This window comes from Tiliqua scincoides, chromosome 7 (assembly GCF_035046505.1).
Source record: "Tiliqua scincoides isolate rTilSci1 chromosome 7, rTilSci1.hap2, whole genome shotgun sequence".
NCBI classification, from domain to species: domain Eukaryota; kingdom Metazoa; phylum Chordata; class Lepidosauria; order Squamata; family Scincidae; genus Tiliqua; species Tiliqua scincoides.
Genome location: NC_089827.1, coordinates 48,482,597 through 48,770,954, shown reverse-complemented (window position 1 = coordinate 48,770,954; position 288,358 = coordinate 48,482,597). Strand labels below are relative to the sequence as shown.

The window sequence follows — 288,358 nt, the reverse complement described above, 5'->3', positions numbered from 1 at the left end:
GTGAGAATTTCCACCAGGTACACCTTCTCTCCGCACAATCAGTATGCTTAACAAGATGCACAGGGGGAAATGATTCCCTGTAATGCTAACCACCAAGGTACAGAATTCCATTCTCATCCTAGTCATTCATCATTTGTGCTTCTACTCTTGAAAAATCTCTGTGAAATATTCCTTTTTATTTCTTGGCTTCCCCAATAGGCTTAAGTCCTATTTGCTTAACCTAAATGCCAAGAATTGGGTTCACCTCTTGTAGACAAGAGTTCCTTGAGTGGAATTAGCAGCATGCCATCCAGCAGTCTGGGCTATGCTGCAACAACATCTGCTTGACTGCTCCTGGGATGATGAAATACTGTACTTCTAATGCATGTACAATTAGAGGATTTTTTTTTTTTTAAAAATAACAGAGCTGAGAACAATGTAGCTTTTGGGCAATGCCCTTCTTGCTTCATTCTTCGAGCGCAGACATTTTTTTAAGCAACTACTGCCAGACTTGGAGGGGAAACCAGTTCATTGAGAGAAACCCCCCCCCCCAAGAACTAACTGTTCACAACAGTTTCTGTGACTCATTTACACAAAACAATACCCCTGATGCCCTTTCGCTGCTAGGTGAAAATCTCATTATTTTCCCAGCCCTTTTAAAACATCAGCTGAATTATTTCAATCCGGCCCCTGTTGATGCTGTTTTATCTTGTTTTAGTTAGCGACTTTAATTTTTTCACTGTTTTAATAAGTGTTAGTAATGCCACTAAGAGTATGGGAGGTGTACACATTTTTAAATAAATAAATGTTGCCAGACTACAGCTGTGCAGTATTTAATATTCTAGATTGAAAGAGGAGAAGGGACGGGTTACTATCACCCACTGCAGAAGAGGATGGGGAAATGGTCCGGGGGAAGCAATGTTTATCCCTGCCAGGCAGAGGAACCCCCATTTCCCAGCATGGCTATGTATCAAGACATCGAAGACTAGTGGTGATCAGTGCTCTGGCCATGTCAACAATTTGACCAGAGGCAATAACAGCAGTGGAAAGTGCCTGGGCAATTTCTTTGCTTAGGAGGCAATTGTGTGCCATGAAAGAAGTTCAAGCTCTTCCATTTCTTCACCGCAGTTAAGCAAGCCCTTTCCCAAATACATTTTAGGAACAATCCTATTTTATCCTTAGCACCCTTCCCCCTAACCCCAATTCCTGCCTCAGCAATGCAAACACACAGAAGGAACATGCACAGCTAGAAAGGGCACTAGAGGAAGGGAAAGTGACCAGGTTGACCTTCAAGTTGCACTTCAAGTAGTGGGTGACAAAGGATTAATAATGCTGATTTTCCAGAAAATTTGAATCAATGTTTGCAACGGCAATGAACAGACCTGTAGGTGAAGTATAGGGAACACAAGATATCCTCTGCCCCCCCCCCCCAACTTCAAGCTGTAGCTTGAAGGTGATTCCTGGATCTCACTTGTGGCTGCTCCAGTTTTTGGAAGGCCTTGGGACAAAAGAAAGTACATGTGCACAAGCTATACTCCTCCCATGGTGTTCAGGAGTCAGGCAACGGAAGGACCCGAGTCCTTCATGCCGAAGGATTTCCAGTTAAATTTCTTAGTTGAGCACAGTTGGTACCCTATTAGGAAAACTAAACTAAGAAACAAATGGGTGACAGTCCTCTTTCAAGGCTGCCATGACCTTTCTAGGGGGTGGCACTACAGATAGCTCATTGAGGCCGCAATCCTAACCAACTCACCAGCACTGACATAAGGGTAATGCAACTCCAGGGTAAGGGAACAAGCATTGCCTTACCTTGAGGAGGCCTCCATGACTGCCCCCCCCCAACTGCAGAGGCAGAGGAGTGGCAACAGGATACAGGGATCTTGCCATCTCTGTTGCTCCCTAAGGCATCTGGTAGGGCACTGTGAGATGCAGGAAGCTGGACTAGATGGGCCCTTGGCCTGATTCAGCAGGGCTCCTCTTATGTTCTACAGCTATTGCTAGCTTCCCTCTGCCTCTTGGTCTCTCCATTTGGCCCTGGACCCCAGGTGGCTTATGAGGCACCTGGAAGTAGCAGTAGCCATGCGCATCCCTTCCTTCCAGGTTTTACAATTCTAGTCCCCGATGCTGCATGGGAGAGAGGAGGAGGACATCCAGGACTCGTAAATGGTGCTGAGGAAAGACGTGCATGGACTTCTGCTACCTCTGCTCTCCACTACCTCCAGGTAGGTAAGTCATGGGAGGGGGGTATCCTAGGAGGCGGTAGGGAGCACAGAGTAGCAGCTGATGATTTTCTTCCCTGGAAGTGGTACTGGGGGCAAAGATGATGATCCACTGCTGCAGGTGCTCCCCTGCAATTAGGTGGTTAACATTCCTGTGGCTTCCTGGGCTATGGTAGGGTACAGGGACAACAAGAAACCCTCTCTGTCTCAGGCTTAACTAAGGGTGGTTGTTGGCCCTTGCATGAGTATAGGCCCTCAGCATGGGCCCCATAAGTACAAACTGTATAATTTATTGCAGTGTTCTTCAAACTTGGGGTCGACACCCCAGTGCGGTCACAAAGACTCAGTTCTGGGTCACGGCAACTTATGGGAATGAAAAAGTTTGAAGACCACCGGACAAGAGCACCACCAGGTAAAAGGGGGAACACCCCTTCAGATACCAGATTGTGTCCTAGTTCTGCTCAGGTTCTTGGCAATTGTGCTGAAATAGCTTTCACTACTGCCAGACTTCATGGCAACTTTTTCTGTTCTCTCTAATTCAAATTTTTGGTTACAGTGAACGGTGCTGGGAGGGCATTAGAGGGGCAAAGAGTGGGCGGCGATGGGACAGGGAGGGGCAGATAGGATCCCGGGGGGGGGACACAGGACAAAATCGACAGTGGGTCCCCAGTCTCATAATTCATTTATTGGGGTCATGGCACGAAAAAGGTCGAAGACCACTGATTTATTGCATTTTTAAAAAATCATATGAACATCCACTCTGATGTGGTTGAATCATGGGTCAGTTATGAGCATCCAAACTAAAAGAAGATATCCGATGCCAGGTTTCAACCTCCAAGAGGAAAGGAAGAATGCAATTAGAAAACTCATATATTGCAACATGAACAGTGATTGTGGCATTTTACTGTCCTTGTGAATTCTGATACCGAGTTGTTCATCCAGGGGGTGCAAGGAGAGTAGAATTCCATTACAGCGTTTACACGTTGGGCTGCTTCTCTCAGTCCTGGGAAATATACATTGAATTCATTCATTAAACCGTTGGTTGAGTGTTTGATGGGTTTTCTTTGCAACTATGAACAGAGGTGGGTTCTTTCCACCAACACGTCGCGCGTGGTATATCTATCACAGAGGGGAAAAGACGTTTGCAAATTTTGAAACACAAAATGTATATACCACATTTTTGAAAGAAACAGGGAAGGGTGAAACTAGAATGACACAGAAACAATCCACTGATGTCTTAAGGATGAACAGCTGCTCTAATTAAACAGAGGCGATCTGGACACATGTGCCTCATGTGTGGCTATTTATAATTACAAGTAATGGAAAAAACCTTTTGGGGCTGAAATGGATCTGGCAATCTGCTGAACAATTCTGTACGTTTTTTAATTTTTTGTTTTAAAATGCATGCCATCGACTTTCTCTGCTTATATGTCCCTTATCAAATATTTTTAATTGGGCTGGCCGGAATTTTAACATCAACAGTGTATTTGGAGTGGAACCATTCAGTCTTAATGCTGAATTTTAGAATTTTTGTATTGTTCAAAGTATGGACCTTAATTCTTTTTCTATTTACACTGGTTTACTTTAAGAAACTTATACAGGCATGCCCCAGTATCTGCAGGGGTTCTATTCTGTAACTCCCTACAGTTAACTGAAACTGCAGCTTCCCTGAGCCTCCCACTGCCCTATAAGGCATTAAAAAGTCACTTCTGGCTTCACAGAGAAACTGGAAGTAGTCTTTTTTTTTTTTACTGCTTGGTTCAGAGGACCATCCAAAGGCAGATCTCCCCTTGCCTCCGGAGGGGATGTGGGGAGATTATCGGGGGCACAGACTTGATCCATGGATAAGTGAATCCATGGATTCAGGATCCATGGATACAGGGCCCCTGTACTTTTTTTTCTTCTCCTTTGTTGCCAGTGTTTAACCAGATACCACAAATGCTCCTAGGCAAGGAGATGAGGGGACAGGATGTTATCTCCAGTTACATAACATGGTCCCTTGGCCACAGGAGATAGTTGCATTTTGTGCAGTGAGCACAGAACATAAATGTGGGTTCAGTTCAGTAGTTCAGTAAGACCTTTATTGGCATAAAATATAGAGAAAGAACAAAACAAAAATATACAAAGACAACACAACATAAACATCAGTCTTCTCCTCACACACTGCCCAGAGTCCCAGGGCTCTGCCTGGCTATTACACCAGATAAAAAGGAAGCGACTTTATCCAGGGTCTCAGAATCGGGTGTGGAAAGGAGAGACTGAAGCATGACTGAATCCTCCCAGCCCTGCATCCTAGCTAACAATGGGCCTAGATATTTCTTGTGTCACGCATCATGTAGCGGGCAGTGGAAAAAGGTATGCATTAGAGTCTCAATGCAATCCCTACCACACTTGCATTTCCTCTCTGAGTAGGGAATACCACTGAACCTGCCCATTAACAAGGCTGACGGAAGAGCGTTACATCTTGCAAGTGTGAAAGCTCTCCAAGCCTGCAGGAAAATGTGGGTTCCTTCCTTGCCTTTGCATGGTACACCAGTTTGCAATGGTAAAGCTCAGGTCATTGGCATACTTACCAGGAAATAAATACCACAAAACAGGCAGCCTAACCCTAACCAACGCTGGCCAGCAGGGCTGCATGGTCCACACTGTATCCAGCACTGGGATTGGGCAGACAGGAGGTCTCCTCAGAGTAAGGAAACATTGGTTTAAGAACATATGAACATAAGAACAGCCCCACTAGATCAGGCCATAGGCCCATCTAGTCCAGCTTCCTGTATCTCACAGCGGCCCCACCAAATGCCCCAGGGAGCAGACCTGATAACAAGAGATCTGCATCCCGGTTCCCTCCCTTGCATCTGACATAGCCCATTTCTAAAATCAGGAGGTTGCACATACACATCATGGCTTGTAACCCATAATGGATTTTTCCTCCAGAAATTTGTCCAATCCCCTTTTAAAGGCATCCAGGCCAGATGCCGTCACCACATCCTGTGGCAAGGAGTTCCACAGACCAACCACACACTGAGTAAAGATTTCCTGAGTAAGGTTTCCTTACCTTGTGCAGAGTCCCAGCCTGCACAATGGGGCTGCTTAGATCTGCACTAGCAAAACAACTGGTTGTAAGTCCAAGAAGCCTTGTGTAGGGCTTCCAGACCCGGGAGAGGGAATAGGGTACAGTGTGGGCCAGCACCATTGATCTCACCCCCCCCTCCTGGGCCTGAACTGCCCCTTCCCTCACCCCACTACACCCCTTCCCTGCCCCATTCTACCATCCCCCCCACCCCTACACTGGCTAGTAGGAGCTTACCTGCTCTATCAGGTGCTGCTCCTGGGTTTAGTGCCAACAAAATGGTGTAGGACTTCCCACCAATGCAGCTTACTCTCAGGGTGCCACAGATGTGCTTTACGGCATGTTTGCAACATGCAACTGCTGCACTGGTGTACACCAAGATTGTGCTGCAAGTCAGTTTTTTTTTTTTCCCTTGACAGAAACATCTTTAAGACAAAAGATGGAAATGAAGGAAGAGCCTGAATGCTCTGAAAAGTAAGAGCAACTCAGGCAAAGAATCCATACCTTCATGCTGAGGAGCAGTAGAGTACTAAAAACATAGCCTATCTCAGTATCACCAACAGAAGACTTTGCACTTTGTAGGATTCTAGCAATACTGTACTTTCTGCTAGAGATGCACAGAGCCTGTCCCTTTATATCCACAGAATTTTCTACTCTTTCACACCAATGCATTTCCACAACGGAAAACCACAACAGCTCCATGAAGTGTCTCTAATACCTAATGAATTTCTGAACAGCTTCTGCACATGTGTGCTTCCTCCATTCCCCTTTTTTGACCATTGTCAATTTCATGAGTGTAGTGAAGATTCTTTGAAGACTTGCTGGAGGAGGGGAAGCATCAGTTTCCCCTCTGCCCTTTTCACACTGTTTTTGGAGCTTAAGTAAGGTGTGCAAAGGCTTCAAAGAGCAAAAGGGAACTGCCAAGCTTCCCCAGCTCTCCACCAACTCTGCAACATTCAAAGGAAGCTTCTTCAATGTGCGGGTGAAAAGGACCTGGGATTGGAAAAAAAAAAATCACTTGCTGCTTTCACCTCAACCATGACTTTCACCTTCTCTAGACTCAAGGATTTTAATTTAACCTTTGCAGCAGGGGCTAGATAGCATGCAATGTTGTGCCTGTAGTAGAGACATATCCACCACAAAACGGCAGATTGTAAGCTTGAGTGGAGAGATACTCCTACAGAGCATAGACTGACAGCTTCACCAGTTCTGTGGCAAACCTTCCCTGGACTTACTGTAGAAGTGGAGAGAATGTTTGCTGGTTTTACTGCTGCCCTTGCCAGTTTCTGTACACAAGTCTCTGCAAGATGTTACATTATCTAACCATATCTAATTTATTTCTTTGAATTTTTTTGCAAGATTCATAAAAGCCTGTGGTGCCCAACTGCTGAGACATGTTTTTCTCTGCCAGATATTTAACTGGAAAGATTGAGACATGGGGAAGGTCCATGACACTTGCCCACACCAGCTGAACGACAGCATCCATGGTGGAAAACAAACTGGACAAATTACATAACATCTTTACCTTCCTCCACACCTCAAGCAGCCCCTGGAAGTGATGAATGGCCTACATATAAAAGAAGACTTTGTATCCGGGGCTTTTCTTTTTTTAAAGCTAAGTCTGCATTACAGGAGTCAAAGATTTCCATTCTAAGCAAAAGATATACAGTGTGACATGACAGATTAGAGCTAGCTGTTTAAGAGCATTTTATATAATGTTTTTATCTACAGTGAAAATGATATATGCATCTAAAAAAGAACCTGCCCTTTCCTTGATTTTGAAAGGGTTTTTTTCCCCTTCAAGAACATTTTGCATTTACAATGCCATGACTGATAAAACCATGAAAAGTATTAAAGAGCAGTGCTTCCTCCCACCTCTGCTTTAACTGTATAAACCCTGCCAAGAAACCCCTTCATGGCTGAGATTGTACAACATTCTGCTGAACAATGAATTGTTACAACACCTGGATACAATTTTACAGTACCTGTATGCTGCAAATGTTGACAAGTATTTACTGCAAGGGCTGCAACACTGGCGTAACTGGCGTACAACTCAATTAAAAACTTGTGTTTAAAAAGTGCCCTAATTAATTGAGTGGTAAATTTCAAAAAACCAGTTAACGTATTTAGTCCAAATACTTACAAAAGTCGAAGTCAGCAGGTGCCATCTTAGAAGAGAGAAGCATTTTGTTCTCCTTGCTCAGAAGAAGATATCCCTTCAAAGTTGATGCAACATGTTCGTGAATTATCACTAAACAAAAAAAGTATGCCATTTCCTTCAAAACCACTGCTGTATCAATATGCAAATACATGTAGATTTATTCAATTCATATGATTAATCAACAAATATGTCTCTCTCTCCATAATTACTTATCAAAGAGCTCTATGTTTTTCCTGTTTTGTTCATTCTCCAAAACTTTGCAGTCAGTATGTATGGGGGAGCTAAGAAAGATACTTCTTTCCCCAACAACATAAAGCAAGCACAATTTGTGATCCACCCAGTTGAATACTGCCTGCTAGTGATCTCTAGTTGCCCACCTAGAGCTCCTGGCTATGTTGCTAGCCTAGGACTGCAAACACATGGCAATCTTCAAGACCCTAGTAGGCTGCAATCCATGCAGCTGCTTTTGGTTGGGTCTGCACTAGCTCAGGAAGTCCATAGCTAAGCAGGTTTAAGGGGTTCCAAGGCTGAAACCACAACATTCTCCACGGGACCACACCAGCTCTCAACATTTTTTATTCTCTTTGGCAATACTTGGGGTCAGCTGGGTGGAGGGGAATAGATGGGAAGATGTCAAAATGCTTTGTGCAGTTCTCCATTGCAAAATAGTTTCAAAAGTGAGCTTAGCACAGACAAAATGCTCTTGAACAAACAAATGAAAAGCCAAAGTAGGTACAAGTAATTTCTTTTATTAAAAGATTCACATCCTATACTTTCCACTCCCATCAGGCAGATGATCAAGACAGCTTACAACAAGGAATAAATACAGTGAAACAAACTAAAATCAGAATACAAAAGCAGTTGCAGCAGTAGAAAAAACAGCAAGGGAAACAGAACAAAAACAGAACTATCCAGCAGTTCATCATAAGGCAATTTCCAGTGGGGGAAAGGGTTAAATCCTAGACTGGGCCCCCCACAGTGCTTTGGTTATAAAAGCATGATGTGGGAGGATCCTAGGCACAAGATTTATCCATGCAACATCCCATTTGCTCTTAGATTAGGCGATGCTTACAGCAAAAAGATCTCTGGAGGCTCTCAAAAGCTGGAAGACTGCTGACTTCTTTGTCATTCATTAAAGGTATTACACTGCAGTTAACATTTAAAACTTTTAACAAGTTCAAAAAGTTTTGTTTTTTTTAATTTGCTGGAGAATCTACACTCCCACCTGCAAGAATGCACACCAAGTCATTTGTTTTTCCTTTTAGTACTAAAAGCTATGTTGAACACACAGTCGAAAAACTGGGGGTAAACTTTGAAATAAATGAAACATTTTTCAGATCAGCATGACTCCTTTCAATGGTGCCTGATGGAAAAAGCTTCACCTGTTGAATTGCTGCTTATCCCACACCTAGTTAAAGGCACAAAATCCAGGTAAAACTACTGCTAAACCCACACTACCTCACCATCAAGGAAAACCTGCCTGGAGATTTAGGGTTTAATTCATTGCTGGCTGTGAGCTCCTATTTATTAGCAAAAGGTGCTGTGGAATTTCACAACAGACTTGGTCCCGCTTTCTCTTAAGGCTGCAATCTTACAAACATGCACAAGAGATCAAGTCCCATTGAACTCAGTGACATTTACTTTTTACTAAACATGCATGTATTCATATTTGCAGGAAGTTGTAGATACTTCCCAAGACTGTCAAATATGTTCTTTGAAAACAATTCAACTGACACACCATAATTGGTATGGAACGTTCTCTCCAATCCCCATTATCACTGAGCAGATTTGTAGGAAAACAGGATGTTTTGAATTCTTGAAAAAGTCACTACTCTTTAAGAAAGAATTATGATTCCGTTTTCAAATATGGATGCTTATGAACCATTGTATTCCAACACAGTTCACAGTTCCCACTCTTCTAAAATCTTCCAGACTGCAAGGCAACACACATTCTGCAAGGCTGATAAACAGAGGTGGGAGAAACTGTGTAGCACTGCATTCTCATTTTTAAAAAACCCTAAAATCTGCAAAAAAAAAAAAAATGTTTTATTTGGTTTGTATTTATTAAACAGATGTGTCACTAGGGTTTCTGTCACCCAGTGCAAGAGCTCATTGTGTCACCTGCCTGATGGACCTTCTCCCATACCAGACCATACATAATGAATTACAATATCATATGCGCAACCTAAATGCAATGGCATCAGTAGGGTTGGTGTAATCCCATAAACTTTATTTATTTACAAATATAATAGTAGAGGTCACCAAACAAATCACTAATCAACAGAACTCCAGTGGCCAACTTGATGGCACTCAAACAACTGAATAAAAGTTCTAGTATTCGCTCAGATACATGGAAGTGAGAGCTAACTCCTACTAACACCTTATTGGTTCCCTGCCGTGTCATAACACCACTGCATTGGCTTTTGGAACAATCAGTCTCATTGGTCAGTCTGGAGCTAAGAAAATCCACTTTTTGTTACATAAGGTAGTTGCATTTTCCTTTTCTGGTTATTTAGCCATAACTTTTGATAGAATACAGATATTTCAACGTAGTTTATTTCATTGAATTCTGCATTAAATTACACATCAAATTATATAACACAGTGCTTCCCAAACTCCTGCAAGGGAGTTGGAAGCACTGAAAGTGTGTGGGGGGAGGGGCTATGGCAGGATTGTGCTGCTGCCAGGGAGGGAGATAATTTTTTATAAACTTACCTAAGGGAGTGCTGGCTTCCAGAAGTGGTTTTTGACATGTTTTTAACTGTTTTAGAGGCTTGGGAAGCCCTGCAGAGGCATCTGTGGGGCTTCCCGCACCCCCCAGAAGCTGGCACTCCTTCAGGTAAGTTTTATAACCCCCCCCCCCCAAAGCAACAGTGTGATCCTGGGGATCACATTGCTGCCTCCCCCCACTTAAAGGGACAAGGACAAGTGCTTCCCTGACTGGAGGGTTGCAACCCACCAGTTTGGGGACCACTGAAATATAACATGATGGTATTGTTCAATTTCACAATTTTGGCCAGTAGTGGTACCACACACACACCCCAAGAGCATCACCCAGTGTGGTCCGAACCTCCTGCACCTCCCTAGTGACACTACTGTTATTTAATGGGGGTGCATGTGACCACATCTGCTGACACTATACCACCTATATCACCTACCTAGTACACTCTTAAAGTGATTATAAATTATAATGTAAATTTTGATTTGAAACATCACACCGCTTTCTGCACTTCTAACTTTTGGAAAACACCAAAATCAATGAAAAAATAAAACCATTTTCTGCCCCCTCTACTTATAAAGTAAGTTTGCCAAATTTCAGATTACCCCATAATCAGAAAGTATGTACTGGATTGGAATGGGTGAGAACACAGTCCAGTTCCATGTGGATGCCATCAAGTGACAGCTGGAAGAAAATCTATGCCATTGCAGGGGAAGGAAAAACCAGCTAAGTAAATGCACAATACCATTTCATTTGGTTGCATAGCTTGGACCGCTGGGCCTTAAGTACAGTACAATGCAGGAGTTACCTGTGGTTAACTAGAATTACAAGGCAACAACCTTGCCTGCTAGCAGAACTATGCCGAAACATTGAGCTAGTCAAGCTACAGGACTGATTATGGCTCAATTCCTGCACCATAACAAGCAGTTGTGAAACCAAGTGCAGTTTTGCTTATGCACACTGGTGCTTTTAGGATTGGCAGAGACAGAAACGAGCAATGTTCTACTGCAGCAGACATGTAATTTAACTGTACACGTGCAATTCTGAATATGAAAGGAATGGTATGGTTGGGGGGGTCTATTTTTGTTTAGCTGGAAGAAAGTCACTCAATTTCTGCTTTGTCTAGTTATTCTGCTTCTAAATTCCTTTCAGAGTGATAGCTAGACCATTACTGGCATTTGCCAACCAACAACATAGCATTGCCCAATTGAAGGCTTATTCAATGCTCACTCTAATTCCAGCCATGAGCAAAGCTTGAGCTGTGTATTTGTTAATATAAAATAATGAATATGATTTGCATTCTTCAAGTGCAGATATATTCCTAGGTGTCACTGGAAATCTCTCCCCTCCGCCAAGCTGAGGGTGATTAAAGCATTACGTAATGAATTGTTAAACCACCCAGGAACCTCTGAATGTTCTCACTCTGATTGGTGTGCTTTCTGGGCTACAGCAATAAATGTGCAGCTGAAGACCAGGGAATCCTAAAAAACCACAGTAAATATGCTGGTTCCTCCCTTTCCTCAGCTCTCTCATGGCAACATAGAGCTTTTTCACCTTGGGCATGGTTTTCAGGATTAATACAGGTGTGCATCACTTAATGATGGGGATACATTTGCCTATCCCTGTTTTTATGTGATTAGGTCATTAAGTGAATATTCAGTCCAATCTATTGCCTTTGCTGTGTAAGCAGACACTCCTTGCTTGCTGCTTCACGTCTGTGATGCGGTAGTGGCAGCAAAGGAAAGGCCAGCTTTGCTTTGTGCAAGGCCTTTTATAGGTCCTGAGCTATTGCAAGGCCTTAATTAATTCATGTAAGTTCATCTTTAATATATTCATTTATGTAAACTTATGTAAATTTATTCAAATTTTAAATGTAAATTAATTCTTTTTTTCCCTGACAGCATCAGAGAGATGATATGGCCCTCCTGCCAAAAACTTTGGACACCCCCGGCCTAAACAAAACAACAGAGCTGGACAATGTCATCGAGAGAACTATTTATCTGCTATCTTTAACCCACTCCAAAATAGCATGGTCTTAGCTTGCTGCCTAATAGGGTGAGTGTTATGAGTTGGGACAGTGATAAGGAAGCCTACACCATGTTTCTACACGTTTCAGTTTAACATATGAACAAGTCATCATGAAAGCTCTTTCACTGTCTCTTTAGGCTGAGCTCATTAACCATCTCTAATGAGCTCTGCCTAATGGCAGAGTTGAACCTGAGAAAACTAGATCCACAGCATAATGTGGATTAAACACTGCACTACATCAAACCAGCTTGTTCAAAGCTGGCAAACAATGGTTTGTACAAATCATAGCATGCCCATAACCAGAAAAAAGACTAGCTCATCCACTTCGAGTGGGTGAAGTGTACTCATAGCCTCTATGGGTACTAGTATACTAGTACTCATAGCCTAGTATGGGTACTAGGAAGCCCATACAAAGGAGCGAGTAAGGTAGCTACTGCTCCTGCCACTGGTGCCTTCACTGTCCCTGCTGTTGTAGCTGCCCTGCATCACAAGTGCAGCTTGCCACTGGGGTCCAGCCAGGAGTGCTGCTGCGGCCCAACCAGGAGTGCTGCTGCTGGCTACGGGGTTTGCACAGGGCAGAGAAGGCACTGTAATCCCAGGAGGCAGTAACAAACAACACACCTACACCACAGTGATTACCAAACACATAATGAGGGACTTCTGCGCTCTGCCAACAGCCAGTGTCCAAAACACAGGAAAGCCACAACCCAATTTCTACTCCTGCCTTCCCAAAGTTGGAGTCCTGTCAAAGCAGGCTAGAAAGAGACTGACATATGAACAAAGAATGTGTGTAGGGTGTAGGCGAGGAGAGTGGCTCAGCACTTTTCTGCTGGCTACTCACAAGGGCTGCATCAGTCAGCTGTCTGGTATTGGGCCACAGTGGTATCTGGAAGTAAGAGAATCTTGCTGGAGGAACAGATAGAAAGGAGGGTCCAGTGGGGAAGCTGGAGCACCCTGAGATGTCCCAGCTTTGTTAATGACTGGTACAAGCACAGAAGAGGGACAGCAAATGGGGAGGGTGGGGCAAAAGAGAGGTAAAGGAGGTGGCAGAGGGTTGCACGGCTCCTTGGAGAAATGTCAGGAGGTGGACCTTGTATAGAGGGAGGTGTGACACTCACCCCAGGTGTCACACCCTAGCTATGCCATTGCCTAGGCACACACCTTTCCTGTAGTCCTCTATTCAGACTACAGAGAGCTGTTCCTTGCTGTAGCCTTCCGCAGCAGCTCAAACCACTTAAACCAGTGGTTCTCACACATTTAGCACCAGGACCGACTTTTTAGAATAAGAATCTGTCAGGACCCAACAGAAGTGATGTCATGACTGGAAGTGACATCATCAAGCAAGAACATTTTTAACAATCCCAGGCTGTAATCCTATCCACACTTACCCAGGAGTGCCATTTACTATCATTGTTAAAAGAAAATACATAGTAGCTTGTTAAAAGTAAAGGTCTGTAACAGTTCCCCAAATGCAGTGACATACCAAGGGAGCATCAAATCTAACGTATTAAAAATAAAATACTGAAATGAATGGGGACCCACCTGAAATTGACTCGTGACCTGCCTAGTGGGTCCCACAGTTTGAGAAACACTGACTTAAACCTTTCTCATTTCTCTCCCACTAACTCCCCCTTTTCTTCTCCAATGAATCCCTAAACTTTGCCTTCCCTCTCCTGGAAGCCCATGCAATCTCCCTTATATCCCTTCTCTCCCTACAGTCTCCTCCTCTTTGCTCTGCCCCTTCTCCTTCTAAGGAATTCCACTCACCTCCTCCTAGCTCCAGGGCTCCATTGTTGGTTTGTCTCTTAGCTGTAAAATTCCCTCTATCTACATTAAGTTTGTGTGGCCTAATACAGTTTGAATCCCTTTTTGGGTTTTTGAGAACTTCAGTAAACTTTTGTGCACCTTCACCCTTGTCTTCAATTAACATAGCACCGTTGCATGATATAGTCGCGTCACTGGCCATTGCACTGGGTCCCTGCACATGACTCTTCATCCCCTACATGCGTGAGTTACATGTGTTTTAAACAGAACTGTCAGTAACAACCAAAATATCTACAGATTCTCATCAATACTTGCTTGCATTTTAAGGACACTTGTTTGAAATGCAGCCCAAAGCCTTCAGCATGATGATTTTATCAACAATCGTACACATGTGTAAAAGCTTCCTTGCTTTCCTTAAAGTACAAATCACAAATAGTTGTGTGGCAAATTCCTTTCAGTACAGAATCTTCACAGTCGCCAAGGAGCACATCACAAAACAGAACAAGAAAGGCTATAATTTCCCCCTTTCTTTTATTATGGTTTGACCTTCAATTTTTTGTTGCCCTTGGATCACTTATGCAACTAGATATAGTTTTTTCACTGTTTATACATTTCAGAAAGAGTTGTTTTCTGGCGCCAAGGAAGGAAGTGCTATACATTTATTTTTGCCCCAATTGTCTTCAGAATAGCAATTTTAAAATATATGTTTGGTTTTAAAACCACACACACAGAGATAAAATTCCAACCCAATATCCTTACTGCAAGAGCTTTTCCACTTTAAGTTTGTCCTCAAAGGAAAATGCCAGGATGGGCAAGTCTCTTCTTCACCAGTTGGCCAATCTTAAATTAGCTCAGTCTTACTACACAGTTCTTTCCCTCCAGATGGATACTAACATAATTTATAACGCATATAATGCACATGAATCAATTTACCCTATGTTAGGAACAGAAGGCAGCTGCTACCAACCTATATTCTAACATGCACATTAGAAGTGTTTTCAAATATCATCCTGACTTCCACTGGTTTCCAGCTTAATTATGAATCAATATAGATCAATAAAGGAACTGTTTTCATACTCCACAGTCTCTCCTAGGCACCTTCTTTACATCCCCCTTTGCCTTTCACCACCACAGAAATTACTTACCATGTGCTTCCCAAACTCTATCCCTGCCCACCACAAATTCATTTCCAATCATGTTGTCCCACAAACTCACATTGACTCACCCTAGTCCTTGCAATCCAACGACTTGTAATATTTTCCCGCCACTTTGCTTGTCTCAAAAATTCCTTTCTTTTCTGCCCTCCAGATTCTCATACTTGTTCCAAACCCCCCAAACCTGCTCCGCCAAACCTCCACAGGAGTATCCTGATTTATTGTCTTACAGCCCAACTCCTTCCTTGCGCTAGAACAGGCAGGCCAGCAGACCTGTGCTGGATCCACCACAAGTTTGGAGCCAAAAGTTGTGCAGCTTGAGGCAAGGGGAATCGCTTTCCCTTACCCTGTGCCACGTTGCAGCAGCCCCAAAGGATCTATTTGGATCTGAGCCACCTCAGGAGGTGCAGCCCCACTGCACCCATCTCCTCCTCGCATTCTGAGCCTGCTGAAAGTCTGGCAGGCTCAGAACGCGGGATTGTCAATGATGTCATTACGCCACTGCCAATTACTTCTGGGTCAGCACAGCTGGAGGTCATGCAAGGGTCATCCCCCCCCCCTGCTGAAAGTTGGACCACCCTGTTCTAGAGTGAGCAATTATCCATAACACTGGAAAGACAGGTCTTTACAGGCGTAAGTCCTGTGATGTACATTATATGGGAGGAAACACAAGTAGCGCTGGTCAGATTTTGGCTGAATCTGGCACGGGCAAGTGCAGCTATAATCCTAGAGTGCCCCAATCATTTTATTTCTGCGTCCTTCTTGTTCCAGCCAGCCACTTCCTCAGACAAGCTGTGTAGAGCATGCTAGGAGTGCTCTTCTGCTCTAGGCATGCTCCACCCAGCCTGTCTGAAGAATCATCCCTCCGGATGGGCTAGGTGGAGTCCAAAGAAACAGGCTAGGTGGACAATGCTGGGAGCAGAAGAGGACTCCACTCCCAGAGGAAGACATAAAGGTATTTAGGTACAGAACTCTGTGCAGCCTGTTTGTTTGCAGATGTGACTGGGTAGGCAAGGAGGAGGTGCTGGAGACAAAGCAATCCTGTTTTGATTGCTGTCCTGGAAACAGTCCCCATGGTTTCTTTCTCCAGCAGCATCACTGGAATTGTTTGTGGCAGTAACACTGACCATTGTTGCCCCAATCTTCCGCTTGCCTGCTTTCGGCAAGCAAGAAGGAAATCAGAATGAAGGGCGAGTGGCTGGACACAAGGCAGGCCACGGGAGGTGGAAAGCTGTTGTACACCACCTTCTTTAGCCCACTGCTCAGAATGGCTGCTCTACCCTGCCAGAGAGGTGGGCCAGCATCTCTTTCCCTTTGTCTATATAAACTCCCAGATTCAGCCCCAAGCATCTGAGTAAAAGAGATGGGAAAGACAATATGTCAAGCCACTACCAACAATATCAAGACAACACTATGCTCAATAGATTGGCCAACCAGAAGAGAGCTTTATATGAAGTCCAAACACATGCAACTGGGCAATTTTCACAATGGAGAGAGGTGAAAAGCGGTGTGCCCCAAGGATCTGTCCTGGGACCGGTGCTTTTCAACCTCTTCATAAATGACCTGGAGACAGGGTTGAGCAGTGAAGTGGCTAAGTTTGCAGACGACACCAAACTTTTCTGAGTGGTAAAGACCAGAAGTGATTGTGAGGAGCTCCAGAAGGATCTCTCCAGACTGGCAGAATGGGCAGCAAAATGGCAGATGCGCTTCAATGTCAGTAAGTGTAAAGTCATGCACATTGGGGCAAAAAATCAAAACTTTAGATATAGGCTGATGGGTTCTGAGCTGTCTGTGACAGATCAGGAGAGAGATCTTGGGGTGGTGGTGGACAGGTCGATAAAAGTGTCGACCCAATGTGCGGCGGCAGTGAAGAAGGCCAATTCTATGCTTGGGATCATTAGGAAGGGTATTGAGAACAAAATGGCTAGTATTATAATGCCGTTGTACAAATCTATGGTAAGGCCACACCTGGAGTATTGTGTCCAGTTCTGGTCGCCACATCTCAAAAAAGACATAGTGGAAATGGAAAAGGTGCAAAAGAGAGCGACTAAGATGATTACGGGGCTGGGGCACCTTCCTTATGAGGAAAGGCTACGGCGTTTGGGCCTCTTCAGCCTAGAAAAGAGACGCCTGAGGGGGGACATGATTGAGACATACAAAATTATGCAGGGGATGGACAGAGTGGATAGGGAGATGCTGTTTACACTCTCACATAATACCAGAACCAGGGGACATCCACTAAAATTGAGTGTTGGGCGAGTTAGGACAGACAAAAGAAAATATTTCTTTACTCAGCGTGTGGTCGGTCTGTGGAACTCCTTGCCACAGGATGTGGGGCTGGCGTCTAGCCTAGACGCCTTTAAAAGGGGATTGGACAAGTTTCTGGAGGAAAAATCCATTATGGGGTACAAGCCATGATGTGTATGCGCAACCTCCTGATTTTAGAAATGGGTTAAGTCAGAATGCCAGATGTAGGGGAGGGCACCAGGATGAGGTCTCTTGTTATCTGGTGTGCTCCCTGGGGCATTTGGTGGGCTGTTGTGAGATACAGGAAGCTGGACTAGATGGGCCTATGGCCTGATCCAGTGGGACTGTTCTTATGTTCTTATGTTCAACTGCACTTGCTCAGATTCACCTTTTATTATCCTCACCTTTGCTCAGGGAAGGAACCAGGAACACTGAAGTGCTGTATAAATTAAATATTATCTTTTATACCTCCCTTCCTCCAAAGAGCTCAGGGCAGTGTACACAGCTGATCCCCTCCTTTTGTCTTCACAACAACCCTGTGAGGTAGGTGAGGCTGAGAGAAAGTGACAGGCCCAAAGTCGCCCAGGAACTTTGGTGGCTGAGGGGGGATTCGAACCTGAATCTTCCAGGTCTAAGTCTACCTCCCAAACCACTACGCTACCCTGGCTCTCAAATAATGTCAAATATTATCTGACAGCCACTATGATTTACCCGAACTATGGGGATACGAAGTGAGGACAACTGTATCCAGCTGAAACAGAATCAGAACTCCTCCCCCCCATACTGATTCTACATTAATTTAAAATAACATTACTAAGAACAAGAGGAGCCACTCTCTCACAAGCCTCCCAGAAATAAGATACAAGTCATGTCACCGCTGTCACACAAGTGTGGTTTTTGGAGTTATAACACTTTCCATCCCTTAAAAGACACAGCAGACCCTGGTTTTCACATACCTTGTTTGCTACATTTATATCTCACCCTTCTTCCATTATGGAATTGTTGCAATAACCCCCAATAAAGTGTATTTTTTTTAATGAATCAGCAAGTTCGTTAATTGCCCTCCTCTAGGCTAATATGCTAGGATCAACAAGTTGTTTTAAGCCAGAAAAAAATTGTTCCAACACCAAAATCAATGGTCAGTAGAAATTCCAAAGCTACTGAGACAAAAAGCAGTCCTTGCCTTGTTTATTACGGATCTAAACACTCTGATCCAAAGTAACACGGAGGCAGCGATGACTTCCAGGGAGTTAAAACAGAGCTGAATTTGTTTTATAAATTATTTCATCCTGTGGATGTGTCACCCAATGCAAGTAAAGCCTCAATGACAAATCTTTCTGAATGTCAGATTTTTAAATATTTGGAATAACTATTGGAGGCCAGATATGGAATGGCCTCAACGCCCAAGACATAAAGCTCTTTTATAAATAAGAACTATGTACTATATCCGACTTTGCTTTATTTTAGCCCTCTTAGTGCTTGATTCCACTAACACAAATCCGGATTCTACAAGGGCTGCTTTTACACGACAAAATGCAAACTGGACTCGCTGCCTAAGGCTGTCCAAGAACAGCAGAGCACTATAGGAAACCAGAGGGCCTGTGGATAGTGCATTGGCTTCCTGCTGTCTGCAACTGTTACCCTACACATGCCCGATCTTGTCTGATCTCGGAAGCTAAGCAGGATCAGGCCTGGCTAGTACCTGGATGGGAGACCGCCTGGGAATACTGGGTGCTGTAGGCTTATACCATAGTCTTTCGAGACTGAAGGTTGCCAACCATGTCTGCACTACCAGAGTGGCTGGCTGGAAGAGGAAGATAATGGCACATAGACAACTTTGTGCAAATCAACATTAATTTGATACCTCTTTCATCTCTTCAAAATCATCGTAAAAGTCGTCGCTGCTTATCAAATACTAAGTGCTTTGAATTTGCAAGCAGGCACTGTGGCTACCACAAGAGCGGAGCACTTTCTTCTTAACAAAAAATGACTATTCAACAATTTCGTGGATGACACACCTAGGCAGGAGTGTCACCACAGGTCACCCTGGGGGGCTCATCAGCAGGCTGGGGGCAGTGGTAGCACCTACTGTACCATTCAGGGTAAGTGTGGGAGCCCAGTGAAGGGCTTTGCGCCAAGCCCCTCAGTTAGCAGTCTGGTGCAAGCACTATACCCAAATCTCAAAATATCCACCAGATCATACTGGTTGAAAGGTAACTGCAAAGCCTCTTTAATTTGGCCTAGCTTTACATGACAGAGATTGGATTTAATCAATGCAATAACCTTTTTTTCCTCCCGAGAACTTCAATGGTTTAAAGCTCCTGTTGCTTTAACGGTATATGCCCAGCAGATGCGTTTGCCTGGCAGGAGGATACAGCAATGAGAAAGTTGTATCTATGCATTTTGTTGCCACTCAGCTGTTAAAAAGCACAGGAGGCCTGCCAGAAAAAGAGCACAATCCTAACAGACAGTTAATCACACATATGATGAATATGGTTCCAGAACTACTGCGTACCCCATAACCATTAGTTTCAGTAACAATGCTGGGCTACAATGCAGGAACAACACTCATAATCATATTCAGCTTCTACTAAAATGCTCCAACAGACCCTATTTACCAAGAACAGTCCCGCATTTCCATTACCTCTCCTTGGTAAATCCCTGTCCCTGTTTTGCCTTTTGGGAATCCTTGTTATTTTGTCAGTGTGAGCTGCCAGCATTGCCTTTTCCAGCATTCAACTCTCTCCCCAGAGCCTCCAACAGTTAAGGAAACATGTGTGAACGCATCTCGTCTCAGATGCACATGCACAATCATCCGGGGACCATGTAGTGAACAGACTGCTATTTCTCAAGCCGCTGAGGCTCATTTGGAGCTGCTGCCGATAACGAATTGTACAGCAATTTATGCTTTTCTCACATACCTTTAACCTCAACCACTTACACCTTCTTGATTCCTATCAGTACAGGATCAGTTATTTTAGAGCAAATGAATATGGCAGGCAGAAGATGGAGGAATGTGCAACAGGGCAGGGGGGATGAGAGGCCCTTGGCAGATGGTACAAGAATAGGGGTGTCACCGACTTGTCCCCGTTTTCACCAGTGGAATATTGGAGAGAGAGAGGCTTTCCCCAACCAACTGCGCAGTGCGAAACTCAGAAAAAGGCAGGTCAGAGGAATATGCCACCATTACAGTTGCTCTCAGAATAGCAGGGATTAGTTCCTCACTCCTTCACCTCCTGTTGCTATGGCTCAAGCCTCTCCGCAACCATATTAAGAACTGACTGATCTTTAACGACAAACACACAGTCTAATCTGTCTGTCCTTTGTCCTCTTCCTTTATTCCCTTCGCAATCTCTAACTTAACATTGTAAGCCCTTCGGGGGGGGGGGGGAAGCGAGGGTAGCATTATACTCTTAGGAAAAAACTGCCATCATCCACCCAGAACCAATAAAACACAGGTCACTATAAATCAAAATTTTTAAAAGAAATAAAAAAAATCTAAATGAAACTAATCTGTCTGGTTGGACAAGGGGAGTTGCAATAACTTCTGATTTAGCTAGCTTTTTCTCATCTTCTTCCTTTCCTCCTTTACAGCCTAAAGATTTTGCCTCAACTACCTGCTTCTATTTTCCCCTTTATCCCTCGTTCAAAATATATAATACAACCAGTGCTATTCCCAGCGAAGCATCAGCGGCTGTGACAGGGAGACATTCTCGCCTTGCTAAATGATAGGCTATTAAATAAGCAAACATCTCAGCGCTATTAGTAATCTTATTATTACCCACACTGTAAAGACCACAATGTTTATGACAGCACTGCTGTCTTGAGGAAACCTGCGCGCCACGCACCCAAGCAGGTAGGCAGGCTTATTTTATAACCCTGGAGTACAAACTGCATGGAACAGAAAGCAGCTGGAAGAAAATGGCTACAGAGAAATGGGTCTCCAGAGTCTCATCTGCTGATTTATTTTGTTTATAGATGGAATAAGATCTTTTCTTTTCTTTTTTTTTTTAATCTCCACTCAAAATATAAAATGCTGCCATGAGCCTTGCTTCAGGATGTTGTGGTTGAGGAACACAAGCAGGAGCTAGAGATAGAGGGAACGGAAGGGTGTTTTGTTGCAAATGTGTTGAAAGGTAAAGAAATTGGGGGGGGGGGAATATCTTTATAAAAAAGAAATGGTTCATCCATAATCTTTAAAAGGAACACTTCGTTTCTTTGAAAGCCATTTCTACCCAACGTTGCATATATGCAACAGGGACCAAATGTAGTACACCTGTGGACCAGGCAAAAATGGCTAAATAGTAGTAATTGTGTAACCGCTTCAGGTCAATGTGACTAGTTAATGAAATTACTTTAACAAACTAGTATTTCTGATCTGAAATACCTGTGTGATCTCCTCCCCTCTACCTAGCTCTGCTAGGGTGAATCCAAACATGTTGGATCTGGGGTTTTGAATTTGCCAAAAATGTTGACCAGGGCTCATAATTCAATGCAGAGCGAGTATATCCCGATGCACATAAATTTAAGTGGCAAGCCCTCTGTAGAAACACACTCGCTGTGTTTCACTAAGGAAGCAACCTTTCATTAAGATTCTCCTTCTTTCTGTTTGCAGCCAAACTCAGTTGTCCACCTTGTTGACTGGCTGCCTGTGATGTCACCAGGTCACATCTCCCTGCACTTCAGAGCAGTTTTTTTAATGTAAAAAGTGTGCTGCCTTAAAAAAGAAAAAGTTAAGAGTGAATGTTCAATGTAACCGCTGTGCTTAAATTGTTTGCAAAAGATGGACAGTCCCCTTGAAGCACAGAGAGTGGGGCAAGACAAGGACTGCTGCTGCTTTAAGTTCACTGATTAGTATGGCATGTCTGTCATTGACATTTCAAATGTGGGAAGAGGAACTCGGGGTCACTCCAGAGGAAAAATATGCTTTGCAGCTCCTGTTTTTTTTTTTTTTTTTAATAAGGGTATGCACCCTTAGGCATGCTTAAGGTTCCTGAAATCAAAGGAGCTTCAGCATGCCCAATGGTGTGCCACACAGTGGCCAATTACACAGGCCTACAAAACTGAGGGTCAGAAAAGTTTTTCCTAAACTTTATGGTGGTTTGATATGAATTTGGGGTGCTGATTCCAAAAATGGCATCCATTTTGCCCCATCACAACTAGTTTTGGAGATATAGTATAGCCTCATTAGTGAGTGGTTCAAGCAGCTTCCTCATGAGGAAGCCATGGTGTAGGCTTCCTCATGAGGAAGCTGCTTGAACCATTCATTAATCTCATTGCAGCTGGGTGCAATTGCTGTTGTGATGGTGTTCCCTGTATGTGCGCTGTGTCTGGATGGACCCGAGTCATTTCTGGACTGTCTCACAGGATACGGTTCCTACCCATGCACCCTATTGCCATAATTTAAGAAGCAAGAGTCAATACATGGCCTGAAAGATGAGGCTGAAAATGATGACAGGCAATCACCCCAAACATGACTATGAGATAAAAAGCATCCTAAGAGCCCGTTTCAGAATCCTGAAGCAATGGAGCTTGAAATGTGTCCTAGGCACATATAGAGAAACCTACCCCTTTATTTCCACACTTTCAAATACTCTAGTTTGTTTAGACAAGCCACTAAAAACTCACTTTAAACAAGGATGTCAGAAAGCTGTGACAGCTTCTTCATAATGCCAAGCTTATGGTACATTAAACTTTAAAAGGATGGCAAGTTCCTGCATTTGTTTTTATCAACACATTCACAGACAGCAAGAGGAAACCCACAAAAGAAATACGTACACCCTCAGCCAGGAATGGGAAACCCGACTCAATATGCAGCTGAAGATAAAAACTATTATTTATAATAATAATATTTCACATGAGAAACTACAGCACCTGCCACCCAAAGATATTAAAAGTTTTGCCAACTTCACAGTCCCTCATTAAAGCCTCACATTTTCTTTAGATGCAACCATCATCCCTATTTTCCAGCTGAAGACAGGCCACCAGATCAGTCCCAACCAGATCAGCTGCCTTTTAGGCAAATCAGATCAGTTGCCCTTTTTGGGCAAATGTAGTTCTGCATGGCTTGAGTTTACAAAACCTGGAAGCACTTCCTCCTTTATAAGCACAAACAGGCTTCTTTCTTGGCTGCCCCTTATTTGTTCCAAAAAGGCAAACCAGGGTCAAACAATTAGTCCCACTCCATAATGGCCAGGGAGCCAGCACACGGGTCTCAAAAATGAGAATATGACCTGCATATAGCAAAGGGGCAGTTCAAGGTTCAACCTCAAAAGAATCTACATGCCAAGCACATGGTACTAAAGCAGGGAATATCCTTGCCACAGCTGCTCACACATACCGGATTGAGATGTGGTCTTGGGTGAGTCACACACCTTTTCCCCAAGGCACCAGCAGTCTGAAAGCATCACACAAAGAGGCACAGCAAGACTGGTTCAATCATACAAGAATCCCAAGCATTTGCATGCCATTTAAGGAATGTAAGGGATGCTACCCCCTCTGGTTGGCAACCTTCAGTCTCAAAAGACTACAGTATAAGCCTACAGCACCTAGTATTCCCAAGCGGTCTCCCATCCAAGTACTAACCAGGCCTGACCCTGCTTAGCTTCTGAGATCAGACAAGATCCAGAAAACCTACACTATAGGTCAACTCATTGGTTCAAACAAGTGACTGTTACAAACAAACAATTCAGTCACCTTCATACTAGGCATGCATACCAAATATACACATGCCTTCACTTAAAAAGTGAATTTTGGGGAGTTTGGGCAGCAGCTGTATGACCACTTACTCAGAAGTAAGGTCCACTAATCACAGTGGTACTTCTCAGTTAACATGCATAAGATTGCTATCAAATGGTACTACTGCTATCAAATACTATCAAATGGTATAGTGAGGTATTAAAAGTGAGACTGCTTTCCTGATATTTAAGTTTGAATACATCCAAGGAGCGGATATTCAACACTGCCAAACACCCCAAAATCTCTTTGTGGGCACAGTATTAAAATGATGCGCCTATCCAAGGTGTGTAAATTTCATTGTGCACAAAGAACCGCTGCATTGCTAATGAAACATTGTGCAAGTGCAGCTACAGGAACATCCAAGGGAACGCTAGACCATGGTGGCTCTTGACTTGCGTGCCACTTCATCGGCAATGACTGCACTCAGCTGAAACACTGCAAAGAATCCTGAAACACATCTCTAAATTGGGTACTGCAGCCACTTGGGGTGAAAAAAAGTCTTGGACAGTGCTAATGCATAATCTGTACTAGTCCCAGAACCATCCCTGTTCCCTGCCAGTTTTGTTGGACACACAGCACTACACATCAGATGCCTTAATAACGAATTGCCCCCAACGCTGTTATTTACCTTGGAGAGGTAAACTCACAGTTTCCCGTATGACACCTGTATAATTTCACCTTGAGGCAAACTAGGGACGGGCCCCCTCCTCCTAGTTCCAATCCAATTCAGGGGGGCTTTGCTTCTGTATTTTACCACTGAAAGAGCAGGTATTACAGTTACACATCTCCCGATATAACATCTAGTTTGGCCCAGAATTTGCACCTATGACTGTGTCAACATGTCCTAGGGATCAACAATTCCATGACAGATTCTACGTGTTGTCCCTCTTTTGAAGAACCGTATCCAGTGAGACAGTCCAGTAATGACTCGGGTCCATCCAGACACAGTGCACATACAGACAACACCATCACAACAGCAATTGCACCCAGCTGCAATGAGATTGTGTAAGTCTGACTTTGATCTAACACGTCTTTTCTGCATTCCTTATGCAAGCTTAAACAGCCACCGGGTAGATGGGACTCGTCAGCCTGGAAAGGCAGCTCATCTGAGAGAAGGAAAACTCTGATCCCAAAGCTCCACTGCCTTGTGGCTACATCCAGTTATGGAAGAGGCTTCAGGAGTCAACCTTGAGGCAAAATCCGGAGCCGGAGTCCCTGAGGCAGTTCATGGCTGAACACAGTCACGTTCTGGCAACTCCTGCGACACCGCTGGAACCAACCGTATTGGCCTCTGCCTTTCCATTGGACCATTCCAGCAACGTGGAGAGGGGGGATTTGCTGCATGGGTAACAGTTTGTCCTCCATATCTACTCTACCCAGGCTTTGCGCACTGGAGAGGACACTCTGTTCCAGAGCCACCATTCAGAGCGTGACACCATAGTCTTCCGAGACTGAAGGATGCCAACAGACAGACATATGCAAGATTGGACCTTTTACACTGACAGTCACTTCAAGGCTGCAGACCCAATAATAGCTCTGTATGTATGCTAGACCACATTCTCATTCCAGCATCACAAAATGTTCAGCATAAAAATAACACAGTCCTATGGAGCTTACATCATTCAATAAAAGGATTCATTGTCAACCCTTAAGCTGATATGAAATAAATGCTTTCCTGCTAACTATACTAGGTGGGTTTGACAGGCTGGTAGCCTATCTCTTCATCATGTGTTGATTGGCTCCTTCTAGATCTGATCCACATGGGGCTATTATCCCAACAAGATGCCCTGACTAGGGCATACACTGTTTCCATGCACACTGGAGAGTGTCTGTGGTTGAGCGTCTGTGAAGTTGTTGGAGCTCTTGTTTTCCTCTCCCCCTTTGTGCTGAACTGGTTTTGCATTTGTCAGATTTGAACTTTACACCAACATGGGGGGAGATGGATGGACAGGACATGCTGATACCACTTGAGTATAGTATTGCACCACTAATAACACAAACAGTTTCTCTCAACTGAGTTAACACAAACCACCTACTGCTGTGGAAATCTTCTTAAGCAATTTGTTTGACTCCACAGATGCACAAAGATGGTTCAAAACAGTATCTCTGGAACTGTGACCCCTTCAGAGGAATGGCTGCTATTAAACTCCAGTTGCTTGTTGAAAATGTAGCAAGTCAGTCAATCACGCCAAGGAATTATCACAGCCTGACACTTAGGGTCCAATCCTACCCAATTTTCCAGTGTTGGTGCAGCTGTGCCAATGGAGCATGTGCTGCATCTTGTGGTGGGGAAGCAGCCACAGAGGTCTCCCTCAAGGGAAGGGAATATTTGTTCCCTAACTACAAGGCTGCATTGCAGCAGCACCAGTGCTGGAAAGTTGGATAGGATTGGGCCCTTACTCTCTAACTCCCGCCGAGAAGGATGTGCAGTCTTCGCCAAAGAAGAAGCTAGAACATTCAGTATACACAACATACAAACAACTCTAGCATTTGTAAGTTTCAGCCTGCAGTCCTGTACATAGCAATACACATTTTGCATACATACATATATAAATACCAAGGCATACACAGAGTGCTCTTCCACTGAAGCCAAGGGAACGTTTACACAGAACTGTCAGCAGGATTGCAACATTAATGGGATAAATGATTATACTCAACTCCCAATGCCTGAAAAGAATCCTCATGTCAGAACTCAAGTACCAGACATTTCTCACATTCTCATTAGTCTACTTACCACAGCAGCAGCGTCAAGAGGATCACAAGCAAGGTTATCGTGACTGCCATACCGCTCATCTCCACAAAAGAAGATGTCAAGAAGTCCACAAGTTCCATTTTCTTTGGCTGCAGCAGCCGTCTGGCCGAGGAGACAAAAAGAGGAAGTCTCTTCCGTTAGGACAGGCTTCCACTGCTACACTGATGACACTCTGCAGTAAAAGAGGAACCAAGAAAGTCAGGCAATGTCAAACTCACTCCAAACCAAAACGCCAACTTTTCCTGGTCTTCCTGCCTTAAGAAAGCAGAACTAAGGGTTTCCGGCATCAATAGGTTGAGGCAATGCTTCCCCCCTTTAACGACTGCAACTTCAATAAATATTTACATAGTTGCTGCCTGAGATATCAGAGCTGGCCTACACGTTTTGCAGTAGGGGATGAATAAAAGATAAGAGTGAGCTATCCTCTCTTACGCGATATAGATTTAAAAGCCCAGAGGGCTGCGGGCCAGTAATCGATGACAATTCTTTATCTCTGTTTAATAGAAAATATCCTAGGCAGTACGAAGACTTTGGGATTACACTGTTGATTAATAGGAATGTTGCTAGACAGACAGCTCTTGAAAATGTGCTATTCAAAGATTAAGCATCAAGCAGACACCAGGAAGACAAGCTTACCCTTTGCCTAGATTGTTAATGTGCCTTAGAAACGAAGTAAAAGGAGCAACACACACCTGAAGGTCTAACATCCTGCTTCCCAAGCTGGCCAACCAAATGCCTACAGGAATTACATAAGCCAGGCTGGAAAACAAAAGGCCTTTTCTGCTGTTGATCTTCAGTAGGCATACTGCTCCTGAACATGGAGGTTCCATGGCAATTAACTGCGATGGCTGAAGGAACCTCCATGTTGGAAAGCAGATTGGCCAAGGAATGTCACCAGTACCAATGCAATTCTTAGCAACCAATTTGGACAGGGGTTCTCAAACTGGTGGGTCCTGACCCATCAGCCTGGGAAGCCCTGTCTGTGACCCCTTAAGGGGAGGGGAAGGTAGCAACGTGATCCCCAGGATTGTGCTGCTGCCAGGGACGTTTTTTCTACTTACCTTAAGCCAGCGCTGTCCTTCTGCGGGTGGGGCTCCCCAAGGCTCCAAACGTGAAAAAATCATCATCGGAACCCACTTCTGGTTTCGCAATCAAAGACTGGAAGACGATTTTTACACATTTGGAGGCTTGGGGAGCCCTGCAGAGGGCTCCGCAGGGCTCCCCACATCCCCAGGAGGACCGTGCTGGCTTTAAGTAAGGAGGAAAAAACCCTTGTCCCTGGCAGCAGCGCAGTTCAAGGAATCGTGTTGCTGCCTTCGCCCCTCCCCTGCAACAACCTACCTCAGTTTTCAAACTCCTTGAGAGTTTGAACCGCTGAATTAGGAGACCAGTAAACAGACGCAAATCAGACCATTGATCCATCTAGGCACTGGCCAAGGGCCCACGCGCATCAGAGGACCCACCTGAGCAGGCCAACCTCTGAACCCTCGGTACCAGTGGCAATGCTCAATGCACCATCGGGGGTACCATAGGGATCTACTGCATGTCTTTGCTAAAGGGCCCCCACCAACTTGGCACCAACCCCTGTACCATATACTCTGACAGAGGTCAGTTCTACAGGTCTCAGGCAACCATCCTTCCCAATCCTGCTACCCAATTTCCTTCCAGCTGGAAACACTACTGATTGAATCTAGGACTGGGGTGTGCAAAGCACTTGCTCTATCACTGAGACGTGGGCCTGAGGCAATTGTATAAACATGAGGAGCTTGTGAATTTTCACAGTTTGTCCAGTAGGCCCACTCAGTGAAGCACAGGGTTCACGGGAACTTCACCATCCGTCCTATTGGCCTTAGCAAATAGCAAGGCCTGAGAGCTGTAAATTCATTGTTCTTGTTTCCTATGAGCTGGGTCTAACATAAGTTATCTTACAGCATAGCTTAGATAAGGCAAGGTCGCAGGGAGGGCAAGAGAACAACCTGACTGAAAAAGCCTTTATAAGCTTTTTCAATTTTGAAGCCAAACGTCTGGCCAACCTCCAAGCTATGCCTATCATCTTCTCTGGGAGTGGGTATATAACCCCAAAGATGTCAATGCCCTTTGGATTTTACTGATGGGACAGACATGACCCAGAACCTGCCCCACTGGAGTTGGTCTGCTGCTGTCCAGGATCTCCAGCAAACTGAAGAGACATGATTTGGAAGCTCTCTTTTGCTAATAAATTGCCTGTGTGCATAGCTATTCTTTGGTTTAACACACTCACATTGCTCTTACTTGCCACTTTTTTGTATATCAATACATCTTATTCTTTTTAATATACAGTACATTGCAGGTGGGCTCTGTTTGGCTACCCTTCAGACCTGTGTGACACGGAGTTTGACCGGAACAGTCTGTGATGTGAAGACAGGGTTATCCAACCATTCTGCTTTTTCTCTGGTGCAGGTACTGGAGATCATTATTTATAAACTGCTAATGAAATGATGGGATGTCAGTGACTTCATTCAGAGTGATGGGAAAATCACTCCCAACCAAGGTTGAGGGGAAGTCCCCACAGTCAGTATCAAAGGGAATGTGGACTCTGCCGGGTGGCAACCTAAAGTCACCCAGAAAACAAGACAGGCAAGTATAAACCAATTGTAAATGTATTGGAACAATTTAAAGAACAATAAATTGGCTATATATTGAACAATAAACCGGCATGCAGAGTAGCATATATTACCAAGGGTCATTCTCCTGAGTTAGGTCACAGCCTGCAGTCACAGATGGAATGCTCTCAGATGGAGTCAACCACTCCGCTCTAACTGAACAGCTCTGCTGGTGCCCTACCATTTTATGGAATCTTAGGGCCCAATCCTAATCACCTTTCCTTGCAACATTGGGCAGAAATGGCTTAACACAGTTGTTCTTAAACTTTTAGCACCAGGACCCACTTTTTGGAGTGAGAATCTGTCAGGACCCACCGGAAGTCATGACCAGAAGTGACATCATCAAGCAGGAAATTTTTAAACAATCTGAGACTTCAATCCTACCCACACTTACCCAAGAGTGAGTCCCATTTCAATGTTATAAGCATATACATAGTAGTTTGTTAAAGGTACAGATCTGTAACATTTCCCCTAATGCAGTCACATACGATGGTAGCATCGAGTCTAATGCATTAAAAATTAAATATTGAAATGCATGGGGAGCCACCTGAAATTGGCTCGCAACCCATCTGGTGGGACCTGATCCACAGTTTGAGAAACACTGACTTAACAATACTCTTTCTCAACAAGAGGACACAGAAACTGCAGATCTGTTTTGTTATCCCATGGCCTGAATTCGCTACATATACATCTGCAGCACAATTCAAGGCTTTGGTACCTAAACTCTTTATGCTCCTTTGAGAGCTCCTTTATGACCTTTACATGTAACTAACAGTGGCCTTTATGTAGCACTATTGATTAACAATGAATGCCAAAAGCACACAGGAAAGTGTTTTCTCAGTTGCAGTTTTTCCTTTCAAAAATACACCTGAGTGGTAATTTTGGTGCTCATGCGCCCTTTATGTAAGGCAGGAGTCTCCAAAGTATGGCCCGGGAGTCACATCAGGTCTGTCACAAGATTTTTTCTGGCCCGCACCAACTTGATTTTTTTTTTGTCAGAGCATTTGCTAATGTTTGACATTTTTACTCATTATATATACAATTTTTTCAGTTTAAGCACAGTGTTGTTTCTTTGTAATTGCTACATTTCTCTTTTGTTCTGAATCATATCATGTTGATTACAAAAAATATAAAAGTAAATCTTATTCATTCATTTAAATTTCATTCATTCATTTATAAAACAGATCTATTTTGGCTCACAAAAATGTGTAAAATATACAATGTGGGACTCATACTGAAAAGTCTGGAGAAGCCCTCATGTAAGGCAATCAGTGAAAACCTTTTCTTAATTTTAATTTAATACTAGCATTTATTCACAATTTATTATTTTAGTCCCTGCTTTCATAAACTGTTTTAATTTCTTGGTTTACACTGTCAATTCTTTTAAGCTCCTGATATTTTTATATAGATAGCTAGATCGAGATATTCACATCATCAAGTGATGTACTCAGTCAGTGTGTGAAGAGGCTCTCAGGATACCCCATCTCCAATTTTCTATTCTTCCAACCTTATTTAGCAGATATTTATACAGCCCTTCTTCCATGGAACATACATGGTTCCTTCCCTCTTCTTGTCCTCACAAGGACCTTATGAGATAAGTTAGGATAGTGACTGGTCCAAGGTCACACAGGAAGCTTCATGGCTGAGCGGGGATTTAAACCTGGATCTTCTAGGTATTAAGTGCAACACCACAACAACTAAATCATCCTGGCTCTAGTGGCACATCTATTTCAGCAGCCACTTGCTCCAGAATTGAGCTGGCTACATTAATATCTGCATGGGTTCTAAGCAGAGACATCAAGCTACTGCAGCCCGAACAATCTTGGGAGAACAAAGTTCTTTGTTCCATTTCCCATTTGTCACAGCAGATTCTAAAGTCATAAACTAAAACTTTGCTCAGGCTCTTCTGGTGGTGGTAGCTTCTTAAAAAGATGTTCACAAAGTGTTGCAGAGTAACTATTTTTCTTGAGAATTAGCTTTCTGTATTATCTGCAGAAACTCTGAGAAATGGGACATTCTACCCGCTGTTTTCCCATAACCATAAAGGGATAGAAGAATACTGTATATCGTTCATCCCAAGATAATAGCTTTGATTTAAAACTCAAAGCTTCTCCAGGATCACTGTATTGCGTGCTCTATCCTTATCAGACAGATTAATACAGGAACTGTATTTTTTTTTTTAAATCACTAACATGAAGAAGTTTAATTTTAAGACAACCTGGCTCTGATATAACCAAATCATATTTCACTCCCCATGCTACTATATTACACATACAACAATATTAATTCCTTTCTAGAAGTCTCTACAGCAGTGGTTCTCTAATTTTTAGCACTGGGACCCACTGTTTAGGATGAGAATCTGTCAGGACCCACCTGAAGTGATGACCAAAAGTGACATCAGGCAGGAAGAGTTTTAACAATCCTGGGCTGCAATCCTACCCACACTTACCCAGGAGTAAGTCCCACTGACTTTCATTGTTAAAACATATACATAGTAGCCTGTTAAAAGTACAGGTCTGTAACATTTCCCCAAATGCAGTAACATCCCATGGTAGCATCAAGTCTAATGTATTAAAAATAAAATATTGAAATGAATGGGGACCCACCTGAAATTAGCTTGCAACCCGTTTGAGAAACACTACTTTACAGAATGGGGTTGACCGGTTCACAAGGTTTTCACAGGATTTCACTGTATTAATGTAAAAACTGTATTAATTATGTTAATGTTTCCAGATAACAGTTTGATTCAACAGATGCTCTACCACTTTACTGCCATCCAGAATGGAAGCCCACTGAGTTTCAAGTCAGGAAAATCACAGCAGAATCCCCAATATGAGGACAAAAGGGCACAAAACTCTAGCCCTATTCACAGACTACGTTCATCGTGAGTGAAGAAGGGTACATGATCTGAACTCTGCATTCTTGAGGAGCTCAGTGCCCATATTGCTTTGAAAATGAAGGAAAACTGCACAGTGAGTCAGCAGTTCTGCCTTGAGCACCACTTCATCAGCTACCACTGACCTCACAATCAACATTCCTAACTCATTCCTTGCCAGCCACAATCCAGTCACAGCTAAGAATGTTTACATTCCACTGATTTCAGTAGGCTTGTTAAGCATGTGCTTTTACATCTGCTCCACTGAATCCCACAGTATCAAAGAATGCTCATCCTTGTGGCCCATCAGACTTTCTGCCCAATCCTATATATGTCTACTCTGAAGTCAGTCCCATTATACTCAATGGGGCATACTCCCAGGTAGGTATGGTCAGGATTGCAGCCTTATTTCTCCAGACAATACAAGTGAGTCTTTTTTAGTTGTATTTATTTACCACTTGTAACCAAACTGTTCTCAGGGCCCTTTACATCACAATGAGGCTTTTTCCCTCTTCCAAAGGGGCTCACTATTTCAAAAAGAGATATAAGGAAACAACAGAGGAAGGGAGGGGGAAGCAAAGATAAGAACATAAGAACAGCCCCACTGGATCAGGCCATAGGCCCATCTAGTCCAGCTTCCTGTATCTCACAGTGGCGCCACCAAATGCCCCAGGGAGCACACCAGACAACCAGAGACCTGCATCCTGGTGCCCTCCCTTGCACTGGCATTCTGACATAGCCCATTTCTAAAATCAGGAGGTTGCACACATACATCATGGCTTGTAACCCGTAATGGATTTTTCCTCCAGAAACTTGTCCAATCTCCTTTTAAAGGCATCCAGGCCAGGTGCCGTCACCACATCCTGTGGCAAGGAGTTCCAGAGACGAACCACACGCCGAGTAAAGATAAATGGGGAAAATAAATAAAGATAAATGGGGAAGAATACACAAAACACACACACACAGAGATGTCAGCAACACAGTGTGCTCCACGAACCAGCTGGGGAATCCATTAAGCCTTCAGAGTGCCAGAACAATCCCCTGTGAACTACACAACTTTCATAGCTCTGCAGCCACAGGGAGCCACATTAGGCAAGCCACTATGCTACTACATTTTAATTATATATATTTATTCCACACACATATTATCCATATTGGGGGGGGAAGGGGAGGTGGCCCTCATCTTCATGTCACCTCCCCAAAGGGACAACTGCCTTTGCAGTTGCCCCCTCAGAATAAACCGCACTGGGATTGGCCAGCTACTGGGCAGCCCACCACTCTTATCTCTTGGTCTGGGGGAAAATAGCGCCCAACAGAAATGGCATCTACAGCCAGCGGTTTCAAATGTTCCTTCAGGGAAGGCAGAACTTTCCTTCCCTATGCAAGGCCTTCTATTCCACTTTATGCACCAGGACGTGCAAATGACCCACAGAGCTACTGCCACCATATTCAAACAAATACATGTGTTTATTTCCAGTGAGTAAGACAGCATTACAGCTCAAGTCTTACTGAACACAGTGGGCTTACTCCAAGTAAAATAAATAACACTGTCTTCAAACACCTCTACTAATGAGCTTAGTAAGCTTAAGGCATTGAAAGGATCATCATTCCTACTGTCCAGATTCATTTTTATAGACCTAAAAGAAAATTCCCAGACAGAGTCACAATCCAGCATTGCAATATATTACAAACCAACTGGATAAGTTGGCATGTCCCCAGCCCATCCTATCAGCCTTTTCATATGTATCTGGGTTTTCTTTAGAGCAGGGGTCTCCAAACCCCGGCCCAGGGGCCAGATGCAGCCCACGGAGAGCCTCCAGTCCGCGGCCAGTCTCTGATTCCCTGAGAGCCTCTGGCCCAGTTGACCAAACACAACCAGAGTTATGCTTGTGGAGTGGGGGAATGGGGGTCCATTTAAGTGTATGTGCTTTATTTTTTGGGCTGTGTTGGTGCTTGGAGAAATCCTGGACATTTGAGCCCATTCATTCATTCATTCATTCATTCATTTCAGCCATTCATCTAAGTTCCATCTCTAATGTATTTATTTAAATTTTATATTTCTTTTTTTTTTCCGGCCCTTGACACAGTGCCAGATATTTGATGCGGCCCTTTGGCCGAAAAGTTTGGAGACCCCTGCTTTAGAGCAAACACATTAACCAGTTTGATGCACTTTACTCCCCTGAGGACTGATCGAATCAGCACCAATCTCTAGGTGACTACTGGAAGCAAATTTTCAGATGTGAACAGGCCTCCTTGGCTTAAATGGCAACATTTGGGGGGGGGGGAGTCTGCAGAAATAGCTTCAGTCAGAGTTGGCACATGATTGTTTTAATTATTGCATGTGGTTGTGTGTTGCCTTGAGGCTGCTTGGTAATAAAAGGCAGAATATAAATACCATAAACGAACAAACAAAAACTAACAGAAACATAGCACGTAACTAGACCAGGCAAGCCAGTTGCCTGGACATCATAACAGTGAAGAGTCCATAACAGTTGTTATGGACATCATAACAGTGAAGAGAGGCTGTACCCCTGGGGAAAATCAACATCCTGACTCCCAAAGCAATCATTTCTGGAAGGGGAGACTACTTCTAGGAGGCCCCAGTCAAGTGCAAAGAAGCACTACAGAATAATAGGGTCATTTGGGAGGGGTACCAAATAGAATACCCCTCCTACTCCCCCCTTTAGCTGCTGTCAGTGACGGAAGGAGAAGCAACCACCCAGAGAGCAACATCCAACCCAACGAAGAGGGGTCCCACCTCTTGTTCCTCCCCATGCACACACATATTCAGTGGATGCATAAACTAGAATCATATCTGCTAGCCACATACCCTGATGCCAGTACACATGCTGGCCGTAACCCCAGTATCCACTCATTTAACATTAGTGTGAGGCAACTCACTGTACACACAGGTGGACGCAACTGAGCCACAGGTCTGGGGAGATCAAGGTTCCAGATCATATGCAGCAGCCGCGCATCACAGAACCCTTCCCACTCAATGCACTGAAGCCAGAGTGGTCCAAGGGGCCACGCCCCATATACACTGAATGTGTGGAAGAACAAGTATGTGACCGAATATGCACAGCAGCCTACTTTCCTTGGAGGAAAGGTGGAAGGTGTCTTGATTAAAGTGATGAGCTGCCAATGGCTGGTTTTGCACACTTCTTTTCAAGGTGGTAAAATCCTTCTGAAGCGACTCCAGCGCCTCATTTTCCCCTGAGGAGCTGTTTGTGTGTGAAAAACAGCATACTGGGGAAATGCTCAACAATGGCCTTATCTGCAGCAAGTTACCTTTTTCACCCAGGAGCCACTCCCAACTAACAGCTTTCCATTGGAGGATATCACTTTTACAGCCAGCCTTAAATGCTGGGCCCCAAGAATTTGAACAAGGTGTTGAATCTACCTCCAGAACTCCAGTTAGGCCTGTAAGAAAATAGGTGCATTGCGAGAGTGCACTGCTTGCTCTCGTGTGGTTAAAATGATGCTGTTGAACGTGGCCTGCAATTCACTTTCTTTGCACGGACATCAGGAGGCACAGTCCTGAATGAACCAGCTCCCGTAACACATTACAAATCAAGCCTAACATGCCAGCTTCTTAAGATCACTGGAAACTTTGAAAGACAAGAGCTCAATCACAACTCAGCACCAATACACATTTAAGTAGAGCAGCACTAGGGGAAGAAAAGGTAACGTTGCCATAAATTCAGCTCTGAGTTTCCAAAGTCTATATTTATAAGATATGAATGACTAACACACTTCTGCAATTCCAGTGAACAGATACCTCTCCACGAGAGGACTACACTGGAAAAAAATGGTCTGTTGGACTGCTGTAAAGGAAGAAGAAAAAATTTACAGGGAAAACAAGAGAACCCTTTCATGTTGTTTGTGTGTAGCTGGAAATAACAAGTCTGGCATGTAAATGATGATGTGGCAGTAAAAGTCAAATCTGCTTGTTTTATAAGGCTGTATTTCCATATAATCAACAGAAAGCCAGGAGGTTCTGCTTTGTCCTCTTCCAAATTTGACCAGCATGGGTTCCTCGGGTGCAGTTCAAACCACTCACGGAACAATAAAGAGCCCTAAAGATCCAGATTAGATTGCAAAAGCCAGTTTGCAAATATACAACTCCAACTATCTGTCAAAGCTGATTTCATGTTGTTAATACACACCCAGACAGTTCCTAAAGCATGTTTGCGGGGAGCATCAATCAACTTTTTACAATAAGGACCTGCCTTTAAAAAAAATATGAAGCTTTTATTTGATTTTTATACTCCACAAAAATTAGAAAAATAGTAAGAACAATTGTAGACCAGTGATAACTGATGGAAAGAGGAAAAAATTAACATGTCAATAAGGCCCAGCTGAGCTAATAAATGGCATCTCACACTGCCTCCAGGGTGGCAACTTTAAAGCATATGGTAGGACCTCATAGCTGCTAATTGTCTGCCTGCCCATCTTGTAGGGCGTCTCTTCTAGACACTGGAATTCTGTGACTAGAATTCCCAGTGTCTCCCCGCCCTTCCCCCCAAAAGGAGTCACAGAAGTATAGTCTGGATTGGAGCCTTCGCTGCAGCATGGGTGCTTCCTCCCACTGCTTCCCTGACTAATCCAGTACATGCACCCCAAGCCATTCTCAGCCCTGGAGGGGAAAATTTACAGACAGGATCTGGCCTTGTCCCTGTTTCATCATTTGATCTGGACCATGCAGCTAAGATAAACCTTGTGTGTGTACATTGAGAACTTCCTGTAGACAACAGGTATATGAGCAAGTGTAAGTAAACATGCCGTGTTTCCATGTGCCTTACAGCTGGGCTGTGTTATGTTTTCTTTCGACAATGAAAAATGTTCCTTGCACGCACAAGGCTGCAGAGAGGTTTGATACATCTGTTCTCCAGTCACCTGGTGTTATATAAGTTTTCACCAGAGCACTAACTTCAGAAACAAGGCCTGTGTTTATTTTACAGCAATGTGGTAAATGTCACTTCTCCAAGCTGCCTCCAAAAAAATTGCCCACACCCATTTCTTCTTGAAATACTGTATATGACATTGCTATCACTGACTGAGTAGATTTGCCCATCTCCATATACAGGGTGCAATAATGAGGGCAAGATGAATCAACAGGTTCCCTGTTACAACTTTGCTTTAGCTCCAAGTCTAAACACATCAAGACTCCAGATACCACAACCTCACATACACAGCAATCGCCACATTACACAGAATAAAAAGGAAGAATTCTGGAAAGCACCAATAAAGTGTGAGATGACGGTCATAGTTTAGGATACTCCCCCACACTTAAACAGAAAATCCCTACAGTCAGTTAATTAGTACCCTCAAAGAAAAGTTTGGTGTCTCTGTCCCCGACATACCAGTTTACTACATATGGAAATCATTTTCTCCAGCAGGTACATCCAGAGGTGTAACATCTATCCCTGCAGACAGACATGGTATAGTCCAGAATTATATTACCCCCCACCCCCATCTGAGTGCATTACCTTGAAGAGGCAATCACAGGATTCCACACTAAACATTTATTCTGCCACTGCACACTACTTCATCTTCTATGTAAAAAGCCATCTTCATGTATCAGATAATGTTTGTATTGCATTGCAGGTGTCTGTACCACTGCAGTTCTCCTTTTGCTGGTATTCCTTACTCCTTACCGCAAATAAATTGTCAAGCATTAAAAATCTGCCTTTTTTTGCACATCGATCAAACTGGCATATGTTTTGTCTGAAAAGGCACAAGCAATAAAAGAGCCAGAACACAGATTTTGTGGGCAAACATTACCCACATATAGTATTATTGGTTTATCATCACTGCTGCCTTGGCACGGCTACATTAGTATATGCGAGGTAATTCAGATCCATTTTATTTACTTCCCACACAAACCTTTATTTTATGTCTGCCTGCTGTTTAATACTAAAAATAATTAAGACATCAGGTCTGTCAAGTCGATAAACACACTTTTGAATGCAATAAGCACATTGCCGTTTCAGACTGCAGAGATTGCTTTATGCCTAGCAAGCAAAACTGATCCTGCATCATTCACTCTTGTCATTTCTTGCCATCACTGACGATTTATCTTACTCCACACAGTGGACTGATGCTTATGAGGTACGTACTTGTATTTTCACAACCACAACTGTGAATTTGGGAATCACAATTGTAGGAATCCAATCATTCTACGTTAGGGCTCATATTCTACGTGCAGGACTATTTTAGGCACTTTAGGGTACTTTCAGGTAAAAAGGGGGGAACCAAAGCAGGGACCTCATTAAAAACTTTGGGAATAACAAAAACGGCACTCAAAATAATTTTTAAAAAGAACCTTATCACTAAGCTAGTTAAGGTCAAACCAAAAATTCTTTTTTTATTCTTTTCAATGTGTATTAACTCTTTAACCTCTTTAACACCCCAGATAATTCAAAAAAAGAATTGAGAATAAAACAGCTAATATTATAACACCACTGTACAAATTAATGGTAAGGCCACATCTGGAGTACCGCATACAGCTCTGATCACCATATTCAATTAGGACATAGTGGAACTGGAGAAGATGCAGAAGACAGCGAACTAAATGATTACTAGGTTAGGCCACCTCCCTTATGAAGAAAAGCTACAGCATGTGTGGCTCTTCAGCATTTGCACCCTGTGATGGCTGGGTCTGCTATTTTGAAGAGCATTTGGGGCTCTTCAGTCTAGAAAAAAGGTGCATGGGGGGACATGAGACGTACAAAATTATGCATGAGGGATGTTCTTTTCCCTCTCACACAACACTAGAACTACTAAAATTGAGTGTTGGAGAGTTAGAACAGACAAAAGAAAACATTTCTTTACCCAGCATGTAATTAGCCTGTGGAACTCCTTGCCACAGGATGTGGTGATGGTGTCTGGCCTAGATGCCTTGAAAAGGGGATTGATTGGACAGATTTCTGGAGGAAAAGTCCATCCAAGTTACAAGCCATGATGGGTATGTGTAACCTCCTGGTTTTAGAAGTAGGCTACCTCAGAATGCCAGATGCAAGGGAGAGCACCAGGATGCAGGAGTCTTTTGTGCTCCGTGAGGCATCTGGCACCCTGCTGTGAGACACAGGAAGCTGGACTAGATGGGCCTTGGGCTTGATCCAGCAGGACTCTTCTTATATTTTGGGTTCTGGGCTTTCCCCATTCTGCTGTCCTCGAGCCTCTGCTGTCCTCGACCCTATAGTAGGGATCTATTCTCAGGGCCCTCTTATGCTGAGTACTCTAGTAGCTGGCAAGCAGCTATGCTGGATTTAAATGAATCCCACCCACCCATCAACCCACAAGAAGGCACTTTAAGCCATTTCTGCCCGACATTGCATATACGCAACAGGGACCAAATGTGTACACCTGTGGGAGGGGAAAATTGGGTCAGACAGAAATACAATTATAAACACAAACAGAAAGCATACACTAAGCCGACACTCTAACGCTCACCCTAGGACACTAAGCCTTTTGGTCTTGGTACTGAACAGGTCCTCTTTTCTGCCCCCCTACATCCAAAATGGACCAAGAAGAATGTCTGACCCCTCCCTTCTGAACAGCATGGTGACCCTTTCCAACCACTAACCCAAACTTCTGACTCATCTCTAGGCCAGTGTTTCTCAAACTGTGGGTTGGGACCCACTAGGTGAGTTGCAAGCCAATTTCAGGTGGGTCCCCATTCATTTAAATATTTTCTTTTTAATATATTAGACTTGATGCTACCATGGGATGTGACTGCATTTGGGGAAATGTTACCTGTACTTTGAACAGGCTACTATGTATATGCTTTAAACAATGATAAGGCGCAATCCTAACCCCTTATGTCAGTGCTTTCCAGCACTAAGGGCAAAGCAGCTCTGAAGTAAGGGAATAAACATTCTCTTACTTTGAAGAGGCCTCTGCGAGTGACACCCAACGGCAGGATGCAGCACATGTTCCATTGGTACCCTTATGCCAGTGCTGGAAAGCACTGACATAAGGGGTTAGGATTGCACCCACAGTAAAATAACACAAACTCTAAAACCATTTAAGATGGCCAACTTTGTGTTGACATGGATCCCCTATCTGTGTTGTGTTGTTTTCTTTACTTCTTAACAAAGTTTCCATTTTTATCTAGCTCTTGGGAATTGGGCCCATTGCTTCTTTGCATGCAGAACATCCCAGGTTCAAGCCCTGGTATTTCCAATTAAGGCTGGGAAGTTTTCTATTGAAACTCTGGAGAGCCACTGCCAATCAGTGTAGTCTATACCCAGAGCCAGCATCACCATAAACCCATCTCAGGCAAATACCGACTAAGGGTTCACGTTCCCTTTCCTTATCCTATGTAAATCACTTTGAAAACTTTTTGCTGAAAAAGGTATATAAATGTTAACAACATCCAATGATTCTACAGAAGCTCTTAAGAGCATTCAACTTAAGAACATTCAGGATACAAAGCAATCTGCCAGGTATCCATAAGTGGCATTAGTGCCCATTCTCAGCATTCCCCATCTTATTCCAGCCAGCAGTACTATCTACTTTTCAACCGCACAATATCGAGGTAGAGTAGGCAGCCTTCAGTCTCGAAAGACTCTGGTATCGCGCTCTGAAAGGTGGTTCTGGAACAGCGTCTAGTGTGGCTGAAAAGGCCAATTCGGGAGTGACAATTCCTTCCACACTGGGAGCAAGTGCAGTCTGTCCCTGGTCTGTCTCCCTGGCTATGGGTCTTCCTTCTTTGCCTCTTTGCCTCAGACTGTTGGCCAAGTGTCTCTTCAAACTGGGAAAGGCCATGCTGCACAGCCTGCCTCCAAGCGGGCCGCTCAGAGGCCAGGGTTTCCCACCTGTTGAGGTCCACTGTAGGTATAACTGTAAATGCATTTTTATGTCATATTTCACAACATACCACCGATAATAGTGATGTTGGACTTAACTTACAAAGAGACCCCTGGAACTCACCTGTATGAAAGTGGGGCAGCTTCTGTACTCTGGAGTACTCTACTCTGTTAGTGGCCAAGGAAGCCTTAGGAAAAGCAATGAAGTGATCGTTTTATTTATTGATTTTGTCTAGCTAAAAATGCTAAACACCTCCCCGAGGTTGTTATTATTATTTTTAACAGTATATATATAGCTGTACAGAGAGAAATCAAATAACTAAATGGCTCCCTGTCCCCAAAGGGCTCACAATCTAAAAAGATGCAACAGCAGATGGCCACTAGAAAAGACAACTGCTGGGGTGAGGTGGGCCAGTTACTTTCCCCCTGCTAAAAAGAGGAGCACCCACTTGAAAAAGTGCCTCTTACCCAATTAGCAGGGGACCTACCCATTCAAGCCAAGTTTCCTTCCCTCCCCTACTCAAACTGACAGCCTGACTTTCTTTCAGAATGCCCCCCCAACCCCAAGTCCTCAGGATCTTCTTTTTTTTTTATAAACTTCAAAATAAGTTTAAATTTAGCAAGAATGAGATGAACTTACCCTGTTTAAGAAGAACAGCAGAACCACTGCCAGGAGGAACTGCAGTGCCCACACACACAAGGAGCTTCCAGTCACCTTCTGAAAATCATCCCCACCAAGGCCTTATTATTGCTGGGCAGCACCCTGTGAGTGGGCAAGTCTTTACATGAGCAGCTGGACGACTACCAGTTCTCGGTCCTTCCTACTATTTCTCTTGCTGCTCTGCCCCTTCTTGTCAGTTGGCTCGTGAGGAACCTTCTCCAAATGCAATCAGAGCAAAGAGAAGCCCTTCCTACTTCGCAGAAGAACATCCTGCAGGCCTGGCCCAAAGTAAACCTGTTCCTGAAACAATGGCCAATTATATTTTGCACACTCACTCTGCACGTGCACGCACACAGCTCCACCATTGTCAACTCTGCTTCCTCAGTTATCAGCCACCCCTTCTTCAAAACAGATTGGGAGGGTGGATCCTGGGAGAAGAAAATCCCCCCCCCCCATTCTATTCTGAAGAAGGTGCTGGCAGTGGTGGCAGACACTCCAATGGGGAAGGGTGCTGTCTGCTGCTGCAGGGCCATCCAAATGAGCTCCCTCAATGAAAGCAGGCCATTGACATCAGCAGGGGCACCTGTCCGCTCAGCAGTCATGTGCTTGCATAATGCCAGCTGCAGCTGCCTCTGTCTTATGAAGATAAGAGTGGAAACTACACCTCAGCCACCCCGCAGTGGCAAGCAGCAACGTGTAGTCACTGCAGGGATGATGACTATGGGGGGGGGTGGACACCAAGGCCTGGAGGAGCAGCTGTTTTTTCTCCTGCTGCAATGGAAGAGTTAAAATCAGTTGTCTTTCGCCGATTGACAGATCTGGCAAATCCAGTTCCTGCTCAGGTCAAGACAGCCAAGAGATTTTAGGTTTGGATTCAGTTCCAGTTTGCTGAAAAATACTCTTTGAACTGGATTTTGGGTTGAACTGAACCCAAAACTCCCTGCTTGCTTGCAAACGTCTTTTTTCGTCTTCTTCCTAGCAGGATTCTTGTGTTTTTAGAAGCTGCCTCTGATATCCAGCTTGCATGGAGATGAGATTACTACCAAATCAACAGCCGCTAAATGTCTGCAGGTCAGGCAGCTAGTAAAGGCATTGAGCCCTTACACAAAAAAAAAAAAAAAGAACTGGCATCTTTACACTGAATCCCAGAGCCCTTATTTCCATCATAGTTTTGTTTTTTGTTTTCCATCATAGTTTCGTCTTCCCACCCCAGAGACCTTTAAAGCATACCGTGTCAACACACGTACCACAGACCTGTACAATCTTGCTCCATAATTTTTCCTGCCCTGAGGCCAATAGGAAGAGACCATGGCAACAGTAGAAAGGTTTGTCTTCAATTCATTTTTCCCTAAGAATTTTTCCTTCCCTTAGCCTTAAGGGAGGCTCCCTAGGCTACAGCTTGGAAACTTCTGCATTTTACAAATCAAACTATAGTAGTTTACACTGAGTGAGTCCATGATGTAGCTAGCTATTGTACTTGGCATGTACACATGGACAGTTACCACAGCAAGCATGCACAGGAAACAGATACACTCCCTTAAACACCTATAGAAAGGGTATCTAGGCCTCTGAGGTTCCCATCCATGTTTTAAGACTTACCTGCATTGGTCATTCATGTTATGCATTTGCTGTGGGAGATGCCAGTGAATCACCAGTGTAACCATGGCAAACAACATCCACATATAGGAAAGAACTGGTTTCAAACAACTTGTCCAGTCAGCAATATGTTCAGGCCTGGAGGGCAATGGGGTAGCTAAGGGGGGGGGTGGCAGAAGCATACATTTCCCCAGGTACCATGCCTTGAGGGTGTGTCAACCTGCACCTGACGGCAGACCAGAGGAAAATAAAGTGGCCTTCTGAGGCCCAGGGGGTGTTAATTTTTGTGCCCCCAGGTGCCAGATGCCTTAGCAATACCATTGCTGGAGGAAAGCAGGTTCTGTGCTTCCAGCTCCATAATCTAGGTATGTGCGTCCTCCATCAGTCCACACAGGATGAGTCACACTTGGAAGGCTGTGTTGTGGTCACTCCAGCCTTCTTGGGGGTGAAATACCTTTTTCTGGAAAAGGAAACTGTCTTCTCCAGAGTTGGTGTCAGCATCATCAGGAATGAAGGCTCATGCCCCAGCAGGGGTCTCCTACCAATTTCCTTAGGACTACCAAGCCTGTCTGCTGCTCCTCCTCACTATCGTGGCCTGTTCACTTGTCTATCTTAGCAAGAGAATATCAATGAGAAGCAGCCCCTTCCTTGGTATGCCTTGCGCACAAGTGCACTCACTCACTCACTCTTTGGGCAGCAGTGTGATTTGAGCGCATAGGGCATACATAAGCAAATGGACAGTAGTGATAGCAACAAGGAGACAACTCAGGAAAGGAGGCACACTTCAGCCATCCTGCCCAAGAATCTCTCAAACTTGGTCACTCCAATACATCCTTATTTGGGAGCATAACAAATTGCCCAGAAGGAAAGCAAAGGGGATGACAAAATAAAGCAAGAAATAAAAAGGTTACAAGATACAGCATACACTCAAATCCATTCATTCTCCAAGTCAAATTGTTACAATCACAGTGGTTATTTTGGAATCATTTTTGTACTCATCACACTAGTTGTGATTCATTTAGAAAGCAGAACCTTTTCCTGCATTTACTAGAAGCACTGTGCCTCTACAGGACCTTTTCCACATGTTTATAAAAGAAATGAAGTCATTTCAGTGGTTCCCAAACTGTAGGTCCGTAGTCCACCATTGGGTCCCAACCCAATTTCTGGTGGGTCACAAAACTGAAAATTAGACTAGACGATTAAAATAGACTATGTGCATCAAGGTTACACAATCTACAACTTGGGAGGAGCACTATGGCCAAATAACCCATATAGCCACTAAAGCTTGAGTAAAAAACTTTTTTTAGGTGGGTCCCAATAGTAAAAAGTTTGGGAACCACTGCATTAGATCACCCCCATTAAAAAAAAAAAAAAAAGCTAAAGGTACTGTATATCCCACCAAACAGGACACAGACATAGTCAGAAGCATCTCTAAAATGTGATTCATTAATTAATAAGAATTCTAAATGCTCTTTACCTTCTAAGCTCTACTGTGCTTTATCCTTAAGTTCCTTGCTGGCTGAGTCTCAAACAGCTGCTGTAATGGTTTGCATGCTCAGGAGGAGTAGCAAAGAATGTGGGCTGTTTCCCTGTTGAGGGTCAGGTGTTCTAAAATTCGCCCTAACCTGAGGCTAAGAACAAAGAATGGAACTACTATTCCCAGAATTCCTTTTCAAAACTTTTCCTCCCTAGTACCTAATGGATTGTGGGAATTGTAGTGCTGAAATGCCCATGTGCCATCTGAAAGTTGTGCAGCTTGATTCCAGGGAAAGGCACACACATGGAATACGCTATAATATGTTCAATGGGAAATTAAAAAAAAGAAAAAATCCACATGCATAGTGCTGAAATTGCAATACTATTTTACATGTAACTGTACAGTACAAAAACAGTATCTCAAATGTGTTTGCATTTTATAGTAAAATTGTTGCAATGCTTGGTTAAGAACATAAGAACAGCCCCTGAGCGCAATACCATAGTCTTTTGAGACAGAACAGCCATAAGAGCGTGATACCATAGTCTTTCGAGACTGAAGGTTGCCAACAACAAGAACAGCCCCACTGGATCAGGCCATAGGCCCATCTAGTCCAGCTCCCTGTATCTCACAGCGGCCCACCAAATGCCCCAGGGACCACACCAGATAACAAGAGATCTCATCCTGGTGCCCTCCCTTGCATCTGGCATTCTGACATAGCCCATTTCTAAAATCAGGAGGTTGCGCATACACATCATGGCTTGTACCCCGTAATGAATTTTTCCTCCAGAAACTTGTCCAATCCCCTTTTAAAGGTGTCCAGACCAGTCGCCATCACCACATCCTGTGGCAAAGAGTTCCACAGACCAACCACACACTGAGTTTTTTTACTCAGCACACAACCACATGGTTGTGTTTTTTTAATAATGCAGAAAACTACCACTTGTCATTAAAAAAAAAATTGATTTGTGTAATTAATATATTGCTCTTACATATTAATGACAGTAGGGCTAGCTCCAGGATTGAAGAGAGGGGGTCTTGGCAAAGGTGCTTCCTTGTGGGTGCCCTCCTAACTGGATGGGTCCAATCCTCCCCAGGAGACAGGACAAAAGTAATGGGCATCTCTAACATGCTGAATCTTAGACTGAATTGCAGAGTCAGCAACTGCCCAATGGATACATACACAAATGCAAACAGCTGTATGATGCCCTCCTCAAGATAAAGGGGCTCTTCTGAACTCTTCTGATTTCAGGTCCAGGCTTGTGCACTCCCCCTCCCCTTTCTTCTTCCTTTGTATATGTTAATAGTGGAGAGATTTAAAGTTTCTGTCCATGATTTGGAAGTTACCCCCTGCTAATTTGGCAAAGAGGCATCTTTCAGAGTGGTGGCTCTCTTACATTTAGCTGGGAACCCAGCAGCCACCACTGCTCTTCTCTCCTATTCTCCCTCCAACAATATCTCCCAGTGAGTAGGAAGAGAATCAGACCACCCATTGGAGTGGCAGGATAGAGAGGATGGCAGACGGCAGGCTGGGGGTTATCAATTCTCTGCTCCTCCCAGGGTGCTGCTCTGCTGGACTGTTTCAGGTTGCTAAACTGCAAGGACAGCCCAGGTCTTCTTTGTGTTTCTTTTTAGAGAGTGAGCCCCTTTAGGACAGGAATCATCTTCTCATTCCTTTTGCTACTTAAATCACTTTTGAGAGCAATTTTGTTGAAACAAAACTCAAAAATATTCTGAATTACTACTAGTAATGGTTTTCCGTGTCATCTGAATACTAATTAGGATATCAAACCAGGATCAGAGCCATGGCATCAAGCCTGAACCAGGCCAATGATTACAAATACAGATACGTGAAGTCTTCTGAGCAGAAATCATATAAACTACATACCACTTGCTGTTACTATATACTGAAGCAGATCCTGTGATGCATAGAGTTTTGGTAAAGGGCTTGATTATCTAAATTTGGGTGGATATGTACTCCTTTATAAGAACATATAAATATGCTATTGTTCCACTAGCTAACACAGCACAATAATGAAATCTCAAAGGGTGGGAAATGTAGGATTCCCCCCCCCTTTAAAATTAAATTAATAAATATAAGCTGCTGTTTTGTGTTTTATCCGCTCTGACCTTAGCCATTATCAATTATAGTCTTAGCCTGCGTTATGGCCACCAAGGTGAATGGGAGCTTTTCAGAAGGAAAAAATGCACCAGTGTCTCATTTGCTTAATAATAGTTGATACATCTGAGGACAAAACACAGCTAACCAGCCTTGCATATTGATTTAACTGCTCCTTGGGAGTCTTTTTATTCATTTTTATTTGGAAAATTGGAAATCATTCTGGGGGGGGAAAAAAACACCCTTAAACATTATATCTATGAGGGGAAAAACTGGAAGTGGTTAACAAAAAAATTAAGTGAACATAGTTTTATTAGTTTTATTAAACTGATGCCATGTAGCAAAGCAAGCAACCCCCCACACCCCACCAATTGTGTTGACAGAGTTGTTTCCCCATCTGCTGAGTAGACAATAAGTGATAGCACAGTTTATAGGCTTTTTATGGGGTATTAAAAAACTAACGTTGGCAAGTTTTCTCATGGACAGAGTAAAATATTAAAGGGCTTGGACAGAGGCACCATCTGCACACAAGAGACCCCAGACTAATTGATTTATGTATGTGAAAGAGAGATTCTTTGTTTCAATTTCGGCTGTATTCCCTTTTTAAATATTTATTTCTCAAATGTAAATTATGTTGTAACCTAATGTCTTAGCTCTGAATAAAACGCACGCCACCCAGTCGCTTGCATTGTGGCTTGATGAAATGTCCAAGTCCCTTTGGGAGGTAGAAAACGATACTATTGTATGAATTGCTCACTTTGGAGTGTTATAAAATTAAAAAGAAAAAATTAAGGAACCCCCCCCCCCCACACACACACACACACTTGTGAGTGCTGATTGAACAACTTCTCTGTTGTGCATAGGCTGAGCTTCTGCATACATCTACAGAGAAACTGAAAGCCTAGTAAAGAAAATCAGTCATAAGAAAGGACATTGTATCTGCACAGGAAAATATGATAGGTTTTGTGATTTTTTTTTTTAAAGCAAAGACAGATCTCATTCAGCTTTATCTTGAATGTGGAATGTTAATAGATCTCATAAGAATGCTGAGGAAGGGAAATATAGGGCTGGTACCTTTAAATGCAAAGCATGGGGGTGCAGGGGTGTGGGAAGGTGGAATTCCAAGTGTCTAGAACAGGGATTCCCAAACTTCTTATCTTGATGACCCACGGTGTCATCCACAGTGGATCCAGGGCCCACCGAGGCCACAAAGCTGCCAACTAAAATGGCACATGACCTGGAAATTGCTTCTAAGGCATGCCTATGCATTCTTCACATCATTAGTCACCCCGTGTTTCCCAGACCGTGTGTCATGATGCATCAGCATGACAGACAGTTTGGGAAACATGCATGACGCATGTGGGGAATGCACAGTGATTTCCATGTCTCGAGCCATTTTGTTCTGCAATTGCCTGGCCTCAGTGGGCCCACAACCCACAGACTGCAACCCATAGTTTGGGAAATGCTGGACAAGAACATCAGACAACCCTACTGGATTTGAACAAAGGTCCATCTAGGCAAGGATCTTGTTTTCCACAGATACATCTTAGTAGCCCACAAGCAGGGCATGAAGGCAACAGCTCTTTTTCATTGTGGCTCTACAGCAAATAGCACTAAGAGACATCTTACCTTCAAATCGGGAAGCTCTCCATAGCCATCATAACTAATAACTGGTTAAAATAACATGATGGAATTGGTTGATATTGTTTACATTGTGATGAAAACTTTTCATCTTGATTATCTATAGATGACAGCAGATGTTATTAAACCCTACCCAGGGGAGAAGAGGAAAGTATTAATAGGTGATCTGTTCATGTAAACCTTTTGGGGGGGGGGGGGTGGATAGCAATATTTTTCCAACATATTAAAAAGTATCAGTCTTTTGGGGGAGAGTTTATATTGGATATACAAACAAAGCCCTGTCTGACACTGGCTTGAGAAGGCAGCTTGTCACCAGCCATACACTTTGAAATTACAGCTACATCCATCCACCAAACATGTAATTGAATGGTGTGATCTCTGACAATACTGTTCAGCTGTTTGGGGTACTGGGGGATTGGAATCCAAGTACACACCCACTCACTCAAGGATCTTTCAATTAGAACCATGGGCCCCAATCCCAAGAAAAGCACAATGTCTTTCTTGTATTGCCAGTTGAAATCTATTTCTATCTGTGCAATCAAGTTAATTTCTACACCAGGAAAAATTTAACACAGTTAATCTGATGCTAATAAATTGGCTATTGGATTTTCCATCTCCGAGGCTCATGCGCCAGAGCCATAAGAAATTGATCTGGTGATACTGGGGGAGGTTTGAAAGCCTGCTGATTTATACAGCTGTTCCTGTTGCATCTGAGCTCTGTGTAACAGAAGAGTTTTTGGAGAATGTATAAGGGGCTGTTATGAAATGAAGTGAGTTGCCTGGTTGGCAACCTTCAGTCTCGAAAGACTATGGTATAAGCCTACAGCACCCAGTATTCCCAGGCCGTCTCCCATCCAAGTACTAACCAGGCCTGACCCTGCTTAGCTTCCAAGATCAGACGAGATGGGGCATGTGCAGGGTAACTGTGCCAAAGAGCTTGATGGCTCTTTTGTGACACTTCCTGGCCAGTGCATGGGACTTGCAGGGCACAGTTTGGATTGCGCCCTAAATATCTTTACTTACCTCCTGCAGGCTGTCCAATTTCCCCCTCCCTCCCTGGCACAGCCTCTGTTGGTGCAGTTGCATGCTATAACATGGTGGGGGATATGACTGGGCTATTAATGTTAGTTCCCCAGATGCAATATGGGGATAATAATACTAACCATACAGCACTGTTGTAAGGACAAAAGCAAGATAACACATGTAAAGCACTTTGCATGCTTGGAGAACACTGTACAAATGTTAAGTATTATTTGAAGAAAAAGTAGAGTAAAATAATGTTTCCATTGTTTTAAGACTACAAAATCTCTGATCTTTGTACTGTGATCTCTAGCAAAAACACAGGGATAACATTCTTGGAGGAAGGGACTTAGCAAACAGTAAATAATGGGAATACACATGAAACAGGGTAGATTTCAAAACAGCCTCCCAAGAAAATTCATTGCATGAGATCAGGAAAACAGGAAGGGCAATTTCTCAGTCATTCCTAATAAATATGCCAGTAGGTTGGTTGCTCCAATAAGTTTTTTTTTTTTTTTAACTGGAGAGCTTAGAAAACTCTCCCTGGTGGCTCAATGGTGGCATTTGTTTGCTGCTCTAGCAGCATTCCAGCACCGACTTGTCAATATTCCCAGGCTTTCCCTAATGGGAAGGCGTGAGGTGAAGGGGCCAAGCTCTTAACTGCAGTGCTGGGTGGAGTGGGATGTTTTTCCTTTTTGTGGCTATCAGATTGAGCTAACTTTAGCATGTGTTTACGATCCTCCAACAGTGCCTGGAGTTTAGATAGGAGGAGTTTTTAAAATTGCTTTTCCAATAAATAAGGCTCACTAGCCTAAGAGCACAACTTGGTGCTGGGAAGAGAGGAAAGGAACGTGACTTGTGACTTGCAAGGAAAAGAACGAGCATGTCAGTGTGACTGGAGCCACATCGGAAGTGGAGTTTCAACAGGGCCACAACTTGTCAGCCCTTCTTTTCAGGTGCTTCCCAAAATTTATAGTCTTAGAGGCAGTTTTTCAAAATCTTTTTTCTGTAAGAAAAAAAATGTGAATTTCTTTTAAATGCACAGGTTCCTCTGTATCGTTAGCTCACTCTGCATAGTGAATCGCATTCAGGCACCGGCAAAGTGAACTGAATGTACACTTTCCTCTTGCCTTCTGATCTTAGTCTAAGAGAATTTCTACTGCAGGCCAATCTTAGAGATCCTATACAGCAGTAGTTCTCACACATTTAGCACCGGCGCCCACTTTTTAGAATGAGAATCTGTCAGGACCCACCAGAAGTGATGTCAGGACCAGAAGTGACATCATCAAGCAGGACCGATTTTCACAATCCTTGGCTGCAATCCTACCCACACTTACCCAGGAGTAAGTCCTATTGACTATCATTGTTAAAAGAATATACATAGTAGCTTGTTAAAAGTACAGGTCTGGAATATTTCCCCAATTGCAGTCACATACCATGGTAGGATCAAATCTAATATATTAAAAATAAAATATGGAAATTAATGGGGACCCACCTGAAATTGACTCGCGACCCACCTAGTGGGTCCCGACCCACAGTTTGAGAAACACTGCACAGTACAAGCTTGTATAATTAACGAATCAGTTAAGCTACCAATACCTGGGTGGAGCCTGCGTTCAATTCTCAAGACTAGTCAATATCTGTCTGACACCGCTGATTTATGGAGAAATAGACTGGTCAATGATGCACTTTCTTCTTGCGTTGTTCTGGAGAAAAGTTTACCTTTGCCGCAGTAGTCAATTTCATCCTCATGTCAAGTGCATGCCTTCTGCTCTTAACAGCGCAAATGTTGAAAAGCTTGGCAAACAGGTTGTATCTAGTGATGTGCAAATCCCTCAATGCTCCAGAATACTGCCTTAAAAAGAGGGGAGGGGGATTAAGCATTCCTGCTGCACCCTTCAAATCTTTCAGTGTTTGGCCGGAATGCTCTCAAAGACCCATTTTCATGTAGCTTCCCTTCCTCCCCCCCACATCAGTCTCCACTCCCTTTTGCAAACAAAAAACCCCTTCCTTTTGCAAAAAGGAAGAGAGTCACCAACAGAAAGAAGGAACTACGCAAGCCTGCCTGGCTCCATCTAGAGCAGGGGTGCTCAATAGGTGGATCACGAGGCAAAATGAGTAGATCACGGAGCCCTGTCTCTCCAAACTGTTAATATGTCAGTTTCGTCTAGTGACTAGACGAAACTGACATATTTAGCTGACACTAAACTTTCACTGCAACTGACACTTTAGCTGCTCTTCAGGCATGCAGCAACAAAACTGACGAAACTGACTAGACTCCAGCAGGGGCTCCATACATTAAAGGGGGTGTCTGTCAGATGCTTCCTTCCCCCCTGGTAGATCTTCCGGCCTTGCTGGGTTTCAAAGTAGCTCTCGAGCCAAAAAAGTGTGAGCACCCCTGATCTAGAGCTTGAAATGATGCTCCAGAATGACCCTTTAGGTTGTGCTCAAAAGCATATCTTCTCACTGGAATCATAGGGCTGTTGTTTTGTCTGGGCAGAGAAAGCTACACATCCCATTATCCTGGCTGCCAGGTTCCTGGAGGCCTTGGGGGGGAAACCCTGCCACCCACACTTTACAGACAGCAGGTGGCAGCAGCAAAAGGGGGCTCTTCCCAAACTTCCCTGCAGTGAATGGGGACGACACCTGTACTGGCTGACTAGTACTGGAGGGTTCAGGGGGGCGGCCCACACAGGTAGGTCCTCTAACTGGCATGGGCCCTCAGCCTGTGCTTCCCCTGGCGGACTCCTGGGACCACCTTTGGTGGCAGGATATGATGTTTGAAAGCTCACACGGTTGGAAGAGGATTGGACTCTGTTGGGGTCTGATTTAAGTTTCCTCACTGTTGGGGGGAGCTCAGTTATTCTGAGCCACTCTGAAAGAACCGATGGGTAAGGCAGTGCAGCCCAGAACACTGCCTGATGCCATCTCAGGCCCACCGCCTCGACACTACAAAAAAAAAAACAACCCACCCCCACTGGAAGCAGCCTTCATCAAGTTGCCTCATGAATGGACCAGCAGTGGGATATTCAGCATGACTTATTTTTGAGAAGATGTAGCTAGAAATGCAGCCTCCCAGCCCAATCCTATTGGGCCTCTGGACCACAGGAATATGTGTTCTGGCAGTGCACTATGTTTTATGGTGGTTACAAAGCACAACCCACCATTCCACGCTGCTGGGTCACTGCCACAAGCAGCGAGCAGCCATGGCTGAGTGCAAGAAGCCCCAGTGTTGGTAAGTTGGTATGGGGGGAGGGGAATGGAATGGAAACCAACGTGGGGAGAGGTCGAATGGGGTGCTGGGGCAGGGAGAGGGTGCCAAGGCAGGAAAAAAGGGTGGTATCAGTGGCAGCAGCTTACCGGGGTCCAATCAGACTTGCACCAGCAAAAGAGCTGGCACAGATCCAAGTAGATCCATTGGAGCAACATTGGTTCACCCCGGAGCAAGGGAACAAATGTTCCCTTGCCTCGAGGAGGCTTCAGGGACCCAAAACTCCCCTGTGAGATGCAGTGCATGCCCCATTGGTGTGGCGGGAGGGGGAAACTTAGGGTGGATCGGGCTGTCTGTCATGTGAGTACTTCTGATGGGACTAAGAAGTAACTTTTTTTTTCCAAAAGTTGCATGTATATGTGAAGTTGTTACTGTAGGTGGCAGCTTTTGCAACAAAAGCCACCTGCATCTGCAATTAGATTGTAAATTAGCCCCCTGTGCTTCTTAGGTTTGAGACTAGCTGAATAATCCATTATAAAGAACTTTAACGTCCGTAATTGAATGGACTTACATTACAACCAAGTATTCGTGAAATTACTAGTAAAATCCATTGGAAGGTTCTCAGCTGATGAAATAACTTTAAGAATAAAGCAGGAGATAACCCAGAGTTTATGAAGCACTTTCTCACATGTATTTTTAGTTTGTGCCTAATGTGATTGTTTTTTTTTCCCTTGGCAAGCTTATAATCAGCTCATGAATAAAAGAATGTTTGGGAGACTGGTTTTGTCTGCCTTACAATGCAGTCCTTGCCTGTTTACTCAGAAGTAAGTCTGTTGTGTTCTGTTCACCATATTCCTAGGATTGCAAGGTACGTGCTTCAACTTGGAGAAAAGAGAGTTCTAGTTGTATATCCCCTTCCCTGTAGCTTTATAGCATGAAGGAGGGGGTTCTTCTTGCCTTCTTTCCCTCTCAGTTCCTTATTTTGATAAGGATTGTGGGAAGTGCTACTGGGAAAGTGGAGTGGCAAGACTGAGTTTGTTTTTTCACAAGACAGAAGATGGAGAGGGGAGATCAGGTGGGAACCCTACACTTCTGTAAATTATTTTAGGTGTGAAGGGCAGAACTACATAGTAATACTGTATTGTTCCATAAGTCTTGGGAAAGGGGTGTACATGCAAACACTGAAGCTGTGGTTTGAAGAAAGCAGGGGGGGTTTCTGTTTTCTGAACCCTTTCTGTTTTGTGCCAACTTTGTGCAGAAAATCCATTTTTTATCCCTGTTGGGAATGATACAAAGGCTGCAGTCCTAACCTCACTTTCCTGGGAGTAAGACCCATTGAACACAATAGGACTTACTTCTGAGTAGACCTGGTTAGGATTGTGCCCAAATACCCATAACTTGTCTTCAGCAGGAATAAAAGCAACATTGGGGGGATTTTCAACAGGAAAGTAGCAAGTGGCATGGGGGCAAAGGCTTGAGAAGACCCTCTTCCCTTCCCCCCACCCCTGCTGATTTTCATATTGCAACCTCACTACGTTAACAAAATAGTTCCAAAACTGGAAATGATGAAGGAGCTACACATAAGGTTTAGTTCTTCTTTGACAGGGTTAGGGTCACTGCTATCCAAGAGAAAGACACGTGTGCAGAAGTGACCATTGCTTGCCATTTCTCTCTCTGCCCTGTGTTCTGAGCAAAAGGTCAGATTTTGGAGGCTCCCAGCTAATGGTTCCAAATTGTTAAGTTGTCAGCTCTGCCCACAGTTCTACCTGGCTTTGCTAGACCTGACACGACTCAACTGGAGATATTGGCTGGTGGCTGGGGGGGGAGGGGTTACATTTTTAAAATCAAAAGTTGGCAGCCCTGTTTGTCAGGCAGGAAAGTTTCTCGAGTACACCCTGAAGTTCTCTTTACAATCTTGGCAAAACATGAAGCTGTGTACTCTAAAACTACTGGTATATTTATTCTAGCATTGCCAATGTTTAAAAATTAGGCCCGGGCAGATTCCGGGCTTTCCAATCTAATACATGTTGTTTCTGGACTCCAGAAGCAGAGTGCAGCCAGTTGCAGGTCAGCTAAAAGCTTTATAGATCTGATCTGACTTAATTAGGCCACAATGCATGAACTTGAGTCATTACAACCTGCTTTGCAGTGACACAGACATACATAAAACCCTTTCCACAGGACAGGAGAGCACAGGATTTGCATGTGCACCTTTGACAACAAAGCACTGTTTGAAGAAAGGGGCTTGTTGCCAAGCAGGGAGACATAAAACAAATGGACACAACCACATAACCTTTTCCTCTCTCCGCCCCTCCCACTAGTCTCATTACTGTAAATAATGCTGCTCCTTATTGGAAAAGGCAGTTAAATGTGGGATGAATTCTGATAGGCGGCCATGCAGATCTGCTGCTAAAATGAGGCAAATTACCTTGAGCAAGTGCAACCCTCTTTTTGCCTTTGGTAATAGCCTTCAAGCAATCACTCCGGCAGCTTCTACGAAGAAAAAGCAGAGCAGGACATGATACTCTGATCATGGAATCTTAATAAGCATCTGTCAGGGATGGCTGTTCCTCATACTCCCTCCTTCCTCAATGATAGTAAGTCCCAGAAGCAGCTACACAAGGTAAACTTACCTGTGAGAAGAAAGTACTGGAGGGCAGCTACTGTGCCTCTCCAATAAAGTGCACAGATTGTGCTGGTGGAAAGCAGGCAGGCACAGGAACAAGTAGTGCTAGCTAAAAGCATCAGTCCCTCCAAAAGCAACAGTATGCTGTTACAGGTCCCCAGGGCTGATTCTGGCCACACAACTCTGAGAAACTGAAAAGATTGTTTATTTATTACTCGAAACCTTTTCGTTGTTGCTGCTGCTGCTGCTGTTGTCCACATTCAAAAACCCAAAATCCTTTCTTTTACCTCTCTGTTGGCCTCTCTATCAATCCACTGCTCAAGCTCAACAAGGCCTCTGGCAAAAATGACCAGTGGCTCCACAGAAGTACCAAAATTGCGTGGATGTGCTGCTGGACCCAGGTAAGGTGGCAAAGAAGGTGGTTTGTGAGTGGTTCAGGGGAGGTTTGGGATGGGGAGGGCAGGGGGCAGAAAGCAGGCTGGAAGGGATGGATCTCCATGGTCAAAGCTCACGCTGGATCCTATTCTCAATTTTCTAACCTACCCCCCTTCCTCTCCCAGGATGCCAGCAAAATAGCTGACGTGGTCCGAGGAGAGCCTTAGGCAATCAGGTGGCCTACAGGGAGGTCAGTAAAAATCCTTTTTACTTAAAAATGCTGCACTAGGTTTAGTGCCTTCTTGGCAGGAGGTGTGTTTCAGGTTCTAGGAATATGAATGCTTAATAAGCAAGCAGGTCACCCTTTTGGCTGTAAGTCAGCTGTGAGTAGCCAAGTGATGTTCACACATGTGTGAACCAGCCCTGATACCCCTTTGTGAATGTGAAACCGACTCGCTGGAGATTCAGGAAGTGCTTCATCATACAGCATGTTGGTGGAATTCATTGCCACATAGGCCCCTTCCAAGTTCTAATAGGTCATGATGATGGAGTGATGGCCACCAGCCTAGATAGCATTAAAAGGGGATTCACCAAAGTCATGGAGGACAAATCCACCAATGACTTCTAGTCATGGCAACTCTATGCTATCTCCGTTGCAGTCTACCTCTGAATACTTGTTGCAGGGGAGCAATGGCAAGAGAGGTCTTTTTTGCCTTCTTGGCCTGCTTGTCACCTTTCCAGAGGCATCCAGTTGGCTACTGTGGAAAACAGGATGCCAGATTGGATGGATCTTTGAGTTTCAGTCCTATGCACTAGCCAACCTCATTGGACATAGTGGGACTTTGCTTTGAGTAAACATGTAAAGGCTGCCTGTCTGAACCAAGAGGGGATGGATAGTTGCCTCTGAGAATGGGTGCTGGGTTTGGGTCTATTGAAGATTTTTTAGCTCAATGTTTTAATTGAATTTTATCCTTTGTGTACTGATATTTTTAAGTGCATGGTTTTGTATTTTATGTACTGGTTAGTGGCCGTAATAAATGATTGATTGATTGATCCAAGAGGGCTTTTCTTACATTCTTAGGTCCCCTTACAAAAAAGTTCAGTAGAACTTTAAAAGACAGCTATTAATTATGAGGTTGTGTAATACAGCTCCCTTATGGCACCAGCACAAATGCCTATTGAGAGTGCAGTTTGTCCTGAGCACTCTCTGCTATTCATGTCATCTCATGTAATCTGAAAGGATGCAATATTAACATAATCACCCCTTTGTTCATTTAGATTTACCTGCATGGATTATATTTAAATGGAAATTCACCTCAACAAAGCTAATTTCAGGCAAAAAAAAAAAAAGACAGAGAGAGAATGGAAACAGAACCTCTTTCAGAACCCCTTCCCATCACGCTCTCCACACCAACCAGAAAGAACTGTGAGATGGAAGAGGTTTAAAAATCTGTGTCTAATAGGGTTGTCAAACAGGTATAGAAGAAGCATACAGAGCAGCAAAGAGGATGAGAGAGGCTCTGCAGTTTCTGTGTCAGCAGTTCACAAACTTGGAAATGCTGATACTCCATAACTCGAGAAAGAAATAGCTTTGAGTCTCTTTGAGTGCCCCTACTGTAAGAGTCGATTCTTACTGAGGAAGCTGCTCCTTCCCACACCTTTACAATGACAAAGATGTCCTGGACCGTACTGCAGGCATAATGGCCTCAGTGTGAAATAATGATATACCTTTCTCCGATGACATTGCAACTTCCATTCAGAATTTACTTGTGAATGTAACTTTGGGATATTTCTTCTTCCCTCCCACTTCCCAACACTATCCTCACTCAAGGACAGAATCATTTCCTTAACAATATCTCAGAAACTTTCCTTTGACTGTCAAAGGTTCTGGAACCAAAACACTGTTATATATAGCTGAACTTCTTTTCTGATGTGACTGATGTAGTTCAGGGCCCAGTCCTATCCAACTTTCCAGTGCTGATGCAGTGATAGCAGAAGGGCATGTTCTGCATCCTGTGTTGGGGAGCCAATCATAGAGGCCACTTCAAGGTAAGGGAATATTTGTCCCCTTGCCTTGGGGCTGCATTGCGACTGCATTGGCGATAGAAAGTTGCATAGGACTGAGCCCTTATTCCTTAGCTTGATACGAGTTTTCCATGTCCCACCCAGCACTGGCACAGTGGACCCATACAGCCCATGTTGTATCCAGCACTGAGAAGGAACAGGCTGGAGGTCACCTTGGGGTTGAGCCCCAGCCGGCATAATGGGGATCTGTGCCAGTTAATCACTGACATAACTCTGAGAAGCCCCATGTCAGGCTTCAGGCCTGGGAGGGGGAATAGGATTCTGTCTAGGCCAGCGCTTCCAATTCCACCCCCCTACCAGGCCTGATCCACTCCCTCCCCCATCCAGTTAACCCCCTCCCTGTCCTGCCCTCCACCTGCCCCTGTGCTGTCTGGCAGTAGCTTGTCTGCTCGGTCTAGTTTAGTGTCTGGATGCAGCGCCACTGGGAAGGCACAGACCTTCCCATTAGCATAGCCTACTCACTGAGTGCCACAATGTGCTTTACAGCATGTTTGCAACACCCTAGATGCAGCAGCTGCTGTACTGGTGTAAGGTAAAGTTAGGCACAGGCCAGGGCTTTTCAAACTGGAGTGTTACGACACCCCAGCCAGAGAGCCCTGGCCACTTTCCCATTAAGGGGTGGGGGTGGGGGGGGAAGCACAGTGAAAGTGAAAATGCAGTGATCACGCTCCACTTCCAGTTTTGCGGAAGTGGAGCGCAATCACTCCACTTTCACTTTTTAAGCTGCAGGGAGCCCTGCAGACACTTGTAGGCCTCTCAGCACCCCAGACAGGCGGCTGCAGGGACTGGTGAGTGCATCCCAGTCCCTGCAGCCCCCTTAGCAACACAATCCTGGGGATCGCATTGCTGCCTCCCCCTCCCCTGCAAGAACTTACTGCGTTTCAAACTCTTCCTGCGAGTTTGAAAACCGCTGGCATAGGCGTAAGTCATTGTTTATAAAGAATGACGTGCACCTGTCTGCAATATGGAAGTTTCTGTCCTGCTTCCAGGGCCACAGAAATAAGTGGTCCTTTCAGAAGTACATTCTTAAACAAAAAAGTCTTCATTTAAAAGAATCACAACCCGTATGTCAGCATAAAGACCTGAGGTTTTGAGCCCTTAAAAAATTCTTTAAATCCTTCTTTTTGTAAGTCCAGGGAACTGGTCTCTGGGTGAGCTAATTTGTATCTTTTAAGCAACTGCTTCCACTATCTAAATTGGTGCCAGCCCAAAGACTTTAAGATACTTCAGGGACTCGGCTCATAATGATCTTGCTTCGTTGTTTTTGTAATGAGAATAAGTAACCAGTGTAGTTAACTGTGAGAACCTCAGCGGTTTTGTGTAATTGTACGCTGTGTCATCCCCATATTCCAGGAACTATTTGTTTTCATATGTATTTATGAAGCCTGCTAATATTCATGTGTCCTTTGTAATTCATATGTTTGATTAAATAAACATTTAGTATTGATTTGGAATCTGCGTAACTGTCCCTGATCTTTCTTCCCATAAGAAGCATAGCTGTCTAGAGGCCCCTCTATGTAAATAGTAGGGTACTCATCATTTGGCTTCTCCCAATCTAATTTGTTGATTCAAAGCTATAAAACCAGCATTGCATTCAGGCATGGGGAAAATTAAGTTTGCATTAAGAACAGCCTAGTTTCCAGATGCCCCTCCCTTTCACACCAGGGGTGGGGAAGGAGTGTCAGAAGGCAAACTGGGATCTATTGGTAGATGTGTGGGTGAGTTGTGATAATCCTCAAGGGTTTCCAATATCCAATTGATTAACAAAAGCAACAACAAAAAGGCTGTAGCCCTCTGCCTTTGGTCAGGACTCCCCCCACCCTCAAATGAATATGGGAGACCCAAGACTGGTTTCCCCAAAGGGCAACCTTGACTAAAATCATCCTGGATTCCTCTTGGGTTTTACTCACACCTAGCCATTGGTTAAATCCACTCTCCTGACTCAGGGCCAAATCCTGTTCAAATTTCAAGTGCCAGTGCAAACATGTCAATGGGTTGTGCGTGGTGGGGGAGGTAGTCACAGAGGCCTCAAGGCAACAAATGTTCCCTTACCTTGGGTTTTCATTGTGTCTGTGCTGGTGCTGGAAAGTTGGATACAATTGGGCCCCCAAGCTGAAATCCTATGCATGCTTTCTTGGAAGTCAGCCCCATTGAACTAAATGGGACTTACTTCTGAGTAGACACTCATAGAGTTGGGCTTTCAGAAGCAAGAAATTTGAATGTTAATTTCAAACCAGCCTGTCAGAACTTGGGATAAAATGGGATAAAAGAAAGCTGTTGAGCTGTATTAGTTGGAAGATATGTATTGCAAGATGCCTGCCAAGTCAACATTAAAGTCATAATGTTGTCCTGCTAGGGCAGAGTTAATTCCTAAGAAGTGTCAGGGAGATGCTGATTGCAAGGGACTTTTCAGCCAGAAAAGTCAGTTAGGGTGCAATCCTAGCCAACTATCCAGTACTGAGGTAAGGGCAATGCAGCTCTGTGGTAAGGGAACAACCCCTTACCTTGGGAAGGCCTCTATGACTGCCACCCAACTGCAGGATGCAGTACATGCCCCAATGGCACAGCTATGTCAATATGGAAAAATTGATTAGGGTTTGGGCCTTAGTATCTCTTTTGCACTTTGTTTTGAACTTGGTCTCTTGATTCCAGGTATAGAAACTGCCCATTGGTTTGTATGTCTTCTCCCTCACAGGGCCACCACCCATCTGACTGACCAAGACTAGACCTGCTTACCTTCAGCAAAGTGGCTGTATAATATGCTTTCAAACCATGGCCCACTCTTTCTCCTGTTCCCTTTATGAAGATGCTTTCTTCACAGGAAAGAATGAAGGAGCTTGCTTTCACTAAGCTCCAAGAGAATCATATTGCTCTTCGCTTCCTTAGGTATAAATCAAACTCCTTTATATCATCTTGTCTCCTGAAATTTTCTCCAAAGAATCCCCCTTACTTTCTTCCTTCTCTGACACTTGACCCTTGTTATTATTTGAAGGCAGATTGGAATCAGGCGATTGAAATTGCCCGATTCTAGCATCATTTTATTTTTCATTTCCGTGGTGGAAATGTCAAGGGAAAGAATACTCTATAATTATACTTCAGACAAGACTATAATTACTTCCAATTAAATCGTGGCCCTTCATGTTTGAATGGTTTGACCACAGTTTGAATTTCATTATCTGATAAGCAATTGTTTTTAAAGAATTTCAAAGTTCAGTTGTCCTAGAAAATGTATACATGAGAAGGATCTGATGCCTCCATGATATTAAATGAACCAGTTGCTAAAAGTAGGAGACTGGCAAGAACCTCAGCCGTCTGAAAGGCCACCCAGGTTCTAGTAAATGAATACACCATATTACTGTGCATGCTTAGACAGAAACCCTGCTGACTTCCATGGGGCTTACTCCCTAGTAAGTGGGCACTGGAATACAGCCTGACTATGTAATCCTAATCCCTGTCCGACTGCATCACTTTTCACACCACTTTTACATTCCAGTGTGCTGGGGAGTATAAATAATATACCAGTGGGGAAAAAATGGCACCGTTGTGGCAATATCCTTGAGCCAGAATATTATCATTGTGCCTTTTAGGAACTGGCCATATGTTGCCAATTCTCTTCTTTTCCAAATATGTATGCACAATCTCTCCTGACTCCATCTTGGTTCCTTAGCATCTATTTCAGCAGATCAGCCAAGGTTTTTCTCTAGAGCAGGGGTGCCCAAACCCCGGCCCTGGGGCCACTTGCGGCCCTCGAGGTCTCTCAATGCGGCCCTCAGGGAGCCCCCAGTCTCTAATGAGCCTCTGGCCCGCTGGAGATTTGTTGGAGCCTGCACTGGCCCGACACAACTGCTCTCAGTGTGAGGGCGACAATTTGACCTCTCACAGCTCTTGTGTGAGCTGTGGGATGAGGGCTCCCTCCACTGCTTGCTGTTGCATGTCTGTGATGCAGTAGCAGCAGCAAAGGAAAGGCCAGCCTTGCTTTGTGCAAGGCCTTTTATAGGCCTTGAGCTATTGCAAGACCGTCATTCATTCATATAAGATCATCTTTAATATATTCATTTATGTAAACTTATGTAAATTTATTCAAATTTTAAATGTAAATTAATTATTTTTCCCCCCGGCCCTCCTATGGCCCTCCTGCCAAATGATGTGGACCTCCTGCCAAAAACTTTGGACACCCCTGCTCTATAGCAGTGATTCCCAAACTTTTCTGAGGAAGTTGGGAATACTGTGAGTTGTGGTGGCGGGACAGGAGCAGGGGGGTGGCCCCCATGGTGTTACAGAGATTGTGATGACGTGGGGACTCAGGGGCATTTTATAACACCTGTGGGTGTCCTGAAACCTCTTGGAGGTTCCTGGAGGCTTGCAACCCCCTCTGCAAGACCCCACATAGCTGCACTGAGCTCCAATCAGAGCTCACTTCCGGTTTGCAATTGGAGCTCCAATCACCAATTAGAGCTCAGTGCAGTCACACGGAGTCTCACAGAGAGAGGGCTGCTAGTCTCCAGGACTCTACTGTAAAATGTCCCTGGGTCCCTGTGGTGCTGCAGTGCCATTGGGGCATCCATTCCTGGGCCACTCCCATTAAGGTGGAGTGGCCCATTTCTGGTTCCCCTGGTGGGTCACGACCCATCAGTTTAGGAACCGCTGCTTTAGAGGGAGTGAGGCATGGCTTCTCCTAATCAACATCTTGCTAACTAAGAGCCATTGATAGGGACAGAAGGCCAAATCATTGTACGGCATCTATGTGTCACCCTTCTCTAAGATCTTGCAAATTCTGGCTCCCCACCTTGGCATTAACCTGCTTTCTGAATAATAAATTAAACTCAACTGTCCAGTGTCCTGATTAGCTGGGCAGGCTACCAAAATAGGCAGCCTTTCCTCCTCCTCTGGTTCCTGCTTTTAAATTTTCCATTAGTCTTCTCCTCCCCAGACACTAAGGTGTTAAGAAGCCAGGCCAGGCTAGCAACCTACCTTTTTTTCTCTTGCCTCTCATTTAACTCCTACCTGTCTGACAGAACTATTTTTCAGTATTATCCTCCAAAGCCACTAAAACCCAACAGAGGTAAGCTAGGTGGAAGGTCCTATGCCTCTGTATGGACCTCCTCAATGCACATGACCACAGCTGCTCAAAGTAGTTATATATCCAAGGCCACATATTGTGCTTCCCCTCCTCCCTACAGTATGTGCACACCTCACCTGCCTTACAGCCCTCTCTTATGCTAAGGATGATGTAGCAATGACCCCCATACACAAGCCACTGGGAAAGGATGCAGGTTGCAGAAAAGAGCAGGGGAGACTATTGGCCACAAACATTCCACCTATTGGGCTTGCTGGTCAAACACTCATGACATGTTCTTCGCAGGGCAACCACTTGATGGCATCTGGTTGTGCACAGAAGTCACACAAAGTGCAGCTCCACCGTAACTCCCTTCATGGGATGGATAAATCTTGTCCTGTTGATCCACATTATTTCCTTCAACAGGTAGGTTACCAAAGATAATGGGCCGGTTCAGATGAACTGCAGCTCAGGATCTGGAATGCAGCCTAATTCCCCCTCCCCCAAGTCTGCATGGTCCCTTTCCCCCTTACTCCTTATGCAAATATCATGTGCCTCTGACATCCTGTTTAGGTAAAACCAGTGTTAACAGGCATGCTGTAAGACATGTGTGACAATGGCATACAGAATGACTATGTATGCAGGGACCAGCTGCAATGGCACAATGCAATGGACTGGAATTAAATGAGGCATGGGGATTGCTCTTCACCCAGCACCTTGGCCAGGTGTATATGAACATGTTAGGTAACACCACAACTCTGTGTATCATCTAAACCAGTGTTTCTCAAACTGTGGGTCCGGACCCACCAGGTGGGTCATGAGCCATTTTCAGGTGGGTCCCCATTCATTTCAATGATTTATTTTTAATTTATTAGACTTGATGCCTCCATGGCACGTGACTGCATTTGGGGAAATGTTACAGATCTGTACTTTTAACAGGCTACTATGTGTATGCTTTTAACAATGACAGTCAATGGGACTTACACCTGGGTAAGTGTGGGTAGGATTGCCACCTAGGATTGTTAAAAATTTCCCTGCTTGATGATGTCACTTCCAGTCATGACATCACTTCTGGTAGGTCCTAACAGATTCCCATTCTAAAGAAGTGAGTCCCTGCAGCTGGTAAAAATTTGAGAACCAATATTCTAAACCTAGGGCTCAGACAAGCTGTGAAGCAGTGGTTTTCTATAACCAGGATTTAACACTGCTGCTCCATGCTGAGTAGGGGATGGGAGGAAGGAAGGAACACACAAACTCCTTAGGGTTCTATTGGGCCATCTAAGCTAGCCTGTGTGTGCTAGAGCTGTTACACTGACACACGTCGCAGAAGTGATTGTGGTTCTCATTTTGCTGCTGCCTGCATATAGGATTGAAAGTAACTATGTTATGCTGCTATCATTAACCTTCCCCACATTACAAGACTACAAGGTTAAGCTTGCTTCAATAAGAAAGCAAAACTGGGTTCAGCATTTGATCATGCAGTACACTAATTCTTCTCTGCTCCTTGTCTTGTATCTTGCTTTCTCTTTTTAGATATAGATTTGCTGAAGATTTTTTTTTTTTGAAAGAAGAGTTGCATTTATATTTGTATTGTAAGAATTGTGTACAGGTTGAGACTAATTATTCAAGTGGGTTCCATTCCAAGCACTCACTTGGATGGCAAAAAAGTACTATAGCAAATCAATTTAAAAAAACAAAGTTTCTTTGCTCCAGTGATTTAAAAACAGCCAGCTGCCCCCCCCCCCATATTAAGGAGGCTATTGTTGAAGAACTGATTTTAAAGGGATGCATTTTAACCCTTCTCCAGGATTCAGCACATTCCTTCTCATTTGCAGGGGCCATTCGTGTTGAGTCAAATCCGTGTATAAAAAATCAGGGTATAAATAGGCTGGGCCTGTATATGGTTTTGTAGTGTTTGCGATTTTTAATGTATTTATTTTGTGTAGGAATATACTGTAACTATATCAAGTAGTCTGGCAGGATAACAAGATTGAGGGGGTAAGGAAGCCTTGATGTTCAAACTGTACAATGTGAACAGAGAAGTTGGGGGAATACAGAGACAAACAGATCAATAAAAGTCTGTTGCTGAGTTCTGATGTACAACAAATCTGTAAAAACTGTTTTTGTTCTACCTGAATTCTGTTAGAAATTGATGGCAAGCTTAGAAGCATTTCTAACTATGGTGGTTTTCTTTTCCTGTTGAACAGGCTGAGCTAAAGCATTATTTTGTTCCAAGGATGACATGAAAGCAATAGCACAATGCACAAGTTGGACATATAAGACGGTACTGTACAAACAACCATCATCAAAAATATTAGTTTCTTGCTATTTTAAAGCATAGATTCTTAACTACATTCTAGATTTAGGTAAGGGCTGCAGAAATTGCAGTACTGAATTTGTTTGCAAGCTTCACTTGTCCAATACTTTGGAGCTAAGTTCACATGGAATGTATCTGGTGAAGATAATCTGGTCCAGCTCATATGCTCAAGGAGGATCGTCCATGTTCATTGCTTATAACTTCTTGCCTCATCCACATTAGGGTATGAACAGAGAGCAGGAGTGAGCAGTGCCCGGCCTACTCAACTCAAGCAATGAGGGGGTGGGTCAGTTAATGACTGAGGATTCTGTACTCTTGGTAGACCACTGCATGGCACTGCATGGCACAGTTTTCTTCATTGCTGACCAGGCACCTTAGTCAGAAGATGTTTTGGAGTGTCAGAGAGGAAAAATCACCTATGACACCTTTACTCTGAGCAGTCGAGGGGGGGAGGCAGCCAGGCTGGGAAGGGATGCCTGGTTTGATCCTCTGAATAAGTCCACTGAATTTCCCCCACCCCACAAGTATCCATGTTTTCTGCTCTCTCTTTATCTGTTTGTAGAGAGGGTTAGCACACTGGCTATCAGTTCACAACAGCTGGCTATTCTGGCAACTGCAGTCCAAATGCACAGCAGTCATGCCTCTGTGCTTGCAAAAATCACAATCACTGTGCTCAGTACAACAGTAGCTATTTTGTGTGCTGCTTGCGTTATGAGAACAGAAACTGAAATGGCAGATGAATCATTGTTTAAAAATATGAGACTCTCTGATGCAAATAAAATAGGCTCCCTTGACACTTGTGTAATAACTCCATTTTCATTAAATGATCCAGACTCTAACTGCAGCGCTAATTTGAATAAAAGCTTGTGTATATTTAATAGCAAAGATCTCCTTGCTTATTTGCAAACAGGTCTTTGAAGTCTCTTTGATGTTAAGAATGTAGAAGTTTGGCTTTCTCTGGCACAATGACTTTTTTATACTTACCTTACAGCCCAGTCTTATTGGGCCCAGCCATTAGTGGAACTCATTAGTGGCCTTAACAGCAGTCATAAAAATAACTTCAGCAGTGCTCAGAGTAGCATGCTGCAGGAGCACCAGCAGGATGGCCAGAGCCTTCCTGTGCATATCAGTGGATCCTGGAGAATGTACCAAGGCAAGTAGGATGGGTGGGGAAGGCGGGATGGGGTGGAGGAGGGCAGAATGGAACGACTACAGGGTAAGGGAAGATTGGGTCCAGGAAGGGGGCAGGCCTGGCAGTAGTGGTGGCAGCCAAATCCCAGCTCCCTTCCTAGACACAATGTGATGGGACCATGTGGTGGGCCAAGTATGGCTGAGAGCTGGAAGTGACCTCATTAAGCAGGAAGTGATGTCATTCAGCAGGCGATGGTAAGTAATAAGCACTTTGTTCTCAAACAGCAACTAATTAATTGCAAATGAGAAAAGAAAAAATATGCAAATCTTGGTCATATTTTCAAGATATGAGAAGCCGAATTATGCTGGGAGAGCCCAATTATTATGCGGGCTGCCCTTTCAGCAGCGCTGCTTGTATGTGAAGCATAACTTTGCAGCTCAGCATCTGAGAGGCGCTCTGCAAAGTGATGCCCTGGCAGAAGCAGTTCTGTTGAAGGGCAGCCTGTGTGATAACTGGACTCTCCCAGCATTTCAGCATGTCTCCCTCTCTCACCCCTCTTGATCTACCCCTGCCCCTATAGTGTTCCTTGCCTTCTGAGGCCTCTTTCTGTATCTCCCTCCCAGAGCTTCAGCAGGTCTTTGATGGGAGAGCCCAATTATCATGTGGACCAGATAAAGAGCTTCTGGGGGGGACCATATCTGACACCCCTTTGCTGCACGTTCATTACTGTTCTCAGCAGGTTTCAGGAACAAGACGGTTGTCTGAGGTAAGAGCTAAATATAATATCCTTGATACCTAGACAAAAAATTGGCTTCCAGTTACCATATAAGCAGAGAGTTATGGGATTAATAAAATGCCTAGAAGTATCAGTCAGGAAATCCCAATGATCTCAGTGTTTAGTCATGGGACGGGTCACCATGATTTGAGACAAACCTGGCTTCCATTTAGGAAGCATGAATTTCTCTCTAGCTTCTAATGTGTTTGGGTGTCTGATTTTGTAGGATGTTTTCCTTGGTATTTTTAGATTGCATTTTGTTACTTTTAAACAGTTTTGTACACCACTTTGGGAGATGGTCTTGTGGGGGAGCAGAAACAATGCCAGTTAATTAATTGTCAGATAAATGCGTTTTAATTATCAAGGAGTCAGGGCTTCAGATCCTCTTTCATCTCATGGTATGTGGTGGATTGAATTGAGCCATGTGAACAGGAGCATTCAGACCATCTGTGTGAACATTTCTACAAAAGGAAAGAGCATTGCAGATGCTGCCTCCAGAGGCCTGGATGTGCAGTGCCAATGGGCCTCTCTTAGATGATCATTTGTTGCAGAACAAATGTGCAGTCCTTGCAGGTTCCAAATGAGTTGGAAGCACTGTACGGTAGTTGTGATCCAGAAGATACCATGGTCATTACGGTTGCAAAAGCCAAGGAAATATGTGAGCAAATTAGCCTAGATTTGGTATTTAGGCAACTTACTTTCCCCTGTCATTCTCCCAGTATAAGGTATCATCAATCACAGCAATCAAGGTAGTTGGAGATCCACAACCACCCTGAAAACGGAGTTGACAAACCTTACCAGTGCTGTTCTCTTAGCACCTGTGTCACTTGTGTGTTTTTGGCGTGTAAATTGCATGTAGGGGATATGGGAGAGGGATCATAATCAGCATTTTGGATCCATAGCAATAAGAGTATAGTGATGGCTATGGTGATGTAGAGGCTAAGAGACTGACAGCGCAAGCCAAACCAGAAGATCAGCCAGCGCAGTGGTCCCTGCACTGGTGGAGGGTATTGCAAACATGCCGTAAATCATGCAATGAATAAGCAGCATTCGTGGGGAGATATGCACCACCCCACTGATGCTGCTTTCAGGAGATCGGCTGCCAGCAAAGGTAAGGAATATGCCAGGCAGTGGAGGGGCAGCAGGAGAGTGGCAGGGAGGGGGCATTTCTGGGTGGGGAGAGGGCAGATCGGGGGCAGATCAGGCCCAGGAGATGAGCGGGATTGGCGGGGCAGGCCTCCTCTGTACCCTAATTCCCCTCCCAGGCCTGCCAACTTGGGGCCGCTTGGATTTGTGCCTGCTATTTATTCTCCTATGCCAAGGAGACCTCCAACTGGCTCCTCAGCAAGGTTGGATACTGCAGAAGCCATGGGGCCTTGCTATGCCAGTACAGCTTAAGATTGGCTGTGAGCTTTAACCACGAAGTCCCCAGTTCAAATCTCACCTCTGCCATGAATTCACTAGCTGGCCCAATGACAAGCCACTGCTGCTCTGCCTCAGCTCCCCCTCTGCAATATGGGGATTACAGGTGGGGCCTCTTTATCCATGGATCCGGCATCTGCGGATTTGCCTTACTGTGGATGCTGGACCCACAGATTCCTCCCCCCCCCAGCAGATCTCCCAGATATGACTGGAACCTTGTTCCAACTGCATCTAGGAGCCGTTGTGAGCCTCTCCAAGGCTCAGAGAGCTGCCTGGAGCCTTTAGAATGAGATTCCAGTTTTCTGCAAAAACCAGAAGTCACATTCTAAAGGCTTTGGGTGGCTGACCGAGCCCTGCAGAGGCTGCATGCACCCTCTCCAGGCTCAAAATGCTACCTGGAGCCATTTTAATGCAACTTACGTTTTTTGCCGAAAACCAGAAGTCGCGTTCTAAAGACTCTGGGCAGGATTCTGACTCTTGGAGAGGCTGCATGCAATGGTGCACAGCCTCTCTGAGGCTCATAAGGGCTTTGGATGCGACCAGAGCAAGGCTGCAGTTGCATTTGGAGTCCAGGTAGGAAGGAAATTGGAAATTTGATTATCTGCACTTTTCGGTATCCGTGGGGGGTCCGGGAACAGATCCCCTGTGGATACGAAGGCCCCACCTGTATAATGCTGAGCTCCCTTATAGGCTTGTCAGGATTAATTCGATGCCCTTTAAACATTATAATTGATAACGTTACTAGTATGCGTCACATGATGTTAACACTGTTGTTCTGATTGATTCATCTGGAAGGTATACACAACAAATGATGGAAACATACCCCTATTACTGGTGCTTTGAAATTGGTTGGACCTGTTTGTGAATACGGGGTCTCAGATAGCAGCTGACTGAGTGGTTTTATATTTATAAGAGCAACCTGGAAAGCCCTGACGAAGGTCAATCCGGGGCCAATGTATGCACGATGTTAAAGTGGCTGTGTGATACTTGGAGACTGTCTATAAGATGCAAAGTTCTGCAGAAGGCCAGAGGAAGAGAAATGTTTTTCCAACAGCCCCCAGGGGGATGTCCTGAAGACAACCTACAAGAAGAGAGCTGGCACTGCCAGGACAGAAACTGAGCAAAAGGGATGGATCGCTTAAAATGAACACAGGAGGGGGCTTACTGGCTGTCAGTCTCCATACATAAACACTCTTTTGATGTAGCTCTTTTCAAGGAGAAGAAAAAATCCTGAAAGCAACAGTGTATGTTTATCTCACAAACACTCACATTGTTTAAATACATCTAAAGAAAGAAAAGGGAGAAACAACCCAGAACTTTTTGTCAGGGAAGCAAGATTTTTCAATGCAAATAGGGCATTTGGGTCTCATAAGAACATTTGATTACGAAAAGATTGTCAGGTTTAATTTCATTTTATTGTAAAATTCCTCAGATTATACCAGTTCAACAGCCAATGACATGAAAGGCTTTGTTATATGTATTAAGTATTATTATAGGGGTGGCCAAACTTGCTTAACATTAAGAGCCGCACACAATAGACTTCAGGTATTTGAGACCCACAATAAGAAGCATTTAAATTCTCAAATATATTTACTCATCATGAGCATTCAACTTACATTTAATTATAAAACTTGAAACTTTTTAAATTAAGCTTTTATACTGTGATGCAAAAAGGAGCTCAGCTGACATATTTTTGCGAGCCGCACATTATGCTTCAAAGATCTGCATGTGGCTCCCAAGCTGTGGTTTGGCCACACCTGTACTACTACTACTACTACTACTACTACTATTATTATTATTATTATTATTATTATTATTATTTTATTTTATTTTATTTTATTCACATCAGAATGACAACACAGCTGATAATGATCATATACACACAAAAAACACATTTATCAGCTGGTAAATCCTCAACCACACGGACATCTGCCTGACATCTAGGTGTAGATGAGGTTTAGATTATTATTGTTGTTGTTGTTGTTGTTGTTGTTGTTGTTATCAAATATATTTACTCAGCATGAGCATTCAACTTACCTTTAATTATAAAGCTTGAAACTTAATAATAATTTGCATTGGGCCATCAGTGTGCACAGTGCTTTATAGAACTGCAAAGCCAAGACAAGGTCCTGCCTACACACCACACACACACAACACACTAAATTTTCTGCACATGAGTGTGAATGTTTAAGTTGCTTGCGGTTGCTTTGTTTTCTTAAATTTGATTTTTAATTGTATTAATTTTGTGGCCATTCTAAAAGCGGAAGGGTGGCTGTAACTTCTTCTACAGATAAAAGAGACCTAAGAAGAAATCCCGTGCCCAACAGCACAATCCTATGCATGTCTACTCAGGACTAAGTCCCATTGCAGTCAATGGTGCTTGATCCTAGGAAAGCGCGTTGAGGATTGCAGCCTGAAAATCTCTTTCTGTCTGTCTGTCTGTCTGTCTGTCTGGGAAGAGTGAAGGAGAGGCAGAACCTGTTCTGCCAACTTCTGCTGCCTGTTCTCTCCCCCTCCTCTTGATTGAAATGTGTTGTTAAACAAGATCCCACATAATCTCCGCAGAGAGTGGTTTTCTCTCCCCCCCCCTCTTTTTCTCCCCCTCCCTCCTTCTGGGAAACTGAGATCTGTGCCATCGGCACTCGATTATTTGCAAACTCCCTGAGCCTTCCCCCCTCTCCTCCTCCTCCTCCTTCTCTCCTCCCCTCTCTGTGTCTCTCCGGCTCTCAGTCTCTCTCTCCCTTCCTCTGCTGGCTGAGGCAACTTTTGCAGAACCCCCGATCGCGCAGGCAGACAGACAGACATGTGGAGCTGAGAGCTGGGGGGGATTTCTCGAGTCCCCCCTCCCCGCCCCCCAAAACCCCAAGTCTGGAGGGACCTCCAGCTACCCACACCCCCCTCCCCACTTGACCTGTCCACTGTGCATCGAGACCTCCCCAGCCCTTTCCTGCCCCCTCCCCACCCCACCATCTCCTGCTGCTGCTGCTGCTGATGGAGGGCTCCAGGAGCAGATTCTTTCCCCTGCTGCCTCCCCCCTCCATGAATTGAGGCAGTGATGCAGGAGGCTGCTGGCCGCTGTACGGAGAGACACAGGCTCAAGATGGCAGATTTCTATTGAGTTTAAAGGGGGGGGCTGCAATCCTGCTTCATTTCTCTTTCGTTGCCATGAATAACAGACATCCTTGCACCGATGGCCCCCGTGTACGAAGGTAAGGCAGCTTGGCTGGATCCTCTTCATTTCTCTTCCTGCTCAGGCATCTCTCAAACCCAGCCTCCCACCCCAGGACGGGGGGGGGAGGGGGAAAATGTATGGATGACCACCGATTTGGCTGCCCCCCCCTTTAATTATATAGGAGTGCTCAAGGAGATGGCTTAGCAAGAAGGTGGGCGGGGGGGGGCTGTTCGTGCCCCCCTTTGTGTGTGGAAATAACCAGAGCCCACTGCTTTCAAAGAGAGGGTTTCAGGGCTGCTGGTTCCCCAGGTCCCTCTCCCCGCCCCCTTTCCAATGCATTTCTCCCCATGGTGGAGACCATCGCCAGGACCCTGCCCCTGAACAGGTCCCTGTGGTGGAAGTCTGGCTGCCAAAAAGTCTGATCTCAGGACCGGGTGTTGGAGGAACAATGAAATGTGGACGGGGGGGGGGGAGGGGGAAGACTCTGCAGTCACCGGGTCCACAGTGCCCTGCCTGCCTGCCTGCCTGTGTGTGCCTTCAGCTAAACAACATGTAGTTGCAAATCCTACTATGGGTCTTTGCAGTCATCTAAAGGTGTTTTTATTTTAATGCCTGTGCTGGTACACCCTGATCATATAGTTTTTTAAAAAGGGGGGCGGTGGCAGTGGAAAATGTATCCAGGTATCTCTCTCTATATGAGAGAGCCAGAGGGAGGTGTGTGTGTGAAGCAGGAGATTCTCACAAAATCATTATTTATTTTTCTCCCCCAAGCCAGCCGGTTCTTCCTTTCAGTTTCAGGCTAAAACTAGCCGGCTGGATGGGTGGGACTGAGATTATGCTGAAGTGCATGAAGTTGGTTTTTCTGGTTTCCTTAGAATCTAGACAGAGGACGCCCCTTTTCTTTCTTTCTTTCTTTCTTTCTTTCTTTCTTTCTTTCTTTCTTTCTTTCTTTCTTTCTTTCTTATTTATTCGCCTCTGTTCCTGGCCTCCTTTCCCTTCCCCACCCCGGGTTGGCATGGATTAAATAGCCTGGTGCCAATCGCTGCGGGGAGAAAAGGGCATCCCTTTGGTTTGATTCTTGTTTTTTCCATTCAATGCTTGTCTCCTGGTCCTCTCCTGTTATTTTTCCAGCCAAAGATGGAAAGGTGGGGGGGGGGATTCCAGGGGGTTACACACACACACACACACACACACACACACACACACACACACACCCGTGGTCTGATCTAGGTGGGAAGTGGCACTTTCACCCGGTGGCGAGGAAGGGCTGAGGAGGGCGATCAAACTTCTCTTTTTGCAAGCAGCTGGTTCTCTGGGTGCTATAAAGTTACCCAGAGGAGAGGCTTCCTAGGGCTGCCTGGGCCGGCTCGTGGCGTGCTCAGTGCTGCTGGAATTCTGGAAAGACTGTTGCGCGACTGGCTGGGGCAGGAAAGGAAAGGTATGCCTTCTGGATGACAGGCTTTGCCATTCTAGATGGTGAGCCTTGCAGGTCGAAAGGTAGCCATTGGGAAAGGGAGAATGAGAATTAAAGGGGGGGAGAGTTCCATTCCTTAAGCCGGCCAAGGAAAAAGAAAGGCAAGCTGGAGGCAATCAACAAAGAGGGATCTTTGTGTTTGTTTACAAAAGAAGGAAAGAAAGAAAAAGAAAAGGGGAATAAAGGCCAAGATCTGCAGCAACTGGAACAGCCTGGTGTGTTTAACCAGGAAAAAAAATAATAATAAAAAGAAGAGTTTCTCTTTAAATAGCTCCCTAAAGCGCCCTCTGCTGGCCTCTGGCGTGTCAGCGCTCTATTCCGGGAAAGAAACTTGCAAGTGAATAGAGAGCAAGAGGTTTTTTGGCTGTTGTAATGAGAGAGGTGGGAGTTGGTGGGTTAAAATATTTCACATGATGACTTTTATTGGTTACATTTTTATCCCAAGAGCTTAGGGGGCTGTACTCAGTCGCTTCCCTCTCCCCCCCTCCACATTCTAGCCTCACAACAACCCCAGGGCTGAGAAATTTGAACCCAGGTCCCCCTGCTTTGACACTCAGACCGCTGCACCATGCTGGCTTTGGAGAGCATAGGTGGCTTATGAAAGAGAGATGCTGACTGAGAGTGCTAGTGCGGGAAAGCTTGCCCCGGTGTGACAATGAGCACCTCTGGCTGAATGCTATCCTTCTCTCTCTCTCTCTCTCCTCCCCATAGGTGCCTCATTGCATCTAGGGACTGTATCATTCCAGCTCGGGCTTTGTCACTTCCCAGAAGCAACCCATACTTGCTCCACCCTTACTTTTCACCCCCAACTCAGAGAAAATTAGACCTGATTCACACCTGTATATTAATCACCCGATTGTTTAATATGAAGTGATTTCTTGCATGTGAATGGGTGACCACACGGCTATGACAGCACAGACAGAACATTCATGTAACCTTGGGGGCACTGCTTTTCACCGGTGTCATATAACCTATGCGTATGTCATTTATATGGTGTCATAAAACGTTATGCTTTTCATATAACCTCTATCATCATCTCATGTGCAATCTCCATTCACACATTCAACTGCCAGTCATTCGCAACTGCTTCATACATGCTAGAGCAGCTGTTTTCAACCTTTTTCATCTCACAGCACACTGACAAGGTGGTAAAATTGTCAAGGCACACCATCAGTTCACTTGACAAGGCACACTATGCTGTAGGTGGGGGAATCAAATCCCCCAGTGGCCCTACTAATAAATGACCTCCCCCCAAACTCCTGTGGCACACCTGTGGACCATTTGTGGCACACCAGTGTGCCACGGCACAGAGGTTGAAAATCGCTGTGCTAGAGCATCACTCAATTTCCCTATATTTGATGACTGTAACCTGAATGTGTGAATGGGCACCAGTGAGATTGCATGTGAGGTGATGAGAGGTGCAAGGGATGGCACCAGGATGCAGGTCTCTTGTTATCTTGTGTGCTCCCTGAGGCATCTAGTGGGCCACTGTGGGCACAATCCTAACCCATGTTCCAGCACCGACATAAGGTCAGTGCAGCTCCTAGGTAAGGAAACAAACATCCCCTTGCTTTGAGGTGGCCTCCATGAGTGTCCCTCAGCTGCAAGGATGCAGCACACGTCCCATTGGCACAGCTATGCCAGTGCTGGAAAGTGGGTTAGGATTTGGGCCTATGAGATACAGGAAGCTGGACTAGATGGGCCTATGGCCTGATCCAGTGGAGCTGTTCTTATGTTCTTAGGAGAGAGGAGATACACAAGCTGTGTCTGTGGAGTCTGTGATGGTCCATTGATACATGCAAGTAATCATTGGATATTACATTCTTTAAATGGAGACAAGTGTGTGAACCACACTCAGGTTTACAGTAATCAAGTGTAGAGAAATGACATACATGTACTATATGTGTGAACCAATCCTCAGTCACACTTAGTCATATTGAAAGAGATAAATTGGACAAGTCAGCAGTGAGTAACTTATGCTTGTCTCATTCATTTTAACAGCATTTAAAAATGACTACCTTTCACCAAGTCTGGGCCCATGTGCTGTATCCTGCTCTGTCATTTCCTTGCTGCTCTATTCATGGACTACTTTCCTCCTACATAGGGCCTGCCATTTTCCTGTCATAAAATTCCTAAAAAGAGAGACTATATGCACACTCTTTTGAACGATACAGCTCTTTTATAAAAGATACTGACAGAAGCCCACTGGGATGAATCAGCCAAGACCATGACCTCAGTGTGATTGGTTATAATTTAAATTTAGGACTTAACTTCTCCAGAAATTAGGCATGTAATTTCAAGCTGCTTTCTGTCCCGTGGCTCAACTGAACAATGAACAAAACTCAGAGTGTCAATATGGTTCTTAACTCTTTCCTCCAGAATATGGATCTCACTAAAGAATTATTTTCAGAACATCACATGACAAATACAGACTCCAGTGCTCGGTCTTGAGGTGTCAGGGCCCAATCCTATCCAGTTTTCCAGTGCTGGTGCAGTTGTGCCAGTGCAGCATCCTGTGGTGGAGGGCAGACACTGGGGCCTTCTCAAGGTATGGGAACCTGTGTTCTCTTACCATGGAGCTGCATTGTGGCTACACCGGAGCTGGAAAGCTGGATAGGACTGGGCCCTCAATGACCCAGTGGATGCTTCCAGGAAACCCACAAGCAGGGCATGAGGAAGAGTTGTCAACCCTCCAGGATTGGCCTGGAGTGTTCTTGTTGTCCTATGGTCAAAACTGTCTGCAGGAATAGCTTCAGTCAGAGTCGGCAACCCTGGCATAAGGCAATAGCTCTCCCACTGTTGCTTCCCAGTAACTCATGTTCAGTGGGTCTGAACATGGAGGCTCTGCTGGACAGCTATCAGGATTAACAGCCAATGACAGATTTACCCTCCTCAAATGTGTCCCATCTCCTCCTTTTGCAGCCATCTAAACTAGTGGCCATTGCAGGGCATCCCAACACCATGCCAAATGCTGCCCCCCTTAGCTGATCATGTGCCAACCTCTGCAGCTGTCCAGTGTTCTAGCTCAGTACTCTTCTCCTCTCCACATTTCGTCTTCCTCTCTGTCCCACTCTTCCTGTTCTAATCCAGGGAGTGGAAGGAGGAGCAGTGGGGGCAAGTAGGCAGAAATGGGCACCCACCGCCAATCTGGTAACGGAGGCAACTGCTTCTGTTGGCTTCCTGGATGAGCCAGGCCTGGGCCATTGCCACATCATGTGGTTGTGATTTCTACTGGAAACAAATGTTCCCCAAAAAACGTGCTTGTTTGATTCACAAATTACATTTTACAGCCTTTAAGAAGTTTAGATGTGTGTCTGAAAACATAATATGGGAAGAGACCCTTGGTAGCCTCTAGTCTTGCTGCCTCAGGAGCTTCCAGCAGAACTTTGCTGGCTGTCATGTTTTCAGCTGAAGTTTCCCAAATCATTAAGTCTCTCTCACACACACAGACACAAACAAAATAGAGCAATCTATTTGGAGCCAAGATACCAAGTGTTTTCAAGAGAAGAACTCAGAAGGCAATCCTACAGATAGATCATTCCCAAAACTTAGTGTAAGAGGCAGAAAAAGTGTTGGGTTTTGTAATGTTTCATTTCCTGGTACATATGAATGTAGATAATTTATTTCTGTTTTAAGATTTTGGAGAAATTGATTTTTCATTTTGTTACTGGGCTGGCAGATGGTGAAGAAAAGGAATGGAGGACAGGACAGCACTTAGGCTGGAGTACCTGGGCAGCAAACAAGAGGGAGAAGTAGCCATTGGACAGGAGGGGGATTGTACAGGAGTCATCCTGTAGAGTGATATTTCTTAGCATTTGCAAAGCAGTTTTTCTTGGAGCTTAACAAGGTTGCACATACATGGTCTCAGTGATCTTTACACTGTTGTCCCCACATTATTTACTGGGGGTTGAGACTGAAAGTTTGTGTCCTAAGGGCACCTTGTGTGTTTGTGGCTGAAAAAGTGAGACTGGAACTTTTCGCTCACAGTTTTTAATCACTGGGTGATCGTTGTGCACAGGAAAGCCCAGCTGTGATTATTCAATGCTCTGCCAAGTGACTCTCAGTTTGACAAGGTTTGACCAGCTACACTCTGTATCTTTCCAAGCTGTCTTTTAACTACCCCATCCTCCAGGCAGCTCAAGGCACTGTACATTCCCCTCTCCCCAGCTTATTTTCACAACCTCCCTGTGAGGTCGGTTAGACTGATAAAGAGTGAATGAACCCATAAGCTTCATGGCTGAATGTTTGAACCGGAGGTCCACCTTTCACGAAAAGAAGTTTGTGGATTGAACTTATGGTGGCTGTGGAATCCTGATCTTGTCTCGCCCTCCTTTGTATTTTGCAAATTGACACATTCTTTGATGCTGGAATCAGAAGAGCCTGTGGGGTTCTGCTCATCATAGGCGATGTACTAATGGCAGTAAGACTGGCAATGGGGCTTTCTTTCAGTAACAAAAGTTTTTCCATCACACTTCCTCAGTTTTTGCTTCTCCCCAGCATATCAGATATTGCTTGGCTACAGCTGTGTTGGATCAATATCTTTCTCTGCTGCTCAGTAGCCCTCTTATAAGGCCAATATTCCTTCTGCAAGATGCTGATACTGTTAATTGGACATGTTAATATTGCCAGTATCAATAAATGACAGGAGGCATATGGGAGAAGCCACCTTTTCCTAGTGGTGCTCCATTTACACACAGAAGGGGCCTGAGTCACTGTTATTTTATGGCCCCATTACACCAATCTGACCATACAAAGAGGCCTTGAAGTCCCAGGGAACAGCTTCATTTATCAGAAACCTTATGATGTGTTCATAATAAATAGGTACGCAGTACAAATGGTTCAGGGGATGGGTGTTACACAGTGACTAAGAGGCTGATCAGTGAGCTAGGAAGCAGTGCCTGTTTCAGGATGTGGGGGTCCACGGGCAAACCACTCTCAGGGCTTTCTCCTCCCCCCCCCCCCCATTCCTGCAAGAGATGGAGCATGCAAACTTCCTGGGTGCTTTGTGCTTTGTGAGAAGAGCGGCTTGATTAGGGTAGTTGACCCTGCGGATGAGTTACTATTATTTTAGTACAGTGCGAGTTAAGCCTGTAGGGCTGTGGCACCCACTGTGAGTCATTCCTAGAGGGCAGGTTCACATCATAAGGGATGGGGTAGGACATTTTGGGGTCACTTGGTGGACAGCAATCAATCATTGGAGATAAAGGCATTGCACACAAGGGGCATACCTGTACTGTATTGTCACATGTAGGAAGCAGAGATCCATAAGAGGGTCTTAGCCCCAATGTCTCTGAATGTCCTCTAGATCCTGCAATTACACTACTTAGTTCAGTTGTTGGTCAGATGGATCTTCTTCCAAGGCCAGAGGATGGAAGGGAGAGAATATGAGTGTGGGGCCAGCCAGAGGGGTCTTCTGGCCTGGCTGGGTTTCTGGCCTGGCTGCCTTGTTGCTTCACAAAACCTCCCCACACTTGCCAGCTCTCGGAGGGTTGGACGGCTCTGGAGATTGCCAGCTCCTCTTCAAGCTGGGGTGGGGGCAACCTTGAAGAAGGGCTTTTTCCCCTCTCCCCTCCTTTCCCCTTTCTCCTTGACCTCTCTCCACTTCCAGTCTTTGTCCAGATCCCCCTTCCTACTTGCCGCCCTCTCTTCTACTATTCTCACTATATTCCTTCTGACTGCTTCTGCCAATTGCCCATCTCTCTCCCCCCGCCTTTCTCCTTCTTGCCCTGTGCAATCTCATCTTCCTTTTCCTTGTCTTTCTCCTCCTCTTCCTGTATTTTCCTTTCTTAAAGAGCACTGCATCTGCCCAGTGGAGATCACTGTCAGCGGCTGCACTGTCAGCGGCAGCTGCTCCTAGTTTCTAGCCACAAACCTGCCCTGGCCACTCACTTGGGCTCCTGGTGGCTTTTTGGGGGCTTGGGCAAGGTGCTGGAGTGCACAAGGGCAAGGACTTTACTGCGCATGCTTAACATGCAGAAGGTCCCAAGTTCAGTTCCCATCCCTGGTGTCTCAAGTCAAAGCAGCATGCAGCAGATGATGGGGAAAGCCCCCTGCAGACAGGTTGCAAGTCAGAGGAGGCAACACTAAGCTAGATGAACTGGTTCTGACTCAAGAGCACCACAGAAGGTGTCCCAGTGTGCTCTCTCTCATTGGACTTGACTTGCTACATGCATGCTGCTGGGGAAGACCCGTGGTCAAAACTGGCAACTTTTATCCTCTAATAATTGTGTACTGTAGGATTATGAAATGCTCATGAACTATCCCAAATATTTCATTTGCACCTGGGAATGGGTGTGTTGCCATTTGTGTTGCTTTTGGAACTAGTGCATGTGTGAAACAGCTATCAGTGTCATCTGTGTTAGGGGAGGTCCTGACTGAAATTCTTTGGGCACAAATCTTACTCTCTAGGTTCATCTCTCTCTCTCTCTCTCTCTCTCTCTCTCTCTCTCTCTCTCTCTCTCTCTCAGCTTCAGCCTTCCTTTCTCTAATATGGGAATAATAATACTCCCAGCAACCCCAATACAAGGAGGTGTAAAAACCCTCAGAGAAAAGTCAGCAGCACAAAAAGACAACTGCAATGTCTAGATAACATGTTTTGAATATCTCTTTATCAAGATAAAATTCTCATGTTTACTCCTTTGGGAAAACTGCTTCAAAAAGCTTGATGCTGCATCACCTTAAGCAGATCTTTAGTCTGCAGCCCTAAGCACAGTCAGTTACCTGAGAGAATGTGCCACTGAACTCAGTGAGATTAACTGCTGAATAAAGACCCAATCCCATCCAACTTTCCAGCACCGGTGCAGCTGCAATGCAGCCCGGAGGTAAGGGAACATTTGTTCCCTTACCTTGAGGAGGTCTCTGTGACTGCCTCCCCACCACAGGATACAGAGCAGGCCCCATTGGCGCTGCTGCACCAGCCCTGGAAAATTGGATAGGATTGGGCCCTAAATACTTAGGCTAGTGCTTTGAGAGAGCTGGTGCGTGGAGCTTTTCACAAAGAAGCAAATATGAAGATTTTCCCTTGATAAAGATGTATTTGAAATGAAGTTTATTAGAACTTCCAGCTGTCCCTCTGGATTTCCTTGTTTCTGTGGATATTAATACTGTCCTACCTTACAGGACCGTTGTAAGCATTATGTAGGAAAAGTAATTTAAACTCTCATAACATGCAATATAAATGCAAAAAGTAATTATAATATAATAGCCATTTAGCCTGGGGAATGTAACAGGGTCACCTATGGGATGTGTGGATGAGCAGGAGGGCTCTTTATATGCAGGAACATTGATTTGGGGCTACTTGGTTGATATGTAAAGGGTTCAGATAACACAGGCCAACACATATTTTGCTTCCTTAAACGTTACACCAATTCCTGGGTACATTTGGGGTGCCGATTCTAAAAATGGCCTACACCATGGCTTCCTCATGAGGAAGCTGCTTGAATCATTCACTAATGAGGCTATACTACTGTATATCTCCAAAACTAGACGTGATAGGGCACAACAGATGCCATTTTTGGAATCGGCACCCCAAATTCATATCAAACCACTATAAAGTTTGGGAAAAACTTTTCTGACCCTCAATTTGTAGGCCTGTGTAATCAGGCATTTCTGATAAATGGGCTTTTTTTTTGTGAGAATAAAAATGGGAGGGTATAAAAGAGATGCAGTGAAATACACCAGAAAAGCAAACTGAAGCGAATGCTGCATGACTTGGTTTTTAGCTGCCTTATTCTTCATCAAGGGTTGGAAATATATTGGCATGTTGTAGCAACACTGGTGCAAAATCCAATAGACTTATACTAGATGATCACAATGGCCCTTTAAAAATCAATAGACCTGTTTTCAGTAAAGCCATTTTGATTTACATGAGCCAGAACAAAATGACCCCCTGAATATAGCCAGGGAGGGGAGGGCTTCTCACAGTATATATCATTTGCTTGCTGTGAACCTTAGACCAGTGTTTGTCAATGGAGGAGGATTTCTGTCAACATACCAAAATGTTCTTACCCGGAGGGTGAAGAGGGAATTGCCCTTAAAAAGGAAGTAATTTTGCATTAACAGGCCAGGAAGCAGCTACGTTTGCCCATTGCAAATTAGCTCTGTTTCCTCTTCCTGAATCTAAATAGACCCTCTGTGGATATAATATTCAACCATGATTTACATCCCAATCCACTGTTAACTCCCCCCCTCCTGTGGCAATGAAGTGGCTAATGTGGCATCTGCTGTGTCCTGTGGTGGAGTTTCGGCCTCTGGAGGCCAATATCGCTGCCGCATGTCCCCATGAAGGCAGATTGAACCTCGGAAGAGGGCTTGGATTCTGTGGACATGGCTACCACAGAACCTGCCCCCTTCCCAGTCCCAATCTGCTCTTTTTACGCCCCCATCCCGCCATTTCCTGTCCTGTTCTGCCCACCCCCTGCAGAAACCTACCTGGGGAGCCGGACATCCCAAGTCCGCTGCTGTGCAGAGCCGGCCACTTGCTGCTTCTGCTGGTGTTGAACCCTTGTGCTCTGATTTGTCGCACTTTGCAACTGCTGGAAATTGTCTAGCACCACTGGAATACTCATTCCAGTGGCGAGAGTTGTTAGGATTTGGCCCTTACTCTCACTACTATCTGAAAATGCACACTACTATTTCCCCCTCCTGAGGTGGAGCTTATTTCGGTAGGTCCAATCATGATTTTACTGCACTAAACCAGGTAGAGCTGATGTCTTGGATTGGCACTGTTGAGCAGCTGCCCAAGGCCCTCAGAAGGTCCCTGTGCTGATCCCTGAGACCACATCTGGGCCAATAGCCTTCATGTGGAGTGGCGGAGCAACTCTTTCAACCATGAGCTGCTCCATTGTCACCTCTGCTATCCCATCCATCACATTCCTTAGAGGAGGCTTCCTCTCAAAACTGGAGGGGGCCCACAGATTTCAGTTCCCTGAAATCCAAAGTCATCACTGAAACCAGGGTTGGCACAAACTATGGTTAACTGTTACTTTTGCATCAGCTGCTGCACCATTTTTTAAAATATGAAGGCAGCTTTCTAATCACAATGCAGCATGTTTTCCTGTTTTCTTTCCTACACACACATCATGCCTTGATGAGAGGCACATTTTTACTACTTGAGTGTGCAAGTGTGCTGAGCTGTTGCCATTTTCGTGCCCGTCTTGCAATTTTAGCACGTAAAATGCATTCTGATAACCGCCCTGCACATCTGGAGAGAAATTTTGTTCCAGAAAGCCAAATTCTTCGGCATGCAGAAGGAATGTAACAAAGAAGATCTAGGAACGCTGCTTATGGTCTCTCGGAGCAGTGATGTGTTCTCCTTAAATCCAATTTTTTTTTTTGTATAAAACCACCTCAGGTTTAAGATGGACTGAGCTGCCTTACAGGTTTCTGGTTGTCTTTTCTCTTGAACTGAGCTTCAGCTGTTCCTTGCTTGGTAATCCAGCCAACCACAGCTTTGAGTCAGCAGCCGCCTTGCAAGCCCTGTGGGTGTGTCAGGGGATGTTCATGTGCTTTAATCTTTGTTGGCTGTATTACAGATAGATCATTATGTTATGTTTTAGTTTTGTGATGGCGCTCTCTCTCCTTTTTTTTTTTTGCTTTGCTTACTGCTTCTCCTTGACAACTTTTATAGCAATTTACAGCGTATTTTTAGCAGTAGTAGGTGGTAGTTTTGTATGTGGGCGGCTGGTGGAATTCATATCAGTAATTTCTGTAACTTGTGCATCATCTGCTATTGGCATAATGAGGGATAGGAGTTGTCCCACTCTCAAGGCACTGTAATACCACTATACAGGGCTTTTTACAGTAGAGTTGTGTGGGGCTCAAGCTTTGAACCTGTCAAGGACCAGCCTAGAGATGTGAGCTCCTAGGCCAAATGTTTGCACAAAAACAAAACTAAGGTCACATTCAGGAAGGATGGACAAGTATGATCTGGTGTACAAAAGATTGGACCGGGATCTGTAAAAACCTAGCTTCAGGTTCCCACCAGTGAACATAAGAAGAGCCCTGCTGGATCAGGCCTTAGGCCCATCTAGTCCAGCTTCCTGTGTCTCACAGTGGTCCACCAAATGCCTCAGGAAGCACACAAGACAACAAGAGAGCTGCATCCTGGTGCCCTCCTTTGCATCTGGCATTCTGAAGTAGCCCACTTATAAAATCCGTGATGCATTTTTCCTCCAGAAATTTGTCCAATCCTCTTTTAAAGGCATCTAGGCCAGATGCCATCACTACATCCTGTGGCAAGGAGCTCCACAGACCAACTACATGCTGAGTAGTGGCTGTAGATTACTTCTGAGACCATAATCAAGCTACCATAGTCCTATTTGTACATCATATTTGTCTTCAGTGAACACAGGGACAGGATCCCGTCTGGAATCATCATGTGCAGCTGAGTTATATGGACCCAGAAGTTAAGCCATTTCTGCCCAACGTTGCATATACCCAACATGGAGCAAATGTGTACACCTGTGGGCTGGGCAAAATTAATAGATTTCCATAATACAAATGGAAATGGATATCAGGCAAAAGGGCCATGGTGGTTCATAACTGGGTCAGAACAGGGGAACTCCAAAGTTTTTGTATTGCCTGCCTGAGTTTCTTGGTGTAATGTTTTTTGTTTTTTTCTAAAAACTCAGACATGGTATTGGTATGCATTAAAATAAATGAACCTGTCCAATGAACATTAGCTAGGGTTTCTTTCCTATAGGAGAGGCAGTAATATTTAGCAGTTCAGTTCAGAAGTATCTGTTTTGGCCATTGGTTTCACAAAAAAATAAATACTAAGGTAACATAACAGTCAAGACAAAATCAATAAAACAGGAAAGCAGGAAATAAAACCAACCTAACTGCAAATGCACAGAAGCATAAAAGATGTCCTGTAGATGCATAATGTTCATTCTGTAAAAGAAGGCATCAGCAACACAACTCACCCGCAAGTCGATCCCACAGATAAGTCAAGGGCAGGTTTTGAGCCAGCAATCATGGAATTTTCTATGACCCTCGGATAAGTCGGGGGTTAAACTTAGGGGGGTGTCTGACTATAGTTTTGTCTGATTTTACCCGAGGCCAGATCCTGAAAAATAACCTACCACTAATTGTTACCTAAGAACTGTAGTCTGTAATAGCCGCCCTGGGTCCCTTTGGGGAGAAGGGCAGGATATAAATAAAGTTTATTATTTTATTATTATTATTATTAATTTATTAAAAACATAATAAAAGAGCATAAGATACATTTTTATTCTTTTTAAAATTCTGGTCTTCACCACCTTTTTGTAAACACTATCAAAGTAAGTGCACTGTAAACAACATACCAGTAAAACAGTGGTTCCCAACCTGGTATTCATGTACTCCCAGGGACACTCCACAGGACCTGTAGGGGTACTTGAAAAAGAATGGAATAATGGCAGAAAATGGCAGGTCGTGCTCCAGAATACTTTGCAGGGGCAGCAAGGCAGGAAGGAAGGTAGCTAGTTGACTATGAAAGCCCCACCAATAGCTAGTTTTTGGTCATCAAATCATGTATGCACCAGTGATTGAAAACCAGCACAGTAAAAAAGCTGAAACATAATATGAAAAGTCAATCAGCCAGAATTTCTCAGCACACTTCTGGTGCAAAACAATGCAAAGGCAGAGTCTTCTTCAAACAGATGAAAAGAGAAAACACTGTAATGAACACATGAAGTCTGGGTTTTCATATGGGGGAGGTGAGGGCTTGTATTATTAATTGCAAACATTTTGCTAATAGGAAGGATACAATTTATGGAAATGGGCTGCCAAGGGATATGCCAGTGAAAAAGGTTGAACCATGAATCAAATCCACCTTTATGGTGTCTGGTGTGTTAAGCCAGAAGCTCCACATACAGCATATAACGCATAACTGGGAGTGTGCAATTCAATTCACAGCAGAGAGATGCAGCTGCATATATTTGCAGCCCTTTTTACTCAGAAGTAGACCCCCTGCTTTCCATGGGTGTTATTCTTAAGTAATGGTATACTTAATTGTAGCCTGGGAAGGAGGGTCCCATCCTGGTGTTTCAAAAAACAGACCTGCTTTGCAAGAGTTTGAAAAGCAGAACCAGAACGAGGCTGCAGCAGAAGGAAGGAGATTGAAAGGTTAACTTTGGCTGGAATTTCCCAGTTGCTGTACAAATGATCTCTGCCCTGCCTGCCTGGTACCTGCCTGCCGCTTGAGAAAGGAAACGGTTCAGAGTTGAAAGACTCTGCCCTCTGATTGACCCGGAGATAAGGCGAAGTGAGAATTGGAGCTTGATTACTTGGCAAAAATTTTAGGGTATATTTAAATATGTAGCACCCATCAACAGGTGCCCATTTTGCAAGCAACTATGTGCAAATCAATGAGGTTGATGTTTTGCAGCCATCAAGTAGTCACAATTCAGCTGAACCTCTTTGTTCTCACTAGTCAATGTATATTCCCTTTTTTGCTGAGTAGACCACAATTTTTCAAAAATTGGTCCATATTCTTAAAGACAGAACATGTAGGGTTATAGATAAAGAAAATTGGTAATCATGTCTGTTTCAGTGAAATTAGTGGAACTTTAACTTGTTTCATTAGTTTTGATGGTGCTTAGTCATGACTGACATTCTTTGGATACTACCTGTCATGTGGATTGTTTTTGGGAAGCAATATTAAATACGAACTAAACTACATATTTCATTAAGCCCGTCTATTGCAGACAAGCCTAAAAGTGGCTCTCTCCTTTTCCCCCCAAAATAGCCCCAGGGATGCAGATGTGCAACAGGACTGTGATGCACAAGGAAGGGAGAAGTCAATGCATTCCTTTGTGCCATGATCAGGCTGAAAATCCCAGCCAAAGTGGCTAATTTCAACAAATAGGTCCAGGAGGGCAATTTCTGGTAGGATAAAAATGGTGCAGAGGCAGGAAAATGTTTACCCTCCTTCCCCATGCTTTATGGTCATGACCAACTTTGAACATCTCACTGGTTTCATTTTGGGACAGGATGAAATGGAATATGCCCCTTTTTAAGGCCATTGTTTAATTAGATTTTTGGAAGAGGTGCTGCGTTGAGCTGTCTTGCCACATATTGAAGTGTCTAGCTCAGATGGATAAAAAATGAAGGTACTCTGAGGGAATAATCTCTTACCCATCAAAAGTTTCTGCATCATAACAATAATAGACACAACAGGAAGTTAGTCCTTATTTCAATGGTGTAATAATCATTCCTTCGGCTGACACAATGCTAAGAATGCAGTTATTACCTAGATAACTGAAGACTCCTTTCCAGGTGTTACTCATGAAATATACATCTAATGTAAAGGATTTGGAATTATAATTCTACCTCTATAACCAGGAGCTTAATACTGTATTCTAATTTACTGAAGGGTTAAAATACTGAAAGCATTTAGACAATAGTTAATGACAACAGAAAGAAGGAGTAAATCCCATCTCTTGCTGACTTAACCACTCTAAGCTGGAGCAAACATGGCAACATTGGGTTGGGTAGTTCAGACAGTAACGACCACCCAATGGCACGAGGAGGAGTATGTGCAGACTCACCTCCCTTTTTAAATCACATTTTGGTCACAGACACTGTTCCATCCCTGTGTGGTCATGTGGAAGTAGAAACTCAGCATCTACACTTTCCCTATTTACTTATAACTGTGTGTTTGGGGCCATGTCGCCCCATTTGACCATATGACAAGGGAACAGCAGGCTAGGTGGGTGGAGAAAATGTGTGTGGCACATCTTCTCTTCATGTGATTGGTTGGTCAGTTGGATGATACAATCTGAACTGACCCATTCATGTTTACATGTCTCAGTGACTGCGGTAATTGCAAAATGTGGGCAGCTAAGGCTGCAGTCCTGTGTAAGCTTATCTGGAGGCAAGTCTCATTGTTCTGACTAGGACTAAGCCAAACTTCGTAGGCTACACAACTCAGAGTCCTGGACCCTCCATCAGCTCGATCTTGTGTTTAGGTGGCTGTCAGTAAACAACATTAAAGGTAACATGGAAAACAGTTCTTTATAGCCTCACTCTAAGTTTACTTATTCAGGGGTGACTGCAGCCCAGTCGTAACATTTTGCTTTGCGTGGAGAGGGTCTGTGTACAGTCCCTGATATCTGCTGGTAGGGTTAGGGTAGACCCTGGAGAGTTGCTGTCAATCAGTACAGACTCTATTGAGCTAAATGAACCAGTACCCTGACTCAGCATTAGGCCACTTCTTTCAGTTCAATGGATGTTCTCCCAAATAGCTGTGCGTAGAATTGCAAAGGATGGCATGTGCAGATCATTTTAACAGCGGTTTGATGAAACTTCAGAGTATGGGGGGGCTGTCGACTAAACTGGATCTGTACTATGAAACCTTTGGGACTCCACAGTACCGCTCCGTTTATTATGCCTTCATATTAAGACATACAACCGGGAATCGGTTTTGACTGACTCAGTGGGAGAGAGACTCTGGAAAGAGTAATTGACTGTGGAAATTTCTTGCTCTCAGTTTTCTGAATATTACGGCTCAAACATGCATACCAGCCAGTCTGGCCCATTATTGCCTGGACTTGCAGAAAGTCCCAGGTTCAATCTCTGATATTTCCAGGTAGAGCTGGGAAAGACCCATGTCTGAAGCTCCAGAGACAATAGGCGATACTCACCTACATGGCTCAAAGCAAGGCTAGTATATGGCCAGTATATGGCAACTAAGAATGTTGGTTCTACTTTTCACCTGCTTTGCTTCCTTTGGGCTGTTATGCCAGGATGATACCTTCTTGCCTGATGCTGGTTTTGGATTTGATGGGACATTTTGAATTGGTCTGTACTCTTGGATTTGTGCTCTTGACCTGCTTAGACCCAGGTAATGGCTTGTATATCTTTATTCTGCAGAAAACCTGGGCCCCTTTGTAGTATTGGAAATACCCTGAAGGTTCCAATGCAGGCAAGACTACGCTAGAACCAAAATGCAGTATTCTTCCAAACATATCAGTAGCGGACCTCTCCTGCCCTATGCCCCGGGGCAAAGGTCCACGATGGCACCCTCCGCAGGATACAGCCACCCCCCATGTGCAAATCTCCCCCCCCCACTTACCTGGAGTGCATGGAGCTTCACGCAGGTCTAGGACATGTCAGGGAAGCCTCCTGGAGTTTCCCTGGAGCTTTAAACTGTGCTTTGGCAAACTAGAACCACAGTTTCTGACCACAGCTAGAGCCTCGGAGAGGCTTCCATACTATCTTAGAGGCCTATGAGGCTCCATGCCTGGGGCATTTGTCCCTTTGATTTAATGGCAGGTCCGCCACTGAATCATATTAGGTTCTTCCATTAAGAAATGCTTGTCAACAAAGCTGTGCTTCATATAGGAGCTAAAGAGAGAATATGTTTGGCAGTTTTTAATTCATTCTAGTAGTGTTATCTTGCTAGAGTGATTCCCAAATTTTTTACTGGCATAGACAGAAACTGCGGGCCAAACCCTATCCAATTTTCCAGCACCAATGCAGCCATGCCAAGATGGCATGCACTGCATGCTGAGGTGGGGGGCAGTCATGGAGGCTCCTCAAGGTAAGGGGCTGCCTTGTTGGAAAGTTGGATAGGATTGGGCCCTAGGTCTGATTTTCTGCGTGCACTTTGTGTCTGTAGTGTGCAGCTGAGTGATGATGTGGAAGGAACATGTGAGTTTCAGGTTAGTTCTGGAGGCTGGATTGAGTTGACTTTCAGATGTTATATATATTTCCAGAAGGCCGGGGGGGGGGGGGGAAGAGGTCAAACAATTTTGCTTCCTTTGTTGCAGCCCTGTCTGTGTACTGAAACCGTCACATGTCTTCAGAGGCATATTCAAATCTGCATTAAGCCATTTCTGCCCAACATTGCATCTATACAACAGAGATCAAATGTGTACACCTGTGGGCTGGGTAGAAATGGGTTAAAAGCTCCTAAACTTCCTCTTGTGATTTTAGAAGCTACAAAGTGTTGTACTACAAAATATCCCCACTATTCTCTCTACCCCCCACCAAATTCTTTTGCTTACAGTCTAACCCAGCCATTTTCAACCACTGTGCCCTGGCACATTGGTGTGCTGAGAGTGGTCCACAGGTGTGCCACAGGTTTTTTTTGGGGGGGGGGGTCATTTATTACTAGGGCCAATGGGGATGCATGGTGTGCCTTGTCAATTGTCATAAACCTGATGGAGTGCCTTGACAATTTTAGTGCCTTGTCAATGTGCCGAGAGATAAAAAAGGCTGAAAATCGCTGATCTAGCCTGATGAAGGATCCTGTTGGATTTGAAAGCTTGCTCTCTGATACCTCTCTCCATTTTGCTTTGTCCTAATAAAGGCAATTCCCTACTTAGGATCATGAATTTTCCCTATCAGCATGATACTGTTGGAAAGGTGTGCAAAGTAGCTGTGCTTATTGGTGTAATAAGGGTCTATAAAATAACTTGCTGGCACATTGCAGAGCACTTCTGTGTGAATGTATGAAACACAGTTAAAAGTTTTTTGGGGGAGGGACGGGATGACACTGTTCTACTCTTGGTTACTCAGGGCTGCTGACTTGCTTTTCTCTTAACACTTGTGGCTCCTGAAAAGTCTGGGTCCTACCAGCTATTTGTAGTTGCCCATCTTCTCTCTACTCCTTGGACTTTATACTTTTCCTTCCTGTTCAAGGCGTCCATAATCCTCACTGTGTGACATCATAGTTGTTTCCGTAGCAACAGATTATGATACTGGAACAAAGGATAATGTCAAACAGGAGGAGGAGGAGATAGGTTACAGTATTGGTGCGTGACAGTGCATAATAATATCCCCATGTCCAAATATATGCCTAGGATAGTCAGTCTGATTTCCTTTCTGTCTAATTTTCCTCTAAGAAAAGAAAAGAAAAGCAGCGTGAGCATATGTTCATTTCTGATACCAGTAGGAGGAAATACAGTCATGTCAAACCTAATTTAACTCAATTGCAACACTAAAGTTGTAATGTATTTTCTGGGGTTTTAGGGCTAAATTATACATTATGTTAAGCCCGTTATTAGGGCTGATGGATTTGTTTTTTGCACAGTTAATAGCAATCTTGGTGGGGGGAAAGTCTGCATAGGGACCATGAAGGGGACAAAGAGTTAAAGCTGCCATCTCCCACACTACAACCCCAACCTTGGGGTCAGCATGACTGCTATTTATTGAGTCATGCAAGCCCATCAGCCCTGAAATGGTCTCTTTTTGGCCCTTCATAGGAATCTCAAAGTAATGCTAAGACTTGATTTTTTTTTTTTAATGAAATTGCCAAAATAAATATACTTATTTTTACATTGGCAGTTTATAGCTAGGCCTTGTTTACTGCCAGAACGACTACTGAAATGCTGCTTAGGTTCAGATCTGCTGAATAGCTATTTAATGTTTGGGCTGCTTCATGTATTTTTAGTATACTTAAAAATGCGTACAGTGTGGATGTGACAAACGTGTTTGCAAATCAGACCTCTGAGAGATTAGCTGCAGCACCTCGTTGAGTGTACACAATGTGTGCAAAATATGTGAAGCAGCCCATAGAGTGCCACTTGCAAACGCAACAGGAGTGTTTTGCTGCTTCCCATAGGACACAGGAAAGAGACTAAATGTAAGGTTGGTTCTGAAGGGTCAAGGGTGGAATGAACAGTGGAATCAGAATTCCAGAAGACAGAGTTAATACCAAAATGCTTTATCAGGCTAGCCAGGGGTCTGATAATATTTGTCTGCCTGTATGCAGTACTTCTGGTTGGACCTGTAAAATAATAGCCGATTGGTAGCTTGACTGAAGCATAGAAGGGGAAGAAAAAGCAAAGAGAATTAGCAGGAGATTAACATCCAGTTATGGAAAAGGCTTCAGGAGTCAACCTCAAGGCAAAATCCAGAGCCAGAGTCCCTGAGGCAGTTCATGGCTGAACACAGTCACGTTCTGGCAACTCCTGCGACACCGCTGGAACCAACCGTATTGGCTTCTGCCTTTCCATTGGACCATTCCAGCAACGTGGAGAGAGGGGATCTGCTGCATGGGTAACAGTCTATCCTCCATATCTACTTTACCCAGGCTTCGCACACTGGAGAGGACACTCTGTTCCAGAACCACCATTCAGAGCGCGACACCATAGTCCTCCGAGACTGAAGGATGCCAACATGAATTCCCCCTGGTAGCAGTGCAAATATTACAGAAGTAAAATGATTTTACCACTGAAGACATAGGTGTAAACGCACACAAACCTTACAGTTGCAATGGGACAGGTGGTCAGAACAGTTGGCAGGAAGTCAGGGTAGGAAAAGAAAGTGAATGACAAAAGGTAATATGCACTGAACCAGTACTATTGCAGTGTCTACAGCAGCGATTTTCAGTCACTGTTCTGTGGCACGTCGGTGTGCCGCGAATGGTCTCCAGGTATGCCATGGGAGGTTTTTTTTGTGGGGCGGTGTTGTTTACTATCAGGGCCATTGAGGGATGTGAACCCCCTGCAGGCAGCATGGTGTGCCTTGTCAATTGTCAAAAATTGATGGTGTGCCTTGACCATTTTTGAGCTTTGTCAGTGTGGGATGAAAAATGTTGAAAACTGCAGGTCTAGAGAATGATTTCATTAGAACAATTCTTGAGTAAACATGCTGGAGATATTATTGCATGTATAAAAGGCATAGGAAGCTTCCTTATGCTGAGCCAGACCTTCATCTAGTTGCATCTTGTTGACAATGAGTGGCCGTGGCCCCCCCGGGAATTCAGACAGGAATTTTTTTCTCTGCCCTACCCTGGAGATGCCCAAGATTGAACCTGGGACACTTAGCATGGAAAGCATGTGCCCTGCCACTGAATGACGGCCCCTCCTTTAGGCAGTTCCTGTGTTCTGTCTCTTGGACACACCCAGTATAACCAAGAAATGGAATCCAGGGCAGGATTATGCAGCTGAGGAGGTTTATTCACAAAAATAGGAGCAGTCGTTCAGACCTGACCACTGTGGTCCATGCCCTGGTGACTCTGCATACTGATTACTGTAATGTACTATCTGTGGAGCTGCCCTTGAAGTCTGTTTGGAAGCTGCAGATAGTGCAGAATGCAGCAGCCCATGTGGTTATGGAGGTCTGGCAGTTGAACTCTATTGGAACACTGCTCTTGTGGCCACTTGCTGCCAGGTTGCTTCTTGGCAAAATTCAAGGTGCTGATTTAAAATGTTAAAACCCTTCACAACTTAGTGCCAGGGTATTTGAGGGAACACCTCCTTCCATATAGTCTGGCTCGTACCCTGGGATCATCTGAGGAGGCCCTTTTATTTATGCTGCCCTTGAGGGTGGCTAGATGGATGCGATCAGGGGTAGAGCCTTCTCTGTGGCACCACCCCAATTATGGTGCCTAGAATTGTGGCCTTCCTAGAGACTTGACAACTGTTTCCTCCCTGGGTGTCTTTTGACAGGGCTTAAACACTCACTTATTTCAGGTGGCATTTTCAGTGTAGGTCAGGGGTGTTCAAAGTTTTTGGCAGGAGGGCCACATTGTCTCTCAGACACTGTGTTGGGGGCTGGGGGGAAAAAGAATTAATTTACATTTAAAATTTGAATAAATTTGCATAAGTTTACATAAATGAATATATTAAAGTTGAACTTATATGAATGAATGAAGGTCTTGCAATATCTCAAGGCCTATAAATGGCCTTGCACAAAGCGAGGCTGGCCTTCCTTTGCTGCCGCTACTGCATCACAGACATGAAACAACAAGCAGTGGAGGGAGTCCTCATCCCACAGCTCACGCGAGAGGTCAAACAGTCGCCCTCACGCTGAGAGCAATTGTATTGTGCCAGTGTGGGCTCCAACCAATCTCCAGAGGCTCTCTGGAGTCTGAGGGCTCCCTGAGGGCCGTATTGAGAGGCCCTGAGGGCCGCAAGTGGCCCCAGGGCCGGGGTTTGGGCACCCCTGGTGTAGGTAGATGGGTGCAGTGGCATAGCTGAAGCACTAAATTCTGCAGGGAGCCTCCCCATGGCGTGCAAGTGGCCCCTTCCCTTTGGAGCCATTCCAGGCGGAGGAGCAAACCAGAGGCATTTGCTTGCACACCGTGGGGAGGCTCCCTGCAGAACTTAGTGCTTTGCCCCCCTTCCAGCTATACTACTGGATGGGTGGGTGTTGGGGTATTTTATTTTTTTGTTACTATTCCATTATGTTTTACTGCTGATTTTATGCTATTGTCTAATGTAATTTTAATGATCTTACTGGCTAATTTTACTCTGTTGCTTGCAATGTATTGATGCTGCTTTTATAATTGGTTTTAATCACCCTTGTGTTTTTTTTCTGGAGACTTTTTGCATCGTCATTAATTTGTCTATTGTTTTATTATATGTTTAGGGCTATTTATTATTTTATTTGTTAGCTGCCTTGAGTGCTCCGCTGTAAAGGCAGGATATAAATGACTTGAAGAAATACATAATAAATAAACTTGACTCTGAATAGTTTCTGTGGAAGGCAGAGGGCCTGCAACTGGGAAAGCAGCTGAGGCAAAACCAAAGTCGTATTGCCTCCTTGTGTGGATGAGGTTGAGCAAGGCTTTGCTCCCATCTCACTGGTTTCACCAACTCTAGCTTGTGTATTCCATGGAAGTCAGTGCAGCCTTTCACAGTTACAGGAGAATATAAATACATGCCATCCTACTGATTAGCACTCTAGTAGTTACTGTTTCTGTGGCACTCTTAGAGGACATATGGATGGTGAGAACTTGCAAGATGTTGAGTGACTCCTGGGTGATCCAGAGCATGTTGAAATTTCTCAGTGTGTGGATGTAATGGAAAAGTAAGAAGTAATTGTCTGTTTCAGTTAGAGCCAGGCTAGACAGTACATTAATTGTGGGACTGGAGTATGCATATTTTTTTTCTAAAACATAAATAGCACCATCCTGGGGTCCCCTTCTGGACTGGGATTGAAGCAGGCTTTAATCCCAGTAGTAGATTAAAAGTAGGCCTTTGCCCTACTGTGGCCTCAGCCTGGATTGGGGTTCCCAGGACAAATTGCAGCCACACAGAGCCCTAACCTAGATGAGAACCATGGCAGAGGCCAAGAATCCTTTACTCTAACCCTGATCCACAATGTTTCCTCACGCATCTGTTTATCCATCAGCAAACACACAGAATGGAGACAGTAGCCACCATCTACTGTCTCCAATTTAGAGATATGAAGGTTTTTTTTTCCCCCTGAAGAACAATGAGTGGATTTGTAAAGATAATTTCCCTTGAAACAGAGTTTTACTCAAAATGCATAAAGCATAAAAGATAATTTCTTCTTTTCCTATACTGTTGCTATTCTGCAAAGAAGTAATTCACCTTGGAATGAAGGCTTAGAGCACAACCCAAATTGCAGGCCAGAAGATGAATAGCAGTTCCTGATTAGCAACTATTAACACGATACACGTCATTTAAAATTATAGGTCTTATAGACCTGCCAAGTGTTAGAGGCTGATCTGGAGAGTACAGATTTTGTGTTGTTTGACCACCTTGAAAGTTTTTTGGGCCAGAAACAACTATTTTCTGGTTATTTTCTATTTTCTAAGTTATTTTCATGTTCTATACATATCTGACAAGATGTGGATAATCCATATTTGGGGCCCATTTTTCCTTAATGCTTCTTGTTGATTGGCCTTCAGTTGCATAAAGGAATTGACTAACAAGGCTATTGGATGGAAGATTGAATAAATGGGAGAGAGAACAGATACAAATTTAAGTGTTCCTCCTCTTACTTCATGAGGAGGTAAAAGACAAATGAGGTGCTTGGAGTTAATCATAAAAAAGCCGCAATAGCTTGCCATTTGTTTTCATATCATCTTAATGCTTGACAATACTGTATAGTCAAATTCCTAGGATACCGATGTCAGTTCTGCACATACCAAGTAAATTACTTCTTACTAGGACTATAGCATTCATCGCACTGATGGGAACATTTGTCATAAATGACTGAATGATAAAAAAAGATCTCAGATTCCTTTTCACTGGGCTGCATGTGTGTGTGTGTGATGGATGGATGGATAGATTTTTCAAATTAGCGTAGAAATGACAGATGCCATTGTTTCCACAAGGCTTGCATGTATCTGTTTATTTATAATCCTCCTTTCAATCAAAATAGTTCCCAAGGTGGTTTATAACCATAGGAACACAACCCATTAGTCTTTAGTCCTCCAGCCAGTGGCAGAAGGCCAAAGGGTGCTTCCCATCAGTTCTTTAGTCTAAGGGCAATTTATATTACTTTTCTCCTTATTCCCTCCATTTTTTCCTGCTGATTATCATCTTTGATGTAAGGTGATGTGCTGAAAGGAAGTGACATCAACCAGTAATACAAGTACTGGATTATCAAGTAAGGATTAGGGATTTTAGATGGCTACTGGTGACAGTATTTTTTTCTGCAGGAAATGGAAGGGACTGTTTACAGTGCTGCTTTAGTTCTTGTGTTGTGCAGCTCAGGGGATATTCGTAGGCCTGAAGCTTGAAGCAGGTAGGGAAGCATTCCAGTAATAGATATAGGATAAGCAGAATGCTGAATCTGAGATTAAGAGCTGATGAGATAATACACTCAGCATCCCATGAGAAGTTTCCCATTTCTGGCCATGCTGTTAAGTGGAGCTCATCATTAGAACATTGCCCATCATATGAGTGTCTTCATCCCCACTCCATATCATTTGCAACTGCCAGTAAGGTCATGGAAACGTCCTACATGAAGTGGGGTGGATTTTTATGATGGATTCTAGTAAATATGGGTGGAGTGGAAAGCTCACCACAGGAAGCTGGTTCCCATGGAAAATATAATGTTTGGACCAGTTTGGACTCCAGAGGCAGAGGAGAAATCCAGGATTGCAGCAGAGTTGCAACTTTTAAGAGCAAACATGAATGCAGGAGTGCAAACGAAGTCCTTTTGTGGTAGAATTTTTGGCTATGTGTGTGTCTGAAGCCTGATCTTGTAAAATTTATATTGCTTTGGTGTCCTAAACATCATGCCTCTTATTTTTAAGGTTCCCATGTCATCAGGACACAACACTGGTGTCCAAAATGGTAAAGAAATGTAACACAGAGGAAGAAAACCAAACAGAAAAGGAGGCAAAACAGAAACAAGGGCATGGTTACTTAGACCACTCATAATAAGGTGGTACTTTAACAGCAGCTGTCCCAAAAGAGGTCACAATCTGTGAGGAAGAAAAGAAAATTGCACTTGCATTAGGTGGCAAAGAAAATTGCACTTGCATTAGGTGCATAAGAGCTGATCACAAAAGTGACGTGGGCTTAGACCTGCAGTTTTCAAACTCTTCAGGAGTTTGAAAAGCACAGTAAGTCCTTGCGGGGGCGGGGAGGGAGGCGGTGGGGGAAGGCAGCTATGCGATCCCCAGGAACGTGCCGCTCAGGGGGGCTGCAGGGACTGGGATGCACTCACCAGTCCCTGCAGCAGTCTTCCCGGAGGGTGGGGAGCCCTTCGTGAGCGCCTGCAGGGCTCCCCTGCTGGTTCGAAGTGAAAGTAGAGCGATCGCACTCCACTTCTGCAAAACCAGAAGTGGAGCGTGATCGCTCTACTTTCGCTTCGAACCAGCTGGGGAGCCCTGCAGGCACTCCTGCACCCCCAGGATGATGCTGAAGCGACTGGTGATCCCAGTCCCTGCAACCCCCCTGAGTGGCACGATCCTGGGGATTGCGTCACTGCGTCCTCCCTGCCTCTCCCCTGCCCCCGCCCCTTAAGCGGGCAGAGGCCAGGGCCTCCAGGCTGGGGTGTCACAACGCCCCAGTCTGGAAACCTCTGGCTTAGACATTCAACAATATAATATCTCCTTAGCTGAGGTATCTGTCCTTGGGCCCATGAAGCTCATACTTTTCCTGTCTCACTTGTACCATGTACCACAACCATCTTGCATATTGCATAACTTCAGTCAGGCCTAAAGAGATGTGACACCAGCCATTTTGTGTGTTTGTCCATAAGGACTTCAGTCAGAAATACAGCAGATTTTCAAAACATTACCTGGCACAGAAAACAGTGATGACTGTGAAAAACAGCAAACAAGGCACTTAAGAGGTCCTTTTAATTAAGGCCAAGACATTCTCACAGGAATTTCTGGACCAGATCATGAGATAAGGGTATGGATGATGTTCTTCAACCAAGTCCAAAACATTCTACAAGCTCAGATGTCTGTCAGCAAAACATATGATACTGCTTGAGCTAAATAAATGGCAAAAAACAACAACATGCACAGCTAATAGTTCAAGAAAGCTTCTCAACAAAAATAGAAACTGTGCATTCACTCCACTCCAAATGTTCTAACAGGAAGCAGCTGAGACATCCTAAGGTGGTAATCAATTTTCTAGACCGTAACAAATGTCTATGAAGACAGTACAGGTAATATGCTACAACTGTGGTAGTTCCTATCCCCACAGCTATGGTGCTTTTTAATGTAAGTGATGACTGATACTGGGCAGCCCATATGAAGGGCATGACCCCTGATTTGCAGGAGGCCAAAGACAATTGCATTAAGAGAATCTCAGAGCAAAGCAAGTGGAAGTTAAACGAATGTTTTAGAATTCTTTGGATATTGTTGGTTCAAGGGATGATATTTCAGCAGATCCCTCAAAAGTAAAGATTGTATTCATAAAGATGTTTTCAGCCTACTAGAACTTGCAAATTATTGTGGCAGATTCTTTCCAAACATTCAAGACCATAATCCCACCATCTCTCTGGGATGGTCACCAAACAGATCAGATTGGGAAGCGTCAGACGAACATCAAATGGCTTTTAAATGATAGATGGATGTTGACTCAGAAGTCAGTCCTGTTGTACTCAATGAGACTTACGTCCTAATCCTATTCAGACGCTTACTTCTGAGTGGACATGCATAGGATCATGCTGTTACACAACAGGTGTACTCACAGACAGAAAGAGAAACTCTTGCCTGGGGATGTTTTAGTTTTCACTTGGGATATCCATTCACCATTATAACTGATCACAGACCTCTTGAACCAATGTTTCATTTTTACCCACTGGCTTGTAATGGATAATAGTTGCTCAAACTGCAAGCCTTTGATTATAAAATCATCTATTGACCAGAGAAAGGCAATTCAGCTGACTGTTTCTCTGAGCATCCCACTTCTGAATTACTAATCCTTACGCCACAAGGTGAGCAGAGATCTATCAACTTACTCTTTCACCCACCATTTCCGGAGATCTTTCTTTTAACAAAAAAAAAAGGCTATTATTGATGCCAACAGATTTTTGTAATTCTTTGTTTAAATGCAATTTTAAGAATACATTGTACTCGTTCTAAGAGTAAGTGTAACCAGCAAGCAAATATTGTGAAATAAACCAGCCAACTGTATGCGCTGTTGGGTTAAACAGTAAGTGATCTGATCTACAATACTGACAGTTGCCATACTTATGAATTCTCCCAGGGATAATTTCTATTTCATTGGAGTACAAATTTGCTCCCCTGCAAGTAGTCATTGCTCCATCTCTACCTGCGTGCTTTCACAATAGCAGTTAATTTACACATAATCATGACATTCTGCATTTTCCTGCACCAATTATCAGTTTCACGCGGCATCTCCAGTTCCTGGCAACAATCATATTTTCACCAGCCAACAAATTACTCACCAGGATCTTATTTACCTTTCTTACACATTATCTCAGCTAATTCAGTAATTTCACCTGTGGTATATAAGCTAGCATCTTCAGTTGTTTCCTGTATTATTTTCAGAATTTCAGACCAGAAGCTTTGCGTGATTTTACGAGACCAGAGTAGCAAATGTTCTGCATCTTGCACATGGTACTAGCATGCCCCACCTGGGGAGTTATTCAGTATCTTTGCTACAGCACGATCCTAATGCTGCCCTAAGCTGGCACAAGTCCCTTGTACTGGCTCCTAAGTGTCAGAAATGTGCTATAATGCACGTTCGTGGCTACTCAGGAGCAGGCTGTGCCAGCGGAGCCTGAGTAGCACCAGGACAGGGTGAGTTTGTGCCAGCCCAGGCAGACCCACATAGGGGGTGGGAAAGGGTGGAGGGGAGGGAGGAATGGAGATGGGGAGGTGATGTTTCAGGGTGGGGGAGAGCACCCGGGGGGGATGGATTTGGCCTGGGAGGGGTGTGGGGACGGTGGTGGTGATGCAGGGCAGATCCCAATCCCCCCCTGGCCCAAGTGACATAACTTGGGCCACTCGGATTTGCCTCTCCAAATCCACTGCAAATAGCCTTATAGGGCTGCCTGTGGCATTGCTCGGGGTAAGGGGACCAAAATCCCCTTACTCCAAGTTTCACCCTGGGCCACACCAAACCTGTGCTGGATACAGTGCAGGCCGGTTTGCCAGTCTGTTTCAGCACATGTTAGGATTGCACCCTTAGGGCGCAATCCTAACCCCTTATGTCAGTACTTTCCAGCACTGGGATGTGTGCTGCATCCTGCAGTTGAGTGTTACTCATGGAGGCCTCCTCAAAGTAAGGGAATAGTTGTTCCCTTACCTCAGAGCTGCATTGCCCTTATGTTAGTGCTGGAAAGCACTGACATAAGGGGTTAGGATTGCGCCCTTAGTCTTACTAGTGTGTTATACTTCTGGAATAGCATGTCACAAAATGTTGCTTTATTGCTGTGTTTAAGGATTTGTCAGGATCCATCCTAGAAATATAACTCCATTGTGCTTCGATATATCTTTCTCCAGATCCTTTTCCCATTTCCTTATCTAATTTATATGTATTTATCCTCGCAAATATGTGGGTTCTTTTTTTTTTTTTTTTTTTTTTGCCCTTTAAGCATTGTTAGCAAAATATGTGAAAAAGAAAACAAATTCCACGTTACTCTGCATTTTTTCTGCACCTTTGAGACCCGGTATTAGCCCTGGATATTGAGTTGGACTGAAACTTAGTATTTCTATGAATGCCAGAAGTTCCATTTGCAGGAAGGAGAAAGGGTGATTTTTCATCAATTCCCCTTCCCTTCACAGTCCACATGTCCTCCCAAAAATCTACTACTGGTCCCCAAATACTCATTTTAATTATTGGAACCCTACTCATCCACAGGACCCTTAATTTGAGCTGTTTCTGCACCTTTTATCTATTAAGGGACATTGTTGTCTTTGACCCAATCTTTAACATCCCTGGAGAGTTTCATCCCAGAGTACATGATGTTTTCTATCCCTCTGCTTAATTTTTCTCACTTGTCTTATTTCTTCTTTATTATCCAGATCAATTCCTAATGGTTCTGATTTACTTTTATTAACTTCATATCCTGACACACTTCCAAATTCTCCTAGTATGGCCATTAATCTTATCAGAGATGAGCTAGGGTTGCTTAAAAAAGAAAACCACATAATCTAAGTGTAATGTGACCTTTTGTTAATTCACTGTGACTTTAATGCCAGCAGTGATAGAATATATCAAATATCCTATCTCTCTAATAAACAAAATGAGATACAAGATGCAGACGTGGTCCAAATTAAGAGCCTCATGGATGGATAGGCTTGTGGTAATAATGTTTTACCATGTTTTTATTTTTCTTCTTGATTGTTGCTGATGACCGAGTTCCTGATGATTGTTGCTAACCCAGAGGATCATCCCTCTAGTCCCTGGCAGTTGAGCACATCATGCAGATTCCAGGCTCTTCTGTATAGAGCAGGGGTCCTCAAACTACTGCCTATGAAGCACAGCCAACCCAACCATACAGTACATTTCCATAAGCCTGCTGAACCCAGTGGCATTGTAATTAAGTGTGCCTCCCCCTTGTTCTCTTCTCCCATTCAGCCCACCATTATGCACTTTCTTCCTTCTGCTGGATAAAGTGATTGCTGGATTGGTTGTTCCTACTGAGAGTCCAGCTGAGAGGGACAGCAAGGGACAGCAAATATTTTTCACAAGTTGTTGTGAAACTTTTTTGAGTTATGTACAAAGTGTATATAGGTTGAGCCTCATTATTCGCTTGGGTTCCGTTCTAAGCACTCACGTGGATGGCAAAAAATGAACTATAGCAAATCAATTTAAAAAATAAAGTTTCTTTGCTCAGGTGATTTAAAAACAGCCTTGCTGACCTTTGTGATGTACGATAAGCATCATTAAGACGACAATCCATCAATCAGTCCTCCTCCAAGAGCGTAGAAAGGAGCTTCACTCAGCCCCTTCCTTCACCAATGCAAAGTGATCACCTTTCTTTCACGTGCTCAGGGGGAAGGGAGGGGTCGCCTGGAGAGAGAAAGATTGATGGATTGTCAGCCAGCTGCCCTCTCTCTCTCATTAAGGAGGCTATTGTTAAAGGACTGTTCAGTTTTTTAAACTGATTTTAAAGGGGTGCATTTTTCCCCTTCTCCAGGGATCAGCACATTCCTTCTCATTTGCAGTGGCCAATCGTGTTGAATCAAATCTGTGTATAAAAAATCAGTATATAACAAGGCTGGACCTGTATAGTATTTTCTATCATTGACCCACTCTGGTCCACTGTAAGAGGAAGACTGAGTGATGTGACCCTGGAGGGTGAATGTTTGGGGACTGCTGAGAAAAGACAGAAAGACCTACTGATGGACTATTGGGCTGGTGGATGGTCAAGATGCCAGCTCATAGAAAAAGTCTTTCCACAGATGGTCAGCTGTCTGGAAATCAAGTGAGGAAAGACTGAAAAAACTGGGTATGTTTAGCTTGGGGAACAGAAGACACAACAGCACTCTTCAAAATATCTTAAAGGCTGTCACAGAGAAGAGGGGAAAGAGTGTTTTCTGCCTCCCCACAGTGCAGAACTCAATCTAATAGGCGTAAGTTACAGAATGCTAGGTTTCGATGGAACATTAGGAAAAACTTCTTAAAGACAGAAGCAGTTCAGCTAGTTACTGGTAGGAGGGCTTCTCGCTTGCTGGAGGTTTTTAAGCAGAGGTTGGGCACCCATCTGTTGCTGATGCTGTAGCGGTAGATTTCTTGCATTGAATGGGTGGTTGGACTAGATTGTCTCCAAGGACCTTCCAACTCTGCGATTGTATGGTCTGCTGGCTTGCTATTTTATCTGGTTGACTAGAATTTTATTTATTGATTTTTAACCATTTTATTATCGTACACCACCTTCTTGGAATGAAAAGTAGACATAACTACAGGGGGGAAAAATATAGGCTGGGGCAATGTAGGTTACTGTAGGTCTTGCTTGCTTGTTTGCCTGGCTCAGAGGTTTTAACTTTCAGATATCTTTGCAGCACAGACGGTCACCCTGTGGAAGGCAGGATCCATCCAGCTTGTCTCCACTTATGATCTAAAAATGAGACTTTAATTCAGACCTCAAAGGGTGATTCAGTGTGATGTTGTCAGCTCAGGCAAATGACCTCATGGTATGAATAAACAAGGAAGGATTAGTGGGAGAGAAGGAAGCCGCTACTGTACATGATTGAACTGAGAATAACTTGCCACAGGACTGATTAGGAGAAAGCTAGAGGAACATATAGATGAGCAAATTATTCACACAATTTTTCAAATAAAACAGCCCTTTCAATTAATTGCTGTTGTTCATTTGAGATGCAGGTTTTCCTTGCTCTTTGTTTGCTTCTGTCTGTGCCCTGTTCAGTTGGAAGTGGGAGGGAGGGAGGGCTTAGCAAAGAAAGAGTTAATGAAATGCTCAGTGGGGGATTATAAAAGAGCCAAGCACTCACAGACAATTAAGGAAAGAGAACTGAATCTGCCAGGAGGGAGTGCAGCTCTGTAAGGGGTGGTGGCTTCATTTCATTCCCTTCTCAGTAATGATGTTAAAGGCTTTCCTATAAGGGATAATAGTCAGGTATTTGCCTGTAGGTTTGTATTTGTTAGTTCAATTTACAGCCCGCCCATCAAAAAGCTCAGGGAATAGCATTTGTAAAGCTCTTACAAAGGAGGAAAAAAGGATTTCCATGGCACCCTATCCCCTGGCTTGCAAAAGACAACCAAAATGCAAGCTTTGATACACCTGGGCTTTGATTACTCTTCCAATCCTATGTGTGGAGGTGTTTGTTTCTGGTAAGTAAGGTTACAGCCAAAGGGTGCAATCCTAACTTGCACTGGAACAGGCAAGCCAGGAGACTTGCGCTGTATCCAGCGCAGGATTGTGGCCAGCAGCGGCTTAGCCAGGGGCAAGGGGAAACTTTTCCCCTTACCCCTGGGTAAGGGCTGCTGACCCCAATGGGTTTCCTCGGACTTGAACCACCTCCTGGCTTCAAGCCGCTCCGCTCTCCTTGGACTTGCACCACCCCAAGTGGTGCACCCCAAGTGGTGCAAGTCCAAGGAGAGCGGAGCGGCTTGAAGCCACTCCGTTCTCCCTGGGGACAGGGGTTGGGATTCAGCATAACTGCCAGATCCCAGCCCCGCTTCCCACTCCCCGCCCGCCTGCCCCCAGGGCCACCCATTGCCCTCCCTCGCCCCACGCCTACCTTTTCCACTTGTGTCAGCGCAGGCGGGCCGACACAAGCGGCTATGGGGAAGCTGGCGCAGAGGCGTCAGTCAGCCTCCGCAGGCCGGCGCTTCTTGGAGCGCCGGCTTGGCTTCCCCTTGAGGAGGCACAAATGTGCTTTACGGCACAACTTGGGCCGGCCTATCTAAAGGTTTGGATTGCACCCTAAGTCTTACTGAACAAAATGGGCTTATTTTTGAATAAAATAAATAACATCATTTTCAAACACCTTTACCTATGTGGCACTACCACCACTGGAACTAGTGTTCCAGCAGTGGGATTGTGCGTTATGATGTTGTATGTACCAATTCAGATTGTGTGTAGCCGCATGCTTCTGTGCTGCCACTGCAGACAGAGGCAAGGACCCTGTGTGCAGTGGCAGCAAAGAAGACCTGGCAATGCTGGTAAATTGGTGGGGTGGGTGGAATAGGACAGGGGTAGGAGGATCGAGGCAGAGGTGTCGGATATGGTGGCACCCGGTGTGAGCAACTTGCACCGGATGCTATCCCCTCCAGAGCCAGCTGCCACCGTCCATTAGTGTCCTTGTGTCAGCTAAAGAGCTGGAGCAGGTCCACAGAGACCCATTGGTGATCGCAGGGCTTCTTAAGGGGTAAGGGAAAATGTTATTCCTTATCTCACCTAAGCCTCCTTATCAGTCCTCCCCCAGTGTGCAGTGCAGCCTATTTTAGCACCACTGTGCGCTATGGCAGGGAAAAGGATTGGACTGTATAACTGTACAAAAGTCAGCATTGACTCTTCAGCAAATCTGGCACCTCCATGCATAATCCCATTTAGTCAAAGGCTGTGTCTCAATGATAGAGTGCATGTTTTGTATCCAGAAGGTCCCAGGTTCAGTCCTTGGCACCTCCAGTTTAAAAAAAGAATCAGATCAATGTGATAGGAAGGACCTGTGAGATCCTGGAGAGTCTCTGACCAGTTGGTGCAGCTAATACTGGCGGACCAATAGGCTGCCCCAGTATAAGGCATGTCCTTTTGTTCCAGAGCTTGTGATCCTCTGCTTCATCCCATCCAAAACAGAGATTGCAAGAATCCAAGTACCATTATCCAACCTAGCGCTGCAACAAGGCAAAATTGGGTCATGTTCAGCGTTCCACAAAATCCTGATCATCCTATATCACAATCTGGCAGCAATTGGTACTCTGTAGTAAAATGCTTCCACATCATAGATTGTCAGATGCTTCAAAAGCAAGATGTTTCAAATGCTTCAAAAGTAAGCATATTATGTCCAAGGAAACGTTGACTTCATGTTGAATAGAGCTTAGGGCCCAGTCCAATCAAACTTTCCAGTCACTGATATGGCAGCAATGCATTCCCTTACCTTGAGGAGGCTTCCATTGCTGCCCTCCCCCCCACCCACTGCAGGATGCAGCACAAACCCCATTGGTGTGGCTGTATTGGCGCTGGAATGCTCAATCGGATTGGGCCCTTAGTAGTGTACAGAAGTTGTTCCACTTCATTACAAAACCAACACATAAGATATCATAGTTACAATAATGCAGGCCTGAAACAAAACTTGTTAAAAACAACACAGAAGCAGAGTAATAACTTTCCTTTTATTTCTGGCTACTAAAGGCAAGTCCAGACCGAAAGTGTGGGCTGAAATAACCTTCAAATCAGGGAGAGTTCCGTAACCAGGAGCTACCATATATACCTATAATTTTGCCATTCTGTAAGTAATTCCTGTCCCAGAATATGCTCCGTGGATCTTAGTGGGCACCTTGTGAAAAACAGAGTTAATACTTAATAAGAGTTGATACTTAAGGGCGTGAGCCATTGTCAGCCCACTCCTACCTGCCGGCTTCTGCTAATGAAATGTAAGTAATTCCTGGCACACCAGTGGAAGTGCCAAGATCCAGGCAGAAGTACTTGGACCCTGGCACATGTTGCACTACATCACATTCACCAACACTGCCGGTAAATGCAATAAATCTGCTAGCACAGTTACTGGTGGCCTCACCTGTGGGCTGGTGGCAATGCCACCATCTGTCAGGGCAGGTGGGGCTGGGTGGGGGGAGGAACAGGGGTGTTTTGGGGAGGGGAAGGAACCGGGGAACAGGGGGTAGATCTGGTGGCTGAGGCTCATGCCAGATCTTATCCCCTTTTAAAAACAATCTTTAAACCCCTTTACTCTCCTCCATCTAACTTTCCTGTGGAATTCATTTGGAATGAAGAGCTGGTATGCAGGCAGCCTCTTTGACTTGAAAAGCTCAGGCTGTAGTTCTGTACAGATGACCAAAAATGTGGAGACAGTCTACGGGGAAGCAGGGGAGCAGGATCATACCTGTTTCCTCACTCCTGTATTCAGCATGTTCATCAGATATTCTGCACAGAGTCCATAGCCTTGTTCAGAAGTTAGCCCACATGCATTCTTGTATGTGTGAGGGCTTCCTTCTAGCACACCCAGTTTAGTCTTACCCCTGCAATAATAATAATAATAATAATAATAATTAATAAATACAGGTATTTCTATACCGCCTTTCTAGGTCCTCAGATTTCTCCTCAGACTTTATTCAAGGCGGTTTACATAGGCAGGCTAATTTAAATCCCCGTAGGGATTTTTACAATTGAAAGAAGGCTCTATCTTTCAGGAGCCACAACAATTCAGATGTTTCTTTCTGATCTGGTTTCACATCCTGGCCTCCATCCTCCCACGCTCAGAGCAGATGGAATAACTCTGCTCAGCTTGTCAGCTGCTTCAAGGTCGCACGGTGCCGGTGGCCTTGAACTGGCGACCTTCGAATGTTATCTTCAGGCAAACGGAGGCTCAACCCTCTAGACCAGACCTCCTGTCCATTACCTCCTGTGATCAATGTTTGCCTGCTGTGACCACATGCTGAGCATTTATTTTATTTAAAAAATTTCTACTTTGCCTTTCCCTTGCCACAGCCAGTGTCCAAGGCATTTTGGAAGAGACCTTTCCTATGGCTGCCATTCTGGATTGCCCCATGGTGATACTGATGAGGAGAAACTGTCCCCATATTCAGTATTTATTGCAGCAAACAGTGAGCATGGGGAGAATGAGGACGGGGTTTTGTCAGCACTTCATCAGGAGGTGGGGCTAAACTGGGCACACTACTAGGAAGCCATTGTGCATGCAGGCGTGTGTGAGGGCAACTTCTGATCAGAGCATACATGTGTACAAATTATACATACACCGGATCTCTGCGCAATCTGTACTTTGCATGCAGCATATAAGGTTACACAGCATTCACATACATATACAATTGGTACACACAGAGCCTCTGAGCACAAAGAGGCTCCGTACAAAAGATCAGCTGAATGGACAGACCTTGGGGGCAGGGAGAGTGGGAATAAGTTCCATGTGTTTCGCCAACAAGATTAGCCATCTGATAGTGGCTAAAGGTTCTTTGACAGGCACCTTTATCAAGTAACAAGCCGGTTTGTTTGAAATGCGTTAACCCCATGTCTCCATGTGCATTGTGCAATTTACAGATTATAAAACACAGCACAGATAAAACCATCTTGGGAGATGAGAGATGGAAAGACAGGAGAGAAATATTTTAGCAAATAATAATTAGATAATTAAATACTTGTTTAAAAAAAAGAAAACACCACCGTCACCTAATAGAATAACATCAAGAGAGCAACGACACACACAAAAATAGCCAAACCTATAATAAGGGTTTCTGTTTGAATGTTTGGTTACTGAAGAAATAAGCTCTGACCACTCTCTTAAGTCAAATCCATTCCAAGGCTGCATTTCAGAAAAAGAAACTCCTGTCAACTTTCCTAAAGTCAGTTGCATTTTGTGCTGCTTATAGTACGTCCTCTCCAAGGCCACTCAAGCATCAGAGGTCTTTCTTTGTCTCTGTTTGGCAGAAGTTTGGCAGGTGGCATGAGAGATAGTCTTTTCAGTGATGGCACCTTTGTTGTGGAATACCCTTCTTCTGGAGACCTGCCCAACTCTGTTGCTGTTTCCCGTTTGCTGTATGGTGAGGAGATAGCTCTTTCAGGCGGCCTGGGGGGACTGTGCAACTTGATAGTCAGCCAAGAGCTGACATGCTCCCCTTCTATTGGTTTCTTTAGACTCAGTATCAGGAAATGTTTGTTAGTCATGTTTTTGTATGATTTTCCATTGGTGTCAGTCAATAAATTGTTACTCTCCGTGGATCTCGTTTATGTAAGAAAGGCAGGTTATAAATATTTGAATAAATAATAGATGATGATACTATACTATAAGTAATGCATGCATTGTTCTGAGCAAAGTTGGCATGAAAGACTCTCCCTGCCCACAACTTAAGCATTATGCATTCTTCTTAGGGGGCTGTCAGAACTACGCTCATTGCTTTTACCAGGATAAATCTATATCTCTTTATTTAATTTAGTTGTCACTCTCATCATACACGCGCTCTTTAAAATAATGGATTGTCAGTGCTGTTAATCACTTCTTAGTCTGAATATTGTACTGCTGAGTTTTGTTTTACCAATAGGAGCAGGACTCTCCCCTGCAGCATCTCCTACCCTGCCTTAACCCACCTGCAGATATGACAACTTTGACCCTGACCCAAGTCACACATGTAGCTGAGACATGATGATTGGACCCAAAATCTTCTGTTTCTGTGACAGTGCTAATGTGGAAGGGATGCACATTGATTAACTGGAAAATGCATAAAATATCTTTGTCCCCTGGATTAAAGGTGGTATACAATAAATATAGTTAAAACACTATAAAACAGTAGCTCCCAAACTTCTTTGAGACTCTAGAGCAGGGGTGTCCAAAGTTTTTGGCAGGAGGGCCACATAATCTCTTTGACACTGTGTCGGGGGCCTGGGGAAAAAAGAATTAATTTACATTTAAAATTTGAATAAATTTACATAAGTTTACATAAATGACTATATTAAAGATGAACTTATATGAATGAATGAAAGTCTTGCAATAGCTCAAGGTCTATAAAAGGTCTTGCCAAAAGCAAGGCTGGCCTTTCCTTTGCTGCCGCTACTGCATCACAGGCGTGAAACAGCAAGCAGTGGAGGGAGCCCTCATTCCACAGCTTCTGTGAGAGGTCAAACAGTCGCCCTCACACTGAAAGTAGTTGTGTCAGGCCACTTTGGACTCCAGCAAGTCTCTGGAGGGCCAGAAGCTCATTGGAGACTTGGGGATCCCTGAGGGCCGCACTGGGAGTCCTCAAGGGCCGCAAGTGGCCCCAGGGCCGGGGCTTGGGCACCCCTGATCTAAATCATGAACCTTGAACTGTTCCAGCTTTTTTTTGTAGAGCTGTGACTTTCTTTGGCTGGTTCCCATCTACCATTTGTGGTTTAGAGCCTGCTTCTAAATGTATCCTTGCCTGGGTCATTTGCAGGGACTGTTGGAGAATCATTCTGCTACAGCGTTTGGCTGTGTGAATGTTGCACTCCACATAGATACTGTCACATGGAAATGTGAAGTAGCAGAGCACATCATCACACCATCACGTGACCAGATGCTGCAGATGAGGAGCTCACCAGGCAGTGCCAGATACCACATGGTGAGTTTCCAGTGGGTTGATGGTCTTTGGAGGTCGGAGCCATCCTCTCTGAGCAAGTAGGCTGGGCTGCAAGAAAGATGATAGGATATGTTGGTTTTAGTGTTCTTGATGTGCTTGCTCTATGGTGCAGCTGTTCCAGTTCTGCTGCAAGGAAGGGAAGGTTCCCCTGTAACCTTTTTTCCTATCAGAAAAGGCTGGAGAGAAACAATTTTGCGGTGCCAATGAATGAATTTCTGTATAATTATCACTTCACTCCTTAACCAGTAAAGCATGTGAAGCCTGAAAAGTATAAGTTAGCAAAGCCCAGCAATGTTGCTCGTTGAGCCCCGTTGGACACAAGGAAGAACATATTCATGCTTACAAGCCCAACCCAGTTTCATAAGCAACCTAAAAAAATCACTTGAGGTACTGTCCTCTATGGAATGTCTTAATTGGTCTACATGACCAAGAATTTTGAACATATTATTGGTGGTCTTTCTCCAAGACTGCTGCCCCCTTGAAACCCTTGCATTCTGCCGCTGATGTATCCCACATCAGGTGGCCTCGTGGATGGTCTGGCAGTGGCTACAATGCATCCTGTAGATCAGTGGTTCCCAAACTTTTTAGCACTGGGACCCACTTTTTAAAATGACACCGTCGCAGCAATTTTCAACCAGTGTGCCACCGCACATTGGTGTGTTGCGAATGGTCTGCAGGTCTGCCACAGCAGTTTGGGGGAGGGTCATTTATTAGTAGGGCCATTAGGAGAGGGGAGCCTCCACCGGCAGTGTAATGTGCCTTGTCCATTGTCGAAAAACTAATGGTGTGTCTTGACAATTTTGGTGCATTTTTGTCAGTGTGCCACGAGATGAAAAAGGCTGAAAATCTCTGCTCTTTTGGGACCCACCTAGGTTTACCAGAAAGGTTTTTAAAAAGGAGCTCTAGAAAGAAATAATATTTTATTTATTTTTAAGTAATAATAATAAGAAAAAAGACCCTCAAACATCTCCCTATATTTACACATGCTTGCAAATTGCAAGAGCTGAGCTCTTTGCAGGGTAATTAGCAGCTACAGTATTTGATTTTTGAATAGCCTCAGGGCTTGAGGCAATTAGTTATCTGATCTTTCCATCACCCTTTGTCGACCCACCAAAAATCAGGTCCCGACCCACAATTTGGGAACCTCGGCTAGATCATGTTGTGTTGCTACTCAGTGTGTGGAAAACATCTTAGGCTGGCCTGCATACAGTGTGGGGGGAAGGCTTTTTCTGTACAGAAGCCCCTGTGCCTCTTTTCACAGAATAACATATTGCATTCAAATTTGTGTGAGTATCAAAGTTAATGGGCAAAAAACATGGCTATAACTGCCAGCTTCCCTGGATCACAGCCTAGGACCATATAGTAATTAAACCTGGCTGGTACTCCAAATGATAATATACTGATTTCCTCTGTAGCTCCCTTGGTCACTTTAAGGACAAAATACTTGCTCTTTTAAAAAAAAAAAAAAAAACGCTCATCACCATGGTATCTAGTACAATTCTTTGGTTCTAACTTTTCTTTGTCTCTCAAAACGTGTGGCTGGACAGAGTTAATTCTGTAAAGCAGGAACTGCTGTCCAGAATTGAGTAACAAGATGCTGTTATTGTACATTAAGATTAAGAAATAAATGAACCCAGTTTATCTGTACGGAACCAGGAAATAAAATACAGCTTTATCTGCTATTTGCATCTAAGCTGCATTTCATTGTGTCTGGGTAGCATCTGGCATTTGAGATCTCCTCTTGCAGCTGGATAATGTGCAGTGCATGATAGAAAATGTAAAATAATAATGATAAATAATGTATTGGCTAATAGAATAGCACAAACAATAGGCACAAAACAGACACAGGTGCTGCTTGTGGGACAGGAAATGGTGGGGGGGGGGATCTTGATACTTTATAGAAAATATAGGAAAATATTATTGGCAAAGTTCTGTAATGAGAAATTAAGAATATAAAAATACCCAAAGATAGGTGCTCCTTAAGACGTTGGGGAGAAAAATTAAGGATGATGATTTCTAAAGGGAGATGGTCTCAGTTATCCTGACTTAAAGTAATAATAATCCAGCATTATAGGTTACTGTATCAAATCACTGTATTTTGCCATTATGTTCAAATAAGGATGAGATTAGAGATGTGGCTATATTTGTTACAGATGTTCTAGAAATGAAAGCTTTCCTTGAATTTGTGTGCAGTCAGTTAAGAATACTAGCTCCTTCCCCCATCCTTGCCGGAAAACCTGGTCTTTTAGTAGCCCAAAGGCTGCTTTTCAATTGGCTAATTTCCTATATGGATATCTCTGTTGCATAAGAATTGACACGCAGCCTGTGTCCTAAATACATGTTAATCTGTTTTGCCATATTTTTTGGATTATCCTCCTTCTAGGGTTCAAGGAGGTAGAATTAGCTGAAGGAAAGTGGGATAGGATCTGACTGATCTCAATTTGCCCCCTGGTTTGGCCCATTTCCTGCCCCAATCATCTCCTGAACTGCCCACAAACCACCCCCTCTGCAATCTTACCTGCACTGGCAGAGCATCTTGGTGGTCCTGGCATGTGGATAGAGCCTCCACCTGTTTTCACTGGTGGCTCTGTAGCATGCAAAAGTGGCATGATGTTTGTGCCTTCAGCAGTGGATCACTAGATCTTCTGTTGTAAGTGGCCCAAAGGATTGGGTTATCAGTGTACCTGTGAACCAAGGGAAGTGGTGTACCATTTTCTGTGGCCAAACTGCCTTTGGAAATAAATCAGATGCTGGAAGGTATATATTCATTCATATCTTGCCTTTCTACGCCAAAGGGCAACCGAAGCCACTAACATTAGAATACAGTATACATAAATCATCACACACACACACACACACACACCCCCAAAGCTAGGTAATAAAGAAGAAATGTTTTGATCTCTCTAATGAGATTCTTTAGTACACACAGAAAATATCCATTCTTCATATAGAGATGTATAATGTTTAAATATAGAACTAATCTGAGAGCCACAGTGGCCCAACTGGCAGAAAGTTGGACTTAGAACTGTGAAACTTAGGCTCAAAGTGTGGGATTATCGTTGTATATGAAAACATTATTTTCTTGTCTGTGTAATACAAACAATAACAACCCATCTTACATCGTGGTTGGATGTAGTAGCATAGTGAGGGTGGAGGTTTCCTGGCCTCTCTTTGGGGGGGGGGGGGATGCAGTGCTTGCTGACTGAGTACTAGGAGCAGTGAGTGGAGCACTAAGGGGCCATCTTGCCCACCCCTGGAGCCATTTTGAGCCATTCCAGGGGCAGGAGAGGGTGACACAACAATCTGGGATAGTGGTGATTGACCAGTCCCTCGATACTTACTGGTTGGGTGTTTGAAAGTGGTACTGTAAAGTTCTTCCAATATACATAGTTGGGCTCTGTAAATTGTTTGGCTACCTTTCCTTTCAAACAATTGGTTTGTACACTCTCTTCTTGCATTGACTCACACTGGAATTTATGAATTCCATCACTCCTAAATGGAACTAATCATAGTCCTTAAATTTCATTCAGAATTTAAAAATCAAGACAACCTCCAAAGTGGTTTGTTTTCACTGTCATGATCTTGGCATGCAGTGATGCTTGAGTCACTTTCATTCACAGTGGTTGTGTTTCTCCTAGCTTGGTTTTTCTGATACTGCAACTTAAGTTTTCAAATAAAATTCTTCCAACTTTATTCTTTTTCGCAAATGTTATTTGTCATGGTTATTTGTCTAAATTTCCTTTTTAATTGTATGCAGTAACTCTACTCTGAAAAGCTAGACATTCACTTCCATATGGAAATAATAATTTCTACCTTTGTGAGTTCTATGCATCCAGCTTAACGCAAAAGAATTCACAAGTGGTTGTTAGGGCAGGGCTACTGGTGAGCCTTGAGAAAATATATTTGAAACATGACTGTCTGTGGTTCAGAGATCATGAATGCTCTGCGTGCAGAAGTTACGTGGCTTGTCCAGTTTTGTTTTGTTTAAAAAAAATAATAAAGAGCGCATTGGAGAACATTGGAGAATGTCTACCAGTTGGAATAGACAGTACTAGATTCAATGAACCAATGATCTGATTCATTATAAGACAGCTTCCTATGTTTATATAGCTGCATGCATAGAATCCTTGGTCTGGTCTCTGACATCTCCCATAAACCAAGTCTTAGCAGAGCTGGAAAAGGCCTCTCCCTGAGTCCTTGGAGAATGACCACCAACAATACGTTCAAAATTCTTGGTCATGTAGACCAATTAAGACATTTCATACAGGGATGCCAACTCTGACTGAAACTATTCCTAGAAATCTTGTTTCCAACATGATGTAATTTTGGAAATTCCTGGAGGCCCTGTTAACATCTCCAGAATTGTTTTCAGTAATTGCTTGGAGATTGATGCTGATTCCTGGAGACTCCTGGCCAGTTGTGGATTGTTAGTGCCCCAGGTGCAGGCTGCAGGGGGGTGTCCAAGAGGCTGCTCCAAGAAGGTGGTGCCAGTGGGGGTTACCCTGGCTGCAGTCACCCACAAGAGATATGTATAAGTTCTATAAAAGAAAATGCAAAGTTCAATAAAAGAAAATGTTCACTGTCTGCATTTCTTTTCTGGCCATTATTATTATTCATTTCATTTTCATGATTATTACTGAAAATAATTTGTCATGGGGGGTGTGTGTGCAAAAAATATATGGGCTCCGGGTACCAAATGACCTTGCTGCACCACTGCTGAATGCAGACTTGTAAGAGCACACAATACAAGCTCTTACCTCAGGCCTAATGTCTGCAGATGCTTTGTATTATGAAACTGAATGGATTTCAGTTTATGGAGAGCTGCAGGACAATATTTCAGTCAAATTATATCTGGAATTTGTATTCAGCTTTTCTCTTTATGTCCAGGTGGTTCTGTTATTGAATGATGACTTTGGCTCATGGTGCCTACTCTTCAACCAGACAAGAGGGGAAGGGGATTTACAGGATTTTATCTCAGCAAGACAGCAAGGTACCACGCTGACTGTTCACCAAACATTTTGGACAGTTTAATTCTTTTTTTCATACCCTACGCTATGTAGTGAGTTTGGAATGAGGATGCAAGTGCTAGGTTGCAAACTGCCAAAGTTAATTAATGAATTGGGGAGGGGGCCACATGTTGCCAGGAGCTGTTGGCCAGGGATCATGCAGATTGGGTAGTCCAACACAGATTCATTCCCTATCCAGAGGCAATGTTGAGATATTTGGTTGATAGGGAGGAAGCAGGTAGGTGGCAGACAGATTGGCTAGAGGCAGATGCATGATGGTAGAGAGCCCACAAGACCAAGGCTAGGTTGCTGCTCAGGAAACATTTATAGCCAAACCAGGTCAGGAAGAACTAATGGGCAATCTGGGGTTAGCCATGCTGGAATCTGAAGAAAACAGGGCTACTCTTTCCTCTTTCATTTTGTAGTATTGAAAGGTTTCCCCAAGGGGCACAAGCATGCTCACAAGAAGATTCTTGGTCCAAGTCTTGACTGGTCCTGTTAGAAGAAGAGCAGTGCATTGGCAGTGGCCGTATTTTGTGTCTTACTTTACTTATTAATTTTTACTGTGCTTGCACAAAGATACAAGCAGGCACTGAGGGAAATCACAAGACCCTTTGCATAAAATGTGTGAGAGAGTGAACAACAAGGGGGAGAAAACAAAAACATCAAATCTCCTCTTGCCAGGATATAACTTAGTGTCTTGACAAACAAAACAGATGAGCAGAGCATTTCAGTGCCAATGTGCTCTTGCTGGAGTGGCTGTTCATCTGTGGGCTATTTCTGTTACCTGTAATTGTATTGTGTGGGCTTACTTGTTTGGCAACTGTGCCTTGGGGCTGAAAGTCATGTGTTCTGCTTCCTGCAACACTAGTATGCATCAGTCCCCATGCTGTCTTTGGTGGCCCTTCTGATCTTGAATTGAATTGATTTTCATTATCACCAATACAAGGCATATAGAATTCTCACCACAGAGATTCAGGGATAGAGTAACTACTGGCGGATTTCAGTTTCACATCAGAAGTTCAAGCTTCCTGCATCTCTAGTCTATTCCTGTTCTTATGGCATTCACTTTATTTGCATGTTTGCTTCTCTTCCTTCCCATTCATGTTTTCCCTATGCAAGTTTTGGTTCCTGTCCTCTTTCCCCATTAATTTCCATCTCTTGTTTGTTCCTCTGCAAGTCCCACCTTTGTGGGACTTTGGCAGTTCTTTGTGCCCACCTGAAGCACCACCTCATCTTTAGTTCCCTTTTGATTTGCTTGCAAAGGTAACCATTCTCTGTCACAAAAGTGCTTGCTTTGTACATGTAGAACTTCCTCACATATGAACAGTAACAAGCCATGTTTCTCATCCTATGATAACTATCTTTCCCCCCTTGATCTGTTGATTTTTGCTCCTATACAACTTTCAACACACAGATCTCCATAAGTCCAGAATAAAAATAATCTCCTTTTCCCTAACTAGCTAGCACACTGTTTCATGCTCCCATCTTCACATAGTTTTAAATTTAAGAGAGTTTTGCTATGTAAATAGTATAATACCATAGACTTGCTCCCAGTGTGGAAGGGATTGTCACTCCTGAATCGGCCTTTTCAGCCACACTAGACGCTGTGCCAGAACCACCATCCAGAGCGCGATACCAGACACTTTCGAGACTGAAGGTTGCCAACAATACAATATACTCGTACCATAGAACAGTGGTTTTCAACCTGGTAGGTCTCGACCGACCAGCCTGGGAAGTATTTGTCCCTCGCTTCTTAAGGAGCAGGAAGGGGGAAAGCAGCAAAGCAATCCCCAGAATCATGCTGCTGCTGGGGACAGAGAGTTTTTTTCACTTACCTCCACCTGTGCTGGCCTCAAGGGGGAGAGTGCAGGAAGCCCCACAGAAAAGTTAAAAAATTTTAAAAAGTTAAAGTTTAAAGCCTTAGAAAAGTTTTTTTTTTAAAGTTAAAAAGTTAAAAAAATTTTGATTGTGAAATCAGAAATGGTTTCCAATAGCTATTTTTAATTTTTTCTAAGGCTTAGGGAGCCCTGCATAAGTGTCGATGTGACTCCTTGCACCCCTTAGAGGCTGGCACAGGTAGAGATAAGTGGGGGGAAAAAACCTCCTCTGCCCCCAGCACTGTCTTGATCCTTGGGATTGCTTTGCTGCCTTCTACCTGCCCCAGCAAAGACTTAGTGGTTCCCAAACTTCCAAGGAAAAGTTTGGGAACCACTGCCATAGAATATTCTGCTGAATGTAGGTCTTTATGCCATTGTCCACTCTACAGTCCTAATGGATTCACATATATATGCAAGGAAATGTCGTGTTTTTTGAGATTTTTCATAGATTTTTTTTTAAAGTGAAAAATAATCCAGAAGATGCAAGGTGAAGGTAGGAATGCAAACAGCCCCATCACATCTAAAGATACAATTGAAAAATTCCACTAAGAACAGACTCTAGAATACCTGAGGTATAGTATAACATCTCAAAAAGACCAGTTGTTCTCCCACTGAGATTCTGTTCCACAGTCCACCTCCTTGTAAAATTAAGTACATGAAGGTACATGAGGCAGAGCCTTCTTGGTTGTGGCACCGAAGCTTTGGAACTTCCTCTTGTGGGAGGTTCATCAGTATCCTCAACTTCCAGAAGGATTGTAAAGAAAGACTGCCCTGTTTCGGTGGGCAAGGAACATTGTTTGATTGCTCACCTGTTGGATTATATTTTTATGCTGGCTAAGAAATTAAAGGCAGCCAGCCTCAGATGCAATTCAGCTGGGATGCAATCAAGCAATATTCGAAGCTCACCACATAATATGCTGATTATTGCTAGGATAGTTTCCTGATGTGCTTTTTGTTTTTATTGATCTGAGACACATTTTGGGGCACACACAAACACACACACATTTATATAGGAGGCAGCATGATAGATAGTAGGTATATTAATTATTTGAATACATGTGCAAAAATAAATAAATAAATAAATCTCCATTCCCTACCCTGTTCTCTCTGTGCCCCTCATGGTGCTGCCGTGCTCAATACAAAGGTAGCACAGTTGGCCACCTTCAGTCCCGAAAGACTATGGTATCGTGCACTGAATGGTGGTTCTGGAACAGCGTCTAGTGTGGCTGAAAAGGCCAATTCGGGAGTGACAATCCCTTCCACACTGGGAGCAAGTGCAGTCTGTCCCTGGTCTGTCTCCCTGGCTACGGGCCTTCCTTCTTTGCCTCTTTGCCTCAGACTGTTGGCCAAGTGTCTCTTCAAACTGGAAGAGGCCATGCTGCACAGCCTGCCTCCAAGCCGGCTGCTCAGAGGCCAGGGTTTCCCACCTGTTGAGGTCCACTCCTAAGGCCTTCAGATCCCTCTTGCAGGTGTCCTTGTATCGCAGCTGTGGTCTACCTGTAGGGCGCTTTCCCTGCACGAGTTCTCCATAGAGGAGATCCTTTGGGATCCGGCCATCATCCATTCTCACGACATGACCGAGTCAACGCAGGCACAGTGGGAGGTTATATAAGGCTGTGCACTGCTTTCCCTATACAGGTGGAGGAATGAAATCAAGATGTGTGATATGTGTAGAGTTGCTAATGGTTATGTAGAAGATAATCATCTTGCCAATGTGTGTGTTTGAATGTATGCAAATTTAACACTGCCCATTGACTAGTACATATCCCAAGTGGCAGGAGGAAGAAAGTAAAAGAAAACCAACTTGGGGTGGTTCCAAAACCAGCCAACTGGCAGCCCTTATTTTGGGCAGAGTGTGAAACTGACCTGGTGTTATGCGTTAAATTGCTTAATATGTGGAATACGAGTCGGTGTGGAAGATATTATTTCATGATCTTTTCCCCTGAAACAGTTTTATGAAACCCTAGTTGCAGAGTACAACCTTGTGTGGGAGATACTATTCCATGATTGCCTCTCTGAAGCATTTTTATGAACATTAATCTCGTATCTCAGTGCAAGCAGCCAAACCGAGGGGTCAGGTCGGATATCCACTGTGCATATTGAAGTGGATCTGTTTTTTCTCCTGTTTCTCAGTATCTGAAAGCCTGGCACCCCTGCCTATGCTTGTTTTTTATAGCAACTCAGCAGTCCTAGGGGAGCGGGGATTCAGGGGTGTAGCTATTTTATATTTCTTAGCTTACATCAATAAGTGAAAAATGTGTTATAGGGATCCAGGCAGGGCTGCCAGATGCCTATGGATTTATGAAGCGCTTGGAAACGCACAGTATGTTATTTCCTGAGGACTGTTTCCTTTGCACGGCAACTGTGTTTGCTCATTCTGGGAAATGACAAAACAGCAAGGCCTTAATACTGCTTCTTAAAAGGCAGCAGACGTGTCCTCCATAGTCTAACAGAACCAGTTTGGTTTATCCCCTCCAAGCAGGATCAAAACAATTAAAAATACTTCTTCTTGTTGGGGGGGGGGGGAGAGAAATGCATCATGCAGAAATTTACAAACCATTCTTCTCACAGCAAATTGGTTTAGCAGGCGGTTTCTGTGTCTCCGCGTGGCACTTAAAAAAAAAAGTTCCCACCAAGGGAGCCGTCAGTATTGGAACTATGTCTTTGTTTCTCTACACAAGTCATTTTCAAACTTCAAGGAACCCTTTTCACATCAGTTGGTTTGCTGAGGAATGCCTGCATGTCTGCCACAGAATCACTGGGCATTTCAAAGGATTCTGAGGCATCTTGTAGTCCGCAGTTTACATGAAGGCCTATCAGGTCTATGGAGCCTCATTGGTTCCCTGTAACAACTGAGAGCACCCTAGTATATAAGATACTATATTATCCTGGCCACAAGCAAGAGCTTAAAGGGCACAAAGAGCTGAGAGTGGCAAAGTCACACAGGTAGGAACAGGCTGGGTCTGCAGGACCTTGGCTAGCTCCAGTCAGCTTGCTTTGATTATATATAAAGCTCATCTGGGCCATTATGTCAGCCATTTTCAACCACTGTGCCGTGGCACATTGGTGTGCCACGAGTGGTCCACAGGTGTGCCACAGGAATTTGGGGGAGGTCATTTATTAGTAGGGCCAATTGGGGATATGAGCCCCCCACTGGCAGCATGGTGTGCCTTGTCAATTGTCAAAAACCTGATGGCGAGCCTTGACAATTTTAGCGCCTTGTCTGTGTGCCATGAGATGAAAAATGTTGAAAATCACTGCCTTGTGTACTCCTGTGGGTCTGATTACCCCTCCCTGGCACCCCTCCTTTACTGAAGAATGGCATGTCTTCATCTGTGGCATCGAAGCTTGCAGTCCTCTACCTGTCTATTAACCCTTATCTGGTGTGTTGTCTGCGGAGAGATCAGGGAGCAGGCTGAAGGGGATGGATCTTGGCAGCAAAAGTGCATACTGGATCCTACCCCTCCATTTTCCAGCCTCAAAAATTCAAAATTCTCTCACCGCACATGTGCTTCTTCCTGAAGTGAACATATAGCTGCATAGAACTTACTTCTCCCAAACAACAGATGAGATGGTCATTTTGTTCGTGGATTGTACCAGTTTAGACTGCGGTGGGGCTCATATGTTTGTTGCTTCTCTGCACATAGAAAACTAGATGCCAGGGAGACTGAGCTGCCAGCTTTCTGTATGTATGTATGTATGTATGTATGTGTGGTGAGACACTTCATGTGTGCCACCACCTGTTGTCTGAAGCAATCCAGAAACAGGCATGCCATTCATCTGTGAAAAGTAGGTAGCTCATAACCATTCAGCCAATGGCATACTGTATGTGGAACCTGAAACAATACCTGGCGTTTGTACAGTGCTTTTAAGTATTCAAAGCATTGTCTTATCCTTGTAACATAAGCAAGTGTTATTGTCCCCGTGTTGCTGATGAGGAGGAAAGGGGACTGAGGCTGTGAAGCAGTGAGTTGCCTAAGACCTTCTGGTGAATTCATGGCAGAACTGAGATTTGGTTCAGTCTTTTAGCTGTTACACCATACCGGTTCTCCCAAGATCCTTGTGCAGCTCTACTCCATAGACCACAGAATTGCCGTACAGTTTGTTGTGCTATTGTTGCACTAGATCAAGTTCCTATAGTTCACTCAGGACATAATTCCAAGACTGAAATACACTGCTAAAGAAGTAGTAGGAGGGAAGCCTAAGGTGTACTGAGAATATATTGCTGAAGTCTTCAGTACTGAATTCCTGTGCAAAACATGCCTTTTAGTAACCAAAAGGCTCACAGACAAATATGAAGCATTCTATTTCCTTTGTTCTGAAAACAATAGATCTCATATAAAAAGCACAAACCCACATGCAGAGAAAGCTCACTTGCTTCATGTGCAGAGACGAAGTCCAGTGTTTTATACATTGTATTGGAAGAGGGCCGCAGCTGAGGGGGCCAGGGAGGCTTTGTCCCCCCGAGCCAGCAGTTTGGCCCCCCCTGCTTTTTTTCCAAACCTGTCCTCTTTATCTAAATTGGCGTCAGTTGGGGGTGATTTGAAGCCCTTTTTGCAACATTTTTTGTGCACAGGAAGTTTCTGGCAGGGATTGGGGAGGAGAGAGAGAGTGCATGTGTGTGGAGTGAGCACAACAGGGTCCTGGGGGGGCTCCTTGGAAGTTATGTCCTCTGGTCACCCTGCCCCCATCCAGAGCACATGGAGAGCGGGGCTGGTCAAGAGCAGCTACAAGAAGGTTGGGAGAGATTTCTACTTGTACTGGGAAGGGAGGGTACTATTTCTTCTACTGTGGAACATGCTAATTACTATAATGGTACTGCTGTGGGGGGGCAGGGAGAAACTCAAATCTTCTGTACTTTGCTTTTTAAAAGTCATGAATATTGTAAAAAAAACTAGTGTTCCGATGGCGTTACTGTATTTGACAGGCATATCTTTCCTCTTGCTTTTATGTAAATAAATTTTATTTTAATATGTATCAATGCATCAGCAACGTGTCATCGACAAATGTTATATAGTTGCTAGATAGGTGCTATATAGGCATTATATAGGTGATAAGTGCTATAAAGGTGCTAGATAGGCGCTAGATAGGCGCTAGATAGGCACTAGATAGGCGTTAAATAGGTGTTATGTAGGCACTAGATAGGTGTTAGATCGGCGTTATATAGGCACTGTAAAGGTGTGAGATAGGCGCTAGATAGGTGCTAAATAGGAGCTAGATAGGTGCTAGATCGGCATTATATAGGCACGATAGGTGCTAGATAGGCGCTAAATAGGTACTAAATAGTCATTAAATAGGCGTTATGTAGGTGTTAGATAGGTGCTAGATAGGCATTATACAGGTGTTAGATAGGCGCTAGATAGGTGCTAGATAGGCACATAGTCACTAGATAGGCATTATATAGGAGTTATATAAGTGCTAGATAGGTGCTAGATAGGCGCTAGATAGGTGTTAAATAGGCACTTTCAATACAAGTTAATACTACCTGCATCACAGTGATATGTTTTCCTTTTGCAGGGTTTCAGGCCTGTGTATTGCACTGGTGTGTAGATGAAAGGATATGTTTCATGTTATTTCATGTTATTCTATGTATAAAATGTATATATTCTATTCATAATATTTCATGTTATTTCTATGTAGGCAATACATTTTCCATGCATGCAGAGATGCATTTATTCTATGCAAATTATTGTTACGTTGCTTTACAGCTAATGAATGCATCTTTCAAAAAAAAAAGCCGCATTATTTTCTCTTCATGAAATTTGGGGGAGTTTCGGGTATTTGATGCTTCTCCATACTTATCCTTTCATTTTGCCCACCAGTATAGATACCTGACATCATTGCCCCCCTTGAAAAAAGTCGCCCCCCCCCCACCTCTAGAATCCTGGCTACGAACCTGTATTGGAATAGTTCTTCAAAGTAACTGAGTTAATTAGTATTTTGTAAGAAAGACTGATATGCCAGGAGGAGCTAAGTCGCTAGTGGATAGAAAGAAAGGACATTTCTGAAAGGGTGGAGGATGGATGATGATTTCCAACTGAGTTAGACTGGGTGGTAGTTATTATTAGTGCTTAGTCTGTGCCACCCAGATGTGGCAGAGCTGAAAACATCAGAACAACAGTGACGTCAACCACTAGCTCATGCTATTTGTTATATTGTCTCTTTGTACAGCAGAGCAAAATCTACTGTAGATTCTAAGTGTGCTTTCAGAGGTAACACAGACACCATTGTTTGGATTTCATGTCTCTCTCTGTCTCTCTGATGATGGTACAAGAACTGACTTTTCAAACTTCACACGGCACAATTTTCACATACCTTACTGTTGGCTGTTGATTGGATTAGAAGTGGCCGCGCCACCAGAAAGTGAAGCCAGGAGTTTAATTTTCAGCTATGGCCCTAACATTCAAGACTGGGTGTGTTGGGAAAAAAAGTCACAAGAAAAGATCTGTCAGTGGCATCATAAACATTAGATATATAACATAGTACAAGTGCCCATGATTTTATTCTAACTGGATAAATAGGGGCTGTCATTTAGGTTTTCAAGGACTGTTCCATGCAGTGGTATACCTAGAGGGGGTGCAAAGCACTAAGTTTTGCAGGGAGCCTCACCGTGACATGGAAGCAGCCTCTTCCACTCCCCTTTGGAGCCATTCTGGGTGGTGGAGCATATGCCTCTTTTTACTCCCACCTCCCAGAATGGCTCCAAAGGGAAGGGGGAGGGGCTACTTGCATGCCACTGCAAAATTTAGTGCTTTGCACCCCCTTTAGCTACACCACTGGTTCCATGCTTCTGCCTCTGCAACAGCAATATTTATACTCATGGCTATGTTAGTTAAGATAATGGGCATAATGTCAGCATGCAGAGAGATCACTATAGAGCAGGGGTGGCCTAACTTGCTTAACATAAGAACCACGTACAATAAACGTCAAATTTTTAAGAGCTGCAAGAGATGTTTGAGGGCCGCAATATTTAAGAAGCATTTCAATTCTTAAATATATTTATTCACCATGAATATTAAACTTAGGTTTGAATCCAGTGGACTCTCAGTTTATACCTGGTATATAATTACAAAGCTATGTCAAAGAGCTACATGTTAGCCATGGTTTGGTCACTGCTATAAGATTTGCCCTCTGCTATAGGCCAGGGCATAGCAGAGCCCTGTTTTCCCAACCTACCCCACCTCATACATGGGTGTATTCATATGCATACTTAGCACATCATGCCATTATGGATAATGGGAAGCCCCATAAAGGTCTCAAATTCAGTATCAATGTTCCCATTCATTGCATTCCTCAATGTAAACCCTTCTCTGAATGTCTTCACCAACAGTGGTCCAGTAGGCAGCCATAGGACTGAAAAAGTCCTTTTAGTTGTGGCATCCTGTTTCTCCCCTGTGAAATTTGCCTAATGCTTGTATTAATGTCTTTTAGCAACCAGATACATACTTTTTTATTTTCCCAGGCTCTTTATATCTGAGTTTTAATATTGCTGCTTTCATTCAGCTGCTTTTAAATCTATACGTTGAACTGTTGTGGTGGTATATGGTTCCTAATATGCTATAAATCACCATGGCATGTTCCATGGAAAGGCAGTTAATAAATTATTTAAATAAGTAAACAATACAAATGAATGAAAAATCTCCATCCACTCCCCATTCAATCAAGAGGCAAAGCTTGCACTCCTTGATCAAGCAAAGAGGGGAGGACCGGACTCTTGCTGAATACCTATGTGAATGTACTAAGAGGGCAAAAAAGAGAAACTAGGCCTTTGGTATGCCCTGTAGCGATCCCTCTATGCCAGCAATTTTCAACCAATGTGCCACGGCACGTTGCGGCATGTGCCGCAAAAGGTCTGCAGGTGTGCTACGGGCGTTTGGGAGAGGGTCATTTCTTAATAAGGACATTGGGGGATGTGAGCCCCCCCCCCCATTGGAAGCACAATGTACCTTGTCAATTGTCAAAAAACTGATGGTTTGCCTTGACAATTTTAGTGCCTTGTTAGTGTGCTGTGAGAATAAAAAGGTTGAAAATCACTGCTGTGTGCGCTGGTGCTGTACCCACTCAGGAGCTCTTGTGACATAGTCCTTTCTGCACCTCTTACACATTTATTTCTCTACTTGTCTGGATAAAAATATAATTAAACCAGATGACTGAACAGCTGAAACATCTATTCTTCCCTTTGACTTATCTGATGTGTTGGTAGCAGGCCTTACTTTTTTTTTTTTTTTCCAAAAAATACTCTGTATAGCTAAAACATTGTTAGATTTGACTTCCAAAGGAACAGCTACTTAATCATGATAAAATAGGGGGGAAAGCTCCCTAATAGGAAAGCTGACCTTTTCAGCCCAGCCTGTGGCTGATATGACTTTCCAGTTTATATGTACAAAATATAGTGCCAAATGTCACGCAACAGCCCTGCTATAAACAAAACTCTTCTTTAAAAATGCTATGACTCAGATTCAGTCACAGAATGGTATCAGTCTGTATCTACGCCTTCTCTTAGCAAACACGGTTGGGAACAAATATGTGTGAGGTACAGACAGTTACATACGCTCCTGATTTAATTTCCCACCTTTCTTTCTTTCTTTCTTTCTTTCTTTCTTTCTTTCTTTCTTTCTTTCTTTCTTTCTTTCTTTCTTTCTTTCTTTCTTTCTTTCTTTCTTTTTATTTAAAAGATTTATACCGCTCCTTTCCTACGTCAGAGCAAATGCTCAAGGCAGCATATAGAAAAAGCTATTATATTATATAGAACTAAGGTTCCAATCCTATCCACACTTACATGAGAGTAACCTCAATTGACTACGGGAACTAACTTCTGAGTAAACATGCATAGGACTAGCCTTCAGTATGATGAAATTCTGCAGTTATAGGACAGCCACTGAGTATGGCTCACTAGCTACCCTAGAACCGAGACTTGTTATGGGGTTGGTAAAATCAATAGAGGGCATTCTTTTTTGAACTTAAGGCATTTATGAAATAAAAGAAAAGCAAGTGCTGAATTATATGGGATTAAAGGCATGGTTTAAACCGAATTATTGAGATGGAAAAGGTGACAGGTTTCCACATCCAGTTTGTAAAGAGTATTTAAGACACTGAGGGCGCAATCTGTGCTGGAACAGGCAAGCCAAGAGGCTTGTGCTGTATCCAGCACAGAATAGGTGCCCAAAGTGGCTCAGCCTGAGATAAGGGGAAACTCTTATCTCCAGGTAAGCCACTGCAGCCCCAATGGGTCTCCTCAGACTTGCTCCACCTCCGAAGGTGGCACACGTCCGAAGAAAGTAGAGTGGCTTGAAGCTACTCTGCGCTGCTCGGGGAACAGGGTTGGGATCCAGCATAACTGCTGAGTCCCAGCCCTGCCTCCCCTCCCGCTCACCGTCTGCCTGCCCCTTGCTGCATGCTTAGACTGGGGTCCCAGTCCAGCACTGGTGCAGCCACAGTGCAGTTCCAAATTAAGGGAACAAATGTTCCCGTACCTTGAGGAGGACTCTGTGACTGCCTCCCCACCACAGGATGCAGTGCTTGCCCCATTGTCATGGCTGCACCAGCACTGGAAAATTGGATAGGATTGGGTCCTGGGTCATATGTGTGGTGCAACCATCTAGTTTGTGCCAAGCCCACAAGCATTGGATGTTCATTTTTGGTAACAACAGAGAATACATGAAAGGTTTGTGGCCTTTCCGGGAAGAATTAGCAGTCTGAGAAAATGCAAGGCACAACAACAGGCGTGTTGCATTGTATCTGCCCCTTGAAGCCTTTACTGGCACATCTCTTACGGAAAATAGAACTTTACTTCCCTCAGGAAGAATTCCCAGTGGGGCACATTGGCATCAGCTGGTGCAGTTTGTACAAATCTGTCCCATATACTAATTAATTCTCCAAACACCCTTGTATGGCAAAGAGCTATTATCAGAACCCATTTTTTGAAGCTGGAAAACATACTCATGAAAGTTGAGCAATTTGATGAAGGCGTGTGCAAAAATCAGTGTTGATTAGGGCTGAGTTGTTAGTGAATTCTCAGACTTGGCCAATTTTCTGGATTTAGTCGTTTCAAGGTCATTTGACCCTGAATAACTGGATTTTACACATACAGTATGCAATCCAAATGTAACCCATATATATTTGTAACTCAGCTTCCTATTTAGGATGGAGACGTGCCTCATGGCAGTAGCAGAAACCACCACCATCCCCACAGGAATAACGAAGTTTACATGAAATGTAAATACTAAGCCTATGTAACACTTGCATGTGTAGAACATTGCATAGACAAAGCAAGTGATATAAAGGTCTGATAATTTTTCACCATAAATAACTTTGCTTGGGCCTCCTTTTTTCAGAAAGTATGTCACCTGTGTTTTGTCAGGTAGTAGAATAATCAAGGAAGGGACATTTCTATTACTGCCAGATTCCCAATGATTCTGAATTGGTCAACGGCTAGGAAAACAGGGAAGCACAGTGGAAAAAACATTGGATGTTAAATCCAGCACTGACTCTTAAAGAATGGGAAACACTGTGCTTCTAGCCATCAGAAACAGAGAAACTCTTTTGGTTCAAGAAGTGTCAAAAACAATCATATTAGCCATAACAGAAAGTTGTATTTTAAAATACAATTTAGAAGGGTATTATTTTATTTTTCACATTTTTATACCACCCTCCCTCCAAAGAGCTCAGGGTGGTGTACATAATTCCCCCCCCTCCTTTTGTCCTATGAGGTAGGTGAGGCTGAGAAAGAGTGACTGGCCCAAGGTCACCCAGGAAGCTTCTTGGCTGAGCAGGGTTTTGAATCTGGATTGAACCAGATCTAAGTCCCACTCCCAAACCACTACACCATCCCGGCTCTCATCCTGGGTATGACTTCAACCACTGAGTGTGAATTTGATGCTATGATTGATTACGGTATCTTGCTGAATACTGTTATGGAGAAGAAAAGAGCAAGGACTGGAAGCATTTTTTTCTCCCCTGAATGACCTCCTGTCCACTCACACTCACACATACACTCTCATCTCTAGTGAAATGGGATTGCTCCATGTGTTGGAACAGTATGTACATCTTCCTATGTGGAAAGAGGCAAGAGCTCCATTTAGGACATTATAGAGAACTGCCTAACAGGAAGTATGATCCTTGTATTTATCCTTCTCTGTAACATGTAAAGTTGTTCTCCAAATTTCTGTCTACCTGACCTAATTTTGAACATCCTCTGCTCATTGCTTATTGCTGTCACATTTTGAACCATTCTCTGCTCTCCACTTTTAATCTGTGCATTGAGATATAGCCTCCTGCACAGCAAACCTCCCCCTCTTTTAACCTTTACTCCTTTCTGCTGATGCTGATTCGACTTGTAGAAAGTACATTAATGTTGTCAGGAAGCAACATGTGCCAATGGTGTTTCCTTCTGTGGAATGAGACATTCAGCTGTATTTTATTTTGTGGATTGTTATGTCAGGAGCCAAGTGGAATGTTTTTAAATAGAAAGGCAGACCTATTAACACCTATAATAAAGAAATAAACCAGGGTTATTAGTTAGCTTGTGAGACCTAGGCCGCTCAGAATTTGCTGTTATTTTATAGTCTGTCTGAGGCAACCAGACCTTGTTCCTTCCTGACATAATGCTTGTCATAGCTAATATGCCACTGCTCCTCCAGGATCTGATCTCATCTCCCTTCCTTTGATCCCTTTAATAGCACTTTTTGAGAGTTGTGAGTCTTTCACATACATTATTTCAGTAAATATTAGAACAACCTGGTCAGGCGGGTTGGTATTATTATTCCCACTAGTGGGACCTGCAACAAAATGTTGTGTCTCCTCAATTCTAATGCTCACCTCCATAATATCGTAAGCTAGTGGTTCCGAAACTTAGTTTGTTCATGGAGTAATTTGTATTGGAGTAATTCCCTAAGGACCCCCCTACAGTTCTGTCACTGTTTTAGCCAGAATTTCTGGGAAAATATCCTGTGGAACACACAGTGCCCCTGTGAGTTTGCTGCGATTCCCTGGGGTGTGGCAGTGCACAGTTTGGGAACCAGTGCCATCACTCCGATAGCACACTTGTTTTTTACTGCTGCTTTTCAGCCTCTGCCACCACCAGTGGAATATGTGTTTCACTGCCGGTTTCAGTCTATAGGATCTGGCTGTTAGCCACTATACTGTATAAACTGTGACTACTCTTTGCCTTGTAATGCAGTGGTATACAGACTAGGGTGTTGCAATAGACCTGCAGCCCCCCTGAGCGGCGCAATCCTGGGGATCATGTCACTGCCTCCCCCTGCCTCCCTCCTGCTCCCGCAGGGACTTACTTGCGGGTTTGAGTTTGAAAACCACAGATGTAATGGATTATTTTAGATTTTTCTTCTTTTACTTCTACTCTCATTCTTATGATCTATGAGACTTTCTTGTCATTATGGAGCTGGGAAATGGATTCCCTAGTGCCATGAGGCAGCCAGGCCCTAAACCTACATTGAATTAATACTTGCCTGTTAGCCTAGCTCCTGAAAGAAGCATCTAGAATGGATGAAAGTCTCTTAAATTACATTTAAATTCTAACAAAAATGACAATGCTGCAAATCACTACTAAAAGGATCACTACTAAAAGGATGGGGGGGGGAATTCATCACTGTTTTTGTTTAAAAGCAGTGGAGGAAGTCCTCATCTCACAGCTCACACGAGAGGTTGAACAGTTGGCCGTCATGCTGAGAGCAGTTGCATCAGGCCAGCACTCACTCCAGCAAGTCTCTGGAGGGCCAGAGGCTCATTGGAGACTGGGGGCTCTCTGAGGGCTGGATTGGGAGTCCTTGAGGGCCGCAAGTGGCCCTAGGGCCGGAGTTTGGGCACCCCTGTTCTAGAACATTTCCAAGCTCCAAAACTGTGAGGGGTGTACTTTGCAACTGGAAATAAGTAGAGATGGCTATGTTTAGTATGCAGATGTACTTTGGAGGGGAAACATCAGATTTTCCATTCCTCTCTATGCCTTAGCTTTCAGGTGTACATAGGGGATGCTTAAAAAAACTAAAACAAAAAAAAAATTCCTGCATCTCCCAGGGAAACATGAAGTCATTTATTTTGAATGTTTTCCATGCATTGCTTAGAGGCTAAACAACAAGTTGTGTACTACCCATAATATTTTTCAGAGCCAGCCTTCGTCTTCTAGTCATGGGTTTCTGTGATTTGCAGTGAAATGTTTCATTACCTGGTTGAAAGCGTGCAAGGCCTCTTTCTCCTACTGCCACCTGTTAGGCCCAGTTTATAAATCACCAGTCAGTAGTACAAACGAAGAGGAAACACTTTTGAGTTCCTTGTTGAACCACCAGCTGCCATTTCTTTTTCTTTTCCATTTCGTGAGGTGGCGACTATGAAGGCTTCTCTTTGCCCTTCTGGATTTTATATGAGCTACGTACGTGCAGGTGTGCAAAAGGTGTTTGCAAGAAGGAAAGCGGCTTTCAGCCTGGAAAAAATACCCACTTTATTATCGTTTTGTCAAGGCTGAGGGGAGTTCACAAAGTACAGTACACACAAATCCTTCAAAGCTACCTCATTAAAGGGGCCCTTGATGGGGAGGAGAGGCCCTATCTTTGTGGTGGTGCACATGCTTTGCATCCAATAAGTTCCACGTTTAATTCCTGGCATCTCTGGACAGGGCAAAGACTCCTGTCTGGAGCCCTGGAGAGCCACTGTCAGTCAGTGTCAACAATACCGAGTTAATTGAATCAATGGTCTGTCTCAGTATAAGGCCAGTCCCAAGGGAAAAGGAATTTAACATTTAACGTTTTTTCTGGCAGGGTTTTTCTGTTCATAACAGCTATAAGACAGGCCAAAATTCAGCTTGGGCAAGTTTTCCAACAAGTTTTACCACTTGAATGCCTGCCTATCTTGCAGCTGTTAAAAGCACGAGAGCTTTAACAGAAGACAGGCAGAACCATAAGTGAATTTCTTCTCCATTCTTTCTGTATTAAAAAACACACCAGCCATTTCTGACTTCTCAGGTATGATGCATTCAGGAACAGTGAATTAACTGGAGACTGTTCCCAGAAATCTTTGGACTTCGCCGTTCCTCTCTTCCTTTGATCTCGAAACCCTCGCAGGCTGTTACATTTAGAGCCCTGCCAGGAAGCTGTATGTAACCCTCTTTAATAAACTTTTTACGTTACTGGCATCAGCGTGGAACCTGAATCAGTAACACATCAGCCTCAACACTCCACCCCGCTGTGTGAGGAAAGAGTTTGTGGAATCTGGGTGTCATGCCTATAGTTTGTTTTAAAGAGACCGATGCATGTGAAAACCTAGAGCCAAAGTTATCCACCTGACTGACAAAATTCTTCCTCCGCAGAAAACGTCCAACAGTTCCTCCTTTGTTATTCATTATTGGGGAAATATTGAGTGTTGGGGGAGTGGAGGTGTTTGGGAATGTGCATCACATTCAGAAAGGTTAATCCTTGAAAGGGGACTATGACTCTTTTCAGGGGGAAGAAAACCATCATCGTAGCCAGATATGTTTGTGTCCTGGATGACAAGTTGAGTAATGCCGCTGCAGTTCTCTGAGCTCATCATGTGCCTCATGCTTAAATCAGTTGCGGCAACATTATCACCCTGTGGAAAGTCAGGAAAAAAGCAAAGGGAGGGAGGGAAAGAGAGACCTGGCATCTGAGTCACTGGAATTTTCGAGGGCTTTTCTTTAAATATATACTGGGTGCCACCAAGATGATAGGAAATCACATGTAAGCTTAACCAGAGTTTATGCACAGTGCCGTCTCCAATGTCGTTTTCAGGGAGCATTATATACTAGGTTATAGAAACTGAGAGGGTTTTCTGTTTTTCTCTTTTGCCTAAGCAGGTGTGTCTTTAACACTGCCCTAGTTATAAAAGCTGTTTAAATTTGGGGATACTGGGATAAACCGGCGTAAATGTGTTGGCGACCCAGAATGCTTTTCCAGATGTCTTCCTCCAGAGGGGTTTCCTTGGTTCCCGCAGTTACAAATTAACTGGAAGGTGTGCATTTGCTTAATTATGTCTTGATTTCTGTTAAGGACCTAGGAATATTCAAGTCTTGTTAGAAAGTGGCACATACATTATGGGAAGTGGGGGTGGGGGTTGGGGGGTGCACAAGTGCATGCTGTCAGCCCCATGCAGCTCAGAGGATACTTCTCCTATGTATACCTTGTTGATTTTGCTATGTTTTTGTTCCCGAGGCATTTATCTAGCCTTGATTTTTATTATTTTTTTAACTTTTGAAAGTTGGAAACAAGTCAAGGCTGTGTTTGCTTTTAAAATTTCAGAGAGGCTGCCAGCTCAGCACATTGTCTTTTTTCCCTGGGAAAAGCAGAGTTTATTTATTCATATACAGTACTAGGTTAATTGCTATAAAATATTTAATTCACAGAAATATAACATGCACAGTGACATTCTTATTTATATTTAACAATATATTACTCATTTCAATTCCTTTTTTTTTTTGGCTCCATGCATGTGACAGTTTTTCTCTGTCAAATTAACCAGTCAGAAAGATTCTCCCTTCCTTAAACTCTCAAGCTCTTCTTTCAGCACCCCTCAGCTCAAAAAGAAGAGCATGAGAAGTGTTCCAACACAGAATAGCATCTTTTACTAGCAGTATTTTGTGTACAGTAATACCTCCCATAATGCCGCTTCTTTTAGCGTTGATTTGTTACAGTGCTCTTTGTTCTGGTGTGGGGATCAGTTAAGTGACAACTTCCCAGTTTGGAGAACATGAGAAACTGTAGTTTAAGAAACCAGGAAACTTTGCATTTGGTCAAGTGCATGAGGTGAGGAGAAGAGAAGAGAATTTGTTTATCCAACAAATTATGGTTGAATTGCCCGAACTAACCCTCTGTTTATGAACTTCATTCTAGAATGAAAGTTGTTTGCTGTAGTGTGTGTTTCCAAGACCATCATCAATTAACTAATCCTAGGAATCTGTTTTGTTGACTGAGAGCTGGGCCATGCCCCCAAGGGAGGGGACCAGGATGCAGGTCTCTTGTTATCTGGTGTGCTCCTTGGGGCATCTGGTGGGCCACTGTGAGATACAGGAAACTGGACTAGATGGGCCTATGGCCTGATCCAGCGGGGCTCTTCTTATGACACTGTGGGGCTGAGTAGCTCAGGGAAAGGTCTTGCATAACTTTCACTCTCTCCACATGGATCTGTCTGCAGACTGTTCTCTGTGTGTTTGCCATGGCACTCTTTTCCTATTGCACAGGGTTGCGGGTGTATCTGTGGGCTCACCGGCAGTTTACATGGGACATTGGCCTTATTGCTGGAATGAGTGAACTAAGAGTATGCTAATCTTACATTTAAACAGTGCACCACTATGCAGTGTAGGGTCAGGATGTAAATGATGGCCAGTCTGGGAGCTGGTATGGTGGCCAAGAGAGGAGCTCCAGAAGGATCTCTCCAGACTGGCAGAATGGGCAGCAAAATGGCAGATGCGCTTCAATGTCAGTAAGTGTAAAGTCATGCACATTGGGGCAAAAAAAATCAAAACTTCACATATAGGCTGATGGGTTCTGAGCTGTCTATGACAGATCAGATCTTGGGGTGGTGGTTGACAGGTCGATGAAAGTGTTGACTCAGTGTGCGGCGGCAGTAAAGAAGGCCAATTCTATGCTTGGGATCATTAGAAAAGGTATTGAGAACAAAATGGCTAATATTATAATGCCGTTGTACAAATCTATGGTAAGGCCACACCTGGAGTATTGTGTCCAGTTCTGGTCGCCACATCTCAAAAAAGACATAGTGGAAATGGAAAAGGTGCAAAAGAGAGTGACTAAGATGATTACGGGACTGGGGCACCTTCCTTATGAGGAAAGGCTACGGTGTTTGGGCCTCTTCAGCCTAGAAAAGAGGTGCCTGAGGGGGGACATGATTGAGACATACAAAATTATGCAGGGGATGGACAGAGTGGATAGGGACATGCTCTTTACACTCTCACATAACACCAGAACCAGGGGACATCCACTAAAATTGAGTGTTGGGAGAGTTAGAACAGACAAAAGAAAATATTTCTTTACTCAGCGTGTGGTTGGTCTGTGGAACTCCTTGCCACAGGATGTGGTGATGGCGACTGGCCTGGACGCCTTTAAAAGGGGATTGGACAAGTTTCTGGAGGAAAAATCCATTATGGGGTACAAGCCATGATGTGTATGCGCAACCTCCTGATTTTAGAAATGGGCTATGTCAGAATGCCAGATGCAAGGGAGGGCACCAGGATGAGGTCTCTTGTTATCTGGTGTGCTCCCTGGGGCATTTGGTGGGCCGCTGTGAGATACAGGAAGCTGGACTAGATGGGCCTATGGCCTGATCCAGTGGGGCTGTTCTTATGTTCTTATGGTTCAGATCTTGCCTCTGCCAAGAACTCACCATGTGAACTTAGGCAAGCCCCTCAGCCATAGTCCTCCAAATGTAGTGTGCAGATAAAAATATTCACTGCCCAATCCTATATAGAGCTTTGTTACAGCAAAAGACACTTTCCCTGTTGCAAAATGGCTGCTGCCAGAGCGCAGCGCAAGGTGGCAATGATCCCACTAGAGCAGGTAAGGCAGTGGTGGGGGTGGGGACGACATGATATATATATATATATATATATATATATATATATATATATATATATATATATATATATATATATATATATATATACACACACACACACACACACACACACACACACACACACACACACATACACACACACACACACACACAGGTATTTATATACCACCTTTCTTGGTCGTCAGCTTTCTCCTCAGACTTTAATTCAAGGCGGTTTACATAGGCAGGCAATACTAAATCCCAATAGGGATTTTTACAATTGAAGAAGGTTCTGTCTTTCAAGAACCACAACATTTCAGATGGATCTTTAATAATCTGGTATCGCATTCTGGCCTCCATTTTCCTCCCACACAGGCTGACAGCGGCCAAAGAGCAGGTGGAATAACTTGGCTAGGCTTGTCAGCTGCTTCAAGGTCTCACCGTTCACGGTGCCAGTGGCCTCGAACTGGTGACCTTCGGATGTTATCTTCAGGCAAACTGAGGCTCTACCCTCTCGACCAGACCTCCTGCCCAGGACAAACAGGCCATGGGAAGGGCAGGGAAGCTGCAGTAGGGGGTGGATCCACAGTGATGGCATCCTATCCCCTCTTTTTGCTGCCTCCCTTCCCCCCTTTCTTTCCTTGGACCTGCGCCACTGAAATTGCTGGTGCAGGTTCAGATCCATTAACCCCTGCTAATTGGATAAGAGGCACTTTTTCAAGTGGGTGCTCCTTTTTTTAGCAGGGGGAGAGTAACTGGCACTCCTCACCCCAGCACCGTCTGTTCTAGTGGCTGTCTGCTGGTATTCATTTTGCATCTTTTTAGATTGTGAGCCCTTTTGGGACAGGGAGCCATTTAGTTATTTGATTTTTCTCTGTAAACCGCTTTGTGAACTCTTAGTTGAAAAGCGGTATATAAATACTGTTAATAATAATACAAATCAGGAGGTTTATGGAGGGCTAAGGGAATTTCAATCCTCTTTCTCTTCTCAAGCCTCCCAATCTGCCCCCCCCCCCCCGATACAGCACATGCGTTTTCAGCGCGGCTGCTCCAGTGAGGGAAGGAAGAATAGAACAGGGCTCTTGTTTACCTTACAGGGCTGCTGTAAGAATTCCATCAAGACAATACAAGTGAAGCGCTTTGCATGCTCAGAAAAGCACTATGCAAATATGAAGTATTAATCTGGCTTTCAGGGAAACTTGTCTACCAGTACTAGACTTTTCATTAAGAGCACCTGCTTGGTTTCCAGGAAACTCCAGGGCTCCCAAGGCCATGATGTGAAAATATATTGTTCTCATTATTTAAAATAGAAAGGGACAGTAAAATGCTTTGCTGTTTCAGGTTTTTCCATTAATAGGGCCAGATTTTGCTGTTATTAATGAACAGTGTGTTATTCAACTCCTCATCATTTTTATTTCACTGAAAACACGATACTGAAAAGGAAGCAGTATGGGTAATGAGGGCTTGACCTGCAGTCTTTTCAGCGAGGGAGACATGGAGCTAGTGTCTAGCTTTGTGCAAGTTTGCCACGTACGGAGCTGGCCAAGGGATTTCATTTCTGACTCGCAGTGTCACCAGCTATTTTTGTCTTTGAGTTGACTACCTTGCTTTGCAAATGCACCATAATTTGGATCTCTGACACCACCTGCTCGTCTCATCCATGGAGAGAAAATGGGAACTGCATGTGACTCCTGCTAGGATTTGGAGTTGAGATTTTGGAGGTAAAATATTAGCAGAGTACGATACCTGTTCCTTGATAGCCGCAAGGCATTTCTGCACTGCTACAAATCTGCCTGACAGAGATCTGTGCTGCTTGCACTTAATGTTCATTTGACTTCTGTCGTTTTCCTTCTACCCTGTGTTAAACCTACATCTTTTGTCTGATCCATGGACAGTTGCAATCACCATGTTGGGGTATCAGACGTGGCCTGCAGCATTTCAATCAGATGTGTTATCATTTGTAATATTATGAAAGATATAGAGCAGAGAGAGGGGCTTTTTTCTCCTCTTGTATTTCTAAAATATTGAATCCCAGTGAAACTGATTGGTAGTAGTTTCAAGACTGACAGAAATACTTCTTCATACAATACATAATTAAAGCAATGGCATTCACCTCTACAAATGTGACCCAGGGTTATTTTAAAAAGGGATAGACTAGTGGTTCCGAAACCTCTCGTATTTCTAAAATATTGAATCCCAGTGAAACTGATTGGTAGTAGTATCAAGACTGACAGAAACACTTCTTCATACAATACATAATTAAAGCAATGGCATTCACCACTACAAATGTGACCCAGGGTTATTTTAAAAAGGGATAGACCAGTGGTTCCCAAACCTTTTCGACTAGCAGCTCCCTTGACCTACTGGGCCACTGGCTGCAGCTCTCCATTAGGGCTACAATCCTATACATTGTATAGGGCGGTGGGTTTTTCACATTGATTTTGCGGCTCCCCTGGCTGGTTTCTGTGGCTTCCCAGGGAGCCACGGCTCACTGTTTGGGAACCACTGGGTTAGACAGAGTACTGAAGAATAGGTCTGTTCATAGCTGTTAGCCATGATAGTTTATGAGGGGCCGGAGTGAGAGGAAATGGTAGCTCTTGTGGGCTCAGATGGAGGTGAGGAGACAGGTATGCACCCAGGGTCATCCCTTTCTCATCACTATCTCATCTTCCTCTCTAAATCTTTTTATCAGTTCAGGACAGAGTTGCAGTGGGTTTCTTGCTGGCCTTTCCCTTCATCTACCTTATATCCTCAGCTGTCAAACTACACCCTTTCCTTACAATCAGTTGCATTTTCCTTATTTGAGAATTGCTATGGCTTCTTGGAAAGCCTTTGATGAGGCAGCATCTCGCCATCCTCTTCTGTTTATGTATGCAGTCGGGGCCACCTCCTGATTTCAGGAGACTCTCCAGCTTTCCCACCCACATGCCTGGGCCTTGCGCTGTTGCAAAGCACTTTACAGCACTTTTGCAGCAGCGTGTGCTGGTGGAATGCCCTCGTTAGGGTTGGATGCATAAGATCACTGCGAATCACAGCACACATTCAATAGGCAAAAATATTTTAAAGTATTTTCAAATCGTATTAAATGCCTGCGCTCTCATATCCAATCTATAGAAAATTTTTAAATTGGACTTCCTTTAAATTTAAACGTAAGGGATGTGCATATTGCTTGGAGATAGTATTAACCCCATTCTTTTGATTTTAAAAGTATAGCATGCAATCTTCAAATATGTAAGCGGAGGGAGAAATTTATCTCAGCGCAGATGTCCAAATTGCTCTTAGTTCTACACTGAAAAAGCTTTTTCTTTAATGTTGTTCCTAGGGTGAATGGAACGTTTAGGAGTTTCTATCAGGTGAGAGGCCAAAGTTTCCCCAAACATAGTTTATTATCTTCTCATATAGTTTATATCTTCTCCTCACTTTTCAACCACTTTTGCCCATGCTAGTGAAGCAATTCAGGAGGAGGAGGAGGACAGGATACCGTAGACTCATATGGAAGGTCTTATTTATTTATTTTAATTTTTATACTGCTTTCCTTCTCATGACCTCTTACTACAGGACTTGGTAACCTTTTTTGGCATAGGGACCGGATATTCAGCATTGATGTCTGGACATTTGATAATCATCAACGTCATCACGTCGTTGCTGAAGATCGGCTTCTGGGTTGCTGAGTTCCATGCTGGGTGGAGATTGGCTTGGGAGTCCAAGCCTCCCACCCAATTTGCCACATGCTAAACAGGCAATGGCAGAGCTGAAGCTGACCAAAGTGCCATCTGTTGGTCAACAACTGCCTTGAGTCTGTAGGCTAGGTAATTTGCAGACTGTAGGTTGCAGACCCATATCTTGCTTCATAAGTTCTGATATTTGTCAGTGATTTCAAGATTTGAGGCTTGGCTCAAATCAAATCTAGCCCCAAGGTGGTGGTGGTCAGTTTGAAAAAGTGATAGAAACAACTACTAAGGGATCTGAAGAAAAAAAGAAGGAAAATAAAAGAAACTGGAATTCACAGTATTTTCACACCTGCGCAAACATTGCTCTGTGTCTCCTTACTCTTCAATCTGTAGTGTAACATTAGGCATGTCAATAATTGATTGATTGATTATAACTTGATGAACCACATCTGAAGTGCAAATTATTGTCAGGCCTTGGCTATGCTCTAAGGTAGGCTGCAGCTGGGGGTCTGGTTCGAAGCTAAAGACGGGTTGGTGGTCAGATACTGGAGTGGTATGCAAGGTGGTCTGTATGGCTATTCAGTGCAAAGAGAAGTTTATGAGACTGAGGAGATGTCTCCTGCATTCTTTTGTCAGGTCTGTTGTGTCCATGAAGCCCTGGGTCACAAATTTCTCTCACCGCCACAGCACCTTTCAGTTTCTTTTGTCGGGATGTATTTTGTCAGAGGTGATGGGAGATGAAAGCAAAAGTATGACTGTGGTGCCTGCACTGAGATAGCTGATTCAGAGAGGCATATGAATGTAGTCACTGAATGATGAACACGTGTGTCAGCTAAGCACGTATTGCTGAAGACTTTTTAAAGGCTAAATCAATGTTTTCCCATTTAAAGGTAACAATTTCAGAATAAGAAGACTGTAGATTAAATGTTGTTTGGCATCTGTCAGATTAATAAAAAATAATATGCAAATTATATTAGTTATGTGCCAATGAACTATGCAAATTAGAAGTTGGAATCCTTTCTGCTTCTGCCTTAAACCAACCTTCAGGGGCACCACATTGGATGGGGGACAAGAGATTTCTGAGCTGGGAGGGCAAAGGCCTAAATGTCTGTTCCTGGATATGCTGAAAGATACATTGTGGCAAAGCAGTGCATTTTAAGAGTATTTGTTGTAATTCATTCCCATTTTCTTTTTCATACCTCATCAGAACAATTGGAGTTACAGTATCAACAGAGTTCAGTCAACCTCTTTTCTAAATAGCAAAGACATTAAGCCTTCTTGTACATACCTAGTATATATTTATGTATTTAAAATTTGTATATCCTGCATTTCCCCTCCACATTCGGAGATGTCAAAGGCAGCATATATGCCCCCTTAATTCTTGAGAACAATAGCCACTCCTGCAGATTCAGTGAGCTGGCCACAGATATAGGCACTTCAGTTAAGTATTCACAAGGGGGGGTGTTCTAAGGGAGGGTGGTAAGACTCCCTGCTCCCTCCTTCCCTTCAATGGGATTTATAACCATTCCATACTAAGAAGGGCTACTGGTAGTCATTTTAATAACCAGTAAAACTTTGGAGAGTGTGGTAAACCAGATTACGATTGCTAGCAGGCCTTAACAGGGCCTGAGCCTTCCTTAGGGGCATCAGGTGCAGACAGGAGAGGCTTGTAGCACCCTGGCTCTTCCACCTGTCTCTTCCAAGCTCTCCTGCTTCTCACGGTGAATAAAGGAACCTCCACTCAAGTCCCAAGCCTGACTACCTGTTAAACACCTGTCAGCAAGTTTGACTATAGTCTCCCTTCTATCCCTCAAGATACTTCCTGGTTCTTCTTCTGTAAAAGTACTTCTGTCTCTAGAGTGATGGAGCTGCTTAGCCTCCCTGGATCAGTTGGCACTGGTGCACACAGCATGCAGTGTGTCTCCTTTTCAGTATGGGCTGAGAGCCCCCCCCCCATTGCCAATGTTGTACACAGACACAGATAAATCTGTTAGCCCCATCAGCTGACCTGGGAGCTATTTTCATTCAACAGTTTCTGATGAACTGCTGTGTTAGCACCTAATGGCCTGGCAATATGGTTTGTTGTGACCAATGTGTGGCTTCCTATGACCCATCATTTCAAATTGTCATGTGTAGGTAGGTCATCTATTAGGCAGCTTTGAGTAAAGTCAAGCCAACTAACCACACGTTTCATAAGAAGTTGCATGACCATGGAATTTCCATGTGGTAAGATGATGCTCTCAGCGCAGAATTTGAATTACAAACATGTGCAGCATGGTTTCACTGGGCATATTTTGCTTTGACTGGGTAAGCCTGGGAATATATTCCCTCCATTTTTCCAATTTACACCCAGGTCCCATAAATATAAAACTATATAAAAATTTTTGGCTCTTATATATAAGATGTGAAAGGTGGAGTGTTTTGTTTTTATTACTGTGTGGACTGTGGATGTTTAGACAGTCAATGAAAGGCATTTATTTTCCAGTCTGGGAGAATCTACCCAGCAGTCACAAACATTTGCATGTGGAAAGTTCTGGACACTCTTGCTTAGTGTTCTTGCATATATACAGAGACTACAAATCATTTCACAGGTGCTCTCCTGTCCCTAAGCAGGTATAAATTCTGTAGTGCACAAAGCATTATATTTTGGATTATATTCCTAAATAGAATAAAGTTTTGTTTAGTTGCAAATACACATTAATTGTTATAGAAGCCTATTAGTTTGCAGGCTTGTTCAGAAAATGGGTTTGAAACTGGAAACAATTTAAAGAGGGCTTTCTTCTTGATAACATATCAATTATTTTAATTGATTTGGTTTAACTTATCTGTTTTAAAATAACTGTGTTCTGCCTTCCTCTCCTGATTGGGGGGTGCCCTCTCCTCATTGGGGGGTGCTTTCACAATAGTAAAAGCAACTTTAATAACCACAGCTCAAAACAACATCAGAAAAATGATAGCAGTCGCAGCTAAGAGAGAATTGAAACATATAAAACAAATTGTCAATGTATCAGTAAATAAAATAAACCAAACAGGCACAGGTTACTAAACTCAAAAAGCTAAAGAAAATAAATAAGGCTTTAGCTGCCATTGAAAGACAGGCAGAGGGAGCCAACTTGATATCTGATGGAAGGAAATTCCACATACAGGATGCCAACACAAATAAGAATCTCTCCTGAGTCACTGATGACTAAACTGGTCAGTCATGAAACCCAGAGGACCTGTAAATCAGTCCATATTGATGAGCATGGCCTTGATCTTACATATCCCCAGTACCAGTCCAACACTATCCATTATAACACCCTGGCTGTCATTGCCAGCAGCTCATCAGACAAGGTCTGTTGTCTTCCCCAGTGAGGATGCTGAAGACATGTAGCGGGGCCTTCTGAATGGTGGCACCAATCTCTAGAATCTTTTTCCTAAGAAAGTTTGGACTGCCTTCTTTGGTTTAGCCTTTTTGTCGTTGGTTAAAAACTTGAAGCATTTGTGCAGCTTGGCAAAAGACTGTGGCTGATGAGGTGCTGTTGTTTTCCATTTAAATGACTGGTTATTTATCGTCGTTTCTGCATTTATTATGGCTTTTAATGTTAACTTTTTGTATGCCACTTTGAGAAAGTTGGCTACAGTGGTGACAAATAAATGATAAGAACATTATAGCATTACATTGTTGACACTAGTCTTTCCTCTTATGTTGTGTTGCAGGTATGGCCTCACATGTGCAAGTTTTCTCCCCTCGCACCCTTCAATCAAGTGCCTTCTGTAGCGTGAAGAAACTGAAAGTGGAACCAGGCTCCAACTGGGATATGACTGGGTACGGCACACATAGTAAAGTCTACAGCCAGAGCAAGAACGTGCAATCCTCTCAAGCAGCCGCCGCCATCAACGCCTCTCTCCAAATCCCTAATCCCAGCATCCCTTACGAGCAGACCATCATCTTCCCAGCCAGCACAGGGCACATTGTGGTGACATCCGCCAACAGCACCTCTGGTGTCGTTGCAGTATCCGGGCAAGCACTGGGTGGACCACACAACCTGATGCGTCGAAGCACTGTGAGCCTTTTGGACACCTACCAAAAATGTGGACTTAAGCGCAAGAGTGAGGAAATTGAGAACACGAGCAGCGTTCAGATTATCGAAGAGCATCCACCAATGATTCAGAACAATGCCAGTGGGGCCACAGTAGCCACCACCACAACATCCACTGCCACGTCCAAAAACAGTGGCTCCAACAGTGAAGGGGATTACCAGCTGGTACAACATGAAGTGCTGTGTTCCATGACCAACACATACGAAGTATTAGAATTTCTTGGCCGTGGTACCTTCGGGCAAGTGGTGAAATGCTGGAAACGTGGCACCAATGAAATTGTGGCAATCAAGATCCTTAAAAACCATCCTTCTTATGCCCGCCAAGGTCAAATTGAAGTGAGCATCCTGGCCCGATTGAGCACCGAAAGTGCAGATGATTACAACTTTGTTAGAGCCTATGAATGTTTCCAGCACAAGAACCACACCTGCCTGGTCTTTGAGATGTTGGAACAGAACCTCTATGATTTCCTAAAGCAAAACAAGTTCAGCCCCTTGCCCCTCAAATACATCCGGCCCATCTTGCAGCAGGTAGCCACAGCTCTAATGAAATTGAAAAGCTTGGGCTTGATTCATGCAGACCTCAAACCAGAAAACATCATGCTGGTGGATCCGTCTCGGCAGCCGTACAGAGTCAAGGTGATCGACTTTGGTTCTGCTAGCCACGTATCTAAGGCTGTGTGCTCAACTTACCTTCAGTCCAGATACTACAGGTAAGAGATCTGGGTTAATGATAGAATATGTAGCATTGTTCTTGGTAGCCATCTGCTCTGATCTTATAAAAAGTATTGAAACTGAGCTAGATGAAATGCTGCAAATGCCAATAGAGAACTGTTGGCATAAGGCACCAAGAGACTCGAATCAGGGACTTTACTAGCAAAATTCAGCCTTCTTGGTTCTTGCACCACCATGATAGCTTACTAGAAGGCATGCTTTCTGTTGCACTTTGGCATCACGACTGCAGAGGACCAGAGAGTGGTATTGCAGCCACTCGGTATTGGTACCAAGTCAGCAGCAGCAGGTGACATGAATAACAGTTTGCTGAGACAAATAGCCAGGCAAGAGTTAGCAACTCTGTGTTAGAACCAAGTGGAACCTTGTTGGCCTTTTGGCCCTGATCCTGAACTGGGAGTCGTAGGCCCACCTTCTGGCCCCCTGCAGTGGTGGTGCTGTAGTAAAGCAGAGAACTGAGCAGTTGCTCTCCCAAGCAACTAAGGTAGTGCCGAAGCTGACAAGGTTAGGCCTGCTGCTAGTCTCTGGATTCAGGTCCCATATGCCAAAAAGCTCCTGTGGAATAAGATTTTTACTGTGTTTATATATATGTCAGTTGTTAAGATGCCAAGCGTTTCTCGGTTGTTTTTGCTATAGCAGATGAACATGGCTAAGCCTCTGGAAGTAATCAGTGATGTGATTCTTCACGCTGATTGATTTGATCAACGTATGCCGTGTGAGTTCTCATTGTGACTCATGCATTAAGTGCGACAGATGCTTTGTCTATCAAAATGCAGGTAATGGCAGCACTTCTGAAAGGTTCCTTCCCAGGATGAGCAGAGGGCTGCTCAGGAAATTTGTCAGCTGTGCTACTTGTTTGCTGTCACGTAAAATGCAGATTTTAGACACTAGAGGGGGAACCTAATCAGGGCTGGATAAGAGTTAATTTCCAGAATGTGGAACTTTGACAGTGCAGCATTGCAGCAACTGATTTTTATCGGTGTAACCTTTTGTTCCGAAGATGGGAAATAAAGCCTCTCATTTCTTTCTTCAGAAGAGGTTTATTAAATGAAACATTCAAACCAACCACAGTCCCATCCTTCAGGGCAGACACGGTTTTGCTGTAAATACATGAAAGCTTTTAGGTTATAATTAGCTTGCTGGAAATGGAGAAGAGGAAAAGGGGGAAGTAATGATAGTCCCACCATTTTGTTGCTGAGTTACCTGAGATTCTGCAGAGTCATCCCATGTGCCCACATAAACCTAGAACAGGCAGCTAAAGAGTATCTGGTGGAAACACAGCCTGAAAGGGAAGAGGTGTTTGTTTTTCTGAGAGATAGGAGGTGTTTTTGTGATGATAGCTAGGGAATGCCTGATGGTGGTTGATGTTTTGGGTGTTGTAATGTTGTTCAAAGGCAACATTGGGTAATCAGATTCTGTTTAAGTAATTCCTTTCCTGTTCTGTTCTTGAGCTGATGGGGAAGGAAAAAGAGAGCAGTTCGCTGAAAGTGGTGAACTGGGTGACTTACCACAGCAGGAGGTAGCTGATATCCTGGCCTCTGCGTTTTCTGATGGGGTTGGTGCTGGAGAAAAAAAGTCAATTCTCCACCAGAAATAGACCTTGTTATGCTGAGAGCTACTTGCAAGTTCAGAAATTTTTTTTAGAAGAGAATATTGTCATTGGCTTTACACTGCTTTTATTGTCAGGTCATTAGGAAGCAGATGGGACAGCATTAAGAAAACATAAATTGCAGTTGAATGAGATTTTTTAGAAGCCCATGTTTCTGCTAGAACAGAGAGAATGGTCTTAGAGAACGAATGGTCTCATATATGGAATAACTGTTTCACTTGAGACAGTGAAATTCCTTCTTGATAAAGCTGAAGGATCGTTACTGACAGAACTGATCTGTGAGAATGGTTTCACCCCTGGCACTGCTATCCTAAATTGATCATATGAAGCTTTCTTATACTGAGTCCTTTCTTAAACTGGGAATTGAATCCAGGACTTCCTGCATGCATAGCAGGTGCTCTACCATCCAGGTACAGCCCCTTCCCAAATAGCACACTGTAGTGAGGAGTGATCCTTGGATGTGAACCATCGCTGATAGAATTTTATTACCTGAAATTAGTACTCACCAACAGGGAGGCCAGCTGGTGATCAACAAGGTTTTGCCTTCACCCGAAGTGTTTTCATTAACACTCTGTGGTGGTCTCATTGCTTGGTGTCTCATTGTGAGCACATTCTGGCCTTAAAGATGGTGTAATTAGAGCAGGGAGGACTGGCGGGGTGGTCATCTGGTGGTGTAGGAACAACTTCTTACATCATCATCTTTCACTGCTTGGCAGCGCAGCAGGAAAAGGTCATGTGGCATGACCTGTTTGTCCTCTCAAGTTACTGTACCCAAATGCAGCCCCCTTAGCCTTCATGGAACTATACCAGAATTTGGCATGGACAGTGTGCTCCTTAAAATTCTCTGATCATTCTTGGTTATAAATGGTAACTTAGTCTGAGGAAGGATTGCAGAGTTTCCAGGTAAGAGTTAACTTGTAGTGAGCATGAATCTCCTCTGGGTGGTCACAAAAGGCTTTATAAATTGGAAGAGAGTGGGTTGCTCTTGTTCTTTTCCTTTTAAGACAGCAGACATACCACACATGGGCACACACAAATGTTTGGTGAGCATGTGAAGAGAGACCATCGTTCAGTGGTAGCAAATGTTCTTGCAGAAGTCTCAAGCTCAGTCTTTAATATTTTTGGTTAAATGTAGCCAGGCTGGGAAACTATCAGGGCTGGGCCTTAGGCAGCCAGTGCGTGAGAGCCTAGGGATTGAAAGGTGAGACAAAAATCTTTCAATCAATAAAACCAAGAGCCAGCAGTTACAAACTAGGAATCTAATCCTGTGAAAGAATTGTGTTGCAAGCAAAGCCCCTGACCTGGAAAGTTATACAGTCCTTTCATGTCAGGGGAAACCAATCACCAACCTGGGTGGGAAGGATCATTCTGGGCTATAAATATATTAAACCCAGGAAGGAAGCTTCTCTCCACCCTCCCTTCCCCCGGGGTTAATAGCAACTTCACAGTCACAGTTTTCATCAAGACCAGAGCATGAGGGAAAGGTTAAATAACCCACCTCAAATGTTGCAATCATCCTACTGTTCCCCCTATATTGCTATTAAACTTAAAACAAAAATGTGGGGCTAAACTGCGCATTGAACATATTGTGTAGTTTAGCCTTTAAAGAATTTCTGCCCCACATTTCCAGCAGTTCACCATAGGGGGAAGCAGCACATAGATTTGTGAGTTTCCAATGCCAGCCTTGGAATGCCTCCTCACAAAAAGACACCTAAGACCTTAGGCTGCAATCCTATATGCACTTACCTAGGAATAAATCCCACTGAAACAATGGAACTTACTTCTGAGTGGATAGTTATTGGATTGTGTACAAAATTTAATGTTTTGTACACTTCTGCATTGGATGGACTAATAATCTGACTTAATGCTAATGCACGTGGTTTGTATTGTTAAAGGATGAGAAAATTGGTCCTCAGCAAGTCTAGGATCATACCGTTTATGCAACTGTGATGGAATTAGAAACATTGTGTGGGCTTTTGTTTGCTTAAGCAACTTCCTTCAGAGGAAGCCAGTCTGTCTCCCTGATTTTATTATTATTATTGAATATATTAGTATAAAGTCAGGGTCATGCAAAGTTCCTCTGTGAATGTATTTCCACAATCCTTTTTACTGGCATTTTATTGCAACCAGATGGGTGAATTTGTATTACAGATGTGTTCTTAGTTTAGGATATAAGCATGCTCTTCTTCGGACTCAACTTCACTAGTAGAGCACATGCTCAGGCAGTCCCAGGTTATGTCTCTGGCACCTTTAGGTAAGCCTGGGAACAGCCCATGTCTGAGACCCCAGGGAGTGCCTGCCAATCAGTAGAGACAATGCTGAGCTAAAAGGATCTCTGGTCTCACTGGGCACAAGGCAACTTCCTGTGCTCTTTTCTGCCTTTCAGTAGCATGAAGGGCCTTTGATTGAGCCTTCTAGCAAATCTCAGTTCAGAGTTTTGCCCACTGTTTATAGATATTTTCTGTCAAAGAGTCTCTTAGGAACAAGAGAACAGCCACCATCTAATAACAGTGGTCTGTTAATTCAATGAAACAAAAAAGATTGTATCTTGAATCTGGGACAGAAAGAGCTGTCAGCATTTCATCAGGTATTGGTAAGGAAGATTTTTGGCTACAAAAAGAGAGCTCCAAAAATTGTCTTAAGCCCTCTTTCTTATTCTTTTTTAAAGCCCAGCTGTTATCTATAGAATATATTTACTCTTTCTCTTTGTTCTTTACTGCAGAAGTTATTTGCATTTTAAAGGGTGTTTGTTTCTAGGAGTTCATGATTGTTCCAGCTGCTTATCTTCCCCACCTGAAGTCACGATCACCCTGCTAGTAACATACATTCAATTGGATTTCTGATGTGACAAGTAGACTTGGATTATGACTTCAGGTGAAGGAATAAGCAAGAAAATGAACTCCTAAACAAAGCATTCACCCACCTGTTTTTTCAACGAAAATGGCCAAAAACCTAAGGAACAAAACAAATAGGAAAAATGCAAATTGTTATTTCTAAAACAGAATATTTTCCCCAAAGTACCAACAGCTCTGATGTGTGTCAGTGATTTTCTAGTGTAGGAAGTGCATACCTTTTGAGGCACATGTATATGTAAGAGAACTTCCATTGAAACTGGGGGTCTGACTCTTTTTGTGCATTCATTTCTCACTGCAGTGCATTCAGTTCTCTGTCATAAATTTTCCATGTGATCCTAAACATAGTCCTTATTCAGTGGTGCAGCAAGTGAGGGGGGGGATGGGACCTGCTGTAGGTGCCAGGCCACAAGGGAGGGGGGCCCCTGAGGCCCAGCCAAGATGGAAGTGGCAGGACTTTGGGAGAAGCAGCACCTCTGAAGCAACCCAACTGAGTTGCGGGCCTCAGCAGGAAGGAGGGGTGTGGGCTGAGGTTATGCATATGTCCCAGGAGGAGTCGTGGTCGCCATAGCTTTGAGAGGGGGGTGAGAGTCAGTCTGGCAGGTCTGCCTTCAGATGGCTGGGGCCCAGGTGGGATTGGTTGATCTAGACCAGGGCTGCCCAAACTTTTTGGCATGAGGGCCACATCATCTCTCTGACACTGTGTTAGGGGCCGGGGAAAAAATAATTAATTTACATTTTGAATTTGAATAAGTTTACATAAATGAATATATTAGAGATGGAACTTATATTAATGAATGAAGGTCTTGCAATAGCTGAATGCCTATAAGAGGCCCTGCACAAAGCAAAGCCAGACTTTCCTTTGCTGCTGCTGCTGCATCACAGATGTGAAACAGCGAGCAGTGGAGGGAGCCCTCATCCCACAGCTCAAGCGAGGGGTCGAACAGTTGGCTGTCATGCTGAGAGCAGTTGCATCAGGCCAGTGTGGGCTCCAGCAAGTCTCCGGAGGGCCAGAGGCTCATTGGAGGTTCCCTGAGGGCCTGATTAGGAGCCCTCGAGGGCCGCAAGTGGCCGCAGGGCCGGGGTTTGGGCACCCCTGATCTAGCCTCTGACAAGCCTAGCCCTAGGCAGGCCTGCTGGGGGACACAGGTCTGTTGCGGCTTGCCTGACACACATTGCCTTCTCTTCTTGGAGAGCCCATAACTCATCTGGACACCTCTGTCCTTATTCTCTATTCGCTTTTATGGGTCAACAATGGGAACAAGACTAGCCTTGCAGTTGACGGAAGAAGTTACAATGACCCCTGTCCTCCACTGTTGTTTTTTAAGTGACATACCGTGATGTAGCCTTCAGGAAAAAACTGGCACATTCCCCAGAGCCAGCTGTTTACAGTGGCTACCTCATGTTGCTTCAGGATAAAGCTGACCCTGAATGTGTGTGTGTGTGGGGGGGGGGGGAATGTGCTCTGTGATTATTCCTCTCCCCAGATTCAAAAATGGTATTCAATTTCTGCAGTCTGAAGCAGTACAGTCCTCTCTACCACTTCAGGGTTCAACCTTTTCACTCTGTTGCATGTGTTGACCAGGTCTGCCTTATTTTGTATCATTAAACTCAAAAACCACAAGCACTCTTGAAAAAGTTATCTAGTTCATTTTCGTTGCTCTTTTGTTCTTTTCCAACTCTGTGATATCCTTTGCCCCCTGCTTGGGTGAAGCTGCCATGGGATGTTTTCTAAGTAGCAACTACTATACAGTTTCACTGTGCTTAGCTTGGGCCAAGTTGCAGGGCTGTCTGTGTGAAGAGCTCTCTCTATCCTGGTTGAAAATATGTACCATGGCTGAGGACTTGGATCTCCATGGCTATGCTGCCAAATTGAATTGAGCTACACTGTAACTGATGCGCATGAACACAAGCAGGTAAATGACCTGAACAAGAGCCTCATTAATACTTTAAGAAAAGAGTTCCGGTTTCAGGAACGGTCTGGACCATGACTTCAGCACCTCAGAGTTTCTGCCACATTTCCCGCTGACATTCAACGTGTGATGTTCTCAATTAGAGTTGGCCAGTTTGGGGATTAACGACAGGAGCTGGCACATGCAGAGTGCCATCCACCAGAGAGTAGTGCTTTCACAACCGTCATTCACTCCAAAGGCAGCTGCCTGAGGCGCCTGCATGTAGGTCCCATGGTGATGTCTGGAGAGTGCATAGTAGCACTGCTTGGGATTTGCAGCCTCAGTCTGGGACTCAGAGCATGATCCGAAGATACATTATGAAGTTCTGCAAGTGAAGGTCTTTGGGTCTGGCCCTGAGAACCACTGGCGTAGGAGGCTGGCTCAGAGCCCACTGGCCCACTGTAACCCACTGGCTCACTAACTTCAGAGCTGTGGTTAGTGTGTTGGACATATGCCTAGCCTACACACGCAGTAGAAAGAAGTGTAAAATCCTAGGCTGGTAGAGTGTGTCATTTCAGGCTGTGGGGGGGGATGCTATTTTAGAACATCCTGCCCCTGCACCATGTAAAGAAACTTCCTGCAACTGAAAACGAGCAAGTGAGGAATAAATGTTCCTCCCAGCCTGCTCCTTGCTCTACCAGGTTTTTTGCTTTCAAAAAGCTTTTTTTTTTTTTAAATATAAAGGAGCATTCAGACATGTGACCATATCTGCAGTTTGTAATAGTTCAGTCCATTCTCCCAGTCATTTGACTGCTCCTGGTTGCAGTCTACATATTGGGCACAGAATGGTGGTAAATGGAGGTGGTAGAATTCCAGACTGTCCCACTTCAACCTGTGGAGCGGGAAGGTCGTATTTTAGAATGCTTCTCCATGCATGGAAGCATACTCGCCGCATGTAGTAAATGAGCACATGGGAGGAAATGCTTAGTACAAACCTCTCCCTGAGCTGCTGTTTACCACAGGCAAAATGTTTCTTTGGAGGAAAGTAGGCATTGTATAGTATAAGGTGTGCTAAGCTTTTTGGAGGAAGAGCAACTTACATTTGATTTAAAGATCAAAATGTGTTCATTTTGTTCCTGCTTCAAGGACTTTGGGGCAAGTTATAAAATCTGAGTAGTCTGAGATAAGATAAGATAGTCTGAGAGATGGCATTGTGTCCACGGCCACCTTGAAAGTTCCATAACTGAGTGGGGATTTGAAAAAGCAGCATCTTCATTTTTTAACCATTCCCTGCATATATTAAAGTATATATCTGACAATCATGAGATCTAGAAACTTTCTTTTAAACATTTTCCTGATGCACCTTTTAGTTGGCTTGCAATGCTTGCAGTTTTTTCACCAGCTTCCTGTGATGTTGGCACCTTTTCTTTAGAGTCCAAGGATTTTGATCCACTGCATCGAATAGGTTTTTGTTCACTCTAGATGCACATCGTTGTTGTTGTTGCATTACCCTGAATGCACTGGTCTCATCGGATCATTGTTTTGTGTCACAATATTTGTAGCATCTCTGGTACATCAACTATGGTCATGGAGGATGTGTGCTAAACTGGGTATATTTTGTTGTACTGTTGTTTGAGCGGTTTGTAGAGGGCAGGTGAAGTTAAATTATTGAGGGAACACAATAGTCTTTTCCTGCTTTTGAACTAACTCACTTGACCTGCTCTTTCATAAAGCCAGATAGTGTATTGATATGTGGAGAATTTTTATGATGACTCTGCTCCCATAGTAGTGAAACTATCAATAATAGCCTTGATGTGACAACCTACGAGTGAAGAGAACAGAAGCACACAATGATGACCTGCGGTGTGCAACAAAACCCTACAATATTACAAGGGCTCCAGGAAAGCAGGCTGTTTACCTCAAAGAGTGCCTGCCAGTATGAACCAATTACTTTTAATGTACCAAGGCAATTTTGTCTTTTTTTTTTTTCCCTTTCAGGATGATTTGATAAGCCACCACCTAGAAAGGGTTTCAAGGTGGTTTACATAAAAATTATTTTTAAAACAAATGGCATGAAGCCAAAAACAGCAACCAGAAAATCCCAGACCCAGAAAAATCTTCTTATTTGTTCCAAAACAAAGTAGAGAATGGCATGCTGCAATATTCCACCAAGCTCTCCACCTCCTATACAAGAGTCTGCTGCTAACTACATCACAGGATCATCAACAACTCAGCCCTCACTCTCACTGCAGGATGAGCCAATGAAAAAGATGGACAAGCCATAGCTGTCATTTATTCAAAGAGAAACTAAGATTATCAGTTCTGGGTCTTCTCTGAGTTAAAATTTATAGTTCTGCCCAGTCTACTTGTTATGTCTGCTGCCACACTCTGCTGCAAATGGAAAGGGGTCCACTTAAAAGAGCCTCTCCATCACAAAGGGTACAGAAACTCTGAAATTATAGATGGTAAGGAAAGGTTCTGTGCTCTTGTAAAATTAAATTGAGGTGAGTGGATTAATTAAGCTACCAGACATTTCAATGTGACAAGAAACCAAAATGAGATCTCACATTGCTATGGAAAAAACATAATTAAATGTACACATTTATTGCAGCTATCATTCCTTTGATTGTTTTCCCCCCAACACAGCTCAATCCCTTCACCTCTGTCCATTACCTAACATTTCCATCTCAATTGTCTGATACTAAATACCTAAAAAGGTCTGCTGATCAGCTTATTCAAGAATCTAGTGAATGACATTTCAGGGGTAATTGGTAACCCATACCACTTGAGGTAGGTCCAGTGGACCTATTTTTCAATCACTCCCTTTTGCCCCTTGACATTTCTGGATCCCCTGTTCTTTCTGGGTCAGCCCACAAAGAGGAAGCATCCACTGGGGTTTTGACAGTGGAGAGCAACCTGCTGGAGCTGCAGATGTAGAACAGTAGATAAATATTTTCAAATGGGTGACAAGAGTTATCAGCAATGACTACTGTGATCAATGATTGATGATGAGCAATAGTCATGAGCCTTGATGCAAGGTGTGAGCCTGCCAGAGTAACACACTTTGTCCCATTGATTTCAATGGGAGAAAGAGCATCTACTTTTGCATGTTGGTTTTTGAAAAATGAAACTTTAACACACACACACACACACACACACACACACACACACACACACACACACACACACACACAACCTCTCAATTATTCCTCTTGATTGCTCCATTCTAAAATCATTGAGTCAAGAGGAAAATGTAGCATTTCATTGAGTCCCATAGTGAAATTAACGGGGACAAATAAAATCCGAAAGGTAAACAGATACTATTTGCCTGAAGTCCCACATTATACAAAGCTCAGAAGTGAATGATGAAACGCCAAACCTTTATTTCAGTGGAGAGTAATGATGATGGCACTGAACTTCTATCCTTAATTTTTTTCTTTAATCCTAAGAGATGACTTTTCCTAGTTGCTAAACTGAATCGTTTGTTATTTTCCACAGCACACTGGATAAAAATCTGTCAGACTAAATATATACTATTCAGAATGGTATTATCTATGGTATTATCTAATGGTATTATTCAGCAGAGTGTTCCTGAATATTTATTTAATAATCTCAGTTATGAATAAAGGATATGAAAGTGGGGCAGGCCAGTCTGTTTAAAATGTGGAAAAACTCACTGACACCAGTAGATTTTGCTCCCATAAATTTTCACAGAGTAGTGAATGTAGTTGAAGACATAAAACAAGAAATACAATAATTTTTTAAAAGAGAAGGATCAACATGCTAGAATTTCAGCAGATAAACACACCCAGAGACCACAACTAACACCATAAAATAGCAGTAATAAAATGTAAACTAAATCCTAATCTAAACTAAACGAATCCATTAAGAGCAGAGCAGAAAAGCCTTCAGAAAGTGCATGAAAGCAACCAGTGTGGGGGCCTAATGGATCTCCTCTGGCAGTGCATTCCACATTCATTGTGCCATGAATCAAGTCATCACTTGATGTTGCAGGCAGTGGCACTGCATGATGAATACACATGTGTGAACTTACCCTGAAGTGACACATATTAGGGGCATAAAATGATTCTAGTTTCATTTTTTTTTCTTGCTTGCCTGTGACTGTGGAGCACGATGGCTCTTCAACTTTCTGATGTGTGCATCGGCCCCAAAATTTGTACCACATTCCTCAGTGATATTAAGTTTAAAATGCCTTTTTCAACCCAAGTGGAAGTTTTCAAAGTCGATCTGTGTCCGTTGCATATCTGATCCTGGCAGACTACATGCCTGTAGTTTTGTTGTTGTTGTTGTTTTTTGCTGTCTTCTTCACTGACCACACTGTCTCCCCACAGAAAATCCCCTCCTTTTTACAGAGTGTACATTTCATCCTTTTAGTTTAGCAGCAAAGTGCCAAACCAGGAACTCAGGTAGCTGCCCTCAGGACATTCCTTCAACAGCACTTCTCAGAATCAGCTGTCCAAAAATGTTTACATGTGGCCCAAAAGGGAAGCCACTGAAGAGTAATAATACTCCCTGTTTATTTGTCATGCAGCTGGCTCCACAATGGCAGCAAGGAAGTCCCTTGTTACCTGTGCAGTGACTGTATTTGTTTAGTTTACAGAAGGGGAAAAAAAACCTGCAATACAGAGATGTGCAATTGTTCAGAGAACTCTGTTCCTCCCTAAATATTATGTGCATCTCTCATTGTGTGGGTGCATGTTCATCAAATTAGAATAATCATGTAAGCAAATGCTTCCAGGTATGTTCAGATCTGCATCTCTGTTCTTTGTGTCATGACTACTATTGTGAGATAAACATTCTGGAGAATAAAGGTCATTGTGGAACTCTGGCAAGGCGTGGATGCTGAGGAACTGTGCAGTGCCATTTCTGGGGAAGCTGTGAGGTGTCTCTGTAACAGAACTGCAGTTTCCACTTCATAGTGGATGGCTCTTTAACAAAAGGGACAACAAATAAAATAAAATAAATAAGAAACACAGATTGAAATCATTTAGGAAATAAAAGCCAGCAGCAGTTTTTGAAGCAAATTAGCTGTGTAAGTCACTTTTCCTTTCTTTGCAGCCATCTGAAAAATGTAAGACTTTATAGTTTCTTGGTCACTTGCTCTCTTTTAAATTTCTAGTCCAGGGGTGTCAAACTCATTTCATATGGAGGGCCACATAGCATTCATGATGCTTGCTGAGGGCCGGAAGTGATGTCATTAGGCAAGAATTGATGTCATTAAACAGGTCATAACCAAAAATAAACACTTTTTTCTGAGTTAGGAACTCATTAGCTGCAAATAACAAAAGACAAAATATACAAATCTTGATCATATTTCAAGATATGGGAGAGCTCAATTTTCAAGTGGGCTTCCCTTTCAGCAGTAACACCTCAGCATTGTTCAGCAGCTAAGAGCCTGAGGGCCGTATAAAAAGCTTTTGCGGGCCACATCCGGCCCCCGGGCCTTATGTTTGACATCCCTGGCCTAGTCGATGTAACAGATCCAAATAATGTTGGTTTTAAATCTCTGTCTGTCTGTCTGTCTGTCTGTCTGTCTGTCTGTCCGTCCGTCCGTCCGTCCGTCCGTCCGTCCTTCCTTCCTTCCTTCCTTCCTTCCTTCCTTCCTTCCTACCCTCGCTTTGTGTAAGCAACATAGTTTTATTGGGCATATAGACAGCCCCAAGAGCAATAAACAGCCAGGAGGGTTGTTGTCTTGGGAGAAAGAGAAGGATAATAAATCATACTAGTATGATTTGTTTTTGCTGTTTGATTTCATTGCCTAACAAACATTTTGCTATTTTTTAATATAAGGTTTGTAAGGTTGCAAATATTTTCTGTGTGTAAGTTTGCAGAGGTGGGCAAAAAAGCTTAATCCTGTTTGTGGTGGCAGCTGTACACAACCTACAGGCAGCAGGCTGGGAACTGATGTATGCAACAGCATCACGTGCATGAATGTAGGGAGCCATTGAAAGCAATCTGCTCCTCCACCATAGGATGCAGCGGTCGCCATTTTGGTGCTGCTACATTGGTGGTGGCAGGGGAATGGACAGAATAGGGCTATATTTAGCTAGTATTACAGCTGAAATTACAGTGTGTGTGAAATCACAGTGTGTGTACATGTGCAGTGTGTGCACATTACACTGTGTGTACCAAAACAAAATAGTTTGTGGATCATAAGTGTGTTTCAGAGTAGCCATTTTCAACAATATCTAGTGTTCAGTGAACACATGAGGCAAGGTGGTGGTGGATCATGCCTGTAGACACTAGCTTTATCTTCCTTGTGCTCAGTTTAGGATTGATTGACAACTAAACAGAGCCTGCATATAGATAGTCTTGTAGGAACATAAGAACCCTGCTGGATTGGAGCAAAGTTCCATGAAATTCAGCATCCTGTTTCTCACAGTGCCCACTGAGATGCTTCTGGAACGACCACAAGTAGGCCCTGCTCCTGTTCTTCCCCCTGTTGCTCCCCAGCAACAGGAGTTCAGTGGCATACTGCTCTGCACATAGAATTTCCGTATAGCCGTCATGACTAGTAGCCACCAACAATCTTATTGTCCATGAATTTGTCTAATCCCCTGTTAAAGCCATCCAACTCCATGCGGAATCACCACATTTTGCAAATTAGCTACATGAAAAAGTACTTTCTGACAAGACAGGGCTCCTGGCCATGCAGCAAGTACTCTGCACACATAGAACTGCTCTATTCCATCCATACAAAATCTCTTCACATAAGTTGAAGCATCACATACCACCACAACTCCACTTTCTCTCTACTTCCCAGGTGTGGTACATGTAATGCTGGTTACCATCTATAGTGACACACAGCACCCGGTAAAAGATTTCAGCTCTCCTAAAATTGAAGGTTGTATGCAAACCAGCAAACTAAGGGAGCAATCCTAACCATGAGTTAGGAGGTTAGGACCCTCAGGAGCAAGTCACATGGAGGTAGCATCCAGCCTTCGTGGCAGTTTGCAGGGTGAGCCTTACGTTGGCCAAGCTCAGCCGATGCAAGGTTCTGGGGTAGGCGGGGAGGAGGCGGGAGAGGCGTTCCGGGGTGGAGGGAGGGCAGGCGGAAGGTGGTCCCACAGATGGGCAGGCAGGGAGTAGGGGGCGGGGCTGGGATACGGCTGTTATGCCAGATCCCAACCCCTGTTCCCGAGCAGTGCGGAGTGGCCTCAAAAGGTGGTGCAAGTCCAAGGAGCTCCATAGGGGCTGCAATGGCTTACCCGAGGGTAAGAAGAAGGGTTTCCCCTTACCTCTGGCTGAGCCACTTTGTTGCCGTATCTCGCTGTGGATACAGTGCAAGCCTCCTGGCTTGCCTGTTCCAGTGCAAGATAGGATTGCGCTGTAATGAACTTACATTAATTCGTCTGTCAGTCTTTTGTGGAGGAGGGAACTTATTACTGCAGAGCTCTCATAGTTCATTATTCTGCCAGAGGTGTTCTGTGGCAAGGAAGCTAATTCTTTAAGGCTGCAATCCCATGCGCGCATACCTGGGAGTAAGCCCTATTGATTTCAGCCCCATGTGGTTGTTTTTATGTTAAGAGTGTGGGGAAAAAAGTTCCAAAAAAGGTAGAAATGTTATACATGCCAATAAAGGTATTGACTGACTGGCAGAAATGTTGTGGAGTGGAAGGACAGTGTGTCAGAAGCTGTTCTGGACACTAAATTGACATCTTTTCCCTACCTAGCAGCAAAGCTAAGAGAGGGTTAACTGATAACAGCAGTGCAGAACATAGAGATTAATTACTGCCTAGGAAGAATTCCAAGAAGGAGAGCAAAATGACTTGATGGAGTGGAGAGGATGTTCTAGGGAAGTGAAATGGTTTGATGGAGTAGAACAAATATGGGGAGCAGCACGAAAGGAAGGAGGCCAATTTTGTAGCACTGTCAGGCTTCAGCATAGCTAATTCTCAGCCTGTGAGTTGAGCAATGTCAGGGATGAATTCAGATTGTGTACCACCACGGATGCTATAACTGTCCCCATTTACCAGGAACAGATCTATTGTCTTCTGTTTTGCTCAGATTTTTGCCTATGGGAATGCTTAGTTAAAATGTTGTTAGTAGAAGTTGCTTAAGTTGTCATTGTTTGGGGTTTAGCGCCTCCCCAGGGGTCTCTAGTGGGTATGTGTCTGAGAGAGTAAATGGATGCATCCTCTCTCTAGTGCACATCTATGTCAATGAGTATGAGGACTAAAGCAACATTTTCCAAGTGTATTTTTAACTGAAAGAACAAACAGCCTCTTGGCTTTAAAATCAGAGGAGAGGAGGCTGTTTCCAAGTAATTGAATATAGAGCATATAGCAGGTGCAGTGAGCATTTAGCAGTGTGCAGTAGTGAAGTGAGGGTGCTCAACAGCTCCAGACATATGGAACTGCCTTATACTGAGTTAGGTTGGTGGTTCGCCAAGGTCAGCATTGTCTATCCTGACTGGGAGCAACTGTCTATTTTCAAAGCGAGATCTTTGCAGCCTGAGCTGGAAATACCAGCAATTGAATCTGGGACCTTTAGGAAGTGCTCCATCAGTGCTTCCATGATTCCAGGCAGTGATCTGTGGTATGAGAATCAGGGTGACACAAGCGGGTCTTCTGTGAAATGATGGAAGATATGTTACCATCAGACTGTCCACAAGAGAAAACGTTCAGGAAATAGGTTTGTCCAACCAGTGCTCCTTAGGGAAGCATTCAAGTGAGACATGCTGAGGTCTGCTCTCACCACCGTTCCATAGTCAAATGGATAAGGTCTGCTGCTTGACTTCAGAGTCATCTGGGTTTAAAAAAAAAAAATCAGTACTGTACAAATGGCCCAGGACATTTGCTTTGGCACTGAAGTTTAGCTGCTTCAAGCAGCTTTTGAAGGTGGCTTAAAGATTTCCATTGGTGTGAGGCCATTTCTGTGCAGTTGACTGGTAAGTGTTCCATGTTCCTGAAGACCCTTAAGTGCTGAGTTTCTGTGCGCTGAGAATCAAACTATCAACAGGACAGCAATTATGATAGCAACTGCAGCTTTTGTTGATGCCAGAGCTCCTTCACTCAGAATTACGACAGCGCTTTTAATGCACAGTGAAACAGCATCCCAGCCCTCCAGATCATGAGATGGTCTCTTAAACTTTTGACACAGAACACTGTACAAGTTAAAACAAGCAAATATTTCAAACAATGTTTCTGTGAACTGTGATACATATGAGAGTGTTCTACATTTCACCATAATTTATGGTTTAGTGCAGTGTTTCCCAAACTGTGGGCGGGGACTCACCAGTGCATTGTGAGCTGATTTTGGGTGGGGTATGGAAAGTTTTTGAAATAATAATAATAAAACTATTATGTAAGCACCCTTGCCTGGTTGGCAGAAGAAGGCCCCAATCCTAACCAACTTTCCAGCACTGACATAAGGTCAGTGCAACCCCGAGGTAAGGGAGCAAACATTGCCTTATCTTGAGGCAACTTAAATTGCCTTATCCTGCCCTCCAACTGCAGGATGCAGCACATGCCCCATTGGCACAGCTATGCCAATACTGGAAAGTTGGTTAGGATTGCGCCCGAAAATTGTTAACTGGAATGATAACCTGTGGTAGGAGGTAATCTTCATACCCCCATATTAAAATGTCACACTTTCCTATTTTCTCTAGTAATTGGCATGCTGTAAATCATGTGCGAACCCAGTTTCAGTCTTTTACATATTTGGCCTGGAAGTCCCTAACTGCACACCTTGGTCTCCAATTCAGCCTTCTGGGTACCCTGGAATGACTGTAAAGGTTTTGGGGGAACTGTCTTTGAACTCCATTTCTGGCAGATGTCTACACACCCATACTATATGTAAGGTCTCTAAGCACAGGACCCCAATTATTATTAATTAATAAAATATTAATTAATATTAACAAATAAAATTATTTCTAGATCTCTTTTTTTGTCTAGTGGGTCACAATAGATTGTTGTTCTTAAAAGTGGGTCCCAGTGCTAAAATGTTTGGGAAGCACTGGTTTAGTGTAGCATCTCCCCCCCCCCCCCCCGCTCTGAACTGGGATGGAGACTTCATTTGAAAGCTGGGATTCACATATATAATCACAAGATTGCAGGAGCTGGAATTTCAAGAGGGAGGAAAAAACCACAAGATATGCTTCTCCTCAAAAGCAGAGCCAGCATACTTGCAAGCCTGCAGGCAGGCAGGCAAGCTTTGGGTGACAATGGTGTTTTGTTTGCTGCTGACCAGTGATTAAGGGTGAATGGTTCTGTGTTCCATTAGCAGTCCCTGGAGCCAATCACTTCTTTGCACTCCCTTTTTTATTATCTAAACATGACACAGGAGATGCCTGGGATACAAGTGTGATGGTTTCTCAGTTTGCCAAGCTTGGCAGAAAAAAAGGGGGGGGAAACAAAACCACATTTGCAACCTCTTTAAAACCAACCACTCCCCCACCCCGCTGTGTACCATTATAAGGAAACACTGTGTCCAATGTGTTTTTAAAGTGCATACTGGAATGCAGACATGTTTAATAAAAAGATTGCAAGCTGTGTGTTTACTGTAAGAGAGGCAGAATGCTTCGCAAGGGCAGGATGTGGGAAATACCAGCTCGTTATTACTGTGACAACATCGACAACAAAGGACCAAGGAACCTGGGATTTTCTATGGTGCAGGGAGATGACAAGAAATGGCTGAAATCATTTTTGGAGAGGCACTTAATCTGCCTGGGTTTTCAAAGAGCAGGGCCCATCAAGGGTAGGGTGGCCATCTGTTCATAGTAGTTATGGACTGTTCATATTTCAGGAGCTCTGCACATAACAAGCAGAAAACATATGAGGGGCAAGAGTGGCCCTTTTAATTTTAATTAAAAATTTTGTAAAGGCAGAATACGCAGAAAGTTCTGTTTTAAAAAATGAGTTTGCAGGGACATGGCAGGCTCCAGGAGGCAGCAAAGTGTGACAGCAAATTTACACTCTCTTAAAAAATAAGAGGAAAGAGCCAACAAAGAAAAGTTGTTTTGTAGAACTATATTACATAGGTTTATTTTCTCTCTCTCTCTCTCTCTCTCTCTCTCTCTCTCACACACACACACACACACACACACACATACACACACACATACACACACAAGTTATGTCAGGATGTCTGACCATCATTATAATCCTTTACCATCTTACCAGTTCCTTGTCAAAATGATTTTTTAAAACTTTATCTAGTCATCCTGTGGCTACAGCAAGCTTCTTGGTGCCCTTTTCCCTTTGTTCCACTGATGCTGGAGATGAGTGGACTTTCGGTATACTTCCCAGGTTAAAGGGTGGAAACAAAAACCAGTAGTGAACCTACCATTCATGGAACAGGGTAAATGCCCTGGGAACAGAACCTGTGTGCCTCCAGGACAGCACAGAGGCTCCCGATGCGGTCGAACCTGTGCTTCTGGTTTGCTGGAAGCACAGTTTAAGCCTGCAGGGAAGCCTAAGACGGCTTCCCTGGTCAGTCCTAGAGCCGCATGAGGCTCCATTTTGCTCCAGGTGAATGGGGGGTGGTTTCATGCAGGGGCAGTGCCATCACAGACATTTGCCCTAGGGTGCCTCCGGCGGCAGGTCCGCTGCTGACAAAAACAATTGAGGATATAAAGAAATCTGAAAACTGCCTTTGTAATTAAGATCCTTGTATTTGTTATATTCTTGTATTCAAAAAGATGGTAAAGATTAAAAGGAAGGCAAATTTGCTGGGAGTGTCGCAGATATCTCCTTCCTTTTGCTGACATTAGTGAAGATTTCCCTCCTACCAAAGCAGGCCTGATAATGTCCTCCAAATGGCTTTAGAGAGCCAGTGCTGTTAGACTGAAACAAACTTGGTCTGATACAGCTGTACTGAATAGGGGAGGTGAAGGGAGTGATGGCATTATTAGAATCTCTGTCAATAAGTGTTTATAAATGAAGAGTATTTGTAATCAGTCCACAAACGCATTGGTTGAATGCACACACCAAGCCATTGTGTGTGAATAAGTGCGCATGGGTTTTGTGATGCTGCACTTTCTGGTATTACAAGAGGACTTTTTAGTTCCTGCCTTCGTTCACAGTAACATGACCATGATTCAGAGAATGAATGCTTCAAATCCTTTTTTTTAATTCATAAAAAGAATCTAGCCCTGTGAGACTAGACCCTGGCAGCTGTGTGAGTTGACATGCTGCAGGAAGGTGAATTTTCTCCACAGGGTTGGAGGTCAGGTTGTGCAAGGGAAGGGCAAACAGGAACTTCCCTAACAAGAATTCCTGCTAAGCAAAAATGTGGTGCACTGCTTTCCAGGACTGCTTTAGAGGGAAAAGGAGGGTGTTGGAGAGAGAAGAAGGGGAGTGAAATGATCAGGGCGTTGAAACTGCTTTCAGAATTATTGAACAGGAAAGGGATTTTCTCAGCGTTTCACATATCCATGTAACTTGGGTCTCAATTGCGTATTGTGTGGTATGCATATGGATCTCAATTCCAGGCCACTATGGATGCAGTGGCTATGCATGGAGGCTTCATTATAGGATGTAACAGAGTTTGTGGTGCACAAGCTTCTCCCGTGGTGTGCACACAAAGCACCCAGCACATCACCCCATCCCTAGTCAGTGCACAGCATCTCTATTTGACCTTGCCCCTCCCCACTCCTGTGTCAAGGAATATGACCAGAAAGCTTGCATTCCTTGACTAAGTGGAGTGGGAAGGCTGGATGCAGATCAGGGAAAAGCAGGCAGGTCTACCATATGCTGAAACAGCTTAGCATGATGCTTTTGTGCACATGTGCCTCAGGGAAGGGAAGAGGGAACTGGCCCTGTTTTGCCTTATGCTCATCCCTTTATACATGAGCACTAGATGTACAGTGGCCTGGATTGAGCCCAAGGTGTCTCTAGAAATTCAGCAAATTAAGTTTGTGGGCTCCTACTTATAGGAAGAGCCATTCTTAGGCAGCAGCTAGATACATGGCTGTGTATAGTCTGTGCTAAAATGCAACAACCAACTTCTGCAGCTTGTTTATGGCATGCAAATAAACTTGCCTATATTTTGCATATTTTGTTGTCAGGGTGCCATACACATCAGAAGTCCACCCTAGCCAGTCCTGTTAATGGTGGATAAAGTGAGTCTTTGACATTCACAGAGTTCTACCCCTTTCCCACCCCCCTGCAGCACCTCCTTGCAGTTTTCACTCATGCTTTCCTTCACCAGTAGACATCAGTTCCTCCTGGTGACACAGCTTGAACCCCAGTCCAAATATTAGTGGCTTGGATTAGTGACTTCACCGGATCCTGAGCCTCCATGTTGGGCCGCCCACCTGACACGGAGGCTCTTCTTTCTGTGCCAACCCTTGGGTCACCGTAGAATTGAGTAGCCCCATTGCGGGGCTACTCGCCTTACCTGGGGATTGAAAGTCCCCTTCTTCTGAGGAGGTGGCGGTGGCTGCCAGATGTGCACTAGTGCCAGGCTGCTCAGGTTTCAGCTGCCCGTAAATACAGTAACTCGATTGCAAGCAAGAGGTAGCTTGTAAATATATCATGCAATAACTGCAATATATGGAGCTAGTGAGGTGACAGGAAGTGCTTGCTCTTGCTTGGAATTCTAATTTTGCTGAAAATTCTACATTTACTGGTGTGTTTTTTTTTCCCCTGACAGACATACATTGTCAGGCCAGCTTCAGACCTAATGCCTGATATTTCACAGCCAAGGCAAAGAACAGATTTGGTGTAAAAAGGTGTGGAGTGCAGCCTTGGGGGCATGGTTGTTTCTCTTAGCCCCATGTAATCTTCTTCTTGTTCTTTAGCATTTGTCCTGTGTGGTGGCCAGGTCCGCTATTTTGGATCAGAGTTGCCATTTCTCAGTTGGGGGCTTGGTCCGGGTGTAGGCGGGTGATTTGCATGTTGCCATCCAGTGTGCCAAGCCAGCGCTGCTTAGCCCCATGTAATGTAATGATGTGTGTATATGGGGCATGTTGGGGTTTCAGTAGTATAAGACTGTGAAGAGACAAGCCAGTGACCTGTAGTTACAATTAATAGATCTTGCCCCTCACCAGAATTATTTCTACAGTTGCTACTCCCAGCATAAGGTGATGGCTTGCATGTGTGAATGGTCCTTCATAGATGTACTACATGCAGTGTTTTTCAACAAAGTCAGTATACAACCAATGATCAAGTATAGATAAATCAAGTGACTGTGTGAATTGGTCCTAAGCTGCTGTCTTCTGCAATCCAAGCAAGTCCCCCAAGCTATTTCAGTACTATACTTCTCATATAATAGATGACCAAAATGGATTATTTTTCATGAAGCCATCTGAGCACCCTATGAGAGTTTCAACCTTCAGTTCCTCTTCTGTTTATTAGTAGCAGGGCAAAGAGATTATAATGCTGAAGATAGTGGCAGGTTTAGAGTTCAATTTCTTTGTTCCAATGCTGAAGTAATCAACAGTAATTAGCTCAATAAGGAAGAAGTAAGTAATCAAATCCCTAACAGATTGCTTTCTGGGTGAATTTCATAATAAACTCTTTGTGATATATAATGGGGTTGAGTGTGTGCATGTGTTTTTTCTGAAACCAGTAAATTTCCTAAATTCTGGATAATAAAAGAGAAAGAATCTTATCTTTTTTTTAAGCTGTATTCAATACTAGTATAGCTAACAAAATTATTATCATTAGGAGTTTTAAAAAAATGTGTGCAATACTCATAGACCTGCAGGCATGTGTACATAATTAAAATGCATGAAATGAATATAAATCATATGCATTGTAAATATTAAAGGTAGAGCTATAATTAATTTGACAGATTGACTCTGAGAATGCACACTGAGACACCTTTACTTGTACAAGCTGTGTGGGCTGAAGATATATTGGGAAGCTGCAAAAGCACTTGTAAGCTTCGGTTCTTTCAGGGATGTCATAATGTTCTGAGCCCCATAGGCACACATGAGCCGTGGTCCAAACTCACATCGATGGAGAGAGCTGGTTGGAGGCCATAGCAATGGAATCATCACTCCTTCTTCTTCCTGTGGAGGAAGCTTGTTCTGATAGAGAAAAGCAATCTTTGGATAAAATCCATTGTGAGCGTACCTTGAAGCGCTATTCTTAAAAGATCAGCTAGATGGTTGTGTAACAATAGTTTATGTCTAAATGCAATCCTCCAGCTGTTGCTCTTGAGGGTATTCCATGACCATGATCAAGCGAATTGTACATTGGATATGTCTCCTCTACATGGCTCTGGGCTTCTTCCTCTCCCACCTCTGCCCAATAAGCAACTTTTGAAACTTGGTGGAGATTCAAAGCAATTCTTGAGGCGTCAAGCTGGGGGTGAAGATGGATCACACAGGTTCTGTTCTTCCCAGAGAAATGCAAACAGTGGAAATTAGCATAATTGTGAATTTTGGCTGTTAGAATTTCCCTTGCGATCTCCAATACAGACTATACAGATTGATATGAAAATTTAATTATTTATGCTGTAGGTTTCAAATATGTCGCACCAACAGAATTGCTTTTAGGAGAACTGAGTACAATGATTGTGCCAGCACAGTGTGGTAGTGTTGCAGCAGTGACACAAGCTGGACAGTACATTGCTGTGCTAGACTGGACCGATTTCACAGTGGCAGTAGCAGTCTCCATTGGCTGTATAATGACATGTCTCTGTTACGATGAGATCAACCTGGGAGGGCTTTAGACAAATGGTGATCATAGAAATGCTGTTCTTGGTTGTGGTGCCTGTGAAATTCCCCCTGCAGGGAGGCTTACTTAGCACCTACGCTGATGTCTTTTAATGCCATTAATACCTCTTTACTTTCCCAGGCCTTTTAAATATTTGTAAGGTTAACTGTTTGAAAAACTCAAATAAAAAAAGAAAACAAAGCCTCTTACCTGGAAATGAACATTATAGTATTAGAAATAGTATTAGAGCATTATCAGAAAACTATATAAATTTGTATTTGATTGAAATATTTAAGGATCTTGAGGATTTTCCATATAAGAAAAAAAAAATGATGCCATTAACAGCCCAGTCCTATGCAGGATTGGCTGTACTACAGAGTGGTTTGCAAGTGGATGTCATTTCCGCTGTCACAAAATGACTGCTGATGGAGTGTGGAGCGCTGCATTGGCAGCCATTTTGGAAGCGCTGCTACAAAAGGCCGCACAGTGGTGTACACATGTGGTATGCACATTCAGATACAAAATAAAATAATACAAGTAGATGGACGAAGGAGCAAACAGGGGCTGGATTTGGGGTGACTTGCCTAAAAACAGTAGACCCACTATCCAGTCAACTGTTTCAGCAGAAATAAATGTATCTGATACTTTGTAAAGATAAACTTCTTTATACTCTGTGCTCCTAAGCACGATTTTTCAGATACAATCTCTACTGTGAAAGCAACTGAGGGCCCAATCCTATCCAATTTTCCAGGGCTGGTGCAGCAGTGCCAATGGGCATGCGCTGCATCCTTTGGTGTGGAGGCAGTCCCAGAGGCCTCCTCAAGGTAAGGGAACATTTGCTCCCTTACCTCCGGGCTGCATTGCGACTGCGCTAGTGCAGGAAAATTGGATAGGATTGGGCTGTGAATTTCCTTTCAAACAAATCTGGTTGTGAACAGGATTGCAACTGAAAGGAAGCCAAGCACAGTGGGCTTTACTCATTCATTTCACGCATTATATAGGATGCCACTGCCTGAGCACTGCTACAGCTTTGCTGAGATTTTGCCTGAAGGTGCTGTACTCCAGACATTTATCTCTTTCACAGAAACACACACACACACACAGACACAGACATAAACACACACACCCCTTCTTTCTTATGAATGGTTCTTGGATGTGAGGATGCTCTGGCTACCACATCTGTCACCCCATTGATTGCCAGGGTTGTTTTCGCTAATCTGACTGGCTAGGCAGGTGACCCCTTCGTCCCACACTGTTCCATGTGCGTCCCTACTGAAGCTGCGTGCTCGGTGGAAGAGGATGATCATCTCAGATAGAAGGAGTGTACCATTCTTTGGTCAAGGGTATACGAATGATTCTCAGAAAATTTCTTTCAATTTTTTTTTAAATTACTCACAAGGAAATTGCCAAAAACCTGGTTTCTCATATAAAGTTCTCCTTTCAAAATGCATCTAATGAAGATGCAACTTCACTTCTAGCGACAACTCATTAGCAAAATAGGGCATGGGGGAAGTGGGAAATGGATGGGGGGCAAACAGCCTGAAAACCAGTTTGCAAAATTTTCAACCTATTCAGTGAAGCTTTCTGCAGTCCAGGGTACTAAACTGCTGAGTGGCTTTCTAATTTAATCATTTCACTTGCAATTCAAATGAGTTCCCAATTAAAAATGAGCTAATAAATTCTGAAATGTAAATCAGACTCTATTACCTTTTATAATTGCAGTGCCAGTTTCAGTCTTCTCTTTGCTCAAATCAGTAGGTACTGACTTCCTCAGATCTGTGTAGATAAGGGATATATACTGCATTCAATTGCCTCCTTAATGAACTTCTCCATTATTCTATATGTCAGTCAGCCTTACAAAACTGCACTGTCTCTTTGCTAGTGGGTGGCAAGCAAAGTCATAGGTGTTCTATCATCACTGACTGCATTAGGACTGTGCATAATCCCCCCCCCCCAAATTTGTGGTCTGTTTCTTTTCATTTTTTAAAGTTTGGCTTGTTGGTTTGTTGTGGCCACCATTTACTTTGTGACGAATGCTGGCAGGTTTTTGTTGCCCTGTTCATTTTTGTAATGAACTTCATGTTCGTGGCAGAATGGTAGACTTATTCTTGTTCTAATAATTTTAAATGGAAAATTCCACCTCCCCACTGTGCCCTAGATTCCATGTCAATCTGGAGCACTATGGATAAAAAATATGACCACTGCCTTTGGCAACCACCATGCTTTTGTGGAATTATTTTTCCTTACAATGTATCAGTCAGGACATTGTGGGGAAAAAAAATCTTGAGTGCCATTACAGCCCTCTAAATAGAGCTTTGCCACACTTTTTCAATTATAGTCAAAAGAAAAAAAGGAGATAATTTGTCTGTTGTCGTACAAGGTACCCCCCCCCCCGCACTGTTAATATATATGGGACCCAAATAGCATGGGTAGCAGGATGCCATTCTTTCCATTTTGGGTCTCTCTACAATACATTAATCTCAGGTTGAACGTCAGGTGAACTGAATGGGTCCCCAGTTCACTTTTCCAATATTTTTGGCTGATTTTTAGGCTTTCTCAGTGAGGGTCATGAGCTTCCACTATGTCAATCAGTGCCTAGGAGAGGGGGGTAAAGGGGGTAATTTGTACCTGGGTCCAGGGTCAGGAAGGGGGCCCAGGAGCCAAAGGAGGGGGCCCAGAAATTTCCTGGGATCTTACATTCTCCAATCTCACTGCCCACGCAGGATGCTGGGGGCAATACTGTGGGCACATGGTCACGACTACTGCCATACACACTAGGCCCAGGATTGCATAAATTCCTTAACAGTGTCATATCTGGGAGGAAACTGACCTGCTACAGTAGCTCTTTGGTTTGGGGATTTGTTAACCGTGAAGGAGCGTATAGGAGCTCAGTGACACGGATGTAGGACTGTAGCTACTGCAGAAGTCAGTTTTGGTGTACACAGGACACTTTCCATTCTAGTGTGAGCATAAATACAATGGCACTAACCTCCTGCAATGATTTTCTATATTTGAAAGATTTTATAGAGACACAGGAGAATGTTCGGTTTTCCGTATTACTGTATGTACCTGCCAACACCAGGCAGGCAGGTAGACCTGAGCTCTACATTGGGAAGACTAGTAGACCTGGACTCCAAAGGCTATTCCAGTTGGTGCCACTTTCCACCTGCCTGTTTTGCCCCCATTACCACTCCCCCATTCTGTTTCACCCCTCCCTCTTTGGGAAGGGGCCCAAAAGAAACTCTGTACCCCCTGATAAAATTCCTCTCAGATGTCCTGATGTCAGTATCATTGATCAGCTCTTAAAGCAATCACACTTGGAAGGCATTGGCAAAAGGATAATCAAGAGAATGTTCTAAGAGGGTCTGTAGGTTATAAAATATTCTCATAGCCACAACAGACTGCATTATCACTTCAGAGAGAAGGAAGGTAATGATGACCCATATGAAAGTATAAATGTATATTTAATGTTTTTTAATTACTCGCACTTAAAAAAAAGTTATCACTATGCTCTTGCTGCTTGAAGGAGATGAAGATGATTCAGTTGACATGCACAAAATATTTAGACGGTTCAGAATTTGTTGCAATAGCATGTTTTGAATGTACTAAGCTTTTGATGAATGGTGGCTGCCAATATCACTGCTAGAACAATAGGGATGTGTTGTATTTGCCACAAAAAGCCAAGAAATAACAGCTCAGATTTTTGTTTCTTAAGTTGGTATTGTCAGCTATGGAACAGTTTAGATTCACTGTATTGTTCAGCTATAGCTATATTTCACTGCAAAAAAAGAAATGTAGTAGAGCAATTTGTTAATTTAGAGCAATTTAGCAAGAAGTCCTCTACCTTAGTAAATTAGCACGGAATGTAATTTGCATAAACTCTTTCTCAAGACAAGGGAAAGTAAAAAAAAAAAAAAAAGGCAAAACAACCCAGAAATTATTTGTTTTATAACACCTTGTTTCATTTTCTTTTAAGCTACGTTTTGTTAATGAATCAAGAGACATTCAGGAAGAAATGCCTTCTAAACTGTTAACTAGCAGACAGTTTTATTCACAAACTCCACTCAGGTGCATGCCATGAGAGAGGAACAAAGCTGTGATACAAAGGAACAATCTATTGTTATTTTTATGAACAATCACTATGTATGACCACCAAGTCAAATTTCTGTTTGTTTTTTTTAAATCCCAGTCTACATAGAGTGTTCACATTACCACATGCTGAATGCTTGGGACAAGCACATAAATTATTATAAAAGATATATTGGTCCATAAAAGGCTTTCAAACATACTATGACCTGGTTCAGATATAATGCTATACAGTGGTTTAGCGCTACATGAATTAGCTTCAGAGAGCCGCATCTCCCTGTTCTCCACTCTTGCATATAAGACGAGGAAAGTGAAAGCTTATGCTTTCATGCTAGAACAAACAACATTTCTACACTGTGTATGAACTTGGGGAATTGTGATTTGTTCTAACATTAGTTTGCTAAAACAAGGAAGGAGCAATCCATTGTTTGATCTATGTCTTTATCAACAAACTAGGGTTAGAATAAACCATGATTCTAAATTTTGTGTGTAGTGTGGAGCTTTGGCTTTTTATAAAGTGAATGCTTTCAGTCTTCTCTTTCTGCATGTGAGAGGGAGACGAGGAAAGGATGGAGCTTGCAAGCTTGCAATGCTGTATGTATGACATGCATCCAATAAAATCAGCTAGACTAGGGGAAAGGGGTCTTATCATAATTGGCTAAAATGAAAGTAGCATGAGCAGGCCACTTCATTCGGGACCAATGTCTGCCCACTCCTCCCCAGTACAAATTGTAATTTCAAAATGTACATTGTGTACTCTCCATATAAAACGCATGCTTTCCACTTGTGAATACTGCACATCTGTATGTTTTTGAAGTGTCTACCATTCAAGTAATATAAGTTTTAGAACTCAATAAAGAGTAGCCAAGTTTTGATTTGGTAACCATCTCAGCTGATCTAAAGCTTAATAAGTAAATGTCAGAGACAAAACAGGTCTTCTTCCTGTTAAGTAGTTGGACAAAGCATTGTATTCTTTCATACTAGATAAACGGGGTTTACTCTTAAGTTCACTGATTATTTCAGGCTGTTTTAAGGGAAGCTTGTGGTTGGTTTTGGTGCACTAACAGTTTTTTCTGCTGCCACACTTGCCTGTGGTACTGCTGCGTTGCCATGTCAACTGTGCATGTCATTTATTTACATTTGATCTGGCAGAATACTTCACGATAAGAACCAAGGCCTCAAGTGACTTTGAACTGGGGAAAGCAAAGAGGGTGGGAGAGAGAGGATGGTGGCTAGGTGGCAGACAAGAGCGATGGGAAAATGGGAAAATGATACGTGCCCTCTGCTAATCAGTGCCGTGCTTTGCTTAATTACCTCTTGCTTCTTTCAGAGAGTGGAGTGTGGGAAATAAATGCTAATCCATCATGGCTTAATTTGAGCCAAGACATTGTGAGGCACTGGCAGAGTTTGACAAACCACTTAAGCCAGACTATGTGGATTTAAGTTGATTTACAGTCCTGTTGACTGGCATCAAGCTGAACAGGCTTAAAGTCAAATCTGCTGGCTTGGATTGGGGTTAATTGGGCTTTATTTTAATTTGAAATTTCTCTTAAACATGTAAGCCATAGAAATATATTGGGGGTGATTTATTTTACTATGTAAACTGCTTTGTTAACTACACTTTTTGAAAAGTGGTGTACAGTTGTATTTCCCGTATCCGCGGGAGATACATTCCTGCTGCTATTGCTGATACCTGAAACAGCAGATAACAGTGAACCGTATACAGTGGTGCCTCGCCAGACGAATGCCTCGCACACCGAAAAACTCGCAAGACGAAAGCGTTTTTGCAATTTTTTCTGGTGACTCGCAAGACAAATTTTTCTATGCCGTGCTTCGCAAGACGAATTTTTCTATGGCTGTGCTTCGCAAGATGAATTTTTAAAATTAAAAAGTTGAAGTTTTGTGCTTGAAATTTTTGAAATCCTCTGTACAGTATGTATGCCTTTCAAGAGCACTTAATAAACACTTTGTAAACCAAATTTGACTTTGTTCTGACTTTTTTTGCCCATAGGAACACATTAAATAAATTTCAATGCATTCCTATGGGAAACCGTGCTTCGCAAGACGAAATTTTCGCAATACGAAACGACTTGCAGAACGAATTAATTTCATCTTGCGAGGCACCACTGTACTTACTTGTTGCTCTGCACAAGCCCTCCAAACTGCTTCCTCTTTGCACATGCTTGTTAATGCCCTCCAAACAGCTTCTTCTTCATGCCTGCTTGTTAGTGCTAACAAGAGGAAGCAGTTTGGAGGGCTGCAAACACACAAAACAAAAAAATAACAACAAAAACCCCCAAAACAGATGAGATGAGCACAACAGGGAGAATTTGTGAACCATGGATACCTGGAACCACAGAAGCCAAGTCCATAGATGGGGAAGCAACTGTACAAGTATTCTAAATAATAATTAATAATAATAATTAAAAAATACTGAAATTCTCATACTGTATGAGGAATGTGCGATGGTCTGATGTGAGAACAGTTTATTTGCCTTGCTTGTGACAGCTGAGATCTAGATCTCAACACATGATGAAAAGCAATGAGATGGAAGGTGGAGGAAAAGCAGGGATGTGCCAGAGCCACACCCTCAAGTCCTGAGTCATCTCCGCTCCCCATTGACTTGAGTTGCCCATGAGTCATATACTCAAAATTACCTTGAAAATCTCTCACAACCAGAAAATACATAATGTCTCTTTAAAAATTATGGGTGGTAGTCTGGACGGAGAACGACTGAGGGAACAGCAACTTCATTCTCCAATCATTCTGCTCACTCTCAGGCATGTTTTTAGTAATTGGAATGGTGGGCAGGAATCACCTTGCACTACTTAAAATGGTTCTTTCTCTCTCTTTTTAAAAATGTTTTGCTGAACACATGTAGTTGGATTTATGCAATTCAATTGCACAAAAGACATGGGGCAACTATACATTCATTCTTCCCAAGTGTTTTGAAAAGAGTTGCAGAACTTCTCAGGGAATTGGGGGTGATGTTAGAGATGACTTTCTGATGTCACCTGCTCTAGCCAATAAGTACCACCCAGGTGCATATTTTTCCACTTGAGCAGCCCAGTCCTAAGCCCAGCAGCACCCAAGGCTCTAGCGGTACCAAAATGGGTCCAATGCCCAGTGCCACTGGGTCCAATGGATGCCAGACTAGCACTGGGAGTCTCCTTGGGGTAATGCAGCCACAGAGCAAATGGGTCTCCTCAGATCTGTGCCGCTTTTAAATGTGTGCAGACCTGAGGAGGCCCATGTTGGGATGCCCGGGCTGGGAGGGAAGTTAGGATACAGTAGCAGAGCCTGCTACTGTCTCTGCCCCCTCCCAGGTCAGATCCTCCCCGCCCTGTGCCCTCCGTCCACCCTGCCTCCCCACCCCCACCCCAAGAAGACTCACTTCCGACTGGTGCTGGAAGAGCGCTCATCGGCCATCCATGCAGCATTGAGGCCCAATGCCAACTGGTGCTGGCCCAGTGCTGGCGGTCCCTCCTCCCTCTTTCATATGGCATGTTTGCAACGCCCAGCACTGGCACTAGAGCTCAGCGCCGATGCTAGGGCCAGTTAGGATTGAGCCTTGAGTCTCCTCTGTAGTAAAAACCTGCTCAACCAATTATTTTATACATAGCCTTATGAACAGAGGAAGTATGTCTTTTTACAAAGCAGTGAAACTGCTCCACCACTCTGGCAGTGATATGTTTGTTCTTGTTCAACATCTAAACATTGACTGAGAATGGATCTGCCTGTGTCACAGGTTATTCAGGCAGAGAACATGTCACTGATCTCAGTGATTGCTAATTACAGAAAACTTCACTGTTGAAACCGATACTAGATGCAACTTTTCTTCTCTACCAGGATGTTAGATATAATAGAAATTTAAGCCAATGACATTAATGGCTCAGTGGTGTTAGGAGAAATTTTGGCTACAAATGAGATTTTCAAAAATACTTCTTGCCAGACAAGCAAATTAATTTTACAAGCCTTGGTGATGACTCATATTTCTATAAATGAACCATCCCCAACCCCCCCCCCCACCCCCACAAAAACACCTCCAGATTAACTGAAAATAATTGGTGAGGGCTTAAGATGCAAATATGCTTTTAATTTTTTGGGAAAGTATTATTTCCCTTGTATATTTACAATTCCTCTGAGATTTGTGATTTCTAAGTTTTATTTTTCCATGATGTCACTCACTATCTGCCTACCATGTTATTTATCCTATTATCTCTGTGTACATATTTCAGTTGTAGATTCAGAGCAAATGTGTTTAGGAATTCAGTTTGAGAAAAATGCTCTTTCTCATTTCTTCATAGTGACACAAGAGTTTCTCACTAGAATGCTGTATGTTCCACCTGTACTTGCTTAACAGTAAAAGCCCCATCTTGGTGCTTATTTATTTCATCTACACCTAAAAACTATTCAAATGGTGAGAAATATACAGTTCCATTCTTATGCTGGATTTATCACTCTCTCTGACCAGACGATGAACACTGGAACCACCAGATCCTGAGTCAGGCCTAGCTAGTGCCATATTATTGGCACTGAGTGGCAGGGAACCTGCAGGAATTTTCAGATGAGAATTTTTCTCTGTCCTACATGGAGAGGTGCTGGAGATTGAACCTGGAACCTCCTGCATTCAAAGCATGTATTCTGCCACTGAGCTACAACTCCTCCTCCAAAGGTATAAATCTATGAAGCTGCCTCATGCTATTGTTTCATGTAGCTCTGCCTTCTCTGCTCTGGCTGATTGTGATTCTTCTGGCTCCTCATGGCCCACTTCTAACAGCTAAGCCCCAGCAATTTTCATGGGGCTTAACTTGGCTGATGGGATAGGAATGAAGTGATGGAGTGACTCTCCCAGCTGATAGTGTCTCCATCACCACTGCCTGAATGCTGTGGGCATCAAGGTGGTCTCGGGGATCAGCAGTGGGCCTTTCTGAGGGGCTTGGACCCTGGGCAGCTGCCCAGCAATGCTAAGCCCTGATGTTAGCTCTGGCGCCTCTGACATTCTCTCTTAAAATTCCAAAAATCTTAGTATTGTGGAAGTAAAATATTGGTAAGAAAATTATCCACATTTCTGACATATACACTGAACATTTACTTTCCAGTTACACCAAATGGTAAATTTTGAAATTAATAATTCAAAACATCTTTACTGTGGCATGCACTTAACCTCCACAAAAGTGGCTCAGTCATTAGGTCTGTCTGTTGCTATATTATAAGCTACCTTTGATGTACTGTTTTTCTCTAATGTCAGAGGGTATGAAATTGTTTGCTTTTCAGACCCTGAGTACATATGCTCTTCCTTAGAGAATTGCTTGTCAGTCCTTTCTGTGTTGTGTCAAGTACAGCAAAGACATCAGAAAATGTTTTAAGAAACGGAACCACCAGTAGCCTTCTTGCGTGATTAATATCCTGCGGAGTGAGTGATGAAGAGAGGCAATGCGTGAATGGAAGCCGGGAAAATAAGATCAGTATGAGCACCACAAGTGCCATTCTTTTTACCCATGCTGTCTGACATGCCTGAAAGCAGACTGTTATCTGGAGCATCATAGCTGCTATAGGAATCCTAGTTCTGGGACACTTTCCTACCATTAAAAAAAAATCCCCTCTAGAAGCTATGGGAAGGCAGGGAAGAAGAAGATTTCAAGAGCCAACTCTGGGGTGGGGGAGTGAGGGAAGTCATAGCAGTCACAATTGGCTTCTTCTTTTCCTTGTGCTATGTGATTGAAAACTAAGAACCATCTGCAATTCTCTCCCCTTTCAGATTTCTGGGGAGCACTTTAACATCTAGAGTGGCTGCTGGGGTTTGAAAATGAGCAGTCTCCAAAATTTCAGTGTTGTTGAGATATGGGATCTAGCTGGACGTGATACTTGGTCTAAACCGGAAAAGTGGTTCAGTCTCATGAGTGCACTGGATGAGTGTGTGCATGATGGGCTTGCCGGCACTCAGGTTGCTACGCACAAGAGATGATAGGAATCTAATGGCTGTTCTAAAAAGAAAGTAATGCTTGGTGGTGAAGAGTCATAGAACCCTGGCAGCTTGCCATGGGAATGATAAACATGAGCCCTGTTCTGTCAGTCTGCAGGGTAGAATGAGCATGTGTAGGTGTCTGTAGTGTGTGGATATGCTGTATGTGTCGGGGGTGGGGGGCTCTATTTGTTGTACTTACCACAAACCCCAATCTATGCATACTTGTTTTATTTAAAAGAAGCCTATGTTGTACACTAGCCTAAGTTGTACACATATAGGGACCTCTCTGTGCAATTGAGAACCCTGTCTTTCTCTCATAGGATTTCTTGTTGTGTTGATTTCAGATGTTGTAATGAATATATCTCCAAATACTGCTGTTGCAGTGCTGCCCCTTTTTCCACTTGTTCATTCTGTGCCGTTGAATGGCTGAGAAAGAGCCAGAGGTTCTTTTTTATTAGGTTTGTCAGTGTAACTCACGGAATATCAGCCTTGGTTCATTCTTCTGATGTGTGTGTGGTTGTTTTTTCAAGGGAACACTTGACTTAAGTGTAGTATAGCAGAACAAGGGAAGAGGAAAACAAATATTAATCTTAGTGTGTAGGTTATAGTATTTATATAAATATGAAGTAAAAAAAATTGCTCCGTGTTTGCTCCCATTCATCCCTTACCACTTTTGTCTCCCCTGTTGCACTATGGAGGGTGCTGGTTTATACAAGATTCCTTGGAGACTATTTCAGGACACACCTTATTGTTCAGTTTGTGCAGAGCTAGGCGCCTGAGTGGAAATGCTCTGTAGAAGTTGTTCTTGAATGAAAGATGAAGTTCGTTTTAAATCTTTAGAAGTAAATGAAAGCACGCATCGCTGTGTGAAACATCCCTTGCTGGGGATGCTCTCTCCCTTGGAGAGAGCCTAGGATTTGCTAGTTACCTGGGATTTTGGAGGTAACTGATCTGCTATGCAGTATAAGGGAACAGGAGGAGCTTGATGATAGTTACCGGTTGGTACGTTATTTTTCTTTCATTCACATTTTATTTAGTTTTCACGTTTTTATACTGCCCTTTCTCCAAGGAGCTCAGGGTGGTATACATGGTTCCCTCCTTTTGTCCTCACAACAACCCTGTGAAGTAGGTAAGGGTGAGAGTTAGTGATTGGCCCAAAGTCATAAGAACATAAGAAGAGCCCTCCTGGATCAGGTCAAAGGCCCAACTAGTCCAGCTTCCTGTATCTCACAGTGGCCCACCAAATGCCCCAGGGAGCACACAAGACAACAGACACAACCTGCGTCCCGGTGCCCTCACCTGCATCTGGCAATCAGAGGCAGCCTGCCTCTAAAACCAAGAGCTTACACAAACCTACTATGCCTTGTAACCCTTAATGGACTTTTCCTCCAGAAATTTGTCCAATTCCATCTTAAAGGCATCCACACAAGATGTCATCACTACTTCCAGTTGCAAAGAGTTCCACAAACTAATGACACGCTGGGTAAAGAAATATTTTCTTCTGTCTGTCCTAACTCTCCCAACACTCAACTTTCGTGGATGTCCCCTGGTCCTGGTGTTATGTGAGAGGAAAAAGAGCGTCTCTCTATCCACTCTGTCCATCCCCTGCATGATTTTGTATGTCTCAATCATGTCCCCCCTCAGGTGCCTCTTTTCTAAAGTGAAAAGAGGCGCTTGAGGGGGGACATGATTGAGACATACAGAACCATGCAGGGGATGGACAGAAGTCACCCAGGAAGCTACCAGATAGGGCAGTGGTTCTCAAACCCACCTGTCTGAGAACCTCTACCCTTTTCCCTTTAAGGGGCAGGAGGAAAGCAGTGACATGATCCCCAGGATTGTGCTGCTGTGGGGGAATGGGGCTCTATTTTAACTGTACTGTGCTTACTTGCTGCCAGGGTACATGGGTGTGGAGAGTACTGTGAAGCTCTCTGCAGGGCTCCCCATGGCTTGCAGAGTGTTGGAAAAATGAGCACAACCCATGTCCACTTTAGTTATTGCAATCAGGAAGTGGGTTGCGATTGTTTTTCTAACATCCTACATGCCGTGGGGAGCCCTGCAGAGGGCTCCAGAGGGCTCCCTGCACACCCATACCCCGGGCAGCAAGTAAGTACAATTAAAAAACAGCCCCCTTTCCCCATTGCGTCACAATCCTGGCTGCTTACCACCCTGCCCCTGCGAAGACTGACGCTGGTTTTCAGACTCCCAGAGAGTTTGAGAACCATTGAGGTAGGGTATTTCCCAATCCTCCTACCTGGAATCCTTTAACTAGAGAGGTCAAAGACCTGAGTCCTTTTGAATGCCAAGCATAAACTTCACCATTGACTCTCTCTCCCCTGTTCTTTTGTCCCAGAAGAGGCATTAATTGCATGGTCATGAGTGAGTAGAGTGACCATCTGGGACTTGTTATATAAGGGAGTGGGAGGAGCCCAGCAGTCAGGAGAACTAGTTACTGATTATATATTATTTTGCTCTCTTTCATATTTTGATTATGAAAGTCAGTAAAGTGCCATGTGCGTTCATGGCACTACATAATAATAATCTTAGAGACTAATTGGTATATTGTGCCATGAACTTTTGTAAGCATAACCTGCTTCATGAGATGCTTGAAATGGACTTGAAGATAGCTTTGAACATTCTGAACTTGCTGTTGACTTGCTAGTGACTTGCACAGCTTATTTTCATAATTCTGGTGTAATGCGCAAAGTTGAACATTTCCTCAATGAGATGCATGGGTGCCAGGTGTGTTCGGAGCTCTGTTTTTAGAAATTGACTACTGCCTATTGAAATATGTTGATAGCATCACAGATGCACATAAATCAGACTGAAATCTTTGGTGTTTAATGAATTATGGAAGATGCTTTCTGATGACAATGTTGTTAAGGAAGAAAGCTGAAGAATAATCATGGATATTGGACATTGTCACCATTGAAATTCAGTCAACAAGGAATTGGCTGGAGTTACCAGAAAAGCAATAATCATACAGGAGGGGAATTACTGCTATTTTTTCACTTTTGAAATATGTAAATTAAGGCAAAACTTCTACATTTTTGGTGTGTGTATGTGTGTTGTTTACTTTGCGCCCTTTAGGGCCAGTCCATTGTAAACCAGATAGTTTCTAGCAACCCAAATTATATATGACTTTCAGCACAATCCCATGCATATCTGCTCAGAAGTCAGTCCAATTGTGTTCAATTTGACTTACTCTCAGGAAAGTGTGTTTAGGATTTCAGCCTTCGGCTGCCAAATCTATACACTTATTACATCAGGCTAGCCAACCCAACTCTCTGGTTGATCCATGTTTTAAAATAAAACATGATTTTTGTGTAACAGTACAGTATACAGGTTGAGACTAATTATTTGCGTGGGTTCCGTTCCAAGCACTCACCTGGATAAAAAAACGCACTATAGCAAATCAATTTAAAAAACAAAGTTTCTTTGCTCCAGTGATTGAAAAACAGCCTTGCTGGCCTTTTGACTCTTAAGATAAGAGTCATTAAGAAGACAATCCATCAGCACTTCACTCAGCCCCCTCCCTTCACCAATGCAAAATGATCACCTTTCTTTCACATGCTGGGGGAAGGGAGGTCCGCAGGAGAGAGAAGGACTGATGGATTGTTAGCCTGCTGCCCTCTTTCTCTCTCATTAAGGAGGCTGTTGTTAAAGGACTGTTCAGTTTTTAAAACTGATTTTAAAGGGATGCATTTTTCCCCTTCTCCAGGGATCAGCACATTCTTTCTCATTTGCAGGGGCCATTCGTGTTGAGTCAAATTTGTGTATAAAAAATTCATGTATAAATAGGCTGGACCTGTACTGTATACATTTTTCTATCAGTGTGGCTGCTTTCAGACACATGCAGGCACAGCTTCTACCACAAGGCAGAAAAACCTCTTCCTCATATTTATAATGAACTGTTTTTGCCTTGCATTTTAAAACAATAAGCAGTGAAACTTTGCACATGTACAATATCCATCAGTGTGGACTATTTTTGCCTAAAGGATATTTCTGTACCCAAATGCCAAGTGAGAAATAGCCTCCCTCAGGTGCGCCAGGCTGAGAAGCACTCAACATTCAGATCCTGCCTCATTGCCCTGTGTTATCCCAGACTGTACATCTGTTTTGTGTTGTGTGCAGTTTCAGTAGTGGCATATGCTAATCAAGCTAATTTTGTTTTCACATTACTTTAGTCAGCTATCTGGGGGCTTATCTAATACATTTCAGACATGAAGGCAGGTTGCGATTGGGAGAGATGATAGATTGATCCCTGGATAGCATATTAACTGAACAATGTGAAGTAGGTAGGCAGAAGTGATGGCAGTGGAGTGAGGACGAGAGAGGAGAGGACAGGAACCTTATAGTGAGAGGCTCACCATCTTGCATGTAGTTAGCCATTAGTGACAGTAATCTGATTACAAGACCCTAGGAGCGGGAATAGTAAATGGCTACTGCAGAGGGAGCTGATTATCATGACCTCTGGAAAAAGATTGTCTTTTTTTTTTTTTAAAGATAAAGCTACAGCTGCTTCTGAATTAGGCCTGAGAAATGGAATGTTGATCTCAGTATATAATTGCAAAGTGATGCCAACTGTGGTCTCTCTAGCAGCCATGAGTGCTTTGATAGTATGGCCACCTGTCATCGCTCTAAACACAGTGGGACAACCGATTATTTCATGAAATGCAAGTTACTGTGGACTGTATTTATTGTGTAATTCAAAAATGAACTACTATTAAATAACTTTATTAGGTCAAGCATATTCTGCACATGCTCTCTCTTTCCCTCTCTCTTTTTGAGGGCCAAAATGGTGAGATGCCAGGAGACACAAAATCAGTCTCTTGATAGCTTTAAAAAAACAACAACTATGGGGCATGTGGGTAAATTACATAAGAACAGTGATGGGGAGAGGGGCAATTTTTCCTTTGGGCCATTTTCTGATCAAAACCACCTCCTTGCTGCTGTTCTTCCACCCACAGAGGTAACAAGGTATCTGTGTAGGAAAGCAGTTGTGGGGGGGATTTTGAGCAAGAAAATGGCCCCAGAGGGAAGAATTGAGCATCACTGTTCCCCTTGTCATTACTCTAGTCAGATTCACAGCCGCTCTTGCTGGTTGCATTTCAGTAAAGAATAAACCAGTTTGGAGCATTTTTAATTTATTTTGTATTTTTGCATTTTGTGAAAAAATGCAAAAAAAAAGTTGCATTTTTGGCATATAGTTGATTTTGGTCCTCAGTTTTCATGTGTTGGCTTGTAATTCCTTCATTTTGAGTTCTACCTGACTGCAGCATCAGACTACTATCAAATGTATCTTCTCCCTAGAGAGAGGAGCACATAGAGCAATGATTTTCAACCTTTTTTTGTCTGATGACACACTGACAAGGTACTAAAATTGTTAAGGCAAACAACACCAGTTGTTTGACAACTGACAAGGCACACCATGCTATTGGTGGGGGCTCACATCCCCCAAAGGCCCTACCTATAAATGACCCTTCCCCAAACTCCCAAGGCATGCCCGCAGACCATTCGCGGCACAGCGGTTGAAAATGGCTGACCTAGAGTACTGTGTTCAGTTCTGGTCCCCACAGCTTTAAAAGGATATAGTGGAACTAGAAAAGGTGAAAAAGTGAGCAATCAAAATGGTTACTGGGCTGGGGCACCTCCTTTATGAGGAAAGGTTGCAACGCTTGAAGCTTTTCAGTCTAGAAAAGAGGTGCCTGAAGGGGGACATGACTGAGACATAAAATTATGCAGCGGATTGATAGAGTGAATAGGGGGATGTTCTTTTCCCTCTCACACAACACCAGAACTAGGGGACATCCACTAAAATTGAGTGTTGGGAGAGTTAGATCAGACAATAGGAAATATTTATTTACCTTGCATGTAATTAGTCTGTGGAACTCCTTGCCACAGGATGTGTTGATGGCATCCAACCTAGATGCCTTTAAAAGGGGATTGGACAGATTTCTGGAGTAAAACTCCGTTACAGGTTACAAGCCATGATGGGTATGTACAATCTAAGATTAGCTGGTCACTCATTATGAGGGCCAGGTAGGAATTTTTTTCTGTCATCTGAATTGGCAGCGGATGCCAGTTTTTTCGCCTACCCCAGACTGGCAAGGGAGGGCAGGTATATTCAGTAGGTTTCATGCATTAAAATTTGGTCACTGTGTTTAATAAAGTAGCAAAATTAAACCCGGTTGCCATCTGGTGTCTTTACTGGGGGTGTGAGCGTAAATAGAATGCTAGACACAGGGAGGTGGCAGCGAGATGCAAGTATCTTGTGGTCTTGTGTGTGCTCTCTGAGACATCTGGTGGGCCGCTTTGAGATACATGCAGCTGGACTAGATGGGCCCTGGCCTTGATCTTACGGGGCTCTTCTTATGTTCTAATGTTCTCCTAATTTGTTTATACAGTAGTTTAAAAACAAGCCCCTGGACTGCTCTGGGTAGAGCAGACTGAGAGCCCAATCCTATGCCTGTCTACTCAGAAGTAGGTCAAATTATAGTCAGTGGGGCTTACTCCCATGTAAGTGTGGGTAGGATTGCAACCTGCGCTCTGTGTGTGTGCACACGACCACATATTTAATAGAAATGCAAATAAATATTTAGAGGTGAAAATAATTAATAAAAGCAGCAGTTAAATTTATTGTGTAAAGAGAAGAGGAACAAAAGAAGCATTTTCTTCAGACTGGTAGCATTAACTGTCTGGGAAGACAAGGAAGTTTAGATGGACCTTGATTTGCCATCACTGTTGACATCTAACCCAGTTTAAACCAAAACAAGGCAAACATAGAAGGGGGAAAAGAGAACTAAATGCTACTATTTGTTTCTTTTCATATGCATACTGGCTGCTGTGAAGGTATTGTTACCGCAGACTGCCAGCTGGAGTTTTGGGGTTACTTAAGGCATTGCTTTTAGCTGGCCTCTTTTGTCAAAGGTGATAAGCACTGTTGCAAATGTCTTTATGTTGTGGCTGGCTAAGCAAGAAAGAGCAAGCAGAACTGGCAAACTGCCCTTATTTTTATTGCAGGAGGGTATGTTTCTGTTGAAGGTATTGCTGCATGGGCCTAGTCAATGGTCTTGACACACTTATGCTGAAGCTTTGGATGCCCATGGAAGAGTGAGATGAAGTATAATATATGCATTTGTTTAAAAATATTGCTGCATGACAAGACATAGTGAATGTTCCTTGTTATTAGTGTGACATTTATAGTAGATGTCACCCAGCCATGTTTCCCAAACTTAAATGCAACTTTGTATGGAACAAAGGTGGGACAACTGATCCTTTTGTGAGAAGTCAGTTCATACATCATATATGATAAATCTGGTTTGCCAACTAATTATCTGGAAGATAACCTAAAATTTAGATCCAAAATTGTTACTTTGTGACCTTGTCTTAATTTTTATTTGATAGTTCTGCATTATTGCTGTTTTTGTAATTGTTGTTTTTGTTAAGTGTGGTTGTGTCATCTTGTTATCTAGTTACATGTTCTAGAGAAGAGCAGGTTTGTTTTTTTTAAGGAATAGGAACTGAGGCAGAAAGGGTGCGGGTCAGGCTGATAAACACACATGAATATGACACATACACCATCCTGAATTGTGGCCAAAGGAAAGGAGTATGTTGAGAGAAATCAACCATTGCATTACACATTGGAAATATGATGAATTCTCAACACAAACGGAATGTGGAAATAAAGATAGTTGCACCGCATGGTAAGAAGCAAATGCTGGGGAGGTAGCTGCTGAGAATGCATGATGTGACTCCCAATATGAATACAGTGGTGTCTCGGCATCTGCAGTATTCCTGGACCCCCTGTGGATACAGAAACCAATGAAATCCATGGGTTACAACACATAGGACCTCCAAATGCAACCAGAACTTTGTTGCATTTGGCCTCTGTGGGCCTCAGAAAGCCTCCCAGAGGTGTTTAAAGAGCACTTCTGGTTTTCAGTTAAAGAGCATTTCTGGTTTTGCTGCAGATAAGAGAATCTGTGGGATTGGAGTTCACAGTTAACGAGAATTGACTATACCATCATGGAGAAATGATTCATCAGTGAATCACCTGTTTGAATTTGACACAGCTTGCACTTTTACATCCAGTGTGTCACGTTCTCTGTGTGCATGTGTGTGTTTTTCCCCCAACAGTCTCGACTTGTTTTTCCCAAGCAACAGGTCTTGTGATGCCTGTAGGTGAGGTCTGAATTCTTTGGAAATCAAATAGGTACTTAACTCTTGCTCGTTTCACCTGGTCTTTTACAAGCAATAAAACATGTACTGCACACAGGCAAGGAAAGAGTTTGATTCAAGGTATTCCATGGAGGGAGGGCACCAGGATGCAGTTATCTTGTGGTCTTGTGTACTTTCTGAAGCATCTGGTGGGCCACTGTGAGACACAGGAAGCTGGACTAGATGGGCCTATGGCCTGATCCAGTAGAGCTCTTCTTATGTGGTGTTTTGATGAACTAGAGTGAGAATTTGTTGAGTAGGTGCTGAACTTGTGAACATGCTAGAACAGCCATTTTCAACCACTGTGCCGTGGCACACTGGTGTGCCACGAGTGGTCCACAGGTGTGCCACAGGAATTTGGGGGAAGGTCATTTATTAATAGGGCCAATGGGAGATGTGAGTCCCCACTGGCAGCATGGTGTGCCTTGTCAATTGTCAAAAACCTGGTGGTGTGCCTTGAGCATTTTAATGCCTTGTCAGTTTGCCATGAGATGGAAAAGGTTGAAAATCACTGTGCTAGAAATTTATAAGAACATTTTTTAAACCACACAGGGCGCAATCCTAACACCTTATGTCAATGCTTTCCAGCACTGAGATAAGGGCAATGCAGCTCTGAGGTAAGGGAACAAACATTCCCTTACTTTGAGGAGGCCTCCATGAGTGACACCCAACTGCAGGATGCAGCACACGTCCCATTGGCACCGCTATGCCAGTGCTGGAAAGTACTGACATAAGGGGTTAGGACTGCGCCCACAGTTGTATTATAACAGCTCATGTATCTGGGAGTATAAAACAGAATCTTCACTGAATTGAAAAAAGTATAATTCTTGTCTCTGTGACTTCAGGTTGGGTCATCTGTGTTGGGTCATCTATGTTGAGACATCTGTGTCTCTCTGGAGTGACTATTGAATTCCCCTCAGTCAGAAGAATTCCCATGAAAATGGTATTTTTAGACCTCTTTAGTGGAAGCCACAAGCTGTTTGTAAAAGCCACATTAAGAAATTATATTTATTGTAGGGAGAATGGAAAAGAAAAATCTGAAACAAATGAAGCTGGAACTTTTCTAGAATCTACCCTTGGCTGGTTAAAGAGAACTATTCAACACTGTAAAAAGAGATCTGCCTTTTTGTCGGTACTCTATCATGCCTGCCTGAGGGTGTGTACTCAAGTTCACTTAACTTCATAATTCCTAGGGAGCTGAACTGAATTTGAACCTGAACCCAAAAACAGGTTCAGGAAAGTTTTGGGTTTTTTTTTGTCCCAATGAACAGAAACAGAATCCAAACCTAAAATCCCTTGACTGCCTTGAATCTGAACCCCTAAACCAGTGGTTCCCAAACTCTCAGCAAGAGTTTGATTGCCACTAAGTCTTTGCCTCAGAGCGGGGGGGGGGGGAAGCAGAGACGCGATGCCCAGCATTACACCGTTGATCTGGGCGCAGGTCACACTCACTACTGCTTGCAGCAACCTCCCGGAAGTCAGGGTAGCCTTGTGCCAGCCTCAGCAGGGCTCCCAACGCAGCGCGGAGCCCTCCAGATGACGGTCACGACCACTTCCTGTTTCTCCATCACAAAACCAGAAATGGTCACGGTCACCTTCTGGAGGGCTCTGCGCTGTGTGGGGAGCCCTGCTGAGGCTGGTGCTGGGCTCCCCTGACCTCCAGGAGGTTGCTGCAAGCAGAGGCTCCTGCAGGTGGTGGTGAGTGGCAGCGCGACCCTACCCCGTGATCAGAGGCACGATGCTGGGCATCGTGTCTCTGCCTTCCCCCCACCCCTTAAAGGAAAATAGCACAGGGCTCTCAGGCTGGGGCATCGTAAAACCCCAGTTTGAAAACCACTTCCCTAAACACAAAAGTGGTAACCCCTTCCAAATAAGTGGTTCAGTAATCAGACACTCAGGTTTCAAGCATATGATTTACATTATGTTTTCTTGTTTTTTAGGTTGTTGAAATTATTTTGCTTGTAAAAACCTTTAAAAATAAACAACTAAGACTGCAGTCCTATCCACACTTACCTGGGAGTAAGCTTCACTGACTAGAATGGGACTTACTTCTGAGTAGATATGCATAGGATTGGGCTCTCAAACACATATTTTCCCTTCAAGTTAAATACATAATTATCATTGTATTCACTTTGTCAAATTATATTGCAAGCGAAAGAGTTTGATACTATTCTGCATGAAATGTACCTAAACCAGTTTAAAACCAGATCAGAGGGTCTGGACTGGTTACCAAACCACTTTTGAAAGTTATGGCCCAACCTTATCCTTGTGATGCAATGATGGATCTAGTGATCTGCCATTGTACTGTGCAGGCTGCTTTCACCAGAGGTACTCTGACAGTGTGCAGAGGATCACTACTGATGGTGCAGAAGCTGGTAAGCACCAATAGCAGCGGGCAGCAGACCATCCACCAGAGCAGGTAAGGTGGTGGTAGAGGCAGACTGGGGTAGAAATCAGACTGGGAAGAGTCAGGGGTGGGTCAGGATGGATCTTGGTGGCAGCAGCATTCATGAGATCCAGAGCCCCCATCCCAGGCCCGATGTGCCCCCTTGGACCTGACATTTACATAAATACCTGGCATAGATCCAAATAGGCCCATTGGGGACCAGGGAGTAGCTAAGCAGGTAAGTTAAACATTACCTGGGCTGCCTAGCCCCCTGCCAGCCCATAGCATTCAGCGCACACTGTATTGGTGGCACTCTGCGGGCCAGCTGTGGATAGGATTGGGCTGTTCGTGACTGAACCAGAAAGTAAAAAAAAATAGGATGAACCTGACCCAGGTCTGAATCGTAATGTTTAGTGCTTCAGCTCCCTACTTAACTTCTTGACACATATAAACTGTCTTGTAATGTAGTCAGGCGCGTTAAAGTATAATTTTTGCTACTTTTTAAGTACATCCTTATGAGTGCTGCAGGCTTCACCGTATCTCTCTGGCCCTCCTGACTGCTATAAGATAGGGCCCAGTAACCATAGAAGCCATTTGCTTTCCTGGTTCACTCTTTAATCTGCTGTTGTAGTTATGTTTTCTTAAGACCTATTGAAACTAACAGGATAGGACTGGCGAAATCCTCTGGGGTATCTTGAGTTCAAAATAAGTCTCCTCCCAAAGCAACCCCATTCAGGACTGGAATGTTTTAAGTTGGGAAATCTTGACTATTCCAGCAGCTGTTTTTATTTTCCCTTAGTGCAGAGAAAAACAAACAGACAGACACTGAGGAAATTGCAGTTCAGACAGTAAGAAGTAGTGGAGCTTGTCAGAAAAATGCGAAACTGTTTCACAAGAAAAGCCAGCTTTCCATCTTTGAATCCGCCAGCGGTATTCTGCATATTATTTGTAAGCCAGAGGTGAAAACAGAAGCAAGTCTGTTGGACAGAGCTGGGGGTCTGATGAGAGAAAATAGGCGAAGCAGCAGAACCCAGTGCTTGAATTTACCATCTACTCTCTGTTGTTTAGCTACTTATGACACTGTTAACTTTTTCTGCAAGGGGCTCTGAATTCTCCCCTCTCTTAGCTTTAAAACAACCCTGTGAGCAGGGTTAGCATGACCCAAAACACGGTCTGATGCTGTCACAGGTCTGCCACATCTGCACAAAACAGAAAACAAAACCCCCAAACACTTACCGTGCTCCTTCTGTGTTGCAGTGAAACCCGGAAGTGCGGGACTTCTGGGTTTCACTGCAACACAGAAGGAGCACGGTAAGGAGGGGAACAGGGAATTGAATCTATTTTTCCCTGCTCTTTGTCTGGTGCTCTAACTACTTCACCACACGCAGGCTGCAATGCTATAAACCAGTGGTTCCCAAACTGTGCACCATTGGCACCTAAGGAAGCCGTGACAAATTCACAGGGGCGCCATTGGGTGTCCCCAGCTGCCTCTTCTTACTGGCTTTCCCAGGCAACGCCATCTTGAATTGCGCATCATCTCCTGATATCTCGCAAAATCCAAGGTGGTAGTTTCCAGGAGACCTGGACAGTGGTGCTGCCGGCACAGGGCTCTGTGACTACTCTGAGTAAGTTTGAGAATAGCTTCTATAAACTCTTGCTTGAGAGTATATTCCATTAAATTTAGTGGGGCTTACTTCTGAGTAGACATGCTGAGGCTCAGATTGCAGTTCTAATAGCCTACCCAATTTTTGTGAAATCCAGGTGGGTTCTCACTATCTGTGGGTGTTACATTCTGGAACCCCTTGCAGATAGCGGAATCTGCAGATACCAGGGTCCTAATTTAAAGGGCTTTAAGAAGAAAGAAAAAACATACCAAAATTACATTTCCTACATTCACATGGCCAAACTGCATTGTTTCCCAGCCTCTACAGCTCTTTTAGGACTCAAAGACCCACTTCCGAGTTGCATAGACGTTCCTCTCTCCTCCCAGGTTCACCCCAAAATGCACCTTTTTAAAAAAAAAATGCTTTAATAATTTTATTCTGTTTTTATTCAGATGTTTTATTTTCTGTATGTTTCACTTCTATATTTTGCATTGCTTTTGAGTACCAGCAAAGCAGCTATTTTCAACCACTCTGCCGTGTCACACTGGTGTGCTGTGGATGGTCTGCAGGTGTGCTGCAGGAGTTTGGGGAGGGTCGTTTGTTAGTAGGGCCACTGGGAGATGCAAGCCCCTGGTGTCAGTGAGGTGTGACTTGTCAGTTGTCAAAAAACTGATGGTGTACCCTGACAATTTTAGTGCCTTGTCAGTGTGCCATGAGATGAAAAAGGCTGAAAATCACTGCTGTAAAGCTTTATATAAATCTTTTAAATAAATAAATAAATGTAAGTTGATACAGTGCTATTGTACCTGGATGAACACACAAGTCCAGAAGACTGCTCCTGCGTGGACACAAGTGTCCGTAAGTTGGGGCATGTGTAAGTCAGGCATCCATAACTTGGCAACCCAGTGTAAAATACATTAAAATAAAAAATAACTACAGAACTACAATAACAGTGAAAGCAACAAAGCAATATGAAACAGTATTCAGTCAGCACTGAAGGAATAGCAAAAGTGGCATTGACTTAATTTCCTGGGAGAAGGAACTGTACCACTTGATTGCCACCATAGAGAAGGCCCTCTCTCACATCATCATCAGATGCATATCTCCCAGCACAGAAGGGTCCACACAGACAACCTCAGTGGAAGGGCAGTCTCATGGGGCAGGGGGAGTAGGTGGTCCTTCCAATACTTCCAAGCCATTTAGGACACAATCCTAACCAACTTTCCAGCACCGAGGTAAGGGCAATGCAACTCCTATGTAAGGGAACAAACATTGCATTACCTTGAGGAGGCCACTGTGGCTGCCCCCCAACTGCAGGATGCAACACATATACCATTGGCACAGCTATGCCAGTACTGGAAATTTTGTTAGGATTGCGCCCTTAGGGCTCTAAAGGTTAACACCAGGAGCTTGAATTGCCTTGGAAAACTATTGGCAACCAGTGCAGGTGACACAGCACAGGAGTAATGTGATCACTGTGTGAACATTGTTTTGCTCTGAAGCTAGCCGGATCAGCCTGCATTTGCATATAGTCTAGAGTAGAATAAGCTTTCACTGCATTGGCATGAGTTGAGCCCCATAATTGTCATTCTTTCCCCCTGTGGTCAGATGCTTCCTTGGAGAGAATGGAGAATGCACCTCCCAATGTATTGTGAGTCATCCTTTCAGGATTTTGCATAGGAAGGTCTTTTGTTTGCACACTATTATTCCTCTTTTTCCCCTTTATGCAGTTCAGGGGTGGGGAGAAAAGGATCTTTGAATAGCCTCTTTTGTCCAGTGCTTCACCCTCCCCTGCTATCCTTATTGCTTCAGCAGCATCACATCATGCTACACTGATGGACAAATATTAGCCCATTCATCTTAGTTCTGCACATGTGCATAGGTGTAGAACTGAATGAGTTTATGTGGATTCATGTCCAGATTTTTAGACATGCTCTATTCCCTGTGCTCCTTTGGGAAACTAGGCTTACAGTCAGTTAGGTTTTGGGGTCATTTGAAAAACAGTAGAGAAAGGTGGATAAGAACCAGTACTGGTCAGGGCTTGAAAATCACCCAACTGGCTTACAGCCCAATCCTTCGGACCTCAAACATCGTGCCACTGCTCGGCCAGTTCACGAGCCCAAACCTGAGCTCATAACCACCAGCACTTCGCTGGTGGTGAGTGTCACAAATGTGCCATAAAGCACTTTTGTGTCCCTCAACGCCAGCCCAGCACCGGTGGTAGCTCAGTGCCAGCCGGCGCTGGGCTACTGTTGGTGGATTGCCGGTGCTCCACTGCTCGGTGGTCACATGGACTGCCAGGCAACAGACAGGTGGGTGAGGCGTGGGGGGAGGTGCGGAGGAGCTGTGCCGGAGGAGGGAGTGGGGCGGGATGAAGGCTCTTGATTCTGTGCCAGTTAAAGGGCTGCCGTAGAATCGAGTAGCCCCATTATAGGGCTACTTCCCTTACCTTTCATTTCCTTCCCCTGAGGAGCCGATGGCAGCTGCCTTGTTGCGCACAGGATGCCGCGGCAGCCATTTTGGCTCCGCTGTAGTCTGGATGCTACGGGCACCTCAGGATTGGGCTGCGCATTTTGCTGCAAAGCAATAGCAACCTTTAAATCCTGGCTGTACTGACAGTGTGACTGCATCGTTGTTAATGGTGGGGGATATGATTAGGGCCTTAGACATTTGTCTCTAAATTAGCACCAAACATGCACTTAAACATATTTAATTTTGATTTGCATATTTTCTGTTCAGCAGAGTACATGTGATGCTGCCTGCTTTATACTGACTGAATCAAACCAATAGCCCATGTAGCTTAGTACTGTGTAGTTTACTCAAGATGGCTCTTCAGGGTTTCAGATGGGTCTATTCCGGCCCTACCTGGACATTCTGTGGATTAAACCTGGAATTTCTGCATACAATGAGCTCCTCCTGAGCTTAGCTCTTGTCTGAAACTGAAGGAATGTAACCATAAGCTTAAAATCAAGTGTCTGATCAAGTACTTTGCTGAATTTGTGGCAATTGGAATATCATATCCATCAGGCTCAAAGCAAAGGGGGAACTGCTGTTGAACTATGGATGAGAATGGCAGTATATCCTGTACTTAAAAAAAAAAAAAAAAAAAAAGTTAAGTGATAGGTTTCATGAATGATAAAACAGTGTCATTGTGGTTTATATATCTAAAGAAAAAATGCTCTGCATTTGCTCTGCATTTTCCTCCCCCTGAGATGTCTAGGCTGCCATCAGTAGTTTTGCCTATGAAATTTCAATCTTTGCTTTCAGTAAACAGTGTGACAAGGGAAATGGGAGTGTCAGAATGAGAACAACCTTAACTAAAGCTTTTGTCCTGTTCCAGAGAACAGCTGTGCTGTGTTCTTAAGCAAAAGGCTTCAATCTTTTGTGTGCTATGTGTGTGTTTCTCTCTAGCTGCGCTTAAAATGAGCAGGTGTTTCCCTTTCAGTTTCTGCCTGTGTTATAAGGTATATCTATCTGTATACCTAGGCTGATGCAGTTAGACAGCTTACAGACCACTCACAGATACACGCCAATTTCTTTGGAAGCGTTATGCAAAATAACACAGGAATTTGTACTGCTGTAGTTCATTCAGCTCAGTTGACAAATTAATTGGTGTAAACTCAGTGGGGGCTGCCTGGTTGCATGCCAGTGGCAGAATTGGATCAGTTAGCTCATGGTTGCACCTATTTTGATCCACACCCCCTGTGCTGCACCAGACACAAATGGCAAACATACAAATGAGAGCTGTAGTGTTGGGTTTGGCTGTTAGATAATTCAGATTCCTTTGCCTTCCACTCTCCATGAAGCCTGAGTGTGTGGCCTTGTTCAAGCCACTTATGGGGGGTTCATGTTAGGCAAACTGTTTTAAGAAAAGAGAGCTCCCATTTCAGCTCAGCTCTATTTCAGATGTAAAGAAAACAAGCCACGGTTATGCGCTATGTCTGCAGATGATCTCAGACAGATCAGTCTCATATAAGCTGTCTGATAAAGGGCCGTGCATCTCATTAATGCAGAAGAAAGCAAATCTTTTGGACTCTGGCTACTGCTAAAGCCTTAATAGCAGGTGTCAGAAGCAGAAGGGCCAAGGTGGAATTTTCAATCGCAGGCTCATTGACTTATTTGCTATTAAATACTCTGTAGTAATTACAGGCTCCAGAAACCACTTGGTAAATTATACTTATCAAGGCCAAAAGTAACTGCTGCATAACCTGCCTTCTGTTTTAAGAAGACAGAAATAACAGTGCATATACTTGGAAAAATTGCAGTTAAATCTTCCTCTCACCTCTCTATGACACTCTCAATTACATAACATTTTAGTTATGGAAACAGAGAGCTAGCAGTTACCATGCCATTGGTGAATATATAGTTGTCGCACATTATACTTAGACTATGTAACCTAAACCTTCATCTGAGCGTTGTCTGACTTCATTCCTTTCTGCTAATTAAAGTCTTCTGAGACCTTAAGCCTTGGAAAGAAAAGAGACTGACAGCAAACCGACCTGTGGTAATATCTTAGCTTTAATTCCTTTAAAACCCAAGAAGACTAAGTTTGGATTGCTTATGAGGAAGACATAGGTCCCTCTTTCTCTTTTGGTCTACAATCTTGTACACATAAGGTACAGAATAAAGGCCCGATTCACAAATCAGTGTGCAGTGCAATCCTTTCTTGCGCTGGAACAGGCAGGGCAGGAGGCCTGCACTGTATCCAGCGCAAGATTGGGGCCAGAATCGGGTCAGCTGGAGGCAAGAGGAAAGTCTTCCCATTACCCCCGAATAAGCCACCACAGCCCCAATGGGTCGGTTCAGACCCGCGCTACCTCAGGAGTTGGCACAAGTCCGACGAGAACGGAGCAGCTTGGAGCTGCTCTGCGCTGCTCAGGGAACGGGATTGGGATCTGGCATAACTGCGCTTCCCGCTGCCCACCGCTTCCTGCTGCCCACCCGCCCCCAGGAACGCTCTTTGCCCAGGGAGTTCAAGAACCGCTGTAAGTGTGTGCGAGGGAGCAGGGAAGGCAGTAGGGGTGGGGGGCAATCACAAACTGATAGTGGGGTGTAGTTGCTCCACTTTAAATTTCTAAAGCTCGGAGAGCCCTGCGGAGAGTCACGCAGGGCTCCTCGCACCCCCGGGAGGCTGCTCCAGGGACTGGTAAGTGTCCCTTAGTGACACGATCCTGGGGATCATGTCGCTTAAGGGGGCAAAGTCCAGGGCCCTCAAGCTGGGGCATCACGACGCCCCAGTTTGAGAACCACTGAGCTAAAGGGTTTTATTAGCAATATAAAGAGTACAAAATCAGAAGAGATTTCTTCTTAAATATTTCACCCCTTAGGGACAGCAGCAGCTACTCCACTCTGTTTGACCTACAAAATCCCAAGTCCCTGGAAATTGGGTTAAAAAGCTGAACTGGAAGGCTAGGAAGGTGCAAAGTTAAACATCATGTGCAAAGAAGAGATAAAATCAAGATGTTGTGTCATGCAGCCTTGTGAATGGATTAAAGGGCAAGGGGGGGTAATGTACACAGCACAGAAGGTCCCATCAAGAGCATCTCTTGAGCCAGAGAGCCAGATCTGATTTTGCACATTTTACTTGCATGCAATCAACATAATTGGTATATCACTTTAATAAACATGGCAGATGTTAAGTTGCAGTTGGTGATCGTGTTCCATCAACTTTCCAACTGTGCTGGAAAGCACTGACATAACGGGTTAGGACTGCACCCTCAGAGTCTAATCCTAGGCATGTTTACACAGAAGTAAGTCCCATTATAGTCAATGGCACTTACTCCCAGGTACATGTGGATAGGATTCCAGCTTCTGAGCATTGGTTTCCTGCCAGAGGAGAGGCCTGGTTGCCTCTGGAAACCTCTTCCACCTGCCACCCACCTTTGGGTGCAGGGAGAGGATAGCAGGGGAGGACAGAGTGGATGTGAAAAGAGGAGGTGAGGGCCTGCTTGTGATGGACTGTGCCTGCCTCAGTTCTGATCACTGTATTTCGAACAGCAGGGCTCACATACTCCAGCACGCCTGCTTCGAACGTTCATCCCATCCTTCTGCGATATTGTATTTGATTTGATTGTAATGTGTCTGCCACCCTGGGAGTCTGGTGCTAAAGGTCAGCCTGTGTAGACTAAATGAATAATTGAGAAATAAGAAATATTACCAGCATTTGGTCATGTCTTAAAGAAATTTCTTTGGGAATATGAAAACCTGCTTTGCTTTAATAGTGCCCCTAAAGAAGAATACCCATATGTTGGATCTAACAATCAAACACATTCCTAGCCCACCTTTGAGGTTTCCTCTCCTATTGTTTCTGCGTTGATTCCCTTCCTCCTTTCCTTTGTTATGTTCTGTTTCCCCCACACACACTTTTCTGCATATGATGTTTGTCACATTTGAACTGGCCTTTGTGTTTTGTCTACTATATGCTCTTCTACAAGAGAGTGGTTAGGATACAATGCACTTGTGTGGATTATTTTTAAAAGATACAGGTATAACCAAATTATCCACAGATTTTTCACCTGAGGTTTCATCTCAACAGGATGAGAAGGGCTTTTTAAATTAAAGGGAAAAAGTCGTTTAACAATAGCCTTGTTGATACGAGAGAGGGCAGCCAGCTGGTAATCGATCAATCATTCTCTCTCCAGGCACTTAGAACAGCTTCACTCCAAGACAAGCAACCCCTCCCTACCCCCTGAACACATTAAAGAAAGGTAGTCACTTTGCATTCTTTAACAGCACACTGGGTGAAGGGAGGGGTCACTGACTTGGAGTGAAGCCTTTCTAAGCACCTGGAGAGAGACTGATGAACTGTCTACCAAATGACTCTGTCTTACATAATGAATCGCCTAGCAAAGGGACATTGTTTTTTAAATGGATTTGGTTTAATGAAATTTTTGCCATCCATGTGAGTTCTGGGTACAGAATAATGAGACTCAACCTGTATCCATACCTGACCAATGACGTTTTATTTATTTAAAGGATTTCTTAACCCACCCATCTATCCCTGTATGGGCCACCAGGACAGCTTACAACAATTATTGAAAGATAAGGATACAAGGCAGTACTGCCACTTGGCCCAACAAGGGTTGGGGCATGTGTTACCAGCCCATAAAAGCAGCTCAGGGAGACCAAAGAGGGATGGGAGAAGAAAGAGAGGAGAGCAAGAATGTGAGAGGGAGGTAGAAAGAGCAAAGGACAAGTGAAGAGAAGAGCAGAGAGGTGAAGTGAGAATAGGAGGAGAAATTAGCAGAAGCCCAAGAGATGGAGAAGAGGGTGCAAAAACAGAAGAGGAAAGGAAGGTGCCAGGTGAGGGAGAGTCCTGAGGATGTCCTGAGTCCTGAGGTGAGGGAGAGGTGAGGATCTGTCCTGGGACCGGTGCTTTTCAACCTCTTCATAAATGACCTGGAGACAGGGGTGAGCAGTGAGGTAGCTAAGTTTGCAAATGACACCAAACTTTTCCAAATGGTGAAGACCAGAAGTGACTGTGAGGAGCTCCAGAAGGATCTCTCCAAACTGGCAGAATGGGCAGCAAAATGGCAGATGCGTTTCAATGTAAGTAAGCGTAAAGTCATGCACATTGGGACAAAAAATCAAAACTTCACATATACACTGATGGGTTCTGAGCTGTCTGTGACAGATCAGGAGAGAAATCTTGGGGTGGTGGTAGATCGATGAAAGTGTTGACCCAATGTGCAGCGGCAGTAAAGGAGGCTAATTCTATGCTTGGGATCATTAGAAAAGGTATTGAGAACAAAACAGCTAATATTAGAATGCCCTTGTACAAATCGATTATAAGGCCACACCTAGAGTATTGTGTCCAGTTCTGGTCACCACATCTCAAAAAGGAAATGGAAAAGGGGTGCAAAGAGAGCGACTAAGATGATTCCTGGCTGGGGCACCTCCCTTATGAGGAAAGGCTGCGGCGTTTGGGCCTCTTCAACCTAGAAAAGAGGTGCCGGGGGGGGGGACATGATTGAGACATACAGAATTATGCATGGGAAGGATAAAGTGGATAGAGAGATGCTCTTTACACTCTCACATAACACCAGAACCAGGGAATATCTGCTAAAATTGAGTGTTGGGAGAGTTAGATCAGACAAAAGAAAATATTTCTTTACTTGGCGTGTGGTCGGTCTGTGGAACTCCTTGCCACAGTATGAAGTGATGGCATCTGGCCTGAATGCCTTTAAAAGGGGATTGGACAAGTTTCTGGAGGAAAAATCCAAATCCATGGGTTACAAACCATGATGTGTATGTACAACCTCCTGATTTTAGAAATGGGCTATGTAGCAGCAACTGTTACCCTGCACATGCCCGATCTCGGAAGCTAAGCAGGGTCTGGCCTGGTTAGTATTTGGATGGGAGACCACCTGGGAATACTGGGTACTATAGGCTTATACCATAGTCTTTCGAGACTGAAGGTTGCCAACCTGATGTATCAGAAAGCCAGATGCAAGGGACGGCACCAGGATGCAAGTCTCTTGTTATCTGGTGTGCTCCCTGGGGCATTTGGTGGGCTGCTATGAGTTACAGGAAGCTGGACTAGATGGACCTATGGCCTGATCCAGTGGGGCTGTTCTTATGTTCTTAGACCGAGACTCAAGCCAACAGGCGTAAGCAGCAACAGGAGAGAACCAAAAAGATGGGAGGAAAATGGAGAAAGGCACAGGCCAAAAAGGGCTAGACAATGAGCAGGAAGGGGCACTTAGATTCTTTCAAGGGCTCATGAGCCCCTGCCTTCTGCTCACTAGTTGGGAAGACCCAACTGTCAGAGATCCCTCCTTGCTCCTTCAGTGGCAGATGTCCTTGGCCTTATGCTACCCCCACAGGTGCTTGTCCTCACAGGGGCATAATAGCCTTCACCTGTACTTGTCAAGACTGCAAGCAACTAGGCATCAATAAATAGTTGCAGCAGTCTCCTGTAGTTAGCTTCTGTAACCTACTTGACAGGTCAAAGCAGTACTACCATAACATTGTCCCCTCTCCCAAGTGGGCAGCTCCACCTCAAAGGGGTTGTGGAGTGACAACAGGGATAGTGGGGAACAGGGAGCAATAACGGATCCAACACACCAAAACATTATGTCTCCCAAACCCATCTCCATCAGATGGCCCAGAAGGATACTGCAATCAAAGGCAGCAAGAATCCCTTTCCAGTTCCTGGCACGTATGGTTGCAAGGGGCCATTTCAGTTCCAAAATCAGGCCTGAATCTGGATTGAAAAGGTTCAAGATACTTGTTATCTTGAAGTTATCTTGAAATTATGAAGATACTCACTATCTTGGAGTTGAGGAGTTTCACCTTGCCCAGGAATAGCAAACTAGAGACAGGCTGGTAACTTCCTAGGATGGGGGGATCCAAAGAAGGCTTTTTCAACCACAGTCTAATTATAACCTCTTTCAGTAAATGTGAACTTATATAAATAAACTTCCATTCAATCAAAATAGAATCTCCCTCCTCCTCAGGGAGACATTTGCAATCTCAACCACTCAAGTGGCCTGTCTCTTTCTGGCTGCTTTAGTCAGCCAGAATGGGCAAGGGTCCAGCATGAGCATGTAGTTGGCTGCAGAGTTCCAAGCAACCTGTCAACATTCTCTGGTTGAATGAGCTGGAATGCGTCCATTGAAACAAGGTAAGCAGGTCCTGCAGGCTCACGCACACTCTGCATCCGAAGAAGAGTCCAAATTGGAACATGCAAGAGAATTTATCAGCAAAGTGTCTAGGAAGTGGTCGCAACTGGCCACTGATATCCCCCCCTCCATTGTCACTGATATATAATAGGTTCACTGAGGTTCTAGTCATCTCCCTAATGGCTTCATGGCCCACAGCTCATTAGTAAATCAGGGCTCTCATCAGAGAGAGAGGAGGTGCTTAGAAGCAATCATGACAACTGCTTGAGTCATTTCTTCTTTCAACCAGGGCTTCTTACACAGTACAACCAACCAAGGAGACAAGAGAATCACTCAAAGCCATCAAGCACCATTGGATCCAAGGGAACCTGAGAATGGATGTTGAAATCCCCTATGCAATCAGTTAGTGAGAAGGCAATATCAGTTCTAAAACTACTTCTGCCAGCTCAAGAAAGGAGACTAATGGGCAACAGGGCAGGTGGTCCACCAACAGAATCCCCATTCTTTCTCAATCTCCAGGTGCAAACACTCAAAAGTTGGCAGCTGCTAAACAAGGCACTTCAATAGTTCACTGCACAAAAGCTTTCTGCAAATCCCCCTCACCCCCTGGCCCAAGCCTACTGCTGAACCAGAAAACTTGAACTTGATGGACAAAGCCAGGAGAGGCTGGCTAGCTACTTACTTCCCCCTCCCCCACACTTCATCCAACCAGGTTTCTATCGCACGTGCCAGGTCAGTGTGGTCTTCCAGGATAAAGTCTTGGATGGCTGAAGATTTCTATTCACTGCCTTGTTATCAAACAACAGGACCTGCTCTGAGATAACCTTGACCATGTTGACAGGAAAGAGGGCTGGAAGAAGGAACAGCATTAGACTACCTGGACCTCCTTCCCTGTTCTTCCCCCACCATGTCTCCCTTTACCCCAAGCACACAAGATAGCCAAACTCCAAACTTCCTCTTCCTAGGAGCTTCTCAAGTATATGCCTCCCACAAACAGCCAAACACTACTGACACCCCATAAAAAACATACTCCCCAGGCATAGAAGGAAACTGGATTAGAGCAATAACATCAAAGCCCACCCTGCATTCCCTCAAAGCCCAACCCACTTTACAGTCCAGTTGTAAACCTATCTAACTAGGTATAGAACCAGTCCAATTCATTTCTGTATCAATAGAACACCTCTGGTTGGAGTGGCAGGTGTAACATTCGGAAAGAGTCCAGCTCTCAAGTCGTCATAACTATGGAAGCTAAAACTCTTTGGTACAGTAGTTGTTTTTAATGTCCTGTAGTAATTAATTTCACTGACAGAAACACCAGACAATGAAATTACTGTGCCACGGAGCAGGGCTACTACAGTAAATATTCTACCAGAGGCAGGCAGAACCCTGGTTTCTCCATCAAGGGGATCAGAAACACTGTGAGGAGAGTTTAGGGCCCCAGCCTGCTCGTTTCATGGCTTAAAAGGCTAGGGTGATGTTCCTATGTAGTAAAATTAAATGTAGTTCCTAGGATGCTAGTCCTGCTGTTCAATTCAAAGGGGAAGGAGGGTATCAAAAGCCCCAGCAGCATCAGCACCAAGTTTTCCTGATTTGCAGGAATACAATTTGGGAAAAGAGTATGAGTGCTGGAAATGAAGGGAGATGAGCTGATTTTAGCTGCCCTTGGCCTTATAGTTGCTCTCCAAGGTGGCGGACAATAGCTTTGACTTTTGATTACCCTCTCCTTCCCAGCATGTTACTCTTGCCTGCTTTTGTGTCTCTTAGATAATGCACTTATGGTGGTGAGGCAGCAGTTAATGGGGCAGAGGCTTCCTTTAAATATAGTTGTCAGTGCTCTTGTTAAAATGCAATGTGCAAGTTCCATCTCACATTCTACCATGTCCAAGATAAAACAGGCTGCATAGAGTGTGTCAATAAAATTGCAGTAAACAATGGAATGTTCTGGGCTCCTTGGTTTTTACCCATTTGATGCTACCATTTGATGCTACCCTTTAGCAGTGCCTCTGACCCTGAAGTCCCAACAGAAATGGTTGTTCCTTGATAACAGACTAAATGGAAATTGGCGTTTTCATTCTTCGTTGCTGCAACTGTGAACCAGCAGACCAGTGCTGGTTGAAATGGATGAATCATAGCTTGGAGTAGACTAACAGGCCAATGGATGAACATGACAATTTAGGAAACTGTCAGCTGGGTTTTGAGCAAACATATAATACCTTGAACGTTTCAGAGTTCTTAGTGAGTCCAATCCTATCCCCCCCCCCAACTGATGCAGTGGTGTCGAAATGGCTACTGCTACATCCTGGGGGGGGGGCGGTTGCAGAGGTCTCCTTTAGGTAAGGGAACAATCATTTCCTCACCCAGAGGTAAGCCTTTGTGGCCCAGAAGGGGGTTTACTAGAACCTGTGCTAGCTAAATAGCTGGCACAGGTCCATGTGTACCTGTGCTGTAGAATCAGTTCTGGGAAGGGGGTGAGGATTCAGCAGCCACTGTTGCTGCCGAACCCGCCCCTCCAGCCCCATCCCATTTTGCCCTCCCCCACCCCTCCCATCACCTTACCTGCATTAGCAGCATCTTTGTGCTGCTCTGGAGTACATAGGAAGGTTCCAACTTTCCTGCTAGCACTCCAGCAGCGCACGTCTTTTACGACTGGCACTGTCCGCTTTATGGCGGTCAGTACCAGCAGAAGAGGTGCTCCAACGAAAGCCCGCTCAGGAAGGATACATTTTTCCTCTTCACAAGTGTTTTCACATAAGATGCTAAAAGTGTTTTTGTGCTTTTTTCCATGTAATTTATGTGCATGTTGTTAATGAGGGATATGAAGCAGAGAGCCATTTAGAATTGATTGTACTTTCTGGCCAGTGCAGGCTTTATATTTGGATTTCAAAAGTGGAAAATACAAAGAGCACTTTCAGGAACAAGCATGGAAAACACTCTGTGTTTTGCATGATACTTGAACCGGAAAGCTTGAACCAGAAACCAGAAAGGTGAAATTAGCATACAAGAAGTCAGTAATAAGCAAAGGGATGTTTACAGTTACTATTTGGGAACCACTGCCATGGAGTGTGGTAGAAAATAGGCAACATAATAGTAACTGAGTTTCAGAAATATTCAATGTTCTGATCTACTAGCATTATTCATAATAGAATGGGAGTGGGACCCTCTTCTTGTGCCAGTGCATCTCCTCAGGTCCTCACCCAGTTGATCTCCCACTCAGTTGATCACTCTCCTCACCCAGTTGATCTCCCACTCAGGTCCTGCCCAGTTGATCTGAACAGCATGAGTCATGCAATACAACTGTTGCTGCTGGATTGTACAATTTCTTACTGCAGGTGGGAGATCAAATGTTTGGATGCTTCCCCCGTTCTTTTAAATAACCCTGTGAGCACAGCTCACCATCGGGGAGCTCTCACAGTATTTGACTCTCTTCCAAACACTCTTCCCCCTAACCCCTGCTTGACTGGAGTGGAACTGTGCAAGATCATGGAAATCCCCTGATTCTGTAACTTTGGCCCTTGCCCCCTGTTGCTGAGCACATTTTTATGCGGGAAAAAGGGGAAAAAGATTAGAGGGGGAGCTAATTCGATGCTTGGGATCATTAGGAAAGGCATTGAGAATAAGACAGCTAATATTGTAATGCCATTGTACAAATCGATGGTAAGGCCACAGCTGGAGTGTCCAGTTCTGGTCGCCACATCTCAAAAAGGATATAGTGGAGATGGAAAAGGTGCAAAAGAGAGCAACAAAAATGATTACTGAGCTGGGGCACCTTCCCTATGAGGAAAGGCTGCAGCATTTGGGCCTCTTCAGTCTAGAAAAGAGGTGCCTGAGGGGGGACATGATTGAGACATACAAAATTATGCACAGGAAGGATAGAGAGACGCTCTTTTTCCTCTCACATAACACCAGAACCAGGGAACATTCACAAAAGTTGAGTGTTAGGAGGGTTGGGACAGACAGAAGAAAATATTTCTTTACCCAGCGTGTGGTCGGTCTGTGGAACTCCTTGCCACAGGATGTGGTGATGGCGTCTGGCCTGGATGCCTTTATGAGGGGATTGGACAAATTTCTGGAGGAGAAGTTCATTACAGGTAACAAGTCATAGTAGGTATGTGGAAGCTCTTGGTTTTAGAAGCAAGCTGCCTCTGATTGCCAGATGAAGGGGAGGGCACCAGGACGCAGGTTGTACTTGTCCTGTGTGCTCCCTGGGGCACTTGGTGGGCCACTGTGAGATACAGGAAGCTGGACTAGATGGGCCTTTGGCCTGATCCAGCAGGGCTCTTACGAGCTGAATGTGCACTGGAATTTCCATCTCTCTGCACAGGAGGCTTGGGAGAAGAGAGCAGCAGGAAAGCGCAATCTTGTCTTCACTAATGCAAACCCTGTACACTGAGCTTCAGAGATCAGGGATTTGGTGCACACACACACACCCACAATAGCCTTTGCAAGGCGGGTGCACGAAGACTTGCACAAACCAATCCAGACAACCAGGCTTATTACATGGCTTGTGCATTCTCTCACATGCTAGACTATCGGACTGCGACTTTGACTCTACATTGATATGACAGAAGAGCAAGTTGTTCTAGACTACAGTCATATTTCCCCAGGCCAGTTTGGTTGTGATGGTGGTGTGAGCTGCTGGCGCTGCCTGCAAGAGCATATACAGTCAGATGAGCTGTCAGATGAGCCAGTAACTCAGCAATTACTGAATAGTGGGGAAAAGTCCACTTCTTTACATCAAGGCAATAGTGGGGAAAAGTCCACTTCTTTACATCAAGGCAAGCATCAAAATGCAATCTACACACACCAAGAAGGGGGCTGGCAAAATGTGAACAATTCCTTTTGAAGCTAATGCTATGTTGTGTCCATGAAAGCTGCACTATTCCCTTCTGAGATCCAAACAGTGATCAAGTGGATAGTTACAGGATGTTTGTATTGATTATTTTACATCTGAAGGATATGCTTCCCTGACAGTTAACGAAGGCTCTTGCTTCCACGCCGATTGTATATGCAGTATACAGCGAGCCACCCGAAGTGGCAAGCTGGGTGGGAGTCCATTCTTACAAGGAAAAATTAAGGCTGTCGAATAGATGCTTATCTAGACTCAACATCAGATTTGGGGAGGGGGCTTTGCTCGTAGAGGGCCAACATTACAGTTTCCCCCAACCTATTCTTAACCCAACTGTAGGGTGCATTACTCCACAGCCTGCATCAGCCCATACCTCTTTGCAGCTTTCCATCTCGTTTTTCTCTCACTGCAGGCACCACTCTCTTCATGATGCAGCCTCCCCACATAGCTGGGGAGGGGAGCAAGGGATATAGAAAAACACTGTTCTCCTTTATTCCCCATACCTATGATCTGTTAGAACAGCAGTTCCCAAACTCTGGGTCTGTGGCCCACCAGTGGGTCCAGGACCCAATTTTTGGTGGTTTGTGAAACTGACAGGGCAGATTAGGCTGTGTGCATCAAGGATTAAACAAGGTGCTGCTTGGGGGGGGGGGGTAGCACTGTTACTCAGTCACCATTGTAGCCACAGAGGCTTGAGTGGCTAATAAAGTGAAACTGTTTTTAGGTGGGTTCCCATGCTAAAACATTTGGGAACATATGAACTGCTTGCCACATGTAACAGCCATCATATTACTAGAGTTGAACTGGTACAAAGAAGGACAGGGCTTGTGTATCTTCTGTAGGATTTTGGTCAGTGCCATTTTCCTTATACATGCACCACAAGCTGCACCTGCCAAATGTGCTTTATATAATGTCCATCATTAACAATACAGAAATCCTGACATTCTTTTCATACATGTGATTGCAGGACAAGTGGCCACGAAGTTGCTGTTTGTGTGAATGGGAGTCTTAGGAATATTCGGAGATATTTTTGCTTGCGGTTGACAATAGGTTAAATGTTAATTTCAGAGGAAGGTAGAAAATCCTAAAGGAAAAAGAGAAACTCTTATGGTCTCACTGCTTGTCAAGGAGTTGAATGGGCTTGAAGGTTGACTGAGCTGACTTTTTACCTCCCCATCCTTAGGAGATCATCCTAGCTTTCTGGCAGTTTAGTTATAGCAGGCTTCCACACCCTTGCTGTCTGTGTCCTTGTGTAAAGCTATTGGTAGTTTTTGCAAGATAAAGAGTTTTAACTATGGATGCTGTAATGGGAAGCGAGCAAGTCAGGGGCAAGACTTGTCTCTTGCCCCCTACCTCTCCTGAACGATATTATGCAAACTGCAGTAGATGACATCTGTGAGCTCTCACATTAAGCTACTTACGGGAGTAGACTGCTCTTCTAAGGAAAGACAGTAACCCAAAGTAACTTCTGAACTGACCCATATAAATGAATTAATTCATTTCACCTCCCAGAATGGCTCCAACGACAAGGGGGAGGGGCAGCTTGCAGGGCGCAATGAGGTGCCCTGCAAAACTTAGTGCTGTGCCCTTCTCCTGGATTTTTATAAAATGTAACTTTTCCAACATGTGTTCAATTGACTTGTCATGCACCGAGTGTCTGTAAAAACATGGTAGCTGATTCCACAGTACTCTGGTAGTAATAGTTTGTCTTTCAGAAGCTTTCTCCCATAATCAACTGTGTTTCAGAGTGGCTAACACTTCCCTTTGTTCTCTTGCAGGGCCCCTGAAATCATCCTCGGTTTACCCTTCTGTGAAGCAATTGACATGTGGTCTCTGGGATGCGTCATTGCAGAACTTTTCTTGGGCTGGCCTTTATATCCAGGAGCTTCAGAATACGATCAGGTTGGTACTATTGCCCCTTCCGTGACCTAATTTAGGGCACAATCCTAACCCCTTATGTCAGTGCTTTCCAGCATGGGCATACTGGTGCCAATGGGACATGTGCTGCTTCCTTCAGTTGGGTGTCACTCACGAAGGCCTCCTCAAAGTAAGGGAATGTTTGTTTCCTTACCTCAGAGCTGCAAGGGGTTAGAATTGCACCCTCAGTTTAATTTAATTAAGCATCCTACAGCAATTTGAAAGACTGGAGGGACCAGTCCAAACTTTTGGTAAAACTGAAAGCCTCCATAATTTTGACCAAAATTTTCTATAGATATCACTTATCTTTCCTTCTTTTCTTAGCCAGCTCGGCTTCTTATATTCTTCCAGGTGAAGAGTTACTTCATCCCAAGTATTAGGATTACTTCATCCTAAATATTTATATCTGCACCTGGCAAAGCTGATTGTTTCTTGTTAGTGCTACTGTCCTACCTTGCCAAACCCAAGATCTGATGTCATCACAACCTGAAGATCATGATAGGATGCTGGCATGAGGGCTTCTTGTTCTGAGCAATTATTTCCAATGCTTCACAAGGGAATTAGAAACCATAAACCAATCATTGTAGTATTTGCTTGTATGCTTAAAGTTTTTCACATGAGTTCTTTTTACAAGGAAAAGGCCTGTGCTGTAAATTAAACAGAGTGCCTTACTGCCCAATCCTATCATTGGATTTATGGCAGCAAAGCACTGTCCTGCTGTCATAAATCAACTGCTGATGGTGTGTGGATTGTGTGGTCAGCAGCCTGCATTGGAGCAAGTAAGCCAGTGGGGAGGAGAGGGTGGTTCATGGGCAGAAAGGGGGAGTGGGCAGAAAGGGGGAGTGACGGGGCATGTTGGGAGAGGGAGGGGATGGCTCCAACAGCAGTAGCACTGGCCGGATCTTATATCCTCTTTTCAAAAACCTTCCTGCCCCTTTTCTCTCCTTGGACATATGCCACCAACATGGCTGGCATATGTCCGAGGAGAGCCCATACAGCGTCTTTATGGAAGTAGGGCAGCTTACTGGTAGGTGAAAGATATTACTTCCTGCAGGCTGTCTGATTCCCCTCCCCCCCAGCATGCAGTACAGCTTCCATTGGCACTGCTGGATTCTGCAATGTGTAGGGGACAGGAATGGAGCCTTAATGTAGTAACAAACATGTCACAAGAACATGCAAGGCTGTCCCTTGTAGTGAGGTAGATTTTTTGGATGATATAGTAGTTCATGATTGTATGTTCTGACCAGCAGTGAGTCTCCAGAGTTTCAGGCAGGGATCTTTCTTTGTCCTACCTGGAGATGCCAGAGAACCAGAGACCTACTGCATGCAACGTATGTGCTGTACCACTGAATTATGTACCACTCTCTACCACTACAGAGCCTTTATGGAAACGGCTTCTCTGGGCTGGTGTGGATGCAAAAATATATCTGATCACATATCCCTATCTGCATAATGATGCTCATCTAGATGTCAACAATGGACTGGATGGGAGCTTCTCTTGACACACTTGGGAATGCAAACCCCCAACCAAGGCTACCAGTTGTTACGTACCACTAGACCTGGACTGGGACCAGAAAGTACAGGTCTACATTTCTGCCATTCAGAAATGATGGCGATGGAGGGGGAAAGCATTGCAGGCTGCCCCTCCTGTCTTGCTTGAACAAGTCCTCTTGAAATTGGTGCTTGAGGATCAAAGCAAAAGTTGCAAAAGGCTCTTTTGCCAATAAAGCATGCCCTTAAGGCACATGAAGTCTCTTCTCTTACCTTTAGCACTTTTCCTTTATCTTTGCAGTCTGTGGGTAAAGTGATATACGTATATTCCTAGGCTTCAAAGACAAAAAGAGGAGAGCGAGATGGCTGGCATTTAACTGCAAAAGGAAATATACTTGTATAGCACCTAGTTATTTAAGCTATTAATACATAATAAATATTATTAATGTTTAAAGTCTGTGGTCCTTTGCCTTCCTTTTCAGTCCTCATTTTGATGCCCTCCATTTGCTCTCCATCTCCTTTGTTCCATTGTTGCAGATATGTTATTTTCCCCCACCCCATAGCAATTCTGCTACGTCCAGAAGGATGAATGTTGATTTCTCATCCTGCTTTTACAGATTCGATACATTTCACAGACGCAGGGCTTGCCAGCTGAGTATTTGTTAAGTGCGGGGACAAAGACAACAAGGTTTTTCAACAGGGACACAGATTCCCCATATCCGCTGTGGAGGCTAAAGGTAGGAAATGGTTATCTTCATCAGGATTTGCATCTCTTAAGGGTGGAATGTTACCAGTATGTTTCTCCAAAGCATACAGATGAGCTGAGATACAGTTGCTGCCACAACATCTGTAGCTTTTGGCTGACTTGAAGGTTGGCATTTGGTTATTTGCACAGTTGGATGGAATTTTCTGAATCTTTGCTGTCTTAAGAATCAGAAGTCAGTCCATGGAAAGAGCTCAGTGGAAGGAACCAGATATGGATCCTTCTGAGCTCCTTGCTGGGACTAGTTTGTTAGAGGTGATTGCTTCTTTGTATATAAGAAGAATCCTTTGAGATTCTTAGGGATGACCCTAGGGATGAACAAGTCTTCATCTAGTCCAGAATCCTCTTTCCCACAGTTGCTTGCCAGCTGCCAAAGAGGGCATGAATGCAAGAGCTCTTCCCCACCATTGCTGCCAATCACTGGCATACTGCTTCCAAACACTGATATTTCATTTAGATATCAAGACCAATTACCACCACCAGGCTTGTGTGTAGAAATCGTAATGGCTGCAGATAACTGAATGTTTCCTGGTTTTGAACAGACACCGGATGATCATGAGGCAGAGACGGGAATCAAGTCAAAGGAAGCAAGAAAGTATATTTTCAATTGTCTGGATGATATGGCACAGGTAAGAATGTTGCTGAAGGACCACATCCATTAGTAATTTTCAATGCTCAGAGCACACCATATGATCACAATGCAAAACCCTTAGAAAGAGTTTGGTTCTACAGTATGTATTATCCCTTTGCATCAAAGAGCCATGTTATATTGTATTGCATTTGTGGCAGTGAAGCCTCACATCAGCCAGAGGTGGGCAGCATGTGGGAAAAAACCAAACTTCATTACAGTTTCAGCCTATGTATCAAGTCAATCCTGTAAAGTTCAACTGGGCTTATTCCCACATAATGCTGGAATTTACAGCCTTTGCTAAGAAGCTTCAACAGCAGTTGCTCTGCTGCCAGACCAACAATATGTAGCTGCATTGCAAAGATAATTGCAGCTGCAGCTGGGTGGGGAGAGGGTGCAGCATCACTTTGCCTTCTTTTCCCTCCTGGACAGACTGTGAGGCACCCAAAGGTAAACAAGTAAGCTTGCAACCTCTTGGAACTCACTAGGAGATGGCCAAGTCAATGTAAGTTGGACTGGGCTGTAAAATTCTTTTGCAGTGCCTGCAAACAACTGCAAGAAGTAGAAGATATGGAAAAGAACGTGGATGAGGAGAAAAAGACATATAGGAGAAAGAACATGCATGGAGTGAGGAACAACACAGGAGAGAGACAGAGAGAGATTCTTCCACAGTCTAGTCTGGGGGTGACCAAAACATTTACCGCAGGTCTCTAGTATGGTTGATGATTCTCTGCAGATAACAAATTTGTTATCTCAATGTCACCTCATTTTGTGAACACCATAGCTTGCCTTTTGATGCTATTAAGAAGACATAGTTAATTATCTGTTTTTTTCATTTTAATTGCTGTCCTGCTTCTTCTTAGGGGCTAGCAGGGTGTTTGTTCAGGGTTCTCTGCCAGAGTCACAAGTAAGCCTTTCCTGAGGCACTTTTTAAAGATATCAGGAGAACATCGATTTCTAGATTCTGTCCAACCCTCCATTACTTATCAACTGATCTGATTGGTAATGTAATTAAATTGAAATTGTAGTAGTTACCTAATTATTTTCTTCATATATGGCTATAAGTTATAATTCAATAACTATCCTGGCTTGCATTTATTACGTTACCAATCTGACCAAGTGAGCCTTATCTGTGTGGGTGGTTAACTGTGTGGGTAGTTCCTTGGCATGGTTTTCAGACTGTGTCATGGGAAATCCAGAGGTTCCTTGGGAGCTAACCAGTGTTTCCTCAACGAAAGACCAGAAATGGTGGACAACCTTCCATGAAGGACTGCTTTCTCATCACTATTGTTCAATAAATAACCAAATGGAGTTGTAGGTTTTGGGGGATCCAAGGCTTCAAAAAAATGTGTATCTGTTACTGACCCGGTGCCGTTTCCAGGTGAATATGACAACAGATTTGGAAGGAAGTGATATGTTGGTGGAAAAGGCAGACCGGCGGGAGTTCATAGATCTATTAAAGAAGATGTTGACGATAGATGCGGATAAGAGGATAACGCCAATTGAAACACTCAACCACCCATTTGTCACCATGACACACCTGCTTGATTTCCCTCATAGCACACAGTATGTTCCTTTTGCTCTACTTTGGTTTGGAGGTTTGAAGAGGGTTTCTAAACTGCCAGTTTCTCCCAAAGAATATTTAATTTTTAGCTGCAGCAAAACAGACTGAGCTTGGATTCCAGAAGAATAATTTTAGTTGATGAGTAGTATTGTCCACTGCTGCTCCAGAAACTGTCTGTTGCTTCACAGCATTGGGGCTGTGAGATTTATTCAGGAATGGTGTCCCCTGTTCTGTGTTCCAGTGGTTTAGTCAGCCATTGCCTGGCCTGCTGTGCATACTTGGACTTCAGTTACATCCAATAATGTGGTAGAATCAGAGTCAGGGGTGGATAACTTTACCAACAGGCAAGAGACACTTGTTTTGATTAATAGCTCAATGTCAGGAAATGGTAACCTGATGGGCAAGTACAGAATTGCTTAGAAAACTCATGGAGGACCCAATCATATTTAACAATCCTGTGCTGATGCAGCAGCAATGCAGCCCCAAGGTAAGGGGACAAACATTCCCTTACCTTGAGGAAACCTCTGTGACTGCCCCCCCAACCCAGTTTGCAGTGCACACCCTGTCCGCACGGCTGCATCAGCACTGGAAAGCTGGATAGGATTGGGCCTGGAGTCACTTTCTTTGTGGAGATTCTAAGACCAGAACCAAAACACAAGAGAGCTGCTGAAAATAACAGCCATGAGTTTTGTTATCTCGTCCATGTTCCTCTACTGTGGCATTTTAATATATCATACTTGACCTGTGATGTCGTCCATTTTCTTGCCTTCATATTACATCAATGACTTCTTCTGGATTTAGGGAACCACACAGCCTTGTTATACCACAAAGTCAGCTGTGCCAAGTGTTTCAGAGAAGCAAGGGAATGATGAGGTTCATGTTTGCCAATTTCAGCAACAGACCAGTATTTCAAATAATTTGTAGTTCCTTCCTATGTAGTGATTGAATAAACGTGCTGAATTCTTTGAAATCTTGTAACAGGAGTGGGGAGTTGGACTTCTTGACCCTGAAAATGTCTTCTAAGTTGATGGTTGATGGGTTTTTTTTTAATTATTTGGCAGTGAGACTACTAGGTCCCAAATTATTATTTTTCCTTTGAGTTCAAAAGCTTTTAAAATAAAAAACTGCTGAGCTTGATGCAAATAAGGGATGTGTTCATGAATGGCGTTAAAAATCTTGTAAAATTACAAATGCTCATTATATAAATATTTGATTGTTCCAAATTAAATTGCAGAAAATTATAAGACATTACTGCTGAATCTGCTTGTTATGGGAACTGTGAATGTAGCAGAGATGTAGCTTTGGAACTGATCAGTGGTGTGTTTCTGGGGAAATGTGCTATTTTTCCCAGGATTCCTCCAAATGTTTAAACTTGCTGAGGATAGGTTGCAAAGTTGAGTGATTTTAAGGTTTTAATAAAGCTCCAGCACTTAAAACAATAATCTGCTGACTCTGAAAATGCATGGGGGACAAGCTGTGATTTCAGCTAATCATGATATTTGCATAATTGATGTCCAGATAATTGAGAGCTTACCCCTTTGGGCCTCAGGGCATATCTACAATACATACTTATAACTGTTTTATTCCATTTTAATTGCCATCTCTTTCCTCAAAGTTTTGGTCAGCAGAAGAACAAGGGGATGAAGCACTGAATTGGTAGAGAAGTCTGTACCACTTCAGAGTTCAAGTGAGGCTACCATTTTAATGCACTCCCATGTAAAAAGCTCCCTGCAAGAAGAAAGCTGGCAAAGAAGAGAGGAAAGTCAAGATAGTCCTGTCCATGCAGCAAGTTGCATAGGGCCTCCTACCACTAGATTGCTGGTGATGCCACTGCTGAAGAGAGGAGAGATATTTCATCTTGGTGCTTCCTTCTCCTCTCTTCCATCAGCTCTCTCTCTCTGCCCCACTGGTTGCTGTTCCAGTAAAGAGAAGACCCTCTACAACTGTCTTCTCCTTCACTTTCTGCTCCTTTTGTAATTCAGCACAGGCAATGGAAGAAGAGCAGCTGTTTGCCTACCAGCTGTCTGGGTGTAACTCATTGCAGCCACATCACCAACTGTTAGGGGTTGGGGGACAAGGGACAGGATTTGGCACCCAACTTCAGGTCCCAGAGTTTCTTGGACAGCCACAGAGAAAGGTTCGAGGGTGCTCTGTGGCTCTTCTGCCAGTTTTCAACCTTAAATAGGGGAGCATTCAGCAATGTTTTTCCCCTCTGGTCATCTGAAATGATGCAGTCCATTCTACAGCCTCAAGGTTTTGCTATCCTGTTGCATGTGTAGATCCAGCTAAATAATCCTGTGAATTGTAGTTTGGTGAAGGTGTTGCATGTTAGGGATCCTAACTACACCCCTCCAGAACTATAGTGTTCCCTGGGGGGAAGTAATGTCTGTTGAGCCAGTTTCCGTTTGTAATGATTCTACACTGCAAATCAATAGTATCCTTTTGGCACTCAGTGCCCCAACTTCCTCCATCTGACAAATTAGCCTTCCAGTTCTGCTCCTTATATCCGCTTTCTCTGTAAACAGTGTCAAGTCCTGTTTCCAGAACATGGAGATTTGCAAGCGGCGGATGAACATGTATGACACCGTGAATCAGAGCAAGACCCCATTCATCACCCATGTCGCCCCAAGCACATCAACCAACCTAACCATGACTTTCAACAACCAACTTAACACAGTCCATAACCAGGTGAGGAAGCCGTTGTTATTGAACCTGAAACAGAGGGCACAAAACCAGACAGCTGTACCTGAGATTTCAAAGGTCTGGTCTGCTACTTCATGAGTCATTCCTACATTTCTAACAGCTCGACTACCTCTTGTCAGTGGACAGAGCTGCGTGTGTTTTCCTCAGACTTGTGACCACAGGATGTTGGTATTTGAACATAATTCAGCAGGTGGATAATCTCAGTTTTTATTTTTGGGTTCTTTCTTTTGCAAGTTTCTAGCCCTTATGATTGTGAAGGTAAACTTGTGTATATATGTTTTTATTATATTTAACCCACCCTTCCACAAAGGAGCATAGGTAATGTAGGCAAAGACAGGGTAAATAGCTGAAGGTCACAAAGAAAGGTTTGGGCTGAGCCAGGCTTTTAACTTGGGTCTTCCTGATCTAAGGCCAACATGCTAGTCACCACACCCACCCTGGCTCTCAGCACGTTTGCACTTTCCTAACCACTGTCCTGCTGGCTTCCTTTCTGGGCTCATTGCTTCTCTGTGGTTTTTCCTCATCAGTTGGTAATCCTAAGCAGAATAATGGCATGTAGAATGACTAAAGAGAAGTCCTCATCTTTACTCATATTTACCTTCCTCCTCCCCCATTTCTTTTGTTGGTCTATCTTCTTCTTAATTTTTTGGCTTCCTTTATTTAGATCATTTCAAGAAAAAAATATCTGGCTTTTTTCCAACATTGCCATCTCCTTCATATTTCGTTTTTATTTTATTTTAAATCCCATCATTCCTTTAGGCCACCAACCTGGCTCCCACCTCCACCACCAGTGCCACTATTTCCTTAGCCAACCCTGAAGTCTCCATACTAAACTACCAATCTGCACTCTACCAGCCCTCGGCAGCGTCTATGGCCGCGGTGGCCCAGAGGAGTGTGCCCCTGCAGACCGGAACTGCGCAGATATGTGCCCGGCCTGACCCCTTCCAGCAAGCCCTCATCGTATGTCCCCCAGGCTTTCAAGGTAAGAGGCGGGCCTTGCCCGCTCTGGTCAAACTCTTCTGCTCTGATCTTGTTTCATTTGAAAAGTGCTCCTACGACTTAAACCAGGGCCTCCCTGGTATTAATGAAGACTACACAGAGCCATAGTTGGCGATCTTAGAAATAAAAATAACCAAATAAACAAAACCTAGGAAGACCTGCAGGTACATTGACACCAAAAGAAGGGGAGAAAGGAGAAGGTACAATTGCACAGGCCAACACACATTTTGCTTCCTTAAACGTTACACCAATTCCTGGGTATATCTGGGGTGCCAATTCCAAAAATGGCATCTGTTTTGCCCTATCATGTCTACTTTTGGAGACACGGCATAGCCTCTTTAGTGAATGGTTCAAGCAGATTCCTCATGAGGAAGCTACTTGAACCATTCCCTAATGAGTTTATACCATATCTCCAAAACTAGATGTGATAGGGCAAAACAGATGCCATTTTTGAAATTGGCACCCCAAATTCATATCAAACCACCATAAAGTTTGGGAAAAACTTTTCTGACTCAATTTTGTAGGCCTGTGGTATTAATGTTTATCACCATCCCACTATCCATGCATATACCAGTGAAGGAATTAGACCTAGGTGCCAAACTATCTGATGTTAAGCACATGCCTTTTTAAAGCTCTCTAAATATTAGCTATGGGGAGCCAGGTCCAGACCAGAATTGTGGCAAGGGTAAATGTTCATGTTGTGGTCCTGATCCAGATGAAACTCATCCCCCACAGCTGCCCTCTCTGGCATTATTAAACGACTGTTTTCCTTTAATTTAAAGGGCCCTTCTCATCAGCTTTGAGATAGAAAAATCTGTGGATACTTAGGTTATACGTGTAATCACTTGTATGACTGTCTCTCAGCAACAGTAAAAAGCATTTTTTAAACTGTGATTTTAAAGGGGTGCATTTTTTCCCTTCTCCAGGGTTCAGCACGTTCCTTATCATTTGCAGGGGCCATTCGTGTTGAGTCAAATTCGTGTATAAAAAATCAGTGTATAACAAGGCTGGACCTGTATAGGATTGCAGCCTTAGGGAAACGTGAATGAGTGTTGTTCAAGGTAGACCCTCAGTCTGAGAGACCTAAAGCCCTCAAGAGTATTGCACCCAAGGCAATTACCTACAGGAGCAATCATTAAACTTTTGCTTGAAACTGAGAAATGTCCTCTTGCAAACCACCTCAATACAGATAAGATGGTAGTGAAGATGCGCCATTCTTCCGTCAGGCTAATGAGTACTGGTTCTGATGGCTCAAAGAGAAAATACTGACTTCTATAGCGATGTTTACTCATTCTCCCCATTAGGGAAAACCACATGTTATTTGGCAGCCACAAAAAGGAGTAGAATAAGGTGTCAGTTCCAAGGTTAAGCCACTCTGTTGGCAAAGTGTGACTTGGCAACAGAGTCTTGTCAAAGATTTTCCCTCCCCATTCAATGGTGTAGCTGTATCACTACAGATCCCCCCTCATTGCCAGATGGCATGATTGTGACCTATCGGTGTATTCAACAAGGATGTTAGTAAGAGAGCATGGATAGTTTCACTGGCCTGAGGTCATAGTGCATTGTGCCCATTGCCAATTTGCTGGAGGATTTGCTGAGTGGTGCTGGCCCTGAGAGACCGAGAGAATAGCCTGAGTCCTGCTTGGGGCTCTTTCAGAAGGGTAGCCATTGCTTGCCCCGCATTTGTGCTCAGCCACTGCTAGGAAGTCTGCGCTACTGCCACCTGGCTCCCTTCCTCTCATTTCTATCCAAAGATATTAAAGTTATTTGCAGATATTGATGTCTCGGCGCACTGCTGTGCCGCAGACATTTTATCCTTTTAAGCAGGGTTAAAATAACATAAAAGAGCTTGAGGGTGGAATCCTGAAAAAGTCCCCTGAGTCTTATTTACAAAAGCTACAAAAGGCATTTGAGTATTTGGGGCAAATTTTTATCCTTCGCAGCTTCTTCAAGTTGAAAGGCGCAAAGGAAGCGGGGCAGAGGAAAGGATGATAGGCGGCTGGATCTTTAAAAGCTGCCCTTGCTTTTAGCAACAGTCAGTCCTTCCTTCTCATCACAGACGTCTCTTTTTCAGTTCAGACTGCTGGGTTGAGCCAGCCTATATCAGAAAATGATTGGAAAAGGTCACCATAGATCGATTTACTTAGCTGATTTTCTATCCCACCCCCTTCGTAATGGCTCAAGGCTTGGTAACAATATTTAAAAATAAAACCAAATACAATAAAAAATGCACCATCTCCTCTCTTTTGAGAAGAGAATGAGCCGTTCTTTCTGCAATTAGATTGAGCGAGTTATTTTTGCTGGCTTGGATCCTTAGTAGTTCAGACAGAAGTCTACTCACACAATGGGCCTTTCTCACCCCTCCTCCCCATTAGAGCCCCCTGAAAAGCTATCCCTGAGGGTCAGGGACCCTCTAGAATGGCACTGGGGCTGCAGTGATAAGCTCCACATGCAAGTGCTGCTGCCCAGTTTCTGCCAGCTCTCATCCTCCTGCAGCCCCCTGCCCCAGATTCCACATCATTCTCAATGTTGGGGAAGAGGCTGGTGGGGAAGGGGAGGTTTCAGGCTGGGCCTCTCTTCTGAGCCATCATAGACATCTCAGAACCCATTAGAACAGCAGTTCTCAAACTGTGGGTCCAGGACCCACCAGTGGGTCACGACCCAATTTTTGGTTGGTCATGAAACCCACAAAGCAGGTTAGCTTATGTGCACCAGGGGTTAAACAATCTGCTTGGGGGGAGCACTATTGCCCTATCATCTTTATAGCCACAGAGTCTTGAGCAGCTGGTAAAGTGAAACTTTTGTTTTAAGTGGGTCCCAATGCTAAAAAATTGGGGAACCACTGCATTAGATTATATGTGATGTTTTTATTTTTTGCCCTAATGTGCATTACTTTGCACTTACATTGAAAGGCATCTGCCATTTTGCTGCCTATTCTCCCAGTTTGGAAAGATCTTTCTGGAGCTCTTCACAGTCCCTTCTTGTTTTCACCACTCAGAAAAGTTTGGTGTCATCCACAAACCTGACCACCTTGCTGCTTATCCCTGTCTCCAAGTTATTTATGAACAAGCTGAAAAGCACAGATCCTTGGGGCACACCGCTTTTCACCTTTCTCCATTGTAAAAACTGCCCATTGACACCCACTCTCTATTTCCTGGTCTTCAACCAATTCTTAATCCGTAAAAGGACCTGCCCTCTTTCCCCCTAACTGTGAAGCTTTCTTAGGAGCCGTTAGTGAGGAATCATGTCACTCGCCTTCTGAAAATCCAGATACATAATATCAACAGTTTTGCCTGCATCCAAATGCCTGTTGACCCTTTCAAAAAATTATAAAAAGTTTGTGAGGCTAGACCTACCCTTACAGAAGCCATACTGATTCTCCCTCAACAAGGCTTGTTCTTCTATGTGTTTTAAGAGTGCATCTAGGATAACACCATATCTCCCTCAGCTTGTGCATGGCATTAAGATGCCTCTTCCCAATGGCAAACTCTTGACCTTTTTTTCTTTCATCTCACAGGTTTACAAACTTCCCCTTCAAAGCATGCTGGGTATTCTGTGAGGATGGAGAATGCTGTTCCAATAGTCACTCAGGCTCCAGGGGCTCAGCCCCTTCAGATCCAGCCAGGACTCCTAGCACAGGTAAATTTAATTATTCTTGATTCATTTTGGACAGCAACCAGCTACAATGTGAAGAGTCTGAAGCAGAGCAAGTCATTTTCATTTTATTAAATTGGTGCTTGGTGTGTGTGGGGTTGGTGGCGGTGAATGCTTGTGTGGATTTTGAGTGTTGGCATATGTATGACGTAATCATATGTCTTTTGCCATCTTTTTAATTCCCTGGGTCTTTCGGGGAATCTTGAGAGCATCATGTTGCCTCATGAAGTTCTTCTACTCTCAATTTTCCTTTGATTCCCCTGCCTGAAGGCCAAGAATGAAATTAGGCATTTCAGATGAACTGGCTATTATCTTCGTTACGTTAGGAAAGTGTTTTGATGATAATAAATAGTAGTAGTAATAATATTCTTAGTGCCTTCAGTGTATGTGGTGCTTTGAAACTTTATATGGTGCTTTATATTACCACCAGTGTTGTCAGTACTGGGCTAGATGGATCAATGGCATTACTCAGAATTAAGCAGCTTCGTGTGTTCATATTTCCTGGGACATTTAACCATACAGAAGTGTGGCATGTATCTCCAAATGCTTAGAAATGTTGGTCATCCCGTGATAGGATCCATCTCACGTCTCAGACAAAATGAATTTGCACCAGTGCGTAAGAGTGGCTGCATTGCCTTCTGCCAGAGCATTCCAATGTTCTCAGTCATAGGCAGACTCCCAAATCCTGCCAAAGCATTGCCTTGCCTAGATAGCATTCCAATGAGTGTTAGTTCAGTCATTTTCTTTTGCCAGCTGCCAGCCCAGCTTATCTGGGAAAGGCAGTATGGAGCAGAACTTGAAGCTTGCCTGATTTCTTTTCATTAACTGAGTGCGACCTCCTGTTCCCACGAAGGGTTGTTAAAGAGCCACCGTTTTGACTTGCATGAAGTTCAGCTCCGATAAAGTCCGTCATCCCCTTCCAAGTGATTCAGCTGGGGCAAACTATTCTTCTTGTGAAAGGGAGAGGGGAAAGCAGGGCATTCCACAACAGGACCTGAAAGATGGAGATTTTACAAATCCCAACTGGAGGAAAGGCAGTTTTGGAAACAGTGATATGTAAAATTTTGTTAAATCTAAATAGAAAGGAAAGGCTAGAAAGGCCATGCAAAGTGAGTGAGATGGCATGACCATGTATATACGTAATCTTCTTTGGCTTCAAAATAAAGACCCCAAAGTCTTCAAAAGTCTTCAAAACAAAGAACCAAAAAATCTGTTTACAGACCCCCCAGCTGACTCCAGCACAACTGGCAGTTTCAACAGAAAGGCTAAAAACACAGGACTGTTCCAAAACCCTTACAAGTTAAAGCAATAGAAGAGGCAATTCATATAGTCATTACACAACATAAACTGTGGTTAAAAATTTTCCGTGTGGGCATGCCCTGGGAGTTTTGCAGTTTGCAGGAGCTAGCAAATCCTGCTTTTAAGACACTTTTCTAAGAAGCACTTCCTTGATTAGCTGGGACAGGTAAGAATCATGGACAGGTGACCAAGCACAGAAACTTTTCTAAACTTTCATAACCATCTTTTAGCCTTGGGGAGAGGTGGGATACAAACTGAAAGAAACCAGAAGAGAACTAGCCTTTTCTTTTTTCTTTTCTTTTTGTTTTTTAAAAGAACATTGGCGTGTCAAAATTATTAATGTAGTTCTGGTGGGCAAGCAAACCATTGTGTTGGCTAGAATATATTTTCACTTGCTCAGGTACCAAATTGACATGTGCAAGATAATAATACAGGTGTACGCCACTTAACTACTGTTCACTTAACGACAGACTGCATATATGACAATGGTCAAAGCACAATAAAGATGCTCTTAATGAGGCAATCGCGTCTCCCATAGCCTGCTGCAGAGTGTCTGTTTACACAACAGAGAGGCTCTTAAAGCAAAGAAGAGCAATCTATATCCAGTCATCTGTATAGCCAGCTTGTGTCTGGCAGGGAGTGTCTGTTGACACAACAAAGGCAATAGATTGGACTGAATGTTCACTTAATGATCTAATCACATAACAACGGGGATTGGAGAACGTATTCCCCTCGTTAAGTGGCGCATACCTGTAATTGAAAAAGCAATCCAGGGTTTTTGAGTATGCACACAAATCTGAGGGGCAACGTCATTCAGTGGTAAAATACAGTCACCGCATTCAGAAGGTCTATCATTCAATCCCTAGCACCTCCAGTTAAATAAAGGCTGTCTCTCTACCTGAGATCTTGAAGAGGTCTTAGGCACCTTGGAGTGCTTGCAATCAGACTGTATTGAACTACCAATGGCCTGACTTAGCGTCAAGCAGTTTCATGTCTTCATGGCTCTCTCTCTTTTAACATGAACATTATTATGCAAATATTCTTTTTCTAAAAGGATAATATCCTTTTGGGTTGAGTCCCTTTGGGGAGAAAGGCAGAGTACAAATGTAAATAAAATAAAGTAAAATAAAACATCCAAGACAAAATAAACAATTTAAAAAATCCATTTAAAAATAGAAAAAATAACAAACACAAAAGTAATAGCTGTATAATACACTGCTCAAAACAATAAAGGGAACACGTTTGAGTGTCACTCCAAGTCAATCACACTTCTGTGAAATCAAACTGTCCACCTAGGAAGCCACACCGATTGACAATCAAGTTCACATGCTGTTGCACAAATGGAGTAGACAACAGGTGGAAATCATAGGCAAGTAACAAGACACCCCCAATAAAGGAGTGGTTCTGCAGGTGGTGACCACAGACCACTTCGCTGTCCCTATGCTTTCTGACTGATGTTTGGGTGACCTTTGAATGCTGGCGGTGCTGTCCCTCTAGTGGCAGCATGAGGCAGAGTCTGCAACCCACACAAGTGGCTCAGGTAGTGCAGCGCATCCAGGATGGCACATCAATGCGAGCTGTGGCAGGAAGGTTTGCTGTGTCTGTCAGTGTGGTGTCCAGAGCATGGAGGCGCTACCAGGAGACAGGCCAGTACACCAGGAGACATGGAGGAGGTTGTAGGAGGGCAACAACCCAGCATCAGGACCGCTACCTCCGCCTTTGTGCCAGGAGGAACAGGAGGAGCACTGCCAGAGCCCTGCAAAATGACCTCCAGCAGGCCAAAATGTGCATGTGTCTGCTCAAATGGTCAGAAACAGACTCCATGAGGGTGGTATGAGGGCCCGACGTCCACAGGTGGGGGTTGTGCTGGCAGCCCGACACCATGCAGGACGTTTGGAATTTGCCAGAGAACACCAAGATTGGCAACCTCGCCACTGGCGCCCTGTGCTCTTCACAGATGAAAGCAGGTTCACACTGAGCACATGTGACAGACGTGACAGAGTCTGGAGACGGCAGGGAGAACGTTCTACTGCCTGCAACATCCTCCAGCATGACCGGTTTGGCAGTGGGTCAGTAATGGTGTGGGTGGCATTTCTTTGGGGGGCCGCACAGCCCTCCATGTGCTCGCCAGAGGTAGCCTGACTGCCATTAGGTACCGAGATGAGATCCTCAGACCCCTTGTGAGACCATATGCTGGCGCGGTTGGCCCTGGGTTCCTCCTAATGCAAGACAATGCTAGACCTCATGTGGCTGGAGTGTGTCAGCAGTTCCTGCAAGATGAAGGCATTGATGCTATGGACTGGCCCACCCATTCCCCAGACCTGAATCCAATTGAGCACATCTGGGACATCATGTCTCGCTCCATCCACCAGCGCCACGTTGCACCACAGACTGTCCAGGAGTTGGCGGATGCTTTAGTCCAGGTCTGGGAGGCGATCCCTCAGGAGACTATCCGCCACCTCATCAGGAGCATGCCCAGGCGTTGTAGGGAGGTCATACAGGCACGTGGAGGCCACACACACTACTGAGCCTCATTTTGACTTGCTTTATGGACATTACATCGCAGTTGGATCAGCCTGTAGTGTGTTTTTCCACTTCAATTTTGCGTATGACACCAAACCCAGACCTCCATGGGTTAATAAATGTGATTTCCATTGATGATTGTTGTGTGATTTTGTTGTCAGCACATTCAACTATGTTAGGAACAAAGTATTTAATAGGAATATTTCGTTCATTCAGATCTCGGATGTGTTTAAGTGTTCCCTTTATTGTTTTGAGCAGCTTATTTATCTTATACAGTATATTATTGCATCCTGCTTTTCGTTCATCAGTAACAAAACAGCTAATAAAATATTGAAACAACTGTAAACACAACAATAAAATCAACAGCAAAGGAAAACAAAAGAAAGCAGCAACCAACATCTATGCTTCATTAAAGTGTTTTTAGACAAATGTGGTCTGCAGGTTGGGGAAGAAGGAGGAGAGAAAGAGAATTACGCTCACCATGGTAGATCAGAAATATATATGTTTGCATTGAGAAGACCCATGTTTCTCTGAGTAACAATAGCCAGGGCCTTCATATATGAGGGCAGGGAAACTGTCTTGCAGGTCTTGCAGGTCACAGGGTACAACTTCTATGTATATTTAAATGTCTTAATTTAGAAATTGTAACTTTGAAGATTATGCTTAGATTGGCACTGTGTGTAATGGGTCTTAGTGAGTGGTCTGGGAATAAATACTGCTTCATTGCTGTAGCTACTCAGGTATGGACCTCATCAGTAAACTTGATGGGAAGCCATTGGAAACCCCATGTAACAATAAAATAGACATATTTTTACACGAAACCCTTTTGATGAGGAAAGCTGTGTCTGTTGAACTTGTTTATCACATTGTTTTTAATTTTTCCCAAACAGCTATGTACAGTATTTTTTTTTAAATCCAGAACTACCCAACAAACAGGAATTCACCAGGTGCAACCTTCCCTATCACAGCCTTCCCTATATTAGATTTATATCTGTTTTAACGCTTGCCTGTCATACAGGTGTTAAAAGGTGCAGAGAAGGGGGATAAAAACAGCAACACTGTTTTGGGTCCCTGATGCTGTGCAATATTTTCTTCTGACCTTATAGGAGTGCTGAGCGTTAGATAGAAGCTGATGTGCTGAAGTTGGTGTATCATCTTCATAGGTGTTGATTGCAGGGAATATGATATGAAATTTGGATAAAATGTGCTGTATGCATCCCCTAGAGCAGGTGGTGGCAAACCAGGCCTCGCATTCAGCCTCTTACAAAGTGTTTTTCCCCACATGAAGTAAGTATATCAGTTTGCCTCTCTACAGACAGGTGAGAGGGGGCTCTGGTTCCATCCACTCTTTGCAGACTGAGCAGCAGCTTTTTAAAGGTGCTGATCCTATTAAGAGTCCTGTGATTCTAGGCATAGTGATTAGGGCTGGGATGTTTCCTTTTCGGGGGTGGGGGTGGGGGAAGAATCCAAGTTCTGCGCTGAAGAATTTGAAATTCTGTGCTCTAAATCGGTTATGCAAAGAGAATGTGGATAGATTTGTTCTGCATTTTTTGTGTGTTCTGAAGCTCAGGTTTGCAAAGAACAGGAAAGGTTTGGCAAGTCTATAATTTCAGAAAAGAAGAACATGGGAAAATTGGAATGTGGGTAGCAGGGACAGGAAATAGTTATTTTGGAAAGGAAGACACAGAGGCTTCTGCGAGATTCCTGATCCTTTAGCCCAGTGATTTTCAACCTTTTTCATCTCATGGCACACTGACAAGGTGCTAAAATTGTCAAGGCACACCATCAGCTTTTTGGCAATTGACAAGGCACACCGCATTTGCCAGTGGGAAACTCACATCCTCCCCCCACATCCCTGTGGCACATTTGTAGACCAATATATGAACATATGGCCTACCTTTTAGTGGTTGGTTGGTTGGCAACCTTCAGTCTCGAAAGACTATGGTATAAGCCTACAGCACCCGGTATTCCCAGGTGGTCTCCCATCCAAGTATTAACCAGGTCTGACCCTGCTTAGCTTCCAAGATCAGAGGAGATCAAGCATGTGCTGATGGGCAGCCCAATCTTGAGCTGTTTGGTACCCAGGGCTGCAGTGGTGCCAAAAATTGCTGCTGCTGCATCCTGAGTGTAACCTTGGCAGTGCTGGTGGCTGCTTGGGAGAAGGGACTTTCGTTCCCTTCCTCTGGGTAAGGTGAGTAGCCTTGCAATGGGGCTACTCGATTCTATGGTAACCTAAGGGTCGACATAGAATCAAGAGCCTCCATGTTGGGCCAGAGGCCTTCCTCCTTCCTGCCCTGCTCTCTCCCCCTGGCACGCCTCCTTCTTGTTCTCTCCCTGCTCTCCCTCCACCTCCCCCCACCCCAGAACACCTTCCATACCTCCCCTACACCCCCACCTACCTCTTCGCCTCCCAGTGGTCTGCACAACTGTGGAGCGGTGAAGCAACAGCGGTCCACAGGCACTAGCCCTGCACCAGCCAGCGCTGAGCTAGCACCGGCGCTGGACTGGTGCTGAGGGCTGCAGAAGTGCTGGCGGTAAACTGGCACCCACTTTATAGGATTGGGCTGTCAGTCATTGGAAAAGAAAAAAGGAGGGGGAGAAACTCCCAACCAGGTGTGATATAAAAAGATCTGTTAATAAGATAATTTTATCAGCCCACTGCATTTTGGCATATGCCTTCCTCAAGAGAAATTCTCATGACAACCATCACAAGTATCTGTTTGGTAGCAAGATATCCGATATCAAGAAAACTACAGGCCTGCCCCTGTATTTGCGGGGTTCAGGATCCCCCCATGGCTACCTGAAACCATGGATATGGGCGAACACCTGCACCCTCACCCTCTTGAGATGGAGAAAACACACGTTAAGTGCAGGTTTCACAGCTGCAGCACTGAACATACTTATAACCTGATTCTCAAAAGAAAACTGAATTCAGTGGGACTCACTTCCAAATAAGTGCGCATAGATTCACAAACCTACTAGGCAGTAAACCCCTTTGCTTAGGATTGTGCTTTTAAGTTCCCAGTGAGATTGTCAGGAACTGTGGATACAGGCTTACACTTTTAGCATTTTGTGTATTTACAGCTGTCTTTCAAAAGACATTGACTTCATGTTGGATTGACTTTTCAGACTGGTTGATTTCCCTGGGAGTTGATACTACTGTACTCCTTCCTCGTCTGTAACTGGCAGAACCACGGCTGTTGCTTTTGAAATAGTTGTTTGAAATTTTTCTGCCGATTTATATGAAATGTGTTGCATGCTATATATAATTTCTAAAATGTTTTTAGAAAGAAGCCAAAGACTCATATGGGTTGGCACAAAATTTCATGATTGTCACTGAGAACAATGTTCTGTTCTGATCCACAGCAAGCCTGGCCTAGTGGTACCCAGCAGATCCTGCTCCCTCCGGCTTGGCAACAACTGACCGGGGTAGCTACTCACACATCAGTCCAGCATGCTACTGTCATTCCAGAGACCATGGCAGGAACCCAGCCGCTGGCAGATTGGAGGTAAATGGAAAGAAAACCTTGTGGATATCTGTGAGACTTGGTATCCAATCCAGCCTTGGTATTCAGTCATTTTCTAAAGTTACCACCTGTGGATATGGTCTCATTGTCATTGCGTGATGGTTTTATCATGTACCTACATAACTGCTGAATTCTATTTTGTGTGGCTAGTACAGGTGGGACCTCAGTATCAACTGATTTGGCATCCACCTATTTGACTCGCCACTAATTCCGGGGTCCTTAGATAGTAATACAAGGGATAAAAGCACCAAAATCTAGTTTCCTACCTTTGCACTGTCAAATAATTATAATTTCATTCCATTCGATCCTATTATTCACCCCATCTAGTGGCTGAATGTGGTATAGCATCTATACCAATACATTCTGGGGCAACAATGGATGAGCATAAAACCTGGGAGTGGGTCTTTAAAGCTATTTTTCCACTGATTAGGTATTCACTGATTTTTTTTAATCCACTGGGAGTTCCGGAATGGAACCTCAGTGGATAACGAGGTGGATAACTGTATATTGAATATGATTGCCTTTAGACATTGATAATCCTGGCCCCTCTACCACCTGGGGCAGGGACTTCAGGGTGCCATCCCTCCTGCCAAGTGCCACCCCCTGCTGTCCAGGGGCCGTCGGAGAGCAGGGCAGACCGCATGCTGCCTCCCCAGCTTTCCAAATGCCTTCTGAGGTTTTTGGCCAAAAACTAGAAGTAGTGATTTTCAGCCTTCTGGAGGTCTCAGAAGGCCTTTGGACGGCTGGGGAAGTGGAGCACAGCCTCCCTGGCTCTCTAAGGCTCCCAGTCGGGGCAAGAGTGGTGAGGAAGATGGCACTGCCCCCAGTGGCGTGGTGCCCTTGAGTATTTTCCCCCCTTGCCCCCCCCCCGACCACCACTGGTACCATCAGAACTACTCAGGGCCTATCTGTCTTGCTTCTGGGTCTTGTCATGTTCAGCACAATACCTTGTATGAAGAAATTGCCTGTGGTCTAATGGAACTGCTGCCTTAGGACCCAGCTGGATGATAATGCCTTGATTGCATGATTGGATCCAAGTGGCAAAAAACCAGAAGCCCTTTTCAGAAGTCTTGAGCAGGCAATTTGAGGTGTGGGGAGGTTGTGCGCCACCTCCCTGCACCTCAAATGGCCTACTGGAGACATCTGAAAGACACCTCCATTTTTTGGGACTCTCCACGGATTTGGTTATCCACGGAAATCAGAACCTTTGAGTGGTTCTGGAACAAATCCCCTGCGGATCTCGAGGACCCACTGTATTATATTTTACAATCTGAATGACTTGCAGTCAAACCTTAAGAGTGCTTTATTGGCACTGTCGGTCTGTGTCCCCTCAGCACCACATTTTTTGCTGTAGGCTAAGAGAAAAATATGGATAAAAGCCAGTTTCTCCTGGACTGCTCCCTGCACTTCTGTACTTGCAACAAAATGACTTTTCAAATGAATGACAGATAGTTATGGTCCTCCATCCTCTCCTTGCTCACTTACCCATTAAATGGTCCTTAAATGGTGTATAGGGACTATTCTTCTTCTCTGCATGACCATGTGTGTCTCAGAAGCTTTCTTCAGCTTTGTTTTTGGCATGGTACCAGTGTAACTGCTTCTATAGAATCACCGAGGCAAGTGGTACTTAGTCATTGCAGAGGTGACTAATGGAACCTTGAAGTCTGTGCTTAGGAGAAGGAATTTTGGCAGTGCTTTGTCTACTTCCCTGGGAATCTCTTCCTTGATACTCTCCTCCCTCTGTTCCTTATTCAGGCTGTTCATTGCTAAAAGTAGTCCTTACCCTTGTGATGTGAATGGGCAACAAAGAAACCATGGTAGTTTAAGAGGCAATGTGGCTCAGTGAATTTTGGGCCTAGGAGCAAGTCCAGCATGGGCCACCAACTCTCTGGACAGCCTGGGCTTAGTCACTGAGCCTCTGTAAAGTGGAGGTAAAAGTGATAAGCAAAATCATGATTGTGAAGCACATGGCTAATGGAAAATGCTATATAAACTATGAGTACTAAGACCTGTGAGTCTCTGGGGCTGCAATTCTGTTTACACTTACTTGGGAGCAAGTCCTTTGAACTCAGCGGGGCTTACTTCAGAGTAGCATGCATAGGCTTGTGCTGGTTTACATACTCACCCTCCTGAAGGTCCTGTGCATGTGTTGGGAAAGCAAACGTATGCATCATAACAAGTGTGCATGATGTGAATGTTCTGTGTTTAGGCATGTATGTTCACAGGACTGATTTGTACATGAGTTATGTCTCATGCTACTTAACTGGATGGTGGCACAAAGAAGATGTCCATGTGAACTGGCAGCAGGGAATGTTTGCCTTTGTGCACATGCCTTGATATTCCGTCTCCACATCCAGATCTTTTCATGATTTTGTTCCTAGTTAGAGAGTTTTCTTCTTTCAGATTTATTCATACACAGTTATCCCCCTGTATATGGGCCCCCTGCACCACCCCGCTACGCGGAAGCTTCCTGCTTCCTGTTAACATTCGTTTAGTCTTCTCTAGCAAGCCTCCTGCCTGTTTGTCTTCCTGTAAGCTGTCTAGCTTGTAGCACTTGATAAATGAAAGACAAATACAGTACTTGCTTGGCACCAGGGTAAGGAAGCTAAGCAAAGGTAACGGGCGTGGGGTGCAGAGGGAGCGCAGAGATAGGGTGCCTCTTTATTTGTGGTTTCCAGTGTCCGGGGAGGGACACGTATCCCCTGTGGATACTGGGGGACGCCTGTACTGTGTGCTATCCCTTCTTGAGTGTTTGTTTCCTTGTTCTTTACCCTTTGAGTGCTTGTGGTGCAGTGGGCATTGTGCCAGGGTTGTGATGGAAAGGTGCCCATTTCTGGTACTACAACTGTTGCTTTATGAGCCTTGGAGAACACTGTCAGGTGGGTTCCTGTCTGCATTGCCAAAAAACTCATGGAGGAAGCTCACCACACCTTCCAGTCTCAGTGCTTCACTCTGGGAAAGAGTCCTGGCTGCTCCCATCTGTGATCAGCCCATGGAGTTCCAGGATGTCAGTCCTATCAACACATTGCTGTTGGCTTTGACTCTGTCAAGGCTGCTGTTTCCACCTGTGACCCCAGTGCAAAATAAGTTTCTAAGAGTTCAGTCCGTAAGGATTCCTGTCAGGTGCCTTCTAATCTCTGAAGAGCCAGGAATGCAAGTATCCCGCCTCAGTTCCATCTGTTACTTTTGGGGCTTAATAGGAACCTAAGTAGAAAAAGAAATATCTTACTTCTGATTCTGCTTGCAGTTGCCTCCCTCCCTCCCTCTCATCCTCTGAAGTTGTAGCAGTGCCTTCCAAGCATGACAGCAAACCACTGGAAGGTTCTTCTAGGGCTTTTCCTGCCTAGTGTTCCCTGGGTGACCTTGTACCAATTGCTATCTGTCAGCCTAGCCAAGGTCACAGGATGAGGATAAAATGGGGGCAAATGAGTACACGCTGAGAAAGGGCAGACTAGAAATGAGATATGTGCATACATAGTGGTTGTGAAGAAAATGAGTGGGAAGACAGTCCCTAGGGTTGCAGTCCTATGAACATTTACCTGGGAGTAAGCCCCATTGACAATAATGGTATTTACTTCTGTTACTTTTATTACAGCGCAGTCCTAACCGACTTAACAGCACAGATGCAACCATGCCAATGGCCCATGGGGAGCATTCTGCATTGTGTAGTAGGGGAGCAATCATTGTGTAGTGGGGAGGCTTTCTCAAGGTAATAGTTGTTCCCTTACCTGGGGGGGGGGGCTGCATTGTGGCTGCATCGGCACTGGAAAATTGGTTAGGATTGGGCCGTCAGTCTCATAATGCTTGCAAAATTCTTAGGTGCAAAATTCTTCCTCTGAGGGGAGGGCACATGAGCTCTAGAGCATTCTAGACAGAGATGGAAGGGGGCTTGCTTGCCTTGCCTATTTGCTTTTCCACTCTGTGAAGACTATCTTGGGAAGCGTGTGACCCTCTATTTATGCTCTTGAATACAGAGTACCTAGTAACATATGCATGTGGATGGCAATTCACAGACACATTAATATTGCCAGAGACTGTCTGGAGACTGCTCAGCAGACTCTGCTTGTCCTGTCACAGTGATGTGTTAAGCTTGGCCTCTCTTCCACATCCTTTGCAGCAAACCTTATAAAAGTCACTTGCATTTGTTACCTGTTCAGTCAGTGAACATGGCAAATGCTAACAGGCTCTTAGAAACTCAAATGTATGCATTTCAATCACCAAAGGTAGATTTAAGGTAATCTGACACTGCAATGAGAAAATAAATTAATTTGGGGGGGGGGGTAGAGAAAATCATTTTTTAATTATTTCTGATATCAATTTGAAATCACCAACCAATGAACTGTCAGCAATGAACATCAGCAATGCACAGCCTGAATAAGGAATCTTCATGCCATCGAAACTATGCCTATACATTTGTGCATCTGGGATGCATTTGTGATTGTCATGAATTTGTAAGCCTTCTTTTTAAAACCTGTAAAATGTCTTTTTTTTCTCCTTTTCTTGCAGAAATACACATGCTCATGGTAGCCATTACAATCCCATCATGCAACAGCCTGCACTTTTAGCAAGTCATGTCACCCTTCCAGCAGCCCAGCCCTTGAACGTGGGCGTAGCTCACGTCATGAGGCAACAACCAACCAGCACCACCTCCTCTAGGAAGAATAAACAACACCAATCATCAGCAAGGTATGTACGGGGGGTGGGGGAGACATGGGGTGAGAAGTGACAAAACAGGCATTGTCTCTCCTCCAAATCTCCCTTTGGGCAGAACTGGTCAAATGTGGGGCTGCTGCCCCTCCTGCTGAAATCATCCACTTCCACTCCCCCTAGTAGAGGTAATACATCCCTGGAAATATGAGAGAGCACAGGTGGACCCTTTTATGCAGCAGGTTATGAACCTGCAGATTTAACTCCAAACCCACACTGGAAGGCCCCACCTGACCTCCTGGACAAGACCAACAGTGCCTTCCAATTGTGTCTGGGAAGCTTTCTGAGGCTCAGGGAGGCCATGCATGGCCTCTCCAGGCCACAGAAAACTCTCTGGAAGTTTCCCTTTCAGGCCTCAGAATGCCTCTGGATACAACCAGAAGGTGCTTCTGGTCGCATCTGGAGTTGGACCCCACTCATGGATTCCATTCTCCATGGGTTTTGAGTATCCATGGGGGGGGGGGTCAGAGAACAGATCCCCTGCAGATAATGAGGTCAAAGTATATCAGAACAGTGATGTGAGAGGAGATGTTCCTCATTTAGTTGAGATAATTCCCTGAGGGCCATTTCACACATGACTTTTTAAGATATGCGTTTAAACATGCAATGTATAAGTGCAGCAAACATGTATCTAACACAGAGCCAGAATTACTTACTAAGTTATTATTATTATTAATAATAATGTTGCGGGTATTATGGGCTTATCATACATAGTGTGTGGGTGAAGTTACTTTAAAAGTGAATGATTTGAAGAGACTTGGAGAAAAGACCCTAGTAAAACCCGGACAGCTCCGTAAAATAAATTGGGTAAAGAATAGCCAATGATCAGTTATGCTATAGCCAGTGAGGATCTGTTGTAAGTTTACAGCTCTTGTTTTCGGGTTGCTGCAGCAATCTATCAGGTTTGTCAGCTTCCAGGTCTTGTTCCCAGTAGTCTGCATATTCCTGACTGAGATGTTGGAACACCTTTTTTTGGTGGTTCTTTGCTGTGAGCTTCATGGATTGGGGGAATCAGCAGTAGAGAGTAAATGGTGTGTGTTTTTGGTGTTTTTGCTGTGCTCCAGAATTTCTTTGATGGAGCTTGAGTGTCCAGATATTAGCATGCTCCACGAGCATTGTAAAAGGTTCTGCTCTGTTTCTCTTGAGAAGAAAGCTTCTCCAGCAGAAGTCTGTGCAAGTCTATGCAATTGGATTTGTTTAAATCCATTAAAGTGATGGAGCAAAATTAACAAAATTAGGGGATGTTGAACCACTTTAAAAGGCCTGTTGTTTCTGCTTCAGTGAATTTATATGCAGAACAGATGAGGTGGGAATTTAGCTAGTATGATGGCAGAAGATGGCTGTTTCTTGATGGTTTGAGATTACCATCACCTTCACAAGTGGCATCAGTGGGCTCTACAAATTGCTGCAAATTAATGACACTTGGAAGCTACCATTGTCATGCAAATATGTGTGAACCTTGAAGTCTTCTGCTTGGTAAGGATTACCAAGGTTGTTTAAACATAATTGTTTAAATATAAATTGTTTAAAATTTATGACTGAAACAGAAATGGGAATGGCTTCTAGGATAATAATAATATAATAATATACAGTATTTATATACCGCCTTTCTTGGTCTTTATTCAAGACTTTATTCAAGGCGGTTTACATAGGCAGGCTTATTAAATCCACGCAGGGATTTTTACAAATTGAAAGAAGGTTCTTTCTTTCAAGAACCACTACATTCAAGGTGTTACACTCCGATCTAGTTTAACATTCTGGCCTCCATCCTCCCATGCTCCGAGCAGATGGAACAGCTCAGATGCAGCTTGCCAGCTGCTTCAAGGTCGCACGGTGCCGGTGGCCTCGAACTGGCGACCTTGTGGATGTTAATCTTCAGGCAATGGAGGCTCTACCCTCTAGACCAGACCTCCTGCCCAGCAGGATGACAGCAAACAGTCCTACAAGCCCAAGCAAGCCACTCCATTCCAGTCTCGCCCACTCCAACAGCTGTAAAATGGGCATAATAATGCCACCTTATAGGGTCATTGTCAGGGTAACACATGAAGTGTTCTGAACTCTTAAAGGCACTATACACATTGGAACTCCTTGCCACAGGATGTGGTGATGGCATCTGGCATGGACGCCTTTAAAAGGGGATTGGACAAGTTTCTGGAGGAAAAATCTATTATGGGTTACAAGCCATGATGTGTATGTGCAACCTCCTGATTTCAGAAATGGGATTATGTCATATGCAAGGGAGGGCACCAGGATGCAGGTCTCTTGTTATCTGGTGTGCTCCCTGGGGCATTTGGTGGGCCGCTGTGAGATACAGGAAGCTGAACTAGATAGGCCTATAGCCTGATCCAGTGGGGCTGTTCTTATGTTCTTATCACTGAGATGATGATGAGTGAGCTGGTCAGTGATGAGTGACACAACTGCTCAGTCCATGCCTGCATCATTTTCGAACTTAAAGCTAAAAACTTGCTATATCTCTATACATTGAGGCTGTCCCCTGAGATCATCTGAGGGGACCCTACTTCATGTGCCCTACTTCATGTGCCCTCTAACAGAAGTTAGAGGGGTGACAGCAAGAAGCAAGGCCTTTTCTGTAGTGGCACTGCTGCTGTAGAACTCCTTCTCATGTGAGTTAAGAACAGTTCCCTAGTGAGAGGCATTCCAATAGGGGCTGAAGACATTTTTATTTCAGTTGACTTTTTTAGTTTGGGGGGGGGGGTGTTGGGAAGTGAGCTTCTCTTAACCATGCAGCAGCAGACCTCCCATTCACGCAATGGGGCAAATGCCCTGGGCGTGAAGACTTGTGTTTCTGAGGCTCCCGACAGGGTTGGAAACTGTGCTTCCGGCTTTCCAGAAGCACAGTTTAAAGCATCAAGGAACCTTCAGGAGGCTTCCCCGATGCATCTTGGAGTTGCATGAGGCACTGTGTGCTCCAGGTAAGTGGGAGGGAGGGTTTGCACACAGAGGGATGGTGGCATCCTGCAAGGGGCAGCATTGCAGACCTTTGCCCCAGTGCATGGGACTTGGAAGGTCCACCACTGTATCCATGCTGTCCATGGCCTTGTTGCTTTTAATGCTATTGTTCTGCTGCTTTAAGTCCTCATTTTCAGTATTATATGTTGCAGTTTTAATTATAAACTGCAATGTACACTAGTGCTTTTGGACTTTATTAATTGTTTGGCTTTTATTATTATGTATTTATAATGTGTTTTATGATTATGGATGCATTTTATTATGAATTGTTTGTTAGCTCCCTTGAGCTTTGGAAAGGTGGGATATGAATTTTTAAAATAAATAAATATTGAATGGCAGCTGCACACTTTCATTCTCCGGCACTGGAGAGAATCTCTGAAAAGTGGTTTTAAAACTGGGAGTGAATGGAAGCACTGTAACCCCCTCTGACTCTCTCGCTCCTCTGCCCCCACTTCAGAATGATCCCTCATCTATTGCAGATGGGATATCACTATTGCCAATGAAAACTGTCTTGCAAGAATATCATACAAAAGCTAAAATGTGGTTGGGATGAACTTGGACTGAATGTGCAGAACAGTTCCCTTTTTTCCCTGTGCCTCAAAAGCTATCTAGCACATGTTCCTTCCTGTTCACGTATATGTCCATGTAAAAACATAAGCATAGATCACTTGAATGTTTTTAATAGGCTTGCTTATTTTGAATGATTTTTAAAAATGATTTTATTGAACTCCTTTGAGAATTCTTTATTGAAAAGCAGATTATACATTTTAAAATCAAATTAATCAACACTGCAATCCTATGCACACCTTCACAGGAGTAAGTCTCATTGAACACAAAAGAACTTACTTCTGAGTAAGCATGCCCGGACTGCATCATAAATGTATGCTTACATTTCACGGGGACAAAGATAAAATTTTAGTTTGGTTGGCTAGGTGGGTGTCATTATTTGCTGCTGTGCAAAATGCATACAACGGAATTGCTCTGCAAAGGAGAAGTCATTAGAAGGTTGGCTGCATCTTTTTCCTGGTGCTTTGTACTGCAAAACAATAGCCCAGGTTCTGGGCCATGACATGGTATATAGTTGGTTGCATCAGTCAAGTGTCTGGTCCTACACAAAACCCCACCCTCCACTGGTGGGTGTTGTCGAGGCACATTGTCAGGACAGATGTTTGAAACATTTGCATTGCTGTGCGGTGCTTCTTTTTGTGGGTGGAATTTAATCAACATATCTGTCAAAACATCACTTTTAATGAATGCTAAATTCCTCTTAATAGCAGGGAAAAGAAGAGTCAAAATGGTCTGCGCTTTATAAAAATGGAGACGTGTGCATTTGGAGCCTGTTCTGGCCAAGGCCATTTGTAATGTATTTGCACACAGTCCCAATTTTGTCTCTAAATCTCCTGCTTTAAATCCTCCCTGTTCTTTTCCTGTCCTTATTTTGTTTACTTTGGGTGCATTCCAACTCTCTTTGCCCATGTGAAACGCCAGAGCAGAGGCTGTGTGGGCAGGATCAGCCAATAAAATAGGGAACGGATCCTCCTTGCATATCTCAGCATAGCAAAGAGCCCCCCTCCATGTATAGTGTGTTTACACAAGGAAGTGGGAGAGGAGAACCGACTCTTGCTGAGCCCCCAATAGCCATAGCTGCTGCTTTGCATTATTACATACAAATGAACGATGCGCTTCTTTGGAAAGAAGAATACTCCATTTTTCTCATTGGTATTCAGCAAGCGGCATGAATGCTACTGTGCAGTTATTTGTTATGCAAAGGACTCGGTGCGGTGTGATATGTCCGTAATTCCCTCCCTTTGATACATTCCAGCTAGTCCTTTGTTAGCTTTCAGACCAAACTGCACATTCAAACAAAGACTGGCTGCAGAATTTTCTGACCAGCACTAAAACTTTCCTTGCTTTTGACTCTTGTAATGTTCTGCTAGTAGGGAGACTCCCCACCCCCAAGGGGGAAAATAGAAAGATCCAGAGTTCTTATACTGTGCAGCTGGCCAGCCTGTGGAGGTGTGAGCTGTGTTGCTTGGGGAAGGGTTGACTGCCTACCTAAATCTCCTCTGCTTATCCAGCTTGCATTTTGTATCTTTCTGGATTGAGCCAGAAGTATTGGACAGATGGTGCTTATCTGGTCTCAGTTAGGGACACCAGAAAGTCCCATGCTAAACTTGTATTGTGTCAGGGTTTTAACCAGGAGCCTCATGGTGATATGGGACCTTACCATCTCAGCAACCTGAAACTTGTGGTGTGCCGAATTTTACTCATGGTGTCTTTGATTTTGCCCCCCTCCCCACACAGACACTTTCTTTTCAGCCCTGTTCAAAACCAGCCTTTCCCCATCTGTTGATGCTTGGGGGGGGGGGGAGGAATGAAGAGAGCTAGATGTTGTTAACCTGTGGTGGAATTGATTTCTTTGGGATTTATTCTGAGATGCTTGTCCTGTTGAATGAAATCCAGTGCAGAGCAATGACATCAGCAGCTGGGTAGACATCCAAAAGTAGACAGTGTTCCTCTCCACTTCATTGTTTTCAGTGGGATGTGCAACCCATTGTGAAGGGGTGTCAGGCTTGAATCCTATGAGTACTTTCCTGGGAGCGAGCCTTATAGAAAACAATGAAACTTACTTTTGAGTAGATATACATAGGCTTGCCAGTTCAGCTTGTGAGTCCAGCTCCTCAGTGGTGGGAGTGTACTTTCTCTTCCACTTGACACCTGCTCCTTTGCAAACAGTCTTGCAGCCTTTCACCAAGGGATACAAAATATTGTCGTAAAGGGAGGTTCATTTAGTCGGGGTTGAAACTATTAGTAAAATGCACATGGATTCACATACACATAGGTTTTTGCTCAGCGCTATTTGTAACTGTGTATATTCTGAACTCAGAGCCCTCTCCAGGCACTGAAGGAAATAGGGCTGTACAATGTCAGGGACTTACAGAGACTCACAGGCAATATGAGTCAGGCCAGGCGGGTATAAATTGACCAGGCAGGTATAAATACTTAGGATCTGACCCTCTGCCTTTATGTGGTCAGGAGTGCACTGCCTTCTGCCTGCTGCCCTTTTAGCCCCAACAATTAACCCTGTAGATCCTGAGCTGGAGTACAACACTCTCAATCAGGTCTCGATTTGGCCTTGGCTGCCCAAAGAGTGGTGCCTCTCTTAAATCTGCCTTTATTCACCTTCATTTCATCTTTGTTGGTGGCTATTTGCTGACATCTCTTTTGCATCTTTTTCTTTTTTAGATTGTGAGCCCTTTTGGGACAGGACACCATCTTTTCATTTATTTTGCTGTATAAACAGTTTTGTGAACTTTTGTTGAAAAGCGATGTATAAACAACAGTAATAAAGAATAAAAAGGTGCACCATTAATACCTACCATCTAGCTGGATGAGCTTTGGGTAAATAGGAATTCCTGGCTCATGGCCATAGTTTATTAATCCCAAGTACGTGTTTTAACAAACCAGCCTGTTTGCAATCTAACTTGGTCTGATCACTGTTAAGTACTTCAGCAGCAAAATATTTCTGTAGCTCTGGACTACCGACTAAGGGGTGTTCATAGCACAGGCAGTTGGAGGCATCAAGAAAAAGGAAAGAATCCACAAAGCAAAAAGGACACATCTGTAGTGGAACAATATGCATTTTGTGTCTCTTTTTCTCTTTTCAGAAACATGTCCAATTTTGAGGTGTCCTCCTCTCAGACGATCAGCTCTCCGCAGAGGTCCAAGCGAGTCAAGGAGAACACCCCCCCTCGCTGTGCCATGGTGCACAACAGCCCCGCCTGCAGCACCACCGTCACGTGTGGGTGGGGAGACAGGGCTTCCAGTACCACCCGGGAGCGACAGCGACAAACGATCGTCATTCCCGACACACCCAGCCCTGCAGTCAGTGTGATCACCATCAGCAGTGACACCGATGAAGAGGAAGAGCAAAAACATGCACCCACCAGGTAAGCAAGTGTAGTGGACTCTTACTGGAGTATGTATGTGTTACCTGTGTGTGCATGAGAGAGAGAGAGAGAGAGAGAGAGAGAGAGAGAGGTTTACAATTCTCACTCATCCACCAATACAGCATCAGTCACCTGTGATTTCTTTCCCAGTCTTTCAAGAAGAAATATTTCAAGAAAAATGTCATGATGGGAATGGGTGAGAGGGAGGTTAGGTCCATTTTCTCTTCATTTGATGGCCATAAAACTACTTTTAAAAAAAAAAAAATTCTAATAGTAGAGTGGTCCTAGCTCAGTGGTTCCCAAACTTTTTAGCACCAGGACCTACTTAAAAAAAAAGGTATTCCCCTTCTTAGATTTCCTCCCTATTCTCTTGTTGTGGAAAGAGCTACCTGCGTACATTTTCCATTGCATATATTCCCAAGCTGTATAGTACCTATATTTTAAGTAGTTCAGCTTCTTTTCTGACCTGATCTGATCTGAGTCTGGAGGAACTCATCACTAGTGATATGGGGAAAAATTCCTTCTATTTAAAATAAAATGTACAGTAGTGCATATACCCGTTCAAAAATGTACCTGTTGAAAATATTCCTGATTTATATTCCTTTCTAACAGCCCAATCCTATCAAGACATTAAGGTGGCATATCTCTTGAACCTCCACCATAAGCACCAGAATGATGGTGCAAAACCCGCTCTATCGCTCTGCAGGCCAGGCACTCCAGTGCAAATAACTGGAGGCTGCGCACAGGCTCCACTAGCCCACAGAACCTCCCCCATCTGCTGGAGCAGGTAGGTCAGCAGTGGGAGAGGATCTAGAGCAGAGTGGAGAAGAGAGTGGGCCAGGCCAGGGATGGTTTGGGCATGGGAGGTGGAGGATCTCAGTGGCAGTGGCGCACTCCAAGATCCTGTCCACCCTTTCGCAGCTTGAACATGATCCCTGAGTCTGATAAAGAGCTGGCTTAGGTCTAAGGAGACCCATTGGAGTCCAGGTGTCTTACAGAGTGGTAAATAAGGAAAAACTTCACTTGTGTTGTCTGGTCACTCACCCAGAGCATGTAGCACATATTTCAGCAGAATCTCTGCATACTGTGGACTGGTGGGGGGGGGGGTAGGATTAAGCCCTTAGTCTTCAGTGTTAGTTACAAGTCCCATTGAACTTAGTGGAACATACTTCTGTGGAAATGGGTTTTGGATTTCCTGTAAAAGGAAGTAAAAATGAAAATCAATATACAAGAGACATGGAGCATATTAAGGAGTACTAGAAGTAAAAGAGTCTTTTATTAAGAAGTTAATCATATTCACCGTTTTTATGTATGTAGTTTGAGTAACAGTTTTTAAATTACTAGACTTTTGCAAGTACTTTCAGTTGTTGCTGAGAAGCAGTAGAGAGCACTGTCTTCCCCATGATAAGAATCAAAGTTGCTTTCAAGGATAATGTAATGAAAGGGTGCCATCTAATGGAGAAAGTGTTAAGTGTATTGTGAGAAGATAGACAAGCTGGAACATTGAATAGGGCAATGAGTCTCAACGTTTTTGGCACCAGGACCCACTTTTTTGAATGATAATCTGTCAGGACCCACTGGAAGTGATTCATTAACCTGGAAGTGATGCTATGGCTGGAAGTGACATCATCAAGCAGGAAAACTTTTGACGCCTGCATACAACAAAATCAAATCAAATTAATTGAATAAATAAAAAGCTTACAATAAGTATAAGTTTAACAATTTATTTAGAATAAAAAAGAACCCTTCTAACCCTCCCAAGCAGTTACTGATCTGTTTTTTAAAAAATTCCCCAAACATCCCAAAGGCTGCAATCGTATCCACACTTATCCAGGAGTAAGCCCCATTTATTATCATTGTTAAAAGCATAGATGTAGAAGCCTGTTAAAAGTAGAAATCTGTAACATTTCATCAGGTGCAGTCGCATACCATGGTAGCATGAAGTTGAATAGTTTATATTAAAAATAAAACGTACATTGAAATGAATGGGAGCCCACCTGAAATTGGTTCACGACCCACCTAGTGGGTCCCAACTTGCAGTTTGAGAAACACTAGAACAGAGTATTTACTGTATACAGTATTTTCATTAGATCAACTTCATAGTGATAGGTTAAATACCTTGATATTCAGATTTGATGAGGGACTAACATCATTTCATAGCTGCCAAGGGCCAAGGCTGATCTGTAGTGCTGACCCCTGAGTGTACACATAGCCTTTGTATGGCAGTAGCAGAGCATCTCTTTTGGGACTCACAGAGACAAGGAGGTGCCCATGGAAGGCAGTTTGCTGAGGCCGCTGAAAACCTGGACTTGTCCTTGGGATCCATAACAGTAGAGACTAGTTTTGTGAAAATGTCTTTACAGGTTCCATGTTGCTTTTAGGATGATAGGAACACAGCTGCAAATCATTCCTGTACTTAAAAACTGGAAAAACAAACATTTGGGGGTGCAGGAGTAATGTTCTCAAGGTTATCTCAGGCTATCCAGCTTGCTGCCACAGGCTTCCTCCTTATGGAAGTGCTCTCATTAAGGTAGGCTTACATAAGAAGAGCCCTGCTGAACTATCCTATCCAGGCCCACCTATCCAGCCTCTTTTTCTCACAATGGCCAATCAGATACCCACAACCAGGAGTTAAGACTTTAGATAAACTTAACCTGCAATTGATATTCAGAGGCACACTGCCTCAGAACCAATAGGTCGCATGTAGCTATCATAACTAGAAGCCATTCATAGACTTGTCCTTCATGAATGTATCTCATCACCATAACTTGTAGTAGAGAATTCCATAAATTAATTAGGTGCTTCATGAAGAAGTACTTCCAGTGGGTTTAATTGGATGTTTCAGTTCTTGTGTTGTAGAGATAGAGAGGGGGGGAAAAAACTGTTTCTCTGTCCCCTTTTCCACATCATCATACCCTTTCCACACATGTCATTTACTTAGAGAATTCAGATTGTACAAATAAATGTTGTCTACAATTCTGTACACTCCTAAGAGTAAGGCCCACTGAATTCATACCCCTGGGGGCTGGGGATAAGAATAGGCCCTCAGTTTGGCTGTACTTGTCGTAAGAGGCGACTAAACAGCCACCGGGTAGATGGGACTCGTTAGCCTGGGAAGGCAGCTCATCTGAGAGAAGGAAAACTCTGATCCCAAACCTCCACTGCCTTGTGGCTACATCCAGTTATGGAAAAGGCTTCAGGAGTCAACCTCGAGGCAAAATCCGGAGCCGGAGTCCCTGAGGCAGTTCATGGCTGAACACAGTCATGTTCTGGCAACTCCTGCGATGCCGCTGGAACCAACCGTATTGGTCTCTGCCTCTCCATTGGACCATTTCAGCGACGTGGAGAGGGGATTTGCTGCATGGGTAACAGCCTATCCTCCATACCTACTTTACCCAGGCTTCGCGCTCTGGAGAGGTCACTCTGTTCCAGAACCACCATTCAGAGCGTGACACCATAGTCTTTCGAGACTGAAGGATGCCAGCAACAACTTCTTAGAAGACATGAATAGGGTTGTACTGTTGGTCAGGCTGTTTATCAGAGCACTTTCATTTGGAGAACAAGAAAATGAAGGAAAGATCAGGCATTTCTTACAGGCGTGTGCATCCCACACAAATCAGCGTTTAAGTTTCATGTTAAGATTACGCTTGAAGGAAACAGCAATCAACTCAGAGAGCAATTATTAGCAAATACACTTGATCAGAACAAATTTGAGCAAGGAATGCATACAGTGACCCAATTATTTTGGTCAATATATGAACATATCTTTCCTCAAGTCCCAATTAATCTCATCATAGTCTCTTTAGCAGACTTCATACAGCATCCAGTTTACGTAAACTTTGCTTATAGCAGACAGTACATGTATTTGGCAGAAATTCTAGCATCCTCTGCGCCTTTCATCAACCAATTCTAGACATTTCTGGCTTTAGGCCAAACTCAGGACAGCCAGGTCAGACAATTGCAGACCTTTAATATATAATATAATAGAAATCTGTGGCAAAGCACTATAAATCTAGAAGCTACAGGATTTCTACACTAACTTATTTGCAGGAAAGACACCTATACACCAGGCAGCTATCAACTTCAGTTCAACAACACTGATAAACAGATTTGCATGTAGACATAATTCTAGTCATGTGATGGAGAAAACCTCACCTCACCACCTGCAGCAAGTCAATGCCTTAACATCTTCCTGCACATTTTTCTTGCGATGAAACCTTCTCATGGGGTGAAATATTGAAATGAAATTCAGACTAAAGCTGACTAAAGACGAAAGCTGAAACTAACAGTGGCTAGTGGCAGAAGCCATTGGCATAAATATAAAACTGAAGCATCATGATCTTGGAGAGGCATAAATCTTTGAAGTAAGCAAGTGAGAGAACATTGGTGGGTGGGTGACATGCAGGGGCGAACCCACAACGATCACTGTTGCAGTGGGTGGGCAGAGAATAATTTATCATTCTACCAGTTCTAGCACAGCAGAGTGTGGCAGGGAGTCGTGAGTGAAAGGAAGGGGGGCAATGAAGTGCCCTTCATGACTTTATCCTTCCAAGGAAAAAGAAAATCCAAAAGCCAAAAGTGTGCTTTTTCAAAAGAGTCAAAACTAAAAAGAGACAAATGGCAACAGGAGTGAGAATTTTTCCCTTATTGTGTCGCTTTCACAAAGGCTGCTTCATTTCCTAGTGTACTGCTAAGATGTTTTACCCCTATAACATAGCAATAAATATGTTTGCAAACAGGTGAATTATGGCCAGATCCTGTTCTTACTGCCAGATGTCCTAGCACCTTTTCTGCTGGCCTGCACACCCATAAAGCAGTCAGCACCACTGTAAAAGTTGTTCCAGCGTTAGCATGCTGGTGAGCACACTGGTGGGAAGGCTGGCACCTTTCTACCTGTGTTGTTGGCCATCCACTGGAGCAGCGGGAGAGATGACGGGGTGGGGAGGGCATAACGGGGCAAAGAGGGGCAAAACTGGGCAGGGAGACGATGTAATGGGGCAGGAAGGAACCTGCGGCAATGGTGTGTGCTGGATAGTATCCCCCTTTCCTGCATCTTTCCCACCCTCTTTCTCTCCAACTTGCAATAATGAAAGGCTCTCTTCAGCAGCTTGCCCTACAGAAGAAATCATTTTGAAAAATGGACCTTGAACGTGTGGTTGAACTCAGGAATTTTACACCAAAAGAATTTCCCAAGACTTTCATACCAGAGCTGTCCAATTTGTTGCAAAGAGTTTATTTTTCATAATTGCCCCTCCAGTGAGTGAAAGAATAAACATTTAAATATTTTGCTCTGCCCTTCGGAAACCATGTGATACTGACAGCGTCATCTTTGATCTAATTACGTTATAGATTTGAAGGGTTTATAGTGCATGCAGACAGGTGAGGGATAGGATTGGGCTGTAAGCTGTGTAGGAAGCTATATTAAGGATATACCTTCATAAAAACACACTGAAACATTGCATTAAGTTTAATTTAAAAATTAGCATTTGGTTTCAGATCTGTCAAACTACAGAAGAGAGGTGATAAAAAGAAATAGCACCAAAAAGATTCAGGAAAGCCTACTTGGATTCTGTAGGGTGTTTGTCTCCCTATTGAAGTGCCTTCTGCCATCATAGCTAATTACTGAGCTCTTTATACACTATCCATTTCTTTTCATCATTTTACAAAATTTTACTGTTGCCATAACAACATAATGCAATCGGTAAAACATTGCTGCTATTTTCTGTAGCCAAGCCCTCATGCTGTTAAGGAGATGAGCCCTTTGCGAGAATTTCGGCAGACTCCCACCCTCTAAACTAGGTCAAAAAGGAGGTGGGGGGGGCAAAACCCCAGTGGGTTATTAGACTCAATTGTAGTGTAAATCCCAATAGTGTTCTGGCAACTTTGTTTAATGAACTTCTAAAATTGCACAAGGGATTTGTATGTTTGTGTCAATTTCTTTCGTATTGTTCATGTCATAGGCAGATTAGTTTGTATAGCATCTCAGCATTTCAGGGTTCATGCTGACCTAGGAAAAACAATTACATGTTAATGGAAGGTGATTATAAAACTGAGGATCTTCCATGATATACACTTACAGTGTCATCCTATACCTGTTTGCTCAGAAGTAAGTCCCACTGAGTTCAGTTCAGTGTATGGAATTGCAACCCACCAGGCCAATAATACCTAACTCCCCATGCGGTGATGCAGCTGTGCCAACGGGTTGCACCCTGCATCCATTGGGGGAGTTTCAGGCCACAAAGTTCTCCTTGGGGTAAGGCAGTGGTTCTCAAACTGGGGTGTCACGATGCCCCAGCCTGAGAGCCCTAACCTCTGCCCCTTAAGGGGCAGGGAGAGGGAATGGAGCGATGCGATCCCCTATATTACGTCGCTTTCCAGGGGTGCAAGGGCTTGCTCATACTCACAGCAAGCTGCAGCAACCTCCCAGGGGTGCAGGGAACCATGCGCCAGCCTGCGCAGGGCACTCCAACATGCGGAGACGCTCAAATTGCGATAGCAACCCATGTCCAGTTGGCGTTCACTAAACCGGAAGTGGGTCACAATTGCAATTTTGAGTGTCTCCGCATGTTGGGGAGCCCTGCAGAGGTTGGTACGGCGTTCCTTGCACCCCTGGGAGGCTGCTGCAGTGTCTGGTATGTACAAGCAAGCCCCTGCACCCCTCGAAAGTGACACAATTGTGTCTCTCCATTCCCCCTTCCCCCACAGGCACTTACAGCGGGGCTCAAACTCATAGAGAATTTGAGAACTGCTGAGGTAAGGGAACATTTGTCCCCTTGCCCCTAGGTAAGCCCTTGCTGCCCTGCTGGGTCTGTCTAGCCCTGCAGCAGCTATATAGTGGACCCAGGAAGGTGGATCAAAGCTGGGAAGGGGGATAGGATATCAGCAGCGCTGCCAGAAGCACTGAACACTCTGAGGAGCCATACAGCATGTACAGCTTTTGAAGGGAATACATGAAACTGTCTTCTGCTGTGTCAGATCATTGGTCCAGTGTGGTCTACACTAGCTGGCAGCGGTTCCCATTGGATGTATGCCTCTCCATAGAGTTTAAGGTGCCTAACTGCAGGATCTGTTTTTGGATTGAACACCTGTTGTGTGCTGAATAGCCCTGAATAGGGCTGCCATTGGTCTACTGTGTTACCCGCTCAAGACTCAGTCCTATCCAACTGCATCACTGATGCCCCTACAATGCAGCCCTAAGGTAAGGGAACAAATGTTCTCGTACCTGGAGGAGAACTCCATGACTGTACCCCACCACAGGGTGCAGCATACACCCTGTCAGCATGGCTACATCAGCACTGGAAAGATGGATAGGACTGGGCCCTGGTGAGTTAAAAAACAATGCTCTGGCAGGTAACACAGGCCCACAAAACGGAGGGTCAGAAAAGTTTTTCCCAAACTTTATGGTGGTTTGATATGAATTTGGGGTGCCGATTCCAAAAATGGCCTCCGTTTTGCCCTATCATGTCTAGTTTTGGAGATATAGTATAGCCTCATTAGTGAATGGTTCAAGCAGCTTCCTCATGAGGAAGCCATGGTGTAGTCTTCCTCATGAGGAAGCTGCTTGAACCATTCACTAAAGAGGCTATGCCGTGTCTCCAAAACTAGATGTGATAGGGCAAAATGGATGCCATTTCTGGAATCAGCACCCTAAATATACGCAGGAATTGGTGTAACGTTTAAGGAACAGAATGTTTTTAGTCCTGTGTAATCGGTATTGGAGGCTGAAGACCAGTAAACATCTGAAATGGCCTGCAAAGACTTTTGCTTTAGACCCCCTTTAATGGAACCATCAGGCTCCCCTAGTGACCCACCAAATTGCCCCCTGGCTCCATCCTTACAATCAAACTGTATCTTGGCTCCATCCATAGCCTGCCAGATTCTAGAATCCAATTGGCAGTGCTCCTGGTCTGCATTGGTCATGCCCCAGGTGCCAATAGTTTGTAAGTCAGATGATAGCAGCTTTGTAGAATGTGTGCCCACAGTCCAACCATGGTATGTTTCTGCTGCAGAGAAATTGGGAGAGTAGGATGGATGTGCTGATATTGTGGAGCTGGTAGGCTTCAGGATAGTGGTTCAGGTGTAAAAAGGATGTAAAAGTATTATAAGGAATATTGTAATATAAGGAAGCCTTATAAGCAGGATGGATTTTGTTTTACAGCCCCCTGTCGAAGCAAAGAAAAAATGTCATCAGCTGTGTGACTGTGCACGATTCCCCCTACTCTGATTCGTCTGGAAACAACAGCCCCTACACAGTGCAGCACCGTGGAGGAGCAAACCATAATGGAAACAACTATGATACAAAAGGAGCCCTGGAAACACATTGCAATGGCAATCCCCGGACAATTATTGTACCACCCCTGAAAACACAGGCCAGCGAGGTGTTAGTAGAATCATGCGATAGCTTGGTCCCAGGTAAGTTTGCTACGTCCATCAGAGGAGTAACAGGCCTTAATGAAAGGATCGCAGAAGAATCCCTTTGTTCCTGATTCCGTCTTGTGCACCCTGCCAAGTCCCCTGTTCAGCTATTATAGCAGGCCTGTTGCCTTTCATACATGTTATGCAGAAGCATTTTTGTGTATAAAGAGACCAAGGGGCTTTTCACAGGTTGTTTGTGAGCCCCTAGTGGTTCTCTCACAGCCCCTAATGAGTCTCTCACACCCTAACGTATTCCACTGCAGGCATTTTACCTTTCACAGAGAGTCAGGGCCCAATCCTATCCAACTTTCCAGGACTGATGCAGCTGCAATGCAGCCCTGATGTAAGGGAACAAATGTTCCCTTCCCTTGAGGAGCCTCTGTAGCTGTCTCCCCACCTAAGGATGCAGCGCACACCCCATCGGCACAGGTACACCGGCACTGAAAAATTGGATAGGATTGGGCCCTCAGTCAGTAAAAGGTCAATTGGAAATCACTAACTGATTTTATTGATCTTACTGTTAGTGGCTTCTCCTTCTGGAAAGATGTGAGATGTAAGTTTAATAACAGGAATTTTTTTTTTGCAAGGAAAGTCTCCCATAGCAAAGCAAGAATCAGAGTTCCCCATGCCAGGAGCTTTATAGGCAATATTTTGAAAGTGAGAAAACTTGCCCCTAGACCATCAGTTAACAAGGTGAATATGAATCATGCAACTTTAGTCTGGCTCAGGTAGGGACTTGAGAGGGAGCTGTCCCCTGCTCAATACATTTGGCCTATGAATGATATTATGCTTAAGACTTAAGTCCTCTGATGGTAATTGGGGCTGCAATCCTATCCACACTTTCCTGGGAGTAAGCCTCATTGACTATAATGGAACTTACTTCTGAGTAGACATGCATAGGATCGGGCTCTAAATGTGATTGAAAGGGATTTGTGCTTTCTTCCCCTCTCAGTCACCACCAATCATCACTCATCCTCCTACAAGTCAAAGTCCTCCAGCATCATGACCTCCACCAGCGGTCACTCTTCAGGGAGCTCGTCTGGAGCCATTGCCTACAGGCAGCAGCGGCCAGGACCACCATTCCAGCAGCAGCAGCCTCTAAATCTCAGCCAGGTAAGCAGTGTAAGAGAGAGAGAGAGAGAGAGAGAGAGGCACTACAGAATCCGGCAGTAACTGCCAAAGAAGTGGCATGTTCTACAAGGCAACTTACAGCCCTATCTTATGGGCCCACTGTGCCACCAGAACTTATGTTCTAATGGCATAGTGTGTATTATGGCTGTCGCAGACAGTGGCATGCCATGTTGTACAGCTGGGCCGCTGTTGCAAGCAGCAGGTGGCTGTGGCTGCACTTCAGTGGCCTTCTAACAAGTCCTGGTGCCAATAAGCAGGAGGAAGTGGGGTGGAAGGAACAGGGAGGTGTGGAAGGAATAGGGCAGAGACCAGGGTGGAGAGGAAGGGTGGATTGAGACATAAAAACATAAGAACAGCCCCACTGGATCAGGCCATAGGCCCATCTCGTCCAGCTTCCTGTATCTCACAGCGGCCCACCAAATGCCCCAGGGAGCACACCAGATAACAAGAGACCTCATCCTGGTGCCCTCCCTTGCATCTCGCATTCTGACATAACCCATTGTCAAGAAGGGGGCAGCCCGTTGACCAAGAAGAAGGCAGTATTGTTGGCACCACTGATATCCTATCCCTCTTCCTGGCCTCCCTCTACCTTCCTGGGTTTAGTCGAACTTGCATCACCAAAATTGCTGGTGCAGGTAGACCCATTTGGGTTTTATCTCTGAAAAAGAAATGTGCCCTTACCCAGAGGAGACCTCTGGGACAGCCCCCATGCCCCCCGCAGGATGCAGCATGCTCTTGTGGTATGGCTGAATCAATGAGGGGAGCATTGATAGGATAGGGCTGTAACTCTCGTTTAAACTAGTTTACTCAATTGGACTTCAGAGTGAGACACCAGAGATTACCAGATAATTAGAAAGTGAACAAGGCATACAGATTGAGACATAGTTTGCAGGAATGGTACCAGTGTGTTTTGGGAGCATTGGGAGAAATATTCTCCTTTAGACTGACTAGGGGTAGTAGCAATCCAACAAACCAGAAGTCCAAAGTGAGGAAGTTAATGCAACTACATAGCCAAAAGGACTTAACCAAGTTAGAGATCCAGTACTAATAAATCAATCAAGCATGAGCAGTGTCCAGTGAAAATGTTAGGACAACTAGAACATGACCATATGAAGAAGGTTTCCAAGGAAAACAGGGACCTGGAATCCAGAGAGGAAGGAATATGCTGTGGGGCATTAGCAGAAAAAGGCTGCCAGGCAGGCACAGGCGTAGATTAAGTACCCTTTGCTTATCTCTTCCCACTCAACGAGACTTCCCTGAAAATGCCCCCTCAGCTGTTTTGCAACTATTTTTATCCCCAGTCAGGCTCTGAGACTAGAACCCAAATGTGGGAAGAGGGGGGATGGCTAGAGGGTGGCATAGTCAGAGGAAAAACTTCCCAGGTGCAGGACAGATTAAGTACCCCTTGTCCATCAGTGGCAGTCCTATACTTTTTTTGTGCCTGGGGCCACCTCCCACTTTGCTGCTCCACTCCCTGAACCAGAATTAATTGCGGTGACATCATCACATCACCACAATCACTTCTAGAACTGTACTGGGAGTCAAAGTTGAAGCTGCTGGCTTCTTTCTCTTTAGAAAAAAAAAAAAGCAATGGGGGAGCCGAGGCTGGTGTCATTGCCCCTGTAGGCATGGTACCCAGGGTATTTGCCCCCTTGCTCCCTAGGTATGCCACTGTTGCTTATCAGTCCTTCTCTTATAGCCCCTTGTACCTTTATTTACCTTTAACCGATCAAAATATGTTTAGGAAAAATGTGTTTTCAAGGGGGCATAGAGAGAAAAAATGTCGCTATAGTGTTCTTTGTTTATTCATTTGAACAGGCCCAGCAGCACATCACGACAGATCGCACAGGGAGTCACCGGCGACAGCAAGCCTACATCACTCCCACGATTGCTCAGGCGCCATATTCCTTCCCACACAATAGCCCCAGCCACGGTACGGTCCACCCCCACCTGGCTGCGGCTGCAGCTGCTCACCTCCCTGCTCAACCTCACCTCTACACGTACACTGCACCTGCTGCTTTGGGCTCTACGGGCACTGTGGCTCATCTGGTGGCTTCCCAAGGCTCAGCTCGTCACGCTGTCCAGCACACTACGTACCCAGCCAGCATCGTCCACCAAGTTCCTGTCAGCATGGGTCCTCGTGTCCTTCCATCGCCCACCATCCACCCAAGCCAGTATCAAGCGCAGTTTGCTCACCAGACCTATATCAGTGCGTCTCCAGCCTCAGTCTACACTGGATACCCTCTGAGCCCCACCAAGGTCAATCAGTACCCTTACATCTAAACACTGGAACAAGAGACATGGCACACACTGAGGGGAACGAGGCTGCTTTTATACCGAAGGACAGAATGGGAGAATGTCTCGTGCAATGGAAGCTCAGACAAAACTTGAACAGAGGAGACTTTGAGGAAGAAATGAGGGAGAACTGAAGAGAACAGGAGATAACAGTTCTACACTTTTTATTTAAAAAAAAAGAATAGAAAAAAGATAAAAAGAATGAAAAACAAAACTACAAAAACCCATTCTGCACCATGCTCAATAGTGAGAGAAGCAGAAGGACCATCCTTGCCTGTTTTGGGTCCTGTTTTTGGATAACTTCACTCATAGACTTTTACAGATTATTTTCATCTGATTCCAGGAGACTACATTTAGGAATTTGCTGTTCAGACCTCCTAATACAAGTTTCATAGGTGTTTGGGTATATTTTTTTTTAATTAAATCAAGAAGCGTACAGATGAGGGATTTATCCAGAATTTCAAAAAGGGTTATCGCTTTTGTCATTGCGCTGGTTGCTGTAACCCAAAATAAAAACAAGATGAAAAGTGTGATGTGTTTTCTGTCAGGAAGATGCAGATTGGCACACAGGCCGAGGGTGAGGGATGCTCTAGATTGCTCCAGCTCTCTCACTCCCAGGCTTAGCAGCTCTGGTAGGTTGGAAACACACATACTGAGCAGAAAACACTATTGGGTCAAATCAGGGGCAATGTGGCTGTTTGTTCTTTCTCTAAGCACCCTGGATAAATCCCTGAGAAATGTTATTCTTAAAAGAAAAAAACCTTTTAATAATGTACAATAGAATCTCATCTTCCTTATTTGGAAATACTTTTTTCCCCCTTTTTTTTGGATAACCCCTAGCCATTTGCAGTCCAATCCTTACATTTCCTGCTCCAGCACATAAATGCTGCTGATGTGGCCATGCCGATATCTCATCACCTTGGCAGCACAAAGAACTACATTATGGCAAGTGACATTGCACCAGTGTGGTGAGCAGGTACACAACCTCAAATGTTTAGGATTGGGCTGTTAAGTGTAGGAGTAGAAGTTCTAGCTGGCCCTTGGTAGAATGTAGCACTATACTATACATAACCCTTTTTTTCTACTTTGTGTTAAACTCCAATGATACCAATAGACTATTCCTCAATGTGATTGCACAAAAAAAGTGATATAACATAGGCATGTAACAAATGTGATTGTCCAGGTATATGTGTGTGTGTGTCTGAATGTGAGAATGTGCGCATGTGTGCGCTGATGCTGCCTTCTCTTGTGGTGTGGTCCTCAGCACAGCCATTACAAACTGTCACAGTCTTAGTTTTACATCATTCCCTTGTAGTGCCTTACCAAACTACAGTTGCGGTTTTAAGGGTTTACTTCCACTGGTACTCCTAGAAACTGACTGAGGCTGGTTGGAATTTAATCTCAGCTCTTTTTTCTTCTTCTTTTTAAAAATGTTCTTTGTTTTTCTTTTCCTTCTTTTAGACTTTTACTTTTATGTCATCTTTCTTGGATAAGTTGCAGGGTCAAGGGAGGACCTGTGGAATTTGGCTCTTATGTAAAGATGGATGAGCCTAGGAGGGCTTTATGGGAATGGAAATTACTGGACTGGTTCTTAGACCCTATAGCAGCTTTCCAAGGGCTCTATTCTTTAATGGGGTTATTGGTTTAATTTCCTGTGGGGATGCTCTGTTGCCCCACAATTCTTTGCAGTTTTGTATTCTTGCTAAAAGTATAAGCAGAACAGGAGGCTCCTGGGCTTGCTTTGGATTCGAAATATGTAGTACCTCATGTTAAATTGCTGTGTCTGAACTAGGGATGTGGGAAGATGATTACCTGGGAAGGACTGTTTTCACTTGAGTGCTTTCAGTGGGAAAAGAAACAAGAGAATGAGGCAGATTATTCCTGAGCATAAAACTCAGGTTTGCTTCAGAGGTTCTCCTGGAGAAGACCTTGCACCGGCACCTGAGCAGTTTGGGTGGCTGCTTGGAGCCCAAGTGCTCTCCCTTGGACAGGGCTACCTTTGCTTTGCTGGAGGTATGAGTCCTGTTCACAGCAGCAGGGATTCGATCACTTCTGGGTAATGTGTTTTGAAGTCCATGGGTAACAGGAGCCTAGATGGATCAGTGGTTCCGTTCAGTAGCTATGACATCAGTGTCCTGCTATCCATGAAATCCCAGAGCTACGCCTGACTTGGAGACACCGTGATAATAATACTTCTCCTGGCTTAGCTGTTGCTTTTTACACTTCCTCCCACCTCATTCCTACTGTGGTAAAAATCACTGTTCAGATTTGCTGATCTCTGTGTCCTCAGCACCAAATCGTCTGAACTGTCTTGTTTTTAAATAGATTTCCAAAGAGAAGCTTTTGTACAATGAAAGGTTAATGGGCTTAGTTAGAGGGAAATCTTACTGCTACACCAATGCACATGGGTTCTTCTGCTGTGTCAGTGCTTAGTGTTTTCCTGTGGAGATGTACTTGTGTTGATGGTCTGAGACCGGTCATGACACAGGATGCATGCCTTGCATAGCCACTCAGTACCACTACAGCTGTATTTGTGACTTCAGAAAAGGAGTTGTTTTGGCAATATGGTAAGATGTTGGGATATGGTAGGTCAATTGGCTGAGAGAAGAGGGAGGGATCCTGGGGGTGGTTAAGGCGTAAAAGGTTTCTCAAGAGGTAAGTTGGCAAGAAAGACAAACAAGCACAGTTGTAATATTATACTGGATCTGGAAGTGAGTTGACATACCTCACCTGGAAGCGGAAAGGATTTTCACCATGAATACATTGTTGGACAGTTATTTTCTGATGGTAAACCCTCTGTTTGCCATTAGATTAAATAAATCCTCTGTTTCCCCCATTCTCCATCTGATCACCATTCAATTTCCCTTTCTCTCCCTAACCATAGTAATGTAAATACTAATATGATCTTTCACTGGTTCATGCACTTTGCAACTTTTAGCTCTGGAAACAAAAACCCCGAATCAGTTGCTATTTTATTAAAGCAACACCTCCCCCCTTCTCTCATTGTAGTCTACTGCATTTGTCTCCTACCCTATCTAGAATGGAAGCTTCATGCTGCTCACATCATTGAAAGGAAGGATATTTTGTTGTTGTGTTGTTAATTTTAATATGTGATAATTATATTTTACTCTTGATTTTAATTGCACATGCATTCCTGCATCTTTGTATTATTATTATTATTTTCTCTTAATAGTGTATTGGTTGTTAATTAGTTTTTTTTTCTGTGTCAGTGGCATCAGAATGCCTGAAGTGCATGTACATTTTGCAGGAAAAGGGAGACGGAGATACTCTAGATGAGAAACTTGTGTCACTCACACAAGGGAAGAGCCAAGAATATTGTGGCTGTAATTATGGCGCCACTTTGCAGTTTCTGGTACAATGCATAGTATCTTGGTCTAGGCATTTTCAAAAAGTGCACTCTTAGGCACAGACCAAACAACTTGGATTCAAGAAGGATACTGGGATTATAGAGACACTTTGATCTTGCATTGTAGCAACTGATGTCTGATGAGTTGCTATTGTATGAAATAACTGAAGAGGCCAAACCATAATGCTTAGTTACAGGTTTAAAGGCTTTGCGGTCTTGTAATAAAGTTCAGGGTGTAAGTACTTGTTACCTACTTCAGAGACCCGAAGGGTGTTCAGTAAGCCAAGAGCAACAAGCATTTATGGTGGCGGTAAAAGAGATTGCATGGTCCATGGATAGGAGTTGTTGGCTAGTTAAAATGGAAGAATTCAGACACTTGGTTAAAGACATAGTAACATAGTAGCTGGTTGCTCTAATCAAGATGAAAGGCTTTATTGTACAGCCTGAATAGTTGGAGTTCTTCCTTCTCAAAGTATCTAATTTTTTCTCTTCCCAACGAATACTTAAGGATATGAGATATTTTAAATTTTAAAACAATGCAACATTAAAATTTAAAGTTTTGCCAGTTATACAGAATATTTATGTTTTTAATTAATAAGACCTCTCCATCTTGCAGCACAATCCTAAGCATGTTTACTCAGAAGTAAGTCTCACTGTGTTCAATGGGGCTTACTCCCTAGTAAGTGTGTTAGAATTGCAGCCCTAGTCCCTTTTTAACTACAAAACTGAGAGTACTGTTCTTCAGGACATTATATGGTTGTGCATGCTCTTGAAGTACATCATTTTAGCATATTTGTTGAATTAATCCCCTTGGGAACAAACATTCCCTTACCTCTAGGAGGCTTCTGTGAGTGTCACCAGACTGCAGGATGCAGCACACACCCCATTGGCACTGCTATGCCAGTGTTGGAAAGTTGGTTAGGATTTGGGCCTTGGTTTGTCAGGAATGTAAATAACCAACTGATTAATGGCAAGAAATGAATGAAGATTTGGTTTTAGTTCTACACACCAAAATGTTTTATTTATGAACTCTGCTTTTTTACATTCATACATACATACCTTTCCTTTTCACATAGAATGGTTCTTATTGTGATAAATAGAAAGAAGAGATGAATGGTTTCTGATGCAGAGGCGACAAAATGCATAGAGGGTGTTGTTGCTGTTACTGTTTTGTTTCCCATCCTAGCTGGTTGGAAAACAAAATTCTGCTCTGACTGTGGATCCCAGCATTGTCAGAGATGAGTTTAGAGGAGGGAGTGAGCCGGGCAGCTTACTAGATGTAGCCATAGAATATATTTGCATTGGTTTACTGTTGTAAGGAAGAGTCATAAATTTATCCTAGAAAAGAGTTGTGAGTAATAGTTGTCTGACCCTCTTTGAAAACACAAACAAGCTTGGATCTAAAGACCTACTTATAGCACAGTTCTGTGCATGCCTGCTCAGAAGTAAGTCACATTTATTTCAGTGGGACGGACTCCTAGGTAAGTATGTATAGCAGAGGTTGGCAACCTTTACAGCAAAGGGACTGAATGTTCAACAATGATGTCATCACATTGCTGAGCTCCTGGAAGCAGCTGCACAGAGCTTGGCTTGGGAGGTGAAGCCTCCTGTCCAGTTTACTGCATGCCTGATAGGGAATGGCAGAGCCACCTGCCCAGACTCTTGAAGTCCCTGTGCCATGAACCTGGTAAGGCGGCTTTACCGTTTCCTGTCTGGTGTGAGGCAAATTTGATGGGAGGTATTGCCTCCCAAGCTGAGTTCCACACAGGCCGGATGACCTTGGATGGTGGGCCAGATGCGGCCTGTGAGCTGTAGGTTGCTGACCCCTGATGCACCTGCAGCATCTGTGCACCTAGTGAAATTTTTGATTTCTTCCTTTGGAAAAGCACATGTATTTGCACACCATATCACAAACTACTTTTCAGACTCACCTGAATTTCCAAAGAGGTTTGCCATGCAGCACGATGGGGTGGAAGCTACTCTTCAAGAAACACAACTTCCAGTCTCCCTTGTTCAGACAGAGCTAGCTGTATAGTTCTTTGTATCCAAAAGATAGTAAAGTGGTACAGTGTTTTAGGCATAAGGGAGTGAAGTCTTTCTTTAATGAAGGAATGAAGTGCTATTGTACTGTATGGCTAACATTATACAGACAAAAACAATGGCAGGAACCAGTGGGTGTTTTTAATGGAAGCTACTGGAATTGGGAAATGATGTTGCCCGGTTTTTGAAATGACCTTTGGAGTTCTTTGTGAATTTATGCAGAAAGCTGCTAGGAAAGGAAGTGGCAGTTTAATAATGGTGGTGTAATGGTGCTTGGGTGTAGCAACTGGAACTCCAAAAGGTGATATAGTATCTTAAAGAGGAAATGCAGTTTTATGGTGTCATGAGCTTGAGAAGGTACTCCAAGGTAGTCGTCTACAAAATTAAATAGGCAGTGATGAGCCAGTGAAAGCGGACATTTAACAGTAACATGCTGAAATACCGAGTGCTTTCAGCAATGCAGTTTTTCTTATGTATGAAGGTGAAAGAAGGATTAGAAGCACAATTGTGTGTGGTTCATGGCCATTTGTACTGCTTTTATGGATTCGGCATGATGATATGCAACGAAAGAGCCTCTTAAAAGAAAACAATGCCATGGAAGACCTTGATTTTTCTCTCTTTATCTCTTATCAGCCAAATGCCAGTTTTGGAAGCTTTTCAGTTTTGGTGATCATATCTCTGCAAACGTTAAGACTAATGTCTTCACTTTTTCCTCCTTAACAGTAAATAGTTCTTTCCTATCACATTCCAACAAAATAATTGTTCTGCCTCCAGTGTTTTGTATATTCTTGAGGACTATGCCTCAGAATTTGGTTTGAGAGAATCTACAATTTACCAAACTTGAAGGGAAATAGAAACCCCTTTTCCTTTAACCAAAGAAGCTCTCGGCATGTATAACGCTAATAGTCTACTAGTCACACAAGTCTACTAGTGTGTTGTGACGCTGGAATGAGCATTCCAGCAGCACAATTTCCTTTCTGGCAGTTGTGAAACATGACCCACCAGAGTGCATGGGCTACCCACCGCTGGGACAAGTGAGTGGATGGTTCCGCATAGCGGCGGACAGGTTAAAGCATGTAGGGAGTCGGAGGGAGATGGGTGAGCAGAATGAGGCAGGGGTGGGTGGGCTGAACGAGATGCAACAGATCATGGCAGATCGGGCCTGGGAAGGAGATGATATTGGTGTGGCAGCAGCGGAAGCAAAATCCTAACCCCCCTTACGAGGCCTAATCCACCTTCATGGGTCCGTGAAGGCTTGAGCCGGCAGCATCGCTGGCGCAGGTTCAAGTAGACCCAGTGGACCAGCAGACGTTTACCTTGGGGCAAGAAAACAAATGTTTCCTTACCCCAAGAAGACTTGTGGAGGCTGAAACTTTCCAACTGGATGCAGCGGTAGTAACACTGACGTCACTGCATCACCACATGAGGAGTTGGTTAGGATCGGTCTGCCAGGATATCAATTAAAGTGTGACTCTGCCCATTAGAGAATTTGGTCACTAGAGAATTCAGTCACTTGATGGTTTTTTTGACTGTTAGATGATGACTTGATGTGGAATTCAGTTTTTTCCTTCTATTTGTTTTGCTGCACTTATCTTTATTCTTCAAATGTGTTTTTGCAGATAGTGGCTTGGGAGAATTTAGTCATACTGAAGAGGAGACAGAACTTATGTGTATTTTATTATTGTTAACAGAAATGAGTGAAAATGTATTTTGTTATGGCAATGAGATAGTTTAGAAAATGAAATTCTGGCCCCAATCCTATTTGCAGGATATGACGGCAGACTATGAGGTCCACCAGCATGTCCTGCACTCTTCCATTACAACCATCTCTCTGACAGCTTGTGGAGTGCAGTCACCTATGCAAAGGCCAAAAGGCCACGCAACAGCAGCCGTGCCATACAGATTGGTGGTCAATGGAGGTGTGCTGGTGGCAGGGTGGATTGGGGTGGGGTGGGTATCAGGCCAGGCTGGGGGCAGATCAGGAGCAGGGTGGGTTTCCATGGCAGTGGCATCAGCTGTATTCGGAGCTCCTATCCTGGTCCTAATGTCATCTGTCATGGTTCAGATCTATGCCAGCAAAAGAGCTGGTGTAGCTCTGAGTTAGGCCCATAAGGGACCAGGGAGTGGCAGAGGAGGTAAGCAAAACTTTACTTACCTCTCCCGGCTGGCTTGGACCCCAGTTGGCCCATAGGATGCAGCAGAGGTGCATCAGCTTCCCTGCATTGTGCAGGCTGGCCCTGGATAGAATTGGGGTGTCAGTGAGCTACCCATTAGTAGAAGTATTATTTACTGCTTTTTAAATATTTATCATCTTTCCATTTTCATGCAACTTTTCCAAGGTGGAAAAAAAAAATACTGTTTTTAGAACAATCACTAAAACATAAAAGCATCTCAAATAATGACAGACTGTTAGATAGTATATACAGAGACCAGGGCCAAATAATAAAATAAATTCTATATCTTGAAGGCCAAAATTCTGCCAGATTAACCCATTTTTTCCTGGTCCACAGGTGTATGCATTTGAACCCTGTTTGCATATATGCAACGTTGGGCAGAAATGACTTAAGGAGGAATTCAGATGATGGTGGACTGTTACTAAGGAGTGTGCCAGGTTTATATTTCTAGGCAGGGGTTCCCAAGGCCAGGAGCAGTGACACAAAGAACTCATTGGGGCTTAGTTTTTTTCCTTGTGTTTCTGAGATATGCAAGGCTCAAGGCTAGAGGTGGGAGAAAACAGTTTTATTTTTTCACTAATTTCAATGTTTTCCAGAAGTGCAGAAAGTGATGTTAGTCGTTTTTGTTTCATTATCACCATTTTCTCCCGCCTCTACTCATCATGGATTAGAAGTTAGTGTTTACATTCTCTAAGTCAGGCTCTGGGCAACACTGAAGGCCCAGTGCAAAGCTTATGCAACTGTAGAAGATCTGTTAGTCAAATACTTTAGTGCCAACCTCAAAAAATAAATAAAAAAAATAGATTTTTAGTGCCTAGAGGATCAAATCCTGTTCTTTTGATCAAGGTAAAGATTCCCCCAGTTATTCAATGGGGAGAAAGTCCTTTTTCATGCTACCAACATTGGCACTGCTCTCATGTTGATGTAGCACATGTGCCTACTGTGCCCTATCCCAGATCACATCCTACATACGTGTGAGGGTTTGGACCCATGAGTTTGAATGCTCGTGGTCTCTTGCTGCCACTATGCAAATCCCTCTAGGCATCTGTAGAGAGGACCCTTATACAACACTGTTCTGCGGGGGATATAGTATCCTCTGGGCCTTCTATAACTGGTTATTTGGTTTCTGTGTGATACAGATCTTTGCAGTGAGGGAGACAAGTCCTCCCCCTTTGAATCATCCCTCCACTGTTCGCTCTGTCTTAACCAGCACCTGTGAGGCTTCTGATTGTGTAAATGCCTGGTACCTAAACCATCAATCAAACTGAGCAAAGTACCCTTCATCATACAGGACTTTTACATTTCTTCTGTATCATGTTATGACTATACTCTTTCTGTAAGGCAAGGCTTTCTTACTGTTTTGCTTCAGCATTGACTCATGAGTGATCACTAGGATCTGACTGTCTGAGTATACCACTATTTTCTACCATCACTTGGGGTGCGTGGATTTTGCTGTAGTTTTTATTTTATTGTAATTATACATGCTGTTGTAATTCATATCAGTTGGCTAATTAATTGGGCCTTTTCTACAGAAATTTATACCCCTTGCTTTTTGGTGGGGCAGGTGGAAATAATCCCATGGAAAGGCTTTTTATATTAGCAGGATCAGGTGTCCATATTTGCAGGATCACTTTCAGTCTAAGCAGGTTAAAGAGTGATACCCATGAAGGTTTCAAAAAAGACAAGCAAATCCTCCTCTAGCAAAAGGAAACACAAATGTAGCAAGAGTTTGATTTTTGAGGTGGACAGTTTGTAAAAGTTTTCAGGAGCCTCTGATGCATTTGTTTTTTCTTCCTCAACATAGCAAATAACTGTAAAACTCATATTTCTCCTGTATAGGTTAGTATTGTCCTTCCACTTTTAGAAGTGCTGCTATACCAGACTGTTCATGTTCATATTAAGGAAAAAAAGTTTTATTTTAATCTTTAATGTAGTTAAACAAAGAAAGGCAATACTAAATACATTTTTTCCCCAAATGTAATATTTTTACTTCACTGGTACATATTGCAACACCTCTAATCCTAACTCTCTAGCTGTTGGGGAAGCTGCATACCAGTCTTTTTTTTATTTATTTTTTTGTGGTATAATTTTGTGTGGAATTATACATAAGGGTCTCTCCTTCCTTCCTTTCTTCCTTCCACAAAAAAGGTGGGGCAACATTGCTGAGAGCAAAATAAATGTTTAACTCACTTTCAGAACAAAGCCAAGGACTTAATAAGGTGCTGGGAAGGAGTAGATAATAACAGAGACATATTTAAAAACAAACAAACAGTAAATGACAAAGAAGTTTGAAATACCTTGGTCTGGCATTTATATTAGAAAATATAGTATATGCATTTGCCATCCACCTTATTTTTCTTTTTATTTCTCCACTAGTTTTTTATGGTTTTTTTTTACTTGTTTGCTATGGTTCTAGTCTGCCTGTGTTCTAGATGCTTTTAACTTTCTAGAGCTCATTGACTCCACTGGAAGCAAACCCACCTGATCAGTATTCTGGATTCTGGTTGGTTCAACTGGTGTTCTAGAATTCTGACAAAACACTTTGTTTTATAAATAAAGAAGGATTTCAATACTTATCTTACAAAAACTGTGACCTAATGGCAATAATTACCTCAAATGTGGGCATTCATCTTGGTTTTAGCCTTTAAAAAAAAATATGTAGCCAGCTTAAATTTGGAATTTAAAAAATTATACTGTCTGAATGGGCGGAATAATGATAAATGCCCACCCTGGTCATTGTTGCTTGAGTGATTCTTTAAAAATAAAATGATGAAACCAAGGATTAAATTACTATTTTATGTGTTTTAATTAATTGTGATGTTGAAATGCACATGTAAGTATAGATGTTCATAGCTACTGTAAAATGCTTCGGTATTCACGAAGATATTTAATGAATCACATTTTAAACCAATATGAACTGAACAACAGACTGTGGCTACTTAAAAAGATTTCTGGCTACATTTTATAGTTATAGTGTTTTATAGTTTACATTTAAGCTGGTACTTTCTAACTAAATGTTCTGTTTTTAATGGTATCTTCAGAATCTCAGTACTTCGATCCCTTTACATTTTTCTTTTGCCCTTCTTAAAGCAAAGTAAAAGTATGTCTTCAATATGTACATTCTGTTCTGAAATGTAACATAGTATTAGAAAGTCAGATCAGATAAAACAATTCCAAAGTTTAAATAAAAATAAAAACACTCCATGCATGTTAAAGTATAGCAAGTAGAGCAACAGATAGCCTTTTTTTTTTTAATTTGAAAACAACTGAAACTCTTTGGGATGAATCAGAAAGCACAATAATTGCAACTAGCTATTTCCATTAAGAACCCAACTTGAGCAGATAGACCCGTCTGGTGAGAACAAACAAAAGGGTATTCTGAGCAAGGGATATAACGAACAGCTGAATTGACTCAGGGCTCATTCACACAGTTATGTCATTGTGTGGTTACAAGCTCTATAATCATGTGAAGCAAAATCATGTGCTTAGAATGATCTTGTGTAAATGGCAATCGTGGATCACAAACGTATTATGCATGGCCTTGGCCTGAAAATCCCCGAAGCACTGCACTTGGTATGTCTCATCCCATGCCTTGCCCAGTGTTGATCAATTGGCAGCTATAAATGGCACATGAAAACTGTTCAGTGCAGTTTCATGCCGGTGTGCATGTCCACAGCAAGGAAAACTGTGATTCAGTCCTCAAGTACTGAGCTACTGGTTCTTAGAATGGAAAGCCTTGGATTTTGGGAAACAACAAGGGGCTATGCCATAATTTGGTTATCATACAGTTTCTTCCTTTATATATCAATATATACTTGTCACTCTAGACCCACTTTTGAACCCTTAAACTAAATACAAGAACTTGACCAACTCCCTCTAAATCTCATTTGCCTGTTAGCCAATGACAGTATATTGGATGCTGTTTCTGTATTATGGATTGTAGTGCATTATGTGTTTGGATGTAAACGATCTTTGGTTTCTCCCTCCCCCCCCTTTCCTTTAAGTTCTGCTTTTATGTTTATTTATGTGTGTATACGTGTGTGTGTGTGTGTTTTCTTAACAGTCAGGTAACCAATGATTATAAATGGAAATGTTCTGTTGGGCAAAGAGGTATTTTTAGACAATAAACACGGAAGAATGGGCACAAAACTAATTCTATCTGGAGAGCCAAGCTTCATGGTGGAGTTGACAATCTCAGCAAAGTTCCTGGCATCCTTCAGTGATGGCAGTTGAATGAGTTACAAGGAAAAGGGCTTGTAACATATCTTGCTGTTAGGCCCCTGTTAAAAATCAGTATTCCCCCTGGATCCTGCAGGAGACCCCCAGCCCCTTCGGTAAACCCATTTAAAGCCATGGTGGCCACTGTATAGCTCACATTACCAAAGTGATAACTTGGCTTACAGCTGAGTCACCATTTTGAAAGCCAAATGGAAGGCCTGTCATTATAGCAGGCCTTAAGAGAACTGGACAGAGGTTGGCTCCCATAGCCTTTAGGCACAGTGATTTCCAACCAAACCTTTAATTGCCCTTCCCAACTGCTTGTTCTTCCATTGATATCAAAGCTAGCCCTGGAAATATCAGTTTGTTCCACCACAGGAGCAATTTTAAAAAAACAAACAAAAAAAACCCCTAGGCTTGGAGTTTGTAAAGCACAAAGGGTGTGTTTAAAAAAAAAACAACACAACATGGCAGTTCCATATTCTTTGGAATCTACAGGGTTACATAGAGCACCTCTATCCTTGAAAAGGGAATTAATGACCTTCCATAAGTCCGCTTGGGTTTGGTTAGATACAACAATTCTTTTTCTCTGTTAAACTGAGATTTTTCTTCTTCAAGTGATGTTTCCATGGCTATTCCATGATTTGATGTGCAGACAATATCTCCTCATCCCTAGTGCTTCACCAGCTAAAAGAATAAATGAGGCATTTTCTGTGCCAAAATTTTACACAGACAGAATTGGAATGTATAATTTGTAAATTTTATACCAAAACCAATATCTTTTTTCTTCAAAAGAGGGGAAGAAAATAGCTTTATTAGAAGGGGGAGAAAGAACAGAGGTATCTTGGCATTTAGAGTCTATATTGTGATAGTTAAAACAACACAAATAGGGGAAGGTATTAGTGAATATCTGGGTCCTTCTGAAACATAACTGAAGGGATACTTTGTACTTGTTTTAGTCCATAAACCCAGTATGTCCTGAATGAAAAAGGGACCATGTATGTACGTACTATCTAAAAATTGTTGAAAAAAAGTAAAAGAGAGGGCAAAAATACTCTCCCAAATGCAAAGAAAAGACCCCTCCCCACCCTATCACCTGATGGATACCTTGAAGGGTTTTGTTTTTTATATACAGTATCATCTCAGTTCAAAAACTCCATAAAAGCCCTTGATTGGTTGTATTCTTTCACTGTATGGTTCTGTATTGAGTGTTAATCCATGTTAAAAACTTTGTGAAGATTATCGTGTGCAACAGTATTTTCTTGTGTACTGTTTATTTTATTCTTTTCTGTGAATTGTCCCCTTTTTTCCTGTTTTCTTTCTTTTGCTGTTTTTTTTTTCCTTCTGGTAATGTCTTTGAAAAAAAAAACCCAGAAAAGAAACTGACGTGTTGTAGAACTATATGTAACCTAGTCCTTAGTCTCATATTATAGGTATGTTATAAGAATGGATATTTTACTTGGCTTATAGAATGTTTTACAAGAAAACTAATTCTTAACCAATCAAGTTCTTGCTACTAAGAAAAAAAATGCTTGTGTTTCTCATCATGACGTTGTGTGCTTCTAATTAATAATCATTTTCGTTGTAGAAAAATGGAGTGAATTTATATTAGACTTGAAAACTAATAATAGCATTGTAAATTTATGAGATGATTTTAACAGAAAAAAAGCATTATAGAAGAATATAGTTATTTTAATTGTAATATTACTAACTGTAGGGTGAGGAAGGGGGTCCCGTTGTGGTGAACTATGTTATAGCTTGTTATTCACAGTTTCTTTTTGATCATTTTTTCGGTCTCTGAGGTGAAACGAGTTATTAATCAGAATTTGTAAACTCACATATGCATATTGTATATGTGTAGAAATGTAACCACACTTTGTCTTGGAATTACATTAAACTGTTTTAAGTCACTGCCTTGTCTGCTTGTCTCATAACTGGCATGGATGTGATATAACTTCTAGAGAGGATTTGCCTTTTCATTCTTTAAAAGTTTGGATACAGCCTCCGATGGAGCTTGAGCTATGTTGCTTGCTTTTTTTTTTTTTTTTTAATTTGGAGGATGGGGCCATCTCAAAGTGTTAGAGCACTTGCTCTTCATGCTGAAGGTCCCAGAGTCAATCCCTGGAGTTTTCAGATAGAGCTAGAAAAGAGCCCCCATCTGGAAGTTACTACCCTCAGGAGGACTGACAATACTAAATTAGATGGACCTAGGTCTGACTAGCATAAGGCAGCCTCCTATTATCTAGTCTGCACTGGTGCCATTTTTGAAAAATTCAACGTCTCCATTTTTGAGACTGGAGCCTGGATTTCCACTAGGAGAAGGCCTCTTCTGCTCACCAAAGGGATGTTTCTGACACTGGAAGAGTGCTGCGCAAAGCAAATGGCTCCCAAATCCAGAATATTTCTTCCATTTGTGCATGCTTGTTTGAAGGCTTTAACACTGTCCTTCTGGAATTTGTCAACTAGTCTGTATCTTCCATATTTACCATATTTCTCATAGGTTATCATAAACCCAGTTTCCAGTCATTTCTCAGCTGTTATGTGGGCTAAAATGGTATTGAGAGTCTGACAGGAGCCATGGAATTTGAAGGTATTTGTTATTTAATTACTCTATTTTATTTCCTGTATTTTTATCCCGTCATTCTTTTCCAGAGGGAACTCAAAGTGGTTTTATTTATATAGGCTGATATGTTGCCCACCATTTTATGTTTGATCTAGAATACCTCTTTCCCCTTCATTCTCACCTTCAGCCATGTGCTTCCTTTGATCTGCCATTAGTGTCAGAAGATAGCCCTGCCCACATCTGATTGTGGGCCCAATCCTATGCATGCCTATTCAGAAGTAAATCCCATTATAGTCAGTGGAGCTTACTCCCAAGTACGTGTGGATAGGATTGCACCCTGAGCCTCATTTGCTGACTGGGCTCCAGCCAATCGATGCAGATGTGGAAACGTCAGGCAAAATTCTGAGAGGTCCCATATAGGGAGTTTGGATAATCAGCCCTTCTTATTCCATGTATGATTTATTCCTTAGGAGCACCTCTCCTGCTAGGCAACTCATCAGTTTTGCACAGAATGGACCTTTGTTCTGCATTAATCTTCACTGATGATTCATCGAGAGTTTTGTATCTTGCTTTAGGTCCTCAAAAGGGCCCCCTAGGTGGCTCACATAGGAACTAAATAAGTGTAAAAGCACCTCAAGGCATACTAGGTGCGTGGCTGGCCAGTCCTTGAGGCCACCTGATGCTGGTTGCATCGGCGGCAGATTGTGAGGGGTCCGAGGAGGCAGGGAATTTGGGGTGCCTTTCACCCTTAGTTTGCTGTTGCTGCCTCCCTCCAACCCACTGCCAATGCAAGCTGCAATGGTTTGCTTGAGGGAGAAGCAGATCATTCCTCTCCTTACTGTGTTCCTCGCGTTCTGCTGTCAAACCCTGAACTTCCAGGTTTGGCAGCAACATCTGAGGAACACTTATGTGTGCTGTGCAGAAGCAGTGGACCTGAGATTGGCTTCAGGTGGTATTCAATGTGATGCCTCCCTGACAAGGTACTAAACAGGGGTAGCAGTAAAAAGATCCCTATAGACCCCCCTGGGCTAAACCAAATCTGTGTTATCACTGCTGTCATTTGTGAGGTATACAAAAGAAGAAAGAATAAATGCACTTAAAACACACACTTCCCCCTCCCCCATCTTAACCTTGGAATTTACTTACCTCTTGTTTGCTGTTTATGCTTCCCCCTTATGTGTGAAATTTGAGATAGTGCTCTAGAACCACTTCCCTCTTTGGTCCCTCAGAAAGGTTTGAAGGATCCATCACTTCCTAATTCTGAGGGCCAAACCAGGCCTGTCTGACCCTCTGAGCATTTCAGGCATTCAAAAGAATTGGTGGGAGAGAAAGCAACTTGTACACTCTTTCCCCCATGGTTCTGGGCCTCATCCACAGAGGAGGAATGAGTCAAAGGGTCCCTCAGAATCTCCTCAGAGAGATAAAACTGACTCCATTTTTCTTTTTGGAAGATGACAAACTTAAAAGTTTTTTTCTTTTTGCACTTTTAAAAATCTTTGTTTATATAAGTTTTTTTAAATAAGTTTTTAAATTTTAAAAAAATTTCTGCCTAACTTTGCATATATGCAACAGGGATCAAAGGTGTACACCTGTGGGCTGGGTAGAAATGGGTTAATAGTCTAAGAAATGAGCTTTGTAGTTGTTACATATAAAACTACAAGTGAGCTTTGTAGTTGTTAGAGCACAATCCTATGCATGTCTACTCAGAAATAAGTCTCATTATATTCAATGGGACTTACTCCCAGGAAAGGGTGGATAGGATTGCAGCCTTTGATAACATTGTCGGGGAAAATCTCAATGGTGGCCAAATCCAGAAGGCATCTGCTTTCTGACTGACTTTCTTCTCTAGTGCTGGCGCTGGCTCTCAATGGCATATAACAGAAGCCCTTTTGAGATGCTCGCCCCATTCCTTGTACAGCCAATGCATGAAAGGGAAATGGGAGCATGCTGACTAATCACACGCCCCAACTCACAGGTGGTCTGCATGTTTGGCATTTCCCTGCACAGGGCAGAGCAACATGCATGAAAGGTACCTTAGTGCAGTTTGGACCTCTGATTGGACAGCATTTCATACAGTACGCACAAATCTGCCATAAATTCAGCAGTGCCTTGAGCAGATAAACAGCAAATGCATGGTCATGGTGTGTGTGTCATTTGCTCCATGCTCCTATTTACCTCACATCTTTACTACACATGGGGGTGGGTTGGGGGAGTAACTTCTGAAAATATTGAGGGCTTTCTATACATTTGGCAGTATGAGATGTGTTCCTTTTGAAGTGTATGTGAGGAAGATACATTGAAAGCAATCCCATACAGAAATGCTCTCTGTGTATACTAAAACTAGCTCATAGGAAAGAGCACAGTGCCAGACTTTCCTGTAACCACTTGTTTATTCCTGATTCCTGTTTTAAGAGAAATGAAATTCCCCTTACACACTCTCTTTCATGCAGCCTCCTCTATTGTGTCAGGTCATGCCCCTCTGTTGTGCCACTGAGAACTTATGGTTTCACTGGATTTATTAGAACAGTATTTTTCAACCAGTGGTACGAGTACCACCAGTGATACTTGAGATGATATCTGGTTGTACACGTGGGACCCCCAGACCACTGCCACCTTATAGCAAGACCAGCAAAGCAACATGACAGGCAGTGACAAGAGGTTTGGCCCAGTGGGCAGAACTCCAGGATGTGCTTTTCATGTCCTCGAAAAAGTCCTCCTGTTTGCCCTGAGTCTCTTAAGGGTTTTTACTGTCGCAATTGGCTTCCCAATCAGGAAGTAACTGGCAATGACATCATTGCCAGTTATGTTTGGGGATACTTCCAATAGGTGGACCATGTGAAATGGTGCAGTGGGGGACAAACATTGAAAAATGCTCTGTTAGAGGTCTGGACCTGAATCAATTCCCCATAGTGATTGATACATCCACCTCCAAAAATAGATATTTGCAGATTCTGTTTAGACATTCTCTTCTCTTCAGATGTTCTGAAAGAACAGTGTAATGGTATTATGAATAAAGCCCCTTTTCATTTAACATCTGAAGTCTCAGTCCTTCTGTAATGGGTCTCCTTCCATTAAAAAAATAAGGGGAAGCTTTGGACCACAGGAGAACAACCCACACCAGCATGGCCCCAGTTTGTAGAAGGGGTGATACTGGTGTGGAGAAGAACCACAGCAAAGTTCACATGACCCAGGCATCTGAAATTATCTTTGCAGTGCAGAAAGTAACCCACACTGTGGGGTGAGATAGAAATCTTGTGGTCCAATCCTATGATTGGGCAGGTAAGTCAGCATGGTGGTGGGAGGGAGGAAGGGATGGTTGGAATGGTCAGAGATGGAGCAGATCAAGGTTGGAAAGGGGGAGACAGCAGTGACATTGGTGCTGTTGATATCCTACCACACCCTTCCCAGCCTTGATTTGCTTTGCTGGGTCCATGTGGACTTGCACCAGTTAAATTGCAGGTGCAGGTGTGAGTAGACTCATTCAGACAGCAGAGGCTTATCCCTGGACAAAGTAAGAAATGTTCCCTTACTCAGGATGCAGTGCACACTCTCGTAGCATGGCTGCACTGGGGGGGAGGGGTTTAAAAGATTGGGCTATCAGAGACTCGAAAGCTTTTCCCCCCTTTTCTTGGAGTGGTTCATAATTTCTTGAGATTCAATGGGGGTAAAAGCGATTTTTTGAATGGGGGGGGAGACAATATCAAAATCATTTTAAGTCAGGTGTTTTATTTAAATTGTTTTATTTTTTAAGCATCCTGTTGCCTGGGGTCGGGCCCAGTAGCTCAGGTGCCCTTGGGAGTAGGGGGCTCCTTGAGAGTAAGGGGCTCCTTGGGAGTAGGGGTTAGGTACCGCCAGGATTCAGCCCTGAGGCAGGAAGTAGGGCCTGAGAGCTCTCACTACCTGTGGCTGATGACAGGGCCAGAAGGGGTGAGGCCCTCAGGGCTGGCTGTTGGGTTCATAAGGAGCCCAGCAGCCAGAGGGAGAGGTGGCTAGGGCTTGGGCTCCTGGTGAATGGCTGGAGTTAGCCTTGGTGAACCCCTGGCCTGGTCCTTACCTGAGCCTCCATCCCTATAGGGGATTGGGGGTGGGCCCTACAGGGGCAATTCCAGGCACCAGCCCCTGGGGGGAAGAAGAGCCCAACCACTTGGACCAGCAGCAGGGTGCTCTGGGAGCAGCTTGGGGGGCACTCCCGATGGACCAAGCTGCAGGACTGTAGGGGCAGGGCCCAAGGATACTAGACCGGCCCACCTTCCTCCTACCAATCTCCAAGAGGACCAAGGGCCTGACCTGCACCCTCCATGCCTGGGGCAGCATCACCGCAGCTCCTACTGACCCATGCCTCTTTAGCCTTCGGAACCCCCTGCATCTTGGACTGATACCGTGGCCGGCTGAGCCAGATGAATGATGAACTTCTGAACTGTGAACAAAGCCTACTCAAGGGGCTTGGGGCCCAGTGACATAACTGGGTCCCAATGAATGTTAAATACTTGACCAAAACAAATTGCCTTTGCAAGTATCATCAGCGCTCCCAGTGGTTCTTCTCAAGACAAGATAAGTCTTCTGTTGGGCGTACCTTCTTGCAGCCACCCTTGCAACCCCAGGGGGAGGGGTTTGGGGTAGCCATGGACTTACACATCCATAGTATCTCTCTCTTTTAAAATCACATTTTGCTGAAATGTGAATTTTGCACAATGTATTTTGTAGGCGCAATGCAAAATGAATGTCTTGACATTCTGTGACATTTGTGTTAGTGTGACAGTTTTGAGTAAGTGGGATGAAATTCCAGTTAGATGTGATCATCTGCCTCATGAAATTAAGGTGGTTTGCATCAAACTGTTCTGCACCATGATAGTCTTGAGTTGGCAACCTTCAGTCTTGAAAGACTATGGTATCGTGCTCTGAATGGTGGTTTTGGAACAGCGTCTAGTGTGGCTGAAAAGGCCAATTCGGGAGTGACAATCCCTTCCACACTGGGAGCAAGTGCAGTCTGTCCCTGGTCTGTCTCCCTGGCTATGGGCCTTCCTTCTTTGGCTCTTTGCCTCAGACTGTTGGCCAAGTGTCTCTTCAAACTGGGAAAGGCCATGCTGCACAGCCTGCCTCCAAGCAGGCCGCTCAGAGGCCAGGGTTTCCCACCTGTTGAGGTCCACTCCTAAGGCCTTCAGATCCCTCTTGCAGATGTCCTTGTATTGCAGCTGTGGTCTACCTGTAGGGCGCTTTCCTTGCACGAGTTCTCCATAGAGGAGATCCTTTGGGATCCGGCCATCATCCATTCTCACGACATGACCAAGCCAACGCAGGCGTCTCTGTTTCAGCAGTGCATACATGCTAGAGATTCCAGCTCGTTCCAGGACTGTGTTGTTTGGAACTTTGTCCTGCCAGGTGATGCCGAGGATGCGTCAGAGGCAGCACATGTGGAAAGCGTTCAGTTTCCTCTCCTGTTGTGAGCAAAGAGTCCATGACTCGCTGCAGTACAGAAGTGTACTCAGGACGCAAGCTCTGTAGACCAGGATCTTGGTATGTTCCGTCAGCTTCTTGTTGGACCAGCTTCTTTGTGAGTCTGGAAAACGTGGTAGCTGCTTTACTGATGCGTTTGTTTATCTCGGTATAGAGAGAAAGAGTGTCGGAGATCGTTAAGCCAAGGTACACAAAGTCATGGACAACCTCCAGTTCATGCGCAGAGATTGTAATGCAGGGCGGTGAGTCCACATCCTGAACTATGATCTGTGTTTTCTTAAGGCTGATTGTCAGTCCCAAATCTTGGCAGGCCTTGCTAAAACGATCCATGAGCTGCTGGAGATCTTTGGCAGAGTGGGTAGTGACAGCTGCATCGTCGGCAAAGAGGAAGTCACGCAGACATTTCAGCTGGACTTTGGACTTTGCTCTCAGTCTGGAGAGGTTGAAGAGCTTTCCGTCTGATCTGGTCCCTGCTGAAGTCCTAAAGTGTTGCAAAGATATCATCGTCACTGAGCTGCATGAAATCCTCTGTCTCTGCTGGAGCGAAGGTGGAGTACCTCAAGACATGAGGGATGCAAACATCATCACGCTGTACAAGAACAAAGGCGACAGGGGTGACTGCAACAACTACCATGGCATCTCTCTCCTTAGCGTTGTAGGAAAGCTGTTTGCCCGAGTTGCACTAAAGAGGCTCCAGGTACTTGCAGAGAACATCTATCCAGGATCGCAGTGCGGATTCCGAGCCAACAGGTCCACCACTGATATGGTATTCTCCCTTAGACAGCTGCAGGAGAAATGCAGGGGATAATGACAGCCACTCTTTATAGCCCTCATAGATCTCACGAAGGTTTTCGACCTGCACCATGATAGACCTTTGCTTAACTGTGCAGTACTTTTGCTTCCGCATTCTGCACTATCCTCTGGTATCCAGCAGAGGGCGCTCAGCAGCTGCTTCCTGAGACAATGAATGTCCCAAAGATACGCTTGGTTCTATTTCTAGATTCAGGCACACACTGGTTCATCTTAATCTTTTCTACTGCAGTAATAATGGCATGCAAATTTTGCCCTCCTTCCATATCATCACATGGGATGTTGTACAAAATGTGCAATATAAACAAAAGCTGCCTTTTGAAATAGTAAAAATAGGAGTACAAGTATGAGATTTTTTTTTAACATGTGAAGAGGGAAAATGTGCACAATGAATAATATGCCAGGAAACTCCAGCCTAAGATGAATGATTTAAATTCATTGCAAACCTGAAATGGCGCTGAGATTGCTTGGGTTGCTTTGATGAACAGCCTAGAACTAGACTGGGGAAACATGTCCCTGGGCCCAGCTGTTGCTTGAGGCTGCCTAAGGCAGCACAATTCCATAGCCCCTCCATGCAAGTACACCCATGGCCATGCTGATATGCCCACCCCCTTACATCCTCTCCTGGTCTTCTGACCAACATGGGGGAACTGTAGGAAAGATCCTCTGTATCAGCCTGTTTTGACCATCAGTGGAGTTGGTAAAATGTGAATGACCTTCCTGATGGTGCTTCTGGAACGACAGACATCAGGAGCAAGATTGCAATGACCATGACCTTGCAGCTCAGTTCTATCCTTTCCCATCCCACCTCCTCCACGTGGGTCCCCTGCATAAAAAACGGTTGCCTTGCTACAGTGGGGATCAGTGGCCACAATTCTTGGTCACACACACACACCCCCGTCAACTTACTAACACCTTATTGCAGCAGTTCTCAAACTTTTCGCACTGGGACCCACTTTTTAGAATGACAGTCTGTCCAGGACCCATTGGAAGTGATGTCATGGCAAGAAGTGACATCATCAAGCAAATTAAAATAAATAAATATAAATAATTAAATTAAAATAAGAGAAATAATTAAATAAGGGGGAGCCAGTCCTGTTCCACCAAATGAATCTACTCTGAAGTAAGTCCTATTGTGGTCAATGGGGCTTACTCTCAGGAAAGTGTGGGTAGGATTGCAGCCTGTGAGCCCAATCCTATGCATGTCTACTCTGAAGTAAGTCCCATAGTGGTCAATGGGGCCTACTCTGTAGTCCGCCTGCAATAACACCCCCCCTCAAAAAGAATCAGGGAGATTTCCAGCCCTCCCCAGTGCCCAGTTTAAAGTTCTTCTGTTTCAGGCATATCCATATAAAGACCCACTGGGATTTACAAGTGCAAAATAGAAAACATTCCCCTTACCAGTTCAAGCCTCTTTTTTTGTCCTTGTTTAGTGTGTGTGTGTGTTGGGGGGGGGGTGCATTTGTTGCACTCCAGCTCCATTGGAACGGGACCATTCTGGTGTCCTCACATTCCCCTTTGCCTGGCCTGACCACCAGCCAAGGCACATCTGCCTACTCATGAGTAAATATGATGTCAGGCTGCTTTGCTTTTCATAGGGCTCCATAGATTTGCAGCTGGGAGGGGGGACCTCCTTCATGTTTTTGGGGACTGCATTCATTGGATCAGGACCATTCTGATGCCTTGGAGCCTCTCAGCTTCCCTTTACTAAGGCAAGTCTGCCTACTCGCGAGTAAACGCGGCCACCTGGCTTCGTTTCCAGCTCAATAGACTGGCAGCTGGGGGGAACCTCCTTCTTGGGTGTTTTTTGGGGGCTGCATTCATTGGATCAGGACCATTCCAGAGTCATTGGATTCCTCTCTGCCTGCCCTTTCCGATGGACTATGGCACATTTGCCTACTTGCAAGTAAACACGCGATAGACTTGGTTTCACTTTCCATAGGATTCCATGCATTTTTTCTTTCGGGTTTTTTGGCCATAACTTTTGAAGGAAAGGAGCTATTTCAATTCGGTTTTTGCGTTGTACTCCACTGGGAATTCTGCATCCAACGATGTATGGCATGAAGCAGTAGCTCCTAAAGCCGCGATATTAGCGCATCACACCCCCAGGGTGCATCACACACACACCCCGGCGTGTCACCTGGTGCGCTCTGCACCCCCTAGCGATGCCACTGAGTACTTATTTTACACACACTCTCTCTCTCTCCACCCTTCCTCCAAGGAGTGTACATGGTGCCTCTCTTCCTTTTATCCTCACTACAACCCTGTGAGGTAGGTTAGTGGCACCATCCTGAATCATGGCACTTACTTCCTCTTACTCAGAAATACCATTTAGTAATTCAGGTGAGGATTTAAGATAGGCATGTACTTCTGAAATATAAAGAAGACTTCAAGGCTATGAGGCGGGGGAAGGCAGAGCAAATGTGGTTCAGTGGCAAATGTGGCTTGACTGGACTTGTACATCTGGAACATTCACTCTGGTGGGAGAACAATGTTTGTTGCCACATCTGAGTTGAAGTTCAGCATGCAGCTAAAATGCCTTGTACCACATACAACTCGGGATTGATCATGGCCTAGTATGAAGTATCACTAAATAAAAGTGACTGGAAACTATCTACATCTAGGGTTAGAAAAAAAAAATTGAGGTATGAACTGTGATTGAAGTTCTAGAAGCTAAGAAAAAAAGCGTATTCCTATTCTGCCTTTCTATAAAAATTCTTTTCCTGTTCTCCATCAATATAGGAGGAAAGATTATATGCCATGCAGCTCATGGTTTTGCATCTGGGAGATGTCTCTCTGGCTGGTGCAGACCAGACTACAGTTATTGAAAATAAGCCATGCACACATGGATGGCAGCACAGCCTCTGTTGCCAGGCAACTACTCTGAGCAACCAGACAAATGAAGAAATAACTATATGGGTCAAGTGACATGATCGCTCTGCCGGCTTACCTGCTCTTTCCACTTTTGCTCCTTCCCTTTCTCCGTTCTTGGCAGCAAAGGGGCCCTTTGCGGGGATGTGGCATGTTTTTTTGTGCAGGGGATCCAAAGTGCTGGAGCCGGTGGAAACCTCCCAGCTCATCCTGTTTGTTATGATGCCAGTGAAAAGCGGCCTCCTGACACACAGAATCTCCTGAGCACTGTCATCCATTAACTTCCAGTAGTAGGAAGTGATGGATTTTTGTCTCATTATCTTGAGAGACTGTTTAAGAAGCTAATGTATCTTGTGATTAGGGAGCTCTTCCTGGTGCTTAGATTCCAGGCTACATAGCTTAATTTCATCTATCACTTCATCTTACACACACATTAAGACCGTATTAAACCTTATGGAGACTCTGTCGTTGCCTTCCTTGAATCCTCAGTATAATATCGGAGCATTCCTCCAACACCCAGGCCCAGCGCTACCTCATTATAGAGAAAATAACATCCACTCATCCATACAAGCTGCCTTATATGGAGGGATTGACCCACACAGCCCAATGTCTGGTGTGACTGGCCACAGATTCTCCAGGTCTCATGTTTCCCAGATTTGCTAACAGAAACTATCTGGAGACCTCTAGTTTCAAGCCTCAATCCCTATTCTGATGACTTCTGGTCCAAATAAACTAGCAAAAGCAACAACAGGTAAAAGTGACCACATGCTCAGCGCACCAGGGCGGCCTTAGGAGCTGTGGGACCCAACCAAAAGCAATTTTTGTAGGACCCCAGGTTCACAGCCAAGGTGTGCAGAAACTAAATAAAATTCTTTACAGGTGAACCCTCGTTATCTGCAAGGGTTCTGTTCCTGGAACCCTCGTGGATACCCAATTTTGCATGAAACCAACATGCGAATTTCAGGCTCCACCAAGCTCCGAACTGTCCAGAAGTGTACTGAGGACACATGGAGGATACGCTTTCAGGGGCCTTCCGAAGCCTTCAGGGAGGTTTCTGAGGGTCGTGGAGGCCACCTGCAGCCTCCATGAGCCTCAGAAAGGCCTCTGGAAATCCTAGAAGGACACTTCCAGTTCTTGCCCGAAAACCCTTAAGTGCCCTTCTAGGACCTCCAGAGGCCTTTCTGAGGCTCATGGAGGCTGTGCATGGCCTCCATGCATCTCAGAAGAGCCTCCAGAGGTGACCAGAGCACAGCTCCAGAGGGCTCAGGTGTGGCCAAGTCTGGCTTCACACAGGTCTGGGCGACTAGCACTGAGCCAGATTCGCGGATGGAAATTCCATGGATAAAAAGGCTCCACTTGTATAGACTTTACATCTCTGTGCTAGAATGGAAAGCACTCAAAATGTGCACTTAAAAAGTGTATTTGAATACTGACTTGTTTAAGTATTCTGAAGAAGAATTAAATGGTTGCTGTTCTCTATAAAAACAGCAATGTGGTATTAAGTCTCAGTTGTGATGTGCTGTGTAGACACAGAGAGAGCAAGAGAGAGCTGCAGTACCTGTTTGTACCTTTTTCTTGGAGGTGCTTTCTTCCTTGCTTCATACTGAATTTACCATCTCTGTTGGAACTTGGAAGCAAATTAGGAGTAAAACGAGTCCACTCCTAAGCACATTACAGAAACACCAGTTACATTAAAATCAATATTATTATTATTATTATTATTATTATTATTATTATTATTATTATTATTATTATTATTATTATTATTAACAACTTTATTTCTACCCCGCCTTTCTCCCCGGAGGGACTCAAGGCGGCTTACAACAAGGTAAAAACAAATTAAAAACATAATTTAAAAACAGATAAAAGCATATTAACACATCATAAAAAACAGTAGTCAGATAAAAAGAGCATAGAGCAGCAAATCATAAAATAATCAGGCCTGTAACCAGGTATTTAAAAAAAATTAAAAGATTTTGAAAAGATGTTAAAAAAGGCCGAGAACTCAGAAGGGTCTTCAGGCTTTGCTGAAAAGTCTCAAGAGAGGGAGCCATTCTTAAGTCAAGGGGAAGGGAATTCCATAGCATTGGTGCCACTACTGAGAAGGCCCTATTTCTCGCCGCTGCCACACGTACCTCCCTAGGCGGCGGCACTTGTAAAAAGGCCTTCTCTGAAGACCTAAGAGGATGAGCCGGATTGCACGGGAGTAGGCGATCTCTAAGATCTAAGATCACTGTCGCTCTAGACGTCTGCCCTGCCACTTCATCATTCACAGCTCCTCAGTGAACCAAGGAGCCGCTCCGAGTCTGCGACATGGCAGAGGTTGCTCCAGAGCAATCTCATCCACTGCCCGGTCATTTCCCCATTCCAGAGGTCAACCAGGGCCTCAGATGAGATGCCAGTCTTGGCAGTGGGAAAATCCCCCAGAGCCCTCAGGAAACCTTTAGGATCCATTAGCCTCCGGGGGCAGACCATAGAGTGCAGTCCCCCGCCTCTGCGAAGGTAAGAAGCCGCAACAAGCCTAAACCTTACCAGGAAGTTATCTGTCCATGACAACGGAGTGAACTTAATCTCCTCTACATCCAGATCACTACCCCCATGCCCAGCTGTAAACACCAGGTCCAGCACGTGTCCTGCAGTATGTGTTGGGGCCAAGATCTTCTGAGACAGGCCCATGGTTGTCATGGCGGCCATGAAATGCTGAGCTGTACCTGCTGCTGGGGCCTTGGCATGAACATTGAAGTCCCCCAGTACTAGTAGGCAGGGGGACTACAATGCTACCCCCGAGATCACCCTGGTCATCTCAGGCAGGGAGACTGTTGGGCAGCAGGGCGGGTGGTACACCAATAGAATCCCAATCCTGTCCAGCCCTCTCAACACAACATGCAGGCACTTGAACCCAGCAAACTGCTGAACAGGGCACCTGGTAAGGGAGATGGACTCAAGATAGACCACTGCAACTCCCCCTCCCCGTCCCTGCAATCTTGGCTGCTGCAACACCTGGAAATCTGGTGGACAAAGTTCGGAGAGACTAACTCCTCCTGCCATGTCCAACCAGGTCTCCGCAATACATACCAGGTCGGCTTTCTCATCAAGGACTAAATCCCAGATGATGAAGGTTTTGTTATTCACTGACCTGGCATTCAAAAGCAGCAGCTTCAGATCCAGGGACTTGCTGCCAAGACCACCAGGCATCCGAGAATTGGGGGAAGGACCAGAAGGAGAGATGATCTGCCTATGATGGATTCTCCTTCTCCTGTAATGGCCTGTCCAACCCCCACCGCCATATCTCCCCTGGCCTGTCACTCTTTTGATAGTGGCACCCCTCCCTTCCCCTGAGCTCCCTCCTAAGACGAAACACATGTGGTGAGGCCCACCTTCTGAGACTGGCCTATACAAACAGAAACAACCAGCAGGACAATAGAAATTCCTTCCATGGGAATGCATTTGCAATTAAAATGTAAGATACCGAAAGATGAATGAACTGTTCTGGCTAATGGTCTTGGGAATATCCATAGAACAATTGGTTTAACTCTGTGAAAATGCACCTAATGAGCAGAATGCATTGGAAAAAACTGAGCAGAAGTAAAATAATCACTAGTGGTGTTCTGGAAACACTTAAACACATACAGTACATAGTGCTATAAATATGTGGGTTCTGTTGAAGCTCTCACGCCTCTGCTCGTGTAAGAGGTTTCACAAGCAGAACGTCGTCTTTGAAATAAGTTTCACTCTTCTTACCCAGTGTTCTCATGCAAGATCTTTCATGGGCAGAAGACTCCTTCTGTGGAAGGCCATTTTTGTACTGAGCCAAAGTTTTGACAAAGTTTGTTATTTGTCAAATGATCTTTGTCCCACCCTGATAAGGTCAGGAAAATTTCTGTCTGGAACCCTGGAGAACCACTGCGAGTCAGTATCAACAATACTAAGCTAGCTAGATCAATGGGCTGACTTAACAGGAGGCAGCATCAGGTGAGGTGCTCAAAGCAATGTAAAATTGTAGCATGGTGTGGTGAGGCCAGGCCAGACAGATCAGAGCTATGGCCTGGAGGCATACAGAGCCTGGCATGTCCTCATTGGCTTGTGGTCAGATGGCAGACTTCAAATTCAGGCTGGATGTCTGCTGAAAGTGTTCAGGTTGGTACTGCAGCCTAGGCGTGCCCTTGACTCACAAACCTCATCTGTCTGGCTTGCTGAGGGACTGGAGCACTGGGTGAGGAAAGAGGCACTAGAGCAGTGCAGTACATCCCAACATGTGGTCCATAGAGGTGGTCCATGAGACCCACAGATGGACTGTGAGGCCCTGAGAAGTGGTCCATGAGGTCTCAGGAAAAAAAAGGTGATAGCCCTCTATCACTTCCAGTATCTCGCTGAGCAAGCATTCCCCCTACAGAACACCAGAGTGGGTGGAGAATGGACCACCCACAGCTGTAGCCAGCATTTCCAGTGTCTTGCCAAGTGCTCCCCCGGGAATTACCAAATTTAATTGTATTTTTTGTGTGCAGTGGGATAAGGGAACGGCAATTCCAATTTTTGCTTTAGTGGCCCATGGGCTCCTAAAGTTTGGAAATCATGGTACTAGAGACTGGCTACTGGAAAGCCCGGTTTGAGGCAACCCCCTTTCCTGTTACCTTACAGTTGGTAGAGCTGAGAGACAGTGCCATGCCCGTATCCACCCAAGGAACTTCATAGCCATGTAGCAAGGTTTCCTATATCCGAACCCAGCATGCTCCACGCCAGCTCTCCGAAGACGCAACTCACTTGTGCATAGATGTACAGGTGGCTTGTAATCATATTACCCCAAAACAAGATGCTTCACATTCCTCTCAACACATAGGAAATCAGAGATTCAATGTAACGGAATTCCCAGACTGCAACATGAGAGTCGCACACTGCATCAGCACCATGACAGCTGGTCGATGTGCTCTTCTCTGACAGCGTTTAATAATTGCTGAGGCTGGGTACCGTAGCCGGTCACAATCTCAGAGTAATTTTGGAGTGGCTGACAATGCAAGTGACCCCACCGTCCGTTTCAAAGGGAGGTAAAGGCAAGGTCTCGACTGCTCAGAAGAAATGCCAAGCTGGTTGGTGTAAAGTTTTGAGGATCCTGCTGAAATGGCATCCTGCGAGGCCCAAGCAGCTGGGGACGGAGGAATTCAAAGCAGCAGCCCCAGAACGGGTTTAACCCTTCTATGAATAAGTTTCCTATTAGCTGAAACACCACCTGTCAAAAATGCATGTGGGTACATGTGCTTGTGTGTACTAATATAGATTCACGGAACAAAACAAAAACAAAACAAAAATGTTATAGATTCTTTGCCACTATTTCAGCCACTAGACTCTCGAATTCGGCTTCTGAAAAGCAAAAATAGGACATCATAAAATTGAGGCTGGAGGCTAATCTGAGAAATGCCTCCCTCTCCTTTCTGCGTATTTATATAGTCGCCCATTACAAACATCTCAGACAGCTTTGATTGTCCCAGAATATTTTTTTCTTTCTTTTTATTTATTTCTTTGCATTGATCACAGATGAAGTTTTAGGTCTGGAATGGATTTTTGCTAGAACAGCCTATATTCATAGCAACATATTTTCACCCCACAAAAAGACCTAGTGCGATGGTTGCTTCTCCCCTCCTTCTTCCCATAGTTGTCCTTCAGCTGATCTAAGTTAGGTATCTTGGCCCAGGATCTTGCCCTCCTAATATCAGAAGCAGAATCAGGGGACACAGAGAATGGGGAAGAATGGAGGCAGAAACCATCCCTAAAAAGAGCTTCAGAAAGTGCTGCCCTACCAAGGAGATAGGCGTTCTCCCTCTCCTCTAGCTCTGTGGATCTCTCCTCTGAAATCCTGGCCACATAGGAGGGCATCTCCCTGCTACCAGACACTTTTCAGGGCAGTCCAACACTCCCTGCCTCCTTCAAAGCCAATACCTAAGAAACAGGACAAGTACCTTTTATGTATCTTTTTTTTTTTTGGATAGGCAGCATGCATCATCCTGTGACAGCAGGTTGACACAGGGCTCTAGATCAGTGATTTTCAACTTGTTTTTGTCTCATGGCACACTGACAAGGTACTTAAATTGTCAAGGCACACAATCAGTTTTTGGACAATTGACAAGGCACACCTTGCTGTTGGTGGGGGGCTCATATCCCCAATGGTCCTATTAATAAATTACACTCCACCAAACTTCTGTGGCACACCTGGGGGCCATTTGTGGCACACCAGTGTGCCATGGCACAGTAGTTGAAAATGGCTGCTCTAGATCATGGCTGGTGCAGCATCTCCTTGTGTAGCTTTACTATACTCTGCATCCAACGCAAATCTGCCTAGCTCCAGAGTGAGTTGCCTGTGATCTTGGTTTCCCACCAAGTCCTACTGGTACCCTTCTCTAGGCTACACTCACTTTCCTTCGCACACTTCCTTTGTGCTCCTCTCTGCCTTTTTCATATGGCAGCAGGAGCAGGAAGAGAAGGTGGTGGCTGCTGGGCTGGGGGAGGTGATAAGAAGTGCAGCGTCTGGCAAAGGCAGTGCAGTAGTGTACACAGGGAAGTCAATCTGCCACGTCCCATTCAACTACCACTTGAGGCAACCATTCCACCCAGTGCAATGCCTGGCAACCATCTTCCCTGCCTGGCAGCCATCTTCTGTGCCTATCTTCCATCTTCTGTGTGTCTCCCATCCCCTGGGAACTGTCCGCTTCACCCACTGGACTGTTCCAATGAGAAACTGAGAAGTTGAGCCCCAAAGCAAATGATCTCATAAGAAAATAAGAACATAAGAACAGCCCCACTGGATCAGGCCATAGGCCCATCTAGTCCAGCTTCCTGTATCTCACAGCGGCCCACCAAATGTCCCAGGGAGCACACCAGATAACAAGAGACCTCATCCTGGTGCTCTCCCCTACATCTGGCATTCTGACTTAACCCATTCCTAAAATCAGGAGGTTGCGCATACACATCATGGCTTGTACCCCATAATGGATTTTTCCTCCAGAAACTCGTCCAATCCCCTTTTAAAGGCGTCTAGGCTAGACGCCAGCACCACATCCTGCGGCAAGGAGTTCCACAGACCGACCACGCGCTGAGTAAAGAAATATTTTCTTTTGTCTGTCCTAACCCGCCCAACACTCAATTTTAGTGGATGTCCCCTGGTTCTGGTATTATGTGAGAGTGTAAAGAGCATCTCCCTATCCACTCTGTCCATCCCCTGCATAATTTTGTATGTCTCAATCATGTCCCCCCTCAAGCGTCTCTTTTCTAGGCTGAAGAGGCCCAAACGCCGTAGCCTTTCCTCATAAGGAAGGTGCCCCAGCCCCGTAATCATCTTAGTCGCTCTCTTTTGCACCTTTTCCATTTCCACTATGTCTTTTTTGAGATGCGGCGACCAGAACTGGACACAATACTCCAGGTGTGGCCTTACCATAGATTTGTACAACGGCATTATAATACTAGCCGTTTTGTTCTCAATACCCTTCCTAATGATCCCAAGCATAGAATTGGCCTTCTTCACTGCCACCGCACATTGGGTCGACACTTTCATTGACCTGTCCACCACCACCCCAAGATCTCTCTCCTGATCTGTCACAGACAGCTCAGAACCCATCAGCCTATATCTAAAGTTTTGATTTTTTGCCCCAATGTGCATGACTTTACACTTACTGACATTGAAGTGCATCTGCCATTTTGCTGCCCATTCTGCCAGTCTGGAGAGATCCTTCTGGAGCTCCTCACAATCACTTCTGGTCTTTATCACTCGGAAAAGTTTGGTGTCGTCTGCAAACTTAGCCACTTCACTGCTCAACCCTGTCTCCAGGTCATTTATGAAGAGGTTGAAAAGCACCGGTCCCAGGACAGATCCTTGGGGCACACCGCTTTTCACCTCTCTCCATTGTGAAAATTGCCCATTGACACCCACTCTCTGCTTCCTGGCCTCCAACCAGTTCTCAATCCACGAGAGGACCTGTCCTCTAATTCCCTGACTGTGGAGTTTTTTCAGTAGCCTTTGGTGAGGGACCGTGTCAAACGCCTTCTGAAAGTCCAGATATATAATGTCCACGGGTTCTCCCGCATCCACATGCCTGTTGACCTTTTCAAAGAATTCTATAAGGTTCGTGAGGCAAGACTTACCCTTACAGAAGCCATGCTGACTCTCCCTCAGCAAGGCCTGTTCGTCTATGTGTTTTGAGATCCTATCTTTGATGAGGCATTCCACCATCTTACCCGGTATAGATGTTAGGCTGACCGGCCTATAGTTTCCTGGGTCCCCCCTCTTTCCCTTTTTAAAAATAGGCGTGACATTTGCTATCCTCCAATCTTCTGGCACCGTGGCCGTTTTGAGGGACAAGTTGCATACCTTAGTCAAGAGATCTGCAACTTCATTCTTCAATTCCTTAATAACCCTTGGGTGTATGCCATCAGGGCCCGGTGACTTATTGATCTTTAATTTATCAATGAGGTCTGAAACATCTTCTCTTTTAACCTCTATCTGACTTAACTCCTCGGTTAGGAGGGGCCGTTCGGGCAGCGGTATCTGCCCGAGGTCTTCTGCCGTGAAGACAGATGCAAAGAACTCATTTAATTTCTCTGCCATCTCTAAGTCTCCTTTTATCTCCCCTTTCCCTCCCTCACCATCCAGAGGGCCAACCGCTTCTCTGGCGGGTTTCCTGCTTCTAACATATTTGAAGAAGCTTTTATTATTCCCCTTAATGTTGCTGGCCATGCGTTCCTCATAGTCTCGCTTGGCCTCCCCTATCACCTTCTTACATTTCTTTTGCCACAGTTTATGTTCCTTTTTATTCTCTTCATTAGGGCAAGACTTCCATTTACGGAAGGAAGCTTCCTTGCCCTTCACAGCCTCTCTAACTTGGCTGGTTAGCCATGCGGGCACTCTCCTGGATCTCACCTGCAGATGGCTGTTTGGCCCGTTATATAGCGCTTTCCCAGATGTTATGGCCCACAGTTATCTTTTGATTGTACCAGCTCAGCCTTTAATTCACTGCGCCTATTTGATAAGATGCCTAGTAGCATAGCTGGGGGGGCAAAATGGTAAGTACTGCAAGCAATGCAATGCGCTGCATAAGTGGCCCCCTCCCACACACCATCTGAGCCATTCTGGGCAGTAATGGCAACACACAGGGGACACTATTTAGTTGAAACTGTCTTTGTCCAGCTAACAGGGAGAGCCTGCTCAGAATTCCCAGGTGCACTTGCAGCTGCTCTGGTTTAAAAGTACACCTGTGAGATTCTGCAGTGCCTCTGCGCCACCTGATGGTGGCAATTATTATTGCAACCCTTTGTTTTGTATTTAACCCTTTATTTTCCTTTCCTGCTGGTTATGCTTATCTCTTTTTTATTAGACTTTTAATACACTTTTTTGTATTTTAACCCTGAATCTTCCTGGTCCCTGCTATTGTAAGGATAGTGGATGGCCACATTTTCTCACTCTGCAGGTTGCTATATGAGAGTGATTTTGATAGGAACCCCTGAGGGTCAATATTTTCGGGGGGGGGGGGAAGCGTGCAATTTTTATTCTGCCCAAGGCATCTCTCTCAGGCTAGCCTGGCTTCCTGGGCTTTTCTACTGACTTTTTCCCCATTCCGCTGCATGTCCATACAGGAGAGGGGGGGGGCAGAAAGAAGTGAGCATGCTAACCACTAGATGCTATTGCCCTGGATCAGTATGCAATCACTGAAACCCCCCTCCCCTACTGTGAAGGTGCATAGTGGGCAGACTTTCCATTAATGAAGATTTTCCCATCACTACATCTTCATTCTGAGAAAAGCTGTGCTTTCTTTTTTTTTACCTGATATGCAGCTGTTAAAGGTATAGGAAATAAACAAAGGTGGTGAGCCTACCAATATTATTTAGCAAGTGTCCTTCAGACCATAAGTCTAAGTAAGGGCCAAGCTATATTAGGTTAACAGCTGTGATATTAAGCGGGTGCAGAACAAGGAGACCTGTGTTGGTCTTGGCGGCTTGGGAGGGGGTACAGGATGTGGAAGCAGCCTCTGGCACTGTCCCTACCCTCCTCCTGGGCCCAATTCTCCCCTCAGTCCACCCTCTCCTCACCCAGTTCCGCTCTCCCCCCACCCCCAAAAGCCTCACTGCTGACTGGCAGAGATACTCACCACCCAGAGCTTCCCCGAAACATCTTTTCAGAGCTGAGGCCCAGCGTCAGCTTGCGCTAGCCTGTGTGGGCGCTGTGGTCTTACTACCAGTGCCAGAGCGCCTTATGGCACTACACCCAGACCCAGTGGTAAGGCAAGAATGCGGGTGGTAAGCCTGATAGGATTGGGCTGGAAGAGTTAAAGAAAGACTTCCACCCACCATGGTCCTAATCCTGTTGATCCCCTATGGGTGCTCCTTACAATGAAAACCCAAAGATATCAGGGTTAAACAAGATATTAAGATAAAATGTTTGGCCATTTGTTCCACAGATTCATACTTGTTAACTGACTTGTAGTTTTAAAATATGAAAATACACAATACACTTATATTGGAACAGCTTACTTACTGGAGTATACACTTCAGTAGAACCATGATCATACATTTGCTGAAGGTACCTCTGACTTCAGACAATAAATACAGATTGCATGGTGAAAAGACACTGGAAAACCAGAAAAGGGTTTCACATAATTCATAAATAGAGTGAATGAATTTGGCTTTCCAAGTCTCTGTTTCATAATGTTTGCCATCAGTATAATTGCATAAATTGCACTATTATGATAATTTTTTTAAAAAAAATAGTAATAATAACTTGAATAATAACTTGAATTTAGCTGCTCCCAGCAAATCAATGAAGATGGTGGCTACAACTGTGCAGTCAGATTGATTTAATTTCACAGACTTTAATGGATTTAAACAGCCTAACTGTAAGTAGGATTGCAGCAAGCACACAAGAATTAGTGAGGTCTTCATGCCAAACTCAAGCTCATACTGTATCTATTTATAATTTCAATACGATTAAATATGTGGGGAAAAGAGTTGATTGTGTGTGCATTAGTTTCAGCCTGCACCTAGCAGAACTGGGTCAAGATTTCATGGCCAGTCTCTTCCCATTTTAGCATAGATCAGTGTTTGTCAAACTGTGGGCTGGGACCCACTAGGTGAGTTGCGAGCCAACTTCAGGTGGGTCCCCATTCATTTCAATGTGTATGTTATCTTTTAGACTTGATGTCACCATGGTATGTGACTGCGTTTGGGGAAGTGTACAGATCTGTACTTTTAACAGGCTACTATGTATATGCTTTTAACAATGATAGTCAATGGGACTTGCTCCTAGGTAAGTGTAGATAAGATTGCAGCCTTTGGGATGTTTGGGGAATTTTTAAAAAACAGCAATTGCTTGGGAAGGTTAGGAGGTTTTGTCATATAGGGGTGTTAAATACATAAGGTGCTTGATGATGTCACTTTCAGCCATAACATCACTTCCAATGGGTCCTGACAGACTGTCATTCTAAAAAGTGGGTCCTGGTACTAAAAGGTTTGAGAACCACTGGCATAAACTGTTTGGATACCACTATAAAGCTGTGGGTTGCAAGACACATCCACCAATGTTTCTCCTGTATTGCATTATTAATTACAGGCATTTCCTTGGCTGGGATTTTCCACAGAGCCTAATTTCTTTTCTTCAGAGATTTTAAAGTCCATAAGAAGTTAAGGCCGAAGCCACATGTTGAGGCTGTCTAGTGGTAAATCCAGCCCTGATTTATCAGTCACGGGTTCACAAAGACGTGGAGCTGTTCGGAGTGTTCCAACTTTTTGGCAGTACTGCCTTGACAAGAAAGCTGCTTCTTTGGCTTATCCTGACCACTTGCAAGCTTCAAAAGCAAAGTGCAGTTTCAAAATGAAGCAGGGTGTGTGTGTGTGTGTGTGTGTGTGTGTGTTTTAATGGTTTTGCTTTGAATTTTCACAGAGAACGTTCACTAGAAAGGGATATTCCTGCACTTGTCCTTTAGGCGACCTTAATTTTATGTTGCATAAAATGCTGCTGGAGGAGAAGGGTGTTTTTGTTCAGAGATTACAGCTGCTCTTTTCAGCCGTCCTCCAAGTGGCTTTCTTTAATAGTCAGCAGAAGCTGCACCTGGTGCCTTCTAAGTATTAACGTGTGTACGTGGAATCATTTTGGCAATCCTCTATAACCGAGACTGGGGAAAAGAAGGGCATCTTTGTACTCTCATGAGCAGGGGTATCAAACTAGTTTCATACAGCAGGCCCAACAGCATTCATGATGCCTGCTGAGGGCCGGAGGTGACATCATCAAGTGGGTGATGGCCAGAAATAAGCACTTTGTTCTCACCTAGGAACTTATTAACTGCAAATAACAGAAGAGAAAATATGCAAATCTTGACCATATTTTCAAGATATGGGAGAGACCAATTATCACATAGGCCACCTGTTCAGCAGGGCTGCTTCTCCAGAGGCATCGCTTTGCAACTCAGCAGCCGAGAGGTGCCCTGCAAAGTGACACCACAGAAGAAGCGGTGCTGCTTGAAAGGGTGGCCCGCATGATAATTGGGCTTTCCCAGCACCTCAGCAGTATCTCCCCTTCTCCCCTTTCCTGGTCTGCCACTTCCCCTGTATCGTTCCTCATCTTCTGAGGCTCCCTTCTCTCTCCCCCCACTCCGCTCCTCAGTAGACATGGTATCACTGAAAGGGCAACCTCTTCAGCAGCGCCACTTCTGTCGATGCATGACTTCGCAGCTGCTGCTGGTGCTGGGAGGGCCCAATTATCACAGGGGCCAGATAAAGAGGTTCCCTGAGTTGTATCTGGACCGCTGGCCTTATGTTTTGACACCCCTACTGATGTGTTTTAATTGCTACCAAAGTTGTTGTCCTTCGTAAGCTGGTTGGCAACCTTCAGTCTCGAAAGACCATGGTATAAGCCTACAGCACCCAGTATTCCCAGGCGGTCTCCCATCCATGTACTAACCAGGCCTGACCCTGCTTAGCTTCCAAGATCAGATGAGATTGGGCATGTGCAGGGTAACAGTAGCTATCACATGTTCGTATGACCCCTGCATTTGTGTCAGGCATCAGCTGAGCACACTGCAGGCCAGCCCATTAACTGGTAATCCTGGAAATATTTTACAGAGGTGCATGTCTTTAATGATTTTTATATATGCACAGTTGCATCCAGTCATTCTGTTTATGTTTCCAGAGCTGTCCCATTTGTTAGGTTGACTGAAGTGGTCACACCAGGAAGCAGATTGGTGAGAGGAACTTGCCCCCACCCCCATTAGGACATAAGAAGAGCCCTGTTAGATCAGGGTCCATCTAGTCCAGCTTCCTGTATCTCACAGCGGCCCCCCAGATGCTACCATAACTGCCAGACCCTGGCCCTGCCTCCTGCTCCCCGCCCGCCCCCCCCACCCCTGGGAATACATGCCACCTGCCCTCCTCCCACTCCAAAACACATTTCATGTCTCAGGAAAGAATATATATTGACAGAAAACCACTGAGAAGGTGCTCAAGTTCAGAGAAGAGCAGCTGAAAGTTAGAAAAGAAATTGTAGGTAAGGAAAAAAGTGAGCAGTGGCACAGCAAGCGGGGGCGGGAGGGGGGCGTTCCAGGGAGGGGGGAGGCCAGTGGGGGACGGAGAGAGGGCGGGGAGGTGTGAGGCGGGGAGGGGGGCAGGCTAGAGGCATGCTGGGGAGTGATGGGAGATGGGTCCCGCAGGATCCAAGGCGCTCGTGTAGGGCTGCGTGCCTTTACCTTACCGCCAACCTTTTGGTTGGCAGTAAAGTGAGTAGCCCCATTGCAGGGCTGCTTACCTTACTCGGGGGAAGGGAACGAAAGTTCCCTTCTCCTGAGGTGCCTCCCGCGGTAGCCCGGGAGGCACAGGATCTGGCGGCAGCCCTTCTCGGTGCTGCTGAGCCTGGGCACCCCAGCTCAGATTGCAAACCAGAGAACAACCTTGCCCCTTGCGCCAGCTGAAGAATGTTGCAAAAGTGCCATAAAGCACTTTCACGTCACCTTCTGAGGAGGGAGGCCAGCTCATGGACATGTGCCAGCCTCTGGCCCAAGCCCCTCTGGGCAGGCAGATCATGCCTGGGGGTGTGTGGGGAGGGTACAGAGGAGGTGTTTAGGGGAAGGGAGGGGGCAGTCAGTGGGTGGGCCTGTGAGTGGGCGGCAGGTGAGCGGAGGGTGGGGCCAGGATCCAGCACTTGCGCCAGATCCTAACCCCAGTCCCTGGCAGCCCGAAGCAGCTCTGGCTTGCTCGGATCTCCACCACCTCTTGTGGTGACACAGATCCAAGTTGCCCCAACAGAGCTATTGTAGCTTTACCTGGGGTAAGGAGAAGCAATTCCCCTTGCCCCAGGTGAATCCACTTTTGGCCCCAACCCTGCTCTGGATGTGGGGCAGGCCTCCTGGCCTGCCTGTTCCAGGGAAGGTTAGAACTGGGCTATTAGAAAGTTAATGAAATAAGTTTAGTGAAAGGAAAAAAAAGTTTTATTTTACGGAAAGCATCAAAGCATATTGACATACTCTCCAACAGGGTAGCAACATATGAACCAAAGGCACTAACTAAAGTGCAAGTTATGTCCACTTACCAGTACTAAAAACCAATCTAACAAGTGTTGCAGTCCATCTACTCCCTAACAGGAGTGCATCCATTTTGCGTTCCAAACAGGAACCTTGTAGTGCTTTCGGGGCTCACAGAGGGGGACAGAGGCTTTAGGAGGAGGGGAACAGGAAAAAAAAGCAGGCTTTTTTCTTTCCAACCCTCCTGAAACCTTCCCCTGCTGTGCTACATTGTTCAAGGGCTCAGGTTTGTTGCTGACTATGAGTCCCCAACCTGGGTACCTTTGTTCTACAATGGCAAGTGGATCTAGCGAGTGGGAAAGGAAAAATGTGTTCCTTTGCCTTTTCTCCCCTAAAACCTAAGAGCATTCATCTGATTCTATCCTCTATCTCCAAGATACTATAAACCAGCAATTTTCAACCTTTTTCATCTCACAACACACTGAGAAGGTGCTAAAATTCTCAGGGCACACCATCAGTTTTTTAACAATTGACAAGGCACACTGTACTGCCTGTCGGAGGTTCACATCACCCAGTGGTCCTACTAATATACGGCCCTCTCCCAAAGTTCCGCAGCCCACCTCCACACCATTCACAGCACACCAATGTGATGTGGCACAGTGGTTGAAATTTACTGCTATAAACTGTTAGGAGCTCAAGCAGGCCAATTTGCAAAGCATAAGCAAAGTTATTATCACAACCCCGCCCCCCCCCCCCCGCCCAAGGCAAGGGCACAAAGCAAGGACAGAGCGAAAAGGAGAAGGAATGCCAGATTCATATAAAGACACCACACTTCACAAACTGTTGAAGACATATGACAAGGAATGGGTGTGGGATGTAAAGGAAAAAAGAAGTGGGCAAGAAATATGCAAAGCATAATTTTTCCCCACGTCTTTTCATTTCTTTATATAGCAGCATCACTGCAGACGGTCTTTTATGAAGTTACATAAGTGGAAGAAGAAGCAGGTCCCTGCCCCAAGGATCTTACTGTTCTAAATTTTGACAGTGGGGTAGACAACGGGAGGGGAGGGGTAAGGGCAGTGAGGGATGATTGTGAGCAAGTACAGTTAAACTTCATGTCAAACATCATAACGTTTCTTAGAAACCAGAGATAGCACAACATTAGAAGGCAAAGTTACTAAGTTGAGAACCTTAGAGTATAGACATCCCTCCAACACTACTACTTTATCTTATACAAGTTTTTTTTTTTTTTGGGGGGGGGGCTTATTTAGGAAAAGCTTGCCATTTTGCATATTAAAGTGACCCCACTGATGAAACATGCACAAAGAATTATGTTGTAAAGATTGGCTGCAGATGCATAGTGATTCTATTTTAAAATTTGCTAGTTTTTTATGAATTTAAGAAAGATATTATAATGGTGGGGAAGGCTTGTTGGAAAGCTAAAACAGAGGAGTGGATGTCCCATTCAAGGATGTTTCTGTTGATGGGCTTTACCATTTTATTTTGCTGGTGCATGTCTGAACTTCTGAATGATCCCCCAACATAAGGCGCTCTCCACATATTCCAAACTAGCATGTCAAGGAAAAGGCTGGCCTAGAACTAGCTCCATACGCTGCTTTGTAAGTGTAGGCACTGTTCTACATAGTGAAGGATTCAATAATCCTTCATTCACTATGAAGGATTTCAATATTCAGTACCATAGTGAAGGTACAGGTCTGCAACAGATACACCACATGGATTAATGCTCATGTGTTTCAGCTCTTGTAAGAGTAGATCATGAGAACAAAGTTGGACCGGTAAACCCTTTGAAGGTGGGGTTGACATCCCAGTTGTAAACTTGTCTGCTTTTAGCGAACACTGGAGTCCTATTCTAGCAACACCAGCATATTGTCAGAAATTTTTTAGCATTTCAATGGGGAAAATTCTGACTTGTTCCAAAGCCATTCCACCCCTCAAATCACCCGAACAGCACAAGGAAATAGCTGTCTGGCATAATGAAATAGAATAAATAAAATTTAACAACATTATACCACATCAGTAAAGTGTTAAAAGTCAATGATGAAAATGTTTCAGAAGTTTTAGCATCACACAGTGAGGTTTAGCACTTCTAGCTTTAGTTGCAAACAGTGCGCAATTGTCCCATGTTTCACCTGTTTTGCTACTTATCCCGAGTTTTTTCATCTGTTCTTTATGACCATATTCACAGTAGTTTGCCTCCTAAACACATACACTATAAATGGGAGTATGTAATGCACATGCCTTGAAAGCATGAAGACGCAATACCCATCAGGCAGTGCATCACCTTTCCCCAGCCATGCTCAGGGTCCTGTAGTGAGCTTCCCCTAAAGCCCACAGGTGCCCACAGGGTGCTCCCCTGAAAAGCAAAATTTGATCCAACCGCCTGGAACTCCTTGGGCATGTGAGGCAAATTAATCCCTTTCTCTGTCTCTAAAGCTCCAAAGATGGAAGGTAGACCTTGCCTCTGTGAGATACTTTGTCCTCCGCCTGCCCCCAATTCCTGGACCTTATATCAAAAATCTTTGTATGGCATAGTGGTTCAGGAGTTGGACTCAGACCTGGAAGATCCCGGTTCAAAACCCTGCTCAGCCAAGAGTCCGCTCGTGCACCAGCAGGATTCCCCAAGACTCCATTTAGGAGTGTAAAGGGATCCAGAGCCTGAGAAGCTTGAGAACTGCTGTGTTAAAATATATTACTTTTGTGCCACATTTCGGCTTAAATGGTCATGGTCCCGTAGTTTTGCAGCCATAGTACACACGTCACCAAGCGCATGTGGTAGAACTGGTAGAACTGGCAACACAACTAGGTGCTGCTGCAAGACCAAGAAGCCACCTTCTGGTCAGCCAGACCACTGATTCATTTAGGTCAGTTTCATTTACCAGCAGTTCTCCAGGGATTTCCAGCCTTGCTTGGAGATGCCAGGGATTGAACCTGAGACTTTCTGCATGCAAAGCTTGTGCTCTACTACTGAGGTACAGCCTCAATCCTATCTCCTACTGCATCCAAGTGGACAAAGAGAACCAGATAGGAGGAAGCATGCTGAAGGAAAGGCCTCGGATCCCCGGCTGCTGACTAGGAGCTGCATATGAATATGTGACATGTCAAGCATTTGTGTGACATGTGTGACATGTGCAATATGTGCTCCAAACACCTCTTTGACTGGGTTGTGTCTGTCTACTTATTGAAAACATTTCTAATGGGGAAAAAATCAGGCCTGATTCATGGCCCATTTCGGAGACGGGCAGCCCAATCCTGAGCTGCCTGGTGTGCAGGGCTGCAGTGACACTGAAAATGGCTGCCACTGCATCCTGTGTGCTCTAGGCAGCTGCTGGCAGCTCCTCAGGAGAAGGGGACTTTCGTCCCCTTCCCCTGGGGCAAAGCGAGTAGCTCTGCAATGGGACTACTTGATTCTACAGCAACCTGAAGGTTGGAGTAGAATCAAGAGCCTCCATGTCGGGCAGAATGCCTCCTCCCTGTCCCTCCCTTGAATGCATCCCTGGAACACCTCCTCCCTGCCTCCCCACACCCCCACCTACCTCTCCACTGCTCCATGGTCCACATGACAGCCGAGCGGTGGAGCTCTGGCGCTCGCTCAGCACTGGGCAGTGCTGGGCTAGCACTGTTGGAGCACCAGCGCTAGAGCCTGCAAACATGCCTTATGGCATGTATGTGACAGTGTGTACTGGTGGTGCGCTTTATGTCTATTCAGAAGTCCCACTATAGTCAATTGGTCTTACTTCCATGTAAGTGTGGATAGGATTGTAACTTTATACAGAAGAGTGCAGAGCTGTATGTAGAATATGGTGGTGTCCCACAGTCTTGAGCATAGAAGGAGCCTACAAAGCCTGACAGCAGATCCCTTTTTACCAGTGGTACTGAAATTGTTTTCTGCACCCACAAGGACGAGAAACTTGGATCTTTAACACAACTGCCTCAATTTTACGTATACTGTGGGGTGATTCCTATGTCAATCTCTGATCTAGTGGCACATGCAAAAGGCATCTCTATTTGCTTCCTCCTCACAATCACATATGTTTGGTATAGTGCAGCCATTTTCAACCAGTGTGCTATGGCACACTGGTGTGCCATGAACGATCTTCAGGTGTGCGGTGGGAATTTGGGGGAGGGTCATATATTAGAAGGGCCACTGGGAGATGGGAGCACCTCACTGGAAGCATGGTGTGCCTTGTCAATGGTTAAAAAAACTGATGGTGTGGCTTGACCATTTTAGTACCTTGTCAGTGAGCTGTGAGATGAAAAAGGTTGAAAATGATGGGTATAGCGACAGGCAATGAAGAATAAATTCCAAAAATCACCAGCCCAGTCAGTGAATAACTTCTGTGCAAAGACGACACCATGCAAGTGGACGCTGCACCGCCTAAGGGCCAAATCGGCCATTTTCAACCTTTTTCATCTCACGGCACACTGACAAGGTGCTAAAATGGTCAAAGCACACCATCAGTTGCCTTGGCGATTGTGACCACTGACAAGGTACACCAGGTTGCTGGTAGGGGGCTCAAATCCCCCATGGCCCTACTAATAAATGACCCTCCTCAAAGTCCTGTGGCCCACCTGCAGACCATGCGTGCCATGGCACAGTGGTTGCAAATCGCTGGGCCCAATCCTATCCGACTTGTAGGCGCCGAAGCATCCGTGCCAAGGCGATGCACGCGGCATCCTGCATGGGGGGGGGGAGGTGGTGACAGAGGCCTCCTGAAAGTAAGGGAAGGGGGGCGCATCGGTGCTGGAGAGCGGGACCGGCCTGGACCCTGGGAGAGGAGGAGAGGAGGGATGCAGCCTGGCTGTCTTTGTTCCCATCCTTCCCCAGCCAGTCCCGGGTGTGAAGAAGACCCTTCCCACGCACCACCCCCTACCTCCGCCCGCCCACTCCTTCCTTTGCCCCTCCAAGGAACGCCCCGTGCGCCCTCCGGCTGCGCGCTTGACGCACGCCTCTTCCCATCTCCTACTGGGCTGGCGCAGCGCTCGAGAACTGCAGCGGGAGGAGGGGGGAGGCGG

General features: G+C 44.1%; 1 protein-coding gene and 1 pseudogene across 4 annotated transcripts; one reads left to right on the top strand and one right to left on the bottom strand.

The window, feature by feature from the left end:
* Window positions 1-71,436: 71,436 nt before the first annotated feature.
* HIPK2 (homeodomain interacting protein kinase 2) lies at window positions 71,437-252,729 on the top strand. Of its 4 annotated transcripts, none has more exons than XM_066634243.1 (16): window positions 71,437-71,883; window positions 109,011-109,175; window positions 140,982-142,074; window positions 202,587-202,710; window positions 204,834-204,953; window positions 205,522-205,608; window positions 206,989-207,173; window positions 209,697-209,859; window positions 210,634-210,856; window positions 214,391-214,512; window positions 221,716-221,858; window positions 226,383-226,562; window positions 233,222-233,503; window positions 241,662-241,915; window positions 242,871-243,031; window positions 244,868-252,729. In XM_066634243.1, the coding sequence occupies exons 3-16, from the start codon at window positions 140,984-140,986 to the stop codon at window positions 245,330-245,332; spliced, it is 3,600 nt and encodes a 1,199-aa protein (XP_066490340.1). In that variant the 5' UTR covers window positions 71,437-71,883; window positions 109,011-109,175; window positions 140,982-140,983; the 3' UTR covers window positions 245,333-252,729. The 4 variants fall into 4 exon arrangements, with proteins under 4 accessions (XP_066490340.1, XP_066490338.1, XP_066490339.1 ...); XM_066634242.1 differs by lacking the exon at window positions 71,437-71,883 and adding an exon at window positions 114,081-114,183 and having other exon boundaries at window positions 109,142-109,175; window positions 210,730-210,856; XM_066634240.1 differs by lacking the exon at window positions 71,437-71,883 and adding an exon at window positions 114,081-114,183 and having other exon boundaries at window positions 109,142-109,175.
* A 28,994-nt stretch (window positions 252,730-281,723) lies between these two features.
* Window positions 281,724-281,843, bottom strand: LOC136658259 (5S ribosomal RNA; annotated as a pseudogene).
* Window positions 281,844-288,358: the final 6,515 nt, after the last annotated feature.

Coding starts and splice junctions, on each gene's coding strand:
- HIPK2 (XM_066634240.1), top strand. Junction 204,954..205,521: donor ATCCGCTGTGGAGGCTAAAG/GTAGGAAATGGT, acceptor GGTTTTGAACAG/ACACCGGATGATCATGAGGC. Junction 226,563..233,221: donor CAACACCAATCATCAGCAAG/GTATGTACGGGG, acceptor TTCTCTTTTCAG/AAACATGTCCAATTTTGAGG.